Raw genomic sequence first — 224,588 nt, forward strand, 5'->3', positions numbered from 1 at the left:
ATATGGTGTAAATCTACAGCAGAGTCAAAAGTCAATGGTTCCAGACATGAATTCTACAGAGCTCTACAAAATGAATGTATTCTGGCTGGCTGTCCAGATTCATACAGAAATCAAGATTGATATTTGCCTCTGTGACTTTCTTCCCCCACTTCCCACCATGGCTATGCAACCTCTCATTGAAGCGAACACAAGTTTGGCTGCCTATATCTGAGAGGCAAATTTAGTTCATCTTTGTCTAATGGCATGTCTACACTTACTGGGGATCGATGCAGCAAGGGTCAATTTAGCGGGTCTAGTGAAGACCCGCTAAATCGACAGCAGATTGCTCTCCCGTCAACTCCGGCATGCCACTGGAACGAGAAGAGTAAGGTAAGTTGATGAGAGAGCGCCTCCCCTCGACACAGCACAGTGAAAACATCAGGGTAAGTCAACCTGGGGTAAGTCAACTCCAGCTACATTATTCACGTAGAGTAGCGTAACTTAGGTTAACTTACCCCTAACTTTGCCTAAGGAATAAAAGATGCTTGCTGGGGCCTCCATCTCCTTCCATCTGGATTTCAAGGTTTGGCTTTTTTTTTTTTTAAATAAAAAATATTAGAATTAATTTTAACTTCTACAGCACTCTCTGAAAAGCCGAATTACCAGCTGCTTCTATTGGATTTGTCTGTGCCCATGGTCCCAGGCCGCTATCTGGGCTAGTGTTAGTCTCTGCTTGGTTTCTTCTTACGCTGACTGAAGCCCCTTCTCTGAACTGTTTTTAAGCAGGCTCCAGTCTTTTCATATGTTGTAATGATGATACATATCACAGGCGTGAGGTAGCTTAGCCAGGTCCCCATTGTAAAGGAAATTTCACTGGCTTAATACAAACTTTGGACTGATAAATCAGTGTTGAGAAGCTTTCATAGCCCACCTGCAAGATACTACTTTTATAACAGTTTGATGACAAGAAGAGATTTTACTGCTATTCTAAAAGGCAGCTATTTTTCCCCACTGTTAGGGGAACTAGGCCCCCACAAGCTGTTTCAAAATAACTTTTTCATGACTAGCTAAGCAAGTTGATGCCTTTTTTTGAAAAGGCATTGAATCTTTTTACTGGGTCTCCTCCTGAACTTCCTGAACTTTTTTTTTTAAGTTTCTGCCCGAAGAGTAGCGCCGATTAAAACAAACTGATAAAAAAGCTAAAAAGCTGGATTTGAGATAATTGGGGGGAGCTATTTAAGAATATTTAATACCAGCATTTCCTACAAAGGGTTAGACAAATATCTTTTTGACATTTAAGTCTCACTAGGGCTCTAAAAGTAAAAGATCAGGTCCAACATAGAACTGATTCCAAAGGTAACTTTACTGTTTTGCAGATCTAAACCTCATATCCGTGTCTTCGTAGAAAAATTATACCAAATACACTCAATAGTTTCAGGGTTGAACATCCACTTTAGAAGAGTAATTAGGCATGCAAAATGTGTATGCAATTGTATGACTGATTTGCATGCCTCGGTACCATAATTTGTACATGCAAATAGGTAACTGTACACATACTAATTGGTTATTTGTGCATGATTTGTATTCAATTAATGAAATACGGCATACATTTTTAACAGGGTAATTAAACATTGGAACAATTATCAAGGGTCATGGTGGATTCTCCATCACTGACAAGTTTAAAATCAAGATTGGATGTTTTAGAAAAAGCTTAGGAGTTATTTTGGGGAAGCTGCATGGCCTGTGTTATGCAGGAGGTCAAATTAAATTATCACAATTGTGCTGTCTAGCCTTGGAATCTATAAATGGAGCAATCTACGAACACACATGTAAGCTCTAATAAGGCATGCTGTGGCATATGTATTTTGAACATGTTTTTAAATGACAAGAAAAATCTAGTCCCTTATAGTCGAGAAAAAATGGTATAATTATACATTGTTTTCATAGTTTTAAAAAACAGTATTCTGTACTTTGAGGAAACCAAAGCGCTGCAAAAATTTTATTTATTTTGTCAGAATTCTTCATCTGATAAATCCTTTGATAGTGTTTCAAAACAAATGTCTACATATGTATGCTGTGCAGCCTTTGAGCTACAAATGATCATGCAACCCATTACAGATTAAGGATTTGAGTGCTCTTTTTTTAAAAATCTCATTGCACTGAGAAGTTTAATACTATTAAATATACGGTTTTGAATATTAATCTAAGCAATAAGTGACCGCTGTTCTTCTCAGTTAAACTGGTGTAAAGCTAGAGTGACTCCAGTTACTCCTGATGTACATAAGAGGTGCTGACAAAAGAATTTAGCTCTAAAAATAATCATTAAGATTTAAATTGTGTATTATAAAAACGATAACCTACTATTTTGGAATCACATTTAGAGAGAAATCCACTAACCAGTTAATATTCTCTACAGTGAGTGAATAGGTTTGATTTCTCGTCGGTGGGTTTTTTCTCTTTTTTTGTACACTACAGTGGTATCTACCTATATAATCAGAACCTTTGAAAGAAACATTGTTTTATAAACCACCTAAGACACCAGATGCTCATCAGTATTGGAGACCAAATTAAGCAAGAGCTGAGCTGCAGGCACTCTAAAAGGATCCTTACTCTGGAAGGAAGGTCAGACTCGATTAAAGGAGAGACCAGTTTTGTTCTTCTAGCTGAATACCAGTGCTGCTTAAGCCCTAGTAAAGCAGTTGGGACTGTAGCCTCATCTACACTTGGTGTGAGCTGCCCCTTGGACTTTACGATCCCTCTTCCTGTTGAATCTTTTTACGTAGTTGCTGCTGCTCCTTAGCAGCCCATCTCCTGGCCGCAGACGCCCTTTCAGGAACTGCAGCAGAGGTGTAGGTAGCTGCCGTCTCTTGTGGTATATCTGACCCATCACAATATATCGACTTCCTGCAAAACAACAAGTAACTTACTCTGGGTTGGTTGATTGTTGGTTTGGTTTCATTTCCTTGTTTCATTTTAGAAAAACACCTGCTCCACTGTGGATGATTGTAGCTTAGCCACATTTTCTTTTAACATAAATTAAGCTAAAACCAACTGTTAAAGTAGCAAAATTCAAATTACTAATAAAGCAAGAGATGGGCGAAAACTGGAACTGGTTATGCCAGCTCTCTTCTCTCTCCTCCCACCCCTCACCCAAGACCTTGACTTTTGGGAATTGGATAAAAGAAGACAGGTCTGCTTGCTGGTGAAGGCTTCAGCAGAGCAAAGATTCTACAGAATGACAGGTTTCAGAGTAGCAGCCCTGTTAGTCTGTATTCACAAAAAGAAAAGGAGTACTTGTGGCACCTTAGAGACTAACCAATTTATTTGAGCATAAGCTTTTGTGAGCTACAGCATCGAATGCATCTGATGAAGTGAGCTGTAGCACACGGAAGCTCATGCTCAAATAAACTGGTTAGTCTCTAAGGTGCCACGAGTCCTCCTTTTCATTCTACAGAATGTATTTTTTAGGGGATTGAACGGCTTTCACCATTCCGCCTTTCAGACGGTTGGGCTCGTTTTGCAGATATGGGGAAACCAGAGAGAAAACGGTATGTGTGCCCCCTGTTCCTAAATGAATCAGTTCCTTCTGCCCAAAATGTCCCATGAACTCCCGTTAAATCTGGGTTAACTGAAATCCCACAACAGCCAAAGGAGAAACTGACCGGATTTAGCTGGGATTCATTACCGAGTTTAAAATCTGGACATGGTTTATTGCAGTTCAAAGCATCCACAATGAGAATGTGAACTCGGAAGAAGAAGCCATCGGGCGTGATATACAGGCGACTCATCTTGTATAATCCGTCACTATTTACCAAGAGTGTAACCAGGCGGACTCCTTTCCCCAGTGTTTCCACATCATGAACAATCCCATTCACTGCTAGTTTAAGAAGGGAGAGAGGGAAAACAATCACTCGATATACTTGCTAGTGGAACATTGATACTCAGCTCATGATACGTGTGGAGGTGCTAAACGAATCACAATGCTGCAGTGAACAAAAGTCTTAATTAAAGTTTATAAAGTACTTCAAAGTTGAGTCCTATGTGTTGTTGGATAACATTGCAGGTTGGGAATAGTGGGGGTAAAGGTAGGGTTGAGTATTCACTTGAAAAGGAGAAGAAAAAGAAACATTCATTGGAGTATTAAGCTGTATTTCTATTACACTGGAGTATTATCTAATTTGAAGGGATAGTCCCCTTGCTCAGTGTCCTTCCAATGCAGCCTGATAAGGTACCATGAGTCTTAATCTTAGCAAACCACAGGGAGCTGCGCTACACCATTTCTGCCTCAGAAAGACCCAGGACTGGGCTGAGTTAACTGAGGGACTGGAAAATCCCCCACATGTATTCTAGACAGACAGTGATAAAGTTACTGAAGAGGTAAGGCTAGAAAACTTCCTTGACAAAGATCAAGGCCATACCTGCCTTATGGAGTGAAAACTTCTCTTTGATGCAGCCACTCGACCTTTAATCTCTAGATGTAAATTCATGAGGAGTAAAGCCCTTTCTGTGATCACTCTAGGGGAACCGTGGCTGTGCAGATTAATGTTCATTCAGGCCGGGTTAAGAGACATGCATTTTTTTAAATTTAAGAAATAAATGAAATTGTTAACCGTTAAAGAATTAAATATGCAGAAGGCCAGTACAAGACCTCAATCAGAGACCTATGTCCTGGGCATCACTCTAAAATTTTGACTAGAAGGAACTTAAGGAATGTTCACATTTGTAGAAAACTGCCTAATTTCTAGTCAGGCAAAACAGATGACTCATAATATGCTTATTTTCTGGAAATAGAAACACCTGTTAACTGGTACTAGGCATGTATTTTACTTATCTGCTTTTAAATATTGAGAAAGACACCATCTAATCCTCTGCTTCTTTGATAATGAGAGACAGCTCCATTCAGAAAACTTGTGCTCCAATTTCCAGTGCAATTAACCCAGACCTACACTATCTTTTTGTACCATCTGTGTGTGTGACATAATGGCCATTAGAATCTAATGCAGCATGACCGCTGCAGGCAGGAGTCCTAAGAAGCTAAAGCAAAGTCCTGAATGCCAAGAGCATGCTATTCAGGCCATCATCTGGCACAGTCTTCCATCCAAATTATATCCTAAAACTCATTAGGTAAATAATGCAATGCCAGTTAAACAATACAGCTACAAAGGCAGAGGGAGAGAGATGTTTCCAGCTGTGGGTTAATAAGAAATGGCTCGTGAAATGGCTTTAGCACTGACAGTGATGTGTGGATGGAGTAGGGGCACAAAGAAGGCCAGAGCCAGACCAACAGAAAGGGGATGAGACAGTGAAACACGATTGATGCTATTTGTTGTGTATGTATAGGAATATCTGTGATAGGTACCTTAAAAGCAGTTATTAGAATAGACTGGAGCAAGCCCAGGAAGGCTTTTAAAAACCAGAAAGGAAATGTATGTGCTCGTAGTATGGCCCAACGAGTGTCTCTGCCATGCCTGCCGGTAATGCAATGGGAACAAAACGGTCTTACCAAATTCACTCACACAGAAAGCCTCTGCTTCATCTCTCTCCCTCCTGCACTCTGTCAGGCACACCTTCTCCTTGTTGTCAGCATCTAGAACTGCAACAGGCACATGTGTTGTGGATGTGCAGCATTAACACAACATGGCCCCTGGAGTTCAGGAGTGAAAGTAAGTAACCCTGTTCTCCTGAGAGGTCACAAAGTCCCTTCCCATAGAGGTGCCCCCTTACCTTTCTTTAGCACGTTGAAGTGATACAGCAGGCTAGATGACTGGCGGTTGGTGACCCAGGAGGGCTTGCTGATGTTTCTTACAGGGTCATGCTGTTTGTAGGGATTCATCTTGCCAGGTCGGTTGAGGTGATCCACCATATTGGGATCTTCTGTCTCAGCTGCCCCTGTGTCTTGGAAAGGATGCGTCTCAGCTAAAGTTAAGGATCTGCCTTTATAATGGGAAAATGCTCTATGGTGGAAGTGTGCAGAGATGCTGTTCGCTGCCTCAGACTGAAGCCTATCTGTATGCATTCTGTTTGCGTAACTGAAGTCAAAGGAAGCAGGAGGAGACCCCTCCATGTGGCTCTCAGAAGCCAGGACCCTGCCATCCTGGTGAGGCTCTTTCCTCAGCCCCGTATTGTTTTCCACGGAGGTCTTGGCCTTTTTCTTTCTGTCGGGTGAGACTGAGAGGATGTCAGCAGCTTTTGGCCACTGCAGGTTAGCTGGAGACAGTAACCAATGCTCTGTGTGATTCTCTTCACCAATACTGCTGCCTCTAAATGGGAACTTAGCTTGGCTTGGTGTGGAGTCTGCTGCACCATACCCATCCTTGCTGAGTGCCCGAATGGGTTTTCCGATAAAGGGCAGGGCTCCTATGTACAAATAAACAGAAGAGGCAGAATTGTTTTAACTTTTTTGGGGGATGGGGGAGGCGACTTGTAAGCTCTTTGGGGCAGAGACTTTGTTATATGTATGTACAGTGCCTGGCACAAGGAGTGGAGGGGGCAATTGAAGCCTTGCCATTACCACAATATAAACAATAAATGGTCCACTAATGGGAATAAAGCAGAGTGCCCATATCTGACAGGCATTTGATTTCACTGTCCCCACATAAGGAAAGATAGCACCTGCCTTTCTGGGCCTCATAGCTTGTGGGACAAAATCTGAATTAGCTTCTCATTTCCAAAATGCTGCGGGGTGGAAAATAGCTGGGATTTGAACAACAAAACAGCCTTTCAAAAAATGCGGGGGCCAGAAACACAGGAAAGAGTGGAGGGGAACTTTCTAGCTCCTATTTCAGACAGAATCCCAGTAACTGCAGCATGGAACTTGGCCCAGCTGTGTGCGAGCTGAACCCTGGCGATCTGCATTTTTACTATTATTGTTACAAATTAAAAACACGATTTATAAACAAACCCTTCTCTCGAAAGAGCCCTGAAAGTCCAGGGAGCATCCGGGGGAGCCAGATTCACAGTGCAGCTTGGGCTGATTGTTTAAAAGGCTATGACAACAGAACTATTTGGTTTTCCCATCCATGGGACGCCTTATTGACAATGTCATCTGGACTTTTCAATGCTCATGGGCTTTGAGGATTGCTGAATAGATCTTTATCCAGTGTTTTGGACTTCTGACTTGTGCGCCATAGAGCTGTCAAGGAGCCCAAAAAGCTCATGTTTGGTAGAAAAGCCATTGCTTTTAAGTTACGATCCCTTGCAGTTTGTTCCTGATGGCAGAAAGATGGGACTGAGAGAGATCTGCCCTTTATTTCAAAATGAAAGTTAAGAAATGATGATTATGTTCAAATATAATTGTGTTTTTGGGTCAGGCAGGTTAACAGCACAGTGCAGGCCAACTGGGAAAATTTCCAGGTCTCATTTCACACCGTCCCTTTCCCCTTTCGAATCTCACAAAGCAAATTGACTTTCCTTTTAGACAGAGTTTTCTTTCCCCTGCAGTTTTTTCCCCTTCAAATTTGTGGTTCCCTCTTTCTTTTCAGCCTATTCTTGCCATGCAATTAGTTTGCCAATGTAGAGTATTTAAAACCAGTTTACCCACACACACAATGTGAGTGCTTGCTGTTTGCAGTTAACAGTTGCAGTGTGTAGGAGTACAAGTTGGCTGATCCTGACTCTTCCTGTGAAGTATTTGACATACACAGATGAATAAAGTCCTGGTTTATCTCCAAAGCCTGACTCTCAGCTGTTGACCTCACTATTACTTCTCCATTGCTCTCACCAGCTGTTGTCATGGGAAAGATTTCCTGATATTTGGGTTGAATGCATATGAAGTCAGAAATTTCCATGAGACAAGTGGGGGCGGGAGAGGTACAAGCTGAAGCCAGGGACATGGCAGAGTGCCCTGGAGCTGTTCTCCCTGGAGCCATGGAGCCTGAACAAGTCCTTTCAAACACGTCTCCTACCTGCGATGTTTACCCCCAAGACACACTTTCACTAAGCACTGAATTTCTAAGGAGAAATTAAGCATTTTGTCTTGACTCAGATTTCCAATCCCCCTCAGTTCCTCTGTCAGATCTCTGGAGACTGGGAAAATAGAACTGCAACATAGCACCTGATCTTTTCTGTCCTCTGGGAGAGATGCACCTTTTACCTCCATACCCCTTGTGGGATGCAGTAACAAATCATCTGTTTAGTCTTACATGCAGAAGGCACAGGTGGGAGCTAAGAACAGCTGAACTAAACCACAAATTTGGAGCCTACAGGGATAGGAGGGGGGCTATAAAAGTCACACGAGAAACCACACACATGAACCACTACGTAATTCACAAACTGCTCAACACTGGCTAACTCAGGATTCGTGGCATTAGCTGATTCTCTGTTTCTTGCAGGTGCTCTCCAGCCTCCCCAGACACACACCTTCCTCTGACACATCAAGCATGTCTGCTTGTTTTCTTGACCAATGGACACGCTAAAATCTTCCTTTCCTTGGCTCTCATGTGCTTGCTGCTGCAGCATGCTGAAACGGATGCAGCTGGAGAGGGCTGTCAGGGCAAGAATTGGAAATAATGTGTCTAGTCTTTGTGGGAAAGAGCAACGCTCAGCCTCTCCCCTCCTTGCTGAAAACAGCAAATCTGCCCTTTTCTGCTTTGGAATGTTAAGAAACTTACCTGCCACCAAGTTGGACGATGGTCCCATGACAAAACAGAGGAGCCAGAATGCTTCAGTTGTCATTTTGAAGGAAACCGTTTCCAGACTCTAAATGACCTGGAGTCTTTTATGCCCTTCCCCCTGGTTCATGCTAATGAGAGGCAGCCTTAGGGGAAACATGAATCGCTCCCTGGACAAACCATTGGAGCAAGACCAAGCTGCCGCAATCCTGCTAACCTCCCACTGCCACTTTCTAAGAGAAATGTGTATGGAGCCCCCCCACGCTGGCTACAATTACCTGAAAATCTAAATGTCAGTTCTGTCTTTGCCTGATTAAACGCGTCTTCCCTAAACACCTACTCTCTACACAAAGTGGTGGGGGCTGGGGGGGGTGTGTTGTTTTCCTTCCCTACCTCTGAGAGAAAATTGTACAAAACGTATCAATGCATAATTGGATACAAGGAACTGCATGAAAATGCAGCATGCAGAATCAGGGACCACATCACCTCTACATGTCAGCATCTACTTTGGGGCCGCGGAGGGATGAACTCAGCATTTATGCACAGTCGGTTATAATGGGTGCATGTTTTTTAAGGTCGGTTATATTGTACATCTGGCTATTTCAGTCCTTACTACATGGGGATTTTGCAAATTTTTATAGTCATTGTCCATTCTCAATAGAAAGGTCTGCTGTTCCCTGTAGTAGTTTCAATTTATTTTAAAACCCGGTTTCAGTAACTTGAATGAGTATCTAGAACTCTGACACCCCTCCTCTCATCTTACACACACTGAGCCAAATTCATCTTGAGAGTAACTTTATTGATGTGGGATTCATGTAGCCCAATATGCTTGTTCCTATCTAACCAGTTTAAACAGTTGAGGACTTTTCTTCTTATTACCAAGCCAGATGTTCACTGAAGCTGCTTACCCCACTGTCTGATAAGGGATGTTATGAGGATCATTCAGTTAGTTTATACCTGTATAGTGCTTTGAACACAAAAAGCACTATACACGTGTTGTTAAAGGTCATTAGAAATATCCTGTAGCCTGCTTACTGAAGCCCATCTTTACAGCCAGAGGAAAGCTATGCAATGGAAGACCCCAAAAGATTGCTGAATGTTGTAGTATCACTTAGTTTAAGCTTAAATGGTTTACTAAGAATGATCAATGCATCAGTAATAAATATATGTAATCGCTCTATGGATTTCTAATGCTCCTGTGGGCATGTTCTGTATCAAGTTACCAGTCAAGACAGAACATGGCTGGGAGAATACTGCAGCTTTAGGATTGGATATTTGCCCTCACTGACGTAAATGGTAAACTTCCAGTCTGTTGAATTATTTTAAATAAAACAGACCAAAGGTATATGAAAACTTATTTTGGTTGCTACCAGTTAGAGTGGAAATTTTATTTCTTTGATGTCTGATGTAGATAATTGATATTTCTTTATAGCTGGACTGTCTTATATATTCCAACAAATTCCCCAGCAGCACAAAGTCTTATTTCAAATAGCTGTGTACAGTTTATTCTCTAGATATCTAAAATGGTTTGCAATATGTAAGGAAATTGTAATACATATGTGACCCTATGCTTTAATTTCCCTAACATCATGTGTTAAATCTTTTTCTTCTGTTACAATATGCCTTTTAAATGTTTTAATTCTGAAAGTATGCTAATGTGGGGGAAAACCATTGTAGAAATCTAAACCCAGACACAATGCTGAACTGAATTCACAACTGGGGATTCACATTAAACATCTTAACCATTTATATTTTATTAATTTGGCTGTTTAGGAGCTGGTCCAGCACAGTGCATTCCTCTCCATTTCTCCTGGGGTTGGGTGGGACAATGAGGGGCTACACACCAGAAAAAGCAATGGGGTGGATTAGATGAAATACACAGTTGTTCTGTAACATTTATCTAATATGTTTCTATGGGACTGTGCTATGGCAGGCAAGGATAAAATACAACCTGCAAATAATTAAGTGAATTTGTTATGCTTCTTTGAATGTTAAACTCTCTATGTTGTTTAAACTCCTCAAATAGTAAATAAGTCAGCTGGTTAGTGTCTGAACACCAGACTAGGTGAGCACTGGTGCCCCCTGGAGGATAAGGAATAAGAAAAAGATGCCTATGCTCTCTCTCCTGATGCAGCATTTTCTTCCTTATGTAGAGGATGCAGGGGGCAAGCTGTGAGTATGAACATGTGAGGAGCTGCAAGTGAAGTTGTCTTTCTGGGTGTAATTTATATCTACTTCAGGATGTACGTGGGATGCATCAGAACCATGCTGACGTTTTGATGATTTAAAGAAACCACTAAACAGCTACAACCTTCTGATAAAACTATTTGTCAGTATACTACAATCCATTTTACTATATTGCTGTGTCTATGTCTGGGTGTTTCTCCTAAAAATTCAGCTATTTTAAAATTTCAGCTTCACTGGTAGCACTGTGGACAATGTGGTGGTTAACATGTCTAAACTAGTCTTTGCACTGATGCTACTACGGGTGAAGCCGCTTGTTCGTTAGCAAACTGTAGTGAAACACTCCTAGTAGAGGATTCCTTCTCCCTATGAGAGAAGTTTAGAACTACAATTTTAGCAACCAATTACATCTATTGAAAAACCCCAGAGACCCTGCATTGGTGGCAATACTGGCTTGCAGTGAAAAACTGGATGAAGTCCCCATTCCTAATCACTATAGAGAAAAGAACACTGAAGTTCTGATGCCATCACACCTGATGTGTGATGAACAATGGCTCACTACAAAACACTCGGGCTCAGATTTTAAAAAGTAGTTAGGGGTTGAGCTGCTTACCACTGCAAGACTTAAGTGATAAAATGGCCATTTTCAAAAGTGACAGAGGCGCTTAGGAATCTCAATCCCATTGATTTTAAATGAGTCTTAGGCGCCCATGCCTTCTGACAAAGGGAGTTAGCGGTCTATATCCCTTCGGCATTGAAATGCTGACACAACACAATGTCTCAACACCTTTAAAAATCTGGGCCTAAAACATCAAAAATTAAGTCCAAACGAAGACCTAGTCTACCTCTGTATCTCACCATAATCCCAGGGCATGCCAAAAACAAAGCACAGCAAATCCTCAAAATGCTCAGCCAGCAGCACCTATGAGAGGTTTCAGAGTAGCAGCCGTGTTAGTCTGTATTCGCAAAAAGAACAGGAGGACGCGTGGCACCTTAGAGACGAACCCATTTATTTGAGCATGAGCTTTCCTGAGCTACAGACCACTGTTCCCTCTAAGCTGTGCGCGTGCAGAGCCGAAACACCGTGCGCACGCAAATGTGCACAGTAAGAAATGTTTTGTGCACGCAGCCTGTCAGAAATTAGGGGGAACGATGCCCTAGACCCCACAGCTAGGAAGGCCCAAGGAAAACCAATAAGGAGCCACAGGGATACGGAGCGAGGCCCCTGATCGGAAGCTCCCTGCAGTCAGTGGACAGACTCCAACGGGCCCTGGTTCAGGCTTTTACCCAGTACCCCTGCGGCCGTTAAAAGTGCAAAACAAAGGGGGACCCCTGCTTCTGACAGAAGAGGCGTCATCAACTGCCACAGCCTAAAGGCGGGAGCCGGCACCCCGCGGCCCAGCGCCCTGGCCAGGAAAGGCCACCCAGGGCCAAACCCCCGACTCACGCCCCGTCCTGGGCAGGCTGCACCCCTCGGACGGACACGGGGCCGACTCCTGTTTCCCTCGCGCCCTCACGTGCCCTGGCCACCGGGCGCTCCGGCTCTGCCCGCGTTTACATGGCAACCGGCGCCGCGCTCCAAACCCGCCTGGGCGCCTCCGGCCCGGCCCCCGGCCTGCGCCCTTTCTGCGCCCCAGACCCACTCAGGCCGGGGCCGCGGGGGCGGGGCAGGAAAAGCCCCCACCCGCCCAGGAGGCCGCTCCGCAGGTGCTGGGCAGGTGTCTCCTGCCCCGCAGCCCCGCTACACGGGGATTTCTTTCCGCCCGGGGAGCGGGAGGGTTAACGGGCCGAGCTGCACGGGGAACGTCTGCCTCCTCGAGCGAGGCAAGAGCCCCTCCGCCCCCGCCGGTGCGGGACTCCCCGGCCTGGTGCGCGCAGCCATCCCAGCCCCGCTTTGCATGCCCCGGCCGCCAAGAATCCCCGAGCTCCCGCGCGTCCCGGGGCGGCATGATTAAAAGTGTGTCAGGGCAGCGGCGTGTGCAGCCCCTGCGGGCGTTAATAACGGGGAAGCGGCCCAGGAGCCCGGCGGGGGCGCCCAGTCACGAATTTACCAGGCTGCTCCGGCTCGCTACAAAACGTGTGAGCGGTACGACCCAGATGGGACTCGAACCCACAATCCCCAGCTCCGGAGGCTGATGCCTTATCCATTAGGCCACTGGGTCACCCAGTGAAAACGGAGACCGGCGCGCTCTAAAGGCCCCGCCCGGCTCCAACTGGCTCCGCCCCCACCCAGCCTTTGGTCCTTGGTGATTCCAGCCTCACTCTAAGGGCCCCGCCCAGCCGAGGACGGCCCGCCCCCCCACTCGGTTCCAAACCCGCCGAGCTCCGACTCCGCCCCTCCCCCGCGCTCTCAATCAACAAGGCGCGCTAAGGACTTGCGCCTGGGCCCTGCCCTGCCGTTCGCGACACGCCCTTAGCCTCACTCGCGCGCATCGGCCGTTAGCTCCTCCCTCCCCGCGCGCCCCGATAGGTGGCGTCCTTCCTATAGCCTCCAGGACGTACTCTAAGGCTTTCTTTCCCCGCGCCCCCTCCATCGTTAGCACTGTCCTCTGCGCCCATGCCAGCTCTTCCATGATATTAGCTCTGCCCACTCCCATGCAGGTCTGACGTTAGGTTGTCCCCCACACAGGCTCTCCATGTCACCCATTCCCCCTCACACAGCGCACCCATTAGCTTCTCCTGGGCACCCCACTGACAGCATGTCCTGCCCCCCTGGCAGTCGCTTCCCATTGCTTGCTGCCCACTCAAGCGCTCTGATTGTCATCTTCTTCCCTCCCCCTGTGTGAGGCCTCTGGCCGGTATCCCTTCCATCAAAACACTGGCACCTGCCAGGTTTGTCTCCTTCAGCCACTGCAACCTCCTCTACAGCTGGCCGGTTCCTTGGGTCCCCCAGCAAGCTTCCTGTGCCCCAGAACCATAACTACCTCCGGTCTGCCCCGGCTCCTCCAGCTGCTCATACTACCCAGGGCTCCACCCTGGTGGGTTGCACGTTTCATTGCTTGTGTTCACCAAGGCTAGCTGGGTGTATAGCTCTGCCAACCAAAGCAACCTGTGTGACCCTCTAGTAAGCTGCCCCGTGTGATATGTGTATGCCAAAGGTGAGAGCACCAGAGAGTTTCCACTGCAGTATCAAATGGGCACTCTGGGCCTGATTTTAATGGCAATCAGACTTCCAGTTTTCACCAGAATCAGTTGGGTTCTGCCCATTTGATATCTAATATTCCCTAAAATTAAAGAATTGGTCAGTTGTGGTTTTCAAAAGTTGTGGTGTTACAGACAGACAGAGAAATGCCATTACGGCTTCACTTTCATGTAGCAAAGGAGCTCCAGCTCACTATCCTCAGCCATTGGCTCTGCTTCTCCAACATGATTCCTTCTCCACCCTCTGTGCTTTGCCTCAGTCCTTGCTTTAGCCCCTTTCCCACTTGTGATTCCCACTGCCTTTTTCTCAGCTTCCTTCTGATGTGCCAAGCATCCACTCTCTCTCCCCTAAAAATATCTCCTCAAAGCTCATTGCTTCTGGTTAGCTTGGAATCTCTACCATCTATTTTGGCAATCATCACTCCCACGCTCCAGCCAAACCATGTTCTTGTGCCATTCATATTTCTCTTCATAAAGGTCAGAGCAAGCAAAATAACTACAAACCAAACCAAATCCTATATAAAATGTCACTGAGGAACCCTCCTGTCTCTCTCCCATTGCCTGTCATCTTCATTTGCTGTGTTATATGTTCTTCATGGCGGAGACCTTGTCTTCATATAGGTCTGTAAGCTACCATGTGCTTCTATGGCACTGTATAAAAATAATAATCTAATTAACAGGCATGTGTCTCAGTGGCTGTATCACTACCTTTGACTGGTTGAAATTTGAACTGTGGTCATAGGGCTTAATGTGCTTGAGTTTCAGCTGGTGTCCATAGGATTCCAGATCTGTTGGGAAAATGTAATACTGTATAGCGTGTGCTCTGGATCCTTGTCCTTCTTGTCAAAAGCCAGTAGGGAAGTATTGAGCTTTTCAACAGATCTGAGGAAAACAGGGTGCCAATTATAATTTTTAAAAAATTATGAGTTTGACTTCTGTTCAAAAAGTTATCCCATGTATATAATCTGTTTTGCATTAATATACTGGCAATCAATGTGACAAGACAACTCATAGTGTCTCTATGCCACTGAATTGATTGATTCTAGTTAATTAGTGTTCAGAACTAGGTCTAGCATATAGACTTGTGTTGATGTTGTCCATTTCACCAGGATAATTTATAATCCAGAAAAGTTCCCCACAATAGCGGGACCATTCTCCCGCTTACGTTTGCTACGTGAGAGTGAGCTGCTGGCAATGTGTTCTCTCTTCAACTTTGGAATTTGCTCTTTGCTTGGTTCTAAACATCCCAAATCTATTTGATCTTTTGGGCATGCTACAAAACCCCTATTTTTGAGCTGGCTTTTGAGAGGGTCTGGTGGTGGAGGTCTTAGGAAACTAAGGTCTAAGATGTTTTGGATTTGGAATCTGAGGGCTGGAGAAGTATGTGAGGGTAGGTTGCTGCTCTTTTGATTTGATATTTAGTATGTAAGGAGTGCGTCTTCAATCGATTTGCTTTAAATCCCAGTAAAGAGCTGTTGCCACTTTGGTTAGGAGCCTGCAGGTCTTGGTTGTCCCAAGAGCAGGAAGGAAGGCACAAAGGGTATGTCTATGGGTACGTCTAGACTGGAATAAAAGATCCACAGCATTGCCGTGGTTGGTCCAGATCAGCTGACTCAGGCTTGGGCCGTGGGGCTAAACATTGCTGTGCAGACATTCCGGTTCAGGGTGGAGCCTGGGCTCTGAGACCCGCCGCCCTCACAAGGTCCCAGCCTGGGCTCCAGCCCGAACCTGAACATCTGCAGAGCAATTTTACAGCCCCACAGCCCAAGCCCCAAGAGCCCAAGTCAACTGACACAGTCCAGCTGCATGTATTTAATTGGTGCATAGATGTACCCTACATTGCAATGTAAACCCAGGGTTAATAGAACTCAAGTTAGCAGACCCTGTTTTGTTAACTTCGGGCTTGAACATCTACACTCATCTGTAACCCCAGTTTAGGAATGGTTGAACCCTTGGTCCCAACCTTGGGCTCCAGCTTCTACATTGCATTACGTGGGCCCAAGTCCAATCACTCATATCCCAGTCTTCCTAGTGACTTCCTAAAATGTGGCTGGTGTCACCCTTTCTTCATTGTGAAGTGTGGGAAAATCTGACTGTCCACCAATCTTTACAGTCCAGAGGACAAAGGAAGTCAGCCCATGGGATTGTGGGATATTTCTGGTGGATTTCATGAGCAGGAGTCCAGTGGGGCTGTGTCTACATTGCAAAACAATAGGGCTTGAACCCTAGGTCCTGGATAGGGTGGTCAGGTGCCCAGTTTTTGATCGGAAAGTCCAGTCGAAAAGGGGACCTGACTGTGTCCAGTCAGATCTACGGATCGGACACCCAAAGTCCAGTTACAGTGGGTGGGGAAGGCGGGGAGGTGCCAGGTCATCACCTGCCCAGCCCTACTCAGCCGGGGCCATCTCCTACCTGCATCAGGCAGCTGCAGCTCCCAGCCCCGGCTCCGCAGGCAAGTCCCTCCTCACCTGGGTGGGGGGTGGAGGAGAAGAGCAGCGAGCGGCCAGGAAGAATGGGGAAGAGGACCGAACAGGGGGTGGGGCCTCAGGGAAGAGGTGGGGCAAGGAGGAAGAGGCAATGTTGGGGAGGTTCCAACACTCCTGCTGGAGTGTCTGTTTTTTAAATATTACAAACTTGGCAACCCTAGTCCCAACTTGACTGAGGCTCAGATGCTCCACGCCAATGTAGTCCTGGGTCTGAGCTCTGGATTTGCGTGATTTGTGTGTAGACAGAAAGGGGTTAGGCTTGAGGCTGAGTTTGAACACTGGGTTTACAGTGCCGTGTAGACCAGGGATTCTCAAACTGGGGGTCTGGAACCGTGAAGGGGTTGCGAGGTTATTACATGGGGGGTCACGAGCTGTCAGCTTCCACCCCAAACCCTGCTTTGCCTCCAGCATTTATAATGGTGTTAAATATATTTTTAAGTGTTTTTAATTTATAAGGGTGGGGGGGGGTTGCCTTCAGAGACTTGCTAAGTGAAAGGGGTCACCAGTACAAAAGTTTGAGAACCACTAGTGTAGATGTACCCAAAGCGTGCAGCAGCCCTAGGTGGCCAGGGGTTTGGTCATGCTGTAGGGGATGTGACTATTGAAAACCCCACCGTGAAAGTCCATTCACTCCTAACGCGGGAAGGGGGGAGGTAAGAGCAATGACTTCCTCCTTCAGGCTTCACTCAACCTCCCTGCTTGGGTGTACTGAAAGCGGCCGCTTTCGCCATATTTTTGGAGGTCCCCATAACAAAAACAGGCCACTACCGGGACAACAAATCCCAGCATCCCATGCTCCGCCTTCCTTCAAGCTGACAAGGAACAAGGCCGAGCATGGGGTGCTGGGAACTGTAGTCTGCTTCGGGCTTATTGGCACTAGGTGGCGCATTGTGTGCTGGGATCGGTAGTCTTGGAGCCGCGAGTGGTGCGTTGTACGCTCTGTGACGTGAAATCATCTCTCTCCAAGAGCCTGGCGCGGTTCTCGTGAGACCGCTGGTTCCCCCCTCACACACACCTCCACCTCGCGAGAACAGCTTGTTTTTCAAATAGACCAATGAGAATGTTGCTTTGGCTCGAATTGACCAATAGGGGAGCGAAGACGCGGGAAATTTAAATCCCGCCAGGGGCGGGGTCAAGGAAGAAGGGGCGGGGACAGCGGCAACGTGTTCTCTGGTGGCCTGGGCGAGTCAGTCAGTGCGCCGGTGTGGTAGTAGCTGCAGAGACGGGAAGCGGTTTCTGTTGTAGGTGGGGGTCTCGCGCGCTGCGTCCGGTAGACGTGGGAGTGATGGAAGAAAAGCGGGGGAGGGGAGTTCTGGGGGGTGGGCTGGAGTAATAGGGGGTGAAATGAAGTTGGGGGTTTTCTATGGGGTATTTAGTGTGGGGGAAGGGCGGCGGCCGGGGGCTATATGGGCTTGTGAGGGGGCAAGAGGCTAGGCGGGGTGCGGTTCTCGGGCTATATGGGACGGGGGGATGGGCTAGAGCTGTAAAGGGTGAAATGAGGTGGGGTAATTCCTATGTGGTGGTTATATAAAGGGGTGGGGGAAGGTAAAACACCCCCACCCCTTGCATCCCATTGCTCATTACGGGGGCTAAGGTGGTTTCCGCCCTGCTGGAGGGTGGATGGGTGGGGGATTTCTAGATTGCAACTCTCCCAGGGAAGGCACTGACTGGGTTACTGGCTTATTTTGAATCGGGTGGTATGTTCTTGACCGTGTGACTGCAGCAGCTTCTTTGTGTTGGTTTGGGGCTTGACTCCCTGTAGCCTACATAAGGAGCTGCGAGCTGCACCCCATTATAAATGTAGCGGCTGCACTGTGCTTGGGGTGTGTCTGCAAAATGGCTATCTCCATTTAAAAGGCCATTATCAACTTTAACTCACTTTACGGAATTGACTGGATTTCAAGTTAAGTACATGTTCTACATCTGCCTGCCCCCGAGTCAGGCTGCCAGCCTATGTGTTTCTAATCTCTTTTTTGTTTTTTTCCTGGGGTGGGGAAATAACAAACTTTCTTGTTGCTATGCCTGAACGATCAATGTTGTTTGCTGAAATAATTAATCTGACTATGCATCGAGGGCTGTAAGAAACCTAAAAATTATATATATATATAATTTTCTGTTTATTTGCAGTAAACTTGGCTGTTACTTGTAACAATAGTGAGCTTTTAAAAACAAAAAACAAAACATCCCTTCTGTTTTTCTAACTTAACAATGTCCCTTTTCAAATCAGAGGTAATGCTAGTTATTTAAGTTTTAGGTGGAATGATATGCAATCTGGACATACTTCTTTTATCTTTAACCCCAATCTTGATTTCAAGTGTATGTCTTAATCTGAAATCTTTTTGGCTAAAGCAAATTAATTGCTAATCTCACATCTGTTTCAGGTCTGTCTCTTTCATTGGTATTGCCTGAGGTCTGACTCCTATAAAAGATGTCTACCAATGAGAATGCTAGTGCAGCAGTTGCCCGTCTGAACAGATTCAAAAATAAGGGAAAAGACACTACAGTGAGTATCTGATCATCAGTTGGAATGTGTGGTCAAATATGTTTTTAAGCATAATTTAGCCCTTTCAAAAGAGAAGTACAGTTCATCACGAATGCGCTTTTGCCTCTCAGGAAATGAGGAGGCGGCGGATTGAAGTCAATGTAGAGCTGAGGAAAGCTAAGAAAGATGATCAGATGCTTAAAAGAAGAAATGTCAGTACTCTCCCAGATGATGCCACTTCACCCCTTCAGGAAAACCGGAACAATCAGGTAACTAAGTCCTGAACTCAGTTATATCAGGAGGTTTTTCCCCTTATGCTGGGCTGTGGCTCTGCTGCATGTCTCTTCCATCAGTGGATGTGTTCCTATGTATGTCTGTAGTGCTGTATAATTATGTTACCAACTGTAACAGAGAGACCACAGTGGCAATCCCTGCCCTATATAACCTCAGACTGAAGGAACAAATAAATACAGTAGTGCTAGGCTTTGTCTACAGTGGGAACATGGTTTTAAACACAGTTATCTACACTAATGCTAAGTGGCTTTAATAACAATTAAAATTCACGTTAACACACCTAACAACTAACTTTCCCAGTGTAGACAAAACTATGGCTGACAAGGATTGGGAGTCCCGTTATAATTGCACAATGTTCAATAAAGCAATGTGCGTGCGTTTGACCGGTGCTTTCTCATAGCACTGTGCCTTGTGGGCTAAGGGAGCTTTTGCTTGCTATACAAACACGCATTCTTCCCAACGTAGTCTTAACAACTTTCTATTTCTCATGCAGGCCACTGCACACTGGTCTGTTGAGGAAATTGTCAAAGGAATTAACAGTAATAATTTGGAGCTTCAGTTGCAGGCAACTCAGGCTGCCAGGTGAGAACCTTCAAGGTCAAAGTTTATCCAACTCTTCTATGTGGTTGGGGATAAAGGGGTTCAGCTAATCAGAGCACAGGTGTCAGTTGTAGCAAATACTTTCTGGAAGCCTTGTTCTATGTAAATATTGCTAACACTTCTATAATCTGCTCTTTGGCAAGTAAACATTTTGGAATTGACACTCTAGTCAGTGTGGAGACTAGGGCCAAATGGAATTATAACCTAGCATTATGTATAACCTTGAATGATTAAAGGCGTGAGCTGACTTCTGGGACTTTGAACCTGGCACACCTGAGCTGTTCCCTGACTCTGTTTCTGGTCTTAGGGGTGGCACAGAGGTGCTGCAAGATTTTTAAAAAGTCTCATTCTCCATTTACAGAATAAAATATTGCATCTGTTTAATTATATAGTATGATGTTTAGGGATAGAACTGGGACCTTAGTTTAGGGCTGAGAATTTAAGACACTAATGTATACAAGTGGAAAACGGGTTCTGGGATCTCACTTCTGAATGAAGTGAACAGCACAATGGTTCCAGTTAGGAATGTGGTCCAAAACATGTGAACTAGCAGAAAGATCTCACACTGTTTTTGTGCAGCCTCTGGCAGCTGCTGCTCTCTCTACATTAGAATATACCTCTTTAGCAGCTCAGATGCATTCTTACTGTTGCAGCAACATGAAGCTAAGTTTCACTTCAGTCACTGAACAAAACCTCTAAAGAAATTTGCCCAAAAACAATTTTGTTAACATTTTAAAGCTTCCTAGCTAGCTTGTGTTCAACTGACTTGTAGTCTGTCTGAACGTCTCAGTACATTTTGCTGCTTCCCCTTTTGAATGTTTTTATATTTTACAAAGTGATTCTCAGACTGACTAAACTGGAATCTTCCCTAAAGATTTTAGTGGACAAAAATAACTTTATTTTTATTTCTTCCATAGGAAACTCCTGTCCAGAGAGAAGCAGCCCCCCATAGACCATATAATTCGGGCTGGTTTGATTCCAAAATTTGTCTCCTTTTTGGGTAGAGCAGACTGTAGCCCTATTCAATTTGAATCTGCTTGGGCGCTTACCAACATTGCTTCTGGCACATCGGAGCAAACGAAGGCTGTGGTGGATGGTGGGGCTATACCAGCCTTTATATCCCTGTTGGCTTCGCCCCATACTCACATCAGTGAACAGGCCGTGTGGGCTTTAGGAAACATTGCAGGTATATCAATGTGGTGTATGACCATTGCTTTCAGGCCTACTTCCTTATATACAAGGGGAAGAGAAGGCCGTTGGGGCCAGATTTTCAAAATAGCGTGGTTTCCATTTACCTAGCAAGCAGAGCTCTTGCAAATCTGGCCCCACCCCCAATGTCGTCTAGCATATAACAACCTGAACTCCCACATGGAGATAGTCACAAATAACTCCTTGCCTTTTGGCTAAGTGTAGTATTCAATACAACTTCTATCAAAACCTGGCAATCTGTAAATTCCATTTGACACAACACTTTCATATTTCACTACCATCTTAATGTGGTAGCTACTTCTCTTTTCAATAGTCTGAGTGGACTCTGATTTTTCTTGAAACAGGTGTCCTCTTTTGGGGCTTGGGGGGAGGGAGATACTGAGGAGCTTTCAGGTGTTTGTCTGCAATCTGCCTGGTTCTAGTCAGTGTTCAGTCTAGTTCTTGATTTCTAAGTTTATAAATTCAGACATAGCAAGGGTAAAATAGTGATTCAGATGATCACTGGAGCAATTATTTTAGTACTTGAATTCTAGAAATGGCTGTTTAAAATATTGCATGGCTTAGGCAGTGGATTTCTGGGATACCTCTGTATTCCTTCCGCATAGTCTCAAAACTTTAATTGAGGCTGAAGTCCTTTCTCTTGACCCCTAAAATCTAAATCCTTAAACTAGCCATAGCGTGGCAACTAGGAACTGTGGCTCTCAGCCATGAGAGATCAGAATTCCAAAGTACTTCATAATTTGCATAAGACACCATCAAGTATCTTAAAAAAATAAACATCCTTTTCTCAGGGATGGACTACAGGAACTCATCAACAGCATTAAGTTCACTCTAGTTTTCATGCACCATCACAGTGCAGTTATGTCTGACAATGTAGGGATATGTTAGGGTCCAAGAGTTTTTATTGAAATAAAAGCAAGAATGTTTCTATAAAATTGTTCTAGTGCTACAGTGAGACTGCTTTATTGGGGGGAGAAGAAGGGGTCTGTGACAAAATAACCATTCAGTAAAAAACACTTCAACCATAGCCTTTAATTACTTTGAATCAAATTGTGAACTAAAGATTTTAGTCTCTGAAAGTGGATTGAAATAACATTGACCGTAACTAATAGGTGCTTTAGAATATTTTTAATCTAAGGGGTAGTAACAAGTGAATTCAACTAGAAGTATCTTAAAATTCCCACTTAGCATAACTCATACTTATTTACTCTGGAATTTTCTCCAGACAGAATGAATGACTCTTTCATGTTCCCAGTTCAGTACTGGGTCAAATGCATTTTGTGGAAGGGTGTGGGATTGGGTTAGGTTTCCATTAGAACTAGGGAGGGCAAGGGAGAAAACTCCTACTTGATTTTGAGTTTTGTAAAAACTTATTACCAAACCTACAACTTAAGCCACATTTTAAAATATCAGATCAGGAAGTCCATGGCTTGAGTAGGGAAAAAAAACATGCATTCCAAGTGGCTTATCACTGACAGCGTTCTCCCTTTGTCCACCAATGCCTCTGCTTCTTAATCAGTATCCGCATTAATGATTCACTAAATCAAGGAAGGGATGCTGTTTATACACAGCCTGCTGTTCAGTTAGGAGTTTCCTGTTCCTGACATAGATATCTCTTCTGGCTTTCAGGTGATGGTTCAGCCTACAGAGACCTAGTTATTAAGTATGGTGCTATTGACCCACTGTTGGCTCTACTTGCTGTGCCTGATATATCTTCTCTAGCAGTAAGTGTGCATCACAAACGAAGTCACAGCAGTAGCACTAAACTATTATAAATCACTAAACTCCCAGCCGAACAGGAGCTAACCACAAACGTTTACTTTTTCAGTCTGGATACTTGCGCAATCTTACCTGGACCCTCTCAAACCTGTGTCGCAATAAGAATCCTGCACCACCCATAGAAGCTATTGAGCAGATCCTGCCTACCCTAGTTCGTCTATTGCACCATGATGACCATGAGGTCTTGGCAGATACCTGCTGGGCAATCTCTTACCTCACTGATGGTTCTAATGATAGAATTGAAGTAGTAGTGAAAACTGGACTGGTGCCACAGCTTGTGAAGCTCCTGGGATGTGGTGAACTACCAATAATGGTAAGATGGTGATGCATAGAAATTACTTCAGCATGTATTTGTCTGAGTGGTTTGTTAAAAACAAAATAGAGCAGTGGCTTTCAAATCATGTTAGCCATTTCATGTAGTCAAAAGGAAACCCATAACACATACTTTGGCTGATCCATGAGTAGATGGTCTTTCCTGAGGCCCTCACATGAATGATCTATGCAGCTAACAATCTTCTTTCCTCAGTAACTTCAGTAGCTTGACAAAGTCTAATGACATCACTCTGGTCTCGATTTCACTTATGAATCATGACCTGAAGAATAGCTCTGTGTAAGCTTGAAAGCTTGTGTTGCACCAGTAAAAAAAAACTACCTCACCCACCTTCTCTCCTTATGAATCATGAGTAGGTCCCTACCAAATTCATGGTCCATTTTGGTCAATTTCACAAACATAGGATTTTAAAAATTATAAATTTCATTATTTCAGCTATTTAAAACTGAAATTTCAGTTTTGTAATGGTAGGGGTCCTGACCCAAAAAGGAGTTATGGGGGGGTTGCCAGGTAGGTGTGTGTGTGTGGGGGGGGGTGCGAGGGTGTTGCAGTACTGCTACCCTTACTTCTGTGTTGCTGCTGGAGGTGCTGCCTTCAGCACTGGGCAGCTGAAAAGCGGTGGCTGCTGGCCAAGATCACAGCTCTGAAGGCAGATCTGCCCCCAGCAACAGCACAGAAGTAAGGATGGCATGGTATTGCCATCCTTATTTCTGTGCTACTACCTGCAGAGCTGGGCCCTCAGTCAGCAGCTGCCCCTCTCTGGCCACTCAGCTCTGAAGGTAGCGCAGAAGTAAGGGTGGCAATACTGTGACACCCCCACCCCAAATAACCTTATGACCCCCTGTAACTCCCATTTGGGTCAGGACCCCCAATTTGAGAAACGCTGGACTCCCCTGTGAAACCTGTATAGGGTAAAAGCGCACACAAGACCAGATTTCATGGGGAGAGACTAGACTTCATGGCCATGAAAAACATGTTACAGACCATGAATTTGGTAGGGCCCTGATCATGAGGCATGGGTAACAACTATCAAAGATATTCCTTCAGACTTAGTAGTTTTCCTTAATTAACTAGTTTAAATTACCAATGGCTTCAGTCCACAACACTGATATAAAGCTTGGCATTCTAACGGCAGTGCTTGGCAATGGAATCTGTTAAAGGAGTATGGAATCTTAAAACTTAGCTCAATATGGTTAGAGCATGGGTTCTAGGAGTCCAGCTTGAGTCTTCCTCCCAACTCTAGCACTTTATAGGCATATTGTGCTAAGACCGTATCTTCTCCGCCTCAGTTTACCTACTGTATAACAGCTGTAATGTCTAGACCACTTCAGGTTTCTCAAATGAGAGGGGTATCATAGCCGTTTATTCTACAGCAACCCACTTAATAACTGCAGGGGATAAAGCAGAAGAGCTTCTGGTGGTGATGGTCTGCTTCTGAGGTGTTGTACTAGTGGAACTTAGTAATATGTCCTATACTCATCATTTTGCAATGTCTCTTTCAGACTCCATCATTAAGAGCTATAGGAAACATTGTCACTGGCACCGATGACCAAACACAGATTGTTATTGAATCAGGAGCACTAACTGTCTTTCCAAGCCTGCTCTCTCACCACAAAAATAACATCCAAAAAGAAGCAGCGTGGACCATGTCCAACATTACTGCTGGCCGTCGGGACCAGATCCAGCAAGTTGTGGATCATGGACTTGTTCCATATCTCATTGGAATTCTGAAAAAGGTAAAAATCCAATGTCCTCCACAATGAGATTTTGTAATCAAGTGCCAAAATTCAGGCCTTACATATGGAAGTATGTTTCCCACAGACTTTAGTGGAAGCCACCTACTGTTCTAAAGGTGTACTTACTCTAAAATCTTCAGGCTGATGTTGACTGTAACTTACTGTAGGGTTAAGATGACCACTTTTCAGAGTTGAAGTTATTCGAGGCAAGTTTGCTGTGTATAAAAAGGAGGCATTAAATATGCTCTCTGTATATTAATCATCTTTGGCAAAAACTTAGGCTCTGAATTTTATATACTTTTATTGCATGGCCAAACTAGCACTTGGATATCTTTATTGTAGAAGACCTCACTGATCTACTAGTCATTGGTTTCTTGTTACTGTTTATACTGGAGTACATCACCCTTATTTTAAAACAGGGGGACTTCAAATCACAAAAAGAAGCTGTATGGGCTGTGACCAACTACACAAGTGGTGGAACAATAGATCAGATTGTATACCTTGTTCAGGCTGGTGTCGTAGAACCTTTACTGAACCTCTTGTCAGCCAAGGACAGCAAAACTGTGCTAGTTATTCTGGATGCTATTACTAATATCTTCTTGGTAAGTAGACAAAGGAATGTCCATTGTTGGTAGGATGGCCTGTAACAAATAATTCTCCATTAGTCGATGACTGAAGGGGAGTCTCCTACTGCAGATACTTCCCACCATGTTTCATTCAGTATTAACAATGCCTGGAAGTAGCTAACTATCTATAGCAGAGGTGGGCAAACTATGGCCTGTGGGGCCACATCCAGCCTGCGGGACCGTCCTGCCCTGAGCTCCTGGACCCTCCTGTGCTGTTCTCCCTCCAGTGCAGCTTCAGCACTCCATGCTGCTGGTGTAGTGTATTAAACTCCTCTGCATAGGAATGTGCTGCTGGTAGCAGTTATCGAGAGCAATTTACTACGCTACACTGGTGCAATGCTCTGGGTGGCGGGGGCTCTGGGCTGCATGATAAGGGAGCAGGTGGGGAGTTGGATAGAGGGCAGGGGAGTTCAGGGTGGTGGTAGTCAGGGAGTGGGGGTGTGGATGGGGTCAGGGCGGTCAGAGGACGGGGACTGGGGGGGGGAGTTGAATGGGGGCAGTCGGGCAGGGGTTCCGGGGACAGGGAGTGGGCGGGTGGATGGGGCAGGGGTTCTGGAGGGCTGTCAGGGAATAGGGGGTTGGGGTGGGGCAGGTGGTGAGAAGCAAGGGGGGGTGGATGGGGCGGGGGCACAGCCTCCCCTAACTGGCCCTCCATACAATTTCCAAAACCCGATGTGGCCCTCAAGCCAAAAAATTTGCCCGCCCCGATCTATAGAGTTCAACCACAGTATCTTGTACCTTAGTAGATTCAGTAGCTAAGAACCATGCCTTGTTCGTAACCAGTCACTTTTGCTGGTTCTAAAAATGGCCATTATGCTCCAAGCAGGGACAAACCATCCATCCCTCTTACAAAGTTAGTCATTGTGGTAAATGTGTGGTGCTGCAGTATGTAAGCAAACCTCTTGAAGCATGAACCTTATATGGCTGATTCTTTGCAGGCTGCTGAAAAAATCGGTGAGACCGAAAGACTGTGTCTCATGATTGAAGAGTGTGGAGGGCTAGACAAAATTGAAGCTCTACAGTCCCATGAAAATGAACTGGTGTACAAGGCCTCCTCAAGCCTCATTGAGAAGTATTTCTCAGCAGAGGTGAGTAACTGAAGGATTGAAATATGGGTTTGACTCTCTACATCTCAACACAAGCAAGTGTTTTAAAGCTTGAAATACTGAAATCCATTTCAAACCTCTTTCCACCCCTTTTAGGAAGAGGAAGACCAAAATGTTGTGCCAGACTCTACTGTTGATAGCTACACCTTCCAGATTCAGGGAAGTACTCCTGACACTTTCAACTTCTAGACTTTTCATACATTCCAGCCAGCTTCAAAAGTCTCTTGGTTACCCATCTGAGTACTGCCTTCTATTTGTCTTAATATCTCTACTTATCTTTTTTTACTGTTTTTATGTGACTTGTAATGTAGCACTTTGTATAACTGAAGCATACTTGAACAGTTCAAAACAGTGTACATACTGTGTGAATTACTTACTGTAAATCTCGATCTTTCTACCTGAGTCTTGAAGTACACATGTAAATACTCTTCTACTTCCTTTTTTGGCTCTTATTGTGATGTCAGTGCAAGGCTGTGCTAATATAGCCTTCGTGCTGTTTGGGATAAGGGAGGTATTGGTTTCTTGATGTCACATCTATGTACATGCAAGGAATTTGGAGGCTTAACAAGTCATACAGCCTTCTCTCAGAGCAGGAGCCACTGCCATGCACTCTATGCCCAATCACAGTGGATCATCGATGGACTGTGAATCGGGTTTTAAAGAGAATTGGTGTTCAGAATTTAATAAAAATAGTATCAGAACACAATGTGAACTGTCAAACTCTTTATTTTTAAAGGAAGATGGGGCAAACCAGATGTATTTACACTTTTTCCTCTTTTGTACTTGTTAATCAACCAGTTTCTCATTCCTAGTGGCTGGGGAGAGGAATGAGTTCCTAGCCCAGTAGATGAGTACAAGTCTAAATTGTGTATGTGTGTATTTTTTTATTTGCCTGAAACTAGGGCACTCTACCCTTCAAGTATTGGATATGCATAACTGAATCCTATAGACAGACACAGCTGACAGATACCACTGCATAATGGGGAGCAGTTATAACACTGCTTCCTTGTTTGCTGCTGCTCATACAGTTGTCCAGTACCACCCCTCAGCAACCTCTGATAACACTCATGACTGTAATGAGATTCTAGATACCAACAGGTATGTCTACCCTACCCTGCATTTCAGACTACGTTGGTGTGATAGCAGTATGCACCACAGTGCTGCTCTGTAACTCCCTCTTGTCTATGATGTGGGCATGAGCTTAAAGGTCCCTAGTTTGCACTGATGTGGTCCTATTTAAAGAAACATGCCATAAGGGTCTGACTCCTCATTAAGAAAGGATGCTGAAGGAATGGCAGCCGGCGACCAGATGCTTACTAAAAACCCTGGAGATGGTTTCCGGGGGTGGGAGAAAAAGTTGTATAGCTCTACTTCTCCAAGGCTGGGCATGTTGACTTGATCCTCCTCTTCAGGAGGATATCGGACCATCTTATCTTGTATTGGATTAATGTATACAGCTAAGGGTACGCCTGCACTACCTGCTGGCTCAGCAGGTACTGATCAATCTATCGGATTGATTTATCGTGTCTTTTCTAGACGCGATAAATTGACGCCTGTACTCCACCTCGGCAGGAGGAGTAAGTAGAGTCGATGGGGGAGCCGCCACAGTCGACTCACTGCCGTGAGTACAGCCAAGTAACTTAAACTAAGATACTTCGGCTTCAGCTACGCGAATAGCATAGCTGAAGTTGCGAATCTTAGTTCGAACCCCCCACCAGCGTATCCCAGGCCTACGCCTAGAAGTGTCCTTGCTGTAGTCTGTTTTGTGTGCATAAGATCATCTTGGAGAACAGTAGCTACAATGGCAGCTTTCATCTTCAGAATCAAACACCCTCTTTCAAGAAAGTTGAATACAGGACTCATCCATTCTAATGGCTCTCCCTTCAGTAGCTTCATGTGGGGTCATGTTTGTGCTGGCTTCCTTAAAGGAGGCTCATATTGATGCTCTTGAGAGAAGGGTAGAAGAACCACCATATAATAGCATCTGCAATCTTCCAGGTCTGAGGAAGAAAACTTGTTATTGAAATAGACTGCTGTACTAGGAGTGAGCCATAGGAAGCATCCACTAAAGAGTGACTTGGTTTCATGTTTGTTCAATCCTACACTGATGTAAGTGGTGGTGATAATTGAATGCATTAATGATACATAAACTTCTGCAATAATTAATCTCCTGTGACACAAGCTGAGAAAAAAATTAAAAACACTCCCAAGGTGTGGAGAGAGTTGAACTCGTTGAACAAGTAACCTGCTTCTGATGAATCATAACGCAACTCTTCTGCAAGCAAAACTATAATCTACTCATGCTGACTGTGCCTGGAAGGTTGGCTTGCTGATAAAGGTAAAGTCAAGAACTACCATAGGAGTGAATGTTACATCTATGAAGAAGCCATGACCAACAATACCTGCAATCTAATTTAAATAAGGAGGTTGACTCTGAGAGGGTACACCAGATAATAGTGTACTATGGGAGGACTCTCTCCTAGCTTTTATTTTGGTAGCCAGAGAGAGTTAAATTCTAGAGAAATAACTTGCTGCAGATAATGTAGAATGGTAGCAGATTTCTAACCAATATCAGCTGCCCAGGAAATACTCCAAATTATTGCTTGCTATAGAGAATAAGGCCAACAACTTGGAATGTATTACTCCTTTTTTACTCAACTTGAAAGAAAATCTAGCACCTACTTCAGACAGTGGAGTCTTCACCCTTTTCCTGCAAACCTCTCTAGAGATCTATTTATTTTTGCTGAACAATCCTAGAAAACTCTGTAAACATCTGTTGTGGATAACCTGTGCCACTCACAGTGTTACAAGGTTTAGTCCAAAAATGGGAAAAAGAAACTTGAACACTGGCCCCAGCCTGGTACATGAGATTCACACTTGTTGGCTCTTGAGTTTTGCTGCTTCGTCATTTGCTGCTACTTAATACAGTAACAACTGGACCCTATCCTGTTAAAAAATAATGTGGTGGAAGTATTGAGATGTGTAATAGAGTAGGCTGACTTCAACACACACATTGTCAATTTATTTCAGCTTGGACTGAACTTCTAATAACCGAGCCAATAAAATCCTGATAACTCTATTTTAAAGCAGTTGTATAGAAAATGGCACAAACTTCTGCTTCTATTTGTCCCTTCTCCATAACCCCCCCCAAACTCTGTAAAGTTTTTAAAAAAATAACTGAACCTATGCATAAAATTACTTATGATATCACCATACAACCTTGTGCTATAATATGAAGTGCTATAAACTAGTCTGGATTGGACCTGGTGAGAGCTATGAAAATGGTATTTGTGATTTTAGTAGGTAGAACTCTTGCTTCTACTCTGGCCTAGAGGCTGCTATGCTGTTGAAGGTGCTACTTAACACAAGAACTTTAAAAATGGCGCCCTGACTGTTATCTCTCTCTTGTAACTACCATTTCCCACTACACTTTACAGACTTTCTCCCTGTAAATTTAATTATAAATGTTCATAATTTACACATTTAAGCAGCAGTATAGTATTCTTAAACAGGATGGCTGCTGTGGCTACCCATATGACGACTGCATTTCAGAAGTAGGTGAGTCAACATTATAAATCACCTGGGCATCATCAGCATGAAAAATGCTATATTGTAGAACTAGGTGAAATTTTTCAGATTAAATTTTGTTTTTAGGGCGGGGGGGAAATGCAGATTAATTTGACTAATTCATGAAGTATTTGTTGAACTAATCAAAATGTTTCAGTTGGGATGGCAAATTGTAATGGGTTTGACATTTTTAGAAACATTTAAACTTTGATTTGAAACTTTTTTGCCTAACATTTTATTTCAAATATATAAAAGATATTTTTTAAAAAAATCAAATGTTTCACTTCACCTAAAACAATATTAGGGTTTTTTTGGTTGGTTACTGAACTGAAAAATGGGTTACGTGCACAGCTCTTCTACAGTTACTTGCAAGGGTTTATAACTAGTCTATTGTATACTCTATGGCTAAATCAACTATGCTATTTAGCAGAATGTTGTTTTGTGCATCAAACAGTCTAGAATGTTAATGCAGAGGATAACCCTTTAAGGCATATTGCATTCATCTTTATAGCTGGGACCCTAAGGAGCTTGTTGGGGTAAGTAATGATTAATTCAAACTGCCATCCAATTTACAATTGCCTCCTTGCCCAAAATTGAGAAGGTGAAGAGAACTACCTGCTCCCCACTATCAAAAGCTTCAACTGCTTTGAGTGCCAGAAGCTCTATGTTTCCATTCCCAGCTCTCAATCCTCCAGCTTCCTCCTGACACTGTTGATGATACAATTGTTTTCAGTGCAAAAATCTGCAGATACTAAAAATTTGGGGGGGGCAGTCTAAAATGAATAACCAATTTACTTTATAAAAAGAATAGTGTAGGGACTGAACTTTTGTGGGAGAGGGCTTTGAGTTATAGTAGCATTGTCCTCAGAGTCCCTACAGTGTAATATTGGTCCAATATCTGATATAGATGCATGTTCACAGCTATGTAACATTGATATTAAGTGTTCCACCAGGGGGTGCTACAATCAATCCCAAATATGCTTTCATGCTATTTAACAAGGTCACAAAAGGTATCCTTGTGCTCATCTACTCTGATCGCCTGTAGAACTGTTCCTAGTAAGGTCTGGCCTTGAGATGAGATGAAAAAAGGTGGTGCTCTCATTAAATTGTGAAACATTAACCCTTTTACTGGGTTACAAAGTTATGCTTAGTGTACATTAGAAAATAATAGTATGTTAGAAACATAAACCTGAAACCATGGCTGGGTAAATATTAAGGGAACTAAGCACCCCACCAACTCTCATTCAGTAGGAGTTAGACACTAACTTCTTTAGCATCCTTTTGAAAATCCCACAGAAATTATATTAGAAAGTAGTGTACTCCCACAATTCTTAACTGGGGTCTGGGCTCCCCTGGGGAGCAGGTTTCAGGGGGTCCACCAAGCAGAGCCAGCATTACTCACTGGGGCCCCGGGCAGAAAGCTGAAGCCCCACCACATAGGGCAGACCCTGAGCCTCGTCAGTTGGGGTTGAAGGTAAAGCCTGAGCACCATAGCTTTGTGGGGTCTCCTGTAGTGTAGGGCCCCAGGCAGTTGCCCAGTCTATCCCCTAGAGCCCTACAGTACTTCCTCCAGTACTTTTTGTCCAATCTAGTTTAAAAATATATTCTCTCTAGTATAACCACTATCCTGTACTTCAAATAAGTCTAGGAGACCCAGCTTTTGTTTGCCATGTAGTACTATGGAATAGTACTATGGATTAGCACCTATAAGCAGAAGTGCAGTGTTCCATGGTAACCTACAAAATGATTCATTTTAACCTCCATGAATAAACATTACACAAACATCCTAACTAAACAGCCTACTTCCTTCCAGCTAGGAACTGGTTCCATTTCATACAGAATAGGGGTTAGATTCAAAGAAGGGCATAATATCATAAAATTTGTGCTAGGCCCTTTACAGAACAAATAAGAGAGACACAGCACTTGCTCCAAGAGAATGTCATGTAAGGCCCAGGTATTGCAATCCCATCCTGACGAGTGAAAGGGTATACCCAGTGGGCCTTGTGTGGCCAGAGGGTTTCATCCATTTGGATCCTATTTCAGGATGAAGGCCTCATATTGCACCTCATGCTGCCTCTGAATTCTACCTTTCTTTCTTTCTTAAAGCAACATCTTTCATGAATATTTAAATTTTTCCCTCAAGAGGCTTTAGCCATGAAATCAAAGTATGTAAGAGATTTTCTTTCAGATCACATTTAGCATTTCAATAGTCCCTTTGCCCCTCTTAAATATTTAGGCCATTCATCACTCTTTCCCAGGGATTGTAGTAGGGAGTATGGAAAATGTAAATTCAGCAATGCAAAATAATAGATGACTTGATGGTTGGTTGTCTTCACCCTCTTCCCCAAATCACTTCCACATCTGGAAGGTTGAATGACACCACTAAGGTCAAGCACATCAGAAGCTTATCCAGATTCTGGGATATGTAAATGTCTCTCATGACACTCCAGCATATGTAGTGGGAAAAAATGCTGAGCTGGAAAGTGGAAGGAAGCGAAAAGAAAATTCAGATTTTTGTTCTGTTTGACTCATATGTGCTTTACTGCATCATTACATCACAGAATCTATGTGCTTCAGCCACTGAAGTTTTGAAATAGCATGCATATTAACCTCTACACAATTGTTATATAGCATGAGGAGGCAGTATGGGGTTAGAGCTTTGGAGTGAAAGCCACTTGGCCTGGATCCGTTCCTGACACTGAAAGATTTATTTTATGACCTTCGGTAACTCACCCCACCTTTTAGTGCTTTAGTTTCTCCATCATTGAGGATAACATTTCCCTTCCTCCTGGGATTATGAGTCTTAATTAACTATGGTAAAGTGTTGTGAGTTCTTGCGCATAGAACGATCCTTAGAAGAATGTTTATCATTATTTGGATATTTCCTCCTGAGTTAATCTCATACTTGAACCTAAATCTTTGGAGGTATTTCTAACACAATCCACATGCAAAACTCCCATTGATTCAGGGACTCTGGATTGAGCATGAGGTGATGCTCTCCGGACAACTACGTCTGATACCGCCATAGGCTCCTTCATCCAAAACCCCTGCCTAAACTCAGGAACTGCAGTGTAGGATCAGACCCAATCTCCATCTAGTCTAATATCCTGTCTCCGATAATGGCCAGCACCAGATGCTTCAGAGCAAGATGCAAGAAATCGTACAGGAAGGAGATGTAGGATAAGCAGCCCCCCATCAGAGTCTCATCCTCACTGTAATAATTATATATGGTCTTAAACTCTGAAGCATGAGGTTTTAGCCATTGCATTCAGATACCATGGTGATGAGTACTTAGAAATACTTATAGTGGACCCTGATGATAATGTGTCCACACAAGCTACGATAAGGCCTATCAAGTCAGGGCTTCATGGTTCAGGGCTTTTGGGGGTCCAGAAAAGCACTTTTCTCTCTCCCTGTAGTATTTCACAGTTGATAGGTGCATCATAGGATGTTTTTGCCTTCTACTATTGGCCGCTGTCCAAAGAATACCTCTGAGCTGAACAGATGAGCTAGAATCTGATTTCACTTGGCAGCCATGTTCTTATTAATCACTATTGACCAACATTGTGCAAAGAGTCAATATACAGTACAAGGACTGGGTCAACTGCTGTCATCACTGGGAATTACACCCCCACTCTTAGGGAGCAATGTAGTTGAGATTCAGAAAACATACTATTTAAGAATGTTTACGCGTTACCATTTGCAGATGGAAGCATTATTCTATTAAAAACTTACTCTGAGATTTCTGGGAATAAGAGAGATTAGAAAAGACTAGTTACTCCTTTAGTAACCAAATACCTATGAATTAGCGGAAAGCAGTGGTTCATGTCAACTGTAGTACAGAATTGTCCAGGCTGACAGTCTCACTGTGATAGCATTTCATTTTTCTAAGTTAAACACCTCTGAAAACTAAAATCTTTCAAGATAATTCCCATAACAGTTGTAAAAGATACAGTGACGAGGTAAATCTCCCACGTGCCTCACCAAGATAGTTAACTAAAATACTATCTTATTCTATAAGGTTCTAGGTTTTTATTAATCCACTCATGTTGAACAATCAAAAGTATATGGGACCTGATCATGCAGCTGCTCCAAACAAAGCAAGGTGATCTTTGGGAGTTACAAGATCAGGCCCATAATTCTTATAAAGGGGTAGTCAACGTACCTTTAATAATTTAAATGAGAATGCTTAGCAGCTGGCACTCTCAGCACTTTACAAACCTCAGTTAAATCTCCCCACACTCAGGAAAGTTTGTACTATTATCACTACTTTACAGATGAATGAAGAGAGGGTGATGCTAATAATTTCAAGAGTGGCCTCTGGTTTTGGAAAAAGAAAAGGAGTACTTGTGGCACCTTAGAGACTAACCAATTTATTTGAGCATGAGCTTTCGTGAGCTACAGCTCACTTCATCGGATGAGTTTGAGACACCTTGAGCTTGCTTTTCCAGAGTACTTTTCACTCACAGGTCCCCCTGACTCAATGGAAGTTATGAGCACTCAGCATTTCTGCAATTTAGGCTCAGTGTGTGTCTCATGTTGAGCACCCAGAACATATGGCTGCTTTTGAAACTGTTGAACTAAGTGACTTGGCCAAGGTTATTTAGGGCTGATCCTGCTCCCACTGAAGTCATTGAGCCTAATCCCCTTCTCAATACACAGGTTGTATCAAGTTCAGTGGAGTTACTCTTGATTTCTATTGATTCAAGTGAGAGAAGAAACTCACCCATTAATTTCAATGGGAGCCCACAGGGAGGCAGAATTAGGAATGACTTCTAGTCCTATGTCACTAAACCATCTCTTGAAATATGACATTGGTTTCCACAGTCATTTTCCCCTCTGTGTTCATACATCCTGGTTTGTTACTATAAGATTGCATACAAGTGCTATGCAAAAACCAGTACTGAAGCATAGATTCTGAAAAACACCACCACACACAGGGGCAGAGAAGTTTGATGACTTCAGCTGGGCCACAAAGCTGGGACTAGAACTCAGAAGTCTTGGGGCCAACTAGGTTACACTGGGGTTATACTGGTATAAATGAGAGCAGAATTTTTTTCTTTGACTCCCAGTCACCTGCTCTAAACACTAATCCGATGCCTTCTCTCTTCAAATTAATATTACATTTGTTTGTTTCAGACAGGGATTTTTAGCCTCTGGCTATCCATAAGATACTATGATGCACCTGGTTAGCCTGTTTCAATGCCTATCCACTCTTTAAAGAGTTTGCATGTCTTACTTTTATAAAATAACATGAGGACACTGCCATCCAGCAGGACATAATTAGGAAACAAAATAGCTGAAGGAGTAAATGAAATATGTGTGCCTCAATTACTAATCTGCTGTGGTTGGAGTTACAGAACATATCTAAATGACTAAACACTGGAAAATCCTGTCATGGGGGAGGAGGGTCATCTTTTTCTGCAGCCACAGTTGCAGTCATTTCCCTTCAGAGATACACAATTTCCCAAAACGCATCCTGTCTGAGAGGGCAATGGTATGTCAGCAGCTGGTGGAGACATCCTTCCTATTTTCTTCTTCTGAGGCAGAGCTCCATCTTGCTCTCCAGCCTGAGAGATGGATTGAATCTTGACCTTTTACACAAGCATTGTCTCTGTATGCTAGAGGAAATCTTAAACAGAAGCTCTGCTTCTCATTAGACATTTCTGCTCATTATATTGCTGCGATGAAGAAATCGTCCATCATGGGATAGCTTTCTTTGTCTCTCTGTAGTAAGATGTCAGACCTATGGCCCATGGACCTGACGCAACCTAGATGAAGTGCTGATCTGGGCATACACATCTGGTCCACTGTACTCCTCAACAGACAGAACAAGGGACGGGGCAGCCGTGGTTTCTTAATTGCAGTGTAGACATCCCTAAAAGAGAGCCTGACAAATGGCTATACTAGCGAGCTTACATTAGCTGCTCTAAGCATATGGGAGAGAGCTCTCCTCTTGACTTAATTAATCCACCCCCAATGAGTTGAAGTAGCTATGTCAGTGGGAGAAACTCTCCTGCTAGCATAGCGCTGTCCAAACTGGTGCTTATTCACATCCCTGAGCGACATAAGTGATAGCATAGACATAGCCAAAGTGGAGAAAGGGCATGGTTCTGGCTAGAGGGACAATGGCCATTGCAAGCAAAGATGTCTATGGAGAGGGCCTTGGTTGAGGGAGGTCATAAGAGAACAGCATTCTCTGTGGTCTCCAGGAACTCATGGCTTAAGGAAATAAACCTGGTTCCTTGAGAAATAAGATACTATTCACTGTGAGTGAAAATGGCAGCATCAGGCCTTACCTTATTTCATTCTCTCTCCCAGACAGTGAAGCAATACAAGCACTCATTCCAAACCCATCATCATTTCTGGATCCTCCTTTCTTGACTCTGCAGTGCTCTCAATGGGGGTCTGAAGAATCCCCACAGACCAATAGGTATTGTTTGCTGAACTTTTACTGCATGTTTCAACATAGCAAGGATATGCTCTGAAAGAATATTATGTTACCTGTAGTTAAAGGAACTGCCCTGCTTTTGCTTTCTTTCTTATGGGAGTTGTTTGTCTAGATTTTATTTTAATAAGATATTGTCCAAGTTTAATATTGTAAATTTGTATTATTATTAATTAATATTAGGGAGTGCCTAGGGAGCCCAAATGAGGTAAGGCTTAATTGGGCTTGGCACTGTACAAACACAAAGTAAGAGACAGTCCCTGCTCTGAAAAGCTTACAAGACAGACAAAGAGGTGGGAGGGAGGAATATAACATGCAAGCAGAGTGAATAATGTGTGATGTCTATAAACATGTAAGTACCGTGACTTTTTAAAAAATGTTTTGCATGGAATTTTGTTGGGAGAGAATTGACTAAAAAGGAAGGGAGACAGAATACTGAAGATGTAAATGCTCAGATCTAGAGACTCTATCCAGTATCGCAAACAGCTATTTTAAAAGCTCATTGTTACCAATGTGGGAAAGTAGTAGTGAAAAAGAAAAAAGTTGGACACTACAGCCAGGATCGATGCTCTGAGATCGATCCACCAGCGGTCAATTTAGTGGGTCAAGTGAAGACCTGCCCAATCGACAGCACATCGCTCTCCAGTCAACCCCTGTACTCTACCCCTGATGAGAAGAAACTCTCCCGTCTACCCACCCCACCCCACCACCCCCCGCGGTGTAGACCCCGCGGTAACTTGACCTAAGGTACGTCGACTCCAGCTACGTTATTCACACAGCTGGAGTTGCGAAGACTGAAGGCAATAGTTACTGTAGAAAGATTCCCGATTTATCCTCCTAAAATTGTTTTGAGTTTGATAGATTAACATTTTAATTTGCTTTGCCTGGATGCTTATTGTAGTATTACCTTTTACTCTCAGAACTGGATCATTAGGTGGAAAAAATAGGCACAGTCTGCCCACTGCAGTTGCAAATTCCACAAACAGCATGCCATAGGGGAAAAGGAAAACACAGAGAATGGGGCTGAACTGTCCTACCACCTATGCTAATTTTAACTCAGTTGGCTCCAGTGGAGTTACTCCTTATTTACACCATTCTACATGAGAGAAGAATCAGGCTCAGAGAAAGAGAGACTAACAGCAGGTAATCGAAAGTAGCAAATATGAAGAACCTTTGCTTCCATCAAATCACTATATATGCCGGTGAAGAATGTGGTATAATACCAGCCAGCTCTCTCATTATTGTTTAAAGGAATGGTATGACTAAACCCCTTTGTAGGAAGACTTAAGATTATAATCTTTGTTTCTCCAGTGGTGTTTCTCTTTGAACACGTACCAAATTCTGAGGAACCCATTTCCAGCATCCTCTTCTGTCTCTAAAGATGGAAAGGACATCATCTCTAAGAATTTAGCTACACATTTCCTTTTCTGAAAACAAACACTATTTGGTTACAGACATGTGTTTACATTTTCCAGTAAAAAACACTAAATCCCTTGAGAAACCTCTGTAAATGTAAAGCCTTTCCTTTCTGCATAGTGGGAAATTCGAGAATCAAATTTCTGTGGTATGCAGCCATAGAGCAGCAGTTTTTGTATCTCTACATATTTATTTAAAAACTGTTACTAACCAGTGATATCAACTATTAAATTATTTTATCGCCCCAATGGCTCCTCCACATCTCTGCTGGAGCCCTAAAGATGCTTCAGTTCTTCCTTTCTTTACACATTCCTGCCCACCCTTGAGACTCCATGTCTCAATCCCTAACCTTCTGGCTGAGGATGACTGGATGGAACTCCCTTCTGAGCCTGTCAATGCAGCTGTCATCCAAAAAGTGAGCTGTTGGGCGAGAAAAGGCACTCCCTTCCCTCTGGATCTGAGCTAGCTACCTCATCTTGAAAGGATTTGTTACTCAGTGATATCAGCCTAGAGTGAAATAGAGATCACTTGTCAGCATTTAATGGTAATACTTAAACACTTACATCACAAGATTAGCTCCATAAAATGTGCAGCTTCTTTTTACCCTTGAAATGAGATGTGTTGAGAGCAACATGTACTTTATACGTATAGGACCCAACAATGAAGTATCCATTTAATGTCTGATGCATCCTCTATGAGAAGATTATTGGGGCGGAAATAAACCTATATAGAGGACAAGAAACTCCTTGAGTCTCAGAATGTCTGTTGCATTGTTTTGTTAGGGGAGTGAAGTATACTCTCTTGTGGCAGTGCACAGCCCTTGACCACTGTAAGCAAATACATTCTCTGAGAACCGCTTTGCAAAGCTTCCTGACCCCTTGTCACCATGGCTCCTGCCTGGGTTCCTTTCCTGGCTGCTGCTCCTTGTCCCACCCCACTCAGGGCCTTTACTCAGCAAAGAGGACAGTGAATAAAAAATGCTGACATTGTCTTACCTAGTGATTCCACACAGAAACCGGGGAAGGAATGATAGGATAGAAAATGGCTATGCCCTCATCCCCAACCCTTCCCAACCATCAGAGCCCAATTACCAGAGAGCATACAGGGGCTTTTGCAAAGTTAAGGGAAAAGGAGGTGATGCTATAGACCTGGCCCCTCTCCCTGTCGGAGTAAGGCCTGATCTGAATGTCTTCTGCTTGCAAGAGTAGAGGTGACAATTTGTCATGTATCCCACATTTGAGGCAGGTAGAGGGCTGTGAGGACCCTGTACCTTCCCTTGCCACATCACCGTCCTTGCCTGATGAGGCAGTAGCAGGAGCATTGGTTTCAGGACCTCTGCTCATTGACCACAAGGCGCACCAAGACCTGCTCACCCGCATTGCCCGCAACATGGGCCTACAGGCAGAGGAAGTGGCCAAAACAGAAGACCCAACGGTAGACGTTCTTGCTCCAGAAGTCCTTCACGGGTGGTGTTACCACTAATAAAGACCATACAAAATAATAATAAAACCCTGTGGCAGACTCCAGCCTCCATTCTGCCCATTGCTAGGGGCATAGAGAGGAAGTACTTTGTGCCGTCTCAGGAGTACGAATACTTATTCTCTCACTCGCACCCTTGCTCCCTGGTGGTCTTGGCGGTGAATGAAAAGGAGCACGAGAGGCAACAGGCACCGGCCCAGGTGCCTATCCAGGAGATCTGCACAGCGGCAACCTGGTCTTCCGTACACACCTTTACCACTCACTATGCCATCACCTAGCATTCCAGAGAGGATGCAGCTTTTGGCAGAGAGGTACTCCAATCAGCAATTCCTTAACTCCGACCCCCACCTCCAGGGTAGAGCTTGGGAGTCACCTGATTGGAATCGATGTGAACAAGCACTCGAAGAAAAAATGGTTACTCACCTTCTTGTAACTGTTGTTCTTCAAGATGTGTTGTTCACATACATTCCAATACCCACCCACCTTCCCCTCTGTCAGAGTAGCCGGCAAGAAGGAACTGAAGAGGGTTCGGGTCGGCAGGGTCATATATTGAGCACCATGAAGGCGCCACGCCAGGGGGCTCCCGAGCCAACCCGATGGGAGCTGCTAAGGGGAAAAGTTTCCAACCACTCTGTATGTGGCGCATGCCCACCTGATTGGAATGGACTTGAACGACACATCTCGAAGAAGAACAACAGTTACTAGAAGGTGTGTAACTCTTTTTTTTTTAAACACGTCTTAGCTGATCAAAATAAACCTATGGTGTGGTACACTGGGATATTAACATGTTAGCTAGGATGTGTTTAAAAATACTTTTTTCTTCCTAGTGAAGATAAGGACTTTTCATAGATTGAAAATAACAAAACAAGAAAGACAAAAATAGTCTTCATGAAAGAGCTACTTATTTGATGATATAAAGGTTCAAGAAATTTAAATGTATTGAATATGCCAACTGTTTTGACAAATGAGAATATGCATATACATGATATTAATAAATAGTAAAAGAGACCTATATCAATTACAAATGCAAAAACCAGTAAATCCAGTACAAACAATCCCTGAGAACCCAACTCCTGCATAGGTCTAATTAAGGACACAGTCTTGCAAAGTGCTGAACACCTTCAGCTTTCATTGAACTCATTGGGATTAAGTATTTTACAGGAGACACTAGTCACTTTGGAGGCTTAACCTCCAATTTACATACTAATGCCAGATCCACAAAGGGACTTAGGTGATGCAACTCTGGGCATCGCAGTGCTTAACCTGTTGGTGCCTGGAAAATCGCAGGAATACTACCACTGTGATCCACAAAACCCGAGCTAGGTGCCTAGGCTTCCATAAAATGAAAGGGAAGAGATAGGTTCCTAAGAATGCAATTCACAAAAGTCAATAGGCTAGGCAGGGAGACATCTAAGCTAGCTGATAGGAGATGCCAAGGAGAGAGGTGTGTCCTAAGCCTTGCCCCTCTCTCTCCTAAGTCTGGGCTGCAGGTGCTGTCCTGGAATCAGGGACTTGGGCTGTGGGGCTGTTTCATTGCCGGGCTCTAGGCCCTGTGGGGAGGGAGGGTCCCAAAGCTTGGGCTCCTGCCTGTGTCTGGAAGTCGACACAGAAATGAAACAGCCCCTTAGCCCAAGTCACCTAGCACAGGCGAGCCATGGGTTTTCTTTGCTGTGTAGACATACTCTGAGGCACCTAAGGCATTTCTTTTGGGAATGAGTTAGGCCCCTGCCGTTCTCCATCCAAAATGGCCAGAGGAGGAGGCGGTGCCCACTACTCTCTCTCTCTCTCTGGCCCAGTGACTGCTTATCCACAGTGGAATAGAATCACTGGGCCAGAGATAGAGGGGAATGACTCTGTAGCCCAGTGGGGTTAGGGACCCAGCATCCAGTCCCCCTACTCCAATGACTCTTTAATTATTGATACACCTGAGGGGTCCCTACATCAGAATATTCTATAGTTCAGAACACTTTCCTGACAGCAGATCCCTGCTCAAAACCTTCCCTTCCCACCCAGCAAAGGAGAAGGATTGAACCCAGGTCTCACAAAATGCCAGCTGAGTGCTCTAACCACCGAGCTAGAAGGGGGGTGACTGCTATCTCCTCTGAGCACACCTACTATGGCCACACCAAACGTGACTTAGGCAGATGAATGCCTATCTTCTGCAAAGTTTCTGACTCGATCTGGGGCTTAGGTGGGAGATAGACATCTGTACACTTAGAGTGAGAAAGCAGTGCACATACCCAGAGGCAGAAACATAGGTGCCTAGGGAACTTTTACCCTGAAAATTTAGGTGTTGAGTAAGTTTAGGTTCCTAAAGGGTTAGGTGGGAGTTTTGTGGATCACAATGGAGCCAAAACTGGGATTTAGGCACGTAAGTCTGGTGTTTAGCTGCCTAAGTAGCTTTGTGGATCTAGGCCTTAGATTCCTATCCTGCACTAGGATCTGTTACTGTTGACCCTTGAACCTGTGTGGAATCCCATTGAAGCTTAATCCAAGAGAATTTCAGTATGTTCTGAGCTGAAACTAACAACGAATGGCTTGAGCCAAAGCCCACTGAAATCAATGAAAAGAAGCCGATTGACTTCATGTGCTTTGGAACAAGCCCTTACAGAGATGCTCAGCATCTGTGAAAAATCAGACTGGGGTTGTCTGAATAGAGAAGTTAAAATGTGGTGTTTTCAGATACTCTGACCAATTAAAAAAAATTACTTTTATATTTCTTTAAAAAATTAATTTCTCAAGCAATAACTCTTCCCATGTTCTTTTGTTTCAGAAAATGTCTAGGTATTTAACTTTGAAAAGCAGCTGTTATACATGCACCTTTCATAAAAATTTTAATAACATAATGAACCACTCATCCCAAACAGTGTAAATGGAAGAATCATAATGGTTTTATTGAGGTCAGAATGACCCAATGGAATTATGTCAATAGCAATATCTTGTACAATATCCAGGTACAATGTGTAATTCCACAGATAGCATATTTGGAGCCCTCCAGGACTTAAAAAGCTCTTCCAAAAGATATTGCACAATTCCCAGACATATCAAAGAGCCATGTTCAAGAATCATTTACAGAGAGAACTGCAGATCATGAATTCTGTGTTGAAAAGGAGTTGCAAGGGACATATTCCCTAGGAAGATCTTGCAGTTTTTGGCAAAAATGGTTACAAGGTAGTGCATAAATAAAAGCAAGTAGCCATTTTGTTTGTTTTTTAATGATCACTTGATTCTGAAATCAAACCCAGCAGATAGCAAGGTTCTATGTGGATTTAAACAGATTGTTCATTGTATTGTGGCAGAATGTCCAACGCATTGTCCAAACATATAAGACACAATCTTTGCCCTGAAGAGAGATGACAGCTCTATCTGCTAATACACTTTTATGTAGTTTCTGTGTAGTGCTGTACAGCATGTTATCAACTGAAGGTTTTATTTTAAAGGTAGGTGTCATACATTGGTATTATGTCAATATGAGCTTCCCTCTCTGCCCTATACAGTCTTACAATAGTACTTGTAATGATACTATCAGATAAGCTGGGTGAGCCTCAGAAACAATATCAAATATAATCAGCAGTCTGATTACAAAGCCAGTAGTTTCCTATTGATCTCAATCTTCATGGAAATTTTACAATGGCATCTTAAACTCATAATTTTAAGTGGGAGTACCTGCCCATTTTTAGCTACACCAGTATTCTCCTTAATTTAGGGTATGCAGAGTAATTGTAGCTGTGTTAGTCTCAGGATTGTCTCTCATTTAGGGCACTTTTGAAAGTTGCCCCTCCAGCCTCTGCTGTGATTGCTGGGTTGTTCATTAAGATACAGATACCCTTCCTTAAATCCTCTCGCTGCTTTGGAGTGTCCCTAGTGGAGGGTGTGTTGAAAGGCCTGGAATTCTCTGGAATAGTTGCCACTGGATCTGGAAGACAAAAGAGTTACACTGAGAATCGGGATCTGTGTCGGTCTTTTTTTGAGAATTTCAGTGTTTGTGTAGGAATTTCCCTGACTTTTCTACTGCACCCAAATCACACATAAATGGTGGATTTATCTGAGTTGTAAATGGTTTTCATGGTTAGATTATGATTCCCTTATCCGGAAAAGTACCTTACATCACAAATAGTCTCATCATACTTGTGGAACAGGGTACTACTCGATGTGAGAAGGGTATTACAATCTACTTCTAAACTTTTATCCCATAAAGTTATTTTACTTTTGAATCTTTGGTTTTTCAATACATAAATCTGCACACCACCCACTAGTTATAACTTCCTACTCCTTTTTCTACCCCTTGACTCACAATATGATTTGTGCCTACATTTCTCTGAGCCTTTTAACTCTAGGGTGGGAATTATTAGTCACACTTGATGCTATTCTGCCCATCATAGGATTACAAGTCTCCCTGGTCAGCATTTAGGGGCAAAAGGAGCAGCATCCAGTAGTGCAAGGTGGTGTCATCCCAAGGAAGGGGTGAAATTTGCGACGAGGGAAGAAACACACAGGGGGGCACAATTCCCAGAAAATTGGGGGCACAAGGATACCATCCCAGTGAGAAGAGCCCCATCTCTGGGAAGCAAGGGATGAGAGGGCCCAGCTTGAGGGAGAAAGGAAGACACAAGGGGGGTCCCATCCACTGTGGATAGTATTGAGGGGCCATGGGGTACCCTCACGCAGTGGCAGAGGATAGCTGAGGGGGGCTTTTCCCTGGGGGGAGTTAAAGATACACAGGAGCTCTGTCCTCAGTAGTGTGTGTGTGGGGGGAAGCAGCCCCAAGGGTAGTGAGGACATGGGGGCATCCCCAAAGGGCAAGGGGAATGCTATGGGGGCAGACAGCCCCCTCCCTAAGGGGTAGTGAGGACCTGGGGGCATCCCAGTGGGGGGACAACTAAGGGGACAGGCACCCCTTGCCCCCCGTGGGTAGTGAGGACATGGGGTACTGAGGGGGGCACAGGGGCTCTTTTCCCCGAGGCAGGAAGGAAGGTGCAGGGACCCGGGGCGGGGGGAGGGCTCCAGCCCCACTTGGGGGGCTAAGCGGGTCGCAGGCCCTGTCCCGCAGGAAGGGAGGCGGACGGCCGCCGCGCTACGCGCTGTCCCGGGCTTTGTTGTGCTCGCCGCCAGGGCCCCGGGCAGGGGGCGGGGGAAGGCGGCGGCGGCGGCGCCTCCTCCTCGGCGCTGGCCCCGCTTATGGCGACGCTGGGCACATCCGGGCTTCTCCTCGTCCGGCGGCTGCCGCCGCCGCTGCCCTGAGCGCCCAGCCCGACTCCATTAGCGCGTCCCCCTTCCTGCCCGGCCCCAGAGGCAGGGGCAGCCCCGGCGAAGGCAGCGCCGAGCCCCAGCAGCTACCGGGGACATGTCCAACCAGGGGGCCCGGAGGAACGGGCCCGTCAAGCTGCGCCTGACAGGTGAGGGGGGACTGGGGGAGCCCCCGGCCCCGAGCCTGGGGCCCGCCGAGCCCCGGGTCTGCTCCGCCGCGGGGACGGGAGGAGGCAGTGGGGAGGCGGAGAGGGGGGCTGGGGGCCAAGAGCCGGGCTTTGTGAGGAGACGGGAAGGGGGTAGGTAGCGGGGGAGCCTGCTTTGGGGGGCACGGGGCTGCTTTGGGGAGAAGGTTGAGGGGGGTAGGGGCCGAGTTGGGGGGCGGGCGCTGTTGTGGGGAGTAGGTTGGGGCCGGGCAGTGTGGGGGGGAAGGGAAGGTCTGGTGTCGGGGGGGGGCGAGGGGGGGGAAGCGGAGATGGGGAGTGTGGGTGTTAGGTTGGGGGGGTGCAAGGAAAGAGAGAGCCGGGGAAAGCCCCTTTCTCTGTTTTCTAAACACCGCGAGCCCAGCTGGAGGGGTGGGATCGAGCTCCCTCCATGTGTATTTGAGATTGAACCTGGGGTTTGGAGACTCGGGCCTCCGGAAAAAGTAAACTCTCTCCTCTCACCCGGCGCTCCGCAGCAGGGGGCGGGTTGCTAAGGGGTCCGTGGGCCACGACGGCAACGTCCTTGCACACAACTTGTGTGAAACGTTGTGGTGGCATCGATTATCAGATCGGATTGTTCGCTCGAAGTAATAAAACACGCCTTCGTTGGGAGAGGTGAAGCCTTGGGGAGTGTGTGTGGGGTGGGGTGTGGAGGTATTGGTGCCCTCCGCCTCGCTGTCTTCCGAATCTAGATTAAACCCGAGTTCACTCGATTTATGACCTGAAGTCTGTAACGTGCTGGATCTTTTTTTGGAGTAGTTGTATTTTTTAGGGAAGGAGGGGCGGGCAGGAGGCCATTGTAACTTTTTAGGCGCTAGGTACCTTAGGTTGTTTCTCACCCTCTCCGACCGTCTTTTCTGTGTAATCGTGAAACAAACCATCAGGCCCTTGGTCCCTTTTGTTTTGATCTTTTGTGTTGCTGTTTTCAAGTCAACTTCCTTAGTTGAGATTGTAAACAATTCGTTGGATATAGTTCTTCCTGCTATAGGGAAAAATACCTTTTTAAAAAAACTTGGCCTTTAATAATATATATGTATATTATATACATAAAAGTAAACTATTTCAGTCTACATGCTGGGAAGGAAGAAAGGCATCATTTTTATTTCTAAATACTTGGAATGTGCTCCTTTTGTAGTGATGAGGGCAGTGTAAGCAGATAAATATGGAGAAACGTTTATAAATATGGATAAAGCCTTTGAAAAATAATCACTGAAGACTTGCGAGAAAATAGTGAATTTAAAAAACAAATTTTGTACCCTAAATTGTGACTTCAGTGAATGAAAATACAAGATTTAAAATAAATATTTAAAATACTTTGTTGGTCTTCCAACGACTTATTGAACCAAGTTAATAGCTGTGCTTTGTAAAATAAAGTAGTTGTTTCAAAAAAGTCTAAAAATAGTTTCTGCATTTTTGAAATTATGTAATTTTAATGGCATGTGCGGTATTTCCAGTTTAACTTCTAATGTGAAAAAAGTCTTAAAGTTACTGCATTTAACTTTTAAAAATAATTCTGAGTAGGAAGAAAAATGGCTTTATTTTCTAGACTACTGTAGATTTTTTCTTGTGATATAATTACGTATAATTGCTTACATTATATTTTAGAATTTATTTGGACTAATCTTGTAAAAGGGTTTTTCACGCAGGGCCATTATAGTGTCCATGTGCTGAACTCCTTAGAAATAAGCTTTTGAGATGAATGTAGCTGGGCTGATGTGTGGGAGAATATTAGTTTTTAAAATACTGTTCTTCACTTTAGTGTCTCTGGCTGATAGCTTTGCTTTTCTGATAGTTTCTCTGAGCACTATCTTTTTAAAACTTTATAAATCTGTTGTGGCCTAATGGAAAACTATGGACAAAAATCTGTTTAATAAATTGTCCTTTTTCACCTCTGGATTTCTCTTCTCTTTATTAAAGGTCTAGGGACATAGTGTTCTGTTTGTGACAACATAGGTACATTGCAGAGGGTTATGATTGTTGTGAAGAAATAAACAGCAGGAGTAGATATTTTTTCAGTTATTTATTGAATTTTAGTAAAATGTACAATTATGATGCATTCAATCCCAAGAAAGGGCATGTATATTCTTAAGAAACAAAGATGCTATTTTTGAGCATATATCCTTGCTAATAAAATATGGGAAGAGAAATACTGAAAAGAAAATACACACAAAATTGTCTTCAGAAAGAATCTTGCAACTTTGATAATTGTTTGGATTTGGTACTGAGCAACTCTGATTTTCAGAGATTTGAATGAAGCATTGGTCTGTTTCTTAATATACGTCTGATATGTTGAGGTATTTTGTGCTTTCATTAATCATAACTGATTTACACATAAGGTCAGTTGTTATAAGGAAGTTTTACATGCTTAAGGAAAATTGGTATAAGTGTTGAATTGAATTTTATTAATTGAACTGACGTCAGTTCTTGCTTGGGAATAGTTTGAAGTACCCTGTGTGGTTTTGATTACCCATTTTGATTGGAAAAGCGGTCTGAGAACGCTTGAATGCTAAAATTGTTTGGAATTAAAATCCTTATATTCCTGTGTGTGTGTGTGTTGTTTTTTTTTAAAGTAATGCTCTCTAAATCTGACAAGTGTTATTTAATCTTAATTTTCTTTGGCTTTATGAAACTAGCAGTCTTCTGTTTTGGCTTTAACATTGATAGGATTAATTCTGTAATCAGTGTGTAATACTTATTTCTTTTTTGTTCATTATCTTTAAACTGGATGGTATAGATTCTAAAAATGGATTTCAGGAACTGGATTCAATTAGCAGTTTTTCAGGACATAAACATTAAAGGTTTAGATGAAAAACGTTGTTTTGACTGACTGGATAAATGACAGGATAGTGTTTGATGTGAGTCCAAGAACTGATCTGGAGCTCATGCCCAACTTCTCAGTCCATCTTAAGGAGCCAAATAAAATATTTAACCTAGGCCTCATTTTGCAGAAGAGGTTGAATCTTTGTTGGGACCTTAAGAAAGTTCTGAGAAATGTTTGGCATACCTTTACACTAAGTGTTTAACAGTTTATTTAGGTCTGGGTTCCATAATAGGGGAAAAACCACGGTGGTGGCATAGTTCTAGTAACTTTTTATTTAGCTTACAGTGCATCTAGGCTATAAGTTTCTTCTAAGGTTATTGATCTTTTGCTTTTATGATAGACAAATTAAGATAAATATCTCCTAACCCCTTACTGACATGAACACTGGCGTATTATGCACTGTCTTGAGGTAGAAAGTTGCAGGATAGTAGACAACTGTCAAAGTATTAAATATATTCAAATACATTTTTTAATTAAAAAATCTTAGCGTGAAGTTTAAATGTTGATTTTGATCTCATTTACACAAGTACAACTCAGATTAATATGAGCTCAGAAGCCAGTTCTAAGGCTGTGTCTACACTAGACTTTTTCTTAACATTTCCCACTATGGGTATCACTGATTTAGCCCTTCTCATGGGAAATGTAGTATAGGCAGGGCTTCTGCAGCCACTGTCATTTTTACCACCATTTTATCTAATCCTGTTCAGTCTGTTTAGGCGACGCTCTAATAGAAACTCCAGCATTCACCCCACTTCAATTCTAATGTGATTTTTACTAGTTGTCATTCTCATGAATCTCTTTATGTAGAAGTGGTTGCTCTGTACCATTTGAAAACTGAGATTCCAAGCTTTCAGATGGAATATAGTATTAATGCTTAACAGTGGAGGTGTGCAGGAGGTAAGATAATATTGCTTATCTTCAAGGACTAGAAGTGTCTGTATACTGTTGGAAAGTTAAAAATCCTGGGTTTTCAACAATGTCTACTTAAGTGAAACACATCAGGCTAGCTACTTTTTGTCAAGCCGGAATAATTTAAAAGAAATATCAGTTTGGAGATTAGAAAACATCGCTAAAATATATTGAGCTAAATGAAAACTATCAATTGGTGCATAATCTAGCTGCTACTTTTGGTACACCCTTGATTTGTTTCAGAATGGGTAACAAGTGAAATGAGTTTGATGGCCTTAGCCTAGACCCTTGTGGCTACATGATGCCAACTTATGTGGTATTTGTGATATAGTGTAATTGGTAATCCTTTTTCAGGGGAAAAAATAGAAATAAATACAAGAGAGTTGGATCCTTGGACGTATTAACAGAGGAGTAGTAAGTAGGGACAGAGGGGTGACTTTTGCTTCTGTTTGTGGCACTGGTGAGACTGATACAAAATACTACGTACAGTTCTGGTGGCTCCATTTTTAAAAGGATGTTGAGAAATTGGAGAGGGTGCAGAAAAGAGCCACAAAAATGATTCAAGGGCTGGAGAAAAAGCCATACTGTGAGAGTCTTACAGAGCACAATCTGTTTAGCTTATCAAAAATAAGACTGAAAGACGACTTAATTACAGTGTATAAGTACCTTCACACAGAGAATACCTGGTACTAAAGGCGTCTTTAATTTATTGGTGAAAGGCATAATGGGAACCAATAGCTGGAAGCTGAAGCCAGACAAATTCAAATTAGAAATAAGGCACTTTAACAGTGGAAGTGACAGATGATTGGAAGAAACTGCCAAGGGAAGTGGCATATTCTTCACCTCTTGATACCCTAATGTCAAGACTGAATGCCTTTCTGGAAAATCTGCTTTAGCCAAACACAAGTAATTGGGCTCAATGCAGGGTAACTGCTTGAAATTTAATGGCTGGTGATATACAAGTGACTGACTAATGAAATGAAATTTAATGACTGGTGATATACTGACTAGATGAATCAGTGGTTCTTTCTGCCCTTCAACTCTATGGAAAAATATTAGAGCCAGGTAGCACAGGTGGGTACCCCATCAGGCTACTGCAATTATTATCCCTTTCTTGCAGCTGCATGGACAGCTGTGTGATTCCTTGTGGAGTCTTCTGCATCTCACCATGATGGTGAGATGCCTGACTTCTGAGTGCCTGGTAGGGTTTAATCTCGATTATCTCAGATAATGGGTACCAAAGTAGTTAATATTAGCTATTGTCTGTCCCCACTATTGGTGGTGCATGCCTTCTTGCCAAAGAGGATCATAATTTTGATGCATTTCTGAACCTCACCTCCAACTGTCCTTAGATTTTCAGCTACTCGTATCACTCATTTGAGATTAGCTAAGAGATTGCACTGTTTTCTTGATGTGGACCTTACCAGAGTTATTCATACCTTTCTGGCTTCGAGATTGGACTTTTAGTGTTTGCTTTCTGTGAAGGCCACTTTGAAATGTCAGCTGGCACAGAATGGAGTGGCTCCACCCATCTAATGCCATGGTTTTCAACCTGTTTACCATTGTGGGTCGCAAATGCAGCTCTCTGTGTTACGTAGGCTGCATCCACACAATATGTATATTACCTGTATGGCCCTAAGGATGTCACGTGGGCCGCAACTATGCGCTGATTGGGTGGCAAGCAGCCCGTGGGCCCCGGGTTGAGAACCATTGATCTAATTTGTTAGTCTCTAAGGTGCCACAAGTACTCCTTTTCTTTTTACTGATCTAATGGAATGAGTACATTACTTCTATATTATATTCAGTGCACTGACTTTGTAGCTTTTTCTGGGTGTAATTCAAGATGTGTGTTAATCTATAAAACTTTGTATTCTTGACACGTGACAGCCTATCTCCCTGTGTGTCGTTATGATGGCTGAGATCATTTGAGTAATGTAAAGCATTCTTCCCCCATAGTCAGAGAGTATTGCCTTCACAATATTCCCAGCCCCTGGAGAGCTCAGTGTTTGATTTGATACCTCAGGAGCTGACTGAAAATGTTAGTGCGGTGGGGTACTGGGAGTAGGAATGGACCATGGTTGAATGGGATATGGGAGGGAAGGGGCCCAATTAAAAATCCCTCAAAAATTAAAGAACATAGGGAGTTCCCAACTTCTCTTCCCCTGGAGTGTTGTGGTCTAAAAATAGGGATCTGAGTGTTTATATCTTCAAAGAAGCAGATTTGCAAGGTAAATAACTTTTCCTTGCTACTCAAACATTACATGTTTACACCACAAGGTTAGATAAGAATACTTGTGACATATATTGAACTCTTCCTCTGTAGATATCCAAGCTTAGCCCAAAGCTGGCTCAGCATTATCTCGGTTTCCAGGGGAAGGAAACTGAGATGCAGAATGTGGAAATGACTTGCCCAAGTTCACAAAGGGAATCAGTGACAAAGCTGTGAATAGAATCCTGATATCTTGACTTCCAGTTTAGTGCCTAGGCACTGGGGCATGCTCTCTCTCCTTAATGTACATTTATTGAAAGTAAAATTTGGTGTTGGCCCTTCTGATACTAGAGATTGGGAGTGACCCAAAGGTATCTTTTGGATCGTATCAAATGATTCTGTGATCTTAGTTATATATTCACTTGTACATTCTGTGTGTGCGACTCCATTCAGAAATAGTTTAACATGCCACAGGTTTTACTGTAATCTTAAAAGTGCTTTTACCTTAGATGTCAAACCTGGTAATGAACCATCTCATATATTATCAATGCTCTTTACTTCTCATAGCAAGTGCAACTCAAGCTGGAAGGCTTTTGTACCACTTTCCATTCCTAAAAGTGAACGGAAAGTATTGCTCGGCTGTTAGATGGTTACTTCACATTTGCACAGTTCTGAAAGTGAAAGGAAAAGCAGTGACGTATAAGTTTATAAGTCTATATCCTGTTATGAATCTTCTGGAATGATTCCTAGCCAATTCATGTTTAACACAACTAATAAAAATGGATTTCTTGCAGAAATAAATAGAAGACAGCCAGCCACTCCAACTCTTTTTTTTTTTTTTTTTTGGTGCCTTTGTCAGTGGCTGGCAGTTCGGTAATGCTTAAATGAAGCAATGAAACACTATTGTCTTAACAAGTGGGAGAATTAAATGGATGCCTGTGCATCCTTTTTCTTTAATTTTAAAAAGAGATCCATGTATAGGACAAGCCAATTTATAAGAACGTTCCCAAGCACAACCTAAGAATACTACATTGATTCTCATTGGAGGTTAGAGCTATGTGAAAGAATGCTGATACCATTACTCATTCTGGAAACAGATGTTAAAATATTAACAATGATCAAATTATATGCATCTCTAGTGTACTGGTAAAATACTATAGTAGTATCAGAATTCTGATACTTTCAATGCACTGTTGAATTGTTACTTTATTAAAAATCCATAAAAATACATAGAGGAAATAAGGAGCGACTTAACTAAAGGTAAATGGCTTTCAACAGGATAATTGAGTTGAATTGTGTAATGAGATGAGTGTGGAGCCTGAAGTCCATTCAAAGAAACTTGTGTGTGTCAAATGTACAGAAACACATAGGGGTTGTGTTCTCATACATAACTCCTTGCATATCACCGTAAATATGTCCATATCCTGCAAATAATTACACACATGCTTAACTTTCAGCATGTGTATAAACATTTGCAGGTTTGGGACCATATTACTTACTGATTGATCATGATGGATTATCAAACCACTGAAAGACAAAGACTATAATTTTAAGTTAGTCTACATCCAGCTTTCAGTATTACTTATCCAGTTAACTGCAGGCACAACTGATTAGGTCTGTAATAATACCTTTTTACATGCTTAACTAGGTGATTTGTAGTTGGGTAGGTAAGAGTCCAAATGAGTGCACTTGTGCCTGTATTGAACTGAGGGTGAGAGGTTAATTGAGATTAATATGTATATTAAAAAAGAGTCTTTTATTTCAGGTGTTGGGGGGAAGCAGGAGAAAAAGTGTGATTATAATCATGACTTGAAATTTTTTTTGGATGTTTACAGGAAATTAAGAAAAATTCAACATGCTCAGGTAATACCCCAGATGGTTAAATATGAACTGTGTAGTTCATAACCAAATAGTACTTACAGCAAAATGTTCACCTGCACTAAGGACAAATGGTGTTTTTAATTCTAACATGAGTTGGAATAGAATTAAAATTTAACCTTATTAACATACGCTTTCAGAATGAACATTTTCAGAGAACTGTTTTTTATTTTTGAGACACAAGATACTGGAAAACAGGATTTATGTCCATAGCATATTTCCAGAAAAGGAACTCTATTCCCAATCAACCTATTAAAATTACTAGGTCTTTTAAACTCTAGATCTTATAGATTTCTGCATCGAAAACTGTATGTGGGGCTGAACCTGTTATGCAGCAATGTTAGTGATGCCCTTTGTTTTTGTTTAAAATACATATTAAAAAAAAAACCTATTCAATTCCTGAAAGGAGGAATAAATCCATAGTATATTAGGAGCTTTCTAAAGAAGATGGTGGGTGGATATAGGAGTAGTGGGTGGTTTGAGAAAATTGGAACAGTATTGGGTGGAGTAGGAGAGGCAGGCAGGTGGATGGGGGAATTGAGCTGCTAAAGGGACTCTGTGTAGCTGCAGTGGTGCCCGCATGTGTGCAATTTGACAGTGGAAATGGAAAACTAGAAATCGGTTCTCATAGTTGGGCTGGAACATATGGAAGAGAGTCTTTTTTGCCCATGGCATTTATTATGATACAACTCTCAGTCAATGGGTAACAATAGAATTACATTTTGTGAAATCCTAAAAATAATTGTTTTCATTTATTTGCTCCGTTTTATTAAACATCTGTTTTCCTGCTTGCCATTGAAATTAATATGATTGTAGGTTTTTTAGAATCTGGGCTTTTTAAATAGATACAAATGGCCTCGTTTTGCAAGATGTCAGGCACCACCTCTCTCAGTTCCTGTTCAGGTTAGGAGGGGTTGAAGGTGACCAGATCCTTGTATGCTTGGACTCAGTGGGCTGAGAGATCATTGACCCAAGTGAAAAGACAGGGTACAGTCCAGGTTCTCATGCAAGTTCTATGAGTTTTCATTTCTTGAAATGGTAGTTCTTCATGAAAAGAGGAAAAGTATTCTTGGTCCTATTTATATTACAATAGCTCCCAAAACATATCCCAAGGGGAAGATACTGTCCATTTCCTGTTTCTTAGCGATCAATAAAATCCAAAGCAAAACAAGTCTGTGGACAATTAAATGATCTGTGCTGAATCTTAGTGCTATCTGATATAGTTCAAATGGATTGGATAAATGGCATTTCTAAACAAGCATCTAAAATTACTGTTCCAATACATAAATCGAGAACCTGGGGTAAAGTGAAAGAATCTGTAAAGGTACACCTTTCATATTTATTGTTACAAGAAAGTACCGGTTAAGTGTGTACGTGTGTGTTTGTTTGTCAAACACACATGTACACACTTGTTTGTGTGTTTGTTTGTCAAATTGTTTTTGACATCTAGCCAAAATGTTTTGCACTACTGCTGATGTGGAATCCCTGTATGTTCTTATGGAAGTAAATGCTAATTTTATGGAAGCTTGGGGTACCATGCAATGATTTTAAATTGTTGGATGCACATTGTTGACAAAAAAGGTCAATTGTCTAGACTGCATAAATGCAGGAGTGCCCAAAACTTATGCTGGGGTCATGTCTGATCCTCCAGTGTAGCTCTGCACTACAGGTGAGACTTTCCTGTGTATGGCCTTCTGCTCAACAGTTGGGTAAAAATGTTTTAAAAAAAATGTTTAAAATGTTACCTGTTTCTCTTACTGAGACAGGAAAGAAACTCCCTTTCTTTGTTTAGGAGCAATAAAGTCTGTTCCTGATGAACACAAGAAAGAGAATTTGTACTCAAGGTACTTCCTTGTACCAAAGAAAAATGGAGGGTGGAGACTGATTTTTAGTCTTAAGGTTACTCAACAAATTTGTGAAGTCTCAGAAGTTCAGGATGGTGACTCTGGCAGGTATAATTCCTTCACTGAATTAAGGGAGTTGGTTTTCAGCTCTCAACCTACAAAATGCATATTTCCATAAAGCGATAACGCCCATCTCTCAGAAAATAACTGCATCTTGTTATAGGTCAGGATCATTTGCAATACTGGGTTCTCCCCTTTGGACTTCTTTGCCACCGAGAGTGTTTTCAAAGGTTATAGCAGTGGTAGGTGCTTTCCTTCATCGAGAGGTGATTTTAGTATTCCTGTACCTCAATGATTGGCTGTTCAAGGGTCAGTCTTATGAAGCAATGCTGTCATCCACACAGAAGGCCCTTTCTCTGTTGCTGGAATTAGGTCTTCAATTCAATGTAAAAAAATCCACATCGACCCCTGTACAGAAAATACAGTTCGTTGGCATGTCCTTGGGTTTGTTGGTCGCCAGGACTTACCTTCCTGTGGAGCGATTCATATCTATCTAATCAGAACTTCTGAAGGGAGCCCTCAGAACTAATGAAGGGAGCCCTCAGAACTCAGTGATAAACTGCCTCCAACTCCTAGGTTACATGGCAGCTTGCACTTTTTTTTTTATCAGACCATGCAAGCTTATGCCTTTGTTGGTCTGAGCCACCCCTGGAAGCAGTCTACTCCCCAAACAGACACAGCTTAGACAAACGGGTTTCAGTTCCCCACAAAGTAAAAGATTTCCTAGACTGGTGGAAAGATCATGACAGCATCAGTGCAGACATTCCTTTTCTCCAATCAATCCCAATAGTAATGACAGATGCATTCCTGTTGGGATGGGGAGCTCGTGTCAATGCTTATACAATCTAGGCGTGGTGGTTGCCTCAAGAAACCAGGCTCCATATCAATGTGTTGGAACTCAGGGGAGTCAGGAATGCCTGCCTTCATTTTCTGCCTCTCTTCAGGGACAAGTCAACTAGGGTCATGACCAACAACATGGCCTATATATTTTATATCAGCTGGCAAGGAGGAGTGAGATACCCCTCTCTAGCGCTGAAGCAATCAAGTTGTGGAACTGGTGCATAATCCATCATATATGCATTTCAGCAATCTACTTTCCTTGCCTTCAAAATACCATAGCCCGTGCTTTCAGCAGGCACTTCTCCAAGCACTATGAGTGGGAGCTGGACTCTCAGACCTTCCAAGGCATATTTAAAACTTGGGGATTTTCAGAACTGGACCTCTTCGCCCCCTTTGTGAACATCAGTTTTGCTTAAGAGCGGAGGTCTAGGCCACTGTTCTCTAAGAGATGGCTTCCTCCTACCCTGGACAAAGAGTCTGTTCTGTACATTTACTCCAACACCTCTGTACTGAGGGTGATGAATGAAATCAGCCAGGACAAAGCCAGGGTTATTCTAATAGTTCCAACATGGCAGAGACAAGCTTGGTATCTTTATCTGTTTCACCTGTTGAGCAACCAAACTTCTGATCATCCCCCATCTCTTCCCACAAGATGCCTGTTGATTGCTTCATCCCAACCTAGGAGTTCTCTGTCTCAGGACATGGATTCTCAATGGTTTGCAGGGCTAGAGTTTGACAGTTCTGTGGAGGTAAGACGGGTGTTGTTAAACAGTAGGAGAGAATCCCCTCAAAGTATTTACCTTGAAAAGTGGAAATTATTTAGTCATTACTGTCAACTCCAAGGACTCCAAGGCTGATTTTCCTCACTCTCAGCTGTCCTGGATTACCTGCTGGAACTAAAGAAAATTGGATTATCAACCAGCTCAGTCAGGGTTCGCTTGGCTACCATAACAGCCTTTCATTCCCTCAAGTGAAAGACCCCACTGCGGCTTGGGTTATCAGTCTAGTTCTTCGATGTCTCAGAGGACCTCCGTTTGAACCAATGGTGACCTGCTTCTTACTTAACCTATGTATGAATGCGGTCTTTTTGGTAGCTATAATGTTAGCCCAAAGAGTTGGAAACATTGGAGACTTAATAGAAAGATCCTTCTTTCATGATATTCTTAAAGGAAAAGGTTTCCTTACATCTGCTCCCTAAATTCCTCCCAAGCTGTCATCCAAGTTTAATCATAACTCATCCATTTATTTATTGTGTCTCTTCCCCGCCCAACCCAACCCAACCCACATAATTCTCTATAGGAGGTTTCCTTTCATACCTTAAATGTCAGATGAGAATTGGCCTTTTATGCTGATGGGACCAAATTGTTTCAGAGGTCTCCTAGGCTGTTTGTTTCCATTAGGCAGATTTAAAGAATCCATAGTCTCCACTCTAAGGCTACTGAGGTGGGTCTCTAGATATATTATTGCATGCTATGATGCTACCAGCATTCAGCCCCCTTCTAGGGTGTTGGCGTGCTCTACAAGGTCACAATTAACATCTACTCATTAATTTAAAGAAATTCCAGTATCTGAGGTCTGTAGAACGACTGTGTGATGTTCAGTGTGTTCCTCCTCTAAGCACTATGCCTTGGTCTATGCTTCTAGATCTGATACAACGGTTGGCAATGTGGTTCTGTCTTCAGTTCTAGATCCACTCCTGAAGCTCCCTCTGTCCTGTGGAGATACTGCTTGGGAGTCATCTGAAGTGGAGTGCCCACAGGGAGGCTACACAAAGAAAAGGTTACTCGCCCTGTGCAGTAACTGTGGTTCTTTGAGATGTGCCCCTCATGGGTGCTCAGCTACCTGTTTTGGAGTTTCTTTGTGGCACTTTGCAGTAGAGAGGGAACTGAAGACAATTCGTCCCTGCAGCCCTATATTGCCTTGATATGGGGCACAGGGCTGCTTAGGGCATGTACATGGACTGAATGAATACTGCTAATGAAAATCTTATTGAAGGAATGTGGAGTGCATGTGGACCTCAAAGAACCACAGTTACTGGATGGGGGTGACTAATCTTTTCTTCTCCATGTCCACTGAAGGTAGGACAAGAAATAATGGGCTTAATCTGCAGCAAGGGAGACTTAGGTTAGATATTGGAAAGACTTTCTAACTATAAGGATAGGTAAGTACTGGAATAGGTTTCCCAGGGAGGTTGTGGAGTCCTAGTCATTGGAGGTTTTTAAGAACAGGTTAGGCAAACATCTGTAAGGGGTGGTCTGGGTATATACAGCGTCCTGCCTCAGCACAGGGAGTTGGACTAGTTGGACTTCTAGTACTACATTTTTGTGATTCTATTACTTACTCACATATTTAACAGAATCCTAATTACGTTTTAGTGAATTGCCTTGGAATTCCCACAATGTCTTCTACAGTGTTCCACGGCTAGAATTTTTAATGCTATCAGCGGGCCCACTTCTGTTCTCAAATATGTTGCATGTATCCCTTTGTATTAAAATTAAAATCAGCAATAAGTCTCATGCACAATCACATTCTGTAAGTGATGCTTTTTGAATTGCAGAGCATCTTAGTTATTCTAGGAATATCAATTTAAGTATTAAAGATTGCATCTTATGTAAAGTGGAAACATAGCATCCAATTATGTAATTTACCCTCTGAAAACAGCATGCAAAAAAAAAATTTTTTTCTGGACATTTATTTTTTCTGACATACATTTTCCTTACATTAATATTGTACAGTCATTAAGGAAAGTTGTACTGTGAGAATGGTGTCCATCTGTATTTGGAATTAATTTGGTTCATGGTGTCAAAAGTTATAGTGAAGAACCTTTTACAGTTTTACTTCATTAGGAATTTTTCTTTTCAGTTCTTTTTTTGTAAGAATAACATTTGGCCTTATCTTTACTTACTCTTAAAATGGAACAGGTTGGTCTACATTTAGCTGTGTTTTCATGATTAATAGGGTAAACGCCTTCATCTTCCATTATATTATACCCAGAGATCAACACTCTAGGATAGCAATCCAGTAAGAATTCACATACCTTTGTTAGCAGCTGGGTGGTAGGGGTTATCTTACCATCTCAGCATTGTAATAGTTTTTGGGCTTTAGTGTGCACAAACTCAATGTCAATTAACTCCTCTGAGTAGACAAGGCCTTAACTGGAGATTTTTAGTGTAACTATATTGATGTACTGCATAAATGCAAACCTTTAATGTGGATTCAGTGCACTAGTGTATACTGGAAAATTTTCAATATGTGAAATGTCAATGTAGAATATGGGGATGGAAGTAGGTGGGAGGGAGTGGTTATACATTTTTTAAACTTATAAGTTCAGAACTGATATTTTGGGAGTAGAAAGGAGAGAGAAAATATAGGGGAGGAGATGGCAAATACAATGTAGGGGAAATAGAGACATAAAGGGGTGGAGGGTCAGAGTAGAAAAAGAGAAGCACACAATGAAGACAATGTAAGGAAAGATCCTCCATAATGGATATTGGAGGAAAGAAAGAGTGAAGCAGAAAGGGAAAGAGGAAATTACACAAGCAAGACATACTAAGTTATGATTGTTTAACAATGTTATTAAATACTTTATACAGCTGTTTTATTCTTTTAAATTGAAGATAGTGTGGCCTTGAGGAGGTGTTTGGAGCTGTAGGTCTATGATAGTCCAGGTACTGATCATTCTGGCTAATAGGGTTAGTGTTCAGAGTAGCATATGTTGCATAAACTTTTCAAGCCGTTGGTATATTAGTAGAAATAGGGAATTTTGGCACCATTTGATCATGAGGTTGGGAGTAAGGTGCTTTTATTAAAGTATGCAAACAAGCAATTGGAACAAGTGGACATAAGACACTAGAGCAAAACTCGTGCATATAAACATGAGTAAGAATATTGTGCATTGAAATCTTTACATTTTTTAACAGTGTACATTTTTTAGTCAGTGTATTATAAACGTAATAGGCAAAATGTAAGATACTAGTGTGTACATAGAAGTAAATGAGGTTGCACTGACGCACAGTTTTGAGTCTGGAGGGTTTGCACACAGTGGCCTTGATTCTGCAACCCTCACATGAGTAGTCCCCATGGACTTTAAAGGGAGAACTTGCATAAGTAAGGGTTGCAAGATTGTGTTCAGTGTCATTAAAAGTGTGTACTCTCACCCATATATGTTTTTTTCTAAATTCAGCTATTCTTTTGCAATGGTAATGGGGAGCTCAGTAATCTGTATACAACATGTTTAAAAGCAACTGTTGCAGTATTACTTTGTCTTATTTTAAACTATTTTTTAAAAAAAACTCACCCCTTCTCCCTGAAACTTTGACCAAAAGATTGTTCTAACACAAGGAATTCCAAACATTAGGCGGAAACTCTCTCTACAACTCACTTGTTTTAAAGTTGGTAGTCTGTGTAGTTCACATTAAATGAAAAGATTGTGGTGGTTGCACTGAGCTGCTCTTATGATCATGTATTTAACTTATGTGAGAGATTCCTTACTATGGGCTACTTTAGAGTTCCAAAGAACAAGATCAAATCATGATTCTTGCCTCTAGCCCAGAATGTGGCCAGATTTGGGCATACCTTAACTTTTGCTTGTACTGAATACCATACCCAAGGGCCCTTTAGTTGAGGATACCTTTCACACCTTAGTCCTAGTGATTTAAAGTGCTTGTCTACACTTAGGTTTTATAGCGCTCTAACTTGCTGGCTCAGGGGTGTGAAAAATCACCCCCCTGAGCGCAGCAAGTCTGAGCGCTTTAAAGTGCTAGTGTAACAGGCTCCAAGCGCTGAGGGAGCTTTCTCCCAGCACTCATGCGCGACCACACACACGCTTTGAAGTTTCCAGTGTAGACATACCCTTAGAACCTGGATTCCACCACCCTTTCTGTCCCTATTGCCACAGAGGATGTGTAATGAGAGGTGGTCCTTCAGATAACTACTGAGCACTTGTCTGCACTTGAAGGTTAATTCAGATTAAGGTAGGTTGTGAGTTTGAAGTGCAATAGCTATTCCTGAATAACTTCATGAGTGGCACTCTTATTCTGGAATAAGAATATTCACACCCAGAGCTATTTCTGAATAATGCCATGTGTAGTCAAGACTTCAGCCTAAGCCAAATTCATGGTTTTAAAGATAAGGACCAGAGCCTAGAAGTGTACCCAGTGCTGAATAGGCAGCTGGTGTGGTGTGTTGTGATGTGCTCTGCTCCATGTAGAAGGTGAATGTCTGCATGTTGAACCAGCTAGTTTTTGGATGACCTTCTGAGTCCGTCCCAGGTAAAATATATTACAGTATTGCTGCCCTAAAGTGATCTAAACATGGAATCATTGTTGCCAAGTCTGAATCTTGGAGGTAAAGGTGCAGCTTCTTGTCTGTCTGAAGATGAGGTCTGAAGAGAAAATAGGCTTGTGTTTAAAACAAACAAAACCCACCCTGATTTTTTGCTTCTCTTATTCTTGTTGATCCTATTGGCCAAGAGGTAGTAGTGGAGATGGGTTGCACTGAATACCTTACTGGCTTTTAAAATATTTGGAAGAGTATAAATACATCAAAATAGCAGCTTAATTTATTTTGATATATTTATAACTGGATTTGGATCTCAGACATTTTGTGCACTGTAGGTTCTCTGGAAGCAGAGTATCTATCTTTTCATGTCTGCATAACTGACATCTACAATTTGGAAAGCCAAATTCTAAATACAGATTGATTTTTTTTTTCTTTTTTAAATGAAATCGGTAGGTTTTGCTTGGTTTTGTGGATAATTTTAAGCTGGTAGAGAGTAAAAGGAGCAGAAGTGAATTCTATCAAATGATTCTCCTAGTGTTTATTACAGGTAGGTTTAAAAAATGTATATTTTGTGGTCTCCTTAACCTAAACCTCTACCCCCTTAAGATACAGTCCAGACTGAGAGAGGAATTAAATGCAGTTCTTTATTCACACACACAGCCTTAAGAGGGTAGGGTTTTAAAAAAACAAACAAACAAAAAAAACCTTTTTCATTCTCCTTTCTGTTTCAAAGAGTTGTGGAGGGCTGCCTGAAAAACTGGAGCACGCTCCCTGTGACCTCAAATTACTTTTTTATAAAATATTCAGACCTCTGTTTCTCTAAATTCGGAATTCAAAGACAGAATGATTAGAAAAGCAACTGTATACTTTTTTTTAAAAAAATGTGGTTATTGGATAAATCAGTATGAGCCCAACTGCTGTAGATAAATTTATTTTGCTGTTGCTTTAAATCTATGATTTGTTATTTTGTCAGTGTAAGAAAAACAAGAATATTAAGAAGTAATTTACTACACTGGGCTTAGTAAGGAGCATTCTGTTTCTATGATTGGGGCAGAACAGGATTGTTCAGATGTGTCTGATAAACAGGACAAGGTCTAGTCTGACAGCTGGCAATAATATTTTTTACTCAGTCAGGTGTACTAAATTAGTAAATCTATTACAAGAATACAGGAGAAACCTCACAAAAGACAGCCTTGTAGGCAGAAGTGTTGCCAAATGGGAAATGATTCATCGTCTCTGAATGGGATGAGCATTGAGCAGAAGCAGTTTAAACCTCAGACTGGTTTGGCTCATATCACATCAAATATGTGATTTTTAAAACTGTATCTTTTACTATTCTTTGTCTCAACACATCCCGAACAGCAAAATTATATTTATGATCAAAATTGGATGGATGGGTTATTTATACTTCTTTTGGAAGGTTAGGTGTGTTTGGTTAGTTTTGTGGTCCTTAACTATATTCTAGTATGTTTGTGTGCAGCCTAAAAACACTCCAATATTGTGAGCATTGTCAGCTTCACCTTTTGGAGGGAAGGGGTTATATGTGCCTGAAATGTAAGTGTGACATGATTGAGGGTGTGTCTACATAGCAGCTGGGAGGTGTGATTCCCAGCGCTGGTAGACATTCTTGTGCTAGGTCTGCTCAACCAAGAGCCTAAAAGTAGTAGTGTGGCTATAATGGCTGAAGCTCGCTGCCTGAATACATCTCCTGGGGGTCAGGTGGGATTGTACAGTACTTGAGTGCCTAGCCTGAGCCACTGCCCTTGCCACTATGCTCATGCTGCTATTTTTAGGCACTACTTTGAACAGAGCTAGTGGGTGTATGTCTACCTGCACTAAGAATTACGCTACCTAGCTGCTGTGTAAACCATTCACTGATGTGCAGAGGCAGAGCTCCATTAATTTTGTGTCTGTGTCTCTTTTGCGTAACTACCCATAAATGTTGCTTAACATATTATTGTTCTTTGATCCTTATAATTTTGCTCACTAAAGGTAACTTGTTTGTTTCATGCTGACAACATGCCTGGTGCTAATGGTCCTGCAACAAACAGTATCTTGCAAACATCTTTGTTCCTTACATTAGCAACAGAGGATATATTTGTGGATTCTTAGAGTTAAGTTACTTATCAAGGTACAAAGGAGGTTCAATTCACAGAGCATTAAAGGTAACCTTCAAAAATGGGGGAGGGGAAAGAGGCTTGTGCTCTTTCATGCTGCTGTATTACTTATATAGAAGGCCGGAAAGTTGTCACTGCTTTTTTTTTTTTTTTTTTAAAGTAGTAGTTATTTAAGTCTTGTCTGTTCTAGAATTTTATGGATAATTGAAAAACTAGAGAAATTATAGCCCATCACAAGAGATGGAAGACTGAATAGTTTAGAGGAAGGTATTTTTAGTCACTCTCTAAAACCTTTTGTTATTGTTAAATATTGAGGCCCAATAAACACTTGGGAGAAAGATTAAATGTTTGTTCCTTGTTTAAGATCTGAATGGAGCTTCTAGTCTATGATTGAGATCCTCAAGAAGCTGTGTAGCAAAACTGGGAGAGAGTGAAACTTCATATTTCTAAGGTTTAAAAAGAAGTAGAGCCTTGCACCTGGAAAACAAAAACAAACACAAAATCTCTGCTCTTTCAGTACTTATTTATATATCACAAAGAAGCAAAAAGGGGCACAAATACAATATTAAAAATAATCATATGCAGGTCACCTTTAAAGATGAACAGAAAGATTATATAAAATCTAATCTATTTAACCTGCCAGGATTTAAATTTAGGCTGCTATATTTCTGTGTTGGAACAGATGTTGAGATCACAGACAACTGAGCAGAGCAGGGAACACAGCTCCTTGTTCTGTATTCGGTGTCTGTGATGTCATCAGCTGTTCTAGGGAAGAGACTGTAGATCTTGACATATAAGAGGAAATTCTATCCATCTATTTTAAATTTATCTGTAATTCATTTTATCTCTCTCTCTCACACTCACACACATTTATAACTTATTTAACACACTCCTAGAAACCATAAAATTGGATTTAGAATAAGTATTCCAGGACTAGCTCAACACTTTCTGAAACTATGACCGACAAATAACTTAGACTCAGCTAGGTTCAACTGTTGGAGTAGTATCAACAGTAGCTGGATGTATCAATGGGACCATGGTTATAACCATGATCTGTGTTTCCGAAGAGACAGAATTCAGAGTTTTCCTATTTAAATTGCGTAGGTGATCTTTAGCTCTGGACAAAGAGACTTGAGTAGACCTGATGCCTGACCAGCTTCAGTCATTTATAATTCCTAATATGCAGGAGGCTGTTAGTTACAGGTCTCTCTTGTCAGTAGACCTTTTTAAAATTCAAGGCATTTTTGTCCAGCTATTAGTTAGATCATCAGTTTATTGTATTGTTTCCTCTACTATAGAGCATTCAGTGATGGAGAGTTTTACTGCAATGAAACAAATCTTAAGGTTCTGTTTCTTGTTGAATGTCTTTTTCCTCTAGTACATTTTCATAGATACATGAAATATATTGGACAGAACAGAGCTGTAAATTTTCTTTATCTCTGGTGTTGTCAACCCTTTTTTCCCTATAATGTTCTTCATTTGTATTTGTTAAGCAGTGAATTTGCCTTTCCACCCTTTTCGATCCATTCATCTTCACAGAAAGACTCCTATGCTCTTTTATGGACTCTTGATATACGACGTTTTAAAAATAATTTTGGGCAAATCACTACTCTATTCAAGAAGATTGAAATTAGTTCTGTTAGAAACAGAATGGATCTTGACTCTTCTTAGGTAATATGCTGAAGTCATTGTCTTATGGATTTCATACCAGTTGTTAAGGAAAGAGGTAAGAATTGAATGCATTAGTGATTCAGAGTTATAGGTGGGGCAGCTCTTAGATGCTTCTGAACTCTTTAAAGCTATTTTATACATATGTCTTAGAAGGGTATACAATGTATGTTCATGGAAGATTTTATTTCGGCTATGTCTACGTGACACGGCTGTGTCGCTACAGCTGTGCTGCTAAAAGTTGCACAGTGTAGCTGCTGTTTGGCGGCTCTCCTGCCGACAAAAAAATTCCACCCCCAAAGAGCAGCATTTGCATTGTCGGCAGGAGAGCGCTTCTGCCGACAATGCGCCATTCACGCTGGTGCTTGTTGTCGCCAAAACTTTTGTCTTTTTTCGGGGGGGGGCAGGAGGGAGAGGAAGGGGGGTTCAACACTTTTGAAAGACAAAAGTTTTGTTGTTCAATTGCCAGTGTAGACATAGCCTTTGTCTCTCACTTGTGTTTAATTGCCGCTTCCTTCAAGATTAGAGATACTAACTAACCTTGGCCAGTGTTGCTTTTGATCTCCAGTTCACTTTTTTTTGTGTGGAGGGCTAATTGTTCTTCATATTGTAGTAAATTGAGATACATTTAATTTGTAATTTAAGGATCACAGTACAAATGCAACAGTTAAAATAGGTCATTTAAGTTACCTTTATTGAATTTCCTTCTCCAATCCTTTGTGTGCTTACTGGAATGTAAATTATAATCTGAATTTATTACAGATATGAGAAATGAAATCGTTAACTTTTTACCTGCACATTAGGCTTTGTTGACTGCCAAAAATGTTCAGTTTTTCAGATAAGCATTTTGGAAGTTAATAATTTAAGTTTGTTAAATTTTGCCTTTTGGCTAGAGAACTGTTCAGTATTATTGTAATTAATAATTTGCAGTGCATTTATGATGTGCTAACTGCTTTTCCTACATTCAAGAAGGGCAGTCTTGGGGGTACTAGGGAAGTTGAACAACATTTCTACTGTACAAAAATAATTGTGTGTTGGAAGCATCCCGACTGGTCTGAGAGGCTCCATCCGTGCTAGACCAGGAAATACAAAGTCTTCACACTAGCCTTTGTTTTCCTAAAATGTCCCACCAGTGCTACCACTGGTTCAGTTTCACTGGCTGAGGCAATGGTGGACATGCCAGTTGATACAGGATACAGGTGGACGCACACATTTTGCTACTGTATTATTTAGACTTGATCTAAGCTTGCCACAAGTTCTTCAAAAATGGGAGTTCCTTAGATTTGAAATTGTATACATCCACTTAGAAACAAAATTGCATTGCCATATAGGAGACCTGCAAGTATACTCCAATGAGATTTTAATATACTGTTCTTTTTCTTCTGTCTGTATTGCAAAGGTTACAGAATAATTTCTTCCTTTACTCCATGACAGCCATGTAAAATAAAACCTGGACACATGAATAGACTTTGACGTGAGTGGCAGTAAGCCCATCACCGAATGAATCAAGGAAATGTGAATACGTTAGTCCCTTGTGCTAAGAATTCTATGGGTGTATGGTGGTTTTTTTTTTTTGGCTTGGAGTGTGGTAAGAGGGAGGAGTGGAAAAGGAAGCCCTTTGTTTACAGTAAAACAATACTGTGAAGTAGACATCATGATGTTAAAACAGGAGTCTAAACATGGCAAATCTAGGCAGACTCCATCTGGCTGTGTCCACAAGTCATTCAGGCATCCTAGGCGCAGACTACTGGAGTCTGATATTTTTTTTTCTTACGGAAATTCAAAATTGCCTTGGAGACTATGTCCCAGTGTTTTATTACTGGACGAGATGACTGATTACTGGTTAAGCCATTACTGGCTTATCTATTTACATTCAGTGTTGCCATGCATTTTTCTAATGTTTCTTCCATGATAAATATATGACATTTTCATATTTTTTAATTTTAATCTGCATGAGTGTATGTTAAGTGCTTGCACATAGTTGGTGTTTTGTTTAGTTTTAGCAGGAAACCTAAAGTACTAACCCTAAAACCTTTATTAGAGTTATAAGGATAACAGAATTGAGTACAGTAAATCTAATGGAAAGAAGAAAAATGTACACAATCACTATAAAATTAGTTTCTAGTATACTTTGCAGCCCTTCAAATAGTATTTCAGATTATTAGGACATGCTTTCATTTTCTGGATTCCTTAGATTGCACTCTGGTGAATTATTGATTTTGCTGTTTGTTTAGTTGGAGAGCAGATTTACTTTGTTCTTACTGACAAAATGCTTACAGGCAGACTTATGTGAACCTTTTAAAATAGGTGTTTTTTTTACACATTGTGTATTAAGTTTTATTTAACAAATGCAAATCGGCTAAGTTGAACTTCACAAATGTATGTTATGTGAAGGATAAATTAGAACTCTGATCATTATTAAAGAAATATCTAAGGATGAAATTTCTAATAGTAGAAATTATTCTAATATATAATAAAGAAGGCTTTATATTTTGTTCAGAAACTCTTCTGCCTGGCACTTGGATTTCAGGCTAACAACATTTTTTTTTTTCCTTTTTGGGTTTTCTTTGTATTTTTGCACTGTTAAAATAATTGGGCTTTAATGTTGCACTAAAGTATTTTGATAATGTGTTGTAATTTTATTATTAGCTGAATCATTCTTTTAGACTGTCTTCCAGATAAACAAAACTTTAATTAAAAACCAGGCCATGAGTCAATATTTACGTGTATACTTTAAATCATTTAGAATTATAATTTTGAAAGATAATTGTAGACCATTAGTTCCTGTTGTAGTTTGAATAATTTGACATTATTTATTTCAAAACAGTACTGGAATTTTGTCTGACATGGGAGAGCCTTAATTTCCAAACAGGTGAAATATGTTGCAGAAGTGATTTGTATTTCTTAGTGTTAAAAAGACCCCATCAACATGAAATCTAGTCTGTCATTTGCCATTCTTTTTGATTGTTTGTAAATGTGCTTGTGATGTGTTTGGGGCAAGGACTGTCTATATGTTAAAAGAAAAGGAGTACTTCTGCTCAAATAAATTGGTTAGTCTCTAAGGTGCCACAAGTACTTCTTTTCTTTTTGCGAATACAGACTAACACGGCTGTTACTCTGAAACCTGTCTATACGTTGCAAGGCAGTGCCTATCATGATGCAGCTGCTATCCTGATTGGAGCCTCTTGGCACTACTGTAATGCAAAAAAAATTTCAAAACATGAAGTTAATAGTTGAAGGTACCTCATGCCTTTGAGTCTGTCTGCTAATGTTTGTGGCTTTATAACCACTTAACAATCGTCTCTCTTTTGTGGTTTCAGAGTAACAGCCGTGTTAATCTGTATTCGCAAAAAGAAAAGGAGTACTTGTGGCACCTTAGAGACTAACCAATTTATTTGAGCATGAGCTTTCGTGAGCTACAGCTCACTTCATCGGATGCATGCCGTGGAAACTGTAGCAGACTTTATATATACACAGAGAATATGTAAAAATACCTCCTCCCACCCCACTGTCCAGCTGGGGGGTGGAGGGTGAGAGAACCTGGATTTGTGCTGGAAATGGCCCACCTGATGATCACTTTAGATAAGCTATTACCAGCTGGACAGTGGGGTGGGAGGAGGTATTTTTTCATATTCTCTGTGTATATATAAAGTCTGCTACAGTTTCCACGGCATGCATCCGATGAAGTGAGCTGTAGCTCACGAAAGCTCATGCTCAAATAAATTGGTTAGTCTCTAAGGTGCCACAAGTACTCCTTTTCTCTTTTGTGGAAATCTCAAAAAGGAAACTGATTGAATATATAGGGGTAACAGTGAAAGTGACTATATGCAAAGTGTTTTCAAATGCATACAATAAAGTGAAATCAAGACTTTTTCTTTTAGTTATATGCCTCTTAGATGTGACTTGTAAAAATGTAGTTTTTAAAAACCCCACATTTCTATCTGAATTTCTAAGTTTACATTGTCCCTTTTAAAAACTTGGGGTGGATAAGGGATGTTATTGACTGCTCTCAATTTGGCACCCCATAGTGAAATCTCCATATTTAAAATACATGCTGTAACTGTAAACCAGAGAGTGGGGGGAAAAAAAAATCTTAACACCCCTTACTGCACGATGAAAACTTGCCTTTTAGCTGAACAACCCCAGTGGCATTGGTATGTTAGTGATCCTGGGTAGCTTTATTGCTGTCTCCCCTCCATTCTCATGAGCAGGAATGGCATTGAAACATTTAAAATCCTAATCTCTCAGCATGTGCACCTGTGAAATTTAAATGTGGAATATTTACCACCCAAGAGTGTTCCTTTATAGTTATAATTAAGTACAACCTTTTAAAATTGTATTAACTTTATTATTAACTAAAAATAACTCTCTAGTTTATGGGGGTGTTTTATAATTTGCAGTTCGCTCTCTTGAAAAAGCCCTTTCTGTTAAATCTGAGGACTCGGAAATATTTCGAAGTGAATGAAGATTAACTGCGCCAAAAAAAAAAAAAAAAAAGCCAGTGACGGGATAAACAATATTCTTTGTATATTTTTCAATTAAGATTTTTCATATTTTGTCTTGCCACATGTTTAATGTTTAAAGCTGCATGACAATTTAATTTGTACTTAGATTTTTAGTTAATTGCAATTCCCCTTGTTAGATTTAACATTTCACTTTATTTTATACCTCCTTTCTTTTGTATCTGGGGAAAAAACCGAGAAATAAAAGTTGCTGGGTAGCATGCCAGCAATTAAAGAAGACAGTAGAATTTGGTTAGAAATGTTTAAAGTACTAGGGTGTCCTGCTGGAACATGTGTGTGTGTGCGTGCGTGCGTGCATGCTTTCTTGAACTTCAGTTCTGAGAAAAATCTCATCTGTAAAGGGTAGAAAAAGTTCACAAAACATGCAGAAAGGTAGTGTCCGCTAAGTGTTCAAAATGTTCTAAACAGTTTGTGTCTCAGGAACAGTATCCTAAAAGTAAGTGTGTGTGTGTGTAGTCTCCCTGAAGTAGTTTCATTCCAATCAGCAGTGTAATTGGAATGCAACAACAGTCTGGAGGAGGAAGGAGAATTTTTGGCAAGAAGAGACAGAGCAGTTGGGAGCTTTATTCAGATTAAAGCATAGACGACCATTCATTATCGGTACATGCACATTAGCAACAGCATAGCATTGTGTTTCTACAGCTGGGACTTATTTTAATGATTGTATTACACTGTATATTACATGCAGACTGCTGGGATCCAGTCTCAGAAAGCCATATTAATGGTTTCCAAGATGATGATTGGGTAGAGAAAACTAACAATTTGTCTCTAAAATGAACTATTGCGGTGAGAACTGAAGGGCAGCATGTCCTTCCCTCCCCCACTCCACGTGTTCCATAGGGTCTGAAAGAAATACCTATTTTATTTATTTATTTTAAGAGCAGACTCTTGTGTTAAAATAACTATAATGCTTGAACCTACTGGTTGGGTTTAAAAGGCTGAAATAGTTTTTCTATGGTGATGACATGTGAAAAGACAGAAGATTAGTAAACATAATCTTAGTTTTGGACTCAGTCCTTTTTTCTCTGTAAATTTATTGCTATCTGTTGTCACGGTATTGGTTGCTTTTGGATATTGGCAATGATAAGTGTTCATTTTCTTGTAGCATAACCATGTGCTGTGCTTTAAACATATTTGTTTTGCAATTTCTTTCCTGTTTCTGCAGTTTAACAGACTTGAGTTCTATGGTCATGTGAGTTCTTTTATTTTTTCAATCTATTTTGAGCTAAAATCAAGATCTTTTGATATCTGTTCTTGTGCTGTGGACACCTGAATGGTATACTTTGGGATGAAATACATAAATATATTTGTCAAAATTAAAACTCTTTAATTATTGGGTGCTTCAAGGACGTCTTACTGTAAAAAGTAGTTAAGCATTTCATCTTTTAATAACACTTTATTTTTATATAGCATCTTTCATCTGAAGCTCTCAAAGTGCTTTACAGATGCTAAATATTCTGTATTTATATTGTTTTAAGGTCTAGGGCTCCAATTATAAATTAGTGCCCAGTTATAGACTAGGCACTGTACAAACACATACAAATATATTTGAGCATAAGCTTTCGTGAGCTACAGCTCACTTCATCGGATGCATAAAAGTGGAAAATGCAGTGAGGATGTTTTTATACACACAGCATTTTCCACTTTTATGCATCCGATGAAGCGAGCTGTAGCTCACGAAAGCTTATGCTCAAATAAATTGGTTAGTCTCTAAGGTGCCACAAGTACTCCTTTTCTTTTTGTGAATACAGACTAACACGGCTGCTACTCTGAAACCTGACATACAAATATCAGATTTTACTTATATAACACAAGAAACAATAGATGAATACAAAAGATGGACAGGGGATCACAATGTAATAGATACTAACTCATAACACTCCTATGAGGTAAATGGTATTCGCATTTTACAGCTGTGTGGGAAACTGATGCACAGATAAGTAGTGTTGGCTAAGTCATTTAACCTGTGTTCCCTTGGCAGAGTTGGATTCAGTACTTATGGGTCTATTTCCAAGACCCTTACTCTAACCACCAGGCAACTAACAACAAACCAACTATCACTGGTAGACTGTCTCAGAGAGAGTCTAATTCTGAGGGTATGTCTACATGTAAACTGTTACATCAGCACAGCTGCAGCTATAATGCTTCAGTGTAGAAGCTACCTATGCTAACAAGATGGGGGTGCTCCTGTTGGTGTAGGTAATCCACCTCCCTGAGAAGTGCTAGCTAGGTTGATGGAAGAATTCTTTCATCGATGTAGTGCTGTCTATGCTGGGGGCTAGGTTGGAATAGCTATGTCTCTCGGGTGTGGATTTTTCACACCCCAGTGAAATGTAAGTATACCTGTATAAGTTCCCAGTATAGACTAGCCCTGAATGTGCATATTATTCTAGTACCTTAAAGCCTTAAGGCATGTCTGCACTACAAAATTAAGTCAACCTAATTTATGTTGGCATATAGCTGCCACAATAATTCTGTCACTGGTGCATGTCTATTCTTTGCTCGTTGTGTCAGCGGCGCATGAGCCAATTATGTACCAGTTATGCTGTCAGTGTGGGGCATTGCGGGATGGCTTCTGAAAGCCAGTCACAGTCGATGTAAGCAACGCAGTGTCTACACTGACACTGCATCAACATAACTACATCAACGTTGATTCTGTGCCTCTCGTGGAAGTTGCGTTATTAAGTCAGTGTAGTGGGTGAGTTATGTAAATTTTAGTGTAGACATTTACATAGTTAGGTCAATGTAGGCTACCTTGTGTCAACCTAACTTTGTAGTGTAGACCAGACCTTAATCTGTTTAATCCTCTAGTAGTACACATGTTGGCTTGCTGGGTAGGAGCCATTGTAATCCATCTCATCATTGTGTCTGCTGCACATTCACGTTGGGCTAGTCTACATTGGCAACAGCAGCGCTTTGATGTGGCTTGTGTAGTCGCGGCAGAGCACTGGGAGAGAGCTCTCCCAGTGCTCTAAAAACACCACCTCCAGAAAGGGCATAGCTACCAGCACCACCCCTAGCGAGAAAGTTGCAGCGCTGTAAAGTGCCAGTGTAGACAAGCCCATTGTCTCCACATGCTAATACTTTTAGTAAGTTTTTGAGTAAAGAGTAGGAAAAGTAGCATATATTTTATTTTGGTAGAGCTGGGAAGAGGGGAACATTTTGCACTGCTAGACAAATTCAAATAGACTTTTTATAATGCTTCTTTCCCCAAGAACTACACTGTAGCCATCAGCCTCCAGTGGGAGATTAGACTGTATGGAGTGTTTATATAAAAATAAACTCAAACACGATGCTAACAAGTTGTACACCTGTTCCCAGCTTAATTACTTTGCTTGTATATATATTTCTTTCCTCTGCTCATGTCTTTTTAGACGGTAAGTTCTTTAAGGCAGAGTTTGCCATTTCCTCTGTGTTTGTGGATAGCACAACATGGCCTTGATCCTAACTGGGGTCTTCTAGAGCTACAGCAATACAAATTAATCATCATAACCCTTGACGATAGCTAGCTACATGTTGCACCCTCCCACAGTATCTGCTACCACATATCATAAAAGGCTGCGATTCTGTCATGGAGGTCGCAGAAGTCACAGGTTCTGTGACTTTCCACGAATGCTGTGACTTTTGCAGCTGCAATGACTGATCCCGGGAGAAGCACCCGAGCAGCGGTCCCAAGGGTGGCGGTCCCCAGGAGCAGTCAGCTCCTGTGACCAGTGCAGGGGCTAGCCGTTGACCACTGGGCCCCCACAACAGCAGTGTCCTGAGGTCCCCCAGAGCAACAGCGCCCGGGGCCTAAGAAGCTGCTAAGTTTTAGTCAGAGGTATTTATATATTAAAAGTCATGGACAGGTCAGGGGCCTGAATTTTGTTTGTTGCCTGTGACCTGTCCATGACTTTTACTAAAAATATCTATGATTAAGGCTAAGATTTAGTCATAACGGTAAGTAAACTAATCAGTGAAATAGTTATCAATATCATCCTCTAAATCATCACTAGGTTTCATAGTCAACAACACATTAACATGAATTCACATTTCTTTCAAATCTATTGTTTAAGGCTATCTACAGACTCAGGGAAACATTACTGCATTTGCTTATACTGAGTTCACATTTTGAAAGTTTTATCTGTAAATGCAGGAGTAGAGACTTACTTTAAAAAAATACTTTAGATTCTAGAATATTATTCAACAGTATATACAGTCTTGTAGTTTTCTTATGTGGGCACCTGTTTATAAAGGATTTGCCTCAAACTGGTCACAGTAAAGCAGGCACAAAAGATTGCTTTGTAATTGTTCTGCAGTTAAAAAAAAACAAACTTTTAAATGTACCAGATATATTTAAGAATTCAATTTCATTTTTAAATGATTTATTCTTTTAAAGAGGATCATTCACACACTGGGCATAACTTAGCATTTGACAACCTAAGCCTGCTTTCATTTTTAATCGTGTGTATGTATGTATATATGTGTGTGTGTGTGTGTGTGTGTGTGTGTAATATAAATATATATATATTTAACTTTAAAGATGCAGTTTGTTATTCCCCTTGCAATGCACCTTCTCTTCTGGTTTATGTTGCAATGAAGTCAGTGCTAAATCTGCTTTCTCCACCCTAGCTCCTTACTCCCTCTGTCCTATTCCTATCTCTTGGGTGGGCCTGGAGAAAGCCCACCTCAAGCTTAGAGTGAGTTTGTCATTTTTCTTCCAGACTTTTTCATTGCTGAGACCATTCACTCTCTCAACCAGACTTGTAGCTTTGCCATCATCTTTGCGTGTGGAAAAAGTCAGGAAGGAAGTGTTATTTACTCCTTCTCATAACACAAGAACTAGGGGTCACTGAATGAAATTAATAGGCAGCAGGTTTCAAAGAAACAAAAGGAAGTATTTCTTCCCACAACGCACAGTCAACCTGTGGAACTTTTTGCGAGAGGATGTTGTGAAGGCCAAGACTACAACAGGGTTCAAAAAAGAACTAGATAAATTCATGGAGGATAGGTCTATCATGGGCCAGGATGGGCAGGGATGATGTCCCTAGCTACTGTTTGCCAGAAGCTGGGAATGGATGACGGGATGGATCACCTGATGATTACCTGTTCTGTTCATTCCCTCTGGGGCACCTGGCATTGGCCATTGTTGGAAAACAGGATGCTGGGCTAGATGGACCTTTGGTGTGATCCAGTATGGCAATTATTATGTTCGCCTTCTGTCCTTCACCTCTTCCCATCACATCCAGGAAATTGCCAAATCCTGTCACTCTTCCTCTAGAGTATCATAAATATGTTCTTTTTCTCTGTTACCAATGGTAAAACTTTATCCTCCCTTCAACTCTTCTCCTTCTTACATATTACTCTCTTCCCTCAGAACAGACTCCATATCAGCATTTTCCAAGAAGCTTCTGTTTCCTCCTCCAGATCTCCTCTGAAATCCTACTAGTTCTCTGAAGCTAGATATAACTGCATGTTTTGCTATTTGAATTGCTTGTCCTGTTTCCTGCAATGGCCTTCTGTATTTGCATCTTTAGATTGCAATTTATCTTGTGTATTTACTACATGTATGATTTTTTTATGCTGTGTGACTAAAGCTGTAATAATAATGTGACATCATAATAATTTCCATAGCAACAGACCCTGATGTCATAAAAACAACATTATAACTTTGCTGTAGAATAAATCCAAAGCTAAAACTAGTCAGTGCAAGAGAGAGCTCTTCAGTAATTAGCAGCAGGAGTAAGAAGAGTACAGAAAACTTCTTGGCAATGTAAATTATTTTTTTCTACAAAGTTCAAGCTTGCACACATGAAAATTCCTCTTGAATTTGTTTGTCCTCAGTCTGAATTTTCCCTTGGTTAAGGAATTGTCCAGTCTTAATTTGTGCTGTCTTACAAACAGAAGATTGGATTCAAACATATTTACTGTTACTATATATAACATAAATGAAAATTAAAGAGACTGGGAAACGTATTTGTGTATATGACTAAAAACATGGTTTTGAGAATGGTTTATTGGGACATTATGGCAGGCAATGAAATCATAATCTAAGCAAGAAAAATGGAAAATAGGATTCATTCAACTCCAATTTTGAAAACACAAATGTGTGTTAGAATAGTAAATAAAAAATAATTTTATTGATACATGGCTGACATGAGCCGTCTTATTTACCACAAATGTTTTTCAGCCAAGTGAATATACTCAGTGTTCCCGACGTACTAACTAAAGCATTACAAAAATAATTTGTTTTAAAATTAAAGCAGATATGTAATGGTAAGACTCAGATTCCTGAAGCATTCTCTTGCTCTTCTCTGGTTTGATACATTTCCCTGAATTGAACTTGTTTTTGCATCATATAAGGCCTCAATATATGTGTTTAGTTGCTAAATGACCTAAATATATAATGTGTGAAGTTGGTGTGCAAATGTATCTTGGCACATGTATTTATGTCTACAGAGCAGTCCTGTTGTCTCTTCCAGATTGTTTTACTGCAGTGCTGTCTTCCCTGGGCTACCCAAAAACCTTAAATTGGTAAAAAAAAAAATGAAGCTGCCCATTTACTGAGTTGCATTTCATGCATGGAGCATATTTCATCTTCATGTTGGTTTCCAGTTCATTTCATGGTAAAATGCAATTTGTTGGTTTTCATTTGTAAAGCCTTTTGTGCTTACGATTCTAGTTATCTGAGGCCTTGTCGTTAATACAAGTTGCAATGGTTTAACTAAAGTGTGTGTATTTTTTAAAATAGCTTTTGTTGTTCACTAGTGCAAACCCCTATGTGGACATTCTTAAAGTTATATAAGCCAGGCTTAAATTGATTTGAGTGTCTGCAAAGGGGGTTTATACTAATTTAAACAAACAAAATTATTTAAATAAACCCAAAACACTTCTGTTAAATCAGTGCAACTTGTAATGTATTCAAGGTCTTAAGCTATGTCTACATCATAATTTATGGCAAAAATTTACCATCACAGCTGCTTACTGGTGCAACTGCATTAGTGTGGTAACTGTTAGAATATACAAGGCTTTCAGAGCCACCAGCATTCTTGTTGATTAACTTTCCTTAGAAGAGATGGTAGTGATCGTGTTGAAAATGCTGGCAAACACGAGAGCCTTAGCAACACAAGTTTTCACACCCCAGGGAACTTTTTTCAAAAAATCTTAATGTTGATAAGACCTTGGAACAGGGAGAAAGACTCACTTTCTTGGGAGCTGGGAGTTCAGACTAGCTAGGATTAGGGTGTCCGGTTATTGACTGGAACTCCCAGTCGAAAAAGGATCCTGGCTGCTCGCTGACTGGGCCATTGACTGTCTGGTTGGTGGCACTGCACAGAGGGGCTGGCAGGCTCCCTGCTAGCCTCCACATCACGTGGCTCCTGGGAAGTAGCCGGCATGTCCGTGTGCTGCCCCACCCACAAGCGCAGCTCCGATTGGCCAGGTCAGGGCAGGGGACGAACTAGCACAATTCGCGCGCACTCAGCAGGCGACTGTTGAGGGTTTGTGGCGCATGCCTGTCCCATTGTTGCAAAAGATAGATTTTTAAGTGATAGGCAAAGAGTCAAAGTTAGTTACCAAAATAAAATAAAATATATATAAGCATGCAGTCTAAACTCTCATCCCAATTATATTGGGCAATATCTAGATCAGTGGCTCTCAACCAGGAGTCCAGAGCCCCTTAAGGGGCCTCTAGCGGGTTTCAGGGAGGTCTCCAAGCAGGGCCAGCGTTAGACTCACTGTGGCCCAGGAGGGGAAGATGGGTGGATCACTACACTGTCCTCTGATGTACACTCCCCCTGAAACTCTGGTATGGGCCACTGTTGGAGACAGATACTAGGCCTGAAGGATCATTGTTCTGACGCAGTATGGCAGTTCTTATGTTCTGAAGATAAATTAAAAACTAATTCCCATCACCTGTGTTTCACTTGTTTATGTCCTGTATGCTTATAACATGGTGACAGTGTGAAACACTCCTAGGATATGATGACTTCGCTTTATAATTTTTCTCTCAAAAGGCTTTTTTTTATATTTTAGACATTACATAATTTGAATGACATATTGATTGGCTCAAGACTCTCCAGAAGCTGTTTATTTACATGGATTCATTTAAAATTTAAGTTCACCAACTTCATTTAATCCTACCACCCTTCTACTTTATGGAATTGTGCAGATGGTTAGCTATCTGTTTGCGTATTTATAAAGTGCTCATCATTGTAGTAGCTGGTTGCCAAAACTTTCACTGTTGGATGAATGGGGGCCTAGTGAATGGAGAACTCTTTCAGTTTTTAGCTGAGCTGTGCCTGGTGACAGTTCTCAGGCTGCAAGAAAACTAGGTTTCAGAAAAGACTGGCCAGCGTAAAGGAATTGACGAATCATCCTGCCAGTTCCGTTGCATCATGTGATTCCTCAAATTGCTTTTAATTTTTGATTTATTTATGTGCGCTTTGGTTGAGTAAGACTTCAAATCTCTGGGCACCTTGAGCTTAGTAGCTGTCCTCTCATTACATCATCCTAGGAATTTTATATGACTGTCTTGTATATCAGATTGCCATCCCATTCTGTGGTTGAATACATGCCTAAAATCTAGGTATCAAGGGACAGCTGAAATTCTCATCTTCTTTTGTGCCAACGTTAGCTGTCTGCAGTTGAATTATTCGGTTTGTGTTGGAAGGTTCCCATTACATGCTTTCCCTCAGCTTATCACCTTACCCCCTTCTCTCACCCCATCTCTTTACAGGAAGAACCAGTAACAGTGGCTAGAACCAGGACTACTGTATTTCAGGCTAAGTTAACAGCTCTGATATTAGTATTCCTTGTGACTGACTGATATGTCTAACACAGTGCTGTACCAGTTCTAGGCATTTCCTGTGGTTTGTGCCAAAGCGGAGTGGATCGTTCTATGATCCACCTGAGAATTAGGTGGCATGGCCATTGTTTTATTTTTACTTGTGAATAAAGTTCTTCAGAGATGAGTATAGCATTAAGTTATCAAGTTTACTAGGTTCTGAATTTCCCAAGGAAAGATGAGTTTAACATTTAGCCTTAAAAAGAGGCAGATGCTATTATATCAGTATCTTTATAAACAGAAGTCACTAGAAAATTTGGAAAAAATGTATCGCATTCAGTCTATTAATTAGAGAGTAATATTTTATTTCAATGGTGGTAGCTCCTAAAGTGCCATTCACAGTGTGGCTCCATTAAGCTAGGCCCTGTATGTGCCTTGAACATGACACTAAACAGTGACAGGGTGGAGGAGAGATACAATCGAGATATACATTTGTACATAAAAATTATATATAAAACTTTTTTCTGGCATATTTAAAAACGTTTTATAGTGCACATCGATTGCACCTGACTCTAAGGCTTTTAGTTGGTTAACTACTCATAGGGATCATAGAATAAGCTAGTCTTGGAGAGGGTAGTTCTTTACAGATCAGTTCAGGGAAGGGTATTCCTCACAGAGGGGAAATATTTACGATGAGTAATTGTATTGCTCCAAATGAGTTCAGTTTGTGGAATGCAGCCACCAGCACCGTTGAGCTTTGGGAACTTCAAGAAAAGCAGTGTATGTTGGAAGCACATATTTCAAGGTACGGTTATAAAAGGCTGTTCAGCTCCTGACCACCTCTCTTGCTCCTTTTCACAGTTAGCTGTGGGAGTTCCCACCCACTGTATTTGCCAAATAAAACCTTTGGGCTTTTTCCTGATAATTTTTAGTGCCTTGAGGGGGTGCTCATAATATCCCAGTGGGCACTGCTTTTCTAGAAGGTTTCTGAATCTCTGTGGCCGTGGGCGTGCATTGCACAGATGCACCATTCTCAGAGAACAAGAATTATTGGTAAGTAATTTTTGTATGCATGTCTTGTCACCTTGTAATTTATTTCCACCCTTGCAGGCGATTATCTTCATTCTTGATTTTTTCTTTTTTTAAAATCCATTCCTGGAAAGAGAAGGTTATTGTTGGGGGAAGCATTTTCCCCTTTTTGCCAACACATTCCAATTTTCCCTTGGTTTTGGATTGCAAAGAAATCTCTCAATCATTTTTGTGAGAGGCTTGTTTTCAGTTTCCAAAAATAAACAAGACTTGTCTGGAGCCACCAAACTCTGATAATAGAGACAATCTATTCTACTCTAATGTTTATCTCAGGACTCAGTGTCTTTCTCAATTTGCCATTGTTTCTTCAGGGACCACAAAATTTCTTTCATAGCTAACTGATTACTCAGCACTAGTATCCTTTCATAAAACTTTATTACTTGCATATGATTGCTCTGTATCATCCCCTTTTTTCTTCAATTTAAACCAATATTATTCCATTTGACTTGCTCTCTTTTAAAATTATAATATTAACTGCCATATTTTAATAGCTTATTTGCTTGGGCAGTAACACGATTAGAGGGACAAAAGAAACCATTTTTTCTGAAAATAAATTAATGAAGACAAATTGATAACTATAGCAATGGATGTTAACTTCGGGCTGGTTATTACCAGAGGCTACAGAAATTGTAAAAATACTATCTCCTCAGCCATTAAGGGCATGGACATGGGCTGTAAATACTTACTTGATTGATCGGCCGCATCATTGCCTGTTTCTTCTCTCCATTCCTCTGAAAGTGCAATATCATCCTAGGTGAAGGACTCATAACCCCTGAAAGGGAATTTTCAAACAGAAGAGAACTTTAAAAATAGGAATCCATTTATAATTCATGTTTTTCAAAATTCTGCCGTTTGTAGTGTCCAGCTTAGTAGTAAAGCCTTTCTCCGTATCTCTTGTGCTCTTGTTCTACTTTTTTTCTGAGTACAGTGTGATATGTAAAATTGTCCAAGTGCTTGTTTGTTTTTTTATTTAAAAGGTCTCGGTCAATTTTGCGAAGTGCAAGTCTTTCATAAAAACATCACTTGTAAATACATAGCTACTTTGTCGGCAAAGAGAGGGAAGAAAACTGCCTCAGTTGAGCTGGGTGATTATGTGGTGCTGATAATTGTAGCTTTTTTGTCTTTAACCAGCACAAAAGATTAAATATTGGACTGTTCTTGAATTCGGCCACCTTCTTTTCTGAGTGGTCATCTACAATTTCATGTGGTTGGATTTTCCCATTCAGTTCATTTTTAGTGTGCTCTTGTCAAGAAAAGAGTTCTTATAGTGATTCTACCATCTGATTCTTTAATTCAGATCTCCAAGACTCTACCCAGCTTCTGATGCCTATTCAGAAGGTTGTTTTTGAAGTTTCATATAGTAAGGGTGGAATCTTTCTCTGGGGTTTAAGAAGACAGATAATGGGGAAACCTGAGCAGGAAGACAAAAGTTCATCCGGGTAGTTTCCTTGATAGATGGTGTAAAAGCAGGAATACCAGTCAATCTAGACTGGTGAGTCTGACTAACCCACCAAATTTACATGTGGAAAGTCTTGCTATTTATATAGAACTGAAAGGAAGACAGATCTCTAATAAGTTATTTAGAACTAGGTCAAACCAGTAGATTTTAGGTCTCTGGTGTTCAAGCATCTTAATTCTTTTGTTGCTGGTGGGCAGATAAAGCAGAAAGGTACACAGTAAGTGGAAAAAAATATGAAGGTATATCAACTAGGAAATGCGCATAGCTGTCATTACTCAATAGAAAGCTTAAACAAAGCCTTTTTGTGTGGAGGGAAATTCTCTGTACAACATTTCGAGACTAGATCTCTCTATCAGTCTTGTTTTAAAATATTTTAAAACAACTTCATTTAGTACAGGTATGTCTCCGTTATTCAGACCCATTTGGTTTTTTACAAACTTTTTTACAGAAAAATCACTTCTAAAACCTTACAAACCTGATCCTATTTAGACAATTACTTTGATTCTATGAAAAAATTGCCATGAAATGGTTATAATTTACCTTCTGGTGATGTATTGATTATGGTGGGATTTAGATTGATGTATTTAATATTTATCTGTGGTTTTTAAGCAACAAGAAAATCATTTTACTGTTCAAATTTAAACAGTTAATAAACCGGAAGGTTCTGCACATAGAGCAGATATTTTCTAAAAGAACCAAATTGTTTTTGTTTCATAGTTTACAGGTCAAGTAGCTAATAGATTAGCATATGCGTCTGAGGCAAAAAGATCCTCAGTCAATCTCCATTATGTTCTGATTTTTCAGCTCTTTAAATTGAAATGATCTGACTCTTATTTTTCATGTAAGGCAAAGCTTGTTCCACAAGTGTTCCTTACATGTGTACACCACCTACTTAAATCCTTATGTTTTACTAACTGTACCATGAATACCCTCTGGAGATTGGTTATTTTTGTCTTCTAATAAAGTGTGAATTGAACGCATTTTAAAAGCTGGCTTGTACTATCATAGCAACCAGTTTTCAAAGTGAGAAACTGAAACTGCAAAATTAGAATCAAGAATAACAGCTGAAAACACAAATGGCAACTCTAAATGATTTTTGCCTTCTAAATCTTTAATTTGTGTGAGTATGGTTGTACTGGGCAAGCTAACTTCATGTGGGGTAATTTATCACCGTCCATCAGGAATTACGTCAAGAGGGCATACGGTATAGGGAATCACCCTAATCTGTTCTAGAGGCACTTGCCTTTCTTTCTTGATGCAGTTCCATCCTTCCTCTACATATTAGCATGTTCTGGAGATAAAATTAGATTAAAAATATGGCCATGTCTGAAGGGCTGGAAAGCGCTCACATACTGAGAACAACACCTCTGTGTAACTTCCACCACAGCTGACCCTGGGGTAACTGTGAAAAGAAGTAACTTCTGGCTCAGCCTTCTGTGTTTACTTCACACAACATTAAAAATGGCCCGTGATCACAATTTGTTTCCTTGCACACATCTCTGATGTTCATTGATTTTTACTTTGCACTGGGTTTTCTGGAATGCTGAGAAGATAAAAAAAATTCTAAAATATTAATGACCAGTAATTTCATTATGTATTTCTTGTTTCCCTTGCAGTACTATGTGCAAAAAACTTGGTGAAAAAGGATTTTTTCCGTAAGTAGCTATTAAAATTTATGAATTCATATATGTGGTACATGTTACATAAGTTCTGTACGCTACTTTTAACACCTCATCATAGTGCATTGACATCCATATGTTGAAGGGGATAGTGGTGTTTCCAACCCACTGTTCTTCAGCGCTTGTAACTTTTTAAGCTGGCAATCATCCTGGGAGTATTTTTTTAAATTAAAAAAACAAAAAAACAAAAATGAACAAAAATATCAACAACTCCTCTGGACTGGTGTGGGAGAGGGTAAGAAAGCTTATGGGTTGAAGATATTTTTGGTGCTAATAAATCTGAAGGATTTTCATCTAAAAATATTGATCTGCTCACTTTTTGGTGTTTGTATAGTATGATTGGTTGATGATGTGCAGTAATTTTTTTTTAAGCAAACAATTCTGCGTTTTTTCCCCCCACATATGTACCAGTTATATTGGTACTGACTTTAGAGTGGGGAGAGTTTTTTTTTTTTTTTTTTTTTTCCATTCTGAGTAACTTCTCTCAGGCAAATTGCAGGCTTTCAGAAAAACTAGTATCACATACATAAATATATATTGAAACATTTTACCGTAGAACAGCTCCTTTGGTCTAACCAGCAGATATACTTTTTAATAATTAATGAGCAAGTCAGAATACGTATTCACCTGCCCTGAACTGAAATTATGCACTTTCCACTAGTTTTCATAATATTTTGAAAGGGAAAATGAAAAAGGGAAAGAGGATTCTTCTTTACCACACACGTACGTGTGTGTGTGTGTGTGTGCGCGCGCACGCGCACAAATATACACCGAACCCTCGCTAGAACTCGGGGTTCGGGATCCATGTGTGGTACTGCGTTACCATGGATCCCAATTTAAATTTGGGACCCATCACCGCGTCCGCGCTATATGCAAATCCGCGAATAGCGATGCACTCTCTAGCGAGGGTCTGCTGTATATTTATATCTATAGATTATATTTATATTTGTGTATATAGATATAATCAACTTCCTTCCAAATGAGATTGGTAGGTAAAGCAGGAGAATCCAAAAGGGCAGACCCTAAATTTAGGATAACCTGCAAAGAGGAAAAAGATGGATGTGTGTCCTTTTTTGTGGTCTTATGATATATAAAGAAGATCGTAAAGCCTTAATGTTTGTTTTGTTTGTAAGGTCTGTAAGGAAGAGGCTGTTTATTACTATGTGTTTTGTATTGTGTCTAGCAGAATGGGGCCTTCATCTCAGTTGGGGCCTGTAAATACTACCATAATACAGATAATTAGCAAGGATAACTAAAAAATCCTGCTTTTAACTTAACTTAAATACCAGGAATGTTATCTTCTGTGACTTCAGTGGAGTCCTTGTTGGCTTGGGAACTTACACAGAGTCCAAAAGGCTGAGAGTGGTTATACCCTTATATAACGAGCTTTTCTCCATAAATATTTGACTTATAGGGATTAAAAAACAAACATTTTTAAAGCGTTTGAATGGAAATTACTTCCCTTCTCAGCCAGGTTGCCCTTGCTTGGTATATTTCATGTTGTCCTAACAGGCCTCCAGTCATCCATAGTGCCATCCCAAGTAGTCAAGATTTGAATGGCAAGTGTAAAAATAGCAGAAGGAAAAAGCAAATAAGGTTAAAATCCTTTCTTTTTCTTTGCAGGTCACCTTTAGAGCATTGTTGCAAAGCTCAGTTTGTTGATCTACTTAAAGGCAGTGTAACATTGTAGTTTTGTCAGTTTGTATACAGAAGACGCCCATTATTTTTACATATTTGTAGAGAATATAAAATATCTGAAAACTTTCAGAGCAAGTATTTTATCCTGAATTTTGAATATTCTAATGCAAACGTCACGTTAACCTACTTGGAGCTGAAATTGTGATGATGACAGACTCCGATTAAATATGACCCTTTTCAAACTACTCAACATACAAGAAAAAAATCACACCTGTGTATTGATTATCATTTTATTTTTCTCAGTTTTCAAGCATGCCCTTTTATGAGTTTTTCCTCCCCTCCTATAGGACTTCCTGATCCATTTGCTAAAGTGGTGGTCGACGGATCTGGCCAATGCCATTCTACAGATACTGTGAAGAATACGCTTGATCCAAAGTGGAATCAGCATTATGACCTGTAGGTGTTATCAGTGATATCTAAAATACAGCAAAGGTTTGAAGTTGAATCTTCTGAAAAGCACAGAAACTCCAAAATTGCCAAATGTTCACAGTAGTATTCAGTTCAGGGCTTGAAAAATATGCCAGAGGAGTTAACCTTATTAGCCAGGGTAAAAAATACATGCACCACCATGACACCTTTCCCATCTCAACACTGTACCCCAGTATGTTTTCTAATACACTGTCTGCAATGCATTTTACAGATAGCAGTGTTGTCTGGATTATTTTATTGTCCAACATTTTGATAGTGGACTGTGCATAAAATAAAAGGAAAAAATAGTTACCAAATTTCTCTTAGCATTTATTCTTTGTTTCCTCTTTATTCCATTTTTTCTTCTGCCATGTAGTTTGGTGTCTTTCCTTCCGTCTTTCAGAATCTTTCTTCAGTCCTAATGTTTCCTTCTTTCCCTTTCTTACTCCCTTTAATTTGTGCTAAATATTTAATTTATATTCTGTGTAGGTTTTTATACTGCCGTCCTCACCATAGTATCTGAGCTCCTTTCAGTAGTGCAGTAAGCAACATGACATACATCTGTCATGTGTGGTTCATTCTTTCTCTTGCTTCTCCCTGGGGGAGAATTTTCTGTGCAGAAATAATACAATATTTTGTTAAGGATTTTTTATTTCTTTTTATTATATGTTGTTTCTTTGCTCTCTTCTTCCCTTTTGTTCTTTCAATATGTGCTTGGGGTGAAAGGCAGAAAGAGGAGCCTTTGAACTATTTGCATAGTTTGCCTCATTGCACTCTTTTTAGTCACTGATTACATCCTGGTTTAATCCACTCCTCCATTCACATTGTCTTCCCTCCATTTCTGTTTTCTGCCAGTATCTGCATTCACTCCTTAGGGCCTGTCTTCCAGTGCAGACCTTCAGTGTAGCTGCAACACATTGGTGTAAAATGGGTTTTTACAAGTTTGAAACTGCTGCAGCACTTTTATAGAGAATGTTTAAAACCATAGGTGTTGTAAGTAGAGGTGCTGGGGGTGGTCCTGCACCCCCTGGCTTAAAGTGGTTTCCATTATATAGAGGTCTGACAGTTTGGTTCAGTGGCTCTCAGCACCCACCTATTATACAAATTGTTCCAGCACCCCTGTTTAAAACTGGGATAAACTGCACTGGGTGTAAGTCCTGGTTTGCACCAGTGCAGCACATCTATGCTAGGGATTTGCCCCAGCATAGCTGCATCACTGAATTTATGCTTATGCAAATATCTCCACTCCATGCCTCCAGCTTCCCAGGGAAAAGAAGCCGTGGCTCCAGCCAGCATCCTAAATCTTCAGCAGAACACTAATGTGAAAGATCTGGTTTAAAGTAACCTCAGATCTTCTACTTCCTTGAATGGTTGAAGACTAAACATGCACAATACGTTTTCAGAACTTTTTGGTGCAAGATACAAAACATTTGCATTACTATTTCACTAAATGTCATTGATAATTTAATGAAACAATATTGCTTTACTTGGGGAGTGGGATTGTAGTATTTTAGCCAAGGACAGCATTTTTTCAAAGCATATTTTCAAAGCTTTGTAACTGTGCCATAAAAACTTAATCCAGAGTCAAGCTCTGCATACACAGTCTTATTTCCGTTTCCTAACATATTTGATTTAAAAGCAGTTTGTTATAAGGAGAAAAAACATCCCTATGCTTTTCATGTTTAAAGAACTTGAAAATGCTTTGATTTTCATAATTATTAAATCTGCTGAGGTGCTGATTTTGTACAAGTAGCTAATTAAGTGAATTCTCTAAATCTTTAGGAACTGATTTTTTTCCAGAGATTTCTTAGTAATCATACTTATTAGGCATTGTAATCAGGAGCATTTGTTTTCTGGGTTGGTGTGGCAAATACTGCCGTGGAAATTGATGCTAGCTGGTGAAATACATTTAAATTGGAAGCAGTACCGAAGTCTTGCATTTTCCTTTCCTACTCTCATTCTTTCTCTTTCCTTCCCACCCCCTTACCTTTCTTTATGTTCTTTTTGGAAATGCCCATTAACACACATTAATGAGCTTCTTTATAGGAACAAAAAGAAAGGCGTAAGGGAGAAAGGAAAGTGAAAAGAGTGTTGGCAAGTCTGTGTTTCCCACAACCTTGGTGGCTTTGTAAAGCTAGTTGTGGGATTTTTAAAAGGAGTAATGAGTGACTATAATTTGATGGTACTTCTGTCTACCTCCAAGCTCTGTGCTACAACTGCCTATAGCCTAAAGAACAAACATCTCACCAGTCACTACTTAATTTGGGCACTGAGAGTGGAGCTGCAGTTGTAGTGGCCTATGGGAGTGAACAGTTGATAGGAGCAGATTATTAAAAGCATTTAATGCTTCATATTTTGTGGAGGGTTCTCAGTATCTCACTAGGGAAGTGGGAGTGAAAATAGCAATATAAATTTTTAGCAGTTTTTTCCCACCTTCTCCCCCACTCTGATATTTATAAGAAGAAGAGAACTTACAACTTTTTGTTTTATCGTACAATATGGATCTGCTGGGACCCATAGACTCCACAGTCCAGATCCCTATACTAAATGTAACAGGTGCAGTCGGTACCATTTTGTGCAAAATAGCGGAGATCATGGGTTTCTGGCAAATTACCATGCTCAACTGGGCAAATTTGAGGCATCCTTAAGTTATCGCATTTAAATTCAATCGCACATTAAATGCAGATTAATCTTAACTTTCCAAAAAGGTTTTTATTAGGACTGTCAAGCGATTAAAAAAATTAATCGTGCAATTAATCACATTGTTAACCAATAATAGAATACCATTTATTTCATATTTTGGATGTTTTCTACATCTTCAAATATATTATTTCAATTACAACACAGAATACAAAGTGTACAGTGCTCACTTCATATTTTTTATTACAAATATTTGTGCTGTAAAAACAGAACAAATAGTATTTTTCAATTCACCTCAGACAAGTACTGTAATGCAATCACTTTATCATGAAAGTTGAACTTACAAATGTAGAATTATGTACAAAAAATAACTGCATTCAAAAATAAAACAATGTAAGACTTTAGAGCCTACAATCCACTCAGTCCTACTTCTTGTTCAGCCAGTCACTCAGACAAACAAGTTTGTTTACATTTGCAGGAGATAATGCTGCCCACTTCTTGTTTACAATGTCACCTGAAAGTGAGAACAGACATTCACATAACGAACAATATGTGGTGGGTCATCATCTGAGACTGCTATAATATGATATACATGGCAGATGTGGGTAAAACAGAGCAGGAGACATTCTATTCTCCTTTGAAGAGTTCAGACAAAATGTAAATGTAAAGAGTTCAGTCACTTTTTTTTAACAAGCGTCATCAGCATGGAAGCATGTCCTCTGGAATAGTAGCTGAAGCATGAAGGGGCATATAAATGTAAATACCTTGCAATGCTGGCTATAGAAGTGCCATGCGAACACCTGTTCTCGCTTTCAGGTGACATTGTAAATAAGATGCTGGCAGCATTATCTCCCATAAGTGTAAACAAACTTGTTTGTCTTCGTGATTGGCTGAATAAGAAGTAGGACTGAGGGGACTTGTAGGCTCTAAAGTTTTATGCTGGTTTGTTTTTGAGTGCAGGTATATAACCAAAAAAAAAAAAATCTAAATTTGTAAGTTGCACTGTCGTGATGAAGAGTTACATTATGGTACTTTTATGAGGTGAATTGAAAAATACATTTTTTTTGTTTAACATTTTTACAGTGCCCATATTTGTAATAAAAATAATATAAAGTGAGCAATGTACACTTTATATTCAGTATTGTAATTTAAATCAATATATTTGAAAATGTAGAAAATCATCCAAAAATAGTTAATACATTTCAGTAGAATACCAATTGTTTAACAGTGTGATTAAAACTGCAATTAAGATTAATTTTTTAAATTGTGATGAATTTTTTTTTGAGTTAATCATGTGAGTTAACTGCGATTAATCGACAGCCCTAGTTTTTAATCCATCACTTTCAGAATCTTATGTGTCTGAATAAATCAAAACAGACTTGTTCAGGTTAGCAATAAATAATTCCTCAGACAGAAGCAGGTCTTTCCTCTGTAACTAGCACATACTTTCATGATCTCTGAAAGAGTTATCTCCATGCCTTTATTATGTAATGAATTCTTAAGAGATGGCATTTTTGTGTGTCTCTCATCTGAGGGACCTGAAATCCAAGAAAAATGAGTTTGCATTCATTGGTAACGTTACTCTTAATACATATGTCTTTTAGGGTATGATCCTGTAGAGATGATTATTCTTCCTGTATCCTCCTTTAGAGGTTGGCTCTTTAAAGGGTGTAAGATTCAAAAGCACTCTTGGTACTTAAGGTCTGACCTCACACTGAATCTCAGTCAACAGTCATTTTAAAAAAAAAAAGTCTTTTCTCTCCCTTCTCTCTTCATTCAGTTACTCTATTCTCCTTTATCCTCATTTAAACCCAACTTTTTTCTTTGCTCCCTTGCTCTATTAACCTGTAATACTAGATGTGATTTAAGAAACCTATTTTCTGTTAAAATTATTTACATTAAAAATAATAAAAAATCAGAGCTCTGTGTACTCTCCTGACAGCATTTTCAAATGTACATATTCTCAGCTCCAAGTTGTCTAGCTTGGCAGTTAGAAGTATCTTAAACCCCAGAATGCTGTCCACATGATTGTCCTCTGAAGGAGCCTTGAATTGATTAAACAATTTTGACTCTGTAGAATATATTAATCTGAATGTGATTTAAATATATTTTGAATTCTTACTTTGATTTAACTAATACCGGTTCTTAGCTCTGCAACCCAAGCAGATGTTAAAATACAGTAATATTTTCCTTTGCAGAAAGTCTAGAAAAATGTCATAGTAAGAATAGTAAGTAGCCCACTGCCAAAAAGGATGATGATTAATCCCTGTGATCTATGAGATTATTTGCCTTTCCGACCTCTTCTGAAAATAATAATACAGTAGATTCTAAAGGCATCATAATGTTTACCCTAACAACACACCATTGCATGGGAACGCTAGTCTGTGACTTATGACACTTGTGCTGTTACAGGAAATAGTATGCACGCCAAGGATAACAGATGGTATCTCAATGACAAAATGCGCACTTAGTGTCTTCTGTGGAAATCAACCAGAGGAAGGTGCAAATATGTAGAATTTTTAGAACTGACGTAATTAAATACAGCATTATTTTAATTTTCTACTATAAAATATTTAGTTACTTAAAGAGGGTTTTTTTTATAATTGTAATAGTCTGATGTCCAATAACATTGTCTCTTGGCTACGATGTGTCTGCTGAACGCCAAGTTTAGGACCTTTTGCATAACAAATTAACACTAACAGGCGTTTTAATGATACTGCATCTGAGTGTATAGTGAGAGGAATCTGTTATGTATTTGTGAAACTGTATTTGAATTAGGTTGCAAATTTTAAGGGAACCCACATTCCTTAAGTCTGATTCAGCCCAATACACGTGTAGTTTCTGTCCTGTATAAGACTCTCCCCCTCTCCCCCCCCCCAGGCTTTTGCAGTACTGTGAGGACCAATAGTACTTTTTGCTATATGTGCTCCTTAATTCAGATTTTAACATGAGAGGAAGCAGTTGAATTTCATAAATGATTAAATTCCTTAATCTAGCTGGGTGTGTGTAGGGGGAAAATCTGGGAGCCCTTCCAAAAAGAAATTGCCAAAGAGATGCTTTTTGGATGTAGTTAAATGTCAATAAAAAATACCATGCTTGTCCTAAGTCGTGTTCCCTTTTCTCCCTTATTTTCCATCTTTTTGTGTTTTCCTTATTGCTCATGCTTTTCCCAATGCCTGAAAAATCATATTTGGCACTTTTACTGAGCTTTATATGTTCAAAGCATATAAACATTATCTAAACCTAGCACCACCGCTATGAAGTATTATCAGTTTTTTTTAATAAATGGGAATACTGAGGGAAAGTGAGTGACTTGTCCAAAGCAACAAAAGGAGTCTGTCAGAGCAGGGATTAGAAATTGGGATTTCCTGGCTTCCAGTTCTGTGCTACATTTTCTTTGCTTTTCTGGAGACAACACATCTGGTCTGATCAGAGGTGCTTTTTCAGGAAGGAAAGATTTCCCCCCCACCCCACCCTTTTCTTCCTGCTTTCCTCTCCCAGTTCTGCAAAGAAAGTGTGCTTTGCCCTAGCATCACGATAGTAGGCAAGTCACTTGACAGCAACCCTTCTGGATGATGATGGTGCAAAATGGATCGGCTCTGAAGGAAATACTACCTATGGACCTTGGTGAAATAATTCATCTAAAATAAGAGCTAACCCTTTGTCTAAAACTTGACTTGAACCTTTTTGAGGTTACAAAAAATTTAATTTAATTTAAGCTCTAATTTACCTAATTTTGTTTAGAGGTGGAAGTATTGAAATACTGAAAATAGCCTGTTTCCAGAATATTTCATAAAACCCTATTCTTATGCAAAATCCTAGTTTGCAGACTTGAGATATAGAAGGGTTAAGATTGCTAACTTCTGGGTATCTTGCTTATCTGAACTATATCTCTTCACTAGTATCTTTCATATGGTCTCCATTGCAAGCATTGGAGGCCATGATGTAGATATTGAGGACGGGTATGGGGGCGGGGGGCGGGAAATGAGGAAACTCTCAGGATTTGGATACAATGGAATATTATGGGAGAAGAGAGAGAAATTGATTTGTTATGTGAAGAAGCAGAGTTTAACTTCTTTGTTTTAAGATTTTGAACTTTTTTTTAAATAAACAAAATTCCTAGCTAGGGTTTTATGTTTGATTTTTTTTATTGCAAGTTGATGTGAAACAAATGTAACTACTGTCCCAACAATGGTCTGAAAATGTCAGCTCAGTCCTTAAATACCACTATAATTTTTCTCTGCCTCAATTTACATAATAAAAGAGATTAAGCATTTTTTCCAACAAGGTCCACTAGAGTTTATAGGAAGCGTTTTTTCCAAAGGAGGAAAAAACATCTTTCTTTAGTAAGTATAAGTTGAATTGTTTCCTCCTCTTACAAGATACTGGGACTGGATTTTTCTGGTGCAAAATTCAGAAGCTAAATTGGTAAGCAGTAGTGAAGCTCTTACCTGCCTTCTATGGAGGACTTATTAGTTACTTCTGAGCCATAAAAAGTATTGGAATATGTATTTTTACTTAATCAGCTTTCAAGATAGGTTTGAAGTTTTATTTGACATTTTTTGTCCTTCTTAAAAGCAACAAGGAAATACTGGAAAATAAAAGGCTCGATTTTTTTTATTCTTCAGTGCTTATAACTAGTTCTCACAGGAATCTATTTTAAGAATACACTATATTTCATATACTTATTTTTGTAAACTATTACAACTAATATTGTGCAAGTGAATTCTGGTCTTCCCTTCTGTATTTCTCCTGTGCTTTTCTGCCTCCAATACAGTTCTTAAGTTGGCATTGTCAAGGTTGATAGGCCAAAAATCTGACCTCCCTTCAGAGTTACATTTGGTGGTCTTCTGATAACTTCAAATGAATAAATAAAAAGTTTTAACCCTAATATATTTTAAAAATCTAGGATGTAGTTTTTCCTGTTTTTTGTTGTTGTTTTTTTTTTTTTTTTGTTTCTCCCAACACCACCCCCCCCCCCAACCCTCCCCATACTCACAGGTATGCAACTACAGTAACGCTCTTCCCTGCTCTGCTCTGTTCTTGTATGCAGGCAGTAAAGTGAAATCTCCAAGAATCCTGCTCTGAAGGCCTGCATACAAGAAAGAAGCAGGGGGAAAGCGTTACATGAACACTTACTTGAGTACAGCTGCAATTTAAATCCCAACAGGTAGGTCCAATTTTTGGTCTGCCAGCCTTGACAGTATCATTTAAACTTTATGACCTACTGCATTAAGAACTCTTTTTAGATAAGATAATACAAACTAGAATGAATGTGGGAGGGTGTACTTAGCAAGTGGTGGTAGTATCTAGATGGCTGAATTGATTGTTTTCTTTTTGTTCAAAATTAGTTGGTAATAATCTAAACAAGGCCAGAATCTGTGAACTTGGAATGGAGCACCTCTCAGGATCTGGACCATAATTCTTAAGTTTATATTGCCCATGATAGAAATAACTAAACAATTAGATACCAGTCATTCTCACTTTGACATATTGTCACTGTCTAGCCAGAGGGGGTTGGCAATAGCTTGATATATCCAAAACACTTGGAAAGGTTCTTTCAAAATTGCTTCCTGTAAAAATTGGTTTGCAAATAAAATGCTTCTTAGAAGTGAATTAAAAACAACCAACTGACCAACCAACAACAAACCCTTTCAGTGTTCAGATTTTCTAAAATTTGAGAAATATTCATCTGGATTTTGCAAAGTACGCAGCAAAGTGTTTTTGTAGCTCTGTAGATGCCATGTATTTCACACTGCAAGGGATCCAGCAGGTCTGAACCAAAGTATTGTGCAGTCTTTTGTAAGAGATACTGGGTCAGAGGCAAGTCTAAACCAGTGCAATTTACCACCTCCTTCTGGGCCTCCATGTCGCTTAAATTACATCCATTTAGATTTCTTAAGACTCTTGCTATTTTATCAATGTGTAACTTTGTAATGCTATTTATTTTTGCCCTTTTCAGATATATTGGGAAGTCAGATTCAATAACGATAAGTGTATGGAACCACAAGAAAATCCATAAAAAACAAGGAGCTGGTTTTCTGGGTTGTGTGAGACTTCTTTCAAATGCAATCAACCGCCTTAAAGACACTGGTTGTAAGTAGATTAAGTGCTAATATTTTGTCTCTGTTTTAGAGCACTTTTGCAAAGAGTTTTAAAAAAAAATTAAGTGGCAGCTTTGTGTATATGTGAATGTTTTGTTTTTGTTTTGCCCTTTTTAAAGCCCTGTATTTTCAGCCGGCCAGCCACTTGCAATATTTTTTCCTAGGTAAGGAAAATATGCTGAACTTAAGGCAGTGGTTTTCAGCCTTCTGTTTCCAGACTACATATTACAACAGAAAGTTTCAAAACTCCCTCTCCTGCCCTTTTGTGTCTAGAGTGGAGGGAGTTTTGAAACTTTCTGTTGTAATATGTAGTCTGGAAACAGAAGGCTGAGAACCACTGCCTTAAGTTGAGCATATTTTCCTTACCTAGGAAACAATATTGCAATTGGCTGGCCGGCTGAAAAACCCATGACTAAGGCAATGTCTATACATACAGCACTGTAGTGGCATAGCTGTACCTTTTATAGCTGTACCACTTCAGCACATCTGGTGAAGACACTCTATGCCGACAGGAGAGCTCTCTCCCATCAGCATAATAAAACCACCTCCCTGTGCAGTGGAAGCTATATTGGTAGGAGAAGCTGTGCACATGAACACTTACGTCAATGTAACTTAGGTCGCTGTGGGGGATAGGTTTTTTGTTTTTTTGTGTCCCCCCCCGACACACACACACACACACACACACACACACACACACACACACACACATGCCTGAGCGACATGCGTTATGCTGACATAGGCTGCAGTGTAGCCACAGCCTAAGCCTATTTACTTTGACCTCTTTGGACTTCAGCAATTTCATGAATGAAAACCGGTCCAGTCCTAAACTTGGTATGCCTTATGACTGAGCAATTATCAGAAGTATAACCCTCTCTGTCTTGTCACATATCTTACTTTCATATTTGCACAAACTTATACTGGGATGCTATTAGAGTTGTTGGCTTTATTTAACCAATAGTCAACATATCCTTATTTGGAAGGTTTAACTTCATGTATTGCAAACATATAATTTGATATTCTAACCATTCCCTGTTGTAATGAAAAACAGAGAGGAAAAATAGTCCTCGTACCAGCATTACTCACTTTATACCATGTTCTCTCTCCGCTATTTATGTACATTAGTGGTATCTTTGCACTGAAAGTTGACAAGATTTTTCTATGTCCCAGTGCAACAAAAGTTTGTTGGAGGTGGATGAAATTACATAGTTAGAATCTTTAAGATAACTTGTTTCAGATGAGACCACTCAAAAGGTAGTTCAGCTTCTAGGTCTTAGAATCTCAAGTGTCCCTTTCTTAACTTTGTTGTGGCATAGTTTGGTGCTTCTGGTGCTAATTGCCCAAATTAAACTTCCTACATCAGAGCTGTAAAGGAAGACGAATTGTAGTCACTGCCTTTATTGCCTTCAAAGATATAACGCTTTTTAGAATTGTACTGTTTGGATTCCAAGTGTTTAACTTGTTTTTGTTTTAATAAATTGTACTTAAAAAAGGTGCATGAAGGGTAGCTGTAATTTGAAATTAGAGTTCTGTAGTTTAGAATTACTGCAACTTCAATTTCTACCTGTGTAGCGTGTGCCTAAATGTTAACAGTTTACAGCAAACTTTTACAATAGTGCAGATTTACCGTTTTAAGAGAATGTTAATAAAAGTTGTACGATGCCTTTTTCTCATTATGCTAATTAACACGGACGCCACTGAAACTGGTAAGAGAACAGTAGTTGATCAATCATAAGGCATGCCTGCCACTGAACAAAGGTTGACAAACCGCTCTGGATTGAAAAAGTTGTACTTACCTGGCTGGGCCAGTCAGACTTTTTTTCCCAGGAAGTATTCTAGTCTCCCTTCAAAAAATTGGATTCTTGAAGATGAAGAAGCAACTGAATCTCTAATTTCAAGCTGCTTGTAGTTGTCTCAGTGGTTCAACACATTGCATTTTGCTTAATTGCTTGGATTTCTTGCTGTTTAGTGTCGACTACATGCTCATTTGATTGATGGTCCAGATTAGCTGTGTCTGTGTTAACGTCTCACTTGTACTAATATCAGATGCCATGGGGACAGTGAGTTATGGTGGTGGTTGTTAACCCAATGTAGGGAGCAACCAAGTTAGTTTTTAATACCATGTGACCAGTCCAGTCTGACAGCACAATCTCCTGTGTTAAATGAGACAGCAGGAGGAAAGTAAGAATTGTGAAGAGGAAAGAACTTTGAAGTGGGTCAGAACAGTTTAAAATTTAAAAAAGGAATTAAATGGTTTTTTTTACTTTAGTAAGTTTTATTTTCAATTTTAGAAGCATGAAAATTAAATGTGCTGTCTTAAGAATTTTGTTTTTTCCCCTTTCTGAATTCTAGCAATTTTAAGGTAGCCCAGATCTTGTTTTTATGGTAATTCACAATGCTCCTTAAAAACAGCAAAATATTATATAGTTAACACTAGATATTTCCTGATTTTATAGATCAGAGGTTGGATCTATGCAAACTTGGGCCAAATGACAATGATACAGTTAGAGGACAGATAGTAGGTAAGTGTGGATTTTTTTTTTTTTTAATTCAATTGGAACTTTGTCTTGAATTGTACTATCAGCTTCTAGATTGGTGTTTTCTGGACTAGAGTAACCATAATAATGCTTTTAAATTTGATTGCCAGAGGCCTTTGGCAATGGCTCCTGAATAACAAAGTGTGTGTGCGTGTGCGCACGCACAATCAAGCTCATGCACAGAGTTATAGAGAGAAATAACAAGGCCCAAGAAAGCAAAGTAGTGCTGAACTGAGGCAAACCAGACTACAATAATACTAGTATAAAAGTTGTATAAAACACATTAAGAGAAAACTGCCTTGAACTTTGCTGTGAAGGAGGTGACAAATGAACTCTGGGGCTAACTTCCCCTGAAAACCCAGCAAAGCTGAAATTGCTGACCTTGCTTCACGGCACCATGCAAGACACATTTTCTCTAGGTTTTGCCTAAGAGTGGATGCCTGACAAGGAGTTTTGCTATAACTGGAGTGAGTTCTTCTTTGGGATAACTTCCCTAATATATCTTTTATTTTTATGGCGCTTTTTAAAATGGTCTTGCTTCAATCTCAGCTGCTGTGCTGTGTGATTCAGGTACTTTGTTCCTAAATTATTTAAGGTTTTAAACACCATAAATAACTCCCTGAAGCAGACTCATTGGAAAATAAGCAGCCACACATTTAAGTAAATGTTCTTCTTTTGCTGCATTCTGAATTTCAGTCATAGGAAGTTTAAAAGGCAGCCCTGAGTAGAGCACATTGCAATAGTTCAGCCTGGAAGTCACCACACTGTGGATCACTGTGATGGGGTCTGTATTTCTGTGGGGGAGCTGTAGTCTATGAATATTTCAGAGATGGGGGAAAAAAGATTTGGGTCTCCGTGTTCAGCTCCTGGTTATAAAACCTCCAAGTCGTGTACCTGATCCACCCTGCCAGGGATCTCTACCAATAGACAAAGCAGCCAGGCAGCAAGTGAGGGTTTCCGGATGTTTGTTACCCTCCTCAAAATACTCTGTCCATTGACACCACTGCTTTATCTTAGCTAAATTTTAACCAGCTGTTTTGCCTCAGGTCTGCAGTCTTTGTGAGGTAGTAAGGTAACATCAAGACAGAGGTGATGTAATAGGATCAATGGTGAGAGATATGTCGGTATCATTAACACGTTATTAATGCTTCAGTCCATGCTGACATATCAGTTTTCCATGGAGGTTCAGGCTAAACAGTAATGATGATAAAATAGATACTTGTAGCAACTCCCTTGGTGCTGGTGAAATATCCATAGCTACCGACTGAAACGTGCTTGAAAGTAGCGTTCATCTCTTCCCTGAGCTTGTGAAGTTATAAAGTGTGTTACATTGGAGCCATTGCTACTTCCCCCTGTAAGAACAGTATCTGTATGTTGTTTCGAGCTGTTAAGACACAAGGCATTTTTAAAGTTCAGTCAGTGCTGCCTTTAACTTGACGGATACTCTGCAAGATTCCAGAGGCTCCTACCTTGTTTCTGTTGAAAATTCATTGTTAATCTCCTTAAATTTTTCTTCACTAATACAATTTTGTTTCTGGGTGAATGGGTCCAGGTAAAACTAGGTACTTCTGGTATGATAGTTAAAGAGTAGAGAGATTTTTTTGAATCAAAATAAATTGTAGTTAAAATGAGTTGGAAGTGGGGTTAGCTTTGTAACAGGGGTGAAATAGCCTGAATTAAAGGATGGGGTAAAATTGAAAGGTAAATTATTCTATTTCAATATAATTGGTGTCTTCAGCAATTGATAGTCTAGGAAAAGAGGGACACCTTGATGTATGCCTTATGGATAAAAATCTAGGGACTCCCTGGTGAATGCCTTATAACTGAGGGCAGAGAACAGGGGGAATCTTGCCTGGGGTTACCTTTTAAAGGGGGTAAAAGAAGGGCGATGCTTTTGGGTAGTGGATACAAAGGGCACCTGAACTGTGCCTTAATCTTGCAGCTCTCTTCTGTGCCATGATTTTACTTCTGATGTGGCGGTGCAGAAAAATGAGTCCTTACTCATTACAAAATAAAGCCGTCCACTAATTTTGGTCCTTACATAGGCAAAGAGGAGGTAATTGTTTAGTTTCATTTTTGTCTGTGTGTATTGCTTGCCTACATGCAACAACATGAACTTGTAATGTGTGGGGTTGTTGCAGAATAGAGTAAATCAAGCATTTCCTTGCTCTCTAAAGAAATTAAAGGCTGTCTATATTTCTCTCTAATAAAGACCACACTCATAAAAGGTTAGGCATTAATACTGGCTAGAAATGAGGTTAATGCACACAGATACTGCAAGACTTCTTGTGTAGTTCAGCTAATGTCCCAAAATCCTGAACTTCAACACACCTTTTGGTTCAGAACTGGGCCTCTCCTTTTCAGAGGTTGCCAATAATGTTCAATTGTCTTGTGGTTTTATGATATGGGCAAATGTCCATTTGGGTCTAGATTGAGGCCATTAAACTTATTTTTGCTTCATTTGTGAACAAGATTTGAATGCAGGTGTCCTGAGATGAAAAGGTGCATTCATGTCACACAGCCAACAGAAAACAATCCTGTATTTGGTTTCATGCTTGACTAACCTCTTTAACAACAACAAAATAAATAAAATGCAACCTGAGTGTTCCGATATTTTTATACATTGCAATGTCAGGAACGAAAATTGTCCACAAAACCTGTGATTTCATAACTTCAGTGAAAAAGCTTCTGGCCTAAAAACAATGTTTTAAAATGTTTAAGACTGTAGCATGTAATACAGTTTTAGTTTGTTTATAAATTTTTTACTGTGAGTAATAAGACTACTGTTCTGATTAATGCTTTTGAAGTAGATTTAAACATATTTAAGTTGTATATCACTGATACTTGAATGTTAGTTTACGTAGATCCCTAATAACCAAAAGGTATAGTGCTCATAACATTTAAACTTTGCCTGTTTTGTGTGTTACCTTTTTTGTGTTGAATTTTCACCCTCATTCATGGTTACTAGGAAAAAATTAAACCTTCGTGAAAATTGCATTTTCAGACCACTTAACAGGCCCAGTCTTGGTTGCTGCTTTCCATTAGAAGTGTTCCTTTTCAGTTTCTAGTTGAAGTCTGACACTGGCGTTGCGCCATTCCACTTGCTATCCTAGTCATTCTGCATGGGATCAGCCACTTTGTTGTCACCAGACCAGTTGTACAGTTTTAAGCTTTGCCTAGGGAAGATAAAAATTAATTGCAATTTCAGATTTATCTTTTCTTCCCACTTTGAATTACACTTTTATCCCTAAAAGATGGGGTTTTCAAAGCAGCATGCAGAGATTTAGCTGTATGGAGCCACATATTGTCTCTGCTTAACCTTTATTAGCTATTTGGGGAGGAAGATAAAATTCAGAAAACAGTTTAACTTAGCCCTCCTCTAAGTTGTACCTTCCCTTCCAAACGTAATTGTGATTTGGATTCTGTTGCAGTATCTTTAATAATTGCCTTTTAATATTTTAATAGTAAGTCTTCAATCCAGAGACCGAATAGGCACAGGAGGACAAGTTGTGGATTGCAGTCGTTTATTTGACAATGATTTACCAGATGGGTAAGCTAACACCTATACTCACTTTACTTTTTAACCTTTAAAGTGATGAAACATCAAAGTAAAAATAGACAAATTTGTTTTTTAAATATTTGTAAACCTATAGGAGTTTTAATTTAGAAGCTAGAGACGTGCCAGTTACTGATTTAGCCTAAGTAAGTACTTTCTACAGTTATGTCTACAGTACAGCCAGGCTCGATGCTCTGAGTTTGATCCACCAGTGGTTGATTCAGCGGGTCTAGTAAAGACCCGCCAAATCGACTGAAAATTACTCTCCAGTTGATCTCTATACTCTACCCCTAACGAGAAGAGTAAGGTAAGTCGACGGGAGAGTTTCTCCCGTTGACCCCCCCTGCTCCCCTGCAGCGTAGACCCCGCGGTAACTTGATCTAAGGTACGTCAACTCCAGCTATGTTGTTCACGTGGCTGGAGTTGCATTGCATAGGTCGACTTACCGTGGTAGTGTAGACATAGCCTTACTCAGAATGATTGCTAACGAGTGCCACTGCTAAATTGACCGCCGGTGGATTGATTGCAGAGCGTCGATCACTGCCGTAGTGTAGACCTGCCCTAATAGTTTGAGCATTGTCGATCTGTTTGCCCATTTGGAGGGCAGGAGGAGAGCATGTTATATCAGTGAATGAATGAAAGTATATACTCAAGAACCCACATCTGGTTTAAGAATTCTAGAACAGATAATTGACTTACATGAATATAATGTAAATCTAAGTGATAACTAACATTCTTGAACAGCCCTGCTTCAGCCACAAGATAATCTAAGCGGACCCAGTGCCCTAATTTTGTACCCTGTGTAATGTGAGAGCATGCCCAAAATGTCTTCTACAGAGCTGTAGAGAGGATAGAGTATTGTAAAAATGGGTCTCTCTTCTTCTCGCTTGTAAATCAAGAAAACAGTATTGTTCAAGGTCGTGGAGACTAAGTTCTTGCTGTACTTACCTGCCAAAGGCTGGATTCAGGATATTTTTTCCTTTATGAAAACTGATGAGATCAATACCTAAAGCAGTTTGGGGAGTTCAGAAAAGTGTTCTGTTTTAGGTGCTTCGGCTAGCATCAGCATAGCAGAGGAAAGACAGAATTCTGAATGTGAATCTTGGCAGGGAGAGACAGGAGATAGTTTCAATTTTCATTGAAAAATCAGTTATCGCTTGTAAGTGATAAACCACATTGTAGTGTTGCTTCAGAGTCTGAAGAAGTTTTAAGAAAATTCTAAAAAGGTATGTAAGTCACTGTTAAATATTTCCCTTCTAAATATTTCTTAGTTAATTGTATAAATGCAGAGCTAGTCTAAACCTTTGAGAGAATTTTTAATGGAAAAATAAAATAGAAAAGTCCTGTAACTTAAGGACAAATACAGTAAAAGCTTTTTTATCTGACATGTTGGGGAAATGGGGGAGTGCCTGTAAGTGAAAAATTCCAGTTAACTAAGAAGGGGGTGGGGGTGCAGAGCTGGGGGTTGGGCCATGGGAGGGAGTGCAGAGTTGGGGCACGGCACGGGATGGGGTGCAGAGCATGGGTTCTGGGAGGGGAGTTAGGGTTCTGGGAAGGGGCTCGGGGCAGGGAGTTGGGGCACAGGAGGAGTTTCAGGGTGCTGGATCCAGGAGGCGCTCACCTCTAGTGGCTCCCTGCAAGCGACGACCTGTCCCTAGGTGAAGGCGCTGCTAGGCAGCTCTGTACACTGCCCCTGCTCTGCCATGGGAGCTGCGGGGACGGCACCTGTGGGTGGAGGCAGCGCACAGAGCCCTCTAGCCACGCCTCCCCCTAGAAGCAGCAGGAACAGGTCGTCGCTTCCAGGGAGCCACGCAGAGCTAGGTAGGGAGCCTGCCGATCCAGCACCAACCAGACTATAAACCGGACTTTCTATGAAGATTAGAAATGCTGGTTTATGGAGCTTTCCGGATAACACAGCTTTTACAGTAGTAATTTTTATCAAAGGAAATTGGTGCAAAAAAGATACTGTGCATGATTGCATTTTTGTTGTCACAAAAAGAGAAGTTTGATTGCACCAGAGAACTTCTGGTGCTTCACATTAACTTGCTGCCCAGCATTTGTAACAGATGCCTAAATCATTAGCAGTGGTTGAACTGAATTTTAAGGAATTTATATATTTCAGAGGAAAAGGTGAAGAGAAAATATCTTGCAACAAGCTTTTTAGCTATGACATTAGGAGTAATGTTTTAGTTTACATGAGATAAGTCTGTTTACAGGATGTTTCATTTTTAATAAGTATAGATAAATTATGTTAATCCACCATATTTAATAGAAATTATATTGAAACAACAGAGTTTATTGGAAGCAGTTGCCAAATAATAAAAAACTGAGCATATTATCAAACATGAAATACTTTTATTAGGAAACTTTTGGAGTATTTGAAGTTAATTTCAATTTGAATAGTTACTGAATGTGAAGGCACAACATTGTTAATGATTTGTCTGGCTTCAAGAAGAAAACATTTTATTAATTCTGAGAGTTGAGCTTTCACTGTTCAGCTACTATGATTGATAATAGATGATGTGTTCCTGAGTTGGCTGTTGTGTTAGAAACATTTTTGTGCCCTGGTTTCCTGGAAATATCACTCATTGCCTTATCTCTCAATGTCCGAATTCTAGTTGGGAGGAGCGGAGAACTGCCTCTGGAAGGATCCAATATTTAAATCACATTACACGGACAACTCAGTGGGAACGACCAACACGGTAAGAAATTATAAGCCATGCCTACAGTGGAGTTCACTTACTGATTGAAAGTACTGAGCACCCACAGCTCCCATTGGGCTCAAGAGTATGTGCTCAGCAATCCCTGAAAATCAGGCCCCAGATGGGATATATTCTCCCCCCTCCTGCTTAATCACAGGAATCATTCCAGTTAGATATCTCTGTACTGGTCTTCATATCACTGATTTTTTGGTGGATTTCATCACTGTGGAACCCGAAGAATGCCAGTCTTTACACAGTGGGCTTTATGAAAAAGGGATTCTGACTGGTTGACAAATGTCTGCAGATATGCTATAACTATATGGGTCAGAACTCTTAAGCTGATTGTTACAAATATGTAACCAGTTTTTGAAATCAGTATAGTCAGCTCCAGTTACAATAGCAGTCAAATCTGTCAACCTTCATTTCCTCAAACCAAGTGGACTTCTGCTATTATCTAAGCCGTAAATAGTCTCTGTGCATTTTATTCTGGAGCTTTTTGCAGACCCTCTGTGTCTTCTCTTCCTTCCTCAATAGCCCTTATCCTTTGGAAAATTCACTGTGCATAAGGAATAGATGAGCAAATGACCTGCACTGTTAAACTTTCAGTTCTACTATATGCCTGCATTTCTCAATTGAAAGTACTGGCTATTTAATAATTTTATTTATGAATTTATATTTTCTTGATTATATAAAAATGTCTATCCTAAGGTCTAGACACACAAATGTGTCCCTAGTTTTGTACTGTGGAATGTGTGGGTAGACTGTTGTGCCTATATGGATCCCCATTTGACACATTGGAGGTTCTAGAGTAGCAGCCGTGTTAGTCTGTATTCGCAAAAAGAAAAGGAGTACTTGTGGCACCTGCATCCGATGAAGTGAGCTGTAGCTCACGAAAGCTTATGCTCAGATAAATTTGTTAGTCTCTAAGGTGCCACAACTCCTTTTCTTTTTATTGGAGGTTCTGTGAAGGATCATTGTATGAACCCATAATGTTTATAACTCTTCTTCACCAACCCAAACAATCAGGACCAACAATTTCTACCTCACTTGTCCCATTTACACTATCCTCATCTGACACCCTTCTCAAAACATAATGCGGGGACGGACAGACAAGTCTTGTAGGATACCCTGAAGTTCCATATGCTCTAATCCCTCCACTGGGGTCCCTCCCAGTGACCCCATCCCATCTCCTGATCTCTTTTGCATCCACTTCTGTCGTGCTCTTCTCCTTACCCTCTCACTGTCCTCTGGCTCTTCCCTCCCCGCCCAGCCCCAACAAACATCTCTCCCATCTTAAAAAAAAATATGTATCCTTGGCCTCACTTTGCCTCTCCAGCTACCACCCTGTCTTCCTTCTCCCTTTCATCTCTAAGCTCATTGAACATGCTGTTTACAATTCTTGCCTGGAGTTCCTCTCCTCCAATTCCATTCTAGACCTTTTCCGTTCTGTCTTCTATCCCTTGCATTCAGCTGAAACCACTCTCGACAAAGCCTTTAATGTCCTCCTTCTTAGCTAAAGCTCAGAACCGCCACTCCATCCTCCTCGACTTGTCAGCCACCTTTGACACAGTTTACCATGCTTTTCTTGAACTCTGTACTGCTTTGGTTTCCTTGACTCCGACCTCTTCTGATTCTCCTATCTCTCTAATTACTCCTTCAGCGTGTCCTTTTGGAGGATCCTTCTAATCCTCCCTCCAACTTTCTGTGGTGGTTCGGAGGTCATAGTCTTCTTGCTTTACACTTTTTTTTGTCTCTGGGTAATCTCATCCACAAACACCAAACTTAACCTTCATCTCTATGCTGATGACTCCCAGATCTACCTCTCTTCTCTGGAACTGTCTCCTTCTCTCCAAAATAAAATCTGGGCCTGTGTCTCTGACATCACCTTGTGGATGTCGAGCTGCCAGCTCAAGCTAAACATGGCTAAAACAGAGCTCCTAATTTCCCCCACCCCCAAAGTCCTCCCTGCCACCTCCTTTCTCTATCACAGTGGACAACACCAGCATCCTGCCTGTCACTCCCTGGGTTTGTAACCAGGCACCCTCTGCGACCCAGATCTCTGTCTAGGTCCTCACATCCATGCTATGTCTAAATCTCACTGATTGTTGTTCTGCATAACACCAGTAAGTTATGGCCTTTTCTATCCATTCACACAGCTAAAACTTTCATACAAGCCCTCGTCATCTTGCATCTCTCTTACTGCAATATCCTTCTTTCTGGCCTTGACAAATGCAATCTTGCCCCACTCATATCTGTTCAGAATGCTGCTGCAAAGATCATTTTCCTAGCTTGTTGCTTTTATTATGTCGCCCTTCTCTTTGAATCCCTTCACTGGCTCCCCCTTCTCTATTGTATCAAACATAAGCTGCTTGTATTTACTTTTAAGGCCCATCATAGTCAATGCTCACCCTACCTGTCATCATTCATTTGCTATCAAGCTGTCAGTGCTCACCTCCTATCAGCCCAGGATTTCAACCTCCATTGCCCACTTATTTTCAAATAGACACTTGTGTTACCCATGCACTTGGGAGGAGCACCCCATTAACATCAACATAGCTATCTCATTATCCACTTTCAAATCCCACCTGAAAAATCTTTTGTCATGATTCCTACAAAATACTGGACAATAGTTAAGCTGCTAATGTGCGTGGACTGCTGCCTATTGTTCTGACTAATATTGTCTTATTGTTTACTTGTGTGTATCTATCCATCTGTTGTCTCTTGTCTTATAATTAGATTGTAAGCCCCTTGGGACATGGACTGTCTTTTTTTGTTTGGTGTCTGAACAGTGCCTATTGCAGTGGGGGTCCTGGTTTATGACGAGGGCTCCTAAGCATTATGGAAATGCTCAAGTAATGTCTGACCAAGGGTGAAAGTTCCAGAGCTTCAGGCCCCTCAATAAAAATACCATACTGCCAGCCCCTGTTCCTCCCCTTTTTTTTTTAAAGTGTGTGGCGAGGTGCTAAATCAAGTGCTTCCCATGATCTAGACTGCTGCCGCAGCAGAGAGCAGCAGTCTTTAAGGTAGGCAGAACCCATAATAATTTGAGCTAAAATGAATGCCCTGAGTTGTATCTGGAAGCTAGTTGACAGCCAGTGCTTATCAGAGAGCACAGGCATAACGTGCTTCCAGCAAGAAGCGCTGCTAAGCTAGTGGATTGCTACATTCTGCACTAACTAATGTTTTCAAATGGTCTTCAGATGTAACCCATGTAGAGGACACTGGACGAATGTATGACTAGCTTAGCAAAGTCTACATACAAAAGAATAGTTTGCTGCCTTATCAAAGCAGTCTTTGACACAGCGGATACCTGAACATTTCTCACCTGTTTTATGAAATTAAGACTTAAACATGAGTGACTATTTCCTGCACTTTTAGTGACTGATGCTTTTATCTATTGTATGTAAATGTTGTTTCATAAAGGATAGATGTGGTTGGAGAGAATAATTTCCTTGGTTACAAAAGGCAGTAACCTTATCTCATTACCTCTCAACAGACCAGCATCTGAATATTCTAGTCCAGGCAGACCTCTGAGCTGCTTTGTGGATGAGAACACCCCAATTACAGGAACAAATGGTGCGACATGTGGACAGTCATCAGATCCCAGACTGGCAGAGAGAAGAGTCAGGTCTCAAAGACACAGGAATTACATGAGCAGAACACATTTACATACTCCTCCTGACCTGCCTGAGGGATACGGTATGTGAGTTAAAAAATAGCGTGACATTATTCCAGTCCTTTAAGAAATTAGGTAAATGGGGTTCCCTCTTCCCCTGCTCTTTGTAACTTTTTTTGATCCTCTTTCTTTGATAACTGGTTTAAAATGCTGATCTGTCTGGGGTCTGCACAAAGTCTTAAACTTAAGATTGGACTTCAGATGATAGGCTTATTGTAAAGCAGTCAAAAATTCTGTGAGGGAGGATGGAGCACATTTTCTCATTCCATTGTTCCTGTAGTTTGTTCTCTGGACAATTTAGTGACATTTCTATAAATGGGAAGTAAATACTTCCCTGCACTGTTTCACAATTAGGTGAAGAAATGTGCCAAATGGAGACCATTAGTGAAGGGCAGACAAAAATGGTAACTGCATTTGGAGCTAATGAATTTTTCTTTAAGATTTTTGCTATTCCCAGAATATGTATTTGTTTCCATAGTAGATTCTTACAAGCGTGCACTTAAGTGATTGGACATGTACCACATGTATTAATCTGCAATTGAGCATACATGTTCAATGGTCAAATGGGCAAACTTAGGTATGATTTGTGGTTAAGTTAAAGAAAGGACTTTGATACATTTTATAAGCTCTTTATCAAGATTAATTTAAATTTAAAAGCATAATTCGATTCTCTTACCTTCTATACCTAAATTAAAGTGGGAAGGTTTATTTGTGCCTTAAGAGGGGAGGGAGAAACTCTTGCAGTTTTTAATCTTGCAGCACAGAGCTCAGTATGTGGGCAAAACTCTAACTGCAGTGGGAGTTGGAACAGGCCATATACCAGCATTTTGGAAAGTCCTCCCTTATATTTCGTTAGTGTGTAGATGATGGATGATAAATTGCAAGTTAAGAACTAGAAAGGAGGAAGCCTGGTGCCAGTAGAAACGTACATTACAATAAGATTGATTAGAAAGAGGCTGGAAAATCATGGAACTCGTTAAAAATCATACGGCTTTCCCCCCACAATTTACAGAGGTTCACCTACTTTGTTTCCATAGTATTTAAAAAGGAGGCCATCACTACTACATCCTAAAGCAGTTCAACCTAGTGGATAGAGTATTGGGCCAGGACTCAGAAGATCTGGGTTCTGAGGATGTTGTGAAGGCCAAGACTATAGCAGGGTTAAAAAAATAACTAGATAAGTTCATGGAGGATAGGTCCATCAATGGCTATTAGCCAGGATGGGTAGGGATGGTCATAGACTCCAACTTCCCCTCTGCCCTGCAGGTGCTGCCCCGCCCCTCCACCCCCTTGCCCCACCCTCCGTTCCCCCAAGTCCCTGCCCTGCCTCCTTACCGCCTCCTTCCCTGAGTGCGCCACATCCCCACTCCACCCCCTCCCTTGAGGAAAGTCCTAAGCGCCACCAAACAGCTGTTAGGCCGTGGGCGGGAAGCGCTGCGAGGGGGAGGAGTAGGGACGCAGTGCGCTCGAGGGAGGAGGAGGGGATGGGGGTGTGGGGAGCTTGGCTGCCGGTGATTTTTCCCACGGAGTTGGCATTTATGGGGATGGTGTCCCTAGCCTTTGTTTGCCAGATGCTGGGAATGGGTGACAGGGAATGGATCAGTTGGTGATTACCTGTTCTGTTCTTTCCCTCTGGGGCACCTGGCATTGGCCACTGTCGGAAGACGGGATACTGGGCTAGATGGACCTTTGGTCTGACCCAGTATGGCCGTTCTTATGTTCTATTCCTGGCTCTGCCACTGGAGTGCTGGATGACCTTGGGCAAGTCTGTGCCTCAGTTTCCCCATCTGTAAAATGGGGATAATGGTACCGCAAAGCACTTTGAGATCCACTTTTAACTGAATTGTCTTGTTAGACTGACTTCACACTTGGTAAGGCAACTCACATCTTTTCATGTATTTGTACCTGCTCCTGTATTTTCCATTCCATGCATCTGATGAAGTGGGTTCTAGCCCATGAAAGCTTATGCTCAGATAAATTTGTTAGTCTCTAAGGTGCCACAAGGACTCTTCCTTGTTTTCACTGTGTAAGAGTGGAGTGTTGTTGTTACACTTTGATCATGTCACATTTGGTCAGGTAAGCTATAGTGGATGACATAAGTAGTTAACGTCTGCATGGTAATGTGATCTTAGAATCATAGAATATCAGGGTTGGAAGGGACCTCAGGAGGTCATCTAGTCCAACCCCCTGCTCAAAGCAGGACCGATCCCCGACTAAATCATCCCAGCCAGGGCTTTGTCAAGCCTGACCTTAAAAACTTCTAGGGAAGGAGATTCCACCACCTCCCTAGGTAACGCATTCCAGTGTTTCACCACCCTCGTCGTGAAAAAGTTTTTCCTAATATCCAACCTAAATCTCCCCCACTGCAACTTGAGACCATTACTCCTTGTTCTGTCATCTGCTAAAAAAATCTTGTGCCTCAACATTTCCTAAAATCAAGTGCTTTTAGCTATACAATAGATTTAATTGCACTTCATGAAGTTTCAGTTTTTAAAATTGGTAGACTTCTGGCACAACTGAACAAGCCCTTACCCATGTGGCTAGAACAGATACTCACACCATTGTAAGTGTAGCTGGCCAAGTTGACTCCATCTCTCATAATACCTATAAAAACACTTAAACACAGAGATAATGCTGTAATCTCATTAAATATCTAATCTTTTTAGTGGAAGTTTTTGCATTTGATGTGGTATTCCTCATTATCTAGAGGCTTTTATAGGACACTACCAGCTGGTAGTAGAGACATATCTATGTTATGGATAATAACTTGTTAAATATCTAGATATCTGGGTCAAGGACATCTGAATTGACTCTTTAGGGAAGTGGAACATTTTAAAGTAAAACATGGAATATTTAGTAGCTGCTTTGAATTTATGCTTTTTTTTTTAAAGGCTGCATTCTCGTCAAATATTGTATCCAGACTTAATCTTTCTAGTGTACACGTAGGGGAATATTGGAATACTTTTATTTTAGACTACTTGAGAAACTTTACCACATTTGGTAGTTCTGGAAGGCTGGTACAAAGACTGTTTTCAGACATGTTTCCACATTGTTCAGTTGCTGGTATAACACTACACTTAGGCTTCGTCTGCACCACGCAGCTTTTAGCGACACGGCTGTGCCATTACGGCTGTGCTGCTATAAGGCACGTGGTGTAGCTGCTGTTTGAGGGCAGGAGAAAGCTTTCTTCCTGACACACAACTTCTACCTCCCGCGAGCAGTAGCAGCTTTGTTGGCAGGAGAGTGCTCCTGCCAACAAAGTGCTGTTCACACCGACGTTATTTGTCTGTAAAACTTTTGTCGTTCGTGGGGGGTGTTTAACACCTCTGAATGACAAAAGTTTTGCCGACAAAGTTCCAGTGTAGACAAAGCCTGAGACTCTCTCTACATGGAACTTTTACTCCTGTTTATAACCATGTAATATGTGTTAGTTTAGTGTTTGTAAAATGTGTGCTATTCTAGAGTTTAGGCACTGCCCTAAAGGAAATAAAATCCCGGTATTGTTGAGGCTTTATTATGTAATCCCAGATGTAGACACAATTCCAGAAGAAACTGAAACCTTTGTCTCATAATTGACTCCTGTAAACTGCAAAGAAAAGATACTGCTCTCCTATCCATATCTACAAATTTGTAGTATTTTCCCAAAACTCTGAGACTGTAGAAGAACCATTCCATGCCTCTCGCAAAAACAAATATCTAAAAACTGTCAGACTGCCAATTTTCAAGGCTTGCTACTATGCTAATTGACTCTGATTTGGATTTCTTAGTTGGACGCCACATGCAACCTGCTCAGCCTGCTGTCAGGAAGCCTAGCTCTCTGCATGTTAATCCAATGACAGTACCTAGAAACCCTTCCATGTAAAAAATCTGTTTAACCACTTTTTTAGAGCATCTCGTCTTTTGAGCAGGGCTGTTTGTCTATAACCTTGTAGTATGAGCTGAATTACTTTTTTCTTTTCCTTTTTCCTTTCATGCATGTCTATCTTTTTGGTTGTTCTTATTTATTTTATCTCAATTAACAGAGCAAAGGACAACTCAGCAAGGTCAGGTCTATTTCCTGCATACTCAGACCGGTGTAAGCACATGGCATGACCCAAGAGTACCAAGGTAAGAAAAGAACTCACATGTCTTTATTGTTATATGAAGTCTTAAATTAAACAGGACTCTCTTAAAATTGCTTGTCCTCCAATATTGCACTGTTTAATGTTACTTAAGAGAATATGCAGACTGGCTTGGTAGATGAAACACCCCTCCGCCCCCCCCTTCAGTCCCACCCCTCCACAGCAATCCAGCTTGTCATCTTAACATAAGCCACTCAACAAAATAAATGACACCCCTTGCATCAAAAACTAAGACTTGAAAGAATTCTTCAATAATAGAAAGTCTCAGAGAACAAATTAAACTGTTTTTATGAAAGAAAGTATAGTACCTAATGGTGTTAGTATCAGATATAGCCCCAATGATTATAACCAAGTCTGGCTTTTTATCCCTAATAAAATAATGGAAAAATCACGAAGGCTTTGTCTAAACTACACAGCGTAAACTCAGTTTGTCGGCGCTTTTGCTGACAAAATACTTCCACCCTCTATGAGCGGAGTTCTCCTGCTGACAACGCGAGCATTCACACAGGCACTTGCCATGGCAAAACTTTTGTCTTTTGGGGGCGGGGGGTTAAGCACCTGTGAACTGCAAAAGTTTTGTTGTTCAATTGGCAGTGTAGACAAAGCCTTAATACGTAGGGCTGGCTCGTCAAAAATTCTCAGCTCCCGCTGAGAGAAATGGGAGCTCCCAGAAGCTCAGCAACCTGGCTTCTGCCTTTAGGTACCTAAATGAGAACTGAACTCTTGTAAAAATCTGGCCTATAGAAGATAACTGAACCATGAAAATTTAGCAACATAAATTTAAGTGCAAATCTTGTCAGACAAACTGGATTATATTTTATTTGCAGACAAGCCTGGGAATTTAAATTCCTAACTGTGCTGGACATTAAAAATTGTGGATTTAACACACATTGGTTTTATGGCTCATTACAACAATTTTAACACATTCTGCTGCCTACTCACCCTTCTTTGCCCTATGACTGCAGAGGTGCTAAGTGCCCACTTCATTTTAAGTGGTCTCCTAACCACCCCTTGTGTTTAACAATCTGTCCCACCTTATATTTAGCTGCAACACTCTCGGGTTACCTTCTGCAGATTTGAGGAAGAGCTCTGTAAAGCTTGTCATAGAATCAATTCATAGAATCTCAGGGTTGGAAGGGACCTCAGGAGGTCATCTAGTCCAAACCCCTGCTCAAAGCAGGACCACCTTTTCCAACAATAGAAGTTGGTCCAATAAAAGATATTACCTGACTTATCTTGTGGCTCCAGGTTATTTTGTTGACAGAATAAAAAAAATTGAAGAGAATATGGTGGATATCTTGTTTGTTAATTTTTAATAATGCATTGGATACAATATCTTATGGTCTCACAATCAAAATAATTCAATTTGGCTTGGGTATGAATACTAACCCATGGTTTAGAACTAGTTGAAGGACTGTAAATAAAAGGGTAATGAGAAATGACAGTTTTTGAAGCTGAGAAAGACGTGTAGTGTATTACTTCAGAATTAGGAGTTACATCCCTTTTCATTAAATATCTTCCTTTAATGATCTGGAAGAAGGGAGCAGGCAGCACATATATGAAATGTAAGTATTACACTAATTTGGGAGGAGATATTATGAACACCACTGAGGACAAGGCACTAATACAAAGGGACTTAGATGTGTTAGAAAGGGATGCTTGAAACAGCAAAATATTATTTAACTTGGAAAATGTAAGCCAATTTGTTTTTGTAAAAAAGGTAACTTGCAACATTGATATTCAATGGGATATAGAAGTCATTGAAAATGGTGGGATACACCTAGAGGTGACCATGGACAGCGTTTGTAATAGTCAAAAAGATCCAGTGTAAGGCTGTGTGTACAGGGGTATTGTATAGTGGAGCCAAGAGGGAATACTCGGACTGTTCCTTGGATATGGTAGTTAGTTCAGGGCATCTCATTACCCAAAGACAAATGGGTAGGAGTACACACAAGAGAACCAAAGTGATAAAAGGGCTAGAAGGGACTGACTTGATTCTTTACACACAAAAAGCTAATGTGTACAGCTTAGTTAACCATTTAAAGGGGAAGATTAATCTGAAGTGGGCAAATATCAGGAGGAAGGGGGATGTAACTAGGACAGGGGTTCTCAAACTGGGGGTTGGCCTCTACCCTAAACCCCGCTTTGCCTCCAGCATTTATAATGGAGTTAAATATATAAAAGTGTTTTAAACTTATTTGGGGGGGGGTCGCACTCAGAGGCTTGCTATGTGAAAGGCGTCACCAGTACAAAAGTTTGAGAACCACTGAACTAGGAGTAATGAATTAATTAAGCGGGAAAAGAGATCATGAAAATATTCCATACATTGATGAGATGTACTAAATTCTGGAATGGTCTCCCAAGGGAAATGGGGAAGCCCAATTTTCTTGACATATTTGAAACTAGATTATGTGCTAGAAAAATGTGCTGGGCAGAATAAATTCTGCCTTTTCAGGGAGATGGCAAGGCTAATCCAATACATCTTTCCATCTCCACTTTCCAGAAGATTGAGGTTTACTGTCCCACTCATTAAACATGTCCCTGTCTGTAAAGAGAGAGAATATTGTTAGTTTAAAAAAAAAAAAATCCTTGTTAACGCACTGGAAGCTCTTTAAGATTATTACCTCCTAAAATCTGCAGATGCTAATGTAAAAATGGCATATACAGCCCTAAATTGGCAACCAGCCCTGAGATTTATAAGAAACTTAACAATTTTGTGGTTGGCTGCTGCTCATGTTTCTTCCCATGTAAATGGATGTTGGATTGCCAGAAATGAGTAAGGTACTTCAAACCATAGTTTGAAGAATAAAAATTAAAGGTTTTAATGAAAAAGTGACACGTTTGCTGTGTGATATACTACTCTTGAGACAAGAAAAATACCTTTCTTGTGACATTGTCCTGAATCTTTGGTGACTATGGAGAAGATTTTCTAAAACGCAAAGGGCAATTAAGCAGCTGACGTGAAATTGTCAGCTGCCATTTGTGCCTTGGAAAGTGTGTGATGCAGGGGAAGATTTTCTGTCATTTTATGTGGGCAATATATTCTCTATCTTGCAGCGTAGAACTACTCTCCATTTTGTATGTGGGGACTTTTTAAAAAAAAATACACCTTAATTTATCCACACTTTTTGTGCCTCAGATAATCGAAGTTGCAAATGAGAGCATATTGACATTTAGTTGTTTGTGGGTGTGGTCAGGTGGCTTTACATCTACTTCCATCATTTTGCCCTGTCATTATTTACAGCTACAGACTGTTGATGCAAGAAAGGAGGGTTTAGAAATTATACCTGTAGCCTATATAAGTACACTGCCTCTCTCTTAAACAGATCAGCCTCATTTTGGTTGTTCATGTTGGGGATGCGGAAGGAAACCCAAATTCTAGAGTGGTGGCAGAATACAACAACACTTATATTCACCTACTTTTGTATTTAATAGATTTAATTAAGAGCAGCACACACTTCTCAAACTGTAATTATAATGTAAATGATAGAAGCTGCTGCGTGATAGCAAGAGGTCAGTGGATTTGCAAATTAACAATTTCGAAAAATTGATTTATTAAAATGTTTTGGACAAAAATTATTTGCTTGGTATTTATTGCTCCACCTAAAAAGGTGAGCTACTAAAAAGATTTCCTTTCACTATACTTATTGTAATCTTCTAAATTCTTTCATATATCCTGTGTTAAAATACTATTTTGTAACTGTTTACAATGACGCTACTCTTTTGTGAATCAAAAGCAGAACTGCTATGCTTCATATCCTACAACAGGACTGCACAAAGGGTATAGTGGGGTTGACTGTTTTCTACATTAGTTGAAGACTGCCATTGTTACAAACTGGTAGAGAATTGGGGCACTGGTCCTTTTACAAAAGATGCCAAACGTTTAAAGATGCAGCATAATAATTTGCTCTGTAAAAAGTCATAATTATGTATTTGAGGCCAAATTGCTTCATGAGTTACATATGCCCTACTTCCAAAGATGTTAACAGAAGTTGAGCTAGAATACCTAAAGGTTGTCAGGGAGAAGGGATGTTTTTTATTCCTCAGAGAAATGCTATGCAGTTTTTAAAAACCACTGTATTCATCTTAAATAAATTAACCTGCAAATGCTACTTGCATTCATCTGACTTTAATAGAGATTACCTGAGACCACTTAATTGTTTACGTAAAATACTAGTTAAAGAGCTTTTCTTGCATCTAACTGTTTGTTTTTTAAAACAGTCAAAAATGGCTTTTGGTTTGGGCAGATATCCATGCATAAATCTTCATGGAAAATGTAACTAATCAGAAACGTGGTTTTGTTTTGTGGGAGTTTTTTAAATGTGATTGAGTGGCTTAAATGATTAATATTATTTTTAAAACTGTTTATTGTCAAAACTGGCGCAACTCCTGTTGGCAAATATGGTGGCAGCTTTTATTTTTGTTTTAAGTCTGTATTAAATTAGTATCTGATTGTTATTTTGTAAAAATGAAGATTATGTAATAACTGCTTTTCTAACGCGTGTGTAGTCGGGTGTGTATATTTTCATTTTCTTTGGTAGGCTTGTACCTTGGGAGTAGAGATTCCAGCTGAACAGATTAAGTTTCTGAAACAATACATTTTCTCAGACTTCATGGAATTGTTCTGTTACATTTACACTTGTTTGGCTCAGAAGCCAAATGCTGAGGTATTTTTTATTTTATATTTGTTTTTGCAGGGATCTTAGCAACATCAATTGTGAAGAGCTTGGTCCACTGCCTCCTGGATGGGAGATCCGTAATACAGCAACAGGCAGAGTTTATTTTGTCGACCATAACAACAGAACGACACAGTTTACAGATCCACGGCTGTCTGCTAATTTGCACTTAGTTTTAAAGTAAGTTTGAAAAGTGTACAACGCATATTAATTTTAATATTAGAACAAGAGGGTGACTCTTGTGAGAATGCTTGTTATAAGCCAAGGTGCATTCTGTCATTCTGTGTTATGTAAACTCTCTTCAATAGTATTTGCCCTTTAATTAACATGCTGCAGGCATCTGTGTGTATAACATAGTATATATGAGAGCTTTGATTACTATATAAATATTTTCATCTCTACCACCCTTCAACAGGGGCGTGGCCACTGTGATGTCATGGGGGGGCAGGTGCCGTCCCATGGAAGAGATCTGCCACCCCAGGTGAGATATTGTATAACAGTGGCATTTATCCAGGGACAGTAGAAGCGTTGTCTGCTGTACCTTTTTACATTGTCTTCAGATTTTAACGTTTTAATCTATGGGGTAACAAACTGATTAAAAAAAATTAGATTACATATTTTGTTGTCATTAAAATGAAAAATTGATGCATTGGGCCAGGGAGCAAGTAGCTAGGTATCCTTCCACAGTTTGTCTAGCTCTCTAATAAAGACAATTAGAAACGTTCTGAACATAAAGAACCACTCATTGGAAATGGAGCTACTACTAAACACAGAGAATAATAGTAAGAGTATTTATGATGTGCACTAGGGAAGATACCCCAGCATTTTGAATCTTAAGCAAAACCTAAATCTGGGTATTTTCAGATACTGCCTTTTTATTATTATTAAATAAACATTAAGGAATTCTGGCTGTCATTTTCATTCCTGATGTACTCATTTTGCGTTGGAGGTGTTTCTATATCACTATATGCAGAAACCAAAAACAGTACAAATGTTTTTGTCTAGACACAGCTATTGTCTTGTCCAGACATTGCTGGAATTTTGACTCTGTTGTTTCTCACACTAACAACTTTTTAAGACCTTTGTTTCGGGAAACACCTGCATAGCATTAACTAGGTTGTGAATCGAAGAAACAATGAAGAGCTGGATGAACAGAAAGCCATATGCAGTCAGCATAAGGAGGTGCTAGGGAGGGATGGCAATAAGTTTCCTTAAAGGGAGTCAGGGTATGTCTACACTTAAACTGCTACAGCAGCACAGCTTCAGTGTAGACACTACCTATGCCGACAGAAGAGGTTCTCCCATTGGCATAGGTAATCCACTTCCCCAAGAGGCAGTAGCTAGGTTGATGGAAGAATTCTTCCTTTGACCTAGCGCTGCCTACATAGAGGGTTAGGTGAGCATAGCTATGTCTTGGGGAGGGGGGGATTTTTAGCTATGCCAATAGAAGTTCCCAGTAGACCGGCCTTCAGTCCTTGGGAAGTGAAGCCAAGAAGAGTATGTCAGGAGCCAGCAAGTAGAAGAATCAAATTAGGCTCTGAAAACCTCCAGAAAAGCTTTTTATGTAACTCGTGCCATCACCTAAAAGTTGGCTAGCTGGTTTGGGAAAATGGCTTTTGTATGAACAATCCATATCTGGAATCTAGTGAACTGAGAGAATTTGCCATCTAAACATGAGAAAAAAATATTAAAAAAAAAATGTTTTGAAGACCATATTTTTGAGTGTTACAGGCATTTTATGAAAGTCTTCATAGTCCAGGTTGATGGCTTCTTTTTATGAACCATGTACCTTTTTTTCTGAACTGTGTTTAGATTCCTTGTCTCCTTAGCTGCCTGCTGGCATGGAAACTGAATTTACCAGTGATATTTTAGGAGCCTGCACACATCCAGCACACAGAAGAGATTAATTTTAAATATTTTTAATTGGATATTTTAACCAAAAATTCTCTTTATAACCATAAGATTTTTATATTTGTAGAAAATTCAATTCTTCGGAGTATATTTTTAAAAAAGAATATTCTGGTTAGCACAGCCTCTGTTTAGTTGCCATTTCGTAGATATTTACAAAATAACTATGACATGGTGGTTTGCATGACATTTTATTGTACTTACAATGGAGCTAGCTTTGCATCAGAAAAATCCAGTTTGACTTGCAAACTTCAGAACCATTTTACACTTCTTCAAGCTGTAAGACCTATAACAACATGCTTAAGTTTTTCATTTGTACATCTGTCTTTCATTAGAAAAGGATTTTAGAAATTCAACCAACGGTGTCTGCAGGCTGATAAATCTTCTGTCATGTTTGTTCTTTTATTGTACCAGACAGGATATGTGAAAGTGATTCTCTCTCCGTGCCCCCCTTCCTGCGGGGGGGAGAAGAGAGCATTTGCTCTGAAGTAAAAACACGTTGTTTGCCTTAGGCCTGAAAGATTTTGTAAATTATCTGAAAAATAAAATAATATTGTTTAAGAGGAGATGGGTGGATTATAATTCTAAATCCAAAAATATAACCTAGGGTTCAAGACAGATGACACTGCCTTTTCCGTTGAGCAGAGATGCCATTTTGCCCCGATGCCATTATATATAGCTACCTAATTCTGTTTAAAATTTAAATATTGGCCCAGAGTTACTGATAGTTTTCAAAGCTGAAGGAGTTAAATAAATGCTTCATTGAGGATATTACTTTAGAAGTGTAGTTGAGCAATTTTCTGGTGACACAAACGTTGAAAAATAACTGAAAATGAGGAGGAAACAAATAGCAAAATACCAGCATCAACAGTTCAGTAATGGTAAAATAATGTTTTTATTATTTTAAGTACTGCAAACTATTTAGCAAATACACCTGTACCCTGATATAACATGAATTTGGATAGAACGCGGTAAAGCAGCACTCTGGAGGGCGGGGCTGCGTGCTCCGGCCGATCAGTGTGTGTGGCTCCGACACGCTGCTCTGAGCGGCGTGTTAAGGGTGCCGGTGGGGGGCCTGAGGGGTTGGATAAGGGGCAGAGGGTTTCGGGGGGCAGTCAGGGGACAGGGAGAAGGGGGGGTTGGATGGTTCGGAGGTTCTGGGGGTGGGGCGGTCAGGGAACGGGGGTGTTGGATAGGGCGTGGGAGGCCTGTTGGGGCGGGGGTGTGGATGGGGGCGGGGCAGTCAGGGGACAGGGAGAAGGGGGGTTGGGTAGGGGGTGGAGTCTTGGGGGTGATTAGGGATAGGGGGGGTCTATGGAGGTCAGGAAACTAGGAGCAGGGGGGCTTAGATACGGGGTGGGGTTTTGGGAGGGGTGGTTAGTGGCAGTGGGGTCTCTGGAGGGGGTAGTCAGGGGACAAGGAGTGGAGGGGGGTTGGCGGGGATTCTGAGGGGTCAGTCAGGGCGGGAAGTGACTATTAATAACAGAAATGCTCGAGGCCAAAGCAAGTTCAGTATGACACAGTTTCACCTATAACGCGCTAAGTTTTTTTGGTCCTGAGGCCCATGTCGTATTGGGGTAGAGATGTACTTCATTGTGATTTGGTTTTGGTGTGATTCAGCTAATACTATTTTATTTTTCTCCGTCCAGTCCTGCTGCTCTTTTAAAGAGCTGTAATTTGATGCATAGTTCTTAAATGCATGGTGATTTCACAGATTACTTACTTTTCCTTTAAGACTGAGATTAATTGGCTTTGTATCTACAGGACTAGTATCTTTAGTACAGTATATTGTATTACCTTGTCTGGTAGGCCTAATACAAGGGATGTTTTTACTGGCTTGCCCTTGTGGAATTAGAATGTGCAGGAAATGAAAGAATTATTTCCTTTTAACTTCAGCATCATCAAGAGTTATCCTCAAGTATATGGAGTTTATATTGTTGTTAAACATGAATCTATTGTCATATGTCTCATCATGAGTGGGAGGATAGTGTTAGATATAAGTCACGGGTGCATTAGAAATACATAGCCCTAATGATGTAGGGTTGGATTCAGGAGCTATGTGGGGACTTCGCTTCAAGGGCCATTTGGAGGTGGACCTTTAGGGCTGGTCTATACTAGATGATTAAGTTGACGCAGCTACGTTGCTTGGCGATGTGATAAATTCATACTCCTGAGCGATGTAGTAAAACTCACAAGTCCCTGTGTAGAGACTGCTAAGTTGATGATAGAATTCTTCCATCAACATAGCTACTGCCTCTTGTGGAGTGGGTTGGCTGTGCCAACGGGAGATCTCCTCCTGATGGTATAATGAGCATCCATACTGAAGCACTACAGCAGTGAACCTCACCACTATAGCGTTTTAAGTGTAGACAAGCTCATAGAAATGATTGTCTCAGTTTCTTGGGAAAGAATGGAGAGAGAAGTAGAATGTCTTACACTTCAGCTCTGAGTAGCACTGAGATGTTGGTTGTCTGCCTCATTATATCATTTTATTGCCTTTTTTTAGGATAGTGGTTTTAAGATAACTGTAGCTCATTGTAAGTAAAACCAACAATGGTCACTTTACAGAGGTATTTTTAGAGTTTAAATTTAATTTTCCTTCACCCCAAATAACTGCTCCTGGAGATTTCTCTGATATCTGCTTCTTGTGAAATCTTAGGTGAAGCAGTTTGCAGTTTATTCTGAGAGATTTGCAATGGCAGAAGGGGGAGGAAAAATTCCACTGATACCTGCTTCCTGACCAGCAGATTATTAATAAGTTCTGTGTCCTAAATATTGGTGGTAGAACTGAATTTAATTCCATTATCCCCTCCTTAGAGCCTGTGGAATAAAAGCAAATATTAACATTAAAACTCTAATTTTTGTTTTAGTGATTTAGAATGTGCCCTATTGCAGTGTTTCTCAAACTGTGGCAGCCTGGACCACCTTGTAATTGTTGTTGGTCTGCAGTGACCTTTCTGGTCCCAGTTTTCCTCCTTGTTTCACCCTGCTAAATTGCATTAAAAGAAAGGGTTCTGTAATAACAGAATGGCTACTGAAACCCTGGAGCAAGCTGGGACTTTCACTTTTAACTGCCAACGCTGAATGTTTCAGTGGTGAAAACTTGCTGGAAATGAATTCTGGTTGGCCATTGTTCACAGGGAGCTTTCTAGGAGATCATGTTCAAAACGGTCAACAGACAAAAATATTTTCAGGTCTAAAATTATGCATGATTCTGTTTAGAATGTTTGGTGTATGAGGTTTGAGATATCATTAATAACATTCAACTGAAAAAACACACCTTGAATTCTAACCTTCATTATACAGTACTGTACATTCAATGTACTATCTTCTGTGTTCCACATGAGACTTTTTGCTGGACAGCTTAAGTAAAGTGTACCTTTTTTACACCATTGTGCTAGGTCATTGTTTCCCGGATGATGGGTCAACAGGACATGGGAAGATTCTAAGCAGGTCACAGGCGTAGTGCAGAGGGGGAGCCCAGCTCGCACTCACCCTGCAGCTGCCGCTTCTTTCCTGCGGGACTGGGCCTGACTCCCCACTCCAGACATGGCCTGCCATGATAGGTTACAGCATCACTGAGGTTTGGGTTGGCCACCCCACTTTCATGACAGAAGAGTGGTACTGTGGCCCTGTGAGCCAAGCCACAGTGCCCAGAGTGGGGAACTGGGCCCAGCCCAGTGGGATGGGAACTGCCACTGTCGGGTGAGTGCAGGGCAGGCTCGGTCTCTGTCCCACCCCCACATGCCCACAGGTCCTCCCCTCTGTACTGGGCTGCGATTAGGGTTGCGGTGCTGGGGTGAAGGGTGATGCTGTGGGTGATCAGTGCCCCCGCGGTAGGGTGAGGAGGAGGGGGCAGAAGAGGACGCTGGCCTATGGTTTTGCCGCCCTCCTTCTTCCCATGAATTTGGACCTTGGTTGTGTTGCAAAAAAAGGATGAAATGCAGTTGGTGGGTCACCTTATTAAAAAGTTTAGGAACCACTGATCTAGCTCAAACAATATCCACTTATTGTGTGCAAGATGGACACTTTCACATGTCTGTAGCTTTATAAAATCTCCTAGAATTGGTAGTAAAACTACATGATTATCTGTGCCAATTAGTTACATGTGAACTCCCTACATTCCTGTGGCCCAGACTAGTCCAGGTACAAGGGACAAGGTCCTTGCCAAGCTGCCAATACAAACATCTTTTTGTAAGCTTACTCTTTTTCAGACAAGCCATTTAAAACAGACTGTGGTATTGACTGTAGATTAGAGGCATAGTATTTGGCATATCCCCTGAATTTTAAAATGGAGGAAGGTAAAACATGCAAAGGAAATATGGAAATGGTATCTGAGAATTTCAGTGTCAGCAGCTCAGTGGTAAAACTGTATAGATAATGCTTTATTATATAGTGCTATAACCTTTTACGTACTTCATAGAATAGCATTAATGGAAATAACAAACCCTGAAACCAACTACTTGCCAAGAAAGACAGAAGCATGTGTCTTTGGTCAGGATAAGGTCTCTGGATTCTTTTTCTTTTTATTGAAATTGGACATTTTTAAAACGTAATTACAATAAGTAACCATGTGCAATTGAAACTAGTTTTGTTGTAAATACTAAAATTTAAAAAATATCTGAGAGGGAAATAGAGGCATGTGACTTGCGTTTCTGAAAATAGCTCTGTTTATTTCTAGCCGTCAGAACCAACTTAAAGATCATCAGCAGCAACAGCAGGTAGTATCGTTGTGCCAGCTTCCAGATGAGGCAGAATGTCTGACTGTGCCAAGGTATAAGCGAGACCTAGTGCAGAAACTCAAGATTCTGAGGCAAGAATTGTCGCAGCACCAGCCCCAAGCTGGCCACTGTCGTATTGAAGTCTCCAGAGAAGAGATTTTTGAGGTAATCTGAAGATAAGGAAACTCTACCCATTTTTAAGTGATGGGAGAGGGAGAGCAGGGGAGGGAACTTTTCCGAGAGGTGGTGATGGTATATTCTGGGGTAAGGGTTCAGGAGAGTGTATAGATAATCACCGATCCTAGATGGGATGTGATTCTCTTCCAGTAAAGAAATTAAAAGGGAGGGGCAGTTGTTTAGGAGAGGGGAGAGTGTAGATTGAAAATGTATATATTTTTTTTAAATAAATATAACAGGTAAATAACTTCATATAGCATTCATCTTCAATATTTTAATTACACAGTATGTATCTCAAATACACATTTTCGTTTAGATTTTTGAAAATCAGACATTTTAAAATCATGAATTCTCAAGGCTGATGACTGACAGGAGACACCCAAAGTGCAGTGTTCTCGCTGGAATTTTGCAACATTGTTTTCTGAATTAATCATATGCAGTTGTAATTCTTTGGCTCCCCTCCACCGCAACCTTCTCGCTTCACACTCAACTTCCAAGCCTCTACATTGTGGTCACCATTTTTCCATCCAAGTAGGATTGGATGAGTCTTTCCTTTGAAGACTTGCTCATCTCGCTTTAATTAGCTGTGGGGGCTGCTGTGCAGTAATCAGACATGCAAAGTCACAAATTTATCATGAGTGACGCGATTTCTAAGTAAAATTAAGCCGCACTCACGATCTTGCGATAGAACTCTCAAATGTCAGGATTTATTTATTTTATTTATTTGCTTAAAAAATAAAATAAAAATAAAAATTCTGACATTTGAGAGCTCTATCGCAAGATCCTGAGTGAAGCTTAATTTTACTTAGAAACTGCTGTCAGCCAACAGCTTCCCCTCCCCAGGGCGCTCCCTGTACGAGAAAGGTACGTTTTTAGCCTGTGTGGTTACAGAGGAAAGGTTGAAAATGTGACCTTAAAGTCTCAGAAACCAGTATGGAAATAGAGAACCCACATTTCTCATGATTTTTAAGCCAATGGACTTTTTTTAATCTCATGATATTTTGGGGTCTGACTCATGATTTTCTAATAGCAAGGGTTGGCAACGCTGAATGCAAGCTGGAGTTCCTTGGAGGCTGCGTGCTAGTGAACAGGGGATCATGACATTGTTCTCAAACAGAAACTATACATTTAATTCCCAGTTCTTCATTCCTCCTACCTCTCTGTTCTTCGGTTTCTTTATCCACACATTTTCTTCTGGTAGTGCCTGGGAGTTACCCGATAGAGGTGTAACTCTAGCTTTCCCCGTAGCAGGGGGCACCCAATGCTTGCAATACTTGATATTCCTTAATGCTCCCCTGAAGGTTTGTTTTTGTACCTACCCTTAACAGATTGTCCATGTTTTGTCCTCTTAGACAGGAGAAATGAGCCCTTATCTAGCACTTTCAATCTCCAAAGCAGTTTACTGACAATTATAGCTTTTAATTACTTCAGAAGTATAGAAGGACAAAACAAAGAGAAACGATCCCTGCACATGATAAGCAATTTAAGGATCCATGGCTTTTCTAGCGTATCTATTCTTTTATTTGACAAGTAATGTTATGTTGGTAGAAAACATAGTAGCCTGAGAAATGGTGGTTAATAACTGAAAGGACACCGTCTGGTTTAGGTACTGAGAGTCAAATGATTTATCCTAACAAATAGTATATAAATCCATGATATGCCCACACCTTGAATACTGCGTACGGATGTGGTCTTATCTCAAAAAAGATATACTGGCATTAGAAAAGGTTCAGAGAAGGGCAACTAAAATGATTAAGGGTTTGGAACAGGTCCCATGTGAGGAGAGAGTAAAGAGGCTAGGGCTTTTCAGCTTGGAAAAGAGGAGACTAAGGGGGGAATATGACTGAGGTATATAAAATCCATGAGTGGTGTGGAGAAAGTGAAGAAGGAAAAGTTATTTACTTGTTCCCATAATATAACAACTAGGGGCCGCCAAATGAAATTAATGGGCAGCAGGTTTAAAACAAATAAAAGGAAGTTCTTCTTCACACAGTGCACAGTCAACCTGTGGAACTCCTTGCCTGAGGAGGTTGTGAAGGCTAGGACTATAACAGGGTTTAAAAGAGAACTGGATAAATTCATGGAGGTTAAGTCCATTAATGGCTATTAGCCAGGATGGGAAAGGAATGGTGTCCCTCTGTTTGTCAGAGGATGGAGATGGATGGCAGGAGAGAGATCACTTGATCATTGCCTGTTAGGTTCACTCCCTCTGGGGCACCTGGCGTTGGCCACTGTCAGCAGACAGGATACTTGGCTGGATGGACCTTTGGTCTGACCCATTGTGGCCGTTCTTATGTTCTTACGTTATGTTCTAGTAGTAGGATATCTATCCATAAACAGCAGTGAATATGACAGTAGATGGTGTGATTGCAGGAGTCTTACAGGCAAGTCATGAAGATGAGACCTAAGGATCTGTGGAAGCGATTAATGATAAAATTTCGTGGAGAAGAAGGCCTTGATTATGGAGGGGTTGCCAGGTATGCTAGAAAACATGACCTAAATTATACACTGTATTCTGAATCCTAAAGCTATCTTGTTCCTAAGTACTGTGTTTTTTAAGTCTTTTTTTTTTTCTTTTTTTTTAAATGTGTGTTCCACTAATAACTTGTACCTCAAAATTGTCTCTCTCAGTTTTCTGGTGTTTCTATAGAGTAGAAAATATACCCCAACGTAGGAATTAATATCTTGTAAGTAAATCTGCAAGATTATTGCAGATCTTAACATAGATGCATTTTAAATGTGACACATGTTTCTAGTAACTCCAGTGAAGATGTAGTTGTTTTTTCCCCTCTGGTTACTGAAGCTTAGATATCTGAGAGTTTACACCATTAAGGACTGACTCCACCTTGTGGTACATTTTTGGTAAGAAAAGTAAGTCTAATATTGTTGTTTCCAAAGAAAAACCTTGACTAGGATTTAAAGTCAAATGTTAGCAGTTACTAGAGTAGGGAAGTAAAGCCTATTTTAATTTTTCACTTGTTAAAAAAACTTTTTTTCTGCTGGTAGCAAATGTTTCGGTTTAAACATCATTTAAAACGGTTTTGATATAACAGCTACAATTATTTTAACATATAAAGTCCTTGTTGCTACTGTAAAATAGCCTAGATGCTACTGTAATACAGTCAAAAATATTAATATGTCCATCTTGCTGGATTATGGATGTGTGACCTGTGAATGAAATAAGCTGTCGGATAGAAGTTAACATATTTATTGTGGTAAATAGCACTTTTATGTTAAATTCTAAAAAATACATAAGTAGTGAGAGTTACAACTTTCATTTATTCTTAAGCATCCATCTGCCCCCCAAAATTGAGGAGTATTTCTTTGGCATCTCTAGGTGCTGTATGGCAGGTTGTCGTAATGAAAGACACAAGGCAACTCTTTTATTGAACATATCTTTAGACCCCTGCGTGGGTACAAAATTTGTATCTGCATCTGATTCACGATCCGCAAAAATGTTCCGCAGATATCTACATCCATGGATATAAAGCATATATCCGTGGAGTTGCAGGGCTCTACATAACTTTACTTGATTTTTGCATAATGACACTATAGTGTGTTTGCTTCATGTAACATCCCATCCGTGGAGAATAACTTCTCATTTAATCATTACTGTTACAACAATCTAATATTTTGTTGACTTAATTTCAGCTGATTGTTCAGTTATAACAAAAATGTTTCAAAACTAGAAATAAGAGATGCAGTAAGGTGTCATTTTCCATGCTTCTGCTAGTGTTTTCTAGCGCTACTTCTGGTTGGCATACCCTGGACAATCAGCCCTCTGCTTTGTGGGCAGCCAAAGAAGCAAAGCTAAGGAGCAGCATGAAAAATTATGGTTGTTCCCCTCCGCCCCTTAAGCCAATATTTACCAATCAGTACAAACTTATTTAGCACTTCAAATTGAAGCCTTTAATGTAAATGTCCTTCAGGTAATGGATACGTTCAGCAGAGTATCATAGAGCAGCATCTGAAGAAATGGTGTTTTACCCACGAAAGCTTATGCCCCAATAAATCTGTTAGTCTTTAAGGTGCCACCAGACTCCTTGTTTTTTTTGTGGATACAGACTAACACGGCTACCCCCTGATACTATACAGCAGTGTTGTATCGTGAGTAAAATATACAAAATACAACCTTGTCTTAAATGTGTAATGCCTAAAGAAGGGGAAGCAACCAGAAACTATTGAGATTAAGGTGAAGAAAAGGCTTGGAGAGCTGAGAAACCAGCCAGTTTTCAAGTACTGTATGTTTACTGGGCAAGTAAAAGTAATTTCTGCTTTCTGTCCTGTTTGTAGCTTAACTGTGTATCGATCACTGTAAATATTTACAGTTGAAAACCTAAATTTTTGCACAACTTCTCAACATAGAAATGTATTTGTCTGAAACATGCAGTAAAATAATTATTTTTTTTCCCCAGGGAATGGCTTTACCTGTTGTCTCATGAAATGTTGAATCCATATTATGGCCTCTTCCAGTATTCACGAGATGATATCTATACGCTGCAAATCAACCCAGACTCTGCAGTTAACCCGGTACATATTATGACAAATTTACAGAACTCATTCTTTCTGTGACCTAGGAAATTCATCTTCAAATAAGCATGAGGAATGCCTTAGACTTAGGAGTCTAATTCTCACATTATCATTGCTAGAAATTGGATTTGTGTAATGGCATGACCCCTTTGTATTTAGAATTAATCAAAGAAAAATACCAAATATTTCTCCTTAATTTTGGTGCCAGATGTTTGAATTGCGTTAAGGAAAGCATGAATAAAAGTTGCTTCTGTGCTGAGTAATAGGATCTCTGAATTGTTGCCAACCAAGTTCTGAAAGTGTGACAACAAAAAAACCTAGGAACTTTTTGATTGCAAAGCCTTAATTCTGAAATTTGAAATTCTGTAATTACTCTCTCTGGAAGTCTGATTTCGTTGAATACATTTGTTTTTGCTTTTAATTCCAGGAACACTTATCATATTTCCATTTTGTTGGACGGATTATGGGGATGGCTGTGTTTCATGGACATTATATTGATGGGGGCTTCACATTGCCTTTCTATAAGCAATTGCTAGGGAAGCCAATTACTCTTGATGACATGGAATTGGTTGACCCAGATCTTCATAACAGCTTAGTCTGGATACTGTATGTATTGCACATTTAATAATCATGACATTTTAAAATTCTGTTAGAATTAATACAAATGATCTGTGTTCCTAAATCCAGTTAGAATTAAATTAAAAGTAAAGTATATTCTATGCTCCTGCTGCTGTCTAAGGTAGATTTACAGTATATCTTTCTAGTGTTCATAGTAAACAAAAGCTTTTTAAAAAATTGAGTATTTCAGCTTTCTAGAGGCATGGACATGTGTCGTGAATGTAATTTTGAACATGGAATGAAAGAACTTTTGATTCACTGGGCTTATGGCTGTTTAATTTGTCAGAAATTGTAATTTAGCTTTTCTATTTACTGATTATGTAAACCATTAAATAGCTGCAACATGTTGCTAAAAGTGTTGCATCAAAAGGTTTGATAGTGTTCCAAAATATAATTCAAGAATAATAAAAAAGTAGTAGGTTTTCTTGTGTTATGCTTATTATCAATATTTTGAAACCAAATCTGATTATAAAATTATATTGAGGTGTCTATCATAGGTTTTTATGAATGCAATACATTTGCAGAGTATGTCTTCTCCACTGAACCATTTGTTTATTTCCCTCCACAAGAGAGAATGATATTACAGGCGTCTTGGACCATACGTTCTGTGTGGAACACAATGCTTATGGGGAAATTATTCAACATGAACTGAAACCCAATGGCAAAAGCATCCCTGTCACAGAGGAAAATAAAAAAGAATATGTCAGGTATTAAATAATCATACACCTATTTTTCAAACGAAGCTTCTCTTTGAGTTTCCTCCATGAGAGATTTTGGCTTGTTGGAACTTATTGCCAGTGTCACATTTATCTAAGCACTAGCACAGTAGTTTGATTGTGTTGTGTTGCTGTCAGTAAGTTTAGGTTTTGGCTGGGTAAAGTGCAGGGTTATTGTGTTTTGAATATATTTTTCACAAAACAAATTTGCACTTTTGCAGGCTTTATGTAAACTGGCGATTTTTACGAGGAATTGAAGCTCAGTTTCTAGCACTGCAGAAGGGATTTAATGAAGTAATCCCACAACATCTGCTGAAGACATTTGATGAGAAGGAGTTAGAGGTCAGTACACTAATGTTACATTATGTCGTCAAGTGTAACAATAAAAGGCTGATGCATTCTTCTGAGACTAAACAATGTGCTAAGTTGCATCCCCAGGTGCTTCTGGGGTTTTGCAGGTGCAGTATTACAAGCACCACAGTTAAACACAAAAGGTCATCCAGGCCTTGGAATTCTGAGGTTGATCTTCTACAGAATCAGTAGCTGGGTTTGTCAACTTGAAGCATTCTCTCTCTCATGTGGTTTGTATTGTTTAACTCTGTTCAGTAGAGTGTATACACACAGGTTTGGGCTTATGTTTTTGTTAATCTTGGGAGTGACTGAATAGGGTGCTTCATAGTGACTGTAGAAGTAGCCACTTCCTTTATGTCAGTCCATTCTGATAGGACATGTAGTATGGATCCCTCTCTTATATCTTGGTTCAGTTGGTTTTCTATTCCGAAGTATCTACAATCACCTCATATTGGTCCAGAGCGTCCTCTGTAGTGGAGGTGGCAGTGTATTACCCTTAAAGAAACACTGCCACGGAGTGCTCTACTAAATGTAAAGATCCAGCGCCTGAAATACCGTATTGCCCTGGACAAATGCAGCTGGTTCCCAAAGTCCGTTTTTAAAAACGGACATCTAATATAGAATCCATATCTGGGATTTTTCTCTCTATCAGTCCTGCAGTGATGGCCCACAACCACAGAGCCATTGTATGTGTTTCGGTTTAGAAAATGGCTAAAGTGTGAATTATCCACATTTCCTGTGTTTCTGTTTGTAAAGTTATTGTGATCCTGGAATATATTATGATTGCTTGTCTGTTTTCCCAGTGAGCAGGCTCATACAGTAAATTCAGAATAGTTTTATATATGCCTCATGAGAACTGGGAACAAAGCATTCTCTGTCAAGAGGATCTGGCTTCTAGAGGAACCAGCTTCCAGAGGAGATTAGGCAAATCCAGAGCTTGACTCTTTCAGAAATACTGCAAAACCTTCTTCTTTGAAATAGGCCTTTCCACCCTCACAACAATGACATGCACAACACTGACACTCCCCTCTGCCCAAAGACAACCATTTCCGCCCCAAAATAAAAACATTACAAATGCATGTAGGGGCTTTATTCAAAAAAGGAAGACGTGCCGGAGACTCCATGAAGTTCACTAGGGACTTGGCTGTTGCTATTGATTTTTCAACAGAAGGCATTCAGATATAATGGTGATAAAACCCTTAGATACACATTCACAGTGCACAGTTTTTATTTAAGCTCTGACAAAATTGGGGATGGATGTTCTAACAAAATTAAAACGAAGTCCAAGATACGTTTTACTTGTGCATTTGTCTTGTAAATGTGTTTAATCTGATTTGTACAAGACGTGTGGAGATGACTGCAATAAAAAGTTACATTAAGAGGGGAAAAAACAGAATTAGTTAAATTCTGAGAACCAAACTATACCCCCCAGCTACTCATAAGAAACTCCTCTTGAACTCAGTGGCCTCAATGCAACATCTGAATGCAGAATTTGACCCGTAAAGTGTACATCTGGAAACACAAGACACTTTCAAGCTCTCTAAATTATCTTTACCATACAACTTTTGGATATTGGCTGCTGTGTTTGAAATGAAGTTTAAATATGATACCTTGAAAATGGATTCATGGTATGACATTGCTTACTACAGAATAAAATGATATAATTGTGTGTGCCTTTAAACAAGAGAGAGAGCCTGTAACTTTCCATTTGCACTGAAATCTATAGGTGTTTTTTTACACATGCGTTGTATTTTGATGCTTAGATGTAATGTCACTTATTTCTATTGACAACTGATGTATACAATTATTAACAGCTCATCATTTGTGGACTTGGAAAGATTGATGTTAATGATTGGAAGGCAAATACTAGGTTAAAACACTGTACTCCAGACAGCAACATTGTGAAATGGTTCTGGAAAGCTGTGGAGCTCTTCGATGAAGAGAGGAGAGCACGATTGCTCCAGTTTGTGACCGGCTCATCCAGAGTTCCTCTTCAGGGTTTTAAAGCATTACAAGGTAAAAATTTGATGGGAACCAACTTAAAATGGATCCATTTGGGGAAAGAAATACCACATCACAGAAACCTTGCATAAAAATAAGATTATTGATTTGTAATGTGACCTTTTTAAAAAAAAAAAGGGGGGGGGGTTTCAGTGGTCTTGATTAGCTGTTTTCAGTATCATTTACCAGTACTCTTCTCTCCTGTCCCATAACCTTGTGACTCTCCGCTGTAACCTGCCCTATTCTTTCACTCAGCAAAGCACTTCATTCTCTTGTCTTCTCTAATTGTAGAGAACTCTGGACATCAGAGACTTGTATGTGATTCTCCTGGCTGGTTTTTTTTCTGGTAGCCTGTTTTGTAATATTCACTTTATTACAATCCCTCACCGCCTTTGCAGCTGTCCACAATTCACTCCATGCCAGGAAAGCCAGCAACTTTGCGACTATAACAGGTGTGAGAGAGACTCTTGACTTCTTGGAAGGTGCCACATGGTGGTGAGCAGGCTAGGAAAAGAGAGAATCTACCTCATTATCCAACTGCCTTTGGAACTCTGATAGAATATCTACCTTCCTGCAGCAACCGTTCTAACTTTGTCATCCATGCTGCTGGGTGAACAGAATCAGAGGCAATCAGTTCAGGCCTCTGTGGTCCCCCTGTTTGTTCTCTCAAGATGGAGGAAAGTGTCGAAGAGAACACGCTCACCAAATAGAAGTATTTTCTTTACTGGTAGAAAGGCTGGATTCCAACTGAGCAAAAACCTTGTGATTGCCAGTTGCCACTTACAAAAGCCAGGGGATCTGGAAAACAAATATCCCCACCCAGCCTTCTCACTCACATAGGGCCTATGCAGTCTTTTGGGTTCCTAAGATGGCATAGGTCCCCTGCAGTACTAAGATTTCATTAATGGGCTTTAGTACCCGTTAGCAGAATACAGTATTCCACTGAGTGCTAATGCATATTGGAGGAGCTCTACACTATGTTGCATATTTAAATGGCAACATGAAAAGCATAAGCAGAGGTGGCAGCCCCACACTCATTTAGGTGCTTTCTTTCCTATGATTAACTCACTGTATGACCCACGAGATACTTCCCTTGTTTAATGTTCTGTTAGTGACCCCTATTACTGCCATGGCTAACTTAACCTGCGGGTTAAATCCTTAACATGAGCTAGAATTTTGCAGCACATACTGGACCCTAGTGTCTGGGAAGGGCCATACAACCACCAGTGCCCAGTGGGGCCTTGGCTATCACAGAAGTTGTACCACTTTAGCTATATTGGTATAGTTGTAGTTGTACAACCCCTGAGGTCAAATCTAAAGTAGAAGCAGTCTCCCAGCATAGCTATACAAGTGTACTATGCTGACGAAAGTGCTGCTAATGTGGATGCAGCTAATACTGGCAAAGCTGTAGCTTTTAGAGAGAGAACTTATTCAGTCATCACCCTGAGTGGAGTAAGCTGCACTGGTAGCAGGGCAGTTCTTCAAGTTGTTGCCCCTATGGGTGCATTCGCCGTAGGCTGCGCGTGCACTGGTGCACTCTCGAGTGTAGATTTTAGTTAAGTGTGCTCTATACATCCTGGTCCTCTGGTGCAAGGTATATAGGGAGGGGTGGACCCGCCAAGGCTCCAGTTACTTCTCAACTGCCCCTGGCTTGAAACAAAGCATAGCAGAGTGTGTTGTTAGCTTCTCCATTACTGCCTTCTTAAGAAAGTAAGTATTTTATTTATGTATTCCTCATTTTATTTGTTTCCTATTTGTTGTAGCTGAAGTTGGTGCTTCAGGAGGCCTGAACCCTGGCTGCCTTTCTTTGCAGTTAGGACCTTCCAGCCCTCAGCTGTTGTTGTCTGCAGCCTCCCAGCTTGGGTTATGCCAAAGACCCTGGACTTCAAACCCTGCCAGGCCTGCCACAGGTCGTCTTCCTCCCCACAGTGAGGGACATTCCAGCTGTCTCAGAGTAGAGTCCCATGTCTACTCTAAGTGCAAGGTCTGCACTGGATTTCAAAGCAGATTTCGCAAGCTGAGGGAGGATGGGATGGAGTGCTCTGCTGTCTGAAACCTGCAGGATTTGACTCTCCTCCCTGGCACAACGGCCTTAGTCACTCAGGCTGCAGCAGTGACTTCCAGAGACCATGGAGCAGCTTCAGAACTGAAGCACTCTTAAGACATAGAAAATTCATTCCCTGGGGAGAGTCTCCAAGTTACCTCTTAGGACAGAGAGCAAGGTGACTGGTGTGGGTACTGCTGAGGCTTCTGTGACACCCCACCCCCAGTACCAAGCTACCAGTACCCACCAAAAAAAACTTCTCTTATGCCTCATGCTAAGAAGTCTTCTAACAAACTGCACCAAGCACCTCCATAGTTGGCCAGGGAACTGGAGACATCCAGACACAATGACTTCTCCAGGAACAGGCATTCCTAAGAAGCCTTGTTCAACTATGCTTTGGTACTGCCCTCCTCTGGACACAGCCACAAAGAATACACGGACTTTACCTCTGTAGTGTACTCTTGGAGTTCATGGACCATACTTTTGCACAGTCCCAGGTACCATCTCAGGTTCCTATTAAGCACTGTCCAGTTTTCTCTCCCATGAAGACTTCTTAGTTACAGAAAAGCCAGGATCTCCCCTCCTAAGGAATACCCAGAGGGGACCCTCCCCAGTACCATTCACAACCAGAGCTTCCTTCTATTATCCTGGATCCCAGCACACAATCTTGACCTCTGGTACCAGCCCCTATGAACCCCCAGTAACTATCCAGCCCCAACATACCTGTGCTTGGGACTCTCCATTGGACACAGGAGAGGATAACTCCTCAGATTCAGAGGTTTCAGACTAGGATTCTACCATTCTTTCCATTCTAACCGCCCTCTGGAGATATTTCCCAAGGAGGAGATCACGGAAACAGCAGACATTCATGTCGTCCCTGGCAGGATCATCCTCTTCCTTTGCTTATACACCACTACAGTGGACTTTTTGGAACACATGGACTCTGTAGAGTGACCAGTATTATAGGGTACCCTCCAGAAAGCCCACTGTGGTGTTGCATAAGGAAAGGAAGAGGATGGTCCTGTCCTGGATGACATGAATGTTTGCTGCTTCTTTGATCTCCTGCTCGGAACCCTGGGGATCTATATGCCTTCCACAAAGAAATGACTTACCAAATCTGATTGCTTAGCATTCTTGACTTTTTCAATACCAGACCTATACAGACCTGCAGAAGCCTCCAGAAAGAGGTCCAGATCTTACAAGAAGACGCCTTCCTTGATGGTGACCTCCCAGTCTGCATCATCTTCCAAAAAGCCATTTTGACAGCTAGGTCATGAACTGCCGCCTTCTCTGGATCTCGTGTTGCATGAAACTACTTTACATTCACCTTTTGGGGACCATCTCTCATTTTCAACCTGCCTGGGAGCTCATCGCATCAGACAGATCGATCCTACAGGTGGTTTCAATCTTTTTTGCTCTTAGGGGTGATTGAGACAGTTACCCCGAATTCACTGGAAGAGGATTCTAATTCAGGTACTTCCTGGTTCCCAAAAGGAAAGAGGATGGAAGCTGGTCCAAGACCTCAGGACTCTGAATACCTTTATCCTTTTGCAGCATTTCAGGATGACTACTCTAGCAACGATAATTCCATCCTTTAGATCCCAGACTGGTTTGTCACACTTTCATATAGCTATGCACCTGTCTCACAGACTCTTCCTACAGTTAGGTATTAGCACAGAGAATTACTAGTATCCTGTCCTCCCCTTCAGCCTTTCAGATGCTTCAAAAAAATCTGTATAAAGGTCCACTCTGTTGCAGCTCACATGCATCATTGGGGAATAACTCTTTCCCTATCTGGAGAGTTGGCTCAAGGGTCACTCCTTCCTCAAGGTCCAGCCAATGACCAACAAGGCCCATGTCTCATTTCACCTCCCTGTGCCTTTGTCTAGAGTTGGTAAAATCTACTCTAGTGCTGATAAAGAGCATAGACTTCAGTGGAGCCCCTCTGCACTTCTCAACCTACTTACCTATGTACAGGTTAACCCCAATGGCCTTCCTTATCTCCATGCTACAGTAGATCCCACAATCCATAGCAAGTGCTTGCCTGCAGTTCTTAGGCCACACATCAGCCTACATGTTTGTGACATCCTATGCAAGACTACTCCTGTTGATGGACTGTTAAAACCCCCAACAAAGTCTTTCCAAGTGAGTGATCTTACCACAGCATTCTTGACTCCATCAACTGGTAGAAGGATCCTTTCACAGTTAGTGTGGGAGTTCCATTTTCATGGCTGCACCCATCAAGGGTCATCTCTACATATGCCTCCCTGCTGGGTTGGGTTGCCCATCTCCAAGACACCGCAGCCCAGGGTAAATGGACTCCTCAAGAAGAATCTCTCCATAGTAACGTTTTTTGAACTCTGTGTAGTTCACTACGCATGCCAATACATTCTTTGCAACTGGGAGGACAACTCAGTCAAGGTAATGCTGGACAATAGAGTGGGAATAAACTACATAAATTGTCAAGGGGGAGCAAGATCCTAATCCTTATGCACAGAATCACTAAGACTGCAGAACTAGTGCATATCCCACTGCACAGACAACAGTCTACCTTCCAGGCCTGCAAAACGCTGTTGCAAATTCTCTGAGCAGACACTTTCAAAACCATGAGAGGGGACTCAGCAACTTGGTCTTTCAGCTTATTTGCCAGTCCTGGGGCCTTCCAGAGCTGGATCTCTCCTGGGACTCTCTCCTGGGCCAGTGCAAAATGCCAACAATTCTGCTTGTGGAGTGGGAAGGAGGAGGTACAGTCACAACTGCATAGGGAACTCCCTGTTCTTCCCTTAGCCTGATAGCCCTGGTCTACACTGGGGGCGGTGTCGACCTAAGATACGCAACTTCAGCTATGCGAATAGCTTACCTGGCCGTGAGGATGGCGGCAAGTCGACCACTGCTGCTCTCCCGTCAACTTTGCTTCTGCCTCTCGCGAGCTGGAGTTCCGGAGTCAATGGGGAGCGCATTCGGGGATCGATTTATCATGTCTAGACGAGACACGATAAATTGTTCCCCGATAGATGGATCACTACCCGCCAATCTGGCGGGTAGTGAAGACCTGCCCATAATCTCTTGTATACCTGCCCTCCGGCACCATTGAAACAAGGCACTTAAAAGAACAAGCTGTAGCTTTCAGTTTCTCCATCTTGATAGCACCATCCTGGTCAAGACAAGTGTGATTCCTAGAGCTGCTTCATCTCTGTGTGAATGTCTCTCTGCCTTCCTCTTACAGAACTCCTGACACTGGACTCGGGCACCACAATGCACCCCAGTTTCTTATCTCTGCACCTTGATAGTTCTCAAGCATAGAATTGGGCTGCTCTCCCGAAGTTCAGTTCATACTCCTGAGCAGTAGGAAACCAAGTACAAGGAAAATCTACCTGCAAAAATGGAGGCACTTCCAAATCTAGCGTACCCATCGATCCATATCCCCTTCTGAATCTCTCCTCACAGACATACTTGGTTACTTGCTGAATTTAAACATACAGGGTTATCACTGAACTCCATGATGGGTTACCTGGCTGCTATTAGTCTTTCATCCATCAGTCAAAGGATTTTCTATGTCTGCCTCAGCCACATTCCATAAGGGTTTGTTTTATCTGTTTCATCATGTTAAGGAGTCTGCACCATCATGGGACCTTAATCTGCTTCTCAATGCCTTAATGAGCCCAGCTGTCTACCTGTCTTCAGGACTTTGTTCCTAGTAGCCATAACTTTGCCAGACAGGTAGGGGAGTTAAGAGCACTCATGGCTGACCCTCTCTACTTACATTTTGCCATGACAAGGTGACCTTTCACCCCATCCTCATTTCCTACCTAAGGTCTCTTTAGAATTCCATGTCACTTTAGGACATCTGACTACCAGTGTTTTACCCCAAGCCTCATTCCTTGACAGAGGAAGCTAGCCTCCATACCTTGGATGTAAGAAGGGCCATTGCCTCTTACCTAGGCAGAACAAGCTATTTCAGGGTTTTCCCTTCAGGGTCTTGATCTCGTTTGCCAAGAGAATGGACAGCCAATTTCCGCTCAGACTGTGTAAGTGGGTTTCTGATGCATTCTCATTCCAACAGGCCCAGTCCACCTTTATAGCCCTTCTTAAAGACAAACCCATCATGGACAACTGCAGAGCAGCAACCTGGTCTTGTGTTCACATGTTCTCTGGGCACTATGCTAGCCAATCTACTTCCAGGTCAGAGACAACCTAGAGCAGCACTGTCTTCAGAGCTGTGCTGAGATCCACCTCCATGTCAAGACACTGCTTGGGAGTCTCCTACTGTGGCGCAGCCATAGGGACAATAACTCAAAGGAGAGGTTACTTACCTGTACAGTAACTGGAAGTTGAGCTGTGTTGTCCCTATGGGTGCTCCATCTCCTGCCTTTCTTCTTCTCTGCTGTGGAGTCTTCCTGTGCTTCCAGTCTGAAAAGGAACTGGAGCAGGGGCGGGTCCACCCTCCCCCTATACTCTCACACCAGATGACAAGGATGTGTGGAGTGTAGGCCCAGACCCACAGGCACTGCTAACTAAACTTACTGATCAAGCGTGCACAGGCGTATGCACAGCCTATGATGGAAAGAACGAGGAATCCGGGGCACCTTAAAGACGAACAGATCTATTTGGGCATAAGCTTTCGTGGGTAAAAACCCCCACTTCAGATAAAGTGGTTTTTTTACCCACAAAAGCTTATGCCCAAATAAATCTGTTCGTCTTTAAGGTGCCACCGGACTCCTCGTTGTTTTTGTGGATACAGACTAACACGGCTCCCCCTCTGATACTTGATCCTATGATGGAATATCCATGGGACAAAACATCTCTAGTAATTCCAGTTACTGTAAGGTAATAACTTGTGCTTTTGCTAATATACTATGCTAGGGGCTTTTGCAATCACAGCTGTCTTGGTCACAAATCATACCCCTGTAAATGTGACCCTGATGTGGATGCTGCTTATACAGGTATAAATGTGCTTACACCAATGTAGATTATTCTGGTATGAGGAGAAATCAGCTATAGTGGTATGAATTCGACCACGCTATGGGTTGTATGTGTTCTAAAAAAATCACACCCCTACCTGAAATAGTGATACCTGTATAAAAACTGTGTGTGGATCAGGCTCTACTGTATTACTTTAGTGCAACACAGATTTACATTTGTACTGTTAGTTTTTGTGTATCTTTCCCTGGCTTAAACAGTCTTAGTGTTGTGCATGTGTGAAGAAAACCAAACTTCTGTCTGAAGGGGAAATGTGGAGAGACAGCTTTTCCGTTTGCTGTTCTGTGTGTTCTCTCCCTCCCTGCCACAGTATTATACTGTTTTCATTTCCTTAGTACATGGCTGGTCTGTCTCCCCTGCTTATTTACTTCTCACTCTGCCTTCTTAACAGTTACAGGATAGTAGTTTGGGGGTTAAATTGTTGTGCTAAAGAATTCATCTTTACTGGATTTGCAGGTGCTGCGGGGCCCAGGCTATTTACAATACACCAGATTGATGCCAGCACTAATAACTTGCCGAAAGCTCATACCTGGTAAGACCATGTTACGTTTTCACTCCTCCATGGAAATATTGGCGTTTTGGTAAATGGACACGTCCACTGATACAGCACATCTAGATTATCAACTGTCATTTATTTCTCCTCTCCTGATCATTTTTCTACTTGGTAAAGAATTCCATGTATTATGGCAATAGGGAATAGTCTGGTTTTGTTTATATCGATGTCATTGTGTTGGCCATCATAATGTAATTTAGTGATATAACACAAGAAGTTGCAATCTTATCACCAAAGTGTTTCAAAAATGTTAAATGCAGTTGTAGTGCAACAGAACTGCGTCCATCTTGGATTTCTCGGTAGAGTTGAAACTTGTTCTGAAGAGCTTTTGTTTTTTTGTTAACAGCTTTAATCGAATAGACATTCCTCCCTATGAAAGCTATGACAAGCTGTATGAGAAGCTGCTAACCGCCATTGAAGAAACATGTGGGTTTGCTGTGGAATGACCCTTTGCAGACTTACCTGAGATTCTATTTATACTCCTGTCAGCCAGAAAGCCCTCCCCTCAGCCAAGACTCAAGAAATGCTTGAAATACAGGAATGCTTTTCCTCTTTTACTCAAGAACACTGTGAGGGAAAGGACAATTTTGGAAATTTTTTTTTCTTCAAGAAAATAGGTTCTGTGGCTATTGCCACATAACCATTCAGCTGCTATTAAAAACTAATATCTTGACCATACAGAATGCTGACTGTTACTACATTTTGACAGTTAAGCAGTATTCTACACTTAAAGACTACTACTATTTTTGTAAAAGGTAATTTGTTCTATTTGCCCACCTGATTTCTATTCTCACAGACAAGAAGACACAACTTCAGCAGTCGGTACAAATCACGTTTCAGCCCAAGTAAATATACTGAACAGCGTCTATACCTGCTATTTTTACAAAAAAAAAAAAAAAAAAAAATTTTTTTTGGATTATTCTAACTTTGCATAAAATTGGCTAAAAGAATCTTTAACCTTTTTAATTACAGCCACTTACATGTTAACTGCATTTTCTTATAGTGAAATATTATATTCTGCATTATATGTTCAACTTAAACGTTACCCAGAATTGGGCTTTTTATATTTTTCAAGCATGAATTACAGACATGACGTTCTGGGTCCTGTTTCTATCAGTTGTCAGATTCCTAGTCTGAGTGAAATACTGCATTTGGTACAGTACTTTGTGTTAAATGTGGAATAGTCTTTTTTTAAAGAGCATTAGTCATTTTGTTTTTTTTTTTTAAACAAGCGTTTTTGTAACAAGTTGATATTGTCAAGAGTATTTTTGGTTTGCTTTCAATTTAAAACAAATGCTACATTTTAAAAAAAAATTCTTAAAGCATGCTGATGAGGTGACGTTGATAGCCTTCTGCCTGGTCATCAGTTCATGTTTCAGAACCCACTGTATCTATCTGATCAACCAAAGCTTTTTATGTTGAAATGCAGCCAATTCACATTCTGTACTTGTTGATGCTTAAAGACTTATCAGGTAAACCACATTTAACCTTTGTTTGGCTGCTCATGTCATGTGGGTTTTACAGCGAAGGAAAAGTAACTAACTCAAATTGCAAAAGCTCTTCTGTTAACAAACACGCACGATGTGATGTGCTTTGAAAATGAGGTGGTTAAAGCACAATATTGTCACTGGTTGTAGGGATGAGAGTAAATATATGTAAGAGTTAAAATGTGGGTTGGTCAGTTCAAATGGGAACATAATGCACTACCAATGAAGGGAATCCTGGGCTGTTCAAATGAGCATCCTACTGTGAGGTCAGCATGCTGTCTTTTTGGGGTATGGAGAAGTTAGGCTACTCACTGCACATTTTTTTAGCAGCATTCTTCTGCATGATCGGTAATATACAACTGGCATTTTGCCTGCCCTCTCGCACAGTAATGAGGGCAGCAACATTTGGAGGGAATTTCAAATTTTTCTAATCGGTGTTGGTTTTTTTTAAAGCTTGGATCATAATTAATCATCGGAAATCTGCACTATTTTTACATTGATGAGAAACGAGTCTTGAACTTACTAAGACAATGGGATGTAAACAACTACTTCCTTTCGCAGCATAAGTTATATAATGAACTAGTGATTTTTTTTTTGTCTTGTCTATTCTATGTAGTTTGTGAATGTCAACATATAAATTCATTCTGCCAAATCTGACTGCTACAGCACGTAAGCTAATAATGGACTGTATTCATTAGAATGACTGGTAATAGCCTAATAGTATGTCTATTTGAGAGCAGTCATAATGAGATCATACCATCATTGGTAGCCCAAATCCACATTTTCACTTATTTTCTTCAATAGTATGATTGCTAGAACAAGCAGCATCTAGCAAAACATACCAATCTGGGCTCATGCATAGTGGAGAGGTTAATTGCTTGTTGATGCACACCTGAAGCAACCAAGAGATCAACTTTGGCAGCTGGGCTTGCAGTCTGGCAGACCTTTTTCCACATTTGGAGGGCTTGCGGCTCTGTGCTGACCTCATTCAAGTTGAGTGGTAACACTGTCTCTAAGAGACCTTCCCAGACTCAGAGGGTCGTGAGATGGATTGTTCTCTAGAGACAGGGTTCTTTTGTCACTTCACAGGCTGGAAACTTCATTAGTGACTGGCAAGGCCTTGGTGTGCAAGCCTGCTGAGACAGTCTCACTACATTCTTCATCCAGAAGGAATGGTCTATTGACAGCACCACTCTCTGGGGGAGATGGCTGTTTCTGTTCTGTTCCTGCCCAAGGTATGGCTGGGATTTTTTCCACAGACAAGTCTCATCCCATGTGACTCCCCTGATCCTTCAAGCAGCTCTTCCCTGTGGTGTATGAACAGAACAAGGCCTCATCCAAGTTACTCCTTAGGGAGGGGCAATGCAGATCTGTTACACTAGAGGACCCAGCCTGGGGATACCGAGCACAAACACTGTATCCCCAGATTTGACTGCTGCAGCTCAGTGCCTCTTCTGAGCTGCCACTGTACAAGGTCTCTTGATGGCATCCAGCCTCTGCTGATCTCTGCTGCTTCAGGTATGCATCTCCCTCCCCACTGTAGTCTACTCCCTACACTAAACAGCCAGAACACACAGCTGTAGCTGGCCCCTATCCTAACCTCCTATAGGTTTGAGATGTTGAGTCCAATGTAAGGGTTTACTGGAATTTGCACACAAAACAAAACCAAAAAAACCCTAACCCAATGTTTGACGTTTCACAGCAGCTTTAGCTGTAGGTGCACTGCTTTCCTGCTAGGCATTTTGGTGTTGATAATCCCTCTAGTACCACCAGTTTAATATTGTAAAATCTAACTTCTTAAAATACTATGGACATGAATAGACAAAATTAATATTTCTACATATTTGACCAGTTATGAGGAATATATCAAGTATCTGGAGTGCCTTTTTACCTTCATAACAACTAAGAGCTTTAAATAAAGCACCCCAGCTGGCCAGAAGTTTTCTGATACATTTTGCAGAAGTATTGACCCATGAAAGTTTTTAGTTCCAAAATCCTGTCAGCCACTTTCCCTCAAACAGGTGCTAAGCCCTATGTTGCATTGAACCTTGGACTTTCACCCCATGATTAATGTGAATATTTATTTCAGCTGGTCCTTACTGAGTTTTACTTTATCCATTCTTTAGTTGCATAAAGTTGTTTTAGAGAAATGCTGCATCATGTTTCATGCTGTTGCTTTTCATTATGAATGTTTAATTATGAACAGTGACTATTTTGTAGATTTCAAATATACAGCACGTAGTTGAGTTTCAGAGGATTTAATTTCTCGCTGTAAAGAGTTTTGTAATGGTGCTTTGTACAGTATGTATTCTAATTTTTTTGCACATAGATTCAGCTTCCCTAAACTGATTTATTTTTACCATTTTTTGTTGTTATACTAGAGTCCAGAGCACACAAGTTTTCCTTTTGTATTTTTGTTCTACAACACTACATCTGTATGAAACTTCTGGTGCGTTTAAACTGGCTGCATTGATGGAAGTAAAAGCTTTGCTTCTATATCATAAGTATGCATCATACAGCTTAATGTAGCATGCTCACATTGCTTCAGATTTTAAACTGCACCATATAGTTAACAGGTGCCATTTGTTGTATTTAACACTATATAGTAGGTTTTTAACTCTATCACATCCCAAGCTTTCTCTGTAGCTGTAATTAGTTTAGACTCAAGTATAATTTCCCCTCCACAAACTGAGTTTTATTTTCTCATTTCTATTATATTTATTACAGAGTGTTTTTAGCATTGATATTCATTGTATTGCCATCCGTTACATAAGCTTTAACAAAACATCTGTATAAAATGGTTTTTAAAAACTTAATGTACCCATGCAGAAGTTGAGCAATAAATTGTATGCTGTTTGCACTGTCACAGCATCAATGGTTTAAAAACGTTTAAAGTTTTTAATTAAAGCTTTACTTTGACTTACATTTGTAACTTTAGAGGTGTTCAGGGAGTCAGTTCCAATAGCGGAGAGTATATTTTACAGGGTCTGAAACTAATCTGTTGCCTTCCTACATGTACTTGCATATATAGCAAGTATGAGGCCTTAAAACAGCATTCAGGAATGGATACTGTAGCCAGTTTTTCTTTTATACAGTAGAAAATACCTCAGAGTATGGAGGTTGTTCATAACTCTGAACAAAACATTATGGTGGTTCTTTTCAAAATTTACAACTGAACATTGACTTAATACAGTTTTGAAACTTTAATATGCAGAAGAAAAATGGTGCTTTCCCTTTATTTTTTTTAGTAGTTTAACACAGTACTGTACTGTGTTTGCTGTGTTTTGTTTTAAATCTCAGCTGCTGCCTGATTGCGCACTTCTGGTTCCAGATAAGGTGTGTGGTTGATTGGTAACTTCATAACTCTGAGGTTCCATTGTACTTAGTCTCTCCCAACTCCCTCTGTGGCTTTTAATAATAGCCACTTAAATATCAACATATCTCAAAGGGGAATTTATCTCTCTTGATCAGTGAAGGGGTGACTTTCCTGCTGGCTTTAGCTAATCTGAACAGAACTCCTTGCAGGAAAATATATAAATGTGAAACAAATCAATCAATACATTGTCTTCATTCCAACTCATTAAGTTATAGCCCTGGTGGCAGGGTATTAGTCTCTTTTAGTGCATTAGCTGTTTGGAAGTGATTTTGTGAATTTTTTTTTTAACAGGGTTACAGCTCCCAGAAAAACTATTTAAGCTGGCAGAAGCTTCAGTCAAGGTGCAATTCTCTTTCTCCCACCAAATCTAGTGTGAACTTTTTCCCCACATCCATGAGAGTAAATCTCATGAATGCTCTTGCAACTGAGTAGTTCTATTTCTCTTGTAAAGCCAGGCCCAAAATGTTGAGTGACAGGTACTAGAGTCCTATACAGGCAAATCCCAAAGATTTCTGCTTCTAGCACAGGAGTGGGCAAACTTTTTGGCCTGAGGGCCGCATTGAGGTTGCGAAATGGTATGGAGGGCTGGGTAGGGAAGGCTGTGCCTCCCCAACCGGCCTGGTCCCCATTTCTACTTTTTGCTCTGACTGCCCTGACTACCCCCTCCTGGGTCTCCTACACCTATCCAACCCCCCTACTCCCTGGGCCCTAGCCCCTATCCACAGCCCTGCCTCCAGGCCCCCTGGGACTCCCATGCCTATCTCATCCAGCTGCCCCCTGGGACCTGCTGCCCCTATCCAACCCCACCCTCTTACCAGGCTGCTCAGAGTGCCAGGACTGGGTTATTGGAAAGCCTGGGAGGTGGGTAGGCACAAGCTGTGCAGCTGCAGGGGAGGGGCTGGGAGCTTAGAGGCCAGGTAGGATGGTCCTGTGGGCTGTAATTTGCCCACCTCTGTTTGAGCAGCTAATCACATAGGGAAAACTAAACTTGAGGTAAGGGCTTTTACTGAAAATTGTGCTTTGGGACCTGGTTAGTGAAAAGAGTATATTCTAGGGCATGGATCTAAAACTTCTAGTTTTGTTAAACAGCAGGAGACTTAACACTGCTTTAATGTGTCAGTTATTTTCAAGTACAGTCACATCCCTAGTTACTTTGGCTGTAAGGCTATAACACTGTAGCAGAGCTCCAACTAGAACCTGTGCGTTTATGGCTTATTCCTTCACCTAGCCTACTAGCATATGTATTTGAGTAGCAGAGGTAAATGACAGCTTTACAGAAGACAGGTACAAGAGGTTAAATTCAGGGTGAACTTTAGGGTCTTTGCCTTAAATGTACTGTTAGTGTGTGGTGGCAGAGGAGCTCTCTTACCTCAACATGATAGCTGAATCGGTTTTGTAGTGAGAATGATGAATGCAAGTATATTATGTCTTTCTTTACCCAACTAGTGTCAAACCTACTGCTTCCTTACCTGTTCTCAAATAGACTAATGTTAGTGTAACAAGATAAGTTGGTTTTAGGTCTAAATGCTTGCATTGTGTTTCTAAGTAGGTCAGTGAAGTAAACCAGCTTGTTTACAGTCTACCTTAACCAAGTGCAAATGCTAACCTGGTTTGACCAGTGTAGATATAACCTACCTTCATGGTGGGAATAAGTACCACCTACTAGCAGCAGATTGCTGCAATAAATTGCATAGAGAACCCCTGTAAAACTAATGTGCTCTCTCTAGGAAGTAATTAAAAGCCTGCAAGTTCTTCTACCACTTTAGCAAAAAGTGTTCTAAATTTTGAAGTGTGAGTGATTAAGAATAAGATAACAAGCTTGTTTAAAGTAGTTGTGCCCAATCATGTCCTCAATCTCCTTTAGTACTAGCTATTAAGAGTCATAACCCTACAACAATATATTCCTGATTAAATCATATGTAAAATGTATCCTATAAGCACTGTACACAGTGTGATGAAGTGCTTCTCCCCCCCACCTCACCCCACCACAGTACATTAAAATGTATATGTCAAAGGTTAAGTGAAACCCTTATTCTGACCTGCTCTCACAAGGAATTTGAGCAAGTGGAGCTTTAAGAGCTGCCTCCACATTTCTAGTATCATTATACTTTGCAGTCACAAGTTTTCAGAAGGCAGTGATTCAGCCTAAAATGCCCAAATGTAGCACTGATCTGAAGGAATTTTCATATTCAGCCCTTTAGAAAGTTGAGAGTACTAAGTACAATATACAGGTAGGTCAGATTATGTTCTTCAGCAATACTTGGGTTAAACTTTGCTCTGAAGGCTGAATGGTAGCTTGAAATAGTCTAATGGTCCTTTAAGTTCAAACAATCATCTAATTAACTTTATTAAAAAGGTATGTTAAAAATACTCAAGTCCTTGTTACTGACACTTACACCTATAACACTATGCTTTTCACAGTGTAAGCCAGACAGACATTTTACAGAACATCCAGCCACCACCTTCTGGTTGTGGCAATTCTCAAACATGCCCCTAACAGTATCTTAGCCAGACATAAAATCTGCATTGATATTTAATTGTCAGTATGCCTTACAAGAAATAGTTTTTGCTATACTGAAAAGAAGCCATTTGAAGTCTGGATTTCAGTCGTTCTGCTTCCAGCTCTTGGAAGAAGGAGTCATCATCATTTTGAGTTATCATAGTCTGCAGCTGCTGTATTTCCTTTTCCATCTTTGATCTTAACTCCTTTTTTGTTTTGTGCAGTGTCTTAAAAAGAATATTGAGATTAACCAAAACCACTCCAAACAAGAAATCACTTGCATACTGGGACACAGTTGCCAACTTTCACACAGTAAATATGCACCTGACTTTCACAATAAGCTAAAAATCAAGCTAATCCCATTTCAAAACAAGCCAATCCCCAAGAAGTCCAACACTGACTAGATCCCCCTAGCATCCAGTCTGGGACTGGTGGTCCCGCTATGCGCCCATGACTCTTGCCACCCCTTGCCAGGAGCCGATTAAAAAACCCACACACACTCTACTAGCCAAGAAGCCCATTTCTATGTTTTTTTTCATGTGTTTGGCATGTCTGTACTGGAAGTTAAATACACCTACTTTTACTTGTGCTTTCTCTCGGGCTTGGATTTCTTGACGTTCTTGTGATACAGCTTCTGCCAGCATTGAAAACTGAGTAAAAACATTGAATTAGAACTCATTAAGATATGAAAGGTTATTTACCAATTTAAGATTGAAAACTGGATAGATTGTCTTGGATGCAGTCAAATCAGCCTACCTGATCCTTGTAGTAGTTCTCCATGGACTCTAGTTCATCCTGGTGTACTCTTCTTTGCTCAGCACGCTTTTCTTTACTATAGGTTCTCAGCTCCTGCAGCCTTTGCTTCTGAATTTCTAAGCCTTCTTCAAATAGATTCTTAAATATCTGCCAATAATTAAGGTTTTAAAATGTATAACCGAAGGAAAAATCCCTTCGGCTGGTGTAGGTTACGTCTAGGCCATGGGGTTATGTATAGTGTAGATCCAGCTTGCACATATAAGCCACAGAACTTTAGGAAGTGATCGTTGAAGTTACAAGAACCCCCTAGATTCTACTTTCATGTTCCACCTCCCCTACAGGCCCTTCTAAAAAAGTCTTCTAAACATTGGAGGGGAAGTTCTATGTTTGTCTCAATTGCATATAAAGTTTGCTGTTTACACAGACAAAGATGGTCTCACGTCTCACTGCAACTTGAGGCACAGTTCTCTCCTCAAATCACCACTAATCAGAGGGCAGAATCTGTTACACCTCAACATCACTGTGTTCATCAGGGTTAAAGGTATAACTGACAGCAGCATTTGCCCCCATCATTGCAATGAGCTGATGCATGAGTAGGAATAGAATTCAGCTTGCTCTCCCATAGCTGTTGAATGTACAATAGTAAATGAGATAAATGAAGTGGGTTTAACATTAAACAGGATCTAACTGGCTGAGGGAAGTGGTGTCATTTTTCAGAAGGAAAGTTTAGGTGGCCTTTTAAGTTCCCTCTAAGCTGCATGGCCACCCAGCAGTCTATGAAGTGCTGTGCACTTCAGGTGCCATTGCCACACTGCTCCTGCCCTCTGCCTTGGAGCCCCGGCCAGGTGCTCCTGGGAGCCTACTGCTTGCTGTGCGGGGGTGTGTGTGTGTGTGTGGGGCTGATGTCAGGGTATCCCCTTCCCCTCATACCCCTGTTCCCCATCTCTGCAGAGCAGGGGGTGGGGAGGACATGACAGGGCTTAGGAGTGGGACCTCAGATGGAGCTTCCTGACCACTGCTGCTATGTCTGAACAAAATAGGCTTCAAGACTGGTGAGTACTGATCTACTTAAAGGGGCAGTGTGTATCGGTCTCTCTCTCTCACACACAAACTATGTATGTGTGTCTCTCACTCACTTTCCAACACATACTTATAGTATTATTGTTACTTCCTGCAATGCACATATATTCTCTGCAATTTTATTCTTTCAAAGTGCTGTTATTTTAGTTTAACTGGTCTATGCATTTCATAATTTTTATTTCTCTTATACTTAAATTTCTATGAGTGGCAAGTTCTAAAATGCCTAACCTGTCCTGGCTGGAGTAATTATCCCTATGGTAACTTTTTAAAAATATATATTCTATCTAGTTTTGTTTCTCCTGGTGATGCACATCGCCTTGATATTGGTGCGCATAACAAAATTCATTCCACACATGGATGGAAAAAATTAAAAGGAACATTAGTGGCCTTACTTTTGATACTAATAGAAACATCCTCTAAACTCAGCTTTATGATCTCATTGTGAAGAGAACCTTTTTCCCCAGGTAGTTCTCTCTGATGTCCACCCTTTACTATGCTGGACCCTCCTTTTCAACCTTGGCTAAGCCTAGTAGTTTCCTTTGTTGCCTGACAGTGAAAGTTATCTCCAGCTTTTGTTTAGGTGGGAGGTGGCTGCTCTACTGTGTGTGGCAGAACATAGAGAACAATCCTTTCATCTAGGACCTGGCTGACCAGCAGGTATAGTCCTGCACCTGCCTTCTTCTAAGAAGAGTAGAGCCAAGAGCTTCTAAATTTCTAGAAGGTCAAGGATGGTTGCTGCCAGAAAAACTATCAGAGCCAGAGTTAGAAGGCAGGAGCTAGGAGCTCCAAGGCCTGTGTTGTTTAGTTTACTTGGCCTCTAACTCTTTGTACCAACACTTTGATTTCTCAGAAGTCTAACTCCACACTACATAGTAAAGGGGGAAAGATGCTCACTCAATACTGGAGTCTCACCTAGTAGAACAAGAATGCCATACTTGAAGAAAGCACCCTCACATACCCTTTCTTCCCTTGTCCTAGCCCGCATCATTTTTGCACGCAGCTGAACGCGGTAATCCTCATAGTACTTCTTGGCTCGAGCAATTTGCTGACGTTTCTCTCTCATTTTATTCTGAGCAAACTTCTGCCGATATATGCGTTGCTTAAACTCTTGCTAAATAAAGAAAGATCAACAGGTATCAGACCACCAGTGCTTCCTGCAGAGGAAGAGTCAAGGCAGGGTTTTATGGCAAGCTTTAGTAAATAAATCAATATTAAGGAAATTCTCCCCACTCTACTACCTTGCACTACATTTAGGATTAGATCACTGTAGTATGGTGCCATCCACAGTGCTGTATAATTAAGGAATCAGCACTTATGGTAAACTAGTGTTTCAAGGATTGAACTCACACAAGGAGAGACTGAGGTCTGTTCCTCTCAGTCTTCCATATTCTCAGGATTTGTTCCCTGTTAAAGCACCAAACTGCTTCTTTAAATAGTGAATCATCAGCATGTTTAGCAACCCCACTGTCATTCTAAGACCTCAGTGGCCACATACAGCAAACAGACTAGGTAAAGTCTTCAATACCATAGCTGCTCAGGAGGCAATAGGGAGCAGCTTCCGTGGACCAAAAGTAGGATCATTTTGGCTGTATCACCATAAAAGTGTCTCATGCTGTGTGCATCCTCTTTAGAAGAACATACCAGTCTCTTGTTATGGTCTTGATCTTTCTTTATGATGTCAACAAGGAGGTCATGCTTCTTCAGTGCTTCTTCCACCTTGAGATAAAGATAACAGGTAATTGCTTTAATAAATTCTGCAGGATAGGCACTCAGTGATGGGACTTTTAACAGAGGAAAAATACTTCAGTGTACTCTGCCCCAAGTGGTTAAGAGAAAGGAAAGGGGAAAGATTCATTTAGCACTGGTGAATTAACCATTCCATGAGTTAGCAAATTCTGCAGGCCAAGAATAGCTTTTAAACTACAGGGTTTGTATGTAATAGCACTTAGAGGAATTCAAAGTGCTTTACAAAGGTGAAAAAAGTATTCATCTTTATTGCAGAGAAAGTAGTATAGAAGGTTAAATGCAAGTGAGTGGTTAAGATCAGGAACTGAACCCAGGTGTCCTGATTCAGTCCCCCTACTTTAACTACTCAAGAGTGCCTCTTTATTCTACAGAGTAGCTCTTCTTTAGACAGCCACCTCTGCTGGGGACTGAGTGCTAGTTTGACCCAAATATATACCATATATTTGTACAATAAAGACCATGGGAAAACCTATTCAAATACTGAAAGATGAAAGAGCTGGGATAGAGAATCTGTAGAGTTTGCATCTGCAGTAATATAAGCAATGGGCTTCCCCACATCCTTGTAACATGACAGTGGGCCTGCTCAGTTTTTAAGTCAGGGAGCTGAGATCTTGATAGTCCTGGTGCTTAGAGAACCAGTCCTAAACTACTCCAGCCTCCTTAAAGTAGTCTCCATTTTAAAGAAAAGCAGATTTCAGAATCGATAGATTCCAAGGTAACATATACAAACTAGTCCCTAAGTTATGCCAATACCTTACACGGTATCTATGCACTTGGTTGGGTTTTATTGCTTAGTGCAATCATCCTGTGTCCAGTACTGTTGTGTAGCAGCACTGCCCTCAGTCAAGCCTAAGAGACTGTTCATACTGAACAAGAGGTTCTCACTTCACTTTGGAGTTTCAGTCTTGATCTATCTTTGCCAGAAGCAGACTTCAGTTGTTCCATCTGTGCAAGCTGCTGTTGCCACATTTTGTTCAAAGAGTGGTGGGAAATGTGCAGGTATGGAAACTCTTCCAGGAGCAGAGGCAGGAGGTCATTGTCCTTTACTTTCACTGCAAGATAAAAGCAGATCAATACACTCCTAGAGAGCAAGTTTAGTAGTAGTTCTTCCAGAGAGCTTAAGTTCTAGCTATGCGAACACTTCAGACTGAACACCTTGTCTATTTAACATGCTGTTACTATGATGTAGCATTGTTCCTCAGTAGGATGTACTGCAGTCCTTCACAACATCCCCAAGGGAACAGTCCTAAGACAATCTTAGCTATTTTTCCTAGAGATCTATTTTACAGTATTAGAGGGTTGATATTTTTAAAAAAGCCTGGTCACCTACCCCTTTCTTTTCAAGCAGTATAGAACCCTACAATTATTTCCTTGCTCCTGTCAATCTCACTGGCTGCATGTAGTTATTTAAAATAAGCCCGAAAGTTGTATTGGTGATGGCCCTATATTTCATAAATGAAGCAAATCATTGTCTGGATCCTCCTCAAATTCCTTGGAAATACTGCATTGAGGTAGTAGGCCCCAGGACAGGAGTAATGTCCTAATTAGGGATTGATTTGAGTCAGTTCTTTCACATTTCAACTTTATCACAGGTTGATCTGAATGTGAGATGAAAGAGGGATAAATACGGGAGAGGAATTATTGAAGCTCAGTACCAATGTGGACACAAGAACAAATGGATATAAACTGGCCACCAGGAAGTTTAAACTTGAAATTAGATGAAGGTTTCTAACCATCAGAGGAGTGAAGTTTTGGAATAGCCTTCCAAGGGAAGCAGTGGGGGCAAAAGATCTATCTGGCTTTAAGATTAAACTCGATAAGTTTATGGAGGAGATGGTATGATGGGATAACATGATTTTGGTAATTAATTGATCTTTAAATATTCATGGTAAATAGGCCTGATGGGATGTTAGATGGGGTGGGATCTGAGTTACCCAGGAAAGAATTTTCTGTAGTATCTGGCTGGTAAATCTTGCCCATATGCTCAGGGTTTAGCTGATCGCCATATTTGGGGCAGGAAGGAATTTTCCTCCAAGGCAGACTGGAAGAGGCCCTGGAGGTTTTTCGCCTTCCTCTGTAGCATGGGGTACAGGTCACTTGCTGGAGGATTCTCTGCTCCTTGAAGTCTTTAAGCTATGATTTGAGGACTTCAATAGCTCAGAGAGAGGTGAGATTTTTTGCGGAGTGGGTGGGTGAGATCCTGTGGCCTGCGTTGTTGCAGGAGGTCAGACTAGATGATCATAATGGTCCCTTCTGACCTTACTATCTATGAATACTTGGGCACTTATTAATGGAAAGAGTGCCCTGCAACCATGCTGAAACCAAGGCAGTGTAGCAGGGTGCCATTCAGATTGTGGATTTATATAATGAATGTACAGCATGCAGCTGCTAAAAATGTGGCTTGCACTCACTGCTTCCATTGCAACTTGTTCAGCATGCTGAACAATGGATGGGTCACAGTTTGAGCTGTGCATCAATGGTTTGTGTATTTCAAAGCATTATCTTCATTACAAAAATCCAGACATCTGGAGATCATAAGGGGAAAAAATGCTACAGCTGACTGGTATATGTTGGCCAGATGCCTTTATTCTTGGAGTTCACCAGATGCTTTCACAGGATGCCAGTTTTCCACCAAGTAGAGTTTTGTGGTTCTTACTCTGAGCTGCTTTCTTTGGCTTTGCAAGCCCTCCTCTTGGAATCCACTGGCTCTGTTTGGGAATCCGAGGTGTGGTTTTTCTAGAATAAACTTTCACTGGCTGAGGCATTTTTGGAGGTTCTTTAAAGATGTTTTCTTGGTATTCTTGATCCTTAGGATATAAAACAGATGGAGAACAGGTATGGGATGGGAAGAGTGGTAGTTCATATGGCTTTGATATCAGAACTGAAGTAGTGTTTGAGTCTCTATGAAGGCAGTTTGCACACAGTGAGGTAGATCCCTCACAGTAGGGCCAAAAATTCACCAAATGCAGGTCAGAGGATGGTGTGCAATGGAGGCTTGAAGCTCTCCTTTGCACAACCCTAATTGTGGGGGTGCTCCATGAATGGCTGCAATGGCCCCCAGGACTGAAAATACAGCTCAGATTGGCATGGCATACAGGCATTCCAGTCATGCTCCCTTTTCTTGCTACACACCAGCAGCACGTAAAATAGTGGTGAGAACCACTGTCAGCTCCATGCTACTCACTTATCTAAGATGATCATAGCAAGAGCTACATAAAGGCAAACAATAATGCAGTTTGGCACTTACAGCTTGTACCCTGACAGCTCTAATTCTAATAGCAAAGAAATAAAAAAAATGCTTCAAGAGTTAGGGGAAAAATCCATTTCCTTACTAGAGTTCTCCTGGTGTCCTTGCACATCCCTCACTACTTGTTTCTTTTGAGGCGATTACTTCAGCTATGCAAGGCACTAGTATTGCTTCTGTGGAATTTCCAGTCTACCAAATGGTGTTAAGTTATTAAATCTTATTCTCCAATACTGCAGTACAAACTAGCCACTTGCCTACCAGGCTGGCTTAAATTCTTCCAGCCAAAGTATCTCACTACAGGACAAACTTAATACCAGAATCTTGGTCCTTGTGCAACCCCTCAGAGATGTTTCTGTAAGGATTACTAACTACCTAAACCCCTCCCCACCTTGGGGTCTATGTACCCTTAGAAAATTACATACTGCTAACCATATCCACAAAGTAGTGTAGCTGAACAAAGCTGTTTACAGCATCTATTACACTAGTATAGAAGCCAGGGTCAGCATTGGGTCATGTCATTTAAAAAGCATCACCCATGTAGCATGGATAGCAGGCATGGGTAGAGTAACTTTTAGACTTTTTTAAACAAACATCTAATTTATTCTTGTAAGCTTCACCTACCGTTTCCCTGGCTTTTGCTTTTAGCTTGGAGAGGCCCAGTTTCTCTCTAGCTTCAAAAATTCTTAATTCTTCTTCATAGGCTTTAGTCATTAGCTAGAAAACAAAAGAAGACACTCATTTTGAATTTCTACTCTCTGCAAAGGGGACAATCAGTCCAAAAGAAGTTACATAAATGAAACCAATTAGTGTTGGAGTCAAAAGGGCTTCTTTCACCTCTAGCTCACTAGGAAGCTTTATCCCTTCTTCCCGGACATGGACCTGGCCACAGTGGTTTATGCATTTATCTCCAGTGTGAATTACTGTAATTAACTCAAGATGAATGTGAAGATGCACAAACTGTTTAAAACAAAAAAAATTGCTCTTGTTATCCATGGACTAGGTCACCATGAGAACGGACTGGTGCTCAAGTTCCTCAACTGGCTCCCTTCAAAACAATTTATGGATCAAGCCCCAGCCTCATTGAACACTGGATTTTTGATCTAAGAATTGTCAAGACAGTTGCATTCCTCTGGGACAAAGCATTCTCCATCAAGAGGATCCACATATGGAACCAACTTCCATGAGATCAGGTGACTTTACAATCAAACAGGCTTTAGGAAATGCAAAACTTTGATCTACAAAAAACACTTTCCACCATAATAATGGCCCTCAAAAAACCTGAAATAAAAATCAAACTAAAAGGTTACCCTACCCCAAACAGAACTTATACCCCAAAGAAGGTAAGCTAGAGACTTTATGAAATTCTTTAGGGACATTGAGCATTTTCAATGTAAAAAAGACAGTCTGAGGGGTGGCCATATAAAACGGTAAAACGTGTCCTATGCACAGCCATCAGCATCAGAGCGCAAGGTCAGTTTGATTAGCTACAGCTAAAGGTCATGCAATAGTATCTCCAGTGAAAAAGATTCGCCAAATATAAAGTTGCTTCGGTTGTAAATATTCATGATCAGTATTAACTGTCCCACACAAAGCTTAGACCTCAAAATATAGCTTAACACAAGATGTTCAATAACTGTTTTTGTAATGTAGATAAACCATGAAAGGATTAAGCTCTTCTCCACCTAGGCATCTATAAACTGTGCTCTTCATTGGGGTAGTCAGTATTTTGGGTTGCCCATTGGGGATATTAATTTTGGGCTCACATTTCTTAAGAATGAGAATTCTGAAGCTACTCCATCACACGATAAGCTTGGGCCTCTGAGAGGATTAAAGTTCTGCTCACTCATGTGACTTGGCCTCTGCCAAAGATGAGGGATTCTGGGACTTGTAGTCCAGCAATCATGAAAACTATAGGCTGCAAAGAAGGCATGATGGACATATAGAAGGCCTACTTTCCTCAATGTGCCCAATGATGTCAGGAGGTGCTGTGAGCATCTCTGCCAAAGAGGAAATTAGGGAAGGACTAGATCAGGGGTCAGCAACCTATAGCACGCAAGCCAATTTTTAATGGCACACTGCTGTCTGCTGGGGACTCCAGCAGACAGCAGCATGCCATTAAAAATCTTGCCCAGCCCAGCACGCTCTTCTCCGCCCCTCCGCTCTCTCCTTGCAAGGCAGGCAAGCTTCCCCCTCCCCCCTGCCTCTTCCACCAGCATGGTGGGTTCCTGCCCCTCCCTCCCTGCAGCCGATCAACTGGTGGCCCTTGCTACAGAAGGGGAGAGGGAAAAGTGGAGCCGCAGTGCGCTCGCACACTCTGCTCCAGCAACCTTGGGGGTGGAATCAGTATATCCCTCCAGCCCCCTGCCGTGAGCTGCTCAGGGTGGGGGCTGGGAGCACCCCCACAACGCCAGCCCTCTGCCCTGACCTCTGCACCCCCCACACACCCTAGCCCTGACTCTGGCACCCCCCACAAATACCCAGCCCCCCCCACCTTGACTCCTGCACCCTACTCACACACCCCCAGCCCCCCATGTCCCAATTTACACCCCCCACATCCCCACCCTCACCCCAAGCACCAAACAGGATTTTCTGCGTGCGCACACACTCTCCCACCTGCACCCCTCACACCAAATGGGAGCTGCCTAGGTAAATGCTCTACACCCAAACCTCCTGCCCCAACCCTGAGCCCCCTCCCTCATTCTAGCTCCTGGCCAGACCCTGCACCCCAACCTGCGCCTTCACCCCCAGCCCAGTGCTCAGTGCACTCCCACCCTCATCTCAGTGCAAAGAGAGGAAGAGCATGGCTAGAACCAGGGAGAAGGTAGGTACCTACTCTATATGGACAGGGCCAGGACCCCAGACCAGCAGCGGGGCTGAGCAGGGCCAGCAGCCAGGACCCTGGCTGGCAGGAGCCGGCAGACAGACCCCCAGACCAGCAGCGGGCTGAGCCGCTCAGCCCACTGCCGGTCGGGAGTTCTGGCTGCCAGCCCCTTGCCAGACAGGGTCCCGGCCGCAGGCCCCGCTCAGCCTGCTGCCAGCCTAGGTGAACGGAGCCCCAGGCCAGCAGTGTAAGAGCAGTATTTTAATTTAATTTTAAATGAAGCTTCTTAAACATTCTGAAAACCTTGTTTACATATGATAATAGTTTAGTTATATAATATATAGACTTATAGCGAGAGACCTAAAAAACGTTAAACTGTACTATTGGCGCACAAAACCTTAAATTAAAGTGAATAAATGAAGACTCTGCACACCACTTCCAAAAGGTTGCCAACCCCTAGACTAGATCTTGCTAAGCAGAATGGGCTTAAGGGACAAGCCTGTGGACAAAGGCTGGAGAAGAACTGAGCAAAGAACTAGGAGAGCCCTATGTGAATTGTGAACCCCTGAGAAAAGGAAGAGATGTTCACCCAGACAAAGGCCTGTACAGCAGAGGTGTTTACCCCAGAAGGGGAAGTGAGCCATAACCCACTTGTTCATGCATGTCCATTGCTGGCAAAAAGTTTCATGTAGGGGAATCCTAAACCATGGACTGTAAATAGTAAGCAAAATTCAGTCATCCAGGATAATTTAGACAGTTTGATAACATTTCCCAAGGTATTGGGCTGAACATTAAGCCTCAAGCAATTTTAGCAAGTTCATTTTGGCTACTGTGGTACACCAGGATTGACATCTTAGAACTATGGTGTCAGTTAGCAGTAAATGGACAGTGAAGATCCTTGGGTTCCCACTTTTCCCTATTCCGCATACAGCTCACACTGCTGTAGGTGTTAAATGCAAGAGGCAGTGCTGCGCAGGTGCTGAGTTAATGCCTGTATCTTTGCTACACCCAGCCTCTTAGTAGGACAACTGTAAACTGAAAATAAAATTAATTCCCAAAATAGGCCAAATGCCCCACTAACCAGGCTGTAGAGGCATTCAGCTCTAATGCAACCCAGAAACAAACAGTTACCTTTGCTTTTATTCTTCTCTGGTCCATTTCCTTTTGCAATTGCCTGCGCATTTTCCCCATCTGGCCTCTGGCATCTCTCTGAAGTGCATCTTCAAACTCAGAGCGAGGTAGATACCTGGATGAGGGTGGGGATGGAGAAAGGGACCGTGGTCTGCTAAGAAATCTTTTGGGATGTGGGGTGGCTGTGAAATAAAGATGCGAATGCTGTTATAACTAGTATCAGAAGTTAGCAACAAAAACTATAAGGGTGAATAGACTTAAATCCAGAAGCGTGCCAAATGTTCCAGTAGTTAAACGGGAGCATTCTGCAAAGAAAGTAATTTTTAAAAACAAATACCCTTATTTTATAGTCCTCTGTCCCAAGCCTCCTGGCTCGTACCATAATTATGTATTTAGCAAGTCAGAAGTGCCAGAAGATATCACAATTGGAAGAAAAAGGCAGCAAAAATGTATTTTAAGAAGGTTCAATGTTAGGGCCTGCTATGGAAGTTGACAGTGTCAGAGCTATGTTATAACATGGTTTGGTCTAGCACCTGTAGACTGGATCAAGCCATATAACAGTGTTACAACCCTTCTCAGTGTACATTGTTTACATAATATGATTATCACAAGTTAAAGACAAGGGATGTAACACTGTTATATATTAGAACTGGACATCTATAGTGTGTTATAGGAAGGTAACAGACCCATTTTTCAGTACTTCCCTCCCTCACAGTATGGTCAAGAGTAGCATTCTGAACTTCGCTCATTTGTTACTCTGTGTACTTCACTTTTTATTTCTAGTGAAGCTTTGATAACTGTTTATGTGTGGTGTTTAGTTAACACTTTACTAACAGGATTTTATATTTTTGGGCAGGTCACCCAATGATATAAATCTAGGGCTGAAGCTAGGCTTCTGAATCTATGTTCTACTTTCAACTTTAAGTGAGAAGGAAAGCTTTACTTGTACTTCACTCAGTGCTTAAACAGTTACACTCTGGATTGTTACCTTGGTGAGGTTTCCTTCCCCGATAATCCATTACACTGTCACTGTGCTGAGACAGTTTATCTTCATCTGTCAACATCTCTTCCCTGGGATGCTCACCCAAAGCTCTCTTTAACATCTATTGATTAGAGATTATTCTAGTCAGTTTCATTAGTTCATCCTAATAAAGTCTAGAATTGTTTAACAAAATTAGAGGTACTAGTTGTAGATTTCCTTTCAGTTCTGTTGTATATTGAACTCACCTTCTGAATTTCACTGGGAATTTAAATAGAAACACATTGAAGAAATATCAAGCTAAGCAAAAAAAAGACATACTACTATAGATTTAACAGTGGTACAAGAATTTCAGAATGTCAGTATAAACTACACTATTGTGTAATATCCAACTATTAGTAATCCTAGTATTTCTCCTGAACCAAGCAGTAGTATTTTATTAAGTGACTATTAATGCATATTTTGCACTGTCACCAACATTTCTCTAATCCAAGATGAAATAACTCATTTTCTTTAAGATTATTTCTGCAGCATCTTCCATTCTTTTACATTGAATACAGTTTAGGTGTTTAAATTCCTTTAGAAATTTAATATATCTGTTAATCCTACCAAGATTGACCTGATTCCCTAGATTTTAGTTAGGCTTCATACACTTGTTACAAATGCTAGATAAATTCCAAAATACTATCAAGAATGGATTCCCACTTACTAAATCTAGTTCATTTAACCTGCGAGAGAGTTTTTCTGACATTTCATGCAGCTCTTGCTCAGATAATTTATCCTTTGCCCTTCTGCAGGAAAGGGGCTCCTCTCCAAATGAATTTGTGATAAAATTTTCATATCTGCTAAAAAAGAAAGGTTTTGTTTAAAAAAACCCGGACACGTACCACTAAGGTTTCATTTTTGTCTCAACAAAGATTCATGGTCAAAGGTTACCATTACTTAACAGATCCAGAACTCAGTTCACCTTTTTTGTTTTAAATGGGATTAGAAAATTATATAGAAACAGATCTTGTGAGACAGAATTCACCTAAGCATTTATAGCAGTATTTCCCCTAGTTGTACAGTGAGTGTTTATAAGAATCAGAAGTCCCAGCCTCCTCTGGCTGCTCAAGCCTTTTTAGGAGTATTTGGAACATTTTTCCCCCTAACAAGATACCAAGAACAGATTCTTACAAAATATTTTATTTGCATCTGTTTTAGAAATGGGTTTCTCTGTAAGAAGAAAGATCTGAGTTAAAAGGCCACTGTTAAAGGGAATAAAGATATTCTAGATCTTCACCTAAGTCTACACCTCTCACTCTGCCACTAGCACCAACCAGCTTTGGTTGTTACCTAGGCTGGATTCTGAGCAGCAGCCAAGAAGTGAATGGCCCTGTTTAAGAAAGCGAGCAGTGAAAGCCTCAGCTACTCCTTCAGTATAAAAAAACCTGACTTACCTTTTTCCACTAGACGGACTTCTTGTTTCAGGTTTTGTGATTCGTGCTACTGATATTACCTGGTCAGTGCCTGGTGAGATGTCTTGGTGTAAGCAGATAGTTGATGTATGTGAGGCATCCACATCAAGAGCCTATTAGAGAAGGGAGGAGACAAGATCAAATTATGAACTTTCAGTGAAAGGCTCAAAGGTTCCGTAGATTATGCAGCAAATTTCTGGCATGAAGAAGACCACCTACGAGAGTCTGTATGAACACACATCTCAAATCATAAAATCAGATGAGAGAGTTATACTGCCAGCCTCCTGCTCAGGAAAAGGGTGTTGAGTGTCAGTGTTAAATCAAGTCAAAAAGGCAGTTAAGTCTAATAAAACTGAAATACTGGGAGACTTCAAGTACCCACATAATCTGGTCAAGTGTCACCATCGGACAAGAGCTAGAGAAGTGATTTCTTGACATTTGAAATATTTGTTTATTGGAACAACTAATTCCAAAGCACATAAAGAGGCTATTCACTTAATCCTCAACAACACAAAAGTTTGTTCAACAATTAACCATTGAGACCACAACAGAACTAACTTAGGGCTCAGACTGAGTAGGTATATAGAGTCAGAGACATAGCAGTATGGCATACTGCTATCTTATTATCAAGAACTTCAGCCCCTATTTAAAAAGCCTGACCTACAACTTCCTACTGGTTTAACCAAGTGTCATTTATACCAATCTTGGTAAACTGGTGAAAGTGTCACTCCTGTTTAAACCTGGTTTACAGCGGTTTAGCTTGCGTCAAATTTACAGATGCAATCTAAACCAACATAACCAGTTTTAAACAGATAGAAGTTTAGGGCTTGTTTATGCATAATAGGTGCACCAAATTAAGTTAATCAGTTTAGTTAGAAATCCCCACACAAGTTGGATTCATTTATCTCTTAGGGTTACAAATAATCTCAAATGTGAACATAAGGCATCTAATGGAGAGATTTCTACTCAGCCTCAAACAGTAGCTGAGAGCTGTAAACTTCCCCATTCATCTCTGCAACTCCTAAATGATCACTGGATCTCTGAGTTAAGCGTCAACAACATTTCCTAGTTCTTCCCTAACCAACACAAAAGAGAGGGATCTCATAGCTGCAGCATTCACCGTGAGTGAGGTCTCATTTTGATGCCCCAAGTGGATGGTATTTGGGAGAGGACCATCATTTATTCCCTCTCCTGCCACAATTAAGGAGGCTTGCAGAGCCCACAAGCATATTCCAGCTCAAAATACCCAGTGGACCTCTGACTTGCAATCATATTTTGAGCACATTTAAGAACGTGTTTCACTTTATTAGAAAGTTTGAGACATGAAAAGTCAGCAGATGTTATCTGCCTTTAATCAGTGGCAGATAATAGGTTCATATTACCACAACATCTAGCTGTTGTCTATATCCTCTTGGTGGCAAGTAGTTGCATCATTTACCACTAACCAGACTAGTCCAGACCACTAGCCAGACATACATCTTACAGCAAATAGTCTGTAGACTGACAGCCTGGCACAAGAGCTTTTCCACTTATAAAGGGGAAAAAAAAACTGATTGGCTATCAATGTTTAGTGCACTGATCAGCATGTATCTAAGTTCATTACCTTCTTCTTTTGCTCAGCCACAGCAGCGTGAAGGGAAGAGTTATAGACTGCTTTGGGAAGAGTCCAGAGACTAAGGTTATGTCTATGACAGCTGACTTGGGCTCACGGGGCTTGGGCTGAGGGGCTGTTTAACTGTCGTGTAGATGTCCAAGTTCTGGGACCCTCCCACCTCTCTACATTGCCATTAAACAGCCTCTTAGCCTGCGCCCCATAAGCCTGAGTCAATGGGCATAGGCCAGCCACAGGTTTTTAATTCCACTGTAAAACATACTCACTGTCCTGCAAGTAACCCTTGTCGTAGCCGAAGGTAAAAGCCTAGAACTGCAATGTTAAGTTGGCTGATCTGGTTATAGTAAGACTAAAAACAAAGGTTTGTTGGTTAAGTTAGAAGTGAAATCCACTATATTCTGAAAGTCCTATTCACCTCCCATCAAAGCTTATCTTCTCATGTTGCCAAGTAGTAGGTCAGCCCCACAATGGCTTCAGCCATTTTTGGTGATCAACCAGCCAAGAAGTGCTTTATGGAGCAAGTAAACTTCTCCTGCTCAGCTAGTTTCCTAAGGACCTGCTCCCCAGCAGGCCCTTTGAGTGGAATGAAATCTGCTAACCAGTTTGTGGCTTCTGAATTATCCAGTTGTTCCAAAGGGCAAATGCAAGGACAGAAAGGAGGGGGAAGTAGTCTGGCTAGGTCGCTGACTGAGGCAAATCCTCTGTTGAAACCCAGGCAAGTCACATTTTTCTGGAGATACCTGACTCTGGGGTGTGACCAATATCGTAAGATACTAGGCAACGAGGAAGTTAAAATATTCTTCCCAAACATCTTTAGATAAATCCAGCTGATATGTAGTAGCTGGGTGCTTTTGCTGAACTGATCAACAATATAAATGTCAGTGTTTACATCATCAGGAAGTGCTAACATCCCATTGAGAAATGACTAGTGTAGTTTACAATCTGCCTGTAGACACACCAAGTCAACACTGCATCAGGTCACATTCACAAGGTTTTGAAAAGAAAAGCAGCAACAAGTTTAAGAGGAAAGCTTCATTTCTGCAAGGTAGTAGGAATACCAAAAATCCCCTGCACAATTGTAGGGAAATTCCATGTATGCAGGTTTACAGCAACTCTGCCTAAAACATATATTGATTTTACAAATAGTGGAAAGTCATAGTTACCTTAGCCACATCATCTGTGCCGTTTCGCACATCTTTTGACACTGCCTTATCTCCAACTGGAGAAACTGGCAAAAGAAACAGCAGTGTTTACTGGATTATTTATTCTCTACATAGCACTCAAGTGTAGTTAGTGATTTACAGAACAAATACAAAAAGGCATGGACCCTGGCTCAAAGAGCTTACAAACTATTTGTCAAAAGAAGTGTAAAACAATAGGGGAAGGAAGACCGTAATTAGGTGTGTGGCTATTCAGTTATGGCATGCACACATGGATTTTTATTTTTATTTTTTAAATTTAAGGAGAATTTCTTGTAGGCTTTGAATTTTCAGGACTGTCATCTGAGAGGGTGATGCTATGGAAACTGGAAAAGTAGCCAGTGTCTCCAAGGCAACAGAGAAGTTAGAAAATAAGCACTTAAAATGAAGTCTTGTATATACTAGGAGGGTTTAACCATGCTTTCTGGAATGGATTAACAGTTTGTCTTAGGCTACATTCATAGTTAGTTTATTCTGCACCAGGTCAGCTGCACCTTTTGTTACTGAGTTTCTGTAAAACAGACAAAGCTTAAATGGATTAACTGGAGCGGGGGGGAAGGGAAGGGAAAGGGAAAAAAACAGTTGAGCAATGGACACACTTTACTTCTCAGCACAATAAATCCTCTTTGACTATGACCTATTTTCACTCCCCTGGCAGACATTGTGATAGAAGTGATTTGCTCACATCTGTTAAGAAATGTGAATTTAGTAAGGTTTGAACAGCAAAACACAGATTAAGGTTTTCAAAACAATGTTTCCCCCAATGCCAATAAGATGAATTCAAAACAACAAGCACCAATATTTAGCACTCCATTAGAAACAGTTAATATGAAGCACAACTTGTTCTTACCAGGGGCGAGTCTCGACAGAGGAACAGTATCAGAAGTAGTTGACTCCTGTCTAAGTGGTTCTGTAAACTGCAAAGAGAAGTAAAAATGCATATTAAATTAACAATTCAGTATTCTTCCTGCTGAATAGGAATGTTTTGACAAGGCCATAGATTAATAATCCATTTGGAGATACAGTCCAGATAGATAACTCATTACTTCCATTCTAGAAATGCAATAGAGAAAAGCTGAAGATATTTACTAATAAAACCAAGTAAGAGGTTTTCACTTACAACAGAAGCTTCAAGTCCATGACTGTTAGCCGAACCTGGGGACTGTCTGGCTGAGCTTTGGTATTCCCTTCCCATTGAATAATGAGACCTGGGTTCAGGAGGCTGATATGGTGGTTGCAAAGGAATAGCTGGGCGTATGGGCTCCCCAAGTTTTTTAGCACTGGAACTCAAACTCTCTTTGAGAAATTCAGTGGAATTAACAGAATCCATTGATCCTTAAAGACAAATATGCAAAGTTTATAGTCTCAATTAATCCATTTAACAAAAATGCCAGCTGGACACTTTCATTCAGCATCATCTTTGAATAAGCATGTTACTCCTCAATCATTTTAGAGTTTAGTACACATAGACATTGACAGTAACTTCCATCTTTGTTGCATGCTGCAGAATTTGGATTTTGGGTGTGAGAAACTAATTAGAGAGAAGAACTGATTTGATAATTTAGCATTAAGTTAGTTGAACAGTCATATGAACATCTGCGTTTTCTGATTTATCAGGTGTCAGACCATTCAAATTTCCTCCAAAACTGAAATAAGGAAGAAAGGACAAGAACTACTTATAGAAGTAACTCTAGATAAAAAAAATAAGAAGCCTTCTTTTGTCAGCTACTGTATTCCTAGTCTCAAATCCATGGCTGTGAGGATTACTGCCAACAGAACTAGGAAGGCTAAAGAATTTCTAAGGTACTTCTCAGAAAGTCAGAATTTCACTCACCTTCCCTCTCTTTTACAAGTGCTCTTCTGCTGCTGGAAAGCTGAGTAGATGATGCCACAGTAACCCCAGAGTCTTCAGGTTCCTTGATCTCCTTAGACCTCTCTCTCTCTGCCGGCAACATTTCAGGGAGCTGGAACTCTGGAAATGATTTTTGAAAGTAGGTTAAACTTATGTTTAAATAATTAAATGCATTTTTACTATTGGCTCTGTGTTTAGACAGTGTTCATATTGGACTGAATTAGTAACTAGCAGTTGATGCTCTTCACTGCTATTGGGACAGCAGAATGTTGCAGGGGGAAGTAGTAATACTTCTAGGGATTGTATTTATCCATCACAGTATGCTACAAAACTTTTACTCACAGATTTGCTCAGCTACTATTGTAGGGGAAAGATAAGTCAGCCTCAGTACCCATTCAGTCCTTCGCTTTGCAAAGGAAATTATCAACAAAAATCCTATTGGTGTTCAGAATGAGCCCAATTTAAGTGGCTCCTATTACCAATTCCCTAAGCCATCTGGTTCCCTTAAAGAATGTTTCTGAATTGCCCAGACTCCTACCAACTGTTTGCTGTAAGTAAGCTTAAAGAATAATTCATTACTAGGTTTACATATTGTGTCTTGAAGCAACATTGTTACAATTTTACATTTCATACTGTGATAGTCTGAGGCCATCCAGTTATGCTTTCATGTCCTCGTGAACTGGGTCTAATTCACACTGTTTTGCTATGTAGTCCTTTTTTAGACAAAACCCTCAACCAGAAGGGATAGATAATGGTCAACTCTAAATCAGGTTTGAAACCCCTAAACTCTAGGGAACCAGATGTTTCCATCTCAGCAGGATCACCTTATCTTGACATAAGTACACTGGGTACCATGCAGTTCCATCTGTGAAATAAGAACTATAATATAAGAGTATCCATCTGCTATTGGCAATTATTCAAAATCCACTGGTGTTACTTGTAAGAGTAAAGATTTCTCCTGACCTAGGTTTTCTCCGACCTACAGTTATGCAGGGTACTTTATGCCAGTTGACTTTCCCTATCTGCCCCAGAGGTGGCTTCATCTCAGTTGTGCTAACCATATACAAGCTGAAACATTAGGGAACCTTCAAAACAAAAGGAGCTATAAGCTTTTTGCTTTACAAGCATGTTCCCCACTCCCTTCATACATTTAAAAATACTAAGCACTTTTGACAGCGTATGTTTGATTGCTAGAAGAGTACATGTCCATATAGAACACTCTTAAAGATATATTTTAAACTCACCTTCCTTTCTTAGAGAAAATGAATGTGCAGTGTCCCCAAGCCTGATTAATTCACTAGTAGATTCTGATCCTTCTACCTCCCAAGATGGGACAAAAATATCTGACGGGGAAGACCTAAGAGGAACACAACGGAGCAGATCTATTAGCAATAACAGTCTTTGCTTGCCTAGGCCACAAGATGGAGCTGCAGATGAATCCTAACTCTACATCTTCAGTTAGCTGGCCTTTATTTTTTAGAGGAGTATGATCAGTTTCAAAGTAAGCTAATTTAAAAAAAAAATCATGAAAATAAATGTAGTACAATTGATTAACTAAGCCTCAGCAATTTAAATTAAAAAGCATGCACTGAGATGACAATGGAAGTTTGGAACATAACTCAATACTGTACAGATTCACCATTAAAGGTGGATTAAAAAATTTTAAAACTGCAAGTTGTCTAAGGGTTTGCAATGCAAACACATACTTGATCCAAATTTTAGATCTCTTGCTCCCCAAAGATGACCAAGCATTCCATTTGATGCTTTTACTAAGTATGTTTTTTTTATTTGCATTGTATGAACATGCTAGACACTTTATAGATATGTAAAAATACAGTCACTGTGCCAACTTTAAAACATTCAGAACCAGTCTTACTCGGCAACTGATGGAAGTTTCAGAGGTGGCACAGGTTCCTTCAGGTCACCTTCCAGCTGCTCTTGAAGCACCCTTTGAATTTCATTGTTAGCTAGCTGGTCAGGTTCATCTGTTTATAATCAAAATTCATTTGTTAATTTCAAGAAAAACCACACACACAGGATGGGTATTACTGCCAATATCACAAGAAATAATTTGACAGAAATGGCAATTTTAGACTTAACATACTGTCAAACTGTCATACTGAACAGGTTTGTATATTTTGGTTTAACAGTACAGTTTATATTAATATAACAACTTCCACATGCACCTTATTCAATAGAAGCTTCAGTGGTAAGTTTAGAGAAAATGTTAACACTTTCACACTAATTCATAAAGTTGTTAGGAGATGGTTTCTGCCACAAGAGAGCCATGTTAAAGGAGCCCTTTTTTTTTTTTAAAAAAGGCTTCACCTTTTATTACCGTATATTACCGAAACTAAAAGATTTTAAATCCAAACTTTCTGTTCACCAGGATTACTGAACGAAATGGAACAATAAGTACAAAACTTGGGAAATGAAAATAGATTAAGTTCCACTTCTGTTTGTGATCAGTTTCAATCCCTTGCTTTCCTGCAATGTTTAGATTACAAACATTGCAAGCAAAGTTTTAAATCCCAGCAAAAACCTGCTTAATTGCAAACACTCCTGTTCATCTTAGGTATTGTAAGAACAAGGTCTACAAAGTCTATTTTCCATACATGATACTAAATGGCTATGGGCTTCCTCAAAAATATAGTTGCTAATCGGGGGAGGGCAAACTTAATCTAATACTAGGAGCCTATTCCATCCTTAAACATACAAAGAATGGTGTATATATGAAGGCGGAACTTACGCTTCAGTATGGTAGCTTAATAGTAGCACAGGAGGTATGCAGGCAAGATAAACAGTCTATCATAATAAGCAGCAGCAGCACATATCATCTTGAACTGAGATACCTTTGTTAGTCTATTTACTCACCCCCATTCCGAGAAGACGTTTCACTGATTTGTTCTGTAAGATATTCAAGCAGGCCATCAAATATTTCTAACAGATTTCGGATAGATTCTCTCTCTCCTTTCACAACGTTCTCTCCTTAACAGAGGTTACTATGAATTAGTAATTAGAGCTTAGAGAAAAAAAATTCAACTTTAAAAATGTGTCAAAATCTTGGAAAATCTGTTCAGAGAAATGCACATACAGATATCAACTCAGAAAAAATTTAGCCAGAGTTAGATGTTTGGGTCACTGTTGGATGTTTATTTCTGTAACATATTTTAAGGTAGGTGGCAAACATCCTGAAATTGTACATTTTCTGTTCCAACAATTCAAAGCCTAACCTCACTGACACTTTTCATCAGCTTTCATGGAGCATACTAGACATCAATATTACACGCTGCATACTTAGTCTAGTGAAAGTCACATTAGCAGTTCATCCAGTTTCTACAGGGTAAACATCTGCTAGAGCAGGCTGTTGAGATCTTTGCCTACACTTTGTAGCTGGTTCAGCAGGTAGTATTATAGTCAATATGAAACTAATGAAAGATTCCTGCCTTCAGTTTGTTGGGGAACTTGGTAGGATTCTCATACATACCTGCTACTGCACAAACCAACTATTAGCTGGGAAGGCAGGATGTAGGAGTCTTTCAAAAATATCAGCAATACTCTGTAGACATACCTACCAGTCAGCAAGAGATGCTGTTAGGAGGAGAAGGTTCCATCCTCCCTTTTTAGGGAATCAGTTATTTATACGATACTATTGGTTTTCGCTAGCCAGAGTAGAAGCCCCTAAAAACCCAAGTCTTCAACGTGTCCCACCCAGCACAAAACTGATAATCACTGTGTAGGCTCAGATTTCAGAGGACTTAGATACACTCCAGTTATTTACAAAAAGTCACAAGCAATACTGCAATCTCCTTTACAAATGTCAATCTTCAGAGCAAGCCAAATATCCAGATGGGTATTAATGTATAATTGCAACCAGAATTTGAACTATTCCCTCAGTATTTCACTGAGGATGTTTGTTAGCACTGTTACTGTTAAGAGATTGACCTGGTTTTTATTTCAAGATACATTGTTCAGTAAAAAAATTCTTAAATTGGGACTCATTTCAAGTAAGATTAAATGACAGGCTTAAAAATGGAAGGTCTCAAAAAACCCTGGGATTTCAATTTAGACAATTAAAATATCTAAATAACTATTATAAAAATTCACATTGTAACATGAATGTCATAGCAAATATATTTACTACTTTGACAACATCCAATTAAAATCAATTTTAAATTAAATAAAATTTGAGACCATATTGGCTATTTCTCACTTGAATTAGTACAAATATTCATATTTTGAACAGATTCAAACGTACACAACTACCTATTAGCTAGACAGTTCATCTTGACTTGTCTGTTTAAGTATCTGTTCGAGTCCAAGTGTTTACCACCACAATGTGTTTCTCCTCTGTTGCCAAGTATGGCAATTATACCCCCAATCACACATTCAAGGCTTCTTCTACTGTTTCCAAGGTGAGAAGGGAAAAGACTCTTCTCATACACCCTGACACAGCCAACCACAACATTGTTCCAGCTGAGTGGAAGAGTGTGACTTGATGCAGAAAACAAGATAAAAACTGCTATATATTCCACTAGGAGTAATTAGATGTCTGCAGTTTCTCAATCCAACTGGTAGCTTCAAGGTAAAAAACTAATAACCTCAACGTTGATTTACTACTTTCTACACTGCAATACAGTACATATGAAATCCAATTAGGTGCTTTAATCTAATTTTTTAGTTATTTGCTTGTTCTCTAAATTGATGGCCCAGTTTTCAGACCAAGACTATTTTTGGGCATAACTCATTGCACATGCACAATTTTGCATGCAGATATGGAAACACTCTGAAAGATCAGATCCTTGCTTATAAAAAGTAAGTTGAAAGTAAGGTCTTAGGTATTTTTCAATCACACATGTATACTCCTCATTTCTGTTGACTATGACTGTAAGTACTCACCAGTGATGTGAGACAAGCTGACCTGCAAGTAGTCCAATGCCAGAGAATCTATTACTGCTTGCACATTATGTGCATCATCCTCTTGGCTTTTGGGAGAGGCTATGAAATCTACAAAGAAGAAGCATTACATCATACTACAGCCTACTTGAAGGGGATAATGTTGTGTGTAGGCCCTAAAAGCGGCATAGTTGTTTCTAGTTTATTTGCAATGAAGTTAAATGCAAAGATTGTGTAAAGTAAGGGTGGGAAACCCAATTGTCATTTTGTCATAGGAAAACAATTCAATGGTTACTGCATATAAGCACAGAGCGTGCACTCAAATACATAAACAGATAAAGAGCCACTGGTTATAATTCACATGCATCTGCATTCAGTTATGAAACTTGACTTAGAAGATAAAATTGAATAAAGTAGTATTTTTCTCTCAGCTTTTAGTACAATGGGAAAACTTAAAAACAATTTAAATTTTGGGATCTTGACTAGAGTTTGTTGTATTTTGTTTAAGGTCTCTCTCTTCTGTACTATACCAGCAATGGTGTTACATGAACCAGTTTTTAAACACTTTAAAATTAGTTTGGATTAACAGGCTTCAGAGCATGTCTTCATTAAGATGTTTTTTTAACCTCAAATTTGATTGCCAGTTAAAGCAGTTAACACCTTTGTAAAAGCTAGTCTGGACATTCCCCAAACATTTGTAGTTTACCCCAGAGTAAAAAAGGTTTACATACAAAATTGCTCAGCACTGGCTTAGTTCTGCTGCCAGTGAAGTCAATGGGAGATTTATCATTGATCTGAACAGGAGTTTGGCAGAGGTTTAGTGCTTTTGAAAAAAAAAATCACATTCTAGATATGTAATACTAAAACATTTGAATAGAATAGGATATGATTCAGCATTAGCATTCCATTCAGATGAACTGGACCAGTTCTTACTTTTCAGAGCTATGGTTTTAGCCTGTCTGTAGGCCCTTCAAGGCCTGGTCTACACTAGAAAAGATTCATCAGTAGAGGATGGTTTGCTAACATAACTCCAGCTCATACTGACAAAAACAAACAAACAAGAGTGCTTTACCACAATAGATGATACCAGTTCAGCAGCAAGCAAAATAATAAGCTATACCAGCAAAAGCACTGTGTCTACATTAGGGCTCTTGTTGGCAAAGAAAAATGGCTAAAAGCCCACAATCTTAACTACATTGCTATGCCAGCAAAAGCCCTACAGTAGAGATGGCCCACATCAACACTGCATTGAGTCATATTCTTTGTTTTCTTCACATCAATAAAGAACGGATAAGCAACTTAAAACAAAACATGAAAGCTTAAATTCTTCCAAAACTAATGGTTCTCCCAAACTGGTACTGGTATGGCAAATTACCAAATACCAATGAACCTTGGTTATGTTTGGGATTAGCGTTATAAGCTACATCCACTATAGAAAGTGGAGCAATGCCAACAGCCCCACACTACAGTAATTTTTCCATTGCTCTGGTTTAAGAAAAACTTCTGTTATAAGCATGAAATTTGGGAGGGGAGGGAGAAATCGTTTGTAACATGATCCCACCTGAATCTTGTAATAAAATTCATGATAGGAGGCTTACATCACAGAAGGTCAGTAGAACAGAATTGAACAAGATTATATGTATTTGATTTTGTAACAGACAGCTGTCCTGCTGGTACCTTCCACCCAGCAACTTCATTCCCAAATTCTAGCACTACAGCAGCCTTGTCTAGAATAGGATAAGAGGCGTATTAAAACATCTTTAACATGTTTGAAATTCCATGGTAGATAAGGCTTTTAAGGGTCTGTCTTTTTGACAGCAAAACATTCTTTACTCAGGTTAGGTAACTCATTTAAAATAACAATGACATGGTAACTTTGCTTGTAACTTGGGTTAGCTGTTTGAGTTAAAGGCAAGAGGGGAGCCTGGAGTTGAATTTGAACTGCTAACCCCAGATACAAGCCAAGTTAGAGTGTCTCCGCTGCTATTTTACTCAAGTTAGCTAACCTGAGTTTACACTTTTCCTGTGTAGACTTATCCTAACATATACTAAGCTGCTGAAGTTTTTAACCAGATTAGCATGGTTTAGAGGCAGTGTGCCTTGTCCATACTAAACTTTAAAACACAGATAGCATGTGCTACCATCACACCTTTAAATCCTACTGCAGACAAGGCCTCACTTGAGTAGTTTAGGAACATTTAAAGAGTACACCAATCTTGTATGCACTAGATTTTTCAAACCTGTTTGTTTGAATGTTAAGCTACACAATATGTTTACATGTTGTGTACAGCTAGTATTCTACTGGCCTGAGTTTACTTTGCGATTTTACTTTTGAAAATGGGTTATTAGAACTTGAGAAATTAATAATTTTTCTCCTACTACCATTGTGTTTATTTATATGTTTGCATTTATAGAAACGAAGAAAGCCACCAGAGACATAAGTAATGATATAGGATCTCTGTTCCTACCTGGTACTTTTTCTCCCAAGATTGACTCATAAAGTCCAACAAATACATTAGCACCACATTCTGTGAGCTTTGTCACATGCAGATTTACATGACATTTCATGAGAAGATCATTGGCGACATCAACCCATTCTATTAAAAAAAGTTAAAACATGCAAATGATTTAGCTAGAAAACAAATACAAAATCCTGTCTCTGTACAGTATGATGGAAGGAGACGATCAGCTAAAGGCTCATGTAACAGGTTTTGCAAGTAGAAAGTGTCTTTTTATGCCTGTTAAACACTAAAGAAATTATTTATGTACTAGTGGGAGAAAAAGACAGGAGTGAAAGACAGCCCTTTGTCACCCAAATTGCTTTTCATTATGGAAAACTGTATTATTTGATATTTGGGCAGAACAATAAAGAAGGACAATTAAATTTAATATGACCCTTGATCTGACAATTCAAAAAATTCTATTGTTATTAACTAAACAATACAAGAATTTGTTTCTTTCTATTAGAGATCTGAAGTTTATGGCAATGATCCTGCAAGCCATCCACATACAGAATTCCCATTAATTTTAAGGATAGATGTGTCCAGAGTGCTTAATGGATCAGGCCAGTTTTTTGTATTTTCCCTTCAGAAGCCAGAGCAAAAGCTGCCAATAATGCTCATTTTCCCCAATCCCAACACAATCCATACATTGCAAACATCACATCAAAGAGTGCAGGACAAACTTCGTCTACTGGCCTAGTACACCAAGTAATTTTATGTAATTTTTTTCATGTTGTGCCAACATATAGAAGGAATTATTGTTTACATAAATATTAAAAAGGATATTTTTTAGCATACAGATGGAGATGGGATATTAGAACATGAATGGGACTTGGGATGTAGCAGCTGTTGTATTATGAAAATTGGGTAGTTTGATTTCCATCCAACTTTGAGGAAAGGAGCAGACTAACAGGTCCCAACCAACAGACCCTGATGTGAAATGCAATAAGTGTGCTGCCTTCCAGTCACATCAAGGAAGAAGAGAAAGGGAGAGTGGAGGGGAAGTGCACAAATGAGCAGGGAAGAAGCAAGGCTAGCTTTAACTTAAGGGCAGTCACTTGGGACAGCAAGATGTTCAGCATGGGAAGAAGAGCAGAAGTTTGCTGGGGTGTCTACCAGTGGTCCGGAGAGACAAGTTAACTCCCTCCCCTGCCAGCAGTGCTACCACACACATATTCCTCTTTTCTGCCCCAACACACAAAAAGTTTTCTGCATCACCTAGTAGTTTTTAGCTAGTAACAGGACAGAGTGGATGAAACAGAAAGTTCAGGAAACGATAGTAAGCAAAGCAAATTTTTGCTAGAGCTTCAAGAACCTGCTGGTTGATGTCCTGAAGTGATTTTCTCCTCCCCTGGCTGAAGCGTGGCCACATTTACCCCCCAAAAGACTTACCCTAAGGTTTCATTTTCACATGCATTCAACATCAGGAAATTAAAGAATACTTCTTGGTTGTTTATTAGTCTTTAAGCTATGGCCCAATAACTTGTTTCATTTTCAATATTAACATGTTAACTGAGGGCATCTGGGATCCCTCACCAAAGAGAAAGCCTCAGAGACTGTAATTAAGTCATAACACAAGAAAAGGAGTCACTTTGTTTTGGGACATAGGGCAAGAAAGATTACAGGTACTGCCCTCACCAAACAGTGCTCAGATAGGAGAAAAGGCAACCCCCACCTAGCCCAGCACGGGGCCAGGACCACAGGCAGGTGGTGGATATTTACTGCTCTACTTAATTTTTTAAGTAAACATAACTTTGAAGACAAGTTGGGAGGCCTCCCTGTGACATAAGCCATTCCCTCCGCTCCCTTGCCCCACACAGCTTTCCAGAATAAATGGTAGCTACTCACCCCAGCTCTAAAACCTACCACAGAAATGAGACAGTGGCTCCTACCCACACAGCCCATGTATACAGGCTAGGAAGGATGGGCGAGAACACAGGGCCCTAGCCTGGGACTCCCGGGACGAGGGTTCAAGTCCCACCTCAGCCTCACCCTGTAACCCTGGGCAAGTCACTTAATCTGCCTGTACCCTGGAGACAGTACCTCAGGGCTGAAAGGCAGCAGTAAGGAGCCAGCTATTATGGTGAAAAGGGCCGGCTAAGTAGCTTGGGGGGGGACAGGGCGAGCCCCCCCATCCCTCCCTCCGGCCACCACACACACACCATGCCCCCCACGGGGCTCCCTTCTACGCCCCCCACCTCTCTCCTCAGGGCTGCCCATGGTTCCCTGGGACGCGAAGCCGAAACTCCCAACGGGCGAATACAAACCGCCCAACAGCTGCCCCCCCCCCTTCCAGGATATTTAAATAGCGTGTCAGCGCTTCCTCCGCACCGATTGGTCACGCTGGAGCCGGAAGGGGCGGGGCTCCTTGCTGGGCTTTCGCCGTTTTTCATACTTTTAGCGGGTTTGATTTTTTTTTTTAATTTTCTATCCGGCCTCGCCGATGTTTTCACCGTTTCGGGTTTTTTTAAACACTGATTTCGTTTATCGTTATTTAGCCGCCGCGTCGGCTCCGGTCGCTATAGAAACTGCGAGAGGGGCGGATCCTACTACGCCGCTAAGTAACGCGCGTGATGTAGCGCTTTATGCTGGGTCACGTGATGCAGGCCAACCTCCCCTCCCCCACGGGGGGGGGTGTAAATTGGGGCTGTTAATTATACGATCGGACTCTGCGGGAGCAAATCCGTAGAGAAATACAGCGTGGGAGCCCCCACCCCACGAGAGAGCTCAGGCAATGTGATAACAATAGGATCTCCACCCCACACACACACATACTGTGGAGAGTAATAGGGGAAGTCCTGGCATGCACAAGCAAACCCAATGAGAAGAGCAACAATGGTGTCCCAGAAAAGCTTTTTTCCTCCCCACCTTCTCCCCGGGAGAGGGATGTGGGTGTCCCAGCACCCACAGAAAACACCCCACCCCAGACAGAGTAACACGCGTGTCCTCGGCAGGGTTGCCATCTCTGAGGTACAAAAAAATGGGACATCCAGGATGATCCTGAGCCCATAAAACTAGACAGCTGGTAGGGTGTGTACTGAGCACCCTTTCAGATTTCTCAGGACAGATACCTCAAAAAAACTTCTGTGAAAACATGGACAAATAGCAACCCGACTCCCTACTGCCCACAGGGAACACCCTGGGGAGAGCAACGTGGATATCCCAGCACTCACAGGAAGCCTCCCAGAGAAAGTAACAGGGTCATATCAGAGGGATGAGCACTAGCACCTGCTCCGAGAGACAGCAATGCAGGGTATGCTAGTGCCCACAGGGAGAGCCACACAGGTGTTCCAGGACCCAAGGGGACACCCTCTGGGGAGAGACATGGGTCTCCTCCACCCCATGGGTGTGAGTGGAACTGTTAGTCCTGTCCTCAGAAATGTTAAACGGGTGGAACACAAATTCTTGCTCCTTCCAATTGCTCTAGTGCCAAAAAAAAACAAAAAACAAAAACCCTCTGTAATACACAGCATTGCTCCATCTCACTGTTTTTATTCCTTCTTCTTTCCTTTGTCCATTGTCTATCTTCACTCTAAACTCTTTGAAGCAGCAGCTATGTCTTATGTATAAAGCAACAATCATCATTTTACAGGTCAATAATGTATAATCATAGTGTGATATGAAAAGTCCTATATGTTGACTCAGAATAACAACAGAAAAGCATACGAAAAACAGTTCTACAGATTGTGCTGAAGACGTACTACATCTAATCACTCTGAAGTAGAGTATTATGTAAGATTAATGGGTTCAGGCCTTCAAGGCCAAATTCAGATGGGGAGAAGGCAGGTATGAGGTATTGGGGCAGGAGGGGGGAAATGAGAGAGCTCTGGTAATTGATTTAGTCAAGTTTGTCCTAGGGAATGCTGGGAGGATTTTGCCAATAAAGGATTTAGTTTAAGAGGCTTTTCTTGACAGTAGAGGACTGGGATTAAAGGGGGCAGGGGCTTCAGGAGTGCTTGAGAAGATAAGGAAGCATAGGGAAGTTTTTGATCTTGGAAGAAAGACTTGTTCTAGAATGTCGGAATGTTGGGCACTCTTATCACTGCAGGAAAAAGCTTGAGAGGTTTTGCCTGCTGACACTTACCTCTCTTGACTGCTGTCCCTCAGGTTTCCAGCTTTGTCCATGCAGAGACATCCAGTGGCCTAAACACATTTGTTTACCAATTAACCAGTGGCTAAGGGTTTTCAGAATTCCATATTGCATCAAACCATGCCACACCAGAATTTGGAGTGCCCCATTCATTAAAATGCAAAATACACATAATATATGATGCTTAAAACAGGCTAACGACAAAGGCATTTGGGATCTCAATTATTGCTGTGAGAGCAAACAAATGGCAGGGAGATGCAAACCAGAAAAGCCAATTATATTGAAACTGGTACAAAATCCGGGTTTCAATATAAGCAAGTAGGAGATTGAAACCATAAAACCATAAAACCATGACTTAACTGGTAAATTAATACATCAGACCACTTAGCATAAAGCAGGAAGGAGCAAAGGAAAAATCAAATATCTTTGCTTATTCAAATATTGCATCTAATATGGCTTTTTTATAAACTCCTTGAGGAAGGAACCATATTTTTGTTCTTTGTACAGCAGCTAGCACAATGGAGTCCTGATTCATAGCTGGGGCTCCTAGATGATATGGTAATCCAGGCAAAAAAAGCTAAAAGAATATGAGGAATCATTAGGAAAGAGATAGGTAATAAGACAAAAAATATAATGCCTCTGTATAAATCCGGGTTACAGGGCCGGCTCCAGCACCAGCTTTCCAAGCAGGTGCTTGGGGCGGCATTCAGAATGGGGCGGCGGTCTGTGTCCCGCATTGGCAATTCGGCAGCAGCTCCGCCGCTCTTCTGGGCGCAGCGGCAATTCGGTAGCAGCTCCGCCGCTGCACAATTCGGCAATGACTGTTTGGGGCAGCAAAATTGGTAGAGCCACCCCTGGCAGGCTATGCCCACATTTTGAATACTGTATGCCAATCTGGTCGCCCCATCTCAAATAAAGATATATTAGACTTGGGAAAGGTACAGAGAAGGGCAACAAAAATGATTAGGGGTATGGAACAGCTTCCGTATGAGGAGAGATTTAAAAGACTGGGTCTTTTCATCTTGGAAAAGAGATGACTAAGAGGGGATATGATAGCGGTTTATAAAATCTTGACTGGTGTGGAGAAAGTGAATAAGGAAATGTTATTTGCTCCTTCACATAATGGAAGAACTGGGGGGGGGGTAACCCAATTAAATTAATGGACACCAGGTTTAAAATAAAAGGAAGTACTTCTTCACACAATGCACAGTCAACGTGTGGAACTCACTGTCAGGTATGTTGTGAAGGTCAAAACTATAACAAGGTTCAAAAACAACTAGTTAAGTCAATGGAGGATAGGTCCATCAATGGCTATTAGCCAGGATGGTCAGGGATTCAACACCATGCTCTCTAAGTGTCCCTAGCTTCTTTTGACACAAGCTGGGAGTGGAGGACAGGGAATGAATCACTCTTTGATTGCCTGTTCTGTTTACTCCCTCTGAAGCACCTGGCATTGGCCACTGTCAGCAGACAGGATACTGGGCTAGATGGATCATTGGTCTGACCCAGTATGGTCATTCTTATCTTATTTTATAGTGCTGATCATGCTGTTATCCTAACAATGTCACATACATTAATTTATCCTTGAAACACACCTAGGAAGTAGGAAAGTATTATTAGCTATATTTTACAGATAAGGAAACTGAGGCACAGAAAGACTTAAGAGATTAATTAAATGTGGAAAACGAAGTCTGTCATAGAACCAGGAAGCAAACCCACATCTCACGTATTCCAACCCAACACATTCATCATAAAACCATCCTTTTCCTAAGCCAACTTTCCTCCATTGTAAAAGGTCCTTTTAAATTATACATTTGGAACATATATGTACATTGAACAAGTATATAAACTGGGTACCATGATCAGCAGTGAAATAATTAACAATATTATTATTTAAATTCTATCATAAGAGGCTTGAGGGTTAACACCCATTTGAAATGAAGGGCTTTTGAGATCAATGGAGCAATTCACACTTCTCAGCGTTATTGTTTCAATCAGTCTGCAAGTAGGGGTTACAGTCTCAAAGTTATCTTCACAAGCAATGTTTAATTTGTTTTAAAATAGTAATAATGGTTGAAAATGTCTAGAGTGTACAGGACCGTAGAAAAGGTAGTGAAATGATTAAAGGACTCCAGCAAACAAAAGACTGGAGAGGAATGTACAGTGTGCGTTTTTAAAACCCATATGTACTTCTGTGTACTAGTGCACTTTTTATTACCTTTGAACTGGTATACTAGTTCTGTTAGGGGAGTTGGAAGAATACAGCTAGTAACCATTTACAATCACAGTTATCTTAATATTCATAAATTCTGAAAATGCCTGAACACTGGACAACAATCTAAAAAAATATACAGGGCTATGTGTATTTATGCTCTGTATTTTTCTTGTAAGGAAATTTATTCCAGCAATTCCAATTATTTGTGATCAGGCAATTAATTTCAGTGGGATTTGGGCACTTTAAAATCCCAGCCTACTTTTGGGGTGTATTGGATCCAAAACCCTTGGCCACTTGCTACTCTGTGTCTGTTTGGCATTTCCTATCTACAATGAGAAATCTCAGAAATTCTCTCATTATTAGTTTAGTATGGGTGCTGCAGCTCCACCATTCCTAGCAGCAATGGAAGCTCTAGAGAAGACTGGGCATCAGCAAGTGCTAAAGCAATTATGGGAGAATTTCTGAAAATACGGCAGATGTAATCTGTAGTGAAACATGAGGTAATTTAATGGTAAATAGTCTAAATGAAATTACTACATGGTGGCTGCACAACTGGTTGAAAGACCATACTCAGAGTAGTTTCTGTCAAACTGGGTGGGCATATTTAGTGGAGTCCGACAGGGGTCAGTCCTGGGTCCAATGCTATTAATTATTTGAATTAATGACTTGGATAATAGAAGAGAGAGTATGCTTATAAAATTTGCAGATAATACTAAGATGGGAGAAGTTGCAAGCAGTCTGGAGGACAGGATTAGAATTCAAAACTTCTTTGACCAATTGGAGAATTGGTCTGAAATCAACAAGATGAAATTCAATAAAGACAAGTGCAAATACTTCACTTAGGAAGGAAAAATTACATGCACAACTACAAAATAGGAAATAACTGGCTAGGTAATAGTACTGCTGAAAAGGATCTGCTGGGGCTATAAGGGATCACAAATTGAATATTTCAACAATGTGATGCAGTTAGAAAAAAGGCTGATATAATTCTGTGGCATATTAAAAAGAGTGTTGTAGGTAAGACACAGGAGGTAATTGTCCTGCTCTACTCAGCAATGGTGAGGCCTCAACGGGAGTAGTGTGCCTAATTCTGGGTACCAAACTTTAGGAAAGATGTGGATAAATTGGAGAAAGTCTAGAGGAGGGCAATAAAAATTATAAAAATGTTTAAAAAACCTGACCTGTGAGGAAAAGTTAAAAAAAATTGGGCATGTTTATTCTTGAGAAAAGAAGACTGACAGAGGAACCTGATAACCAGCTTGAAATATGCTAAAGGGCTGTTATAAAGAGGACCATAAACAATTGTTCTCCATGACCACTGAAGATAGGACAAGAAGTAATAGTCTTACTGTGCAGCAAGAGAGATTTTGGTTAGATCAAATTTCTCAAACTATGATCCGCAGACCACTGGTGGTTCGCGAGCTCTATTCAGGTGGTCCGTGAATAGTTCCCTCTAAGGTGTGTGCCTGGGTGGCCACACATGAGAGAATGAGGGGCCACCCACCTAATTAGTGGAGCCACACAGGCGTGGCTCCACGAATTAGGTGCCTGGACCCTGGAGAAGACACACATGTAAAGTGAGGTGGTGGCCTTGGGGGGAATAGGAGGTAGGTGGGAGGAGAAGAGAGGGTGCGGGGAATTTGGGATGTGCAGGGCTGCGGTGGCCAGAGAAAGAGGCGACTTTCCCCAGCTCCAGGGCTGCGGCTTCTGGGAGAGATGGCCATCCTTCCCAGCCTCAGCCCTGTGGCTGCTGTGGCAGGGAAGAGACCCTCTCCTTCCCAGCCCCAGCTCAGGAGCTGCTGCGGCAGGGGAGAGAGAGCACATCCATCGCATTCGAAAGGTAAGACTACTGATATTAAAATATGAGTTGTGTGCTTTTATTTGTAGAACAAAAAGAGTTAATTATTAAGGTTTTTTTATATAGTGCTTTTATCCAAAGCACTTTACAATAGTTAGCTAATGGTACAAACATTTGGAAAGATCATTAACTGGTCCGCTGAGACCCACAGCAATTTTCAAGTGGTCCATGAAGAAAAAAGTTTGAGAACCACTGGGTTAGATCACAGGAAAAATGTTCCAACTATAAGTAGTTAAGCACTGGAATAGGCTTCCAAGGGAGGTTGTGAAACCGTCATTGTTCAAGGCTTTTAAGAACAGGCTGGACAAACACCTGTCAGGTATGATCTAGGTTTATCCTGCCTCAGTGCTGGGTTCTGGACCTGATGACTTCTCAAGGTCCCTTTTAGCCCCACATTTCTATGATTCGAAATAAAACAAAACTCCTCTCTACTATGAGACTAACAAATTTATTTGAGCATAAGCTTTCGTGAGCTACAGCTCACTTCATCGGATGCATGCAGTGGAAAATACAGTGGGGAGATTTTATATACACAGAGAACATGAAACAGTGGGTGTTACCATACATACTGTAACAAGAGTGATCAGGTAAGGTGAAAAGAAAAGGAGTACTTGTGGCACCTTAGAGACTAACCAATTTATTAGAGCATGAGCTTTCGTGAGCTACAGCTCACTTCCTCAGATCAGGTAAGGTGAGCTATTACCAGCAGGAGAGAAAAAAAAACCTTTTGTAGTGATAATCAAGGTGGGCCATTTCCAGCAGGTGACAAGAACATGTGAGGAATGGAGGTGTGGGGGGTAAACATGAGGAAATAGTTTTACTTTGTGTAATGACCCAACCACTCCCAGTCTTTATTCAAGCCTAAGTTAATGGTGTCCAGTTTGCAAATTAATTCCAATTCAGCAGTCTCTCACTGAAGTCTATTTTTGAAGTTTTTTTGTTGAAGAATTGCCACTTTTAGGTCTGTAATCGAGTGACCAGAGAGACTGAAGTGTTCTCCGACTGGTTTTTGAATGTTATAATTCTTGACGTCTGATTTGTGTCCATTTATCCTTTTACGTAGAGACTGTCCAGTTTGACCAATGTACATGGCAGAGGGGCATTGCTGGCACATGGTGGCATATATCACATTGGTGGATGTGCAGGTGAACGAGCCTCTGATAGTGTGGCTGATGTTATTAGGCCCTGTGATGGTGTCCCCTGAATAGATATGTGGGCACAGTTGGCAACGGGCTTTGTTGTAAGGATAGGTTCCTGGGTTAGTGTTTTTGTTGTGTGGTGTGTGGTTGCTGGTGAGTATTTGCTTCAGGTTGGGGGACTGTCGGTAAGCAAGGACTGGTCTGTCTCCCAAGATCTGTGAGAGTGATGGGTCGTCCTTCAGGATAGGTTGTAGATCATTGATGATGCGTTGGAGGGGTTTTAGTTGGGGGCTGAAAGTGATGGCTAATGGCGTTCTGTTATTTTCTTTGTTGGGCCTGTCCTGTAGTAGGTAACTTCTGGATACTCTTCCGGCTCTGTCAGTCTGTTTCTTCACTTCAGCAGGTGGGTATCGTAGTTGTAAGAACGCTTGATAGAGATCTTGTAGGTGTTTGTCTCTGTCTGAGGGGTTGGAGCAAATGCGGTTGTATTGTAGAGCTTGGCTGTAGACAATGGATCGTGTGGTGTGGTCTGGGTGAAAGCTGGAGGCATGTAGGTAGGAATAGCGGTCAGTAGGTTTCCGGTATAGGGTGATGTTTATGTGACCATCGTTTATTAGCACTGTAGTGTCCAGGAAGTGGATCTCTTGTATGGACTGGTCCAGGCTGAGGTTGATGGCGGGATGTCAACTGCTGGAAATGGCCCACCTTGATTATCACTACAAAAGGTTTTTTTTTCTCTCCTGCTGGTAATAGCTCACCTTACCTGATCACTCTTGTTACAGTATGTATGGTAACACCCATTGTTTCATGTTCTCTGGGTATATAAAATCTCCCCACTGTATTTTCTACTGCATGCATCCGATGAAGTGAGCTGTAGCTCACGAAAGCTTATGCTCAAATAAATTTTGTTAGTCTCTAAGGTGCCACAAGTGCTCCTTTTCTTTTTGCGGATACAGACTAACACGGCTGCTCCTCTGAAACGTCTCTACTATGGTGAACCACCTGCCCAGTCACAACATTAGGGGGCTGAATTTAATAGGATTTCATGTGTGTGTGAATAGCACAGTCATTGGAACAGCCATGTCAGAAGCTGGGGCTGTTTAGCTGGACTTGATTTAGGACCAATGTGGGGCAATGCCCTTTTGATGCGAGTGGGCTTGTCTCCCTCAACAGTCTCGGCGAAGGTGTTCAGTACAGTTGGTCAATGTCCCCCTCACGTTCTCCCCCCTCCATCACCTCAGCGGAATGAGGCTACCTACAAAGGCCTTTATTACATGAACGGGGCATATGGGAGTTGGTTGGCACCACACCGGCTGCGCAGGCGCGACCGGCTCGCGCTGCTCTTCTCAGAGGCGTGGGCGCGAAGGGCGGGAGTCAGGCGAGGGAGGGAAGGAAGGACGCCGCTCGAGGGCTCTGGGTACGCGCCTAGGGAACGGAACGGCTCGGGAAGGCCGGACAGTGACGGGAGCGCGAGCCACGCCCGAAGTGGAAGGGAAATTTCCGCCCGCGAGCACACCAGCCGGCCGGCGAGGAAAAAGAGAAGTCGAGGACAGAGCTCTCGTGGTCACGCCCACAAGCGGGGGAGGGGAACCCGGGCGACTCGAGCTGTGACGCATGACAGAGGGGCGGGTTCTGTGCCCGCGTCACGAACCGGTTCCCAGCATTCCCTACGGCACCGGCTATATAACCGGCGTCCGGGCGGCTGGGCGGTCCCCATTCATTAGAATCGCCGGTCCTTGCTGATTTTGCTGTGTCTTCTGCCGCTCGCTTTAGTGCTCGGGCTCGTCTCGCGTCCGCCGCCATCACCATGCCTGGGTACGACATGGACAGAGGGTGAGCTTGGGGCCGCGGCCGGCGCTCGTCGCCGTTTTCGTCCGTATTCCTAGAACGACCGTTTAGCCGTGTAAAATGGCGGCGGGGCGGGAGCCTTCTCCTAAGCGATCTGCGGGTGGCGGGAGGGGCTGCTATCTGTAGGGGGCGGTGGGGCCCGATCCCAGCAGGGGATGGGGGGGGGGGAGGTGCGTGACCCCCGGGGTAGGTCACCTAGTACCCGGCTAGGTACGATCTCTGCGCTGGAATCCGCCCTCGGCTGTTGGGGTTATTCGGCACTGGGGCGGGGGGGGCTTTGGGAGCTCGATTCCCTTTCGGGTGGCGATCCTCCGCCGCCGGTTGCGCGGGAGGCGGGGTCCAGGACTCCCGGCTGGGCGGCTTGGGGAGCGCCGGGCTGGCGGAATCGTGAGTTGTGGGTCAGCGGGTTGTGCGGGCGCCTCTCCGGTGCCGGAGACCCCCGCGGGGCCGTTCCCCCCCCCCCAGTCAGATGGCGTCCGGGGCTGAAGCCGGCCGGCTCCTGCTTTGTGTTGTGTAAGCGGATGTTAATGGCCGGCCCCGCCATGCGGTGATTGAGGGGAAATCAAAATGCCGGCTGCTGCTGCCTTTGTTCCTCCCCCTCCCCGCGCAGACTCTAAAATGGCAGCGGCTGGAAAATGTGGCGTAGACAGAAATGAGAAACAAAGGAAACGGCCGCGGCCGCTCCGCCATGTTCCCGCCGGGGGCGGAGGGCGCCCCCCACGCTCGCCCGCCTAGCCGGGGTCGATGGGGACGGAGCCTGGGGTGGCAAATAACGCTTAGGAGCACCCGCTGTTCCCGGGCGAGATGGGGGGGTTTGCGCTTGATCTTTGGGGGGAGGCGATTATTTTATCGACATCTTTGTCGAAGGGGCCCCAGATGTGTATGAGCACCTCAGTGCGGGTTTCCTTTCCTTACCGAAATCGATGCCTTTGTTTAAAACAAAAACAATAAAAACTCCCCAGCAACCCACTTACGGGAATGTTGTCGCTAGGTTTCATAACGCCCCACCCACGCGCACACCCCGGCTTTCTTCAGGCACTGACGCAGGCTGGGAGTGGCTCTTCTATTACGAAGGCGTTGGAGCTGCCTTGTTTTTTTAATCGTTTCTAACGAATCGTTTGAGCACTCTTTAGACAATTATGAGTGCCTTTCAGTTTGGGATGTTAGGTGTGATAACTAGAGCACACCTGCTGCTGGGGCCTTTGTTAGATCTTTGTGGTATTTATAGTATTTGATTTCAAAGATCCCATGCAGGTAGATCCTTGAAAACATTGCCTTTTCAAATACTTACCAACACAAACTAGGAATGTGATCGATTGACAATCTTAGCATTGATCCAAGGTTATGGAAATGAGTTAATTGACACATATGGGAACAAGTTAGAATTTGCAAATATCTTCAAGGATAATTACTATTATTTTTTCAGTTTTGGTGGTCCTCGCTTTGGAGGAAGCAGAGGTGGACCTTTATCTGGAAAGAAATTTGGAAACCCTGGAGAAAAACTTACAAAAAAGAAATGGAACCTAGATGAACTGCCCAAATTTGAGAAGAACTTTTATCAAGAGCATCCTGATGTAGTTAGACGCACTGTGGTATGTACCATGGCTGTTTTTTTACTTATTAAACTTGTTTATTTTTGCAGGAATTGTCACTTAATGTGCTTTTTACTTGGTAATTTATTGATTGTGGGACATGGATCAATAACTTTAGACATAATTACACTTAAACTGAATGCAGCTGGTATGAGTGAATTAAAGTTTTGTTGTAGATTTTTTTTTTTAAAAAAAGTGCAAATAAAGCTGATGTAATTATTTGTTTTGCAGCAAGAGGTTGAACAGTACAGAGCAAGCAAAGAAGTTACAGTGAAGGGCCATAACTGTCCAAAACCACTTATAAATTTCTATGAGGCGAACTTTCCTGGTAAGTACAAATATCCGTATACCAATGAGTCACTCAGGCTTCATGAATACAAACAATAAGATAATTCATTGGTTCTCTTTTGCAGCAAATGTTATGGAAGTAATTCAGGCACAGAATTTCACTGAACCAACTGCTATTCAGGCACAAGGATGGCCTGTTGCTTTGAGTGGACTGGATATGGTTGGAGTAGCACAGACTGGATCAGGAAAAACACTGTCTGTAAGTTGTGACTTTTAAACCTGGGAATGTAGTTACATATAACCTCAACTTCATAAAGTGTTTCCAGTACCCTTATCTGTAAATCCAGTTATATTGGAAATGCACGTATTAACAGAAGGTTTTCTTTGTTTTTAAACAGTACTTGTTGCCTGCCATAGTGCATATAAACCATCAGCCATTCCTAGAGCGAGGAGATGGACCTATTGTGAGTATAAGAATGTGAACTTTTCATTTCAAGAGGAATATTGTATTAAAAGCACAGGTGGTTGGGGGGAAATATTGTGGAATGAGTCGAAAAATTAGGCATTTAAACTTCATAATAATGTGGTATTTGCAGATCATCAGTTCCATATTTTAGGTAGTCTAGCAGGTTCAAGTGCATTGCATAGATCTTGTCCTCCATTAAGGCTTTGTCAAAGAATTCAACCAGAGTAGAACTTCTGGTATTTCTTTTGGAATTATGCTTCTCAAAATGGGAATATTGGCTTGAGGACACCTATATCTCAAAATATGTCTGGCTTTGAGGATATTTTGCTGAAGGCAAAGTCCACAGGGGTAACTGGCAGCAAAAACCAAAAGGGCCTAGTGTTAAGCTTTTTTAAAGTGCTGCAGGAAGACCATCCTAGCAGCTTCTAAAAGCTTTCGGGTACCAAGTAAAACTTGGTTGGTTAACTTTGCCTCAGCAGGCAACATAGGACTTTGAATCTTGTGACTTTAAGAGAAAAGTTAAATTAGATTTGGCAAAAATTGAAAGATTGCACATGCCTGCTTACCCTTATAGTGCTAATTTGATATTGGTAATGTTTGCAGTGTCTGGTGCTGGCACCAACTCGAGAACTGGCTCAACAAGTGCAGCAAGTGGCTGCTGAATATAGCAGAGCATGTCGTTTGAAGTCTACTTGTATTTATGGAGGCGCTCCAAAGGGACCACAAATTCGAGATTTAGAAAGAGGTATGAATAAAGTTGTTACCATATAGACACAGGCACTGTGGAAAACTCTCAGATGTGCTAATCTTGCTGTTTGGTTTAAGGTGTGGAAATCTGCATTGCAACACCTGGAAGACTCATAGACTTTTTAGAAGCTGGAAAGACCAATCTCAGGAGATGTACTTACCTTGTGCTTGATGAAGCTGACAGAATGCTTGACATGGGATTTGAACCTCAGATCAGAAAAATTGTAGATCAGATAAGGGTAAGTAGAAGTCATGTTCCAATCTTTACTGAACCAAAACAATGTAGTTTTAAAATTACACCAAAATGAAGGTGTCTACATATAGAAGATCACAATTCTTGCAACCATCATATTCCTCCTCTCCTTTGAATTACATCCAGTTCAATTATATTAACATTCGTTGGACTGGATCTATACTGTTAACACCATAGCTGGGTGCAGCATTTTGCTAGGTGGTTTAACTATGCTGTTCTGCTTGTGTAGTTCAAGTTAATAAAGTCTTAATGTATATGTATCTTCAGCCTGACAGGCAAACTCTAATGTGGAGTGCAACATGGCCCAAAGAAGTTAGACAACTTGCTGAAGATTTCTTGAAAGAATATGTACACATCAACATTGGGGCATTGGAACTAAGCGCAAACCACAACATTCTTCAAATTGTGGATGTGTGTCACGATGTGGAGAAGGATGACAAGTACGTAGTCTCCTGAGAACTTGTTTGTGCTCCCAAAGCATTTGGGGGCTGGGTGGGGGTGAAAACATTTTAGTTCTGTGAGTCAGATCTCTTCATGGGGTGCGTCTACTAAATGAATAAAACTAACAAATGTTCAGTGGGGTTTCCTTTGATTCTATTTAGTTTTATTGTGTTACTTTAAGTTGCTTAATGCTAAGCATCTTAAGATTAAGAACTGGGTCTTATTTGAAGTGAAATTGACTCTTAATAGCAGTACTAAAGAAACTGCCAGTTTTGGGTATCGCCTTGAGTTGCTGTTTTGATTAATTTTTCTTGTCAAAGACTTATTCGGTTGATGGAAGAAATTATGAGTGAGAAAGAAAACAAAACCATTGTGTTTGTGGAAACCAAAAGACGATGTGATGATCTTACAAGAAAAATGAGAAGAGATGGGTATGTTTCCTCTCCAACATGGAAATTTTTTTTAACCTTTTTAGATTTCACTATGTAGCTTAGCTACTTCAGGCTAGCTTCCATCAGTCCACAATTCACTGAGAAGTATCATCCAGTGTACACAACTCTCTCTGCATAGTGATGAACTTAAAAAATCAATCTAGTATTAAATGTCAATTGAATAGTGCATCCAGCAAGATAATCTGTTTCATAATTGGTGCAGTATAAATTCATTAAACATCTTTAATGTCCATTTTAGAGGTTTGCAGTTGATCTACTTTAAAAGCAGAAGTATATAATGTAACTGGTGGAAGTTTACTCAAATGTTTGTCAAACCATATCCTGATTTGTTTTGTATATGTATAACATCTTGATGAGTTTAGTCATTCAATTTCAATATGCTTTCAGGTGGCCAGCAATGGGTATCCACGGTGACAAAAGCCAGCAGGAGCGAGACTGGGTTCTAAATGGTACGTGTGGCTCATAAACTGTTCCTGGCACTTGTCAGATTTTTAATCTAATAAAGAATATAAACTGACTAGACCGTTCTGTTGCAGAATTCAAACATGGAAAAGCTCCCATCCTGATTGCTACAGATGTTGCATCCAGAGGTCTAGGTTAGTATAACTCCTCTAATGCCAGTTGCCAAACATTTAAAGAAAGTTCATTGCTTTCTTTAACCTCTGCATTTTTCTAAGTTTTTTTTCACATAAAGGTGCAGTCTTTGTGGCAAGGCCTAGGCATGACAATCGGAGGACTCGAGGGGGATGGAGGACTAGTGGAAATGATCGGCTGGCTGCTTCCAGTCGAATAGAGAGGTGAAAGCTGAGAGCATTGTGTGCCAGTAATCTTCAAAAGGCAAAGACCATCTTTTAAACAACTACCCCATAAACTGTTCTCTCATGAAACAGCAGTTTTTATTCACAGTTCACTTTGCCCTGGTATTCTTTTTCTGTCCCATGCTTTGCATGATTGCCATGGTACAGTGCTGTTACCTTTGTGCATACTGTTTGCTGTGATCTGTGGGTCTTTGAATTTCAGTGACTTTGCTGAAATGTCGAAGAAAATTATGAACTTCATTGTTCAATGAAATTCATTTCAACCTTGAAATGGAGAGAGCAGCTTTAAAATGTACTAAGCCTTGTACAAATTGGTGAGTACTGGCACATGAGATCTGAGAAAAAGTCCACCTCTCGCTTTAGCAAGTGGGGTGGGAAAGCAATGGCTTCTCCTTTTGAAAGTCAAAGTTCCTCCTTCACCTATACACCAGTCGTCATGTCGAGACCTGCCAGAGAGAGACACATTCTCAAGTGAACCCTGGCTTCTTGGAAGCGCTTGCCTAGACGAGACACAGTGCATAAAAACAACTTGGTGACTTTGGGGGACAGGTATGTTTTTCTTGCAGCTGCAGTTGAAAGGTCTTGGCAAGACAAGCAGTGTGGCCCACTTTTTTTTTTGAGCTTCTGATGAGTGTGTATGTGAAGGACCTTGTGTGTTTTTACTCTAAGGTCCTCAAATGAGCACATGAAGAGGCTGCTGTGAGCTTTAGTGGCCCTACTGCAAGAAGCATTCAGAAGTCACTTGATGATTTGTAAGGGAACTCTTGAGTTGGGAATGACAAGCAAATGCATTCTCCTTTATGGTAAGGTTTTTAGATCACTGGGTGGGTGATAAGATGGGTACAGATGGAGTGTGCATACTTTTTTCTCTTCCACAATATTCAAGCAAAAAGGATAATTCTAACAACATTCTTTGCAGCCATTAGCCTCTTAAAAATATAGTTGTCTAACGTTTATTTTTGATTTGGGTTGTGGTGTGCAAAACTTTGTACATTGCTTTTTGCCACACTGCAACACTTTACAGATGTGGAAGATGTGAAATTTGTCATCAATTATGACTACCCTAACTCCTCAGAGGACTATATCCACCGAATTGGACGAACTGCCCGCAGTACCAAAACAGGCACAGCCTACACATTCTTTACTCCTAACAATATAAAGCAAGTAAGCGACCTCATCTCTGTGCTTCGGGAGGCTAATCAAGCTATCAACCCCAAATTGCTTCAGTTGATTGAAGACAGAGGTTCAGGTAAATATTCCATTTACTACACTCTTTTCTGGTCACTAAATTCTTTTTTAGTAGCCTGGTATCTATATTTTTTTTTTTCCAGACATGTTTTCAACATCACACTGCCTCCAGAGGCCCTGAACTCAGACAGAATAGTACCTTTTACTTCAGGAATGCATTTAAGATTTGTCATGATCCTGCCAGTTAAAAGAAATGGGTTTCAAAATCAGTTAATAGAATTGAATCAGGAGCATTGTGTCAAATGTATGGAAAAAGTAAAACTTTAATTGTGGCCTGTAGCCATATTATACTACAGTAATTCACACCAGACCACTGTCATTTTGCAAGCACCATCAAAGACTGGTGATAGAATATAGCCTTTTTAGAGGTGGTTTTTTTTTTCCCCCCCCTTTGGCACCAAAGTTTACCCAATTTGCTATGCTACTGTTAACGTTGGTGGAGAAAAATATGCTTCTGTACTACATAGTAGGCCCTTTATTCACACCTTTCATTTCCTTCTGTTTCTCTACCTCTAAACATCCTTAGTGCAACTTCCCATTTTCCCCTCTAGATTTCATTATTTCTTTTCTAGTCAAAGCACTTAATTTGATCACTTTAAGTGCTTGTATTGGGGTTGTGTAGAGTTAACACCCTGAGATCAGTGTCAGCAAGACTGGGAGGCAGTCTGTGTTTGCACTTAGTTCATGTTTGAAAAAGTTAGTAGCAATGATGAGCTTATACTCTTCAAATGTAAGTTGTGTATAGAAATCTGGATGCCTTGAAGTGCAGATATATCAAGTGGGTCAGGTACTTGACTTTTTTATATAACATGGATATTGATGCTTGATTGGCAAATAACTCTTGAAGTCAATATCTCATCTAGATTTTTTTTTCTTCACAGGTCGTTCCAGAGGTGATCGACGTGACCGATATTCTGCGGGCAAAAGGGGTGGATTTGGTAGTTTTAGAGAGAGAGAGAATTTTGAGAGAACTTACGGTGCAGTAGGAAAGAGAGACTTCGGAGCAAAAGCCCAAAACGGTGGCTACAGTGCTCAAACCTACAGTAATGGAACTCCATTTGGAAATGGCTTTGCAGCTGCTGGCATGCAGGCTAGCTTCAGAGCTGCTGGTAATCCCGCAGGAGCTTACCAGAATGGTTATGATCAACAGTATGCAACTAACATTGCGACTATGCACAATGGTATGAACCAACAGCAGTATGCCTATCCTGCCACTGGTGCTGCTCCTATGATAGGTTACCCAATGCCAGCAGGTTATACTCAATAACTTTAGAAGTATATTTAAATGTCTGTTTTTTTTCATAATTGCTCTTTATATTGTGTGTTATCAAGACAGGATAGTTATTTAAGAAACTTATGGAAAATGCAGAAATGACTTCAGTGCAGCAGTAATTATGGTGCACTTTTTCGCTATTTAAGTTGACTATTTCTCTACATTCCTGAAACAATTTTTAGTTTTTTGTACTAGAAAATGCAGGCAGTGTTTTCACCAAGTAAATGTACAGTGATTTGAAATACAGTAACAGAGGGCAGTGCATGGCCTTCCAATAAAGGATATTTGAAGACTGAATTTTCTGTGAAATGGAAATTGTTTACTTTTCAAGTGCACAACATCAGTGGAACATGATAAATGTTTCTATTAAATCCTAGAAAGGCTTACTGCATGTCTTATTTTATCCTCTCAATAACCATCTTAAAAAACTGGATCTATTGCTAGAGAACCAGCTTACTGCATTCTAGTGCCATGGCTTCCTTTTACTGGTTATAAACAGTCAATTCTTTTTGGAGAACATTAGATGGACTTTATTGGCAGAACTGGCTTCAGATTTAGTATTGAACAAAGTAATTCTACACATTTGTTTTGACTCTAGAGTAGATTTAAGCTGTGAAAATACATGGAAACAATGGTACAACTAAATTGTTCTTAGCCTTCACCTAATGAAGAGTTTTGGCTAAGAGTAGTATGCAGCTGTCCTAGAGAAGCTTCTGTCAGCCCTTCAAAGCAAGGGTGCTGTAAATATGCGAAGTGAGCTTGAAACTAATACACAGGAGATGTGATTAATTTTGGCCTCTCAAACCAGATACATGTTCACCCTTCATTTCTTCTCTGAAGGGCATGGTTGCTTTTTATAACTGCATCTACATCTTGGCACTCAGTTGACAGCAGGTCATTAGTGGCACAGTGTATTGAAACTTTCATTGGATGTTTTGTGTCCGCTGATGTATGTGGAATAACTTGTACATTGTAACCTGGGATTCCAAGGTCTAGTACTAAAACCTTAGAATTGAAGCCATGAAAGTTAGAGCACTAACTCTCAGTATATAAGTAGACCCGAATTGTTGTGCATGGAAGCCTTTTTCCAGGATTTAGAGACCTCAATAACCAAGAGGGTAATGTGGGACATAACGCTCAACATGTACTGTGCATAGATGTTACTAGTACTCTTCCTGTTAACTCAAAAGGTTTGCTCGTTAATTTAGTTTTACAACAGTTATTCCTTAAACCTGCATCAGGCTGAGGGTCCCAAGATTTAATAACTTTCTGGGCACAGGGAAAAAACTTCATTTGTGTGAGGCACAGCTCTTTCAACTTGGACATTGTAAGTAAGCCCTGAAATGCAAATTCTGTTCTAAAATAATCCAGCTTCCCAACAGTGTTAAAGATGTAGTCACTTTATTAAAAAGAAAATGAGTACTAGTGGCACCTTAGAGACTAATCAATTTAGTTGAGCATAAGCTTTCCTGAGCTACAGCTTACTTCATCAGATGCATTCAGATGAAGTGAGCTGTAGCTCAGGAAAGCTTATGCTCAAATCAGTTAGTCTGTATTTGCAAAAAGAAAAGGAGTCTAAGGTGCCACTAGTACTAACACGCCTGCTACTCTGAAACCTGTCACGATTATTTCACATTGGATGGATGTTGTGTGTATGTATCTCAAGAGGAGGCTTCTTTTGGCTTGTCTGCTGTAACTTTCACTACCCAATCACATGGTACAATAGTAGCCTGGCTTAAACCCAGAATGAACTATCCTAATGTTACCATGGTGTCTACAAGCCCTAGGTGCTGTACAAATAACAATCCTGCCCTGAAGAGCTCTCAACATACAAAATCAGTTGGCTCCATGGGGCAAGGGGGGCAGAATACAAGGAAATGAGACCCTACTGGTCTGGAGGATAGACAGTGACCTCAGACCCACAAGCAACAAAGCCTGTTGCCAACGGTGCCCACATATCTATTCAGGGGACACCATCACAGGGCCTAATAACATCAGCCACACTATCAGAGGCTCGTTCCCCTTTCTTATCTACCAATGAGATATGCCATCATGTGCAAGCAATGCACCTCTGCCATGTACATGGGTCAAACTGGACAGTCGCTACGTAAAAATAAATGGACACAAATCAGATGTCAAGAATTATTCATAAACCAGTTGGAGAAGACTTCAATCTCTCTGGTCACGCGATTACAGACATGAAAGTTGCGATATTACAACAGAAAAACTTCAAAACTAGACTCCAGTGAGAGAGTGCTGAATTGGAATTTATTAGCAAATTGGATACAATTAATTTAGGCTTGAATAGAGACTGGGAGTGGCCAATCCTCAGACGTTCTTGTTAAATCCTGGATTTGTGCTGGAAATGGCCCACCTTGATTATCATACACAGTCTAAAGAGAGTGATCACTTTAGATAAGTTATTACCAGCAGGAGAGTGGGGTCGGGGGAGAGAAAACATCCTAAAGTTTAGGCTGAGATGTTCATGGATTATTCCTATTTACTGTCTTGCTGTTGGTGGTTCATTCCCTCCCAGCTCCCCAATCTCTATGCATGCCTATTATACTTATCCTCCTTTTAACTCCCTTTTCACAGTCTGGTCACTCCAAAATTCCCTTCTCCCGTGTCTAACCTGACTCACCCCCCTTCAATACCAAACGTACTACCAAGACATACCTGCCATTGTTCTGATAGATTTGTGCTAGTATGTTTTATCCCTTGCATTTACCTTTTTATTTGGCATTGCTTTTAATTTTTCTTTTTAACTTTTAGATTGTAAACTCTTTGGGGCAGGGCAGTGACTGTCTGCCTGAATCTTTACAATGCCTATCCCAATAAGGCCCCAATTTTGAAGAGAGTCCTTAAATGCTACCACAATGTAAATAAGTTCTAAAGTTTCACTCAGGGATGTGGAGGGGATCTTTCTAAGACCTCTAGCAAAATAAATGGCAAGCAAATCAATTGATCTATAGTGGGAGGATGAAGGACTGAGTCCATCCTACTTGGAATTATATGTATAAATTCCACAAGTGTTTGAAATGTGGGGGTTTACCACTGAGCCTCTAGTTTAAGTGTCTATTTAAAGATAAACAGGAACCCATGAATTCCTGTGATAACTAAACATCCATAAGTTAAAATTTAAATTAATTTTTGTTTTGCTTAATTAGATTAAACAGGAAATTATCATGATTCCTTGTTCTTTATATAAAATTAAAAAGCAGGCATAGAAGGGGTAAACAAAGGTGAACCAATGACCTCTCCCCTCCTTCGCTTGAAGCAAAATTACATGTTCATTTGCTTTGTCTTGTTTGCTACAAGGAAATACAAAGCCAATTACAAGTCATAACTGGGAACAGGAGGCATGGGAGGTTCATTAGGAAATGCATAGGGAGGAGCACCCCAGTGAAGTGGTTTTGTACTATTTTAGCAGAGATTTTTTGAGGTCATCCTGGTGCTAGGTGGAAACTGACACCTGCTAGCAACCATAAGGTAGCAATACACAACAGATTGTGGGATTAATAAATCTAGGCTTGTTAAAACTGGCTCTTCCTGTAGCATAAACTGTAAGAGAACTCAACTCCTTTGATTAGTCACTACCCCACATATAGCTGTGATGTGGGTTACTAAGCCAGTATCTGCCAGCTTGTTACATCATAATGCTACTAATTAATCCACTGTGGCACAGCTTTAAAAGATAAATGTGTTCTATTTTGAATTATTGTCCCATGTATTTGTATGACTGATTTGATTTAGATTTGTAAACTTCAGGAGAAGGAAAGTGTGTCCCTGAGTAAGGGCATTGGGCAAATCAATTCCCTGTGTTTGTAAAATGAGGACAAAACATAACTATAGATGTGACTGTTGTCTATGGTAAAGATTTCCTTGCACACAGCCTGCAGAGCAGACAATTCCATAGACAGCACAAGCTATGCCACTCAAGTTGTGGGGTCTAGGTCAGGTGTAGTTTTACTGTGAGTTTATTTTACTGAGTTCCTGCTCAGGATGGGCTCCGAACTCTGTTAACTTTAACTGTTATAATTAATCAAAACATGCTTGTGGCTAGCAGGGTTCTAGCACAGGTTCCTCAATGGGAATAAATGGGATTCCACCCCACCCCAAGAACTGTAGTATGGAATATGACTCCTGATTCTCAGACAAGACTATCCTTGCCCTTTTCTAGAACCAAGCTCTTGCCAACTGTCATTTGTAAATACCATTGTAACTAGCAGGATTCTGATCCTACTGAGGATAGGGTGTTAAACAGGATTTCTTTTGCTTAGCCATGTAACTCATCAGGCTTACCTAGTGACCTAGTAACAATTCTTGTCAATTTTTTATTTTCACTCTGTTGCTCTTCTAGCCTGTAAAGCTGGCAACAGTGGATGATAGGATTATTCTGAATCATTGAGACTTGAACATGCATGATTTTTCATAACATGCACAGCACATTGAATGCTTACTCCTTGTTAAGCTCCACCTACTGGAACTAGTTTAAATCCATGATTAGGAAATGCTGCTGCATGTATGGAAATTTCCACTGCTGTGCTGTTGCGTCAGACTGCTAGTTGGAGTCTGACTGCTCATTAGCAGAACTAGCAGACAAACCTCCCTCCCCTCAGCCACGAACGCCTACAGCAGAACATTAAGTTCCCTCCCATCTATGCTGTTTTAACTCTCTTTTATTGCCTAGTGAACCTTTCTGTTAGAGGCCTTTTTATATAACAATGCTGCTCTGACAAGAACGGCAGGGAGCATCTCCTATCTTTGTGACCGCAGGAGGCTTTGTGCATCCAGGGCCTCACCTGACTTATGTGTCTGGATTCAGAGCACCATCCCAGATTTTCCTTCCACAGTCCCATTTGCATTTAAACTCATTGGCCACAGCTGTGGTCACCCACACCCTGTTTGGAAAGTTGTGATTTGACTCCCCTCTCCTGGCTCATTTGTCGATGCATGAATTTGTGTCCATGACAGAGGGGAAGGCAGAGGAGGGTTGTCAGAAAATGCTGTGGTCTCTCACAATAGGTGAAGGTGTTGGCATAACAGCCTCAAGGCAGTAGGAATTAGCCTCAGGCTTCATTCCTATAACCAGATTTATGCAGCTGGGTGCTCGTATCTGCATAGAGTCCCATGGGGTCCACTGGGGCTTCACAGGGGATCAGAACCATCTGCGGATGGGACTAGCACAGTTCCCGAGTGCTCCGTTCATAATGACCCATGCTTTAAGGCGTTTCCTTAACAGACACACACGTTTCGTGCTGGTTTGAAAAACACCATTTTTTTTTAAATTAAAAAGAAAATCAAATTATAGAATAAAGTGTCATTTCAACCTGCCAGCACCCTTAGCCAGGCAGGGTACCGGAAGGGGGCATAGCCCCGCAAAGGGGAGGGCCATGTCTGCCCACTTTTTAACGTGGGCATGGTTTGGGGGGGCACAGCGTTGTCCCCCCCCCAAATTGCAAGCGTCAGGCCGGGGACGCGCTTGGGGGGCAGGGGGGTTGATAAGGTGATCAGCTCCTTGCTAGAGCCACCAGCCTCTCTCCGGTGAGGGGGGACTGAAATGCCCCCCCCGCTCCTCCAAGGGCCCGCGCCCTGGCCAGGCCGGAAGCGGGAGCTGGTACACTGGGCGCTCCCGCTTCCGGCCTGGCTAGGACGGGCTCACGGTTCCGGCGCTCTGCCGGGAACCAACTGTCCGTGCGGCGGAAGCTGACGTAACCCAAGGGAGGGGCCAGCGGGGACTCCAAGTTCAGCCGCAGGGGACGGGAGCAGGGGAATTACCACGCATGCGCTGGGCGCGTGACCTTGGCCGACGCAAGTCCCAGAGCGTTCTTCTTCCGCTCGCTGGGGCAGCGGCGTTCACCTGCCGCATCGCCCGTTCCCCATCCAGTGCGCATGCGCTCCCAGAAGCTTTTCCCCCCGTTAGACGTCGGGGCCTTTTTGTTCCCCCCCCGGGCGCTCTCAGTACCACCCTAGTGCTGAGCGGTTGCTCAGGGGTCAGGCTTTGGGGCAGGGCTCGGGTTGGGGTCCCCTGAAGGGGAGGCATCTGGGGCCTGACTTGGGCGCCTCCAAGATCCCATTGAGGCACAGGTTAGGGGTCCCTGGGGTGCAGGTGGGGCCACCCAGGCCTGCCGTGGGGGGTCCCTGGGGTGCAGGTGGGGCCACCCAGGCCTGCCGTGGGGGGTCCCTGGGGTGCAGATGCGGTCTCTCAGGTTTGCTCTGGGGCCCCTGTTGGCCCAGTTGCGGCCCTACATGGGGGGGCCCTGGAGTAGTGCAGAGGGGCAGCATTGGGAGGGCAGTGAGGTGCTGCTGGATGTGTGCCGAAGGAGGCACTTTCTCAGAGGGGACCAGCAGCAGGCACTCACTTGGGACTCGTACCTGAGGGGCTGCCACCCAGGCTTTGGGCCCCTGGGGCTGGAGCTGAGGAAAAACTTGGTCGCCCAGTGGTGGGCTTCAGTGGTGGTTTCCAGGGAGCAAGTGTTTGCAGTGGATTCTTTGCTACATCGTGTGCCAGGAGCTAGCATGCTGCCAGCAGGGGAGGCTCTCAGGCTGATACAGGTTGGAGCCCTGCGTGAAATCTTCCAGAATAAAGAATTAAACAAAGAGCAGATAACTGCAGCTCTGGAAAACATGCTAGGGACGTCTGGGGTGCTGCGAGAGGACCTTCTTCATGGTACGTTCTTAGTCTTATGATCCCCAATGAATAATATGTTTAGAAATTGAAGGCATGATCTCTGATTATCTGCTGGGTGGGAGCCAAAGGCAGGGTGGGTAACCTCTTTGTATTTGTACCACTGGATAAGATTGATCTGTTAAAATGATTTACTGGTTGCATCTTCATGTTGTGATGTTGCCTCGGTGTGTTACAAGTTTGTGTCCTCGTTGGGTACTGAAGCAATGTAATCATGGCTTGTGATGTCTAAATGTGTCTGTGACCCTTAACTGTTCTGTCAACATTGGAGATGGGCCTGTGAGAACTGAATTTTTCACCAGTTCTCAGAAACAGCAGTCCAAATGGCAGAGCTGGTGCATGCAAAATACTATAATTAATGTATGGAAGTTATCAAGTTGTGCACATAGCTAGCCTATATAGCTTTGAGGTCTTATTGCTTTTACCTTTGTTCTCCCTTCTTGCTAAATGTCTGTGCTTTAACAGTTCTGTAGATAAGTTAGAATTTAATTATAATTAAAACTTAAAATACTCTCTAGAACTGCAGAAATGAATGATTTGTCTCGTGACAGGTGCTCTAGAGCAATATATTAATTGTCTAGAATTGGTAAACAAGAGGCTGCCGTTTGGACTTGCTCAGGTTGGAGTATGTTTTCATCCTGTTCTGAACATTGAGCCTCAAAATGACAACATCGCGAGGTACAGTAATGAAAACTGACAAATCTCTGTTTACATTTAAACTAAACAAATGCAAGCTAATTTTGGATAACTTTTGAATGGTATCTCTTGCTTTTCCCTTATTATTTTTTAAGGAGTTAACTTGCTGCCCTTGCTATTGTTTAAAGAATAGGCGAAAGGACAATGTCTTCCCTTGTATGGTTTAGCTCCGCCAGAACTGCAGGACAGTGGCTTGATTACTGGTTGCGCCAGCGGCTCCAGTGGTGGAGAAAGGTATTTGATATTCACTTCACCTTTGTTACTGCTGTTTAAGCTCGAAAACATTGGGCTGCCTCTTATAGAATTATGTTTTAAGGGGGGAAAGGCATTTCTAGGGGTGATATAGAATGATATTGCCAGATATCCACCTCTGAACTGCAACCACTTCTGGGGTAAAATAGAGAAGCTGTGTAAGAGTGCATAACAACACTCTCAAATTGTTTATAATGGGAATTGAAAAACACCATTTTAATTTGGGGGCTGTGTGCTGTAACTGATGTAGCACTTTGGAATTCTAAAAGCTGTTGTTAAATGGTCACAGGCCAGTGAGTTTGCACCTATATTTTAAGAGTTGTCATTTGCAGTTCAGTTAATATGTACAATAAGTGGACATTTTAAATCTCTATTTTTCAGTTTGCGATAGGCCCATCCAACTTCAGCAGCAGCGACTTTCAAGATAAAGAGGGAAGAAAAGGAAATAATTTGTACTACAGCTTTCCTTGGGGAAAGGAACCAATAGAAACGTTGCTGAGTCTAGGAGATAATGAACTGTTACAAATGTATCCAGGGAATAAATCAAAATTACATGTAAGATTCAGTTAATTGTATTATATTTAACATATTGCTCACTGGGAAAGCCTTATGAGATACAAATCTTGCTTTGGTGTGATCCAGTTTATTAACATGGAAATAAAATTTTGTTCTTGAAACAAAGGCAGTGTGAGTGGTTGGTAGCCTGCACCCATGCTATCTTGGACTATGATCTTACCAGGTCTCAAAAGCAGATAGATAGAAGGGCAGAGAATGAGTATAGAAACCAACTATTCTCTGACTTCCAGAGCTGATCCTTGAAGTTAGATTTGAGGTACATTGACAGGGCAGTGGTTCTCAAAGCCGGTCCGCCGCTTGTTCAGGGAAAGCCCCTGGCGGGCTGGACTGGTTTGTTTACCTGCTGCATCTGCAGGTTCGGCCGATCGCGGCTCCCACTGGCCACGGTTCGCCGCTCCAGGCCAATGGGGGCTGTGGGAAGCGGCGCGGGCCAAGGGGTATCCTGACCACCCTTCCCGCAGCCCCCATTGGCTGGGCACAGCGAACCGCGGCCAATGGGAGCCGCGATTGGCCAAACCTGCGGATTCGGCAGGTAAACAAACCGGTCTGGCCCACCAGGGGTTTTCCCTGAACAAGCGGCAGACTGGCTTTGAGAACCACTGGTGTAAGGAACAGTATTTCAGATTATAGTACTCATTTGTTAAGTAGAGTATTCTATTGTGAGCATGTTACACGGTGCTTCAGGGTCTGCACTAGTTGCCTTTCTGGTGTGGTTTAAGGCAAGGGTGCTCGACCTTTTTCTTTCTTAACCCACCCCACCCTAGCTATAAAAACTCCATGGCCCAGCTCTGCCACAATAATTGTTTTTCTGCATATAAAAGCCAGGCCGGCATTAGTGAGTAGCAAGCAGGGCAATTGTCCGGGGGGCACTGCGAAGTTAAGTTGCTCAGGCTTCAGCCCTGGGTAGTGGGACTCGTTGCCCCAGGCTCCAGTCCCATGTGGCAGGACTTTGGCTTGCCCTGGGCCCTAGCAAATCTAATGCTGGCCATGCTTGATGGACCCCTGAAAACTGCTCGTGGCCCCCCAGGGGGTCCCAGACCCCTGGTTGAGAACCACTGGTTTAAGGCTTTGGCATTGACATATGAAACCCTGAGAGACTTCCTCTTTCCCCCTGCTATTCTGCTACAGTTGAGATCAACAAAGGTGCTCCTTAACGTAAAAGAGGAGGCTCCGGGCAAGGTATTCTCTTTGAGGAGTCCTTCACTGCTGAACCCTATTGGCCTGGGTCTGAAATCCCTGCCTTGTTGTAAGGCAGAGGTTCTCAAACTGTGGTCCACAAGCTCCATTCGGGTAGTTCCCTCTAAGGTGCGTGCCTGGGCAGCTGCCCATGAGAGAATAAGGGGCCACACACCTAATTAGTGGAGCTGCGCAGGCATGGCTCCACTAATTAGGTGCCTGGACCCTGGAGAAGATGCACAAATAAGGTGAGGTGGTGGCCTTGGGGGCAGTAGGTGGGAGGGGGCAGTGGGGTGAGGAGAGGTGGTTGGGGGGATTTGGGACATGCAGGGCTGTGGTGGCCAGAGAAAGAGGTGACTTTCCCCAGCTCCAGGGCTGTGGCTGCTGGGGAGAGACACCCCCCCCCCCCCAGTCCCTTCCTAGCCCCAGCTCTGGGGCTGTCGCAGCAGGGGAGAGAGGGCATATCCATCACATTAGAAACATAAGACTACCGATATTAAAATATGAATTGTCCTTCTATTTGTAGAACAAAAAAGCGTGTTTTTATGTAGCGCTTTTACATAAAGCGCTTTACAATAGTTAGTTAACAGTACAAACAACATTTGGAAAGATCATTAAGTGGTCCGCCGAGACCCTCAGCAATTTTCAAGTGGTCCATGGGGGGGAAAAAAAGTTTGAGAACCACTGTTGTAAGGTTTATCTTCTTGGAGGGCTTTTGGTGAGATGTTGCTTCAGAGGCAGTATTTAAGGAAGGTGGGGTGCTTCTCTCTCTTGCTACAGACTTCAGTTAGATACTGCCGTATGTTGTTAGGTTGCTCCTGCTTGTTGTTCTTTAATATATGTTTGTTTTAAATGTACGTTGAGGGAACCCATCTGGCGATTGGTGCCTTCTTGTGTTCATTCATTTAAATACACTATTTTTGAGGACTGTTGCTTAGTGCATTTCTGTTGTGTTTCTCCTGCAGGGCCGAGATGGAAGGAAGAATATTATTCCTCATGTGCTGTCTGTGAGCGGCAATCTGGACCAAGGAGTGCTAGCCTATCTTTGTGATTCTCTGCAGCTCACTGAGAGCTCTCTAACAAGAAAGAAAACCCTTCAAAGAAAGGTGACCTTTTAGTGTGTGTCAGGAAGAAGAGACTGCAAATAGTCTTACTTGGAAGCTACAAACTAAAACAATAGTCTGAGTGTTATAGCAAATGTGGCTCGCTTTATTCTAGTCTGGATTTCTGTTTTGAGAGAACACAAGACTGTACATATTGAATATATTTACTAACTAAGCATTTATTTTTTCATTATTTCAAAAACATTTGAATATTCCTCAGGGTGGATAAAATCAATAATTTTTTTAAAAATAAAAACCGATTTTTTTTTAATTTAAATCAGATTTTTTTGATAAAATGCTTTGAGGAAAAAACCTATCTAAAAGATAGTTTTAATTAAGCTACATTACAGCTCAAAGATATCTCATTATGAAATAGGGATTATTAATTCTAATTCTGTAGTATGAGACAATATATTAATGTTTAAGAAAAGTTTTGTAAATGAGTTCCAATAGCTAATGGATTAGGGACCCAATCTTATTGGCTTCCAGGGGCTTCTGTATAGATTATTTAGGTTAATCTTTCTGTCTCCCCAGTGGGACTCGGTTTTCAGTCTAGAAGATACCATCAGAGATGCTTAGTTTGCAGTTCTCAAACTGTGGATTTGTGTCTCCAGAGATAACGTGCTTGTTAACAGCAAAAATGTTTTAAAATAAATATATAGAGGTGAGAAATAACAGACCTCAACCCTATTATCCCTCTGCAAATTTGTGTACACAGGGTCAATCCCTTACCTCTCTCTAAAAGTGCAAAGTTTCAGAAAGTTCAATGAATAGAAGATTGTTGGGGGCAGAATAGATCTGGACAAGGAGTAGTCCTGGATATAAACTTGAGAAGGGAGGGACAGGCAGTAGAAACAAACATGAAAATGTTTGAGCAGCATATTCCAGAAGTCTTGAGGTCTTTCTGAGTGTAGCCTTCATTGATTTGAGATCTACCGTACCATTCTCTCACTAGAAGGGAAAACCTATAATGGCAGCAAGCCATAAAAGAGACCCAGTTTGAGAATATTTTAATGAAGTTCCTCTACCTGTGAAGAATATGTATTAAGGTTATAACAACCAACATGAATGCATTTTTATGAAGAAATCCATGATTAAATCGAGTCTTCCTGCTAGTGATTTAAATCAATTTGATTTAAATAAAATCCACCCTGATACTCCTATATATTTCACTAATGCTCTTTTAGTTCTGGTTCATGTATTTAATGTAAATGCTGAGTAACATGTTTCTTGCAACACTGTTAGGTACTTAAGCTTCACCCTTGTTTAACACCAATAAAAGTTGCTTTGGACGTTGGAAGAGGCCCAACAATGGAGCTGAGACAGGTGTGTTGTAACTAAGCATTTAATTGTGGGAGTTGGAGTTACATCTACTGTTGTGCTGTAATTCTGATATTGACTTTTTTTAACCTTCTATTCATGTGAGGAAAATTCTGCTTCTCCTTCATGGGCATGGAGGGCCCTCACTGTAGTGAAACAGCGTTTTTACTGTGCAGGATTTTGGAAGCCCCTGCAGAGATCCATATTCCCTGCATGCTAGGAGGTGCCCTGTGGAATGGGGAATTGGGGACAGTAGGCACGTCTGTTAGATCCATTGTGATTGATTGATCCCACACGGAGTGGGGGGACACAGACGTCCAGGCTTTAATGTCTGCTCTTCCTCAAGCTGTATTAATAGAACAGTAATATCGACTAATTTTGTTTGTTCTGCATATAAACTAAATTTGTTTAATCCTTCATAGTAATCTTAAGGGTAACAATAGTAGGGAGGAAATCTTCAGATGAAGACTTGACTTTTTTTTTCAAGTCAGTGATGTCTGTGTAAGAAATATACTTGGGGGGAAAAAACCTTTTTATTTAGATATGCATATGGGGAACAATGTATAAAAATGAAGTTCTCTTAGCAGTAATGCTCTTTTCTGAGTGTGTGTTGCTGTTAATTTATAAACATTATAAATGAGCTTTAATATCGAACAGATACTACAGGCTGTACAGTCTTTCTCCCAACATTTTAGACCTCTTAAGGCTGTCTCTTTTTTTTTTCTAGGTGTGTCAGGGGCTGTTCAATGAATTGATAGAGAAAGGAATTTCTGTGTGGCCTGGGTATCTTGAAACCATGCAGACACCTCTGGAGCAACTCTATGCAAAGTAAGAAAAAAATAAAATGTCAAGTGGAAAGATGGCTTTCCTTAAAGTAGCAAAAATTAATGTGATTTCAGTATAATTTCAGGTACAGTAACCAAATGACTGAAGGTACTAAAATACAGATTGAGACTGGATATCTCTAACAACATTTTAAAAACTCTTTAATTAGTTCACTTTAAAAAGTGAGGGATTTCAGTAAACTTTTTTTTATTTTTCATACTTCAACTTTTTGGTAGTTCTTTTTTTTTTTTTTTGCTCTTCAGTTGCTAATAATAAACCATTCAGGAAATCCCGTCTGAAAACTGGTTTCCTAAAGTGAATCATAAATCTACAGAACTGGCTTACATCCAATTTTGCATGTGGACTGACTTCTGCATTTCATTCTTAAATCATTTTATTTGAAACCGTTGTTATATAGAACCCAGCCCTTCAACCGATACCACCTTGATTCATTCTCCATTCACACAAGCAGTCCTACTGAGTAAGAATTGCTCATGCCAGTTAAGTTTGCTAGAACTGGCCCATATTAACCTACAAAACATAAGTAGATTAAGGACTAAAAATAATCTTGATTGTGCTTTTCTCTTAACATTAATAGAGGTTTTCAGCAAGAAACAAACACATACTGTTTTAACATAGCAAAGTTAAGAAGTCATGTTCATGTACAATACTCTTCAAAGTATGGCTGGTCAGCTAGTAAATAGTGGAGAAATGGTAACGTTTTTCTCCTGTGAAAAATGTCCCCATTGTAGGTTACTAAATAAAACTCCCCTTTTGTTACAAAAGAATCTAATAACTTACTGCAGTTAACTAGAGAAGATCAAGGAGCTGAAAGTAAGAAAATAAGCATCTTCATATTGGACACAGAACTACATACAAAACTTGAACATATACATATTGCTCTGGGATATAACCCCAATCTAAGTCTGCCACACACCAAGGCAACAATACTGTAACAGCAGTAATGAGTGCTTGTTCTTTGGCAGGTATGATGAGATGAGTGTCCTCTTCACAATCTTGATCAGTGATGCTACTCTGGAGAATGGAGTGGTTCAGCTGAGAAGCAGAGATACCACCATGAAAGAAATGATGCACATCTCTCGATTGAAGGACTTTTTAACTAAGTACATTACAGCAGCTAAAAATGTATAAATTAGAATCTCTCTAATAAAAGGAATTTTGTATCTGTGTTTAAATTGATTTCCAGAGTATCATACTGAATCAGTGGCACAGATGAAGTACAAGCCAGGAATTCTGAGTCACAATACCCTACTCTGTTTGCTAGATACCATTCATTCTTATTTATATGAGTGGGGAAGTACCCATGACATCCTCCAAAACTGATGTTGATAAAGCTTTCTGATGCACTCATTCTCTATCAAATCCAAATCCTCTATGAAGATCTTCCAGCCTGCACTGCTGAAAGAGGCAAACCCAGCTCTGTCCATCATGGGTAGAGAAGGGCTAATAATGCTCATCTGGAGAGCTTACCAACTGGAGAACTTTCACAGCCAGGAAAACTTACCCTTATCTCAAACTGGCATGCTCAGGACACCTCTTCCAGCCTGCACTGCAGAAAGAGGCGGCAACAACAGATCTATCCACCACAGTTAGGCCAGGGCTAATCATGCTTAGCTGCAGAGTCTGCCAGTTTGATAAAGTTTTCCTGACTGTAGAAGTTCTCTAATTGGTAAACTCTGCAGATGTGTATTATTAGCCCTGCTCTACCCTTGATGGACAAAGCTGGGTTTGCCTCTTTCTGCAGCGCAGGCTCAAAGACATGTCCTAGAGGGTTTGGTCTCTTGGAAGAAAGGATATTTTCAGTAAGTTGGATAAGTTTTCCTTGGCTGAGAGTCCAGATAATACACATGTTGCTGATATGTGGTGACAAATGCAGGTCTCTGCTGCAATGGGAAGATAAATGGGAGTTGAGCGTTTCAAAAGCTTAAATGTGGAAAAGGCCAATTGAAAAGCAAAGCCATTGGATGCATTGTTTTTAGAGAATGGCAGTGTTTGTTAGTAGTTTGTGAGTATGTTTCTCTACATGGCCTCTGTTTTCCAGTTCAGTCTTTAGACTGCTGTCATTTCTGGCTTGAATATAACATATTATTATTTGTTCTGCCTTTCAAGGATACCAGAACAATTTAAAGAACTAAGCTGTAAACATTTTATTTCAAGTAATCTATTAATGTAGATAGGAAAAAATTGATTGTTTGCTACAGGGTGAGTGAGGAAGCAATATGGAGTGGGTAATGTACTGGTCTTATACCCCTAACTATTGTAGTTGGTACTCAGGTGTATAGGTCTGAGTTAAAATGACTGTGGTAGGGAAATAGTCAACTCTTCCACTGTCTGAGGGTCATGTCAAGTCCCACTCCCAAAAATGGAAAAGACTGGGGCAATGCCAGGCAGGAGTCCAGCTCAAGTAAAAAAACTTGTACCCTGGAGTCCTGAGAAGCTGCTCCCTGGCAGGTAGTAGTAGGTTAGCAAGGCAAACGATGGATCCTTTAGGGAAACAGCCTGCCAAGCAGGCAGCTACTCAGACAGATTTTTAAGGTAACTATGGCTAAACACGGCCTTTTTATTCTCTGCTTATTTAAAATCCTGTTTTATTTCCTGAAATTCCTAACAAGCACAGGAACAAAGCTCTCTGTGAGAGCCTGATAGCTGGACCATGTTAGCTAACTTTTGGCTTACTCCTTCCCGCTGACACATCAAAAGAGAAATGCCAATGGAGAGTCAAGTTGCACCACCATATTGATAATCCTTTTTTTTTTTTTTTTCAAGAACTAGTCCCATTAGTTACAGTGGCATTACTTGTGGAGTTAGGTACTGTGCATGAGTAAAGGAATCAGAAATCTGGACATCAATGAACTTTTTCTAACATGTTTTGTTTTTCTGTCTTGATCAAACTGGAGTCTCTCAAAGTCAGGGAGAGGGACCCAGTCTTTAATATTAGCAGGGGAGGAGATTAACATCACCTTCTGACTACAAAATAATTAGGGCTGGGAAACTAGCATCTAAATGTTTGTTTGTGTGTTTCCTATACATGCACGGTGGTGCTAGCAACATTTACTGGGGTAGAGGTTCTCTTTAAAAATATTTTATATAATTCTCTCTCCTGTAACTCATCAGAGAGGAAACTTACCTTGTTGTGTTCCATCTCTTATGATGACTTCAGAGTAGAAAACTGTAGTATCTGCCCTCATGTTCACTAAAAGTCAGAATAGACACTAACTTTTTAAAAAGTCCACAATAATTGAGCTATATTTAAACATGCCTCTTGTAGCTCAATAACTAATGACACAAATGGGACCGTTTCAGAATGAAGCTGTTGCATTTGGGATCCCAGAAGGTTATTGGTAGTCCTTTTCAGGTCAAGGTTCTAACTGGAGTTAGAAGTTTATCTCTGTAGTAGGCAGTCTTAACTATTTATTCCACAGCCCACTTTATTTTATTAAGTTGGTGGTTTGTTTGTTTTTTTTGCATGGGCCACTTCACCCTCCCACCACTGTGATTTTCATATTTAACCTTAACAGTTTCCTTTTGTGTGTTTTTTTTAAATTAGCTATTGTAGTCTTATAAAGATTTTTACCCTTATAAGTTATTTGTATGTACTCTGAACCTTAGTTTCACTTTAATGAAGATTTTTGTGAGAGAATTCATAGGCACTCATAACATCCACAAGGTGGGAAAGTATTATTCCTATTTTAAAGATGAGAAATTTTCAAAGAGCTCAAGTAGTCACTGGGGTCATACATTGAGTCAGTGTTAACCACAGGATTAGTTTGTGGGAGTTCCTGTTGGCCAGTCCTGTGCTCAAACCAATAGAAACACCCTTTCAATAAACAACCTACCTTGTACCTCCAACCCCTTAGTCTAGATGCCGGTAGCTAACATTTGTAGGCAAATTGGGGGCGTATTTTGCTGTCTGCCTGAAATGAATTCTGGTTGCACCCTTCTCATCTTCAAATGTCCTTTGAATGCTAACCACCAGGGATCTATCTCCATAGGGAGTTGTGCTTAACCTCTGGAAAGAGGGAGCATGCAGTGAAAGTGGTTTATAAAAAGTGAGACTGGGCAGTTGTCAGGCCCTACTGCAAGTGAACATTTGACTATGCTATCAATGCACAGTAAACTCCAAAATGCATGAGGTAGTTTTGTCATTAATCCACAGATGTGTTTGGGATACACACACTTGTGTTTAAATAGGTTTTTATTCCATTTCCAGAACACTAGTTGTATGAACTTGAAAATGTGAAATGCTTCATTTTTGCCCATGGTTACAATCTAAGCCTTTTACCTTTCCTGTCTTTCTCCTCTTTTCTAATCGGTATGTTGGCATACTCCACTTCTTCAGATTTAGCATACTCTGGATGGAAACAAGTGAAAAAGAGTTCAAGGTTCAGTTGCAGGAGATTACAGCTTGGTGAATTTAAGCTTGTGAAAGAGCACTGAGGCTCAGCCTGTGGTATAAGACCCACATGTGCCTCTCCCAGAGTCTGCATTTGTTCTCCCTCTACATATTCTTGGATAGTGCAAGTTGAGGACTCCTCTCTACCTGATGTGAAACGTTGCAGGGAGTGCAGAGCTAATGGAGCAGAGCAGCCAGAATACCTCCCCATTCCTCCTAGCAGACAGGTGGAGGGAGAGAGAGGAAAACACCCATTTTCCCATCTTCATTCCAGTAGCTAGAAACAGGGAGATATCCTCCCTTTTTTCCAACCTCCAGGTCGCAGGGGGGGGAGAAATCTGACAGAACCTCAAGATAATCCTGGCATGGTGTCCTGCAACGTTTTTATTATGGGGGTATGTTAGTCCACACTGACAACACAATGTTATAACTAAGGTTATGATTTTTGTCATGGGTATTTTTAGTAAGTCACGGACAATAAACAAAAATTCATGGAAGCCTCTGACCTGGTCTTTTACTAAAAATAGCAGGAGGTGGGGAGACCTCCAGTCTGATCCTTGCTGCTGGGGGCTGACAGCCATCTGCGGCTCCAGCTCTGGGAGCTGGCTGCCACGCCGGCCCCTAGGGCTGGCTGTTGCTGCTCTGGTCCTGCCACTGCTCCTATGGCTGGGGCAGACTGCCGCTGCTCCAGCTTCGCTGCAGCGGAGGGGACTGACAGCTGCTCTAGCCCTGAAGTCACAGAGGTCTATTAAAGTCATGGAATCTGTGATGTCTGTGACAAAATCTTATCCTTAGTTATAACACAACAGGGAGATACTATGACAGCTGTTGCCTAGTTATTTTGTGGCTCCATTTTGGGGGAAAGTGGCTCTGAATCTCGCCAGAGTTGAGCAACACAGAGTGAAGAACTGAAATATACACTGAAGAATACAAAGCAAAATGCAGAAGCTGTACAATTGTTTTTCACTTTCGCTGGCAACCCAGAAATCCTTTCCTTGCCCCTTAGCAAGGGGCTATTGTGTAAATCTAGGCTCTGTGCTTTATTTACTAGTATTTGATTTTCTCTTTGCTTTGTGGTTGTCACTTCCTTACCAGTACCTTCACAGACATCCAAACACAAACTTTCCTTCTAGTTCTGTCCTGATAGGAGCTGAGGGATGGTTCACACAAGGTTCTAAGGATCTTTCTAATGAATGTCATTCCCCAGACTGCAGTTTGGCTCTTGGGATGGCATAAGATGCACATATAGAGTGAGATGCTGAGCAACTTCCACTCAATGTCAATGGGAGTTCTATTGGGTCAGTAACTTGCCTGTAGTGATCACCCATTTCCCATCTTCCCCATTTGAGACCCAAAGGCATCATCCATAAACTTTATCTAGGACTAGTTAATCATGTCCTGCAGCCAGATTCCTGCTTGTGAGTCCCACGTCTAAAGAAAGAGCAGTTTGGAATTTACCTATCTCAGTGTATGTCACGTAATTTTTAGGCCCTGTTGCCTTGTCTGTTGAAACAAAACTAGTTGAGGAACCAGCTGACTTCAGTTTTCCTGCAAGATGTAAAGAAAACAAACAAAATTATTCAAATGATACATTTTTTTGGAGCAGTTGATATTTGCATGTCTCATGAATTTTGGGGGGGGTTGTTAGATATTTTAAATAATGTTATAGTCCATGAACATCATTCCTTAGCAAGCAGTACTATTCATGCCTGACTGCATCTTTACTTCACATGGAGGTAGGGGAAGAGGAAATAATTGCTCCCAAAGGCAGCAGGTATTGGTGATATATCATGGGGTCCTTGCAAAAAGAGACTGCTTTCCTACTTTAATTTTGGACACCAAGGCCCTGATTCTGCAAACAGTTGTGCACATGTGTAACTTATGACATGTGAGCAGTCCCATTGACCTCTGCAAAAATACTCGTGCATGAAGATAAGCACATGTGTAACTTTTTGCCTTTGGGACCTAAAATGTAGCCTGAAAACGTGTTGCTTTGGTATGAAGAGAGATACTTGGCTTTGAGGATGGACTTGGAGTCAATCAAAAGATGGAGAATGGTGCCTCTTTGGTCTTATTACCTAGCATTTATATCCACCCTTTATTTATATATGTATGGTCTCACTGAAATATGGCCTCTTCTAGCGTGGAGAGCAAAAAGGAGTCAGCCCATGTGAATGAGGAGAGCGTTTTACCCAAGGGCAAACTTCTCTTAAGAAAAGTGCCACTGGATCTGCATTCACTCAGAAGAGATTGGATATTGTTTTTCTAAGGGCTCCACCTAAAGATTCCAATACAGCATCTACCTCAAAAAGGCGAAGAAATAAGTTAACCCTAACTGGATTTAACTCAGCAGTTCCTGGGAATCTTGATGTTACCATCCTGAAGCTTATATTACTGGGCCATCCCCTCCAGTTTAATGGGAGCTGGGCAGGAGACACCATCTGGACCAGGCACACTGGGAGTACTGAGACCAGCTGCTAAGAGATGGGGAGGCCTTAGTGTGTGATGTGCAGACAGGAAGCTAAGCCTTCCATTTCCAAGGACACAGAGTGTAATAAGGATCTAAAGCACTATTTTACAATGAAAATATGGAGAAGCAAATAAAACTCACTTGCTTTACACCAAGGCAGGATCAGAAATGGAACCAGTAGGACAGTTGCTATCACCACCAGCAGAAACAGCAGCACAAGAAAAATGAGGAGGGGATAGGAAGGGCCATCCTCTTCTGTCAACAGGAGAAAGAGTGTTTGTAGAGAGCAAGATGTTCCAAGTATGTATCTTTCTATTAAAACGAAAGCCCAGTCTTTTCTATTACAGTTTGGAGAAGTGGAATAGCAGTTGTTAATAACACTGACTGTGGAAAGGTGAGGGGTCCTTACCTGAGCCTAGAGAGAAAAAGAACAGGCTCCACACTGAAAACCTACAGATGCAGAGGGGGAAGGATCTGGACGCAATCCTGCCCTGTCACAGGAGGTAGGGACTTAGCTCTAGGCTAAGATGTCCTGCAGGTGTACAGGGTAAACTCAGAGAAAAGACAGGGAAGACTATAAAAGCAGGCCTTGGAAGGATTAGATTTTTATCCGTCAATGTTGGTAAACATGAGTTTCATCAAACACAAACCGATGAAAAAATGCATATCTGTACATTTCAATTATTATCGATGGAAACAAAGTAAGAAAAATGCTGCTTGAGTTTAATTTGAGGATATTTGCTTCGTATATTTTGATGTGTGGTGATTTGTATTTTAACATTTGTAAAACTTTAGCTTTTTCTATCTTTTTATATGTTTACTGTAATTAAATAATTGTCTGACTCTGCCATTGTCTAACTCCCCTCCTACCCCATAATTCCACACAATTGAAAATTTAAATAAAAATCTTTAGAAATAATCATGGATATTATCTGTTGAAATTATATATTCTAATTCTGCCAAGCCTATATAAAAGTAACTCCTTGGTAGTGTTCCTTCATGCCCTGTTCTTAGAGTGCTGGTTTACAGGCTGAGTTGGGCTCTGTTTAAACGTAAAGCTCTGGCTTTGTTTCTTTTGTTAAATCCATGCACCTCAAGAGTAAAATCTTGGGGGAGGAGGCGGGAATTGTGGCTATCCACAGCAAGCCAAGGTGTGAATGTCCAGCTCTCTAACCTGCTGTGCCCTAAGATGCCATGTGGACCCTGCTACCAGGCACTAAAAGTTCCATCATGGACTTTGACGTGCTTTTGTTGTTGCTGGACCTGCTACCCCAGTTTACATGGACAGGCAGAGCTCATTAAAAGCTCATCGTCAGATGCTATTAGTAATAGGTAGGACAAACACATACCTGCTAGTGTAAAGTTGAGACTGTTGCTATATTTTGTAGTATTGGGGATATTATTTTCAGCTTTGCATTTATAGTCGCCCAAGTCACTGGGAGAATTGATAATTACATTTAACACAGCTGCTGCCTTTCCTTGCATAGGTATTCTGGATGACATCGTTTTCCGTCCTTTAAAAAATATGTAGTTGATGGGAGAAGAGCCGTTTTCTGAGTGACAAGACAGTGTCACATTCTGGCCTATCCTCACTTGGGAAGTAGTCGTGCTCAGCACTGGTTTGGACACTGGATCTGTAAAGTAACCAGTGGAATACAAAAACAAGGCAAACATGAGATTTAAAACTGAGACCTACAAACAAGAGAACAGCTCCTCAGCTGACCTTGAGCAATGTAGCTCCATTGATTCCAATAGAATTATGCTGATTCACATCAGCTGTGGATCTGGTTCAAGTTCTAGACAGAGGCACACTGTGTTCTAGAACACGGTTCTCTACCAGAAGGCTTTGCAGGCTTGCTGGCTGCTGCTGCTACAGGATGAATGGATTGAAAAGTATATGGCCCTATCCCTTTTGAAAGAAATTTCATTCTGTTTTAGAACTCTTCCTGCTCAAAAGTTAAGGTATTGATAGCAAGGAGCGGGGAAGGTCACATGGCAGCACAATCCTGAGATGGTCATGGATTGTACTCTGCAAGCTATTTTGGGCATATGCAGGAACAATTATACAGTAAAACTATAGGGTCAGATCTAGGTGGTCTCTTACACGGGTGCAGCTTGTGTGACCCCCTTCTGACTGCAGTTCCAGCTGCCAGAGCCCGCTCTGGACATGTTAATGCATAATATAATTTTTAAACTGTTCTGAATGGGTTGGGTAGGGTTATGGCACAATGCTTGTGCCCAGTCCTGCATGGTGCCATGTGTCAAAGAGCCATGGGGTTGCGGCAGCTCACAGGATCAGACCAGCTGGGATGGATTATTATGAACACTCATTTCCTGATGTTGAAAAATGTCACAGATACACACAAACCCCTACCTAGTAACGTAAAGTTGAGACTCTTGCTGTATTTTGAACTGTTGGAGATTCCGTTTACAACTTTGCATTTATATTCCCCCAAGTCGCTGGCAGAACTGACAGTTAGGTTAAACAGAGCTGGGTTCCTGTCCTCCTTCGTTATAATCGGCCACAGATTCTGATTTCCTCTAAAAAATGTATAGTTGATAGGAAGAGAGCCATTGGTGGATTGACAGGACAGAGTCACATTCTGGCCAATTTGTACCTCCAAGCTCTTTTGGAGAGATCCAAACTCAGGGTTAGACAGTTGCTCTGAGGAAAAGAAACATTTCTGAGTAAAACAACAATCTGCAAATAACTTCCAACCCCCTGGCAGAGAAATGTGGAGAACTAGATGCCCAGGGCATCAGGGCTGGGGCAACACCTGTCTTCCATGGAGCCTCAGTTATTGAACTCCATGGCTATAAGACCCAAGATTCAGTGTACAAATATTTTCCTGCCACCTGTTCCAAATTCCTCTGTCATTTCAGCTGGGGAGTACAGTCCTTGGCCACGGGGAGAGAGATAGGTAATGTGTGTCCATAACTGGGCTGTATGTGTTTGTGTGTGTGTGAAGAGTTAGTGGAAAACTGAATGTGGATTTCCTCTTTAGACAGCAGAAAGGGGGACCGATAGGATTACCAGCCAGAGCTAGAATAAAGGTGGAGGTGTCGTGTTTCTTATGATGGCTCAAGTCATCCTCAACCCCAGAGTCAGCACAAAGGATCTTGCACGATGTGGCCCTGCAGTCTGAATAGGACACGTCATGCTAACTGGATCACCTGACTCTGAATGGAGTTGTAACCCCCATGTCTTGGGAGGGCCCCTGCAGCTGAAGACTTGAGCATTATCTGAGCTGACCTGCTGTATGAGATGTAGAGACTCATCCAGAGTGTAAGGAAGGGGGCCCCAGCATGCCAGCCACAGAAGCATGACTTACTAGTGCCCAATCACATGCCTGTGATTTGGAGCCATTGGTTTATGAAAAGCGATAGCCGAGATTTATTGGCCCTCATGCTAAATGTTGACCAAGACAGCCTCTCGGGGCAAAAACATGTTGATGTTTGAAACGTGAATTGGTCATATGGAGTAATACCTATCTTCTGAATATTTTTCATCGGAAATATCTGCAAATCTTCCCCCATTGTGGCCACAGACATTTCTTTGGGATAATGGTTTTTAAAACTAGTGTGCCAAAGAGGGTAGAGGGGAAAAACCTGTTTATGCTTTTTTACAAGCTAATCACAAAGTAGGCAACTACATATCTGTTCTGAGTGAGTGCAGCAAAAATTCCTCCTTATAAATGTTCTGAGCCAACCAGGATGTGGTAATTACATATGTAATCTAATTGGCCAACACTGTGCCAGATCTTTCAGAAGGTCAGAAATAGAAACTAATTCTTTTGACAGCCCTAGGGGAGAGTTTTCTTCTTGCAGGTAACTATGCCATTAGACAAATGAAATAATGGTAAAGTAAAGTACTGCTGAATTTCAGATGAATTACAGTTGAAAAAATGTAAACACTTTAGACCAGGTTTTCAAAAGAGCTCAGTTCCCCAAAATTCCTATTGACTTGAAAAATGAAGATTATTCAGCACCACTGATAGGCAGACTACATAAAGAGGAGGCGTCCAAATTGTAATATATATTCTTTGTGTATCCCCAGCTGCAAAATGAACCCAGTGAAACTAACACTAAGAATCGGGGGTAGCCGTGCTAGTCTGTATCCAGAAAAACCACAAGGAGTCCGGTGGCACCTTAAAGACTAACAGATTTATTTGAGCATAAGCTTTTGTGGGAAAAAAAACCCACTTCTTCAGATGCATGGAGTGAAAGTTACAGATGCAGGCATAAATATACTGACACATGAAGAGAAGGGAGTTTCCTCACAAGTGGAGAACCAGTGTTGACAGGGCCAATTCGATCAGGGTGGATGTAGTCCGCTCCCAACAATAGATGAGGAGGTGTCAATTCCAGGAGAGGCAAAGCTGCTTCTGTAATGAGCCAGCCAGTCCCAGTCCCTATTCAAGCCCAAATTAATGGTGTTAAATTTGCAAATGAATTTTAGTTCTGCTGTTTCTCTTTGAAGTCTGTTTCTGAAGTTCTTCTGTTCAAGTATAGCTACTTTCAAGAACTAAGAACCACATCCCATAACCCAGCCCATGTTAAGCAACCTCTTTCCAGATCACTCATGGTTTCCAGGGGAATTTGGTTTGACTTTCAAAGACTAAACTAGTGGAGAATGTTGCTCATCCCTCTAATCATCATCATCATGTTCCCATTATGTGTCTGGCATTTAGGGCAATGAGGAAGCTCCTCCACTCCTGTCTGTTTCTGGCAAGTCTTTCAATGGTTCCCCAGCTATGCCCCAGGTTTTTCAGCTCAGCTTCCACAGCTCTTCGCCATGTTGTTTTCGGGTGGCCTCATTTTCGCTTGCTTTCAGGTGTCCATCATATTGCTACTCTGGTGATGGAATCAGTTTCCATCCGAAGCACATGACCAATCCATCTCCAACGCCTCCTGGCAATGATGGTGCTCAGATCCTCTTGGCTGCACTGCACTGTGTCAATAGATCTTGGTTTGAGATTGTTTTGGGCCAAAAACTATGGAGGATTTTTCTGAGGCAGGTTGTATGGAATGAAGACAGTTTGGATGTGTCATACTTTCTCATTCCCCAGCATTCTGCACCATAAAGTAGTGTTAAAAGTACGCAGCTCTGATAAATCTTGAGTTTGGTTTTGGTGTTGTATTTTGATGATTTCCAGACAGTATTTAAGCTCCTAAAGGTGTTCCTGTCTTTATTGATTTTGTTCCGGATATCCTGGCTTGCTCCATCGTCCTGGCTGATGGTGCTGCCCAAGTATGTTTCTACATTGGTGAGAACATAATCCTCTATCCGTACTGGTGATGGTGAGGCAATATTAAAGGTCCGTCTTATTGCGATTGATTTTCAATCCACTTTTCTGGCTGAATACATTAAGTCAAGTTGTTTTTTCTTGTATATGGTGTTGAGTATGTGATAGGAGAGCGACATCATCTGTGAAGTCCAGGTCTTCAAGGGATGAAAAGAGTGTCCATTTAATGCCCCTTGGCATGTCTTCTGTTGTACGCTGCATTACCCAGTCGATGGCAATGTTGAAGAGGATTGCAGACATGACACACCCCTGATATACTCCTGTTTTGACTTCAAAACTGAGCTCACTGTGATCAACCCTGCATGTAAAGTTGAAATAGAAGCTTTTGATGATGTTGATTATACAGAAAGGAATTCCATATGCCCGCAGAATGCACCATAGGCTGGTCCTGTGAACGCTATCAAAAGCCTTCTCAAAGTCCATGGAATTTACGTAGAGTTGTTGTTGCCATTCTAAGCACTGTCCTATTATGTTTTGTAGAATGAAGTTCTGGTTTGTGTATCCACACCCTTTCTGAAAACCAGCTTTGTCTTTTCTGAGAATGCTATCAACTGCCTCTGATATAAGATGGATTATGATCTTACACACTACTTTGCTGGGCACAGGTAAAAGTGTGATACCACACCAGTTATTACAATCACTGACAATTCCTTTCTTTGGTATCTTCACTATAACCCCATTGGTCCACTCATCTGGCACTTTTTCCCTTTCCCAGACTGATATAAATAGAAGGGCCAGGATAGATGCTGCTAATTTAGGATTTACTTTGAACAATTCTGCATTCAAGTTATCCTTGCCAGGAGCTTTCCCATTTTTTCAGGATTTGATGTCTTGAATGATCTCTTCCTTAGTTGGGGTGTCTGTGTTGATATCAAGATCATCTTCTGCCTCCTGGATGTTTGCTTCCTCCTTAGGTGGCTCCCTGTTCAGCAATTTTTTGATCCAGATGAGGAGATCAACAAGAAGTGGGACAAAGTAACAGTAATTTATAAACAGAGCAGTGAAGCCTGTCTAGGCTACAAGCAGAAGAGAGGGAAGGAATGGGTTACACCCAGCATATGGAATGCCATAGAAACCAGACGAGCCCTGAAGAAAAAAGTTTTAGACACAAAATCCCAGAAGCTAAAGGACAAATACCACGAGCAGTATAGCAAGGCACACTGGGAGGTCAAACACCTTGTGAGAGCAGACAAATGGAATTATATTGATAATCTGGCAACACAAGCAGAGGATTCAGCTGCTCACGGTGAACAAGGAACCGTCTACAAAATGATGCAGCTTATCAGTGGTAAGCGGCAGACGCCAACAAACACTCTCATCAGGAACAAACAAGGCCACCTACTAACAACCGAAAAAGAACAAGAAATGCATTGGACAGAGCATTTCACTCTAATAGAGCTCATTTAATGCACAGGGCTGTTGTGAGGCTTATGTTCCAAGCCTGAAAGGGCTCTATGCACTAGGTCCTCAATGGAATTTCATACACAGTAGGCTTGTAAGATCAAACTCTTACTGAATGTTTGTAAAGTGGGTAGAAATCCTTCACGAAGGTTACTATGGAGTAAAGGCCTCCTGCTCTTGCTCCCCTTGAAGTCTCTTAGAGTTTTGGAATGGGAGGAAGATCGGCTCCCATGAGTACAAATGATTTTTCTCCCTTATGGGGAATTCTGCACCTGGCTTCCTAGGTACAAGGTAGAAATTCAGATGGAGTAAAAATAGCAGTGTGCATAAAATATTATCAAAGTATTTTACATCCATTAACTGATCCTCACAAACACCCCTTTGAGTAGCTTCTCAGCATGACAAGAAGCTCAGAGCAGAGTATCTAGAGATGGAAAAGACCTGCTAAATCCATCTTCTGGACAGTGCGGGATTACTCCCTATTTTAGAATTACTAGTTTGGACTGTTCCAAGCAACGAGGCTTCCTCCTTCCCTTCCACAGCTTAATAATCTTCGACCTCAGGAAATCTTTTCCCGAAATTCAGATTTTGTGTCAGGAAAAGAAGAGAATGGGCTCATGCCCTTCAATGAGTCTTAACCTTTGGGGGTCCACATGGGAGCATGGGGCAGAACAGCTGCCTATGGTGTGCGGAGATGAGGCAAAGTTTGTCCCTGCATGGAACGGTCCCCAAAAGGGGATCCTTATAGAACTCTTCTTCTCCACCCAAAGTTCCGGCCCGTGACATGGACATTTTTGTGGGAGGAGGAAGCCCCAGACTATACTTAACTGCTCATGACCTAGGAAAGGCTGAACCATCTGTTTTCATTTCAGTCATCAGTACATGGCTGCTAACTATCCTAGTAAAACACACACCTGAACACAGAAGGTAACAGATATAAAACATCTAAGCCAAAAAAGCTCTACTGAATCATTATAGCAATGAAAGTAGTGTATCTAAAGCTATGGGGAAAAGGGCATGATCCATTATTTAATTAGTTGTGAAGTAGTATGTGAAAATGTATATGGACACTATTGTAATGATACATATGCACAAACAAGCAGAGTTAAGGTTGTGGGAGCAGCTTTAACTTTATGCTACCCTGACTTTGGAATTCTTAAGCGGCTGACAACTTTCTGTTAATGTAGGTTTTTTTTCATGGGATCATCATAAATGTAATTGTAGAAAAAAGTCTGCAAACTCTTTCCATAGGATAATGCTGAGCTCCAGTCCATGTAAATCACAGTATTTCTAGTATTTCAAATCCTAGTTCCTATACAACGCTGCTTTCCTTTCTAGAGCCAGCTACAGTATATAAAATAGGGTACAGGGAAACAGTGTTATTTTGTTCAGCGATTCTAGTGGGGTTTTAGAAACTTTAAGCATTTCTGAATGTACACACAGTCTATCTAGCAAGGGAAAAAAATTCACGTAACTATCTCATTCCATGTGTGACTAAAGAGAGCAAGGAGAAAATTTTTTACAACATGGAATTATTCTGTTTAACAGTGACATGAATTTTTTTTCTAAAGGGTTTGTGTAAATAATATAATAAAACAAAAAATGAAAACTTACCGCTATCTTTCTCATTGGATTTTTGACTCTCCTGAGTGGCTTGAACTAAAAGAGAGAAGAAGAACTTGAGCAAAATTAGTCAATAGTCCCTCTTTGGAATAAGATGCAGTTGATAAATAGCAGATCCATGGCTTACAGCAGGATAGGATGAAGAATGGAATGATCATGAGTTTAAGCATTTTCTTACAAACACGAAGAGTGTATTGAACAGAGGAAATAGCAGTTATGCTGGTAAAAGGCTCTTTGATGGGGATGTGACAAGAAATTTGAGGAAGTTCAAATTACGGATGTTGCTGCTCAGATTTGCATAAACGCTTCTGTGCTCCTAGAATCAGTCCAGATTCTGCCTAGCAGAGACAATATTTTCCAGTGGTTAGAGCAAAGGACTTAGGTGTCAGGACTCCTGGGTTCTAAGCACAACCTAAGCACTTAAACACAATTGTTACTAGGAGGCTTCTAGTATGGTTTTCCAGCCAGTGTGATCAGTGAATTTTTGTCTAAGAGCTGGGTGTGTTAGTGTTAAAACACAACCTGTGGGAGTGGTGCATATCTATAGTAGAGTTTGGCTAGTATGGTTGCCAGACAGAAACATCCCCACCCACATTAGCTACAACCATATTTAACCATAATTGGAGCTAACATTGGGTAGATCACAGGGTGGACAGGACCTTGATGGCAACTTTTGTGCCAGTGTAAGACAGTGTTGTATCTAGGCCATATGTTCAAGCGAATAGTGTTGTCCTAAAATGAAGAGAGAGAACTCTAACAAATCCTGTAATCCTATTTAAAGGAAACAACATATGATGTGTTTCTGTATCTCTGTGCCATTCCTCAGCACTGAGATACGACTTAAAACATACCATAAATGCCAAAGGCACAGAAGGGAAAAGTTAACATTTTGGCAATGTCTTGGTTACACAGGCCAGGTTATATGAGAAGTCCATAATTGGTTGGAATGTAAGGCTAATGATGAATGTTTTGGGCACCCATCAGTCAGTGGTTTTCTAGCTGCCTTACAGTTGAAAACCGGTCCAAATAGAGACAAACATACAAAGGTAACCTTGACTCAACGGTGTTTTGGAAATAAACCTTGGGGCTTGGTTTTTTTTTAAACACAATTTATAAAAGGGTGAACTCTGATGTCATTTTAAGATCAACAAACATCTTACAAATCCAGAGCCAAAAGAGGCAAGATATGAATATATGAACTGTATCTGTCCTACTTCTTCAAATCCTAGTTCCTTTACACTGCTGCCTTCCGTTCTAGATTAAAGGGAGATGGTGGTAGAGATGGACCCTGAACCATGCCATTTGATCTGGGGTTCAACATGTTTGGTGGTGAGTGTTTGGGACCATCTCTGGAAGGGAGCCAAAAATTCAGTAAGGGGAACTCAATGTCTTCTCAAAGCAGCATTCCCACTTCATGGAAAAGCAGAATTTGCAAATGTTCATTGAGGGTAGGTTGTTGGAAGACCTGGCTTCAAAGGGTCTGTGACAGGGTCAGGCCAGATGGCTATAGGAGAGTAATAGAAGGCAGATATATTAGCCCCAGGCTAAGTAGGTCCCTTTTCCCTGGGTAAGGTAACAGGGAAGGTTCCAGCACAATCAGGAACCTTCTGGAGACAATTAAGACAGGCTGATTAGAACACCTGCAGCCAATCAAGAAGCTGCTAGAATCAATTAAGGCAGGCTAATCAGGGCACCTGGGTTTTAAAAAGGAGCTCACTTCAGTTTGTGGTGTGTGTGCGAGGAGCTGGGAGCAAGAGGCAGTAGGCGCTGAGAGTGAGAACGCGGACTGTTGGAGGACTGAGGTGTACAAGCATTATCAGACACCAGGAAGAAGGTCCTATGGTGAGGATAAAGAAGGTGTTGGGAGGAGGCCATGGGGAAGTAGCCCAGGGAATTGTAGCTGTCGCACAGCTGTTCCAGGAGGCACTCTAGACAGCTGCATTCCACAGGGCCCTGGGCTGGAACCCGGAGTAGAGGGTGGGCCCGGGTTCCCCCCAAATCCTCCCAACTCCTGGTCAGACACAGGAGGAGTCGACCTGGACTGTGGGTTCAGAAAAACAGCCAAGCTGAGGGCTGCCGTGAAGCTCCAAGGCGAGCAAATCTGCCAATAAGCGCAAGACCCACCAAGGTAGAGCAGGAACTTTGTCACAGGTCTCATTCTTCAGCCACTTACAGCAGCGTAAGTCCAGTGGCTAGAGTGGAATTACTTTTGATTTACAGTGGTGTAAGTGTTTAGTGCAGCTTTGTAACTCTAGGAGGAAGGAAACAAGAGCTTGATATTGGGTGCTGCGTAAGTGTGTGGCAATTGTGGCGAAAGGAGAATGTGAAGGGCCAACAGCTGTGGCCAAAAGGATGTGTGTCAGTGGGGATGTGGGGGAAGATGTTTTGGGGCTGCCGGGAAGCCATTGTGGCAGACATGGCCCTGAAGAGTTTTTAACATTAACTTTTGCAATGAGCGAACAACTGCCCTGAAAGCTGCTGTACCAGGAAGGCATTTACAGTGGTGTATCAAGGGTAGAGGCAGGGTCAGAAAGGTGCGTTTTGCCATAAGTTAGAAATAAGTTTAGTTACTAGCAGACAGTCCTTGTACAGGGGGATCTTTCATTAAAGATTAAACACAAACATTGTTGGAAAGACAAAGAATAATAGAATATCAGGGTTGGAAGGGACCTCAGGAGGGCATCTAGTCCAACCCCCTGCTCAAAGCAGGACCGATCCCCAGTTAAATCATGGGGATGTCCTTGTGATGTGTTGGCCACTGCCCTCTACTGGATAGATTGAGAGATGCTTAATTGTGTGTCAAGCTCTGTGGCAGATTTTCCAAGGAGCCTAAGCCCTTGTCTAGATAAGAAAGCTGCACTGGTTTGACTTGAATCACTTTTTAAACTGATGCAAGCCCCTGTGTGGAAAGTCTTATGTCAGTTAAGAGTGGCTTATTTCGGTTTATCTAAAATGGATCCCTAATCAATTTAAACTAAGCTGTAATAAATTTGGTTTAAAACACAAATAGTGTCCCTATAGGAGGTTGCACTGGTGTAAGAAATCAGTTTAAAATCACATCTTTAGTTATAGTGATGCGACTTTCTCCTGTAGCCAGGCCTAAGGGAGTTAGGGACCCCAGTCCTGACCATAACACCCTTAGACTCCTGTGTAAAAATAGCCTCTGTTGCTAACAGATAGTTTCTCCTTTAGCTCAAGTGATAGGGGCATGTGGTTGTGGAACAAGAGATTCTGGGGTTCTGTCCTCACTGTGCCCACAAAGTTCTGGATGGCTATGGTGACCAGACTGGTGACAGGTGGGAAGTGTTACGCAGACCTACATTTATCACACTATAAAGTGGTTGCACTCAGGGCAGGGCGTTTTCAATTGGTGTTCTTAGTGCTGGTCTCAGTGGATGATATGTTTAAAAATCAAAGCAGAATTTTGCTTGAACAGGTACTGTGCAGAGAGATGGCATTTGAGGAAGATTCACTCTATAGCCAACATACCAGAGTGTTCTGTCTTTCTAATGCAGCAGAAAGAAAATCACAGGAGTGTACAGTCCAAGGAAAGAAATAAGCATATAATAGAAGATATTTCATCCAGATGCTTCATTACAAAAAACAAAACAACCCAAGATGTTTTTGTTCTGGCTATTTCCATTTTTGGAGCATATCTAATTTGTAAACAGTACATAGCATTTCTTAAATCTCTTGTGGGGATTTCTCAAGCACCATTACCCTAGCATTCAGGCCCAAAAAACCTTTCAGCTGTGATTATTTTATTGCTGAGACCAGCAAGTTTGGATTTTACACATATATTTAAAAACAGGAGAACGGTTAGAAGCTTTGAGGAGAGTGTGTGTGTGTGTCCATCTACTGATCAGAATTAAACGAATGTTTCATCTGTGCTTCAGGGTCCCTTGATTTGAACTGAGTAGTTATAATTTTAAACATTGATCTAGTTTCTAGGTCCTTTTTATAATTTTGAAATTACAATATGCTCTGCCATTATTTTACTTACTGCAGCTGGGTCAAAAATGCATAACAAATAATTTTTTCAACATATTTTGCCCCTTTTCCTGTTTGAGAATTGTCCACAGACAGATAACGTTTTTCCTGAATTTTTTATACAAAATTATTTACTGAGTAATTCCTAGTTGTAAGCGGGTCGTTGCTAGTATTCAAATTAACTATTTTGAACAGAACTGTAGGTCACATGGTATGTTAGTGTTTCCTGCTTAGGGGTTGTTTTGGTTTTTGGTGCAAATACTCGCAATTATTAACTCTAAGTTCCTGTTTCATGGATATTTTGCAACAGTTGCTTGGAATTTGGTGTTCTGATTAATATTTTTGGTAGTAGAGTTGTTCACCTGAATCTCTGCTGAAAAAGAACACAAAAGGGACCCAAACACATTAAAAGGGAATTTGTTTAAATATTCAAATGAATGTTTATGGAAACTTTTTTGGAGTATTTGCGTTGTGCTTGTAAATTATATTCATACACCTATAGTACAAAAGCCCTGGTAGGTGAGGTTAAATCAGGGGTGGGCAAATTTTTTGGCCCAAGGGCCACATCTGGATGGGGAAATGGCATGCAGGGCCATGCAGGTAGGGCTGGGTCTGGGGGTTGGGGTGCGGGAGGGAGTGTGGAGTGTGGGAGGGGGTGCAGTGTGCAGGAAGGTGCTCAGGGCAAAGGGTTGGGGTGCAGGAGGGGGTGCAGAGTGGGGGAGGGGGCTCAGGGCAGGGGGTTGGAGGCTCAGGGCAGAGGGTTGGGGAGCAGGAGGAGTGTGGCGTGCGGGCTCCGGCCTGGTGCCACTTACCTTGACCGGCTCTGGTTTCCCATTCCTGGCCAATGGGAGCTGCAGGGGGCAGAGCCTGCAGGCGAGGGCAGTGCGCAGAACCCTCTGCCTTCCTTCTCCTCCAGGGACCGCAGGGACATGGTGCCAGCCACTTTGGGGAGCGGCTCAGGGCCAGGGCAGGCAGGCAGGGAGCCTGCCTTAGCCTCGCTGCGCTCTGCGGGCCGTAGTTTGCCCACCCCTGGGTTAAATAGTGGCCATAAGTAACAGTGCTAGGTTCCCTCTGGCTCCTTTGTTTCTGCAGGAGACCAGTGCAGCAAGTCCTGCTGGATGTTTTGTTTTCAGGCTGTCTGCATGCTCAAGCAAATACCTAACACCTTGGGCAGCAGCCTAAATGAATCTGGAAAACTAGACCCCACCCTTTCGATTCTGCGTTTGGCTCAAAACCATAGAGCTGAGTTTGGTAAATCCAAACCCTCATGAAATTCAAGATGAATGAGTAAGGGTGGTATTGTCAGTGCCCACCTGTGCAAGTGCATCTTGGAAATATTGAGAGTAATGGAAAAGTTCCCACCTGTTTTCAGACTCTGGCAGATGCTGCTACATTGGATACACTCAGTTTATGTTTTCAAGTTTTTCTTCCCAATCACAAGGGCTAGAAACATTTAGTTTTGAAATGAAAGCTGAAATTCTGACATAACCACATGACTCTGGAGGTGTTGCCCTAGGCAAAGTACGATAGTGCCTTATGCCTTAACCCAATCTTTCCTGTGTGTCTGTACAGAGTCCAGCCCCAACCTGCTTGGGGCTTTTTGAGTGCTTCTGCAATGCAAATAATCATTACAATAATAGGTGACTACCACACCCACATCATACAGTCACTGATATTAGGTGGTAATAATGACTTTCACCTGCATCCTGCATGAGCTAGATCGGAACTGACAACTTTGATGTGAAAACAATGAGAAGTCCTCGTGGCACCTTACAGACTAACAAATGTATTTGGGCAAAAGCTTTCGTGGGCTATAACCCACTTCATCAGATGCATGGAGTGAAAAATACAGTAAGCAGTATATATATACAGCACATGAAAAGATGGGAGTTGCCTTACCAAGTGCTAACGAGGCCAATTCAATTAAGGTGAAAGTGGCCTATTCTTAACAGTTGACAAGAAGGGGTGAATATCAAGAGAGGGAAAAATTACTTTTGTAGTGCTAACGAGGCCAATGCAATCAAGGCGGACGTTGGCCATTTCCAACAGTTGATAAGAAGGTCTGAGTATCGACAGAGAGAAAATTACTTTTTGTAGTGACCCAGGCACTCCTAAATAACTTTGTTCATCTCTAAGGTGCCACGAGGACTCCTTGTTGTTTTTACTGATACAGACTAATGTGGCTACTCCTCTGAAACCTGTTTGATGTGAAAGGCTCTTATTAGCACCCTTCTGACCCATACAGTGCCCTTTCAATTCTATTTTATGTTACAGTTTGAAGGAGGAGCTATAAGATGTCAGTGATAATAGGAAAAACTCTAAATAAAGCTTCCAAATATTATTGGTTTAGCAGAGATTAGTATTGTGGTGACCAGAATTTGTTTCCATTTTACTAGTGATAATCTTCCACTAGGTGGTGCCATTGTGAAATGTAACATTATTTTTAGAAAGGCAAATTTTTAGCACTGTCGGTTCACTATACGTCCCCAGACTTTTTCGATGGTGCCCCCCGCCCCCACTTACCCGGGAGCCACAGTTGGGAGCTGGGGCCAGGAGCAGGGCCAGAGCCACAGTCAGGGAAGGAACTGTAGTTGGGGCCACGGCCAGGAGTGGGGCCACAGCCGGGGGCTGAGGACAGGGCCGGAGCTGCATCTGGGGCTAGGGGCAGAGTGGGGCTCAATGGTGCTCCCTTCCGCCCCATGGGAGCTGGCCCAGGCCTCGCAGTGCTCCACCTGAACATTCCTCTGCGCCCCACAGTTAGGGGACCACCGCTATAAGTTGTAGAGAGCTCTTTAGACTCCTGGCAGAAATGTCCATCCCCTAACAAAAAGGCTAAATTCTTGATAAACATTCAAATCAGTGAATGAAATTGAACTCTGCTGAAGTGTAAAGAGACAGTTTTTACAGTAAAGACAATATTCAAATGTCATACTCTCCAGAAAAGATAATATGGATTTAAAAGAAAAAAATATCTAGAACTAACCCAGTTAATTCCCTGATTGCCTTGTGATGTGTCTAAACCTGAGCAAGTATCCTGCACTTCAGACAACTCTATAAATTAGAATAATGGTCTGAGTGTAGTAAGGGTCACCGCTGGCAACAGACAGATTAGGATACACTGATCAGAAATTGGTGGTTTAGAAATAGAGTCATTTAAAAAATAATTTAAAAGCTAAGACAAATATACACTGGGCCTATTAAAGTTAGTGGCAAAACTTTCATTGACTTCAACAGGTGTGGAATAAGAACCACTGTCTATTATAGACTGGGCACAGCTGGGCAGGGGGTTTTGTTTTGCAAAAACAAAGTAGGAGGTTTGGCTCCACATCATATTTTAGTCAATTCCCTAACCAAAGTGCAGATGAATGGTTCTGGTTGCGGCCCATCTCAGCTGTGTTGTACAGTCTGATAGAGCGGTGGCAGGCTGCAAGTCCTCTTTGGATTTGCTCCTTCCCACAGCAGTGTGCTCATACTAGAGGCAAAGCACTGAAATGTCAAGGCCCGAGGCGGAGCCCCCCAGAACTGAAGGAAGGGAGTGAGCAAGGTAGGGGCTCACTGGGATCATCATGTGCTCAGCGCAGAAAGTAAGTGTTGATCCTGATAGCAACACAGTGCCTTGCTGGTTTAGTGGCTGCCTAGTGCTGCACTGTAAATGCTAGCCTGCTGGGGGGCTGGTAAAAATAAATGGCTGAAATGTGGTGTGAACTCTGAGCTTCCTTGGCTTGTCATAGGAGACAGGGCAGCTGAAAAGACTGAACATTTGTGGGCCAAAATTCTGAAGTTCTTGTTCAACATTTACTTAGTCCTTACTCAGGCAAAATGTCTTCATTGCCTTATTCAGGCAAAGCTCCATTTCAAAGAGATGGCGTTGCTGGTGGCTTATTTAACTAGGCAAATACCAGTAGAAAGAGCGAACAGAAGCATTAACAATCAGCAGGTTCCAAATGAGAGGACTGATCCAGTGGCCATTATAGTCATTAGATCAATGGTCATTGATTTTACTGGGCTCTGGGCTTTGATCACTTTGCCACCTGGCTCAGAAAGTGAGCTAGGTTTGAAATGCTTGAAGTCAGGGTGTCTGTGGATGCAGTATCTTTTCCGCATCCTACTTGCCCACAAGTACAATGGATACTGGGTATGGAAGAAACTTTTTCTTCTGATGCTTTCTTAGGCCTCCATTCTCATTCTGGTACAGGTAGGAAAGGCTTCCTGATCAGCTTTGTCTGACACTGCATCAGACATTCCAGATAAAGGTATATAGAATGGAGACCATAGGGAATGTGGGAAAATACACAGGTATATTACTCACCAGCGCAGGTCCAGAGGTGCCTGGAAACTCTATTAAACTGGGGTTCAGATCAATTTAATTAAAACTGGAGATGGGCCCAAGACACCTTGGTCTCCTGATCCCTGGATTCAAACTCACCTGTGTGGTTTTGTTTCTGAGCCAGATCAAGAACAAGAAGGGGTCTTTTTTTCCCAGAGCCATTTGGATGCTTCACAAAATGGTGGAACTTTCAGGAAATTGTTAGATCCTCTGAGAGGTCCTCCATTTTGGGCTGAAGTCTCCTGAGAACAACTTATGAAGTTTTGGTGACACTGAA

General features: G+C 41.3%; 7 protein-coding genes across 16 annotated transcripts; 4 read left to right on the forward strand and 3 right to left on the reverse strand.

Moving 5' to 3' along the window:
* Window positions 1-1,324: 1,324 nt before the first annotated feature.
* LOC311530689 (UPF0450 protein C17orf58 homolog) lies at window positions 1,325-12,948 on the reverse strand. Of its 4 annotated transcripts, none has more exons than XM_084647495.1 (5): window positions 12,824-12,948; window positions 5,704-6,336; window positions 5,483-5,572; window positions 3,665-3,856; window positions 1,325-2,883 (listed from the first exon to the last, which is right to left on the reverse strand). In XM_084647495.1, the coding sequence occupies exons 1-5, from the start codon at window positions 12,918-12,920 to the stop codon at window positions 2,693-2,695; spliced, it is 1,203 nt and encodes a 400-aa protein (XP_084503621.1). In that variant the 5' UTR covers window positions 12,921-12,948; the 3' UTR covers window positions 1,325-2,692. The 4 variants fall into 4 exon arrangements, with proteins under 4 accessions (XP_084503621.1, XP_084503622.1, XP_084503624.1 ...); XM_084647496.1 differs by lacking the exon at window positions 12,824-12,948 and adding an exon at window positions 8,589-8,720; XM_084647498.1 differs by lacking the exon at window positions 12,824-12,948 and adding an exon at window positions 8,589-8,708 and having other exon boundaries at window positions 5,704-5,874.
* Window positions 12,949-17,542: 4,594 nt separating this feature from the next.
* Window positions 17,543-27,268, forward strand: KPNA2 (karyopherin subunit alpha 2). 3 transcript variants are annotated; one of them, XM_084647566.1, is made up of 11 exons: window positions 17,543-17,644; window positions 18,781-18,902; window positions 19,013-19,150; window positions 19,669-19,757; window positions 20,693-20,961; window positions 22,614-22,708; window positions 22,813-23,076; window positions 24,597-24,830; window positions 25,250-25,432; window positions 26,395-26,544; window positions 26,659-27,268. In XM_084647566.1, the coding sequence occupies exons 2-11, from the start codon at window positions 18,828-18,830 to the stop codon at window positions 26,749-26,751; spliced, it is 1,590 nt and encodes a 529-aa protein (XP_084503692.1). In that variant the 5' UTR covers window positions 17,543-17,644; window positions 18,781-18,827; the 3' UTR covers window positions 26,752-27,268. The 3 variants fall into 3 exon arrangements, with proteins under 3 accessions (XP_084503692.1, XP_084503693.1, XP_084503694.1); XM_084647567.1 differs by having other exon boundaries at window positions 17,547-17,640; XM_084647568.1 differs by having other exon boundaries at window positions 17,589-17,644; window positions 18,770-18,902.
* Window positions 27,269-44,571: 17,303 nt separating this feature from the next.
* Window positions 44,572-138,268, forward strand: SMURF2 (SMAD specific E3 ubiquitin protein ligase 2). Of its 2 annotated transcripts, XM_084648279.1 has the most exons (20): window positions 44,572-44,868; window positions 82,000-82,038; window positions 84,048-84,156; window positions 92,771-92,904; window positions 95,366-95,431; window positions 98,912-98,996; window positions 101,621-101,704; window positions 105,201-105,403; window positions 109,403-109,487; window positions 114,199-114,357; window positions 114,593-114,658; window positions 120,767-120,971; window positions 123,357-123,460; window positions 125,399-125,513; window positions 125,941-126,119; window positions 126,701-126,838; window positions 127,069-127,189; window positions 129,013-129,214; window positions 136,680-136,755; window positions 137,123-138,268. In XM_084648279.1, exons 1-20 carry the CDS (start codon window positions 44,817-44,819, stop codon window positions 137,220-137,222), a joined length of 2,322 nt encoding a protein of 773 aa, XP_084504405.1. In that variant the 5' UTR covers window positions 44,572-44,816; the 3' UTR covers window positions 137,223-138,268. The 2 variants fall into 2 exon arrangements, with proteins under 2 accessions (XP_084504405.1, XP_084504406.1); XM_084648280.1 differs by lacking the exon at window positions 114,593-114,658 and having other exon boundaries at window positions 44,574-44,868.
* Window positions 138,269-143,961: 5,693 nt separating this feature from the next.
* On the reverse strand, window positions 143,962-171,727 carry CEP95 (centrosomal protein 95). 2 transcript variants are annotated; one of them, XM_084648278.1, is made up of 22 exons: window positions 171,615-171,727; window positions 169,384-169,512; window positions 166,919-167,026; window positions 164,894-165,007; window positions 163,896-164,004; window positions 163,264-163,376; window positions 162,002-162,139; window positions 161,288-161,502; window positions 161,018-161,084; window positions 160,132-160,196; window positions 157,339-157,469; window positions 156,609-156,741; window positions 155,909-156,023; window positions 154,921-155,102; window positions 151,590-151,682; window positions 150,378-150,528; window positions 148,607-148,773; window positions 147,617-147,691; window positions 146,934-147,086; window positions 144,896-145,042; window positions 144,718-144,789; window positions 143,962-144,366 (listed from the first exon to the last, which is right to left on the reverse strand). In XM_084648278.1, exons 1-22 carry the CDS (start codon window positions 171,634-171,636, stop codon window positions 144,190-144,192), a joined length of 2,676 nt encoding a protein of 891 aa, XP_084504404.1. In that variant the 5' UTR covers window positions 171,637-171,727; the 3' UTR covers window positions 143,962-144,189. The 2 variants fall into 2 exon arrangements, with proteins under 2 accessions (XP_084504404.1, XP_084504403.1); XM_084648277.1 differs by having other exon boundaries at window positions 156,609-156,744.
* Window positions 171,728-180,383: 8,656 nt separating this feature from the next.
* On the forward strand, window positions 180,384-188,441 carry DDX5 (DEAD-box helicase 5). 2 transcript variants are annotated; one of them, XM_084646609.1, is made up of 13 exons: window positions 180,384-180,533; window positions 181,993-182,158; window positions 182,390-182,486; window positions 182,572-182,705; window positions 182,845-182,910; window positions 183,516-183,657; window positions 183,738-183,898; window positions 184,180-184,352; window positions 184,674-184,784; window positions 185,193-185,254; window positions 185,342-185,401; window positions 186,648-186,872; window positions 187,753-188,441. In XM_084646609.1, the coding sequence occupies exons 1-13, from the start codon at window positions 180,526-180,528 to the stop codon at window positions 188,136-188,138; spliced, it is 1,791 nt and encodes a 596-aa protein (XP_084502735.1). In that variant the 5' UTR covers window positions 180,384-180,525; the 3' UTR covers window positions 188,139-188,441. The 2 variants fall into 2 exon arrangements, with proteins under 2 accessions (XP_084502735.1, XP_084502734.1); XM_084646608.1 differs by having other exon boundaries at window positions 180,395-180,551.
* Window positions 188,442-193,866: 5,425 nt separating this feature from the next.
* On the forward strand, window positions 193,867-201,976 carry POLG2 (DNA polymerase gamma 2, accessory subunit). 2 transcript variants are annotated; one of them, XM_084646891.1, is made up of 8 exons: window positions 193,867-194,814; window positions 195,384-195,510; window positions 195,657-195,762; window positions 196,162-196,335; window positions 198,498-198,638; window positions 199,881-199,961; window positions 200,683-200,783; window positions 201,767-201,976. In XM_084646891.1, the coding sequence occupies exons 1-8, from the start codon at window positions 194,340-194,342 to the stop codon at window positions 201,930-201,932; spliced, it is 1,371 nt and encodes a 456-aa protein (XP_084503017.1). In that variant the 5' UTR covers window positions 193,867-194,339; the 3' UTR covers window positions 201,933-201,976. The 2 variants fall into 2 exon arrangements, with proteins under 2 accessions (XP_084503017.1, XP_084503018.1); XM_084646892.1 differs by lacking the exon at window positions 195,384-195,510 and having other exon boundaries at window positions 195,662-195,762.
* A 425-nt stretch (window positions 201,977-202,401) lies between these two features.
* On the reverse strand, window positions 202,402-216,190 carry MILR1 (mast cell immunoglobulin like receptor 1; the record flags this gene model as incomplete). The annotated part of the gene is made up of 9 exons (XM_084646699.1): window positions 216,122-216,190; window positions 215,986-216,030; window positions 210,039-210,329; window positions 209,014-209,298; window positions 207,806-207,919; window positions 206,653-206,742; window positions 205,084-205,152; window positions 203,929-203,994; window positions 202,402-202,724 (listed from the first exon to the last, which is right to left on the reverse strand). Exons 1-9 carry the CDS (start codon window positions 216,162-216,164, stop codon window positions 202,402-202,404), a joined length of 1,326 nt encoding a protein of 441 aa, XP_084502825.1. The 5' UTR covers window positions 216,165-216,190.
* Between the last annotated feature and the right edge of the window lie 8,398 nt (window positions 216,191-224,588).

Source organism: Lepidochelys olivacea (genome assembly GCF_965140295.1).
Source record: "Lepidochelys olivacea isolate rLepOli2 genome assembly, chromosome: 14".
NCBI classification, from domain to species: Eukaryota; Metazoa; Chordata; order Testudines; family Cheloniidae; genus Lepidochelys; species Lepidochelys olivacea.

Excerpts from the sequence above, each read along its gene's own strand:
- LOC311530689 (XM_084647495.1), bottom strand. The coding sequence starts at position 12,920 with ATGGATAAGGCATCAGCCTCCGGAGCTGGGGATTGTGGGTTCGAGTCC. Across the intron at positions 6,337-12,823 it reads TAGCGAGCCGGAGCAGCCTG|GAGCCCTGCCCTTTATCGGA; the intron begins GTAAATTCGTGA and ends ATTTGTACATAG. Across the intron at positions 5,573-5,703 it reads CTTCAACGTGCTAAAGAAAG|TTCTAGATGCTGACAACAAG; the intron begins GTAAGGGGGCAC and ends TGCCTGTTGCAG.
- KPNA2 (XM_084647566.1), top strand. The coding sequence starts at position 18,828 with ATGTCTACCAATGAGAATGCTAGTGCAGCAGTTGCCCGTCTGAACAGA. Across the intron at positions 20,962-22,613 it reads GGCTTTAGGAAACATTGCAG|GTGATGGTTCAGCCTACAGA; the intron begins GTATATCAATGT and ends TCTGGCTTTCAG. Across the intron at positions 24,831-25,249 it reads TCATTGGAATTCTGAAAAAG|GGGGACTTCAAATCACAAAA; the intron begins GTAAAAATCCAA and ends ATTTTAAAACAG.
- SMURF2 (XM_084648279.1), top strand. The coding sequence starts at position 44,817 with ATGTCCAACCAGGGGGCCCGGAGGAACGGGCCCGTCAAGCTGCGCCTG. Across the intron at positions 120,972-123,356 it reads CCAGAGAAGAGATTTTTGAG|GAGTCTTACAGGCAAGTCAT; the intron begins GTAATCTGAAGA and ends GTGTGATTGCAG. Across the intron at positions 125,514-125,940 it reads CAGACTCTGCAGTTAACCCG|GAACACTTATCATATTTCCA; the intron begins GTACATATTATG and ends TTTTAATTCCAG.
- CEP95 (XM_084648277.1), bottom strand. The coding sequence starts at position 171,636 with ATGGGCAGCCCTGAGGAGAGAG. Across the intron at positions 161,085-161,287 it reads ATGGACTTGAAGCTTCTGTT|TTTACAGAACCACTTAGACA; the intron begins GTAAGTGAAAAC and ends TTCTCTTTGCAG. Across the intron at positions 144,367-144,717 it reads GAGAGAAAGCACAAGTAAAA|ACACTGCACAAAACAAAAAA; the intron begins GTAGGTGTATTT and ends ATTCTTTTTAAG.
- DDX5 (XM_084646608.1), top strand. The coding sequence starts at position 180,526 with ATGCCTGGGTACGACATGGACAGAGG. Across the intron at positions 182,159-182,389 it reads ATGTAGTTAGACGCACTGTG|CAAGAGGTTGAACAGTACAG; the intron begins GTATGTACCATG and ends TTTGTTTTGCAG. Across the intron at positions 183,899-184,179 it reads AAATTGTAGATCAGATAAGG|CCTGACAGGCAAACTCTAAT; the intron begins GTAAGTAGAAGT and ends ATGTATCTTCAG.
- POLG2 (XM_084646891.1), top strand. The coding sequence starts at position 194,340 with ATGCGGTCTCTCAGGTTTGCTCTGGGGCCCCTGTTGGCCCAGTTGCGG. Across the intron at positions 194,815-195,383 it reads GCGAGAGGACCTTCTTCATG|GTGCTCTAGAGCAATATATT; the intron begins GTACGTTCTTAG and ends GTCTCGTGACAG. Across the intron at positions 199,962-200,682 it reads CAACAATGGAGCTGAGACAG|GTGTGTCAGGGGCTGTTCAA; the intron begins GTGTGTTGTAAC and ends TTTTTTTTCTAG.